The following is a 288,358-nucleotide window of genomic DNA, read 5'->3' on the forward strand; positions in this document are numbered from 1 at the left end:
ATCACAGTGACATCTATTCAATTTTCAATTCAATTTTATTTAAAGAGCGCCAAATGACAGCAACAGTCACCTGAAGGCGCTTTATATTGTAAGATATACTTACAAAGAAAACCCCAACAATCATATGACCCCCTATGAGCAAGCACTTTGGCGACAGTGGGAAGGAAAAACTCCCTTTTAACAGGAAGAAACCTCCAGCAGAACCAGGCTCAGGGAGGGGCGGCCATCTGCTGCGACCGGTTGGGGAGGGGCAGGGAAAATAGTATAAAGACGTGGAAGAGAGACAGAGGTTAATAACAAGTACCATTCAGTGCAGAGAGGTCTATTAAACATAGTGGGTGAAGAAGAAACACCCAGTGCACCATGGGAATCCCCCGGCAGCCTAATGCTGGGCATACACTGTGCGATTTTTGGCCCATTTTGAGCCGATTTTTCAGTCGTGCGACCGTTTTGGGGATCGTCCCGAGTTTGGCCTTGATCGTGTGTCGTGCGTCGTCTACATAACGAGGGTAACGGGGTAACGAGAAGCCATTAAAACCTCACGACCAGCTACCGATCATCAATCGGGAGCTGGTCGTAAGAAATCGTAAGAAAATCAAACCTGTCGTCCTGAGGGTGTCACCGCAGCGTCTCACACCGCGCACGCGCAAACGCAGAAATGAGAGCGAAAAGACGGAGTAGAACGGCGGCGCGGCGTGTGATCTGGACACAAGCGATGGAGGCACAAACTTCTCACCCCTGCGAGTCAATCGTACAGTTTGAGCAGGAGCTGAATAACGCGACTGAAAGAAATCGCACAGTGTATGCCCAGCTTATTGCAGCATGGAGGATTCAGGGTCACCTGAGTAGGCCATCAGCCTACTAAAAGGATACTGAAGAAACCCGTCGAAGTAGTCTTAGTCTTCATCGCTGCTGCTGCTGGACTCATTTGAACACCTCCGAAGTTTGCAAACAGGCAAGTATTCCTCTTCTTCCTCAAAGTCCTCTCGGGAACGCTTCCTCGAGCCTCCAGCTTCATGGTCGTCAAGCTCTTCTTGTGCATCTTCAAAAAGTCCATCACTGCTGCTCTCAGAGTGGTCGTACACAGTTGAGCTGGTCCCCGAATCAGAGTTTGCAAGCCTGGATTTTTTGCTATTACGCTCTTCTTCGTCTACATCTTCCTCTCTGGACCTTTTCGTGGATCCAACAGGCTGCGGTTCTTCTTCTGTTACCTGCTGATTGATGTCCTCATCGGCAATATTACCAACATGAGGACAGCCCTCGCTATCAGTGTCAGAAGCAGAGAAGAAGTCAGAGTCATCGTCGCTCCATCTGATTCTTTTGTTGGGTTCCAAATCTTCCTCATCCATCTCTCTAGACCTCCTCCTGGAAACACTTGGCTGAGGGTCCTCTTCTGGGATGTACTGGTGAACATCCACACGGTCTTCAAATGCCTCCTCATTTTCAATGCCAACAACAACCACAGCATTATGATCCTCGTGCTGTTCATTGTTGTCAGCATTGGCATTATTGTCCCTCACATTAATATTTTGAGCGTTGACATTGTTGTCATTGTGATCGTCATTGTAATCGTCGTCATCGTCACCGTAGAGGTCATCATATTGTTCCAGTACTGAAGCTATTAGCTCATGCAGAAACCAACGAATGTCACGGAGAGCGAGATACAGATTGTTCACGAAGCCTCCATTAACTGGTTCATTAGCAGGTTCCTGATCTCCATGTGCAAACCTTTGTGGGTTACCCTGTTGGCCTGCAAGATCATTAAATCTTTTAATTAACATCCATAACTATCTGCTGAAAATCTGTTTTTCATCAATTTCAAGACTGAGTACATGTGCTTACCGTTTTGGTTATTTTGTGGTCCATCTCCACTTCCACTCATTTTGACTACAAGGAACACAAAACAACAATGATCAGTAAACCTCAACTAAGAATGTTCAGAGAATTTGCTTTTTTTGTGATGACTTTAGGCTGCGTCCGAACGTACACGGCTATGTTTGAAAACGCACGTTTTCCTTTTTCGTTTAAAAAAAAAAAAAATCCAGTCCACATGTGCAGTTTTGAAAAAATATCTCCTTCCACATCTAAACGCTAAAAACAAAGTGAAACGCTGTCAAGAACACGCCAAATCTTAACCGTGTAGAAATGTTGGCCAATCAGAAGTCTAGAAGCCTGGGTGGGAAAACCTCACAAAACCTTACGTACTTCTGAGAAGTTTTTGTCTTTTTCTGGAAAAGCAGCTAATTTTGTGTTACTTTCACGTGCCTTCATCGTTTCAAATGTTAATAACTAAAGACAGCTTTTTGGCTGGAACAGATTCACAACTTTGGAATGGACAAAATGCATACAGCATACATAAATGTAATCTTTTTAAATTACATTTATTCCAAACCGACGTCAGGATTTGGGTTGTGAGAGCGTCTGTGTTGAATGTAGAAGCCACGTCTGATGCCTCTGTGTTTCTAAATGGAGGCACAGTAACTGTGTGTGTATATGTAAGTGTGTAAAAACTGCAGATACTAAGATTAACAGACACAGTATGTTGTCTACATCTGCCATTGTAGAAACTGATCTCATGTAAACACTAACGTGGCCACAGCGTGACGTCAACAGCGGCGCACACTTTTGACATTGCCTGAGTAAATGTCCGTTTTCCTCGTCCACACCTAAACACAAAAACGTCGTTTTCAAAAATCTCACCTTTCAGTGCCTCAATCTGCTGTTTAGGTGTGGAAGAAAGGCCCAAATGCAGAGACAAAGCTGCGCTTTCAAACATGTGGACGCAGCCTCAGTTTCTCAGAAATTCTAATAGTTTGTTTGAGAACAAAACTTAAGTCTTCTCTATTTTCCTAAATGAACAAAATAATCTCAGAAATAATCGTGTTAAAAAGAGCTTCTGTCACTCTAAGATATGATTAAGAACATTTTCTAATTTATGTACATTTGTTTTCCTGAATAATAGATCCACATCATCCTCTCTGTGATGGAAAATATAGTCTAGTCTTGCACAATGTAAAGTACATAAATACTGTCCTGGCAGGCAGGAAAATCAGGCTTTATATATTTAAGTAAATGATCTTAAGTTTATAAACTGAAATTTGAGCTTACTTTAGTTCTTGGTAAATTACAGAGCAGTTAATCCTCAGGGAAACGTGGAAATGTCACTAAATAGTGGTCTGCTTTCATACGGTTGCAGTGTCTCTTCAGTTTTGTGTTCATATGCTGATGTTTTCATTCAAAACCTGCTTAAATGCTGTGATGTCACTTTAGCAGCAAAGACTGCGGAATGTGCAGAGATTCTTTTTACATCAAGTTGTTTGCTCAGAGTTTGATATCTTTTAAATGGAGACAAAACAAAACAGACAGAAGTGAATCTAAAAGACTAAAGCAGTCAATGTGTTATTATTTTTATTTATTCTAATAGTTCCTGTAAAGTTCTACTCTAAGAGATTCATCTCGGCCTTCATGCAGGATTAAAGCTCAATAATGAGGACACACACACAAAATATAAAACATTTCTTTGTGATTGTTAGGCAAAGTTATCAAACATATATCCACTAATATGGTCTCATTCTTGCTCTGCTCCCTAATTTTTCCCTGGAGGCATCGCTATGGCAACAAAACAACAAGCTGTTTCCAGAGCTTAATATTTAACACGTCTTTGTTATAAACTTTATTTGTACAAATCTGTGATGTCGATGTGCACAACGTGGGATTTAGACCTCGGAGGGTTAATCAACAAATCACGAAAAATTAGCTTTAAATTTGTGTTCATGACGGTGCAGATTTCTGACATTTTGTGTACTTTAAGCATTTAACAATTTGATTGTTTTCTAATAAAAACTGTGTGAAACTCAAGTTAGACCTGTGTTTGTAAATGAACCGCCCCATGTTGTGTAGCTTTCTGGATTTTATACTTATTGGGCTACATATTAATTTACTATACAGGCTATACAGTAGATAAAATCTAAACTCACATGTTTTATGTAAGTAAATTGTTTAATCATGTGGGCTACAGACAGTAATCAAGTTATGGACTATATTGATATGAGAAACGTGCATACTTACTGCATTTGAATCATTTTAACCATATGTAACCACCTGCGTGTCATGGTCCCGGGACTTCTACCTGGTTTTTTGTGTGTCTTGTATTGTTGTTGTTTGATGTCAGTTTTAGGGTCCCTCGGTTGTTCTGTTAAGATGTTGCTTATTTGATTTCCCCTCGTGACTTTACCCCCTGTGTGTCCCCTCTGTGTGTCTGCCAGTCCCCATGCCTCGTTTCTCCTCCTTGTGTTTTATTCCATGTTTTCCCAGCCCGCTATGTCTGTGTTCTCTTCCAATCTGGTCTGCGTCTCTGTGTGCTTCCTGTTTTACTTTGATAGTCTCCCGTCAGTGTTGTGTTACTCCTGCCGCCGTGTCTCGTTATGATTATCAGTGTCACCTGTGTTCCCCGTGAGCTCCCACTTCCCTCGTTAACCCTCTGTGTATTTGTGTCCGCGTCTCCTACATTTCCTACATAATAGAGCTATAATAAATGTGTGTTTGGGTTTTTAAGGTACAGAAATCAGCTGCTAAAATAATTGTTTTGACTTTTGGTGTTGGGAATGCTTTACGGTCTGTTCTGTAGGAACGCTGAATTAATATATTGACTGTCTGGCCCCTTCTGGCTATTTAATAGTTGCTGAAGGAGATTTTGTTCATCCCCAGCTGATCTCATCCATATTTATATAAAATCTAGCATACTCCACACCACACAAAGTCAGAAGCCAGTTAAAATCTGTACGTGGTACCTGAGGCGGTGCTGCACTGACCAGTGGTTTCTGGCTATTTGCTGGTTCAGCCTGCCTATCACTGCAACTCTTGGCTCTTATTGGTCAGGCTGACGGCATGCTCACTCAACACAATATGAAACAGAGGACAACAATAGAAACATTAGTGCTGTTAGTCTGCTGCACTATAGCTACAGCGGTATGAAAACTGCCTTTTCATTGTCACTCACTCACTAGTTTTCACCTTCCCAGTTTATCACCCTCTATTTTCAGCATACCCCCTATGTAGCACTATATGGTGTGTGTGTGTGTGTACAGAGAGGCAGCCAGGTTCATAATGGATATGAGGAAGTGTTTTTTTTTTTTTTAAAAAAAGGAGCCACATTCAGGTAAAAGTGTAAAATCAAACGATCCATCAATAAAGGATAATGTTGGATCAGTGTTTCAATACTTATATCCTTTATTAGATGTACATGTGTTTTGGTTATTTGCGTTTTGGTTAAAAGGAAACTGAGAGAGGACTTTTTTATTAGTGATCTTAATAGTATTTTTTAATCTAATTGAGAGAGTGACTTGGGGTTAATGTCTTGCCCAAGGACAGTTAGCATGCAGTCTGGAGCAGCCAGGGATCGACCCAAAAACCATCTGATTAGTAGATGACCTGCTCCACCTCCTGAGCCACAGCCGCCCCTTTTAGAGGTAAAGAATGATTTAGAAAGTAAGTACAGTAATTTTTTGAGGTGATTTGATTAAAGTAATCAAAGCAAGACGGCCGCTCACAGCTCGGAGCCGTTCAGCCGGTAATATTCAAACTTTTCAAACTTCTCCGAGAAACTGACCTCGGCCAGCAGGCCTGAGTTTGCTGCTTTCTGGAAGCTCTTCTGAGTAAACCCACAGACTATTATACTCTGGCTTTACAGCTTTAAGAAACAACAGACAGTTAATCTTCATATTCAAGAAATTAGCTTTAGCAAAAATTAGCATTAGCTACTAGCAGCTGCTAGCTCGCCAGTTAAAATAAAAGAAGAAAGGACCCCTGGACTGGAATGGCTGGTTAAGATAAATATTTTATTGGAGTCTCACGAGTAACACAAACTAAAGACAGTATGCCACCCAAGAAAGGCCCAACACCAGAGGAGGTCGAGGATATAAAAACCTCCCTCGGAGCACTGTGCGGAGACGTGGCCGCAGTCAGGGCGCAGCAGGAGCTGCTTCTGGGGCTTTTGGAGGAGGTAAAACAGCTACGCCTCCAAAATGCTGAGAAGGACAGACGAATTATGGATCTCGAGCGGCGGGTGGATGAGCTGGAGCAGTACACCCGTACGAACGACGTGGTCATTAGCGGTATAAAAATCAAGCCGGGAGCGTCGGGGAGCCCAGCGACGAGGAGACCCGCTCGGTGGAGCAACAGGTGGCCTCCTTCCTCCAAAGCAAGGGGATAGAGATGGACCTGGAGCACGTAGAAGCATGTCACCCACTGCCCAGGAGGAGTGACAGACCGCCGGCCGTCATTATGAGATTCGTCAATCGGAAGAACAAGGTCGCACTGCTGAAACAAGGACGCAAACTGAAAGGCACGGACGTTTTCATTAATGAGCATCTGACACGAAAAAACGCAGACATCGCGAAGAAGGCAAGGCAACTGAAGAAGAACGGTAAAATACAACATACATGGGTAACAAACTGCAAGACTTTCATTAAGCTAAACGGGACACCAGAAGAGGCAAAAGTACTGATAGTGAGGAACATGGAGGATCTGGACAAGTACAACTGACACTAATGTATCGAGGCAATATATAACTCTAATGACAATCAAATGATAAATACACCAACATCTCTAATTACACCAGGAAATGACATGGACACGTTGAAATCAATTCTCCAACAGAAAGTAATTGATCTAGATTGTGAATATAAGGAGCATAATATAATAGACCCAGAAATAGATTCTGAAAGTAATTTTCTTTCTTCTTTTGTTAAAAATTGTAATTATTTCACACAGGAACAATATGAAAAAAAAATCAACCTAGACGGGAAGCTCTCATTAATTCACTTTAACAGCAGAAGTATGTACTCTAATTTTGATTTCATTAAGGACTACTTGCAACAATTTTCTCGCCCCTTCAGTGTTATAGCCATCACTGAAACTTGGTTCAATGTCGATAAAGGAATAGATTTCTGTTTGAATGGATATGATTTAAAATACATGAATAGATTAAATAAGGCGGGCGGTGGGGTTGCTATATATGTTCATAACTCTATAAAATATAATGTTGTAACAACTATGTCTATGGCTATTGATGGAATTTTGGAATGTTTGACTATTGAGATCATGAATGAAAAAAAGAGAAATGTTATAATAAGTTGCATATATCGGACACCCAGTTCAAGTATTGACACCTTTTATGAATGGATAGAAAAAATGTTTGCTTCGGTGAACCAAAAATTACTATTCATCTGTGGTGATTTTAATATTGATTTGCTAAACCCAACAAGGTTAAAAGCCATTGATGACTTTACTGACACGATGTACAGCTTATCACTATATCCAACAATAACAAAGCCAAGCAGAATAACATCATATAGCGCCACTATTATTGACAACATTTTTACTAATGTCATGGATTTCCAAATTAATAGTGGCCTGCTTGTCTGTGACATAACTGACCACTTACCAGTTTTTACTTTGTGTGACTGTGATTTAAAAAAAATAGATACCAAGATTACAATAGCAAAGCGAACAATAAATGAAGAAGCAATTCATGCCTTCAATTTCGATTTAGCACAACAAGATTGGAGTTCGGTGTATGAAGAGTCAGATGTGGACAAGGCTTATGATAATTTCCTAGATATATTCACTATGTTGTACAATAAACATTGTCCTGTAAATGAACACAAGACAAAGAAAAAAAAGATAAAAAGTCCTTGGTTCACAAAAGGAATTATCAATGCTTGCAAAAAGAAAAACAATCTGTATAAACAGTTCATCAAAGTAAAAACAAAAGAAGTGGAACAAAGATATAAAGCATATAGAAATAAATTGACTGATATTATAAGAACGAGTAAACAACTTTATTATAGAAGAAGATTATATGAAAATAAAAACAATATAAAAGGAACTTGGGATGTGTTAAATAACTTAATTAAACAAGGATTTTCTGGAACATCATATCCTGAATGTTTCATTGATGCAAATGGTGAAAATCATAACATGAGTAACATTGTAGATGGGTTCAATAAATTTTTTATAAATGTTGGCCCTGAACTAGCAGCGGACATCCCGTGTCAAAAAAATGAAAATATCAGTAATATAAAATCAAATCCCTCTTCACTGTTCCTCTCAGCTACAAATGAGCAAGAAGTAATAAATATCACATTAAAATGTAAAAGTAAGTCTTCAATGGATTATCATGACATAAATATGTCTGTAGTTAAACAGGTTATTCTGAATATTGCTAGTCCCTTAACATATGTCTGTAATTTATCATTTCAGTCCGGTTGTTTTCCAAAAAAAATGAAAATTGCGAAGGTAATACCACTATACAAAAGTAATGACAAACACAGTTTTACCAATTATAGGCCTATTTCTCTACTGCCTCAATTCTCAAAAATTTTAGAAAAACTTTTTAATTCAAGATTAGAAAAATTCCTTGAAAAACATCAAATAATAAATGTTGGTCAGTATGGTTTCAGAACGCAAAGAACCACTTCAATGGCGATAATTGAGGCAGTAGAAGAAATTACCAATGCACTGGATAAAAATAAATATGCAGTTGGTATTTTTGTTGATCTCAAAAAGGCCTTCGACACAATCAATCACTCAATTTTATTGGATAAATTGGAAAGATATGGTATTCGAGGGAAAGCTGGTAACTGGTTAAAAAGTTACCTAACGGGTCGGGAACAATATGTTAGCATAGGGCATTACCACTCAGAGAAACTTGGTATTACATGTGGTGTTCCACAAGGGTCAGTGTTGGGACCAAAACTTTTCAATGTATACATAAATGATATTTTTGATGTTTCTCAAGTACTTAAACTCATACTGTTCGCAGATGACACCAACATATTTTTCAGTAGCGATGATTATACTGATCTTGTAATGACCGTAAACAGGGAGCTAAAATTAATAAAAAAATGGATGGACATAAATAAATTATCATTAAATATAAATAAAACTAAAGCAATGTTTTTCGGTAATTTTAAATATAATATAGAATTACCAATTATCATTGAAGGTGTACCAATTGATAATGTGGGTGAAGACAAATTTTTGGGAGTCGTAATTGATAACAAAATTTCATGGAAACCCCACGTCAGACACATAAAAACCAAAATTTCCAGAAGCCTCGCAGTTTTGAACAAAGTGAAACCATACCTTGATAAAGATGCACTTCGTACTCTGTACTGTACCCTGGTTCTTCCATATCTTACATATTGTGTGGAAGTGTGGGGAAACACATATAAAAATACAACTAATCCATTAGTCACAGTACAGAAACGAGCACTGCGTATTATTCACAAGGCTGGTTATCTAGATCATACTCACAAACTCTTTCTTCAGGCAAAGTTACTTAAATTCCAGGATCTGGTTAATTACAATACATCCATAATCTTATACAAAGCCTTTAATAAACTTCTACCTACAAATTTACAAATTCTATTTGAAATTCGAGAAAGGGTTTATAATGTGAGAGGCTTCGGGGAATTCAAATTACCCAGAACTCGAACAACCCGTAAAGGTTTTTGTGTGTCTGTATGTGGTGTGAAAATCTGGAACAGTCTGAGTTTACAACTGAAACAATGCAAAAATATTCATAGATTTAAATTCCTCTACAAACAGTTGGTCTGGTCACAGTATACTCAATGATGGTTTTAGTGTGCTCTGTAATGTCTGTTCTCTTACCATTGCTGGTATGGATTCCAAAAAAAAAAAAAAAAGTGTGTGCGTATGTATGTACATGTGTGTGTAGATATATATGTATGTGTGTTTGTCACTATGTAATTATTATTGCCTGTTACCTGTGGTAACGCAATTTATAATTATTATATATTCTGTATTTAGTTATGATGGTTCTAATTGTTGTTGCGAGCTGCCGTTGAGATGCTTGCATGTGCCCGGGGCTGTTGATGGTTTGTTTGGTTGTAACGATGGGCGTAGCTGTGGGAAGCTTATTGCTTTTTGTTGATGAGTGAGTATAGGGGTGGGATTTAATAAGTTTTCTTCGTCCCACTCCTTTTCAGGTAATTTTTGTTTTTTGTTTTGTGCACTTTATGTTCAATATATGTATTTTGTTGTGCCTGAAATGAATAAAGAAAAGAAAAAAAATCATTTTTGCTTCTAATTACATAATTAAGGTGTAATTACATCTTCCAACAAATTGATACATAAACGTATCATTTATCTACTAAAAATACATAGGAGCTGGCGTCATGTTGTGGAAGCTGCCATCTTGCCCCACCATCATACACTGGCTGAGATGGGCATCGCTGCTCTGCCTTTTCATGTTTTATGTAAGTGGATTTATACATTACTTTGAATTTAAAGATGTCAAATAGCTCTTTCACACTACATATGACCATTTCACATTCGTACATGTATATTTTGGTGATCTCTTTCTCAGTATGTTTTTCTTCTTATGGAAATAAGCTAAGATTAAACCGGTTAATGTTAGGCTCCAGTGTCCTAAAAAAATCACACCTTTCCCCTGATAAACAAATTGATTGGATTCTCACATTGTGTGGGAATTGATTATCAATTACAACTTCAATGAGCCACTTCAAAGAAAGTTTCACCCGCGTGGGCAGCAACAGAAAGTCCAGATGTGGAAACAGAAGGTTTCCACATTAAAATATCGATATTTTAATCATTTTGGGTGAAATTGTAGTTTTTCATTAACAGGAACACAGTGGAAAGAAACTATCATTCAGATTGTCTACATTGGAAAGAACTACTCCCTCTTCCGCCTTTTATAGTCATGTGTGAAATACGGCTGTATAAATGTGTGGCAGCCTGTGGCGTGCGCACTCACAACAATGGCTGAGCGTAACTGGAGTCATGTGCGCACGTATTTTACATCCACAAACAGCCGAGACGTGGTTTGCGATACATGTGGCAGGAAAGTGAGGTGTTGTGGCAACACCACTAACCTTGTCAAACACCTCAAAGTAAATCATATCACAGAATATGACGAGCTTATGTTGAGGCAAACTGAAGAGGAGGAGAAGGACGGGTGCTGCTAGGGTGAGACAGACGTCTCTCAGGGAGTCCTTTAGTGCTGCAGGCAGGCAAGGTGTTCACATAGCGCACAACTTCAGGTTTTTATTTCTATATGATGAATTCTGCATTATTAAGTGATAAGAACAAGTAATCTGATGTCCTGTAATGATTACGACGCTATAATTTGAGATACAATAAAAGAGTAAAGTTTTTGTACAAAGTATCGGATCAGTATCGTCGATACCACCCTGAATTTTACTTGGTATCGGATCGGAAAGGAAATCAGTGGTATCGCACATCACTAGTGATCAAACGTCAGGCCAAGCTGGAACTGATTCCTGTCTTCTGTGACTTCTACAACACTGTCCAATAGAGACACATGAATGAAATGCAGCGTCATTAAAAACACTGATGATCTTTATTTAAAAATGTAATATATTTACATCTGAATAAACTTTTAGGCATTACGCTGACGGACGGATGGACGGACCGTGAATGCTTTCTCATCCTTCTTGTCATGCAGCATGGAAGTGTCTGAGGGGCTTTTCCACTTGGAATCGGGATACTGTGTCCACACTTCAGAGGTGGAGTTTCCAGCATCTCACCTGGGCCTCATCTGCAAACAATCAGCAGGAGGGCTTCTTAAACCAGCGCTGCCTGCTACTCCTCGCCAGTTTGTTCTGCCATCTCCAGTGGTAACTAGGCTTCCCCTCTGCTCCAGTTCTGGCGTGCTCCTTCCCTGTGTTTAACCTTGTTTTCCCTGTGTTTAGGTCTCCTCTGCCAACATACTCATCCTACCCTCAAACTCCCTTACCCGTCCAGCAACTTCTTCTCCCTCTGTTGCAGAATTCCCGTTGGATTGTTCCCATCAGGAGCCAGGTGTTCAGTCTCTCGATAGCTTTTCCTCTGGTTCCTGCTCTCTGCTGACACTCCTAGCTCGAGCCACGTTCTCCATTCCCTCTCTTTAAACAAAGTCTCATAAATAGTTTAACCATGTGCATTGAATCTGCATTTGGGTCTAAGCTTTCTATGGAGGGAAGAAATCATCACAGTGACATCTATTCAATTTTCAATTCAATTTTATTTAAAGAGCGCCAAATGACAGCAACAGTCACCTGAAGGCGCTTTATATTGTAAGATATACTTACAAAGAAAACCCCAACAATCATATGACCCCCTATGAGCAAGCACTTTGGCGACAGTGGGAAGGAAAAACTCCCTTTTAACAGGAAGAAACCTCCAGCAGAACCAGGCTCAGGGAGGGGCGGCCATCTGCTGCGACCGGTTGGGGAGGGGCAGGGAAAATAGTATAAAGACGTGGAAGAGAGACAGAGGTTAATAACAAGTACCATTCAGTGCAGAGAGGTCTATTAAACATAGTGGGTGAAGAAGAAACACCCAGTGCATCATGGGAATCCCCCGGCAGCCTAATGCTGGGCATACACTGTGCGATTTTTGGCCCATTTTGAGCCGATTTTTCAGTCGTGCGACCGTTTTGGGGATCGTCCCGAGTTTGGCCTTGATCGTGTGTCGTGCGTCGTCTACATAACGAGGGTAACGGGGTAACGAGAAGCGATTAAAACCTCACGACCAGCTCCCGATCATCAATCGGGAGCTGGTCGTAAGAAATCGTAAGAAAATCAAACCTGTCGTCCTGAGGGTGTCACCGCAGCGTCTCACACCGCGCACGCGCAAACGCAGAAATGAGAGCGAAAAGACGGAGTAGAACGGCGGCGCGGCGTGTGATCTGGACACAAGCGATGGAGGCACAAACTTCTCACCCCTGCGAGTCAATCGTACAGTTTGAGCAGGAGCTGAATAACGCGACTGAAAGAAATCGCACAGTGTATGCCCAGCTTATTGCAGCATGGAGGATTCAGGGTCACCTGAGTAGGCCATCAGCCTACTAAAAGGATACTGAAGAAACCCGTCGAAGTAGTCTTAGTCTTCATCGCTGCTGCTGCTGGACTCATCTGAACACCTCCGAAGTTTGCAAACAGGCAAGTATTCCTCTTCTTCCTCAAAGTCCTCTCGGGAACGCTTCCTCGAGCCTCCAGCTTCATGGTCGTCAAGCTCTTCTTGTGCATCTTCAAAAAGTCCATCACTGCTGCTCTCAGAGTGGTCGTACACAGTTGAGCTGGTCCCCGAATCAGAGTTTGCAAGCCTGGATTTTTTGCTATTACGCTCTTCTTCGTCTACGTCTTCCTCTCTGGACCTTTTCGTGGATCCACCAGGCTGCGGTTCTTCTTCTGTTACCTGCTGATTGATGTCCTCATCGGCAATATTACCAACATGAGGACAGCCCTCGCTATCAGTGTCAGAAGCAGAGAAGAAGTCAGAGTCATCGTCGCTCCATCTGATTCTTTTGTTGGGTTCCAAATCTTCCTCATCCATCTCTCTAGACCTCCTCCTGGAAACACTTGGCTGAGGGTCCTCTTCTGGGATGTACTGGTGAACATCCACACGGTCTTCAAATGCCTCCTCATTTTCAATGCCAACAACAACCACAGCATTATGATCCTCGTGCTGTTCATTGTTGTCAGCATTGGCATTATTGTCCCTCACATTAATATTTTGAGCGTTGACATTGTTGTCATTGTGATCGTCATTGTAATCGTCGTCATCGTCACCGTAGAGGTCATCATATTGTTCCAGTACTGAAGCTATTAGCTCATGCAGAAACCAACGAATGTCACGGAGAGCGAGATACAGATTGTTCACGAAGCCTCCATTAACTGGTTCATTAGCAGGTTCCTGATCTCCATGTGCAAACCTTTGTGGGTTACCCTGTTGGCCTGCAAGATCATTAAATCTTTTAATTAACATCCATAACTATCTGCTGAAAATCTGTTTTTCATCAATTTCAAGACTGAGTACATGTGCTTACCGTTTTGGTTATTTTGTGGTCCATCTCCACTTCCACTCATTTTGACTACAAGGAACACAAAACAACAATGATCAGTAAACCTCAACTAAGAATGTTCAGAGAATTTGCTTTTTTTGTGATGACTTTAGGCTGCGTCCGAACGTACACGGCTATGTTTGAAAACGCACGTTTTCCTTTTTCGTTTAAAAAAAAAAAAAATCCAGTCCACATGTGCAGTTTTGAAAAAATATCTCCTTCCACATCTAAACGCTAAAAACAAAGTGAAACGCTGTCAAGAACACGCCAAATCTTAACCGTGTAGAAATGTTGGCCAATCAGAAGTCTAGAAGCCTGGGTGGGAAAACCTCACAAAACCTTACGTACTTCTGAGAAGTTTTTGTCTTTTTCTGGAAAAGCAGCTAATTTTGTGTTACTTTCACGTGCCTTCATCGTTTCAAATGTTAATAACTAAAGACAGCTTTTTGGCTGGAACAGATTCACAACTTTGGAATGGACAAAATGCATACAGCATACATAAATGTAATCTTTTTAAATTACATTTATTCCAAACCGACGTCAGGATTTGGGTTGTGAGAGCGTCTGTGTTGAATGTAGAAGCCACGTCTGATGCCTCTGTGTTTCTAAATGGAGGCACAGTAACTGTGTGTGTATATGTAAGTGTGTAAAAACTGCAGATACTAAGATTAACAGACACAGTATGTTGTCTACATCTGCCATTGTAGAAACTGATCTCATGTAAACACTAACGTGGCCACAGCGTGACGTCAACAGCGGCGCACACTTTTGACATTGCCTGAGTAAATGTCCGTTTTCCTCGTCCACACCTAAACACAAAAACGTCGTTTTCAAAAATCTCACCTTTCAGTGCCTCAATCTGCTGTTTAGGTGTGGAAGAAAGGCCCAAATGCAGAGACAAAGCTGCGCTTTCAAACATGTGGACGCAGCCTCAGTTTCTCAGAAATTCTAATAGTTTGTTTGAGAACAAAACTTAAGTCTTCTCTATTTTCCTAAATGAACAAAATAATCTCAGAAATAATCGTGTTAAAAAGAGCTTCTGTCACTCTAAGATATGATTAAGAACATTTTCTAATTTATGTACATTTGTTTTCCTGAATAATAGATCCACATCATCCTCTCTATGATGGAAAATATAGTCTAGTCTTGCACAATGTAAAGTACATAAATACTGTCCTGGCAGGCAGGAAAATCAGGCTTTATATATTTAAGTAAATGATCTTAAGTTTATAAACTGAAATTTGAGCTTACTTTAGTTCTTGGTAAATTACAGAGCAGTTAATCCTCAGGGAAATGTGGAAATGTCACTAAATAGTGGTCTGCTTTCATACGGTTGCAGTGTCTCTTCAGTTTTGTGTTCATATGCTGATGTTTTCATTCAAAACCTGCTTAAATGCTGTGATGTCACTTTAGCAGCAAAGACTGCGGAATGTGCAGAGATTCTTTTTACATCAAGTTGTTTGCTCAGAGTTTGATATCTTTTAAATGGAGACAAAACAAAACAGACAGAAGTGAATCTAAAAGACTAAAGCAGTCAATGTGTTATTATTTTTATTTATTCTAATAGTTCCTGTAAAGTTCTACTCTAAGAGATTCATCTCGGCCTTCATGCAGGATTAAAGCTCAATAATGAGGACACACACACAAAATATAAAACATTTCTTTATGATTGTTAGGCAAAGTTATCAAACATATATCCACTAATATGGTCTCATTCTTGCTCTGCTCCCTAATTTTTCCCTGGAGGCATCGCTATGGCAACAAAACAACAAGCTGTCTCCAGTGCTTAATATTTAACACGTCTTTGTTATAAACTTTATTTGTACAAATCTGTGATGTCGATGTGCACAACGTGGGATTTAGACCTCGGAGGGTTAATCAACAAATCACGAAAAATTAGCTTTAAATTTGTGTTCATGACGGTGCAGATTTCTGACATTTTGTGTACTTTAAGCATTTAACAATTTGATTGTTTTCTAATAAAAACTGTGTGAAACTCAAGTTAGACCTGTGTTTGTAAATGAACCGCCCCATGTTGTGTAGCTTTCTGGATTTTATACTTATTGGGCTACATATTAATTTACTATACAGGCTATACAGTAGATAAAATCTAAACTCACATGTTTTATGTAAGTAAATTGTTTAATCATGTGGGCTACAGACAGTAATCAAGTTATGGACTATATTGATATGAGAAACGTGCATACTTACTGCATTTGAATCATTTTAACCATATGTAACCACCTGCGTGTCATGGTCCCGGGACTTCTACCTGGTTTTTTGTGTGTCTTGTATTGTTGTTGTTTGATGTCAGTTTTAGGGTCCCTCGGTTGTTCTGTTAAGATGTTGCTTATTTGATTTCCCCTCGTGACTTTACCCCCTGTGTGTCCCCTCTGTGTGTCTGCCAGTCCCCATGCCTCGTTTCTCCTCCTTGTGTTTTATTCCATGTTTTCCCAGCCCGCTATGTCTGTGTTCTCTTCCAATCTGGTCTGCGTCTCTGTGTGCTTCCTGTTTTACTTTGATAGTCTCCCGTCAGTGTTGTGTTACTCCTGCCGCCGTGTCTCGTTATGATTATCAGTGTCACCTGTGTTCCCCGTGAGCTCCCACTTCCCTCGTTAACCCTCTGTGTATTTGTGTCCGCGTCTCCTACATTTCCTACATAATAGAGCTATAATAAATGTGTGTTTGGGTTTTTAAGGTACAGAAATCAGCTGCTAAAATAATTGCTTTGACTTTTGGTGTTGGGAATGCTTTACGGTCTGTTCTGTAGGAACGCTGAATTAATATATTGACTGTCTGGCCCCTTCTGGCTATTTAATAGTTGCTGAAGGAGATTTTGTTCATCCCCAGCTGATCTCATCCATATTTATATAAAATCTAGCATACTCCACACCACACAAAGTCAGAAGCCAGTTAAAATCTGTACGTGGTACCTGAGGCGGTGCTGCACTGACCAGTGGTTTCTGGCTATTTGCTGGTTCAGCCTGCCTATCACTGCAACTCTTGGCTCTTATTGGTCAGGCTGACGGCATGCTCACTCAACACAATATGAAACAGAGGACAACAATAGAAACATTAGTGCTGTTAGTCTGCTGCACTATAGCTACAGCGGTATGAAAACTGCCTTTTCATTGTCACTCACTCACTAGTTTTCACCTTCCCAGTTTATCACCCTCTATTTTCAGCATACCCCCTATGTAGCACTATATGGTGTGTGTGTGTGTGTACAGAGAGGCAGCCAGGTTCATAATGGATATGAGGAAGTGTTTTTTTTTTTTTAAAAAAAGGAGCCACATTCAGGTAAAAGTGTAAAATCAAACGATCCATCAATAAAGGATAATGTTGGATCAGTGTTTCAATACTTATATCCTTGATTAGATGTACATGTGGTTTGGTTATTTGCCTTTTGGTTAAAAGGAAACTGAGAGAGGACTTTTTTATTAGTGATCTTAATAGTATTTTTTAATCTAATTGAGAGAGTGACTTGGGGTTAATGTCTTGCCCAAGGACAGTTAGCATGCAGTCTGGAGCAGCCAGGGATCGACCCAAAAACCATCTGATTAGTAGATGACCTGCTCCACCTCCTGAGCCACAGCCGCCCCTTTTAGAGGTAAAGAATGATTTAGAAAGTAAGTACAGTAATTTTTTGAGGTGATTTGATTAAAGTAATCAAAGCAAGACGGCCGCTCACAGCTCGGAGCCGTTCAGCCGGTAATATTCAAACTTTTCAAACTTCTCCGAGAAACTGACCTCGGCCAGCAGGCCTGAGTTTGCTGCTTTCTGGAAGCTCTTCTGAGTAAACCCACAGACTATTATACTCTGGCTTTACAGCTTTAAGAAACAACAGACAGTTAATCTTCATATTCAAGAAATTAGCTTTAGCAAAAATTAGCATTAGCTACTAGCAGCTGCTAGCTCGCCAGTTAAAATAAAAGAAGAAAGGACCCCTGGACTGGAATGGCTGGTTAAGATAAATATTTTATTGGAGTCTCACGAGTAACACAAACTAAAGACAGTATGCCACCCAAGAAAGGCCCAACACCAGAGGAGGTCGAGGATATAAAAACCTCCCTCGGAGCACTGTGCGGAGACGTGGCCGCAGTCAGGGCGCAGCAGGAGCTGCTTCTGGGGCTTTTGGAGGAGGTAAAACAGCTACGCCTCCAAAATGCTGAGAAGGACAGACGAATTATGGATCTCGAGCGGCGGGTGGATGAGCTGGAGCAGTACACCCGTACGAACGACGTGGTCATTAGCGGTATAAAAATCAAGCCGGGAGCGTCGGGGAGCCCAGCGACGAGGAGACCCGCTCGGTGGAGCAACAGGTGGCCTCCTTCCTCCAAAGCAAGGGGATAGAGATGGACCTGGAGCACGTAGGAGCATGTCACCCACTGCCCAGGAGGAGTGACAGACCGCCGGCCGTCATTATGAGATTCGTCAATCGGAAGAACAAGGTCGCACTGCTGAAACAAGGACGCAAACTGAAAGGCACGGACGTTTTCATTAATGAGCATCTGACACGAAAAAACGCAGACATCGCGAGGAAGGCAAGGCAACTGAAGAAGAACGGTAAAATACAACATACATGGGTAACAAATTGCAAGACTTTCATTAAGCTAAACGGGACACCAGAAGAGGCAAAAGTACTGATAGTGAGGAACATGGAGGATCTGGACAAGTACAACTGACACTAATGTATCGAGGCAATATATAACTCTAATGACAATCAAATGATAAATACACCAACATCTCTAATTACACCAGGAAATGACATGGACACGTTGAAATCAATTCTCCAACAGAAAGTAATTGATCTAGATTGTGAATATAAGGAGCATAATATAATAGACCCAGAAATAGATTCTGAAAGTAATTTTCTTTCTTCTTTTGTTAAAAATTGTAATTATTTCACACAGGAACAATATGAAAAAAAAATCAACCTAGACGGGAAGCTCTCATTAATTCACTTTAACAGCAGAAGTATGTACTCTAATTTTGATTTCATTAAGGACTACTTGCAACAATTTTCTCGCCCCTTCAGTGTTATAGCCATCACTGAAACTTGGTTCAATGTCGATAAAGGAATAGATTTCTGTTTGAATGGATATGATTTAAAATACATGAATAGATTAAATAAGGCGGGCGGCGGGGTTGCTATATATGTTCATAACTCTATAAAATATAATGTTGTAACAACTATGTCTATGGCTATTGATGGAATTTTGGAATGTTTGACTATTGAGATCATGAATGAAAAAAAGAGAAATGTTATAATAAGTTGCATATATCGGACACCCAGTTCAAGTATTGACACCTTTTATGAATGGATAGAAAAAATGTTTGCTTCGGTGAACCAAAAATTACTATTCATCTGTGGTGATTTTAATATTGATTTGCTAAACCCAACAAGGTTAAAAGCCATTGATGACTTTACTGACACGATGTACAGCTTATCACTATATCCAACAATAACAAAGCCAAGCAGAATAACATCATATAGCGCCACTATTATTGACAACATTTTTACTAATGTCATGGATTTCCAAATTAATAGTGGCCTGCTTGTCTGTGACATAACTGACCACTTACCAGTTTTTACTTTGTGTGACTGTGATTTAAAAAAAATAGATACCAAGATTACGATAGCAAAGCGAACAATAAATGAAGAAGCAATTCATGCCTTCAATTTCGATTTAGCACAACAAGATTGGCGTTCGGTGTATGAAGAGTCAGATGTGGACAAGGCTTATGATAATTTCCTAGATATATTCACTATGTTGTACAATAAACATTGTCCTGTAAATGAACACAAGACAAAGAAAAAAAAGATAAAAAGTCCTTGGTTCACAAAAGGAATTATCAATGCTTGCAAAAAGAAAAACAATCTGTATAAACAGTTCATCAAAGTAAAAACAAAAGAAGTGGAACAAAGATATAAAGCATATAGAAATAAATTGACTGATATTATAAGAACGAGTAAACAACTTTATTATAGAAGAAGATTATATGAAAATAAAAACAATATAAAAGGAACTTGGGATGTGTTAAATAACTTAATTAAACAAGGATTTTCTGGAACATCATATCCTGAATGTTTCATTGATGCAAATGGTGAAAATCATAACATGAGTAACATTGTAGATGGGTTCAATAAATTTTTTATAAATGTTGGCCCTGAACTAGCAGCGGACATCCCGTGTCAAAAAAATGAAAATATCAGTAATATAAAATCAAATCCCTCTTCACTGTTCCTCTCAGCTACAAATGAGCAAGAAGTAATAAATATCACATTAAAATGTAAAAGTAAGTCTTCAATGGATTATCATGACATAAATATGTCTGTAGTTAAACAGGTTATTCTGAATATTGCTAGTCCCTTAACATATGTCTGTAATTTATCATTTCAGTCCGGTTGTTTTCCAAAAAAAATGAAAATTGCGAAGGTAATACCACTATACAAAAGTAATGACAAACACAGTTTTACCAATTATAGGCCTATTTCTCTACTGCCTCAATTCTCAAAAATTTTAGAAAAACTTTTTAATTCAAGATTAGAAAAATTCCTTGAAAAACATCAAATAATAAATGTTGGTCAGTATGGTTTCAGAACGCAAAGAACCACTTCAATGGCGATAATTGAGGCAGTAGAAGAAATTACCAATGCACTGGATAAAAATAAATATGCAGTTGGTATTTTTGTTGATCTCAAAAAGGCCTTCGACACAATCAATCACTCAATTTTATTGGATAAATTGGAAAGATATGGTATTCGAGGGAAAGCTGGTAACTGGTTAAAAAGTTACCTAACGGGTCGGGAACAATATGTTAGCATAGGGCATTACCACTCAGAGAAACTTGGTATTACATGTGGTGTTCCCCAAGGGTCAGTGTTGGGACCAAAACTTTTCAATGTATACATAAATGATATTTTTGATGTTTCTCAAGTACTTAAACTCATACTGTTCGCAGATGACACCAACATATTTTTCAGTAGCGATGATTATACTGATCTTGTAATGACCGTAAACAGGGAGCTAAAATTAATAAAAAAATGGATGGACATAAATAAATTATCATTAAATATAAATAAAACTAAAGCAATGTTTTTCGGTAATTTAAAATATAATATAGAATTACCAATTATCATTGAAGGTGTACCAATTGATAATGTGGGTGAAGACAAATTTTTGGGAGTCGTAATTGATAACAAAATTTCATGGGAACCCCACGTCAGACACATAAAAACCAAAATTTCCAGAAGCCTCGCAGTTTTGAACAAAGTGAAACCATACCTTGATAAAGATGCACTTCGTACTCTGTACTGTACCCTGGTTCTTCCATATCTTACATATTGTGTGGAAGTGTGGGGAAACACATATAAAAATACAACTAATCCATTAGTCGCAGTACAGAAACGAGCACTGCGTATTATTCACAAGGCTGGTTATCTAGATCATACTCACAAACTCTTTCTTCAGGCAAAGTTACTTAAATTCCAGGATCTGGTTAATTACAATACATCTATAATCTTATACAAAGCCTTTAATAAACTTCTACCTACAAATTTACAAATTCTATTTGAAATTCGAGAAAGGGTTTATAATGTGAGAGGCTTCGGGGAATTCAAATTACCCAGAACTCGAACAACCCATAAAGGTTTTTGTGTGTCTGTATGTGGTGTGAAAATCTGGAACAGTCTGAGTTTACAACTGAAAGAATGCAAAAATATTCATAGATTTAAATTCCTCTACAAACAGTTGGTCTGGTCACAGTATACTCAATGATGGTTTTAGTGTGCTCTGTAATGTCTGTTCTCTTACCATTGCTGGTATGGATTCCAAAAAAAAAAAAAAAAGTGTGTGCGTATGTATGTACATGTGTGTGTAGATATATATGTATATATATGTATGTGTGTTTGTCACTATGTAATTATTATTGCCTGTTACCTGTGGTAACGCAATTTATAATTATTATATATTCTGTATTTAGTTATGATGGTTCTAATTGTTGTTGCGAGCTGCCGTTGAGATGCTTGCATGTGCCCGGGGCTGTTGATGGTTTGTTTGGTTGTAACGATGGGCGTAGCTGTGGGAAGCTTATTGTTTTTTGTTGATGAGTGAGTATAGGGGTGGGATTTAATAAGTTTTCTTCGTCCCACTCCTTTTCAGGTAATTTTTGTTTTTTGTTTTGTGCACTTTATGTTCAATATATGTATTTTGTTGTGCCTGAAATGAATAAAGAAAAGAAAAAAAATCATTTTTGCTTCTAATTACATAATTAAGGTGTAATTACATCTTCCAACAAATTGATACATAAACGTATCATTTATCTACTAAAAATACATAGGAGCTGGCGTCATGTTGTGGAAGCTGCCATCTTGCCCCACCATCATACACTGGCTGAGATGGGCATCGCTGCTCCGCCTTTTCATGTTTTCTGTAAGTGGATTTATACATTACTTTGAATTTAAAGATGTCAAATAGCTCTTTCACACTACATATGACCATTTCACATTCGTACATGTATATTTTGGTGATCTCTTTCTCAGTATGTTTTTCTTCTTATGGAAATAAGCTAAGATTAAACCGGTTAATGTTAGGCTCCAGTGTCCTAAAAAAATCACACCTTTCCCCTGATAAACAAATTGATTGGATTCTCACATTGTGTGGGAATTGATTATCAATTACAACTTCAATGAGCCACTTCAAAGAAAGTTTCACCCGCGTGGGCAGCAACAGAAAGTCCAGATGTGGAAACAGAAGGTTTCCACATTAAAATATCGATATTTTAATCCTTTTGGGTGAAATTGTAGTTTTTCATTAACAGGAACACAGTGGAAAGAAACTATCATTCAGATTGTCTACATTGGAAAGAACTACTCCCTCTTCCGCCTTTTATAGTCATGTGTGAAATACGGCTGTATAAATGTGTGGCAGCCTGTGGCGTGCGCACTCACAACAATGGCTGAGCGTAACTGGAGTCATGTGCGCACGTATTTTACATCCACAAACAGCCGAGACGTGGTTTGCGATACATGTGGCAGGAAAGTGAGGTGTTGTGGCAACACCACTAACCTTGTCAAACACCTCAAAGTAAATCATATCACAGAATATGACGAGCGTATGTTGAGGCAAACTGAAGAGGAGGAGAAGGACGGGTGCTGCTAGGGTGAGACAGACGTCTCTCAGGGAGTCCTTTAGTGCTGCAGGCAGGCAAGGTGTTCACATAGCGCACAACTTCAGGTTTTTATTTCTATATGATGAATTCTGCATTATTAAGTGATAAGAACAAGTAATCTGATGTCCTGTAATGATTACGACGCTATAATTTGAGATACAATAAAAGAGTAAAGTTTTTGTACAAAGTATCGGATCAGTATCGTCGATACCACCCTGAATTTTACTTGGTATCGGATCGGAAAGGAAATCAGTGGTATCGCACATCACTAGTGATCAAACGTCAGGCCAAGCTGGAACTGATTCCTGTCTTCTGTGACTTCTACAACACTGTCCAATAGAGACACATGAATGAAATGCAGCGTCATTAAAAACACTGATGATCTTTATTTAAAAATGTAATATATTTACATCTGAATAAACTTTTAGGCATTACGCTGACGGACGGATGGACGGACCATGAATGCTTTCTCATCCTTCTTGTCATGCAGCATGGAAGTGTCTGAGGGGCTTTTCCACTTGGAATCGGGATACTGTGTCCACACTTCAGAGGTGGAGTTTCCAGCATCTCACCTGGGCCTCATCTGCAAACAATCAGCAGGAGGGCTTCTTAAACCAGCGCTGCCTGCTACTCCTCGCCAGTTTGTTCTGCCATCTCCAGTGGTAACTAGGCTTCCCCTCTGCTCCAGTTCTGGCGTGCTCCTTCCCTGTGTTTAACCTTGTTTTCCCTGTGTTTAGGTCTCCTCTGCCAACATACTCATCCTACCCTCAAACTCCCTTACCCGTCCAGCAACTTCTTCTCCCTCTGTTGCAGAATTCCCGTTGGATTGTTCCCATCAGGAGCCAGGTGTTCAGTCTCTCGATAGCTTTTCCTCTGGTTCCTGCTCTCTGCTGACACTCCTAGCTCGAGCCACGTTCTCCATTCCCTCTCTTTAAACAAAGTCTCATAAATAGTTTAACCATGTGCATTGAATCTGCATTTGGGTCTAAGCTTTCTATGGAGGGAAGAAATCATCACAGTGACATCTATTCAATTTTCAATTCAATTTTATTTAAAGAGCGCCAAATGACAGCAACAGTCAGCTGAAGGCGCTTTATATTGTAAGATATACTTACAAAGAAAACCCCAACAATCATATGACCCCCTATGAGCAAGCACTTTGGCGACAGTGGGAAGGAAAAACTCCCTTTTAACAGGAAGAAACCTCCAGCAGAACCAGGCTCAGGGAGGGGCGGCCATCTGCTGCGACCGGTTGGGGAGGGGCAGGGAAAATAGTATAAAGACGTGGAAGAGAGACAGAGGTTAATAACAAGTACCATTCAGTGCAGAGAGGTCTATTAAACATAGTGGGTGAAGAAGAAACACCCAGTGCACCATGGGAATCCCCCGGCAGCCTAATGCTGGGCATACACTGTGCGATTTTTGGCCCATTTTGAGCCGATTTTTCAGTCGTGCGACCGTTTTGGGGATCGTCCCGAGTTTGGCCTTGATCGTGTGTCGTGCGTCGTCTACATAACGAGGGTAACGGGGTAACGAGAAGCGATTAAAACCTCACGACCAGCTCCCGATCATCAATCGGGAGCTGGTCGTAAGAAATCGTAAGAAAATCAAACCTGTCGTCCTGAGGGTGTCACCGCAGCGTCGCGCACGCGCAAACGCAGAAATGAGAGCGAAAAGACGGAGTAGAACGGCGGCGCGGCGTGTGATCTGGACACAAGCGATGGAGGCACAAACTTCTCACCCCTGCGAGTCAATCGTACAGTTTGAGCAGGAGCTGAATAACGCGACTGAAAGAAATCGCACAGTGTATGCCCAGCTTATTGCAGCATGGAGGATTCAGGGTCACCTGAGTAGGCCATCAGCCTACTAAAAGGATACTGAAGAAACCCGTCGAAGTAGTCTTAGTCTTCATCGCTGCTGCTGCTGGACTCATCTGAACACCTCCGAAGTTTGCAAACAGGCAAGTATTCCTCTTCTTCCTCAAAGTCCTCTCGGGAACGCTTCCTCGAGCCTCCAGCTTCATGGTTGTCAAGCTCTTCTTGTGCATCTTCAAAAAGTCCATCACTGCTGCTCTCAGAGTGGTCGTACACAGTTGAGCTGGTCCCCGAATCAGAGTTTGCAAGCCTGGATTTTTTGCTATTACGCTCTTCTTCGTCCACGTCTTCCTCTCTGGACCTTTTCGTGGATCCACCAGGCTGCGGTTCTTCTTCTGTTACCTGCTGACTGATGTCCTCATCGGCAATATTATCAACATGAGGACAGCCCTCGCTATCAGTGTCAGAAGCAGAGAAGAAGTCAGAGTCATCGTCGCTCCATCTGATTCTTTTGTTGGGTTCCAAATCTTCCTCATCCATCTCTCTAGACCTCCTCCTGGAAACACTTGGCTGAGGGTCCTCTTCTGGGATGTACTGGTGAACATCCACACGGTCTTCAAATGCCTCCTCATTTTCAATGCCAACAACAACCACAGCATTATGATCCTCGTGCTGTTCATTGTTGTCAGCATTGGCATTATTGTCCCTCACATTAATATTTTGAGCGTTGACATTGTTGTCATTGTGATCGTCATTGTGATCGTCGTCATCGTCACCGTAGAGGTCATCATATTGTTCCAGTACTGAAGCTATTAGCTCATGCAGAAACCAACGAATGTCACGGAGAGCGAGATACAGATTGTTCACGAAGCCTCCATTAACTGGTTCATTAGCAGGTTCCTGATCTCCATGTGCAAACCTTTGTGGGTTACCCTGTTGGCCTGCAAGATCATTAAATCTTTTAATTAACATCCATAACTATCTGCTGAAAATCTGTTTTTCATCAATTTCAAGACTGAGTACATGTGCTTACCGTTTTGGTTATTTTGTGGTCCATCTCCACTTCCACTCATTTTGACTACAAGGAACACAAAACAACAATGATCAGTGAACCTCAACTAAGAATGTTCAGAGAATTTGCTTTTTTTGTGATGACTTTAGGCTGCGTCCGAACGTACACGGCTATGTTTGAAAACGCACGTTTTCCTTTTTCGTTTAAAAAAAAAAATAAATCCAGTCCACATGTGCAGTTTTGAAAAAATATCTCCTTCCACATCTAAACGCTAAAAACAAAGTGAAACGCTGTCAAGAACACGCCAAATCTTAACCGTGTAGAAATGTTGGCCAATCAGAAGTCTAGAAGCCTGGGTGGGAAAACCTCACAAAACCTTACGTACTTCTGAGAAGTTTTTGTCTTTTTCTGGAAAAGCAGCTAATTTTGTGTTACTTTCACGTGCCTTCATCGTTTCAAATGTTAATAACTAAAGACAGCTTTTTGGCTGGAACAGATTCACAACTTTGGAATGGACAAAATGCATACAGCATACATAAATGTAATCTTTTTAAATTACATTTATTCCAAACCGACGTCAGGATTTGGGTTGTGAGAGCGTCTGTGTTGAATGTAGAAGCCACGTCTGATGCCTCTGTGTTTCTAAATGGAGGCACAGTAACTGTGTGTGTATATGTAAGTGTGTAAAAACTGCAGATACTAAGATTAACAGACACAGTATGTTGTCTACATCCGCCATTGTAGAAACTGATCTCATGTAAACACTAACGTGGCCACAGCGTGACGTCAACAGCGGCGCACACTTTTGACATTGCCTGAGTAAATGTCCGTTTTCCTCGTCCACACCTAAACACAAAAACGTCGTTTTCAAAAATCTCACCTTTCAGTGCCTCAATCTGCTGTTTAGGTGTGGAAGAAAGGCCCAAATGCAGAGACAAAGCTGCGCTTTCAAACATGTGGACGCAGCCTCAGTTTCTCAGAAATTCTAATAGTTTGTTTGAGAACAAAACTTAAGTCTTCTCTATTTTCCTAAATGAACAAAATAATCTCAGAAATAATCGTGTTAAAAAGAGCTTCTGTCACTCTAAGATATGATTAAGAACATTTTCTAATTTATGTACATTTGTTTTCCTGAATAATAGATCCACATCATCCTCTCTATGATGGAAAATATAGTCTAGTCTTGCACAATGTAAAGTACATAAATACTGTCCTGGCAGGCAGGAAAATCAGGCTTTATATATTTAAGTAAATGATCTTAAGTTTATAAACTGAAATTTGAGCTTACTTTAGTTCTTGGTAAATTACAGAGCAGTTAATCCTCAGGGAAACGTGGAAATGTCACTAAATAGTGGTCTGCTTTCATACGGTTGCAGTGTCTCTTCAGTTTTGTGTTCATATGCTGATGTTTTCATTCAAAACCTGCTTAAATGCTGTGATGTCACTTTAGCAGCAAAGACTGCGGAATGTGCAGAGATTCTTTTTACATCAAGTTGTTTGCTCAGAGTTTGATATCTTTTAAATGGAGACAAAACAAAACAGACAGAAGTGAATCTAAAAGACTAAAGCAGTCAATGTGTTATTATTTTTATTTATTCTAATAGTTCCTGTAAAGTTCTACTCTAAGAGATTCATCTCGGCCTTCATGCAGGATTAAAGCTCAATAATGAGGACACACACACAAAATATAAAACATTTCTTTATGATTGTTAGGCAAAGTTATCAAACATATATCCACTAATATGGTCTCATTCTTGCTCTGCTCCCTAATTTTTCCCTGGAGGCATCGCTATGGCAACAAAACAACAAGCTGTCTCCAGTGCTTAATATTTAACACGTCTTTGTTATAAACTTTATTTGTACAAATCTGTGATGTCGATGTGCACAACGTGGGATTTAGACCTCGGAGGGTTAATCAACAAATCACGAAAAATTAGCTTTAAATTTGTGTTCATGACGGTGCAGATTTCTGACATTTTGTGTACTTTAAGCATTTAACAATTTGATTGTTTTCTAATAAAAACTGTGTGAAACTCAAGTTAGACCTGTGTTTGTAAATGAACCGCCCCATGTTGTGTAGCTTTCTGGATTTTATACTTATTGGGCTACATATTAATTTACTATACAGGCTATACAGTAGATAAAATCTAAACTCACATGTTTTATGTAAGTAAATTGTTTAATCATGTGGGCTACAGACAGTAATCAAGTTATGGACTATATTGATATGAGAAACGTGCATACTTACTGCATTTGAATCATTTTAACCATATGTAACCACCTGCGTGTCATGGTCCCGGGACTTCTACCTGGTTTTTTGTGTGTCTTGTATTGTTGTTGTTTGATGTCAGTTTTAGGGTCCCTCGGTTGTTCTGTTAAGATGTTGCTTATTTGATTTCCCCTCGTGACTTTACCCCCTGTGTGTCCCCTCTGTGTGTCTGCCAGTCCCCATGCCTCGTTTCTCCTCCTTGTGTTTTATTCCATGTTTTCCCAGCCCGCTATGTCTGTGTTCTCTTCCAATCTGGTCTGCGTCTCTGTGTGCTTCCTGTTTTACTTTGATAGTCTCCCGTCAGTGTTGTGTTACTCCTGCCGCCGTGTCTCGTTATGATTATCAGTGTCACCTGTGTTCCCCGTGAGCTCCCACTTCCCTCGTTAACCCTCTGTGTATTTGTGTCCGCGTCTCCTACATTTCCTACATAATAGAGCTATAATAAATGTGTGTTTGGGTTTTTAAGGTACAGAAATCAGCTGCTAAAATAATTGTTTTGACTTTTGGTGTTGGGAATGCTTTACGGTCTGTTCTGTAGGAACGCTGAATTAATATATTGACTGTCTGGCCCCTTCTGGCTATTTAATAGTTGCTGAAGGAGATTTTGTTCATCCCCAGCTGATCTCATCCATATTTATATAAAATCTAGCATACTCCACACCACACAAAGTCAGAAGCCAGTTAAAATCTGTACGTGGTACCTGAGGCGGTGCTGCACTGACCAGTTGTTTCTGGCTATTTGCTGGTTCAGCCTGCCTATCACTGCAACTCTTGGCTCTTATTGGTCAGGCTGACGGCATGCTCACTCAACACAATATGAAACAGAGGACAACAATAGAAACATTAGTGCTGTTAGTCTGCTGCACTATAGCTACAGCGGTATGAAAACTGCCTTTTCATTGTCACTCACTCACTAGTTTTCACCTTCCCAGTTTATCACCCTCTATTTTCAGCATACCCCCTATGTAGCACTATATGGTGTGTGTGTGTGTGTGTACAGAGAGGCAGCCAGGTTCATAATGGATATGAGGGAGTGTTTTTTTCTTAAAAAAGGAGCCACATTCAGGTAAAAGTGTAAAATCAAACGATCCATCAATAAAGGATAATGTTGGATCAGTGTTTCAATACTTATATCCTTGATTAGATGTACATGTGGTTTGGTTATTTGCCTTTTGGTTAAAAGGAAACTGAGAGAGGACTTTTTTATTAGTGATCTTAATAGTATTTTTTAATCTAATTGAGAGAGTGACTTGGGGTTGATGTCTTGCCCAAGGACAGTTAGCATGCAGTCTGGAGCAGCCAGGGATCGACCCAAAAACCATCTGATTAGTAGATGACCTGCTCCACCTCCTGAGCCACAGCCGCCCCTTTTAGAGGTAAAGAATGATTTAGAAAGTAAGTACAGTAATTTTTTGAGGTGATTTGATTAAAGTAATCAAAGCAAGACGGCCGCTCACAGCTCGGAGCCGTTCAGCCGGTAATATTCAAACTTTTCAAACTTCTCCGAGAAACAGACCTCGCCCAGCAGGCCTGAGTTTGCTGCTTTCTGGAAGCTCTTCTGAGTAAACCCACAGACTATTATACTCTGGCTTTACAGCTTTAAGAAACAACAGACAGTTAATCTTCATATTCAAGAAATTAGCTTTAGCAAAAATTAGCATTAGCTACTAGCAGCTGCTAGCTCGCCAGTTAAAATAAAAGAAGAAAGGACCCCTGGACTGGAATGGCTGGTTAAGATAAATATTTTATTGGAGTCTCACGAGTAACACAAACTAAAGACAGTATGCCACCCAAGAAAGGCCCAACACCAGAGGAGGTCGAGGATATAAAAACCTCCCTCGGAGCACTGTGCGGAGACGTGGCCGCAGTCAGGGCGCAGCAGGAGCTGCTTCTGGGGCTTTTGGAGGAGGTAAAACAGCTACGCCTCCAAAATGCTGAGAAGGACAGACGAATTATGGATCTCGAGCGGCGGGTGGATGAGCTGGAGCAGTACACCCGTACGAACGACGTGGTCATTAGCGGTATAAAAATCAAGCCGGGAGCGTCGGGGAGCCCAGCGACGAGGAGACCCGCTCGGTGGACCAACAGGTGGCCTCCTTCCTCCAAAGCAAGGGGATAGAGATGGACCTGGAGCACGTAGAAGCATGTCACCCACTGCCCAGGAGGAGTGACAGACCGCCGGCCGTCATTATGAGATTCGTCAATCGGAAGAACAAGGTCGCACTGCTGAAACAAGGACGCAAACTGAAAGGCACGGACGTTTTCATTAATGAGCATCTGACACGAAAAAACGCAGACATCGCGAGGAAGGCAAGGCAACTGAAGAAGAACGGTAAAATACAACATACATGGGTAACAAACTGCAAGATTTTCATTAAGCTAAACGGGACACCAGAAGAGGCAAAAGTACTGATAGTGAGGAACATGGAGGATCTGGACAAGTACAACTGACACTAATGTATCGAGGCAATATATAACTCTAATGACAATCAAATGATAAATACACCAACATCTCTAATTACACCAGGAAATGACATGGACACGTTGAAATCAATTCTCCAACAGAAAGTAATTGATCTAGATTGTGAATATAAGGAGCATAATATAATAGACCCAGAAATAGATTCTGAAAGTAATTTTCTTTCTTCTTTTGTTAAAAATTGTAATTATTTCACACAGGAACAATATGAAAAAAAAATCAACCTAGACGGGAAGCTCTCATTAATTCACTTTAACAGCAGAAGTATGTACTCTAATTTTGATTTCATTAAGGACTACTTGCAACAATTTTCTCGCCCCTTCAGTGTTATAGCCATCACTGAAACTTGGTTCAATGTCGATAAAGGAATAGATTTCTGTTTGAATGGATATGATTTAAAATACATGAATAGATTAAATAAGGCGGGCGGCGGGGTTGCTATATATGTTCATAACTCTATAAAATATAATGTTGTAACAACTATGTCTATGGCTATTGATGGAATTTTGGAATGTTTGACTATTGAGATCATGAATGAAAAAAAGAGAAATGTTATAATAAGTTGCATATATCGGACACCCAGTTCAAGTATTGACACCTTTTATGAATGGATAGAAAAAATGTTTGCTTCGGTGAACCAAAAATTACTATTCATCTGTGGTGATTTTAATATTGATTTGCTAAACCCAACAAGGTTAAAAGCCATTGATGACTTTACTGACACGATGTACAGCTTATCACTATATCCAACAATAACAAAGCCAAGCAGAATAACATCATATAGCGCCACTATTATTGACAACATTTTTACTAATGTCATGGATTTCCAAATTAATAGTGGCCTGCTTGTCTGTGACATAACTGACCACTTACCAGTTTTTACTTTGTGTGACTGTGATTTAAAAAAAATAGATACCAAGATTACGATAGCAAAGCGAACAATAAATGAAGAAGCAATTCATGCCTTCAATTTCGATTTAGCACAACAAGATTGGCGTTCGGTGTATGAAGAGTCAGATGTGGACAAGGCTTATGATAATTTCCTAGATATATTCACTATGTTGTACAATAAACATTGTCCTGTAAATGAACACAAGACAAAGAAAAAAAAGATAAAAAGTCCTTGGTTCACAAAAGGAATTATCAATGCTTGCAAAAAGAAAAACAATCTGTATAAACAGTTCATCAAAGTAAAAACAAAAGAAGTGGAACAAAGATATAAAGCATATAGAAATAAATTGACTGATATTATAAGAACGAGTAAACAACTTTATTATAGAAGAAGATTATATGAAAATAAAAACAATATAAAAGGAACTTGGGATGTGTTAAATAACTTAATTAAACAAGGATTTTCTGGAACATCATATCCTGAATGTTTCATTGATGCAAATGGTGAAAATCATAACATGAGTAACATTGTAGATGGGTTCAATAAATTTTTTATAAATGTTGGCCCTGAACTAGCAGCGGACATCCCGTGTCAAAAAAATGAAAATATCAGTAATATAAAATCAAATCCCTCTTCACTGTTCCTCTCAGCTACAAATGAGCAAGAAGTAATAAATATCACATTAAAATGTAAAAGTAAGTCTTCAATGGATTATCATGACATAAATATGTCTGTAGTTAAACAGGTTATTCTGAATATTGCTAGTCCCTTAACATATGTCTGTAATTTATCATTTCAGTCCGGTTGTTTTCCAAAAAAAATGAAAATTGCGAAGGTAATACCACTATACAAAAGTAATGACAAACACAGTTTTACCAATTATAGGCCTATTTCTCTACTGCCTCAATTCTCAAAAATTTTAGAAAAACTTTTTAATTCAAGATTAGAAAAATTCCTTGAAAAACATCAAATAATAAATGTTGGTCAGTATGGTTTCAGAACGCAAAGAACCACTTCAATGGCGATAATTGAGGCAGTAGAAGAAATTACCAATGCACTGGATAAAAATAAATATGCAGTTGGTATTTTTGTTGATCTCAAAAAGGCCTTCGACACAATCAATCACTCAATTTTATTGGATAAATTGGAAAGATATGGTATTCGAGGGAAAGCTGGTAACTGGTTAAAAAGTTACCTAACGGGTCGGGAACAATATGTTAGCATAGGGCATTACCACTCAGAGAAACTTGGTATTACATGTGGTGTTCCCCAAGGGTCAGTGTTGGGACCAAAACTTTTCAATGTATACATAAATGATATTTTTGATGTTTCTCAAGTACTTAAACTCATACTGTTCGCAGATGACACCAACATATTTTTCAGTAGCGATGATTATACTGATCTTGTAATGACCGTAAACAGGGAGCTAAAATTAATAAAAAAATGGATGGACATAAATAAATTATCATTAAATATAAATAAAACTAAAGCAATGTTTTTCGGTAATTTAAAATATAATATAGAATTACCAATTATCATTGAAGGTGTACCAATTGATAATGTGGGTGAAGACAAATTTTTGGGAGTCGTAATTGATAACAAAATTTCATGGGAACCCCACGTCAGACACATAAAAACCAAAATTTCCAGAAGCCTCGCAGTTTTGAACAAAGTGAAACCATACCTTGATAAAGATGCACTTCGTACTCTGTACTGTACCCTGGTTCTTCCATATCTTACATATTGTGTGGAAGTGTGGGGAAACACATATAAAAATACAACTAATCCATTAGTCACAGTACAGAAACGAGCACTGCGTATTATTCACAAGGCTGGTTATCTAGATCATACTCACAAACTCTTTCTTCAGGCAAAGTTACTTAAATTCCAGGATCTGGTTAATTACAATACATCTATAATCTTATACAAAGCCTTTAATAAACTTCTACCTACAAATTTACAAATTCTATTTGAAATTCGAGAAAGGGTTTATAATGTGAGAGGCTTCGGGGAATTCAAATTACCCAGAACTCGAACAACCCGTAAAGGTTTTTGTGTGTCTGTATGTGGTGTGAAAATCTGGAACAGTCTGAGTTTACAACTGAAAGAATGCAAAAATATTCATAGATTTAAATTCCTCTACAAACAGTTGGTCTGGTCACAGTATACTCAATGATGGTTTTAGTGTGCTCTGTAATGTCTGTTCTCTTACCATTGCTGGTATGGATTCCAAAAAAAAAAAAAAAAGTGTGTGCGTATGTATGTACATGTGTGTGTAGATATATATGTATATATATGTATGTGTGTTTGTCACTATGTAATTATTATTGCCTGTTACCTGTGGTAACGCAATTTATAATTATTATATATTCTGTATTTAGTTATGATGGTTCTAATTGTTGTTGCGAGCTGCCGTTGAGATGCTTGCATGTGCCCGGGGCTGTTGATGGTTTGTTTGGTTGTAACGATGGGCGTAGCTGTGGGAAGCTTATTGTTTTTTGTTGATGAGTGAGTATAGGGGTGGGATTTAATAAGTTTTCTTCGTCCCACTCCTTTTCAGGTAATTTTTGTTTTTTGTTTTGTGCACTTTATGTTCAATATATGTATTTTGTTGTGCCTGAAATGAATAAAGAAAAGAAAAAAAATCATTTTTGCTTCTAATTACATAATTAAGGTGTAATTACATCTTCCAACAAATTGATACATAAACGTATCATTTATCTACTAAAAATACATAGGAGCTGGCGTCATGTTGTGGAAGCTGCCATCTTGCCCCACCATCATACACTGGCTGAGATGGGCATCGCTGCTCCGCCTTTTCATGTTTTCTGTAAGTGGATTTATACATTACTTTGAATTTAAAGATGTCAAATAGCTCTTTCACACTACATATGACCATTTCACATTCGTACATGTATATTTTGGTGATCTCTTTCTCAGTATGTTTTTCTTCTTATGGAAATAAGCTAAGATTAAACCGGTTAATGTTAGGCTCCAGTGTCCTAAAAAAATCACACCTTTCCCCTGATAAACAAATTGATTGGATTCTCACATTGTGTGGGAATTGATTATCAATTACAACTTCAATGAGCCACTTCAAAGAAAGTTTCACCCGCGTGGGCAGCAACAGAAAGTCCAGATGTGGAAACAGAAGGTTTCCACATTAAAATATCGATATTTTAATCCTTTTGGGTGAAATTGTAGTTTTTCATTAACAGGAACACAGTGGAAAGAAACTATCATTCAGATTGTCTACATTGGAAAGAACTACTCCCTCTTCCGCCTTTTATAGTCATGTGTGAAATACGGCTGTATAAATGTGTGGCAGCCTGTGGCGTGCGCACTCACAACAATGGCTGAGCGTAACTGGAGTCATGTGCGCACGTATTTTACATCCACAAACAGCCGAGACGTGGTTTGCGATACATGTGGCAGGAAAGTGAGGTGTTGTGGCAACACCACTAACCTTGTCAAACACCTCAAAGTAAATCATATCACAGAATATGACGAGCGTATGTTGAGGCAAACTGAAGAGGAGGAGAAGGACGGGTGCTGCTAGGGTGAGACAGACGTCTCTCAGGGAGTCCTTTAGTGCTGCAGGCAGGCAAGGTGTTCACATAGCGCACAACTTCAGGTTTTTATTTCTATATGATGAATTCTGCATTATTAAGTGATAAGAACAAGTAATCTGATGTCCTGTAATGATTATGACGCTATAATTTGAGATACAATAAAAGAGTAAAGTTTTTGTACAAAGTATCGGATCAGTATCGTCGATACCACCCTGAATTTTACTTGGTATCGGATCGGAAAGGAAATCAGTGGTATCGCACATCACTAGTGATCAAACGTCAGGCCAAGCTGGAACTGATTCCTGTCTTCTGTGACTTCTACAACACTGTCCAATAGAGACACATGAATGAAATGCAGCGTCATTAAAAACACTGATGATCTTTATTTAAAAATGTAATATATTTACATCTGAATAAACTTTTAGGCATTACGCTGACGGACGGATGGACGGACCATGAATGCTTTCTCATCCTTCTTGTCATGCAGCATGGAAGTGTCTGAGGGGCTTTTCCACTTGGAATCGGGATACTGTGTCCACACTTCAGAGGTGGAGTTTCCAGCATCTCACCTGGGCCTCATCTGCAAACAATCAGCAGGAGGGCTTCTTAAACCAGCGCTGCCTGCTACTCCTCGCCAGTTTGTTCTGCCATCTCCAGTGGTAACTAGGCTTCCCCTCTGCTCCAGTTCTGGCGTGCTCCTTCCCTGTGTTTAACCTTGTTTTCCCTGTGTTTAGGTCTCCTCTGCCAACATACTCATCCTACCCTCAAACTCCCTTACCCGTCCAGCAACTTCTTCTCCCTCTGTTGCAGAATTCCCGTTGGATTGTTCCCATCAGGAGCCAGGTGTTCAGTCTCTCGATAGCTTTTCCTCTGGTTCCTGCTCTCTGCTGACACTCCTAGCTCGAGCCACGTTCTCCATTCCCTCTCTTTAAACAAAGTCTCATAAATAGTTTAACCATGTGCATTGAATCTGCATTTGGGTCTAAGCTTTCTATGGAGGGAAGAAATCATCACAGTGACATCTATTCAATTTTCAATTCAATTTTATTTAAAGAGCGCCAAATGACAGCAACAGTCAGCTGAAGGCGCTTTATATTGTAAGATATACTTACAAAGAAAACCCCAACAATCATATGACCCCCTATGAGCAAGCACTTTGGCGACAGTGGGAAGGAAAAACTCCCTTTTAACAGGAAGAAACCTCCAGCAGAACCAGGCTCAGGGAGGGGCGGCCATCTGCTGCGACCGGTTGGGGAGGGGCAGGGAAAATAGTATAAAGACGTGGAAGAGAGACAGAGGTTAATAACAAGTACCATTCAGTGCAGAGAGGTCTATTAAACATAGTGGGTGAAGAAGAAACACCCAGTGCATCATGGGAATCCCCCGGCAGCCTAATGCTGGGCATACACTGTGCGATTTTTGGCCCATTTTGAGCCGATTTTTCAGTCGTGCGACCGTTTTGGGGATCGTCCCGAGTTTGGCCTTGATCGTGTGTCGTGCGTCGTCTACATAACGAGGGTAACGGGGTAACGAGAAGCGATTAAAACCTCACGACCAGCTCCCGATCATCAATCGGGAGCTGGTCGTAAGAAATCGTAAGAAAATCAAACCTGTCGTCCTGAGGGTGTCACCGCAGCGTCGCGCACGCGCAAACGCAGAAATGAGAGCGAAAAGACGGAGTAGAACGGCGGCGCGGCGTGTGATCTGGACACAAGCGATGGAGGCACAAACTTCTCACCCCTGCGAGTCAATCGTACAGTTTGAGCAGGAGCTGAATAACGCGACTGAAAGAAATCGCACAGTGTATGCCCAGCTTATTGCAGCATGGAGGATTCAGGGTCACCTGAGTAGGCCATCAGCCTACTAAAAGGATACTGAAGAAACCCGTCGAAGTAGTCTTAGTCTTCATCGCTGCTGCTGCTGGACTCATTTGAACACCTCCGAAGTTTGCAAACAGGCAAGTATTCCTCTTCTTCCTCAAAGTCCTCTCGGGAACGCTTCCTCGAGCCTCCAGCTTCATGGTCGTCAAGCTCTTCTTGTGCATCTTCAAAAAGTCCATCACTGCTGCTCTCAGAGTGGTCGTACACAGTTGAGCTGGTCCCCGAATCAGAGTTTGCAAGCCTGGATTTTTTGCTATTACGCTCTTCTTCGTCTACGTCTTCCTCTCTGGACCTTTTCGTGGATCCACCAGGCTGCGGTTCTTCTTCTGTTACCTGCTGATTGATGTCCTCATCGGCAATATTACCAACATGAGGACAGCCCTCGCTATCAGTGTCAGAAGCAGAGAAGAAGTCAGAGTCATCGTCGCTCCATCTGATTCTTTTGTTGGGTTCCAAATCTTCCTCATCCATCTCTCTAGACCTCCTCCTGGAAACACTTGGCTGAGGGTCCTCTTCTGGGATGTACTGGTGAACATCCACACGGTCTTCAAATGCCTCCTCATTTTCAATGCCAACAACAACCACAGCATTATGATCCTTGTGCTGTTCATTGTTGTCAGCATTGGCATTATTGTCCCTCACATTAATATTTTGAGCGTTGACATTGTTGTCATTGTGATCGTCATTGTAATCGTCGTCATCGTCACCGTAGAGGTCATCATATTGTTCCAGTACTGAAGCTATTAGCTCATGCAGAAACCAACGAATGTCACGGAGAGCGAGATACAGATTGTTCACGAAGCCTCCATTAACTGGTTCATTAGCAGGTTCCTGATCTCCATGTGCAAACCTTTGTGGGTTACCCTGTTGGCCTGCAAGATCATTAAATCTTTTAATTAACATCCATAACTATCTGCTGAAAATCTGTTTTTCATCAATTTCAAGACTGAGTACATGTGCTTACCGTTTTGGTTATTTTGTGGTCCATCTCCACTTCCACTCATTTTGACTACAAGGAACACAAAACAACAATGATCAGTGAACCTCAACTAAGAATGTTCAGAGAATTTGCTTTTTTTGTGATGACTTTAGGCTGCGTCCGAACGTACACGGCTATGTTTGAAAACGCACGTTTTCCTTTTTCGTTTAAAAAAAAATAAATCCAGTCCACATGTGCAGTTTTGAAAAAATATCTCCTTCCACATCTAAACGCTAAAAACAAAGTGAAACGCTGTCAAGAACACGCCAAATCTTAACCGTGTAGAAATGTTGGCCAATCAGAAGTCTAGAAGCCTGGGTGGGAAAACCTCACAAAACCTTACGTACTTCTGAGAAGTTTTTGTCTTTTTCTGGAAAAGCAGCTAATTTTGTGTTACTTTCACGTGCCTTCATCGTTTCAAATGTTAATAACTAAAGACAGCTTTTTGGCTGGAACAGATTCACAACTTTGGAATGGACAAAATGCATACAGCATACATAAATGTAATCTTTTTAAATTACATTTATTCCAAACCGACGTCAGGATTTGGGTTGTGAGAGCGTCTGTGTTGAATGTAGAAGCCACGTCTGATGCCTCTGTGTTTCTAAATGGAGGCACAGTAACTGTGTGTGTATATGTAAGTGTGTAAAAACTGCAGATACTAAGATTAACAGACACAGTATGTTGTCTACATCCGCCATTGTAGAAACTGATCTCATGTAAACACTAACGTGGCCACAGCGTGACGTCAACAGCGGCGCACACTTTTGACATTGCCTGAGTAAATGTCCGTTTTCCTCGTCCACACCTAAACACAAAAACGTCGTTTTCAAAAATCTCACCTTTCAGTGACTCAATCTGCTGTTTAGGTGTGGAAGAAAGGCCCAAATGCAGAGACAAAGCTGCGCTTTCAAACATGTGGACGCAGCCTCAGTTTCTCAGAAATTCTAATAGTTTGTTTGAGAACAAAACTTAAGTCTTCTCTATTTTCCTAAATGAACAAAATAATCTCAGAAATAATCGTGTTAAAAAGAGCTTCTGTCACTCTAAGATATGATTAAGAACATTTTCTAATTTATGTACATTTGTTTTCCTGAATAATAGATCCACATCATCCTCTCTATGATGGAAAATATAGTCTAGTCTTGCACAATGTAAAGTACATAAATACTGTCCTGGCAGGCAGGAAAATCAGGCTTTATATATTTAAGTAAATGATCTTAAGTTTATAAACTGAAATTTGAGCTTACTTTAGTTCTTGGTAAATTACAGAGCAGTTAATCCTCAGGGAAACGTGGAAATGTCACTAAATAGTGGTCTGCTTTCATACGGTTGCAGTGTCTCTTCAGTTTTGTGTTCATATGCTGATGTTTTCATTCAAAACCTGCTTAAATGCTGTGATGTCACTTTAGCAGCAAAGACTGCGGAATGTGCAGAGATTCTTTTTACATCAAGTTGTTTGCTCAGAGTTTGATATCTTTTAAATGGAGACAAAACAAAACAGACAGAAGTGAATCTAAAAGACTAAAGCAGTCAATGTGTTATTATTTTTATTTATTCTAATAGTTCCTGTAAAGTTCTACTCTAAGAGATTCATCTCGGCCTTCATGCAGGATTAAAGCTCAATAATGAGGACACACACACAAAATATAAAACATTTCTTTATGATTGTTAGGCAAAGTTATCAAACATATATCCACTAATATGGTCTCATTCTTGCTCTGCTCCCTAATTTTTCCCTGGAGGCATCGCTATGGCAACAAAACAACAAGCTGTTTCCAGAGCTTAATATTTAACACGTCTTTGTTATAAACTTTATTTGTACAAATCTGTGATGTCGATGTGCATAACGTGGGATTTAGACCTCGGAGGGTTAATCAACAAATCACGAAAAATTAGCTTTAAATTTGTGTTCATGACGGTGCAGATTTCTGACATTTTGTGTACTTTAAGCATTTAACAATTTGATTGTTTTCTAATAAAAACTGTGTGAAACTCAAGTTAGACCTGTGTTTGTAAATGAACCGCCCCATGTTGTGTAGCTTTCTGGATTTTATACTTATTGGGCTACATATTAATTTACTATACAGTAGATAAAATCTAAACTCACATGTTTTATGTAAGTAAATTGTTTAATCATGTGGGCTACAGACAGTAATCAAGTTATGGACTATATTGATATGAGAAACGTGCATACTTACTGCATTTGAATCATTTTAACCATATGTAACCACCTGCGTGTCATGGTCCCGGGACTTCTACCTGGTTTTTTGTGTGTCTTGTATTGTTGTTGTTTGATGTCAGTTTTAGGGTCCCTCGGTTGTTCTGTTAAGATGTTGCTTATTTGATTTCCCCTCGTGACTTTACCCCCTGTGTGTCCCCTCTGTGTGTCTGCCAGTCCCCATGCCTCGTTTCTCCTCCTTGTGTTTTATTCCATGTTTTCCCAGCCCGCTATGTCTGTGTTCTCTTCCAATCTGGTCTGCGTCTCTGTGTGCTTCCTGTTTTACTTTGATAGTCTCCCGTCAGTGTTGTGTTACTCCTGCCGCCGTGTCTCGTTATGATTATCAGTGTCACCTGTGTTCCCCGTGAGCTCCCACTTCCCTCGTTAACCCTCTGTGTATTTGTGTCCGCGTCTCCTACATTTCCTACATAATAGAGCTATAATAAATGTGTGTTTGGGTTTTTAAGGTACAGAAATCAGCTGCTAAAATAATTGTTTTGACTTTTGGTGTTGGGAATGCTTTACGGTCTGTTCTGTAGGAACGCTGAATTAATATATTGACTGTCTGGCCCCTTCTGGCTATTTAATAGTTGCTGAAGGAGATTTTGTTCATCCCCAGCTGATCTCATCCATATTTATATAAAATCTAGCATACTCCACACCACACAAAGTCAGAAGCCAGTTAAAATCTGTACGTGGTACCTGAGGCGGTGCTGCACTGACCAGTGGTTTCTGGCTATTTGCTGGTTCAGCCTGCCTATCACTGCAACTCTTGGCTCTTATTGGTCAGGCTGACGGCATGCTCACTCAACACAATATGAAACAGAGGACAACAATAGAAACATTAGTGCTGTTAGTCTGCTGCACTATAGCTACAGCGGTATGAAAACTGCCTTTTCATTGTCACTCACTCACTAGTTTTCACCTTCCCAGTTTATCACCCTCTATTTTCAGCATACCCCCTATGTAGCACTATATGGTGTGTGTGTGTGTGTACAGAGAGGCAGCCAGGTTCATAATGGATATGAGGAAGTGTTTTGTTTTTTTTTAAAAAAGGAGCCACATTCAGGTAAAAGTGTAAAATCAAACGATCCATCAATAAAGGATAATGTTGGATCAGTGTTTCAATACTTATATCCTTGATTAGATGTACATGTGGTTTGGTTATTTGCCTTTTGGTTAAAAGGAAACTGAGAGAGGACTTTTTTATTAGTGATCTTAATAGTATTTTTTAATCTAATTGAGAGAGTGACTTGGGGTTAATGTCTTGCCCAAGGACAGTTAGCATGCAGTCTGGAGCAGCCAGGGATCGACCCAAAAACCATCTGATTAGTAGATGACCTGCTCCACCTCCTGAGCCACAGCCGCCCCTTTTAGAGGTAAAGAATGATTTAGAAAGTAAGTACAGTAATTTTTTGAGGTGATTTGATTAAAGTAATCAAAGCAAGACGGCCGCTCACAGGTCGGAGCCGTTCAGCCGGTAATATTCAAACTTTTCAAACTTCTCCGAGAAACTGACCTCGGCCAGCAGGCCTGAGTTTGCTGCTTTCTGGAAGCTCTTCTGAGTAAACCCACAGACTATTATACTCTGGCTTTACAGCTTTAAGAAACAACAGACAGTTAATCTTCATATTCAAGAAATTAGCTTTAGCAAAAATTAGCATTAGCTACTAGCAGCTGCTAGCTCGCCAGTTAAAATAAAAGAAGAAAGGACCCCTGGACTGGAATGGCTGGTTAAGATAAATATTTTATTGGAGTCTCACGAGTAACACAAACTAAAGACAGTATGCCACCCAAGAAAGGCCCAACACCAGAGGAGGTCGAGGATATAAAAACCTCCCTCGGAGCACTGTGCGGAGACGTGGCCGCAGTCAGGGCGCAGCAGGAGCTGCTTCTGGGGCTTTTGGAGGAGGTAAAACAGCTACGCCTCCAAAATGCTGAGAAGGACAGACGAATTATGGATCTTGAGCGGCGGGTGGATGAGCTGGAGCAGTACACCCGTACGAACGATGTGGTCATTAGCGGTATAAAAATCAAGCCGGGAGCGTCGGGGAGCCCAGTGACGAGGAGACCCGCTCGGTGGAGCAACAGGTGGCCTCCTTCCTCCAAAGCAAGGGGATAGAGATGGACCTGGAGCACATAGAAGCATGTCACCCACTGCCCAGGAGGAGTGACAGACCGCCGGCCGTCATTATGAGATTCGTCAATCGGAAGAACAAGGTCGCACTGCTGAAACAAGGACGCAAACTGAAAGGCACGGACGTTTTCATTAATGAGCATCTGACACGAAAAAACGCAGACATCGCGAGGAAGGCAAGGCAACTGAAGAAGAACGGTAAAATACAACATACATGGGTAACAAACTGCAAGATTTTCATTAAGCTAAACGGGACACCAGAAGAGGCAAAAGTACTGATAGTGAGGAACATGGAGGATCTGGACAAGTACAACTGACACTAATGTATCGAGGCAATATATAACTCTAATGACAATCAAATGATAAATACACCAACATCTCTAATTACACCAGGAAATGACATGGACACGTTGAAATCAATTCTCCAACAGAAAGTAATTGATCTAGATTGTGAATATAAGGAGCATAATATAATAGACCCAGAAATAGATTCTGAAAGTAATTTTCTTTCTTCTTTTGTTAAAAATTGTAATTATTTCACACAGGAACAATATGAAAAAAAAATCAACCTAGACGGGAAGCTCTCATTAATTCACTTTAACAACAGAAGTATGTACTCTAATTTTGATTTCATTAAGGACTACTTGCAACAATTTTCTCGCCCCTTCAGTGTTATAGCCATCACTGAAACTTGGTTCAATGTCGATAAAGGAATAGATTTCTGTTTGAATGGATATGATTTAAAATACATGAATAGATTAAATAAGGCGGGCGGCGGGGTTGCTATATATGTTCATAACTCTATAAAATATAATGTTGTAACAACTATGTCTATGGCTATTGATGGAATTTTGGAATGTTTGACTATTGAGATCATGAATGAAAAAAAGAGAAATGTTATAATAAGTTGCATATATCGGACACCCAGTTCAAGTATTGACACCTTTTATGAATGGATAGAAAAAATGTTTGCTTCGGTGAACCAAAAATTACTATTCATCTGTGGTGATTTTAATATTGATTTGCTAAACCCAACAAGGTTAAAAGCCATTGATGACTTTACTGACACGATGTACAGCTTATCACTATATCCAACAATAACAAAGCCAAGCAGAATAACATCATATAGCGCCACTATTATTGACAACATTTTTACTAATGTCATGGATTTCCAAATTAATAGTGGCCTGCTTGTCTGTGACATAACTGACCACTTACCAGTTTTTACTTTGTGTGACTGTGATTTAAAAAAAATAGATACCAAGATTACGATAGCAAAGCGAACAATAAATGAAGAAGCAATTCATGCCTTCAATTTCGATTTAGCACAACAAGATTGGCGTTCGGTGTATGAAGAGTCAGATGTGGACAAGGCTTATGATAATTTCCTAGATATATTCACTATGTTGTACAATAAACATTGTCCTGTAAATGAACACAAGACAAAGAAAAAAAAGATAAAAAGTCCTTGGTTCACAAAAGGAATTATCAATGCTTGCAAAAAGAAAAACAATCTGTATAAACAGTTCATCAAAGTAAAAACAAAAGAAGTGGAACAAAGATATAAAGCATATAGAAATAAATTGACTGATATTATAAGAACGAGTAAACAACTTTATTATAGAAGAAGATTATATGAAAATAAAAACAATATAAAAGGAACTTGGGATGTGTTAAATAACTTAATTAAACAAGGATCTTCTGGAACATCATATCCTGAATGTTTCATTGATGCAAATGGTGAAAATCATAACATGAGTAACATTGTAGATGGGTTCAATAAATTTTTTATAAATGTTGGCCCTGAACTAGCAGCGGACATCCCGTGTCAAAAAAATGAAAATATCAGTAATATAAAATCAAATCCCTCTTCACTGTTCCTCTCAGCTACAAATGAGCAAGAAGTAATAAATATCACATTAAAATGTAAAAGTAAGTCTTCAATGGATTATCATGACATAAATATGTCTGTAGTTAAACAGGTTATTCTGAATATTGCTAGTCCCTTAACATATGTCTGTAATTTATCATTTCAGTCCGGTTGTTTTCCAAAAAAAATGAAAATTGCGAAGGTAATACCACTATACAAAAGTAATGACAAACACAGTTTTACCAATTATAGGCCTATTTCTCTACTGCCTCAATTCTCAAAAATTTTAGAAAAACTTTTTAATTCAAGATTAGAAAAATTCCTTGAAAAACATCAAATAATAAATGTTGGTCAGTATGGTTTCAGAACGCAAAGAACCACTTCAATGGCGATAATTGAGGCAGTAGAAGAAATTACCAATGCACTGGATAAAAATAAATATGCAGTTGGTATTTTTGTTGATCTCAAAAAGGCCTTCGACACAATCAATCACTCAATTTTATTGGATAAATTGGAAAGATATGGTATTCGAGGGAAAGCTGGTAACTGGTTAAAAAGTTACCTAACGGGTCGGGAACAATATGTTAGCATAGGGCATTACCACTCAGAGAAACTTGGTATTACATGTGGTGTTCCCCAAGGGTCAGTGTTGGGACCAAAACTTTTCAATGTATACATAAATGATATTTTTGATGTTTCTCAAAAACTTAAACTCATACTGTTCGCAGATGACACAAACATATTTTTCAGTAGCGATGATTATACTGATCTTGTAATGACCGTAAACAGGGAGCTAAAATTAATAAAAAAATGGATGGACATAAATAAATTATCATTAAATATAAATAAAACTAAAGCAATGTTTTTCGGTAATTTAAAATATAATATAGAATTACCAATTATCATTGAAGGTGTACCAATTGATAATGTGAGTGAAGACAAATTTTTGGGAGTCGTAATTGATAACAAAATTTCATGGAAACCCCACGTCAGACACATAAAAACCAAAATTTCCAGAAGCCTCGCAGTTTTGAACAAAGTGAAACCATACCTTGATAAAGATGCACTTCGTACTCTGTACTGTACCCTGGTTCTTCCATATCTTACATATTGTGTGGAAGTGTGGGGAAACACATATAAAAATACAACTAATCCATTAGTCACAGTACAGAAACGAGCACTGCGTATTATTCACAAGGCTGGTTATCTAGATCATACTCACAAACTCTTTCTTCAGGCAAAGTTACTTAAATTCCAGGATCTGGTTAATTACAATACATCCATAATCTTATACAAAGCCTTTAATAAACTTCTACCTACAAATTTACAAATTCTATTTGAAATTCGAGAAAGGGTTTATAATGTGAGAGGCTTCGGGGAATTCAAATTACCCAGAACTCGAACAACCCGTAAAGGTTTTTGTGTGTCTGTATGTGGTGTGAAAATCTGGAACAGTCTGAGTTTACAACTGAAACAATGCAAAAATATTCATAGATTTAAATTCCTCTACAAACAGTTGGTCTGGTCACAGTATACTCAATGATGGTTTTAGTGTGCTCTGTAATGTCTGTTCTCTTACCATTGCTGGTAAGGATTCCAAAAAAAAAAAAAAAAAAAAAAAAGTGTGTGCGTATGTATGTACATGTGTGTGTAGATATATATGTATGTATATGTATGTGTGTTTGTCACTATGTAATTATTATTGCCTGTTACCTGTGGTAACGCAATTTATAATTATTATATATTCTGTATTTAGTTATGATGGTTCTAATTGTTGTTGCAAGCTGCCGTTGAGATGCTTGCATGTGCCCGGGGCTGTTGATGGTTTGTTTGGTTGTAACGATGGGCGTAGCTGTGGGAAGCTTATTGTTTTTTGTTGATGAGTGAGTATAGGGGTGGGATTTAATAAGTTTTCTTCGTCCCACTCCTTTTCAGGTAATTTTTGTTTTTTGTTTTGTGCACTTTATGTTCAATATATGTATTTTGTTGTGCCTGAAATGAATAAAGAAAAGAAAAAAAATCATTTTTGCTTCTAATTACATAATTAAGGTGTAATTACATCTTCCAACAAATTGATACATAAACGTATCATTTATCTACTAAAAATACATAGGAGCTGGCGTCATGTTGTGGAAGCTGCCATCTTGCCCCACCATCATACACTGGCTGAGATGGGCATCGCTGCTCCGCCTTTTCATGTTTTCTGTAAGTGGATTTATACATTACTTTGAATTTAAAGATGTCAAATAGCTCTTTCACACTACATATGACCATTTCACATTTGTACATGTATATTTTGGTGATCTCTTTCTCAGTATGTTTTTCTTCTTATGGAAATAAGCTAAGATTAAACCGGTTAATGTTAGGCTCCAGTGTCCTAAAAAAATCACACCTTTCCCCTGATAAACAAATTGATTGGATTCTCACATTGTGTGGGAATTGATTATCAATTACAACTTCAATGAGCCACTTCAAAGAAAGTTTCACCCGCGTGGGCAGCAACAGAAAGTCCAGATGTGGAAACAGAAGGTTTCCACATTAAAATATCGATATTTTAATCCTTTTGGGTGAAATTGTAGTTTTTCATTAACAGGAACACAGTGGAAAGAAACTATCATTCAGATTGTCTACATTGGAAAGAACTACTCCCTCTTCCGCCTTTTATAGTCATGTGTGAAATACGGCTGTATAAATGTGTGGCAGCCTGTGGCGTGCGCACTCACAACAATGGCTGAGCGTAACTGGAGTCATGTGCGCACGTATTTTACATCCACAAACAGCCGAGACGTGGTTTGCGATACATGTGGCAGGAAAGTGAGGTGTTGTGGCAACACCACTAACCTTGTCAAACACCTCAAAGTAAATCATATCACAGAATATGACGAGCTTATGTTGAGGCAAACTGAAGAGGAGGAGAAGGACGGGTGCTGCTAGGGTGAGACAGACGTCTCTCAGGGAGTCCTTTAGTGCTGCAGGCAGGCAAGGTGTTCACATAGCGCACAACTTCAGGTTTTTATTTCTATATGATGAATTCTGCATTATTAAGTGATAAGAACAAGTAATCTGATGTCCTGTAATGATTATGACGCTATAATTTGAGATACAATAAAAGAGTAAAGTTTTTGTACAAAGTATCGGATCAGTATCGTCGATACCACCCTGAATTTTACTTGGTATCGGATCGGAAAGGAAATCAGTGGTATCGCACATCACTAGTGATCAAACGTCAGGCCAAGCTGGAACTGATTCCTGTCTTCTGTGACTTCTACAACACTGTCCAATAGAGACACATGAATGAAATGCAGCGTCATTAAAAACACTGATGATCTTTATTTAAAAATGTAATATATTTACATCTGAATAAACTTTTAGGCATTACGCTGACGGACGGATGGACGGACCATGAATGCTTTCTCATCCTTCTTGTCATGCAGCATGGAAGTGTCTGAGGGGCTTTTCCACTTGGAATCGGGATACTGTGTCCACACTTCAGAGGTGGAGTTTCCAGCATCTCACCTGGGCCTCATCTGCAAACAATCAGCAGGAGGGCTTCTTAAACCAGCGCTGCCTGCTACTCCTCGCCAGTTTGTTCTGCCATCTCCAGTGGTAACTAGGCTTCCCCTCTGCTCCAGTTCTGGCGTGCTCCTTCCCTGTGTTTAACCTTGTTTTCCCTGTGTTTAGGTCTCCTCTGCCAACATACTCATCCTACCCTCAAACTCCCTTACCCGTCCAGCAACTTCTTCTCCCTCTGTTGCAGAATTCCCGTTGGATTGTTCCCATCAGGAGCCAGGTGTTCAGTCTCTCGATAGCTTTTCCTCTGGTTCCTGCTCTCTGCTGACACTCCTAGCTCGAGCCACGTTCTCCATTCCCTCTCTTTAAACAAAGTCTCATAAATAGTTTAACCATGTGCATTGAATCTGCATTTGGGTCTAAGCTTTCTATGGAGGGAAGAAATCATCACAGTGACATCTATTCAATTTTCAATTCAATTTTATTTAAAGAGCGCCAAATGACAGCAACAGTCAGCTGAAGGCGCTTTATATTGTAAGATATACTTACAAAGAAAACCCCAACAATCATATGACCCCCTATGAGCAAGCACTTTGGCGACAGTGGGAAGGAAAAACTCCCTTTTAACAGGAAGAAACCTCCAGCAGAACCAGGCTCAGGGAGGGGCGGCCATCTGCTGCGACCGGTTGGGGAGGGGCAGGGAAAATAGTATAAAGACGTGGAAGAGAGACAGAGGTTAATAACAAGTACCATTCAGTGCAGAGAGGTCTATTAAACATAGTGGGTGAAGAAGAAACACCCAGTGCATCATGGGAATCCCCCGGCAGCCTAATGCTGGGCATACACTGCGATTTTTGGCCCATTTTGAGCCGATTTTTCAGTCGTGCGACCGTTTTGGGGATCGTCCCGAGTTTGGCCTTGATCGTGTGTCGTGCGTCGTCTACATAACGAGGGTAACGGGGTAACGAGAAGCGATTAAAACCTCACGACCAGCTCCCGATCATCAATCGGGAGCTGGTCGTAAGAAATCGTAAGAAAATCAAACCTGTCGTCCTGAGGGTGTCACCGCAGCGTCGCGCACGCGCAAACGCAGAAATGAGAGCGAAAAGACGGAGTAGAACGGCGGCGCGGCGTGTGATCTGGACACAAGCGATGGAGGCACAAACTTCTCACCCCTGCGAGTCAATCGTACAGTTTGAGCAGGAGCTGAATAACGCGACTGAAAGAAATCGCACAGTGTATGCCCAGCTTATTGCAGCATGGAGGATTCAGGGTCACCTGAGTAGGCCATCAGCCTACTAAAAGGATACTGAAGAAACCCGTCGAAGTAGTCTTAGTCTTCATCGCTGCTGCTGCTGGACTCATCTGAACACCTCCGAAGTTTGCAAACAGGCAAGTATTCCTCTTCTTCCTCAAAGTCCTCTCGGGAACGCTTCCTCGAGCCTCCAGCTTCATGGTTGTCAAGCTCTTCTTGTGCATCTTCAAAAAGTCCATCACTGCTGCTCTCAGAGTGGTCGTACACAGTTGAGCTGGTCCCCGAATCAGAGTTTGCAAGCCTGGATTTTTTGCTATTACGCTCTTCTTCGTCCACGTCTTCCTCTCTGGACCTTTTCGTGGATCCACCAGGCTGCGGTTCTTCTTCTGTTACCTGCTGACTGATGTCCTCATCGGCAATATTACCAACATGAGGACAGCCCTCGCTATCAGTGTCAGAAGCAGAGAAGAAGTCAGAGTCATCATCGCTCCATCTGATTCTTTTGTTGGGTTCCAAATCTTCCTCATCCATCTCTCTAGACCTCCTCCTGGAAACACTTGGCTGAGGGTCCTCTTCTGGGATGTACTGGAGAACATCCACACGGTCTTCAAATGCCTCCTCATTTTCAATGCCAACAACAACCACAGCATTATGATCCTCGTGCTGTTCATTGTTGTCAGCATTGGCATTATTGTCCCTCACATTAATATTTTGAGCGTTGACATTGTTGTCATTGTGATCGTCATTGTGATCATCATTGTGATCGTCGTCATCGTCACCGTAGAGGTCATCATATTGTTCCAGTACTGAAGCTATTAGCTCATGCAGAAACCAACGAATGTCACGGAGAGCGAGATACAGATTGTTCACGAAGCCTCCATTAACTGGTTCATTAGCAGGTTCCTGATCTCCATGTGCAAACCTTTGTGGGTTACCCTGTTGGCCTGCAAGATCATTAAATCTTTTAATTAACATCCATAACTATCTGCTGAAAATCTGTTTTTCATCAATTTCAAGACTGAGTACATGTGCTTACCGTTTTGGTTATTTTGTGGTCCATCTCCACTTCCACTCATTTTGACTACAAGGAACACAAAACAACAATGATCAGTAAACCTCAACTAAGAATGTTCAGAGAATTTGCTTTTTTTGTGATGACTTTAGGCTGCGTCCGAACGTACACGGCTATGTTTGAAAACGCACGTTTTCCTTTTTCGTTTAAAAAAAAAATAAATCCAGTCCACATGTGCAGTTTTGAAAAAATATCTCCTTCCACATCTAAACGCTAAAAACAAAGTGAAACGCTGTCAAGAACACGCCAAATCTTAACCGTGTAGAAATGTTGGCCAATCAGAAGTCTAGAAGCCTGGGTGGGAAAACCTCACAAAACCTTACGTACTTCTGAGAAGTTTTTGTCTTTTTCTGGAAAAGCAGCTAATTTTGTGTTACTTTCACGTGCCTTCATCGTTTCAAATGTTAATAACTAAAGACAGCTTTTTGGCTGGAACAGATTCACAACTTTGGAATGGACAAAATGCATACAGCATACATAAATGTAATCTTTTTAAATTACATTTATTCCAAACCGACGTCAGGATTTGGGTTGTGAGAGCGTCTGTGTTGAATGTAGAAGCCACGTCTGATGCCTCTGTGTTTCTAAATGGAGGCACAGTAACTGTGTGTGTATATGTAAGTGTGTAAAAACTGCAGATACTAAGATTAACAGACACAGTATGTTGTCTACATCTGCCATTGTAGAAACTGATCTCATGTAAACACTAACGTGGCCACAGCGTGACGTCAACAGCGGCGCACACTTTTGACATTGCCTGAGTAAATGTCCGTTTTCCTCGTCCACACCTAAACACAAAAACGTCGTTTTCAAAAATCTCACCTTTCAGTGACTCAATCTGCTGTTTAGGTGTGGAAGAAAGGCCCAAATGCAGAGACAAAGCTGCGCTTTCAAACATGTGGACGCAGCCTCAGTTTCTCAGAAATTCTAATAGTTTGTTTGAGAACAAAACTTAAGTCTTCTCTATTTTCCTAAATGAACAAAATAATCTCAGAAATAATCGTGTTAAAAAGAGCTTCTGTCACTCTAAGATATGATTAAGAACATTTTCTAATTTATGTACATTTGTTTTCCTGAATAATAGATCCACATCATCCTCTCTATGATGGAAAATATAGTCTAGTCTTGCACAATGTAAAGTACATAAATACTGTCCTGGCAGGCAGGAAAATCAGGCTTTATATATTTAAGTAATTGATCTTAAGTTTATAAACTGAAATTTGAGCTTACTTTAGTTCTTGGTAAATTACAGAGCAGTTAATCCTCAGGGAAACGTGGAAATGTCACTAAATAGTGGTCTGCTTTCATACGGTTGCAGTGTCTCTTCAGTTTTGTGTTCATATGCTGATGTTTTCATTCAAAACCTGCTTAAATGCTGTGATGTCACTTTAGCAGCAAAGACTGCGGAATGTGCAGAGATTCTTTTTACATCAAGTTGTTTGCTCAGAGTTTGATATCTTTTAAATGGAGACAAAACAAAACAGACAGAAGTGAATCTAAAAGACTAAAGCAGTCAATGTGTTATTATTTTTATTTATTCTAATAGTTCCTGTAAAGTTCTACTCTAAGAGATTCATCTCGGCCTTCATGCAGGATTAAAGCTCAATAATGAGGACACACACACAAAATATAAAACATTTCTTTGTGATTGTTAGGCAAAGTTATCAAACATATATCCACTAATATGGTCTCATTCTTGCTCTGCTCCCTAATTTTTCCCTGGAGGCATCGCTATGGCAACAAAACAACAAGCTGTCTCCAGTGCTTAATATTTAACACGTCTTTGTTATAAACTTTATTTGTACAAATCTGTGATGTCGATGTGCACAACGTGGGATTTAGACCTCGGAGGGTTAATCAACAAATCACGAAAAATTAGCTTTAAATTTGTGTTCATGACGGTGCAGATTTCTGACATTTTGTGTACTTTAAGCATTTAACAATTTGATTGTTTTCTAATAAAAACTGTGTGAAACTCAAGTTAGACCTGTGTTTGTAAATGAACCGCCCCATGTTGTGTAGCTTTCTGGATTTTATACTTATTGGGCTACATATTAATTTACTATACAGGCTATACAGTAGATAAAATCTAAACTCACATGTTTTATGTAAGTAAATTGTTTAATCATGTGGGCTACAGACAGTAATCAAGTTATGGACTATATTGATATGAGAAACGTGCATACTTACTGCATTTGAATCATTTTAACCATATGTAACCACCTGCGTGTCATGGTCCCGGGACTTCTACCTGGTTTTTTGTGTGTCTTGTATTGTTGTTGTTTGATGTCAGTTTTAGGGTCCCTCGGTTGTTCTGTTAAGATGTTGCTTATTTGATTTCCCCTCGTGACTTTACCCCCTGTGTGTCCCCTCTGTGTGTCTGCCAGTCCCCATGCCTCGTTTCTCCTCCTTGTGTTTTATTCCATGTTTTCCCAGCCCGCTATGTCTGTGTTCTCTTCCAATCTGGTCTGCGTCTCTGTGTGCTTCCTGTTTTACTTTGATAGTCTCCCGTCAGTGTTGTGTTACTCCTGCCGCCGTGTCTCGTTATGATTATCAGTGTCACCTGTGTTCCCCGTGAGCTCCCACTTCCCTCGTTAACCCTCTGTGTATTTGTGTCCGCGTCTCCTACATTTCCTACATAATAGAGCTATAATAAATGTGTGTTTGGGTTTTTAAGGTACAGAAATCAGCTGCTAAAATAATTGTTTTGACTTTTGGTGTTGGGAATGCTTTACGGTCTGTTCTGTAGGAACGCTGAATTAATATATTGACTGTCTGGCCCCTTCTGGCTATTTAATAGTTGCTGAAGGAGATTTTGTTCATCCCCAGCTGATCTCATCCATATTTATATAAAATCTAGCATACTCCACACCACACAAAGTCAGAAGCCAGTTAAAATCTGTACGTGGTACCTGAGGCGGTGCTGCACTGACCAGTTGTTTCTGGCTATTTGCTGGTTCAGCCTGCCTATCACTGCAACTCTTGGCTCTTATTGGTCAGGCTGACGGCATGCTCACTCAACACAATATGAAACAGAGGACAACAATAGAAACATTAGTGCTGTTAGTCTGCTGCACTATAGCTACAGCGGTATGAAAACTGCCTTTTCATTGTCACTCACTCACTAGTTTTCACCTTCCCAGTTTATCACCCTCTATTTTCAGCATACCCCCTATGTAGCACTATATGGTGTGTGTGTGTGTACAGAGAGGCAGCCAGGTTCATAATGGATATGAGGAAGTGTTTTTTTCTTAAAAAAGGAGCCACATTCAGGTAAAAGTGTAAAATCAAACGATCCATCAATAAAGGATAATGTTGGATCAGTGTTTCAATACTTATATCCTTTATTAGATGTACATGTGTTTTGGTTATTTGCGTTTTGGTTAAAAGGAAACTGAGAGAGGACTTTTTTATTAGTGATCTTAATAGTATTTTTTAATCTAATTGAGAGAGTGACTTGGGGTTAATGTCTTGCCCAAGGACAGTTAGCATGCAGTCTGGAGCAGCCAGGGATCGACCCAAAAACCATCTGATTAGTAGATGACCTGCTCCACCTCCTGAGCCACAGCCGCCCCTTTTAGAGGTAAAGAATGATTTAGAAAGTAAGTACAGTAATTTTTTGAGGCGATTTGATTAAAGTAATCAAAGCAAGACGGCCGCTCACAGCTCGGAGCCGTTCAGCCGGTAATATTCAAACTTTTCAAACTTCTCCGAGAAACAGACCTCGCCCAGCAGGCCTGAGTTTGCTGCTTTCTGGAAGCTCTTCTGAGTAAACCCACAGACTATTATACTCTGGCTTTACAGCTTTAAGAAACAACAGACAGTTAATCTTCATATTCAAGAAATTAGCTTTAGCAAAAATTAGCATTAGCTACTAGCAGCTGCTAGCTCGCCAGTTAAAATAAAAGAAGAAAGGACCCCTGGACTGGAATGGCTGGTTAAGATAAATATTTTATTGGAGTCTCACGAGTAACACAAACTAAAGACAGTATGCCACCCAAGAAAGGCCCAACACCAGAGGAGGTCGAGGATATAAAAACCTCCCTCGGAGCACTGTGCGGAGACGTGGCCGCAGTCAGGGCGCAGCAGGAGCTGCTTCTGGGGCTTTTGGAGGAGGTAAAACAGCTACGCCTCCAAAATGCTGAGAAGGACAGACGAATTATGGATCTCGAGCGGCGGGTGAGCTGGAGCAGTACACCCGTACGAACGACGTGGTCATTAGCGGTATAAAAATCAAGCCGGGAGCGTCGGGGAGCCCAGCGACGAGGAGACCCGCTCGGTGGAGCAACAGGTGGCCTCCTTCCTCCAAAGCAAGGGGATAGAGATGGACCTGGAGCACGTAGAAGCATGTCACCCACTGCCCAGGAGGAGTGACAGACCGCCGGCCGTCATTATGAGATTCGTCAATCGGAAGAACAAGGTCGCACTGCTGAAACAAGGACGCAAACTGAAAGGCACGGACGTTTTCATTAATGAGCATCTGACACGAAAAAACGCAGACATCGCGAGGAAGGCAAGGCAACTGAAGAAGAACGGTAAAATACAACATACATGGGTAACAAATTGCAAGACTTTCATTAAGCTAAACGGGACACCAGAAGAGGCAAAAGTACTGATAGTGAGGAACATGGAGGATCTGGACAAGTACAACTGACACTAATGTATCGAGGCAATATATAACTCTAATGACAATCAAATGATAAATACACCAACATCTCTAATTACACCAGGAAATGACATGGACACGTTGAAATCAATTCTCCAACAGAAAGTAATTGATCTAGATTGTGAATATAAGGAGCATAATATAATAGACCCAGAAATAGATTCTGAAAGTAATTTTCTTTCTTCTTTTGTTAAAAATTGTAATTATTTCACACAGGAACAATATGAAAAAAAAATCAACCTAGACGGGAAGCTCTCATTAATTCACTTTAACAGCAGAAGTATGTACTCTAATTTTGATTTCATTAAGGACTACTTGCAACAATTTTCTCGCCCCTTCAGTGTTATAGCCATCACTGAAACTTGGTTCAATGTCGATAAAGGAATAGATTTCTGTTTGAATGGATATGATTTAAAATACATGAATAGATTAAATAAGGCGGGCGGTGGGGTTGCTATATATGTTCATAACTCTATAAAATATAATGTTGTAACAACTATGTCTATGGCTATTGATGGAATTTTGGAATGTTTGACTATTGAGATCATGAATGAAAAAAAGAGAAATGTTATAATAAGTTGCATATATCGGACACCCAGTTCAAGTATTGACACCTTTTATGAATGGATAGAAAAAATGTTTGCTTCGGTGAACCAAAAATTACTATTCATCTGTGGTGATTTTAATATTGATTTGCTAAACCCAACAAGGTTAAAAGCCATTGATGACTTTACTGACACGATGTACAGCTTATCACTATATCCAACAATAACAAAGCCAAGCAGAATAACATCATATAGCGCCACTATTATTGACAACATTTTTACTAATGTCATTGTCAGGGTCCTGGGTCTGGGCGGCCCAGGATCCCTGGGCAGTCATGGACTGGTGACATTATATGTATTTTTGGTGTTGCTGCTGCTCTTTCTCCGTGCTTGTGTGTGTGTGTGTGTGTGTGTGTGTGTGTGTGTGTATGAACACTGGTTTGCAGGCGCCTTTGGGCCTGGTGGGTGTGGCCCTGCTGGGGGACTGGCCACACCCGAAGCCACGCACCTGCGGCTGATCAGGCCTCGTCGGGGGAGCTACTTAAGAGAGTCTTGGAGCTCCCACCGGCGCGGGATCATTGCTTGAGACTCCACGTTAGTCATCCAGTTTAGGTTTTGTCGGTTAGTGCATGCCTGCCATTGTTTAGTGTCCTGACAGCTGCCGCTATTGTTTCCCGCAGGAGGAGCGTGGAAGGCCTGAAGAGCAGCGAGCACCGGGAGTGCAGACACGAGAGCAGAGAGCACCAGGAGGACACGACACGGGAGTCTGGGGAGAACACGGGGATTTATTGTTGTTTTGTACCACACTGTAAATAAACGCACTGTTCGCACACAGAGCACCGCGCCTGGGTCCTCCTTCCCTACACCCCCCCCAAGCAAAAACCACAAAAGAACAACCCCCCCCCAAGGTCACAGTCCCAAAGTCCGACCGCGCATCCCGCAGCGGAGCAAAAAAGAAAAACGCCACAAAACAGTCTCAGGCGGCCCATCATTACAACACAAGAGTTCAGGAGGCCTACCTCGGGTCCCGTGACGGCAGTAGGACGCTTCAGGCGGCTGACCTCGAGTCCAGTGGGGGCAGCGTTGCAGCTCCGGCGGGCGGCCATGGGTCCGGCAGCAGCAGCAAAACGGGTCTGGGGGCCTGCCACTGATCCAGTGGCGGCGGAGCTGCAGCTCCGGTGGCTTGCCACGCGTCCAGAGGTAGCGGCGCTGTACCTCCGGCGGCCTGCCACAGGTCCGGCAGTAGCGGCGAAACGGTTCCGGCGGCTTGCCCCGGGTCCGGTGGCGGCGGCGCTGCCCCTCCGGCGGCCTGCCCCGGGTCCGGTGGCGGCGGCGCAGCTCCTCCGGCGGCTTGCCCCGGGTCCAACGGCAATGATGCTGCTCCTCCGGCGGTCTGCCCCGGGTCCGACGGCAACGGCACTGCTCCGGTGAGCAACAGCGAGGAGTGGCACATGGCCTATGAAGCGTCGGTCGCTGACGTGGACGCGCTAGACGTGGGCGGCGTGGAGGGCGCGCTAGACGTGGAGGTCCCTCTGACTCGCTGACCTCCAGTTCTGGCTGAGCAAGTCCCTCCAGACCGCCGAGCTCCTCCGGTGGCAGCGCGGGCTCCACAGGCTCACTGAGCTCCTCCCGCTCGCCGATCTCCAGCTCCGGCTCGCCGAGCTCCCCCGGCTGCGGCGCAGGCTCCTCCCGCTCGCCGAGCTCCTCTGCTGGCAACGCCGGTCGCTCCGGCTCGTTGAGGTCCTCCAGCAGCGGCGCTGGCTCCTCAGCTGGTGGCTTGCTGAGCTGCTCCTGCTCCGGCTCGCTGAGCTCCTCCGGCAGCGGCGCTGGCTCCACCTGCTCCGGCTCGCTGAGCTCCTCCGGCAGCGGCGCTGGCTCCACCTGCTCCGGCTCGCTGAGCTCCTCCGGCAGCGGCGCTGGCTCCACCGGCTCGCTGAGCTGCTCCTCGGCAGGCAGCGCGAGCTCCTCCGGCTCGCCGGGCTCCTGCTCGGGCAGCGCGAGCTCCTCTGGCTTGCTGGGCTCCTGCTCGGGCAGCGCGAGCCCCTCGGGCTGGGCAGGTCCGGGTGGCGACATAGCAGCCGGTGAAAAAGATGGCAGAATGGCGGCTGCAGGCAGATGAGACGACGGCGGTGCTACAGCTGCAGATGGTGAAGCAGCGAGTGGTGTGGAGACCTCTGACCGAGGTGATGTTACCTGCGCTGTCGGCTCGTCCACTGCAGACACAAACACAGATGGTGAGGGAAATGGAAAATTGTCCGTACTACTCACCAAAGCCGGCTCTTGAGATGTCCGTGGATCAGGCTGCGGTGAGGAACGCCGGCGGCGCGAACGTCGTTTCCGTGTAGACGTCGGGGCCGGCGTCTCAGGCTGTGAAACCACCAGCTGTCCGGGCCGGTGAGCAGCCCGAGGAGGAGAGTGGAGGTGGAGGGTGGAAAGCAGGAAGTCCAGGACAACTGGATTAAGGGAGTCCATCAGCCAGGGGAATTTAACAAGCGTCTCCTGCAGCCGCCTCTCCACGGCGTGACGCAAACCTTCCGCGGGCTTCTCCCACCACAACTCGCATAGGCGGTAAACCTTGTCCATCACCTCCCTCCTGAGCCTCTCCTCAGAGACCGCTGGGTCCATGCTTGGCGGGATCATTCTGTCACGGTTTGCCATGGCAGACACAGTTGGATAAATTGGAAAGATATGGTATTCGAGGGAAAGCTGGTAACTGGTTAAAAAGTTACCTAACGGGTCGGGAACAATATGTTAGCATAGGGCATTACCACTCAGAGAAACTTGGTATTACATGTGGTGTTCCACAAGGGTCAGTGTTGGGACCAAAACTTTTCAATGTATACATAAATGATATTTTTGATGTTTCTCAAAAACTTAAACTCATACTGTTCGCAGATGACACCAACATATTTTTCAGTAGCGATGATTATACTGATCTTGTAATGACCGTAAACAGGGAGCTAAAATTAATAAAAAAATGGATGGACATAAATAAATTATCATTAAATATAAATAAAACTAAAGCAATGTTTTTCGGTAATTTAAAATATAATATAGAATTACCAATTATCATTGAAGGTGTACCAATTGATAATGTGAGTGAAGACAAATTTTTGGGAGTCGTAATTGATAACAAAATTTCATGGAAACCACACGTCAGACACATAAAAACCAAAATTTCCAGAAGCCTCGCAGTTTTGAACAAAGTGAAACCATACCTTGATAAAGATGCACTTCGTACTCTGTACTGTACCCTGGTTCTTCCATATCTTACATATTGTGTGGAAGTGTGGGGAAACACATATAAAAATACAACTAATCCATTAGTCACAGTACAGAAACGAGCACTGCGTATTATTCACAAGGCTGGTTATCTAGATCATACTCACAAACTCTTTCTTCAGGCAAAGTTACTTAAATTCCAGGATCTGGTTAATTACAATACATCCATAATCTTATACAAAGCCTTTAATAAACTTCTACCTACAAATTTACAAATTCTATTTGAAATTCGAGAAAGGGTTTATAATGTGAGAGGCTTCGGGGAATTCAAATTACCCAGAACTCGAACAACACGTAAAGGTTTTTGTGTGTCTGTATGTGGTGTGAAAATCTGGAACAGTCTGAGTTTACAACTGAAACAATGCAAAAATATTCATAGATTTAAATTCCTCTACAAACAGTTGGTCTGGTCACAGTATACTCAATGATGGTTTTAGTGTGCTCTGTAATGTCTGTTCTCTTACCATTGCTGGTATGGATTCCAAAAAAAAAAAAAAAAAAAGTGTGTGCGTATGTATGTACATGTGTGTGTAGATATATATGTATGTATATGTATGTGTGTTTGTCACTATGTAATTATTATTGCCTGTTACCTGTGGTAACGCAATTTATAATTATTATATATTCTGTATTTAGTTATGATGGTTCTAATTGTTGTTGCGAGCTGCCGTTGAGATGCTTGCATGTGCCCGGGGCTGTTGATGGTTTGTTTGGTTGTAACGATGGGCGTAGCTGTGGGAAGCTTATTGTTTTTTGTTGATGAGTGAGTATAGGGGTGGGATTTAATAAGTTTTCTTCGTCCCACTCCTTTTCAGGTAATTTTTGTTTTTTGTTTTGTGCACTTTATGTTCAATATATGTATTTTCTTGTGCCTGAAATGAATAAAAAAAAGAAAAAAAAATCATTTTTGCTTCTAATTACATAATTAAGGTGTAATTACATCTTCCAACAAATTGATACATAAACGTATCATTTATCTACTAAAAATACATAGGAGCTGGCGTCATGTTGTGGAAGCTGCCATCTTGCCCCACCATCATACACTGGCTGAGATGGGCATCGCTGCTCCGCCTTTTCATGTTTTCTGTAAGTGGATTTATACATTACTTTGAATTTAAAGATGTCAAATAGCTCTTTCACACTACATATGACCATTTCACATTTGTACATGTATATTTTGGTGATCTCTTTCTCAGTATGTTTTTCTTCTTATGGAAATAAGCTAAGATTAAACCGGTTAATGTTAGGCTCCAGTGTCCTAAAAAAATCACACCTTTCCCCTGATAAACAAATTGATTGGATTCTCACATTGTGTGGGAATTGATTATCAATTACAACTTCAATGAGCCACTTCAAAGAAAGTTTCACCCGCGTGGGCAGCAACAGAAAGTCCAGATGTGGAAACAGAAGGTTTCCACATTAAAATATCGATATTTTAATCATTTTGGGTGAAATTGTAGTTTTTCATTAACAGGAACACAGTGGAAAGAAACTATCATTCAGATTGTCTACATTGGAAAGAACTACTCCCTCTTCCGCCTTTTCAATTCAATTCAATTCAATTTTATTTATATAGCGCCAAATCACAACAAAAGTCGCCTCAAGGCGCTTCATAGATACAGAGAAAAACCCAACAATCATATGACCCCCTATGAGCAAGCACTTTGGTGACAGTGGGAAGGAAAAACTCCCTTTTAACAGGAAGAAACCTCCGGCAGAACCAGGCTCAGGGAGGGGCGGAGCCATCTGCTGCGACCGGTTGGGGTGAGAGAAGGAAGACAGGATAAAAGACATGCTGTGGAAGAGAGACAGAGGTTAATAACAGATATGATTCAATGCAGAGAGGTCTATTAATACATAGTGAGTGAGAAAGGTGACTGGAAAGGAAAAACTCAATGCATCATGGGAATCCCCCGGCAGCCTACGTCTATTGCAGCATAACTAAGGGAGGATTCAGGGTCACCTGGTCCAGCCCTAACTATATGCTTTAGCAAAAAGGAAAGTTTTAAGCCTAATCTTAAAAGTAGAGATAGTGTCTGTCTCCCGAATCCAAACTGGAAGCTGGTTCCACAGAAGAGGGGCCTGAAAACTGAAGGCTCTGCCTCCCATTCTACTTTTAAATACTCTAGGAACAACAAGTAGGCCTGCAGTGTGAGAGCGAAGTGCTCTAATAGGGTGATATGGTACTACAAGGTCATTAAGATAAGATGGGGCCTGATTATTTAAGACCTTGTATGTGAGGAGCAGGATTTTGAATTCTGGATTTAACAGGAAGCCAATGAAGGGAAGCCAAAACAGGAGAAATCTGCTCTCTCTTTCTAGTCCCTGTCAGTACTCTTGCTGCAGCATTTTGGATTAGCTGAAGGCTTTTCAGTGAGTTTTTAGGACATCCTGATAATAATGAATTACAGTAGTCCAGCCTGGAAGTAATAAATGCATGAACTAGTTTTTCAGCGTCACTCTGAGACAGGATATTTCTAACTTTAGAGATGTTGCGCAAATGGAAGAAAGCAGTCTTACATATTTGTTTAATATGTGCGTTGAAGGACATTTCCTGGTCAAAAATGACTCCAAGGTTCCTCACAGCGTTACTGGAGGCCAAGGTAATGCCATCCAGAGTATGAATCTGGTTAGATACCATATTTCTAAGATTTTCAGGGCCCAGTACAATAACCTCAGTTTTATCTGAATTAAGAAGCAGAAAGTTAGCGGCCATCCAGGTCTTTATGTCTTTAAGACATTCCTGCAGTTTAACTAATTGGTGTGTGTTATCTGGCTTCATGGACAGATAGAGCTGGGTGTCATCTGCATAGCAGTGAAAATGTATGCTATGTCTTCTAATGATGCTGCCTAAGGGAAGCATGTATAATGTAAACAGAATTGGTCCTAGCACTGAACCCTGTGGAACTCCATAATTAACCTCAGTGTGTGAAGAGGACTCTCCATTTACATGCACAAACTGGAGTCTATTAGATAGATATGATACAAACCACTGCAGTGCAGTACCTGTAATACCTACAGCATGTTCTAATCGCTCTAATAGGATATTATGGTCAACAGTATCGAACGCTGCACTGAGGTCTAGCAGGACAAGCACAGAGATGAGTCCACTGTCAGAGGCCATAAGAAGATCATTTGTAACCTTCACTAAAGCTGTTTCTGTGCTGTGATGAGCTCTGAAACCTGACTGAAACTCTTCAAATAAACCATTCCTCTGCAGATGATCTGTTAGCTGTTTGACAACTACTCTTTCAAGGAGTTTTGATATGAAAGGAAGGTTGGAGATTGGCCTATAATTAGCTAAGACTGCTGGGTCTAGAGATGCTTTTTGAGTAAAGGTTTAACTACAGCCAGCTTGAAGGCCTGTGGTACATAGCTGATTATTAGAGATAGGTTGATCATATTTAAGATCGAAGAATTAATCAATGGCAGGACTTCTTTGAGCAGTTTTGTAGGAATGGGGTCTAAAAGACACGTTGATGGTTTGGAGGAAGTAATTATTGAAGTTAACTCAGAAAGATCAATTGGAGAAAAAGAGTCTAACTTAACATCAATGGTACTAAGAGTAGCTGTAGATAATATTACATCTGTGGGATGATTACTGGTAATTTTTTCTCTAATGATAAAAATTTTATTTGTGAAGAAGTTCATGAAGTCATTACTAGTTAACGTTAAAGGGATGGTTGGCTCAACAGAGCTCTGACTCTTTGTCAGCCTGGCTACAGTGCTGAAGAGAAACCTGGGGTTGTTCTTATTTTCTTCAATCAGTGATGAATAGTAAGATGTTCTGGCTTTGCGGAGGGCTTTCTTATAAAGCAGCAAACTATTTCTCCAGGCTAAATGATGATCCTTTAAATTTGTGACACGCCATTTCCTCTCCAGATTACGAGTCATCTGCTTTAGGGTACGTGTTTGAGAATTATACCACGGAGTCAGGTACTTCTGATTAGAGACCTTAGTTTTCACTGGAGCTACAGTATCCAGAGTCGTACGTAGTGATGAGGTGAAATTATTAACAAGATAATCAACCTCTGTTGGAGTAGCGTTCAGATAGCTGCTCTGCTCTGTGTTGGTACAGGGCATTGAAGATGATAACAGTGGGTGGATTATATTCTTAAACTTAGTTACAGCGCTTTCAGAAAGACATCTACTTTGATAAAATCTACTCTCCACCGCTGTGTAATCAATTATTGTAAATGTTATCAGGAAATGATCAGACAGGAGAGGGTTTTCAGGAAACACTGTTAAATGTTCAGTTTCTATGCCATATGTTAAAACAAGATCTAGAGTGTGATTAAAGTGGTGGGTGGGTTCTTTTACATTTTGAGAGAAGCCAATTGAGTCTAATAACAGACTAAATGCCATGTTGAGGCTGTCATTTTTAGCATCTACATGGATGTTAAAATCACCCACAATAATTATTTTATTTGAGCTCAGAACTAAATTAGATATAAAGTCTGAGAAATCAGACAGAAACTCTGTGTAAGGCCCAGGTGGACGATAGATGATAACAAGTAAGACTGGTTTCTGAGTTTCACAGCTGGGGTGGACAATGTTAAGCATCAGGCTTTCAAATGAATTAAAAGTCTGTCTTGGTCTTTCATTAATTAATAGGCTGGTGTGAAAAATTGCTGCCACACCGCCCCCTCGGCCTGTGCTTCGAGGTTTCTGGTAGTTAGAATGACTCGGGGGTGTTGATTCATTTAAACTAACATAATCATCCTGCTGCAACCAGGTTTCTGTAAGGCAGAGTAAATCAATTTGTTGATCAATTATTAAGTCATGTACTAACAGAGACTTGGAGGAGAGAGACCTAATATTTAATAATCCACATTTCACTGTGTTACTCTTTGGTTCAGATGTGGATACTGTATTGTTCTTTCTTTGTGATTGTTTATGTTTAAGTTGTTTGTTGCTGGTTTTTAGTTTGTTTTTTGTCTTTTTGGAAGCTGACACAGTCTCTATGGAGATGGGTTTTTGGGGGGGTAGCAGGAGGAGAGAAGCTGCAGAGAGGCGTGTAAGACTGCAACTCTGCTTCCTGGTCCCAACTCTGGATAGTCATATTTTGGGGGGTTTAATAAATTTGTCCATATTTCTAGAAATGAGAGCTGCTCCATCCAAAGTGGGATGGATGCCGTCTCTCCTAACAAGACCAGGTTTCCTCCAGAAGGTTTGCCAATTATCTATGAAGCCCACATCGTTTCTGGGACACCACTCAGACAGCCAGCAATTTAAGGAGAACATGCGGCTAAACATTTTATAGTCATGTGTGAAATACGGCTGTATAAATGTGTGGCAGCCTGTGGCGTGCGCACTCACAACAATGGCTGAGCGTAACTGGAGTCATGTGCGCACGTATTTTACATCCACAAACAGCCGAGACGTGGTTTGCGATACATGTGGCAGGAAAGTGAGGTGTTGTGGCAACACCACTAACCTTGTCAAACACCTCAAAGTAAATCATATCACAGAATATGACGAGCTTATGTTGAGGCAAACTGAAGAGGAGGAGAAGGACGGGTGCTGCTAGGGTGAGACAGACGTCTCTCAGGGAGTCCTTTAGTGCTGCAGGCAGGCAAGGTGTTCACATAGCGCACAACTTCAGGTTTTTATTTCTATATGATGAATTCTGCATTATTAAGTGATAAGAACAAGTAATCTGATGTCCTGTAATGATTATGACGCTATAATTTGAGATACAATAAAAGAGTAAAGTTTTTGTACAAAGTATCGGATCAGTATCGTCGATACCACCCTGAATTTTACTTGGTATCGGATCGGAAAGGAAATCAGTGGTATCGCACATCACTAGTGATCAAACGTCAGGCCAAGCTGGAACTGATTCCTGTCTTCTGTGACTTCTACAACACTGTCCAATAGAGACACATGAATGAAATGCAGCGTCATTAAAAACACTGATGATCTTTATTTAAAAATGTAATATATTTACATCTGAATAAACTTTTAGGCATTACGCTGACGGACGGATGGACGGACCATGAATGCTTTCTCATCCTTCTTGTCATGCAGCATGGAAGTGTCTGAGGGGCTTTTCCACTTGGAATCGGGATACTGTGTCCACACTTCAGAGGTGGAGTTTCCAGCATCTCACCTGGGCCTCATCTGCAAACAATCAGCAGGAGGGCTTCTTAAACCAGCGCTGCCTGCTACTCCTCGCCAGTTTGTTCTGCCATCTCCAGTGGTAACTAGGCTTCCCCTCTGCTCCAGTTCTGGCGTGCTCCTTCCCTGTGTTTAACCTTGTTTTCCCTGTGTTTAGGTCTCCTCTGCCAACATACTCATCCTACCCTCAAACTCCCTTACCCGTCCAGCAACTTCTTCTCCCTCTGTTGCAGAATTCCCGTTGGATTGTTCCCATCAGGAGCCAGGTGTTCAGTCTCTCGATAGCTTTTCCTCTGGTTCCTGCTCTCTGCTGACACTCCTAGCTCGAGCCACGTTCTCCATTCCCTCTCTTTAAACAAAGTCTCATAAATAGTTTAACCATGTGCATTGAATCTGCATTTGGGTCTAAGCTTTCTATGGAGGGAAGAAATCATCACAGTGACATCTATTCAATTTTCAATTCAATTTTATTTAAAGAGCGCCAAATGACAGCAACAGTCAGCTGAAGGCGCTTTATATTGTAAGATATACTTACAAAGAAAACCCCAACAATCATATGACCCCCTATGAGCAAGCACTTTGGCGACAGTGGGAAGGAAAAACTCCCTTTTAACAGGAAGAAACCTCCAGCAGAACCAGGCTCAGGGAGGGGCGGCCATCTGCTGCGACCGGTTGGGGAGGGGCAGGGAAAATAGTATAAAGACGTGGAAGAGAGACAGAGGTTAATAACAAGTACCATTCAGTGCAGAGAGGTCTATTAAACATAGTGGGTGAAGAAGAAACACCCAGTGCATCATGGGAATCCCCCGGCAGCCTAATGCTGGGCATACACTGTGCGATTTTTGGCCCATTTTGAGCCGATTTTTCAGTCGTGCGACCGTTTTGGGGATCGTCCCGAGTTTGGCCTTGATCGTGTGTCGTGCGTCGTCTACATAACGAGGGTAACGGGGTAACGAGAAGCGATTAAAACCTCACGACCAGCTCCCGATCATCAATCGGGAGCTGGTCGTAAGAAATCGTAAGAAAATCAAACCTGTCGTCCTGAGGGTGTCACCGCAGCGTCGCGCACGCGCAAACGCAGAAATGAGAGCGAAAAGACGGAGTAGAACGGCGGCGCGGCGTGTGATCTGGACACAAGCGATGGAGGCACAAACTTCTCACCCCTGCGAGTCAATCGTACAGTTTGAGCAGGAGCTGAATAACGCGACTGAAAGAAATCGCACAGTGTATGCCCAGCTTATTGCAGCATGGAGGATTCAGGGTCACCTGAGTAGGCCATCAGCCTACTAAAAGGATACTGAAGAAACCCGTCGAAGTAGTCTTAGTCTTCATCGCTGCTGCTGCTGGACTCATTTGAACACCTCCGAAGTTTGCAAACAGGCAAGTATTCCTCTTCTTCCTCAAAGTCCTCTCGGGAACGCTTCCTCGAGCCTCCAGCTTCATGGTTGTCAAGCTCTTCTTGTGCATCTTCAAAAAGTCCATCACTGCTGCTCTCAGAGTGGTCGTACACAGTTGAGCTGGTCCCCGAATCAGAGTTTGCAAGCCTGGATTTTTTGCTATTACGCTCTTCTTCGTCTACGTCTTCCTCTCTGGACCTTTTCGTGGATCCACCAGGCTGCGGTTCTTCTTCTGTTACCTGCTGATTGATGTCCTCATCGGCAATATTACCAACATGAGGACAGCCCTCGCTATCAGTGTCAGAAGCAGAGAAGAAGTCAGAGTCATCGTCGCTCCATCTGATTCTTTTGTTGGGTTCCAAATCTTCCTCATCCATCTCTCTAGACCTCCTCCTGGAAACACTTGGCTGAGGGTCCTCTTCTGGGATGTACTGGAGAACATCCACACGGTCTTCAAATGCCTCCTCATTTTCAATGCCAACAACAACCACAGCATTATGATCCTCGTGCTGTTCATTGTTGTCAGCATTGGCATTATTGTCCCTCACATTAATATTTTGAGCGTTGACATTGTTGTCATTGTGATCGTCATTGTAATCGTCGTCATCGTCACCGTAGAGGTCATCATATTGTTCCAGTACTGAAGCTATTAGCTCATGCAGAAACCAACGAATGTCACGGAGAGCGAGATACAGATTGTTCACGAAGCCTCCATTAACTGGTTCATTAGCAGGTTCCTGATCTCCATGTGCAAACCTTTGTGGGTTACCCTGTTGGCCTGCAAGATCATTAAATCTTTTAATTAACATCCATAACTATCTGCTGAAAATCTGTTTTTCATCAATTTCAAGACTGAGTACATGTGCTTACCGTTTTGGTTATTTTGTGGTCCATCTCCACTTCCACTCATTTTGACTACAAGGAACACAAAACAACAATGATCAGTAAACCTCAACTAAGAATGTTCAGAGAATTTGCTTTTTTTGTGATGACTTTAGGCTGCGTCCGAACGTACACGGCTATGTTTGAAAACGCACGTTTTCCTTTTTCGTTTTAAAAAAAAAAAAAATCCAGTCCACATGTGCAGTTTTGAAAAAATATCTCCTTCCACATCTAAACGCTAAAAACAAAGTGAAACGCTGTCAAGAACACGCCAAATCTTAACCGTGTAGAAATGTTGGCCAATCAGAAGTCTAGAAGCCTGGGTGGGAAAACCTCACAAAACCTTACGTACTTCTGAGAAGTTTTTGTCTTTTTCTGGAAAAGCAGCTAATTTTGTGTTACTTTCACGTGCCTTCATCGTTTCAAATGTTAATAACTAAAGACAGCTTTTTGGCTGGAACAGATTCACAACTTTGGAATGGACAAAATGCATACAGCATACATAAATGTAATCTTTTTAAATTACATTTATTCCAAACCGACGTCAGGATTTGGGTTGTGAGAGCGTCTGTGTTGAATGTAGAAGCCACGTCTGATGCCTCTGTGTTTCTAAATGGAGGCACAGTAACTGTGTGTGTATATGTAAGTGTGTAAAAACTGCAGATACTAAGATTAACAGACACAGTATGTTGTCTACATCTGCCATTGTAGAAACTGATCTCATGTAAACACTAACGTGGCCACAGCGTGACGTCAACAGCGGCGCACACTTTTGACATTGCCTGAGTAAATGTCCGTTTTCCTCGTCCACACCTAAACACAAAAACGTCGTTTTCAAAAATCTCACCTTTCAGTGACTCAATCTGCTGTTTAGGTGTGGAAGAAAGGCCCAAATGCAGAGACAAAGCTGCGCTTTCAAACATGTGGACGCAGCCTCAGTTTCTCAGAAATTCTAATAGTTTGTTTGAGAACAAAACTTAAGTCTTCTCTATTTTCCTAAATGAACAAAATAATCTCAGAAATAATCGTGTTAAAAAGAGCTTCTGTCACTCTAAGATATGATTAAGAACATTTTCTAATTTATGTACATTTGTTTTCCTGAATAATAGATCCACATCATCCTCTCTATGATGGAAAATATAGTCTAGTCTTGCACAATGTAAAGTACATAAATACTGTCCTGGCAGGCAGGAAAATCCGGCTTTATATATTTAAGTAAATGATCTTAAGTTTATAAACTGAAATTTGAGCTTACTTTAGTTCTTGGTAAATTACAGAGCAGTTAATCCTCAGGGAAACGTGGAAATGTCACTAAATAGTGGTCTGCTTTCATACGGTTGCAGTGTCTCTTCAGTTTTGTGTTCATATGCTGATGTTTTCATTCAAAACCTGCTTAAATGCTGTGATGTCACTTTAGCAGCAAAGACTGCGGAATGTGCAGAGATTCTTTTTACATCAAGTTGTTTGCTCAGAGTTTGATATCTTTTAAATGGAGACAAAACAAAACAGACAGAAGTGAATCTAAAAGACTAAAGCAGTCAATGTGTTATTATTTTTATTTATTCTAATAGTTCCTGTAAAGTTCTACTCTAAGAGATTCATCTCGGCCTTCATGCAGGATTAAAGCTCAATAATGAGGACACACACACAAAATATAAAACATTTCTTTATGATTGTTAGGCAAAGTTATCAAACATATATCCACTAATATGGTCTCATTCTTGCTCTGCTCCCTAATTTTTCCCTGGAGGAATCGCTATGGCAACAAAACAACAAGCTGTTTCCAGAGCTTAATATTTAACACGTCTTTGTTATAAACTTTATTTGTACAAATCTGTGATGTCGATGTGCACAACGTGGGATTTAGACCTCGGAGGGTTAATCAACAAATCACGAAAAATTAGCTTTAAATTTGTGTTCATGACGGTGCAGATTTCTGACATTTTGTGTACTTTAAGCATTTAACAATTTGATTGTTTTCTAATAAAAACTGTGTGAAACTCAAGTTAGACCTGTGTTTGTAAATGAACCGCCCCATGTTGTGTAGCTTTCTGGATTTTATACTTATTGGGCTACATATTAATTTACTATACAGGCTATACAGTAGATAAAATCTAAACTCACATGTTTTATGTAAGTAAATTGTTTAATCATGTGGGCTACAGACAGTAATCAAGTTATGGACTATATTGATATGAGAAACGTGCATACTTACTGCATTTGAATCATTTTAACCATATGTAACCACCTGCGTGTCATGGTCCCGGGACTTCTACCTGGTTTTTTGTGTGTCTTGTATTGTTGTTGTTTGATGTCAGTTTTAGGGTCCCTCGGTTGTTCTGTTAAGATGTTGCTTATTTGATTTCCCCTCGTGACTTTACCCCCTGTGTGTCCCCTCTGTGTGTCTGCCAGTCCCCATGCCTCGTTTCTCCTCCTTGTGTTTTATTCCATGTTTTCCCAGCCCGCTATGTCTGTGTTCTCTTCCAATCTGGTCTGCGTCTCTGTGTGCTTCCTGTTTTACTTTGATAGTCTCCCGTCAGTGTTGTGTTACTCCTGCCGCCGTGTCTCGTTATGATTATCAGTGTCACCTGTGTTCCCCGTGAGCTCCCACTTCCCTCGTTAACCCTCTGTGTATTTGTGTCCGCGTCTCCTACATTTCCTACATAATAGAGCTATAATAAATGTGTGTTTGGGTTTTTAAGGTACAGAAATCAGCTGCTAAAATAATTGCTTTGACTTTTGGTGTTGGGAATGCTTTACGGTCTGTTCTGTAGGAACGCTGAATTAATATATTGACTGTCTGGCCCCTTCTGGCTATTTAATAGTTGCTGAAGGAGATTTTGTTCATCCCCAGCTGATCTCATCCATATTTATATAAAATCTAGCATACTCCACACCACACAAAGTCAGAAGCCAGTTAAAATCTGTACGTGGTACCTGAGGCGGTGCTGCACTGACCAGTGGTTTCTGGCTATTTGCTGGTTCAGCCTGCCTATCACTGCAACTCTTGGCTCTTATTGGTCAGGCTGACGGCATGCTCACTCAACACAATATGAAACAGAGGACAACAATAGAAACATTAGTGCTGTTAGTCTGCTGCACTATAGCTACAGCGGTATGAAAACTGCCTTTTCATTGTCACTCACTCACTAGTTTTCACCTTCCCAGTTTATCACCCTCTATTTTCAGCATACCCCCTATGTAGCACTATATGGTGTGTGTGTGTGTGTACAGAGAGGCAGCCAGGTTCATAATGGATATGAGGAAGTGTTTTTTTTTTTTAAAAAAAGGAGCCACATTCAGGTAAAAGTGTAAAATCAAACGATCCATCAATAAAGGATAATGTTGGATCAGTGTTTCAATACTTATATCCTTTATTAGATGTACATGTGTTTTGGTTATTTGCGTTTTGGTTAAAAGGAAACTGAGAGAGGACTTTTTTATTAGTGATCTTAATAGTATTTTTTAATCTAATTGAGAGAGTGACTTGGGGTTAATGTCTTGCCCAAGGACAGTTAGCATGCAGTCTGGAGCAGCCAGGGATCGACCCAAAAACCATCTGATTAGTAGATGACCTGCTCCACCTCCTGAGCCACAGCCGCCCCTTTTAGAGGTAAAGAATGATTTAGAAAGTAAGTACAGTAATTTTTTGAGGTGATTTGATTAAAGTAATCAAAGCAAGACGGCCGCTCACAGCTCGGAGCCGTTCAGCCGGTAATATTCAAACTTTTCAAACTTCTCCGAGAAACAGACCTCGCCCAGCAGGCCTGAGTTTGCTGCTTTCTGGAAGCTCTTCTGAGTAAACCCACAGACTATTATACTCTGGCTTTACAGCTTTAAGAAACAACAGACAGTTAATCTTCATATTCAAGAAATTAGCTTTAGCAAAAATTAGCATTAGCTACTAGCAGCTGCTAGCTCGCCAGTTAAAATAAAAGAAGAAAGGACCCCTGGACTGGAATGGCTGGTTAAGATAAATATTTTATTGGAGTCTCACGAGTAACACAAACTAAAGACAGTATGCCACCCAAGAAAGGCCCAACACCAGAGGAGGTCGAGGATATAAAAACCTCCCTCGGAGCACTGTGCGGAGACGTGGCCGCAGTCAGGGCGCAGCAGGAGCTGCTTCTGGGGCTTTTGGAGGAGGTAAAACAGCTACGCCTCCAAAATGCTGAGAAGGACAGACGAATTATGGATCTTGAGCGGCGGGTGGATGAACTGGAGCAGTACACCCGTACGAACGACGTGGTCATTAGCGGTATAAAAATCAAGCCGGGAGCGTCGGGGAGCCCAGTGACGAGGAGACCCGCTCGGTGGAGCAATAGGTGGCCTCCTTCCTCCAAAGCAAGGGGATAGAGATGGACCTGGAGCACGTAGAAGCATGTCACCCACTGCCCAGGAGGAGTGACAGACCGCCGGCCGTCATTATGAGATTCGTCAATCGGAAGAACAAGGTCGCACTGCTGAAACAAGGACGCAAACTGAAAGGCACGGACGTTTTCATTAATGAGCATCTGACACGAAAAAACGCAGACATCGCGAGGAAGGCAAGGCAACTGAAGAAGAACGGTAAAATACAACATACATGGGTAACAAACTGCAAGATTTTCATTAAGCTAAACGGGACACCAGAAGAGGCAAAAGTACTGATAGTGAGGAACATGGAGGATCTGGACAAGTACAACTGACACTAATGTATCGAGGCAATATATAACTCTAATGACAATCAAATGATAAATACACCAACATCTCTAATTACACCAGGAAATGACATGGACACGTTGAAATCAATTCTCCAACAGAAAGTAATTGATCTAGATTGTGAATATAAGGAGCATAATATAATAGACCCAGAAATAGATTCTGAAAGTAATTTTCTTTCTTCTTTTGTTAAAAATTGTAATTATTTCACACAGGAACAATATGAAAAAAAAATCAACCTAGACGGGAAGCTCTCATTAATTCACTTTAACAGCAGAAGTATGTACTCTAATTTTGATTTCATTAAGGACTACTTGCAACAATTTTCTCGCCCCTTCAGTGTTATAGCCATCACTGAAACTTGGTTCAATGTCGATAAAGGAATAGATTTCTGTTTGAATGGATATGATTTAAAATACATGAATAGATTAAATAAGGCGGGCGGCGGGGTTGCTATATATGTTCATAACTCTATAAAATATAATGTTGTAACAACTATGTCTATGGCTATTGATGGAATTTTGGAATATTTGACTATTGAGATCATGAATGAAAAAAAGAGAAATGTTATAATAAGTTGCATATATCGGACACCCAGTTCAAGTATTGACACCTTTTATGAATGGATAGAAAAAATGTTTGCTTCGGTGAACCAAAAATTACTATTCATCTGTGGTGATTTTAATATTGATTTGCTAAACCCAACAAGGTTAAAAGCCATTGATGACTTTACTGACACGATGTACAGCTTATCACTATATCCAACAATAACAAAGCCAAGCAGAATAACATCATATAGCGCCACTATTATTGACAACATTTTTACTAATGTCATGGATTTCCAAATTAATAGTGGCCTGCTTGTCTGTGACATAACTGACCACTTACCAGTTTTTACTTTGTGTGACTGTGATTTAAAAAAAATAGATACCAAGATTACGATAGCAAAGCGAACAATAAATGAAGAAGCAATTCATGCCTTCAATTTCGATTTAGCACAACAAGATTGGCGTTCGGTGTATGAAGAGTCAGATGTGGACAAGGCTTATGATAATTTCCTAGATATATTCACTATGTTGTACAATAAACATTGTCCTGTAAACGAACACAAGACAAAGAAAAAAAAGATAAAAAGTCCTTGGTTCACAAAAGGAATTATCAATGCATAATTATACTTATTGGGCTACATATTAATTTACTATACAGGCTATACAGTAGATAAAATCTAAACTCACATGTTTTATGTAAGTAAATTGTTTAATCATGTGGGCTACAGACAGTAATCAAGTTATGGACTATATTGATATGAGAAACGTGCATACTTACTGCATTTGAATCATTTTAACCATATGTAACCACCTGCGTGTCATGGTCCCGGGACTTCTACCTGGTTTTTTGTGTGTCTTGTATTGTTGTTGTTTGATGTCAGTTTTAGGGTCCCTCGGTTGTTCTGTTAAGATGTTGCTTATTTGATTTCCCCTCGTGACTTTACCCCCTGTGTGTCCCCTCTGTGTGTCTGCCAGTCCCCATGCCTCGTTTCTCCTCCTTGTGTTTTATTCCATGTTTTCCCAGCCCGCTATGTCTGTGTTCTCTTCCAATCTGGTCTGCGTCTCTGTGTGCTTCCTGTTTTACTTTGATAGTCTCCCGTCAGTGTTGTGTTACTCCTGCCGCCGTGTCTCGTTATGATTATCAGTGTCACCTGTGTTCCCCGTGAGCTCCCACTTCCCTCGTTAACCCTCTGTGTATTTGTGTCCGCGTCTCCTACATTTCCTACATAATAGAGCTATAATAAATGTGTGTTTGGGTTTTTAAGGTACAGAAATCAGCTGCTAAAATAATTGCTTTGACTTTTGGTGTTGGGAATGCTTTACGGTCTGTTCTGTAGGAACGCTGAATTAATATATTGACTGTCTGGCCCCTTCTGGCTATTTAATAGTTGCTGAAGGAGATTTTGTTCATCCCCAGCTGATCTCATCCATATTTATATAAAATCTAGCATACTCCACACCACACAAAGTCAGAAGCCAGTTAAAATCTGTACGTGGTACCTGAGGCGGTGCTGCACTGACCAGTGGTTTCTGGCTATTTGCTGGTTCAGCCTGCCTATCACTGCAACTCTTGGCTCTTATTGGTCAGGCTGACGGCATGCTCACTCAACACAATATAAAACAGAGGACAACAATAGAAACATTAGTGCTGTTAGTCTGCTGCACTATAGCTACAGCGGTATGAAAACTGCCTGACACATTCAGGTAAAAGTGTAAAATCAAACGATCCATCAATAAAGGATAATGTTGGATCAGTGTTTCAATACTGTCAAAGGATTTTTGCTTTTAAAGGTTTTATTATTCATATAATAATCAGCTAAGAGTGTTTATATTTCTGTTTGTACTCAACCAGCTGCATAGTTAACCGCTGGCTCTCTGCTCTATAACGGAAACTGTGTGCCGTCATATTATCTGTCAGCAACAGGAAACCGCCACCCAAGAGTAAGAAACGACCTTGTAGAGAACACAACGTTTTGAGAAGTCACACCTGCCTGCTTGACTAGATAAGCATAGTATTTCCTTTTTTGTATGCTTCATGCTGTGTATAAATAAAGGCAGAGAGCTGCTGCAGGGTGTGAGTCTCCGTTGAGTTCTCACCCGTGCACGTTAAACTGCTGAAGTGTCTGAGTGTTATTTCATTATATCTGAGTGTTTGATAAAAGATTATCTCTAACATTTAATTGGTCCTTCGAGCCGGACTGGACATTGATATTTTTTCATGCTCCAATAGGAAACCTTCATCAAGGCCTGACGTCGTGAGAAGCCCGCGCTGAAAAGTCTGTCGACAGCTCCTCTCCAGGCAGAGGATAAAAGTCCAGAGACGTGAAATTCGGGTTCTGGCCAGCGTTCTTATAAGAGGCCCACGACTTTGGGGGTTGATGGAGGAGACCTAAGCAACCACACAATAACTCAGGTGAATATTTAACACTCACCCACATTTTGCGAAAAAACGAATAAGAGTTGACACTGTTCCCACATGTAAACGCTCGTCCTAAGAGAGGACTGGTAGCTATTATAGGAAGTTCCTACATGTAAATGCTCGCCTGAAAGAGGGCTGGTAGCTATTTTGGAGGAAAAACTCTAAAAGTAAATGCTCGCCTGAAAAAGGGCTGGTAGCTATTTTAGAGGGAAAGTGTCATAATAATAACCATTAGAGCGCGCAATATTTGTCTTTTTACTGTTTTGTTGGTGGAGTAAGTTGATTTCACAGCACATTAAGAAGGCTGAACTACTCTACTGAATTGTTTACCGTTGGTTGCTCAAGTACTGGTGGAACGAGAAAAAGGTTGTGCTTCATCACATAAAATTAACACCGCTTTCAAGAATAGCTTGAAAGTAGAAGGCTGTGTTAATAACCTCTCTCATTCCTCGTGCCAGAGAAAGCACCACGGGTGTGTGTGTGTAAACGTAAATATATCTATAAGTTGAGAGAAAATGGGTAACAAATCAACAAAACTCACTGCTGACGAGCAGTGGTTAGAGAAAAAATGTCCAGGCGCCGGACAAATCAGTATGAATAGATGGAGAAACCCAAAGAAATTAAAATTGCCCTGCGTGGGAGGGAAAATGTAATCCCTCTGCAGTGACCGCTTTAAAAGAGACCCTCCGAACAGAACTAAACAATGAGAAAAAGCCAAATGAAAATGACAAAAGTGACGCAGAAGTATCAAACCCCCCACCATATGCACCACTCCCTGGAGCAGCATCAATACTGAAGCCAACCCCCACTCCTGCTGCTGCGACCCCCCTTAAACAATCCTGTGATCCGTTTAGACCTCAACCTGGTCCTTATGCAGAGGCACAAAACATGTTAGATAAAATGGTACTAGGTGAAAATCCACAGAAAACCACAGGAAGTACAATTCTCAGAAGATACTTTAATAGTAAAATCAGCATCAGGTCACACTACAGTGCAGTGACTGATAAAACCCTTATTAAGTGAAAACAAGAGATCAAAGTAGTTTAAAAAGGTTGGAAACAGACCCCACCGAATAGATATAAATATAAGAAGTACAAAAATAAAATAAACAAAGACAAAATTACATTAGAACTTATTTTTAATGTATTGAAACTAATAATAGGAAGGATAACAACCTGTAAACTGATATTAACAATGAAACATAGTTGGCATGACGACCATGCCCAGAATGTATAAAATGAATAAAAGGAAATAATTCACACAAAAACCTTTTAAATAAAATAGAGAGATGCATAAGGTACATTAGGGCTGTGTCATTGTTCAGCCAAGGAAAGTGTGTGAAAAGGTAAATGTCTCCAGCTTGGGAAAGGGTGAAACTGCAGATCACCCGAAGCCCTTGATGGATACAAAATAAAATATAAAATATATAATAATAAACTACTTGGTTCGCCACGCAACAGAGAGAATGAATGTGACTGAAGGTTGGATCTGAGATGAGATAAACAGAAGACCAGTCTAAGAAGTAGGTGCAAACCTGTTCAGAGAAAAGCAAATTTGTACAGATTGGATGAATTCTTAATTATCTGTTTGCTGAGTAAGATGATCCTAACTATTAAATGGGCTCAGTAGTAGTATAGTGGTATACACTAATAAAATATTGTAATATACTATTGTCATAATATAGAAAGAAAAAGATGATAATATTAATAATGATATAATATTAATAATAAGAAGCAACCTAGTCAGTTATGATGTGAGGTGGACGATTGTTAGAAGTAATCTGCATCAAGCTTAAGGTTTGCTCAAACTCAGTATAATGACATATGAGATGAAGAAAATAAAGAAACTATCTAAACTAATTACGTGCATAGAGGCACTTAACCTGCTTAAACATCTGTCATTTATCCTGGATAAAACATTACTGAGATATAGAGCACACCTATAATAACAACTAATAAGCCAAACCCTGTAGACAACAGCTAAAGCTACAGGATTGAGAAGCTGAATTAAATATGTGGACACCGCTAAGTTGATGAGCATGTTACACATTTTCTTTTATTTTTATTTATTTGTTTTTAGAGCAGAAGCTGCATTAAAAGCCAACACACGCAGCTGTCTGTGAGCTCAGTTTTTCCCTCACACTTCTGCTCTGTTTCAGTAGCAGCATTTTTCTTTTTGTGTCCTGACTCATGTATGTTTCCTGTTTTGTTTGATTATTTTATTTTGTTGGTTTGGAAACAAATTCGTGACCATACTTGTGGATCACAGTGACACATAGTGATTAGGCATATGATTTACAAATGCCTAGTTTTAGAACTGTGAGAAATTCAAAGTTTAATATATATATATATATATATATATATATATATATATATATATATAAAACCCTAACTTCAAAGTTTGAAATATGTAAGATGTGTGAGATGGGTGAATTCTTTGAAAAACTAGAAATTATCTAAAAATGCATTAAGTGAAAATGTAATGTTGCATCTATAGAGAAGAAAGAAGAAGCATTCAGTTATTTTAAAAATAGGCATTACAGACAGATACAGTTTTAGCACTGCCTGCCTATGATAAGCCTTTCTACTTACGTGTAGATAGAGGAGCAGGTTATATGAAAGCTGTGATAACACAGGTATTTGGAGAAAAATAACACCTGTTAACATTCCTGGTGAAATTTAGACTTGTGTAAATTAGACTCTGTTGCGTCAGGCCTGCCTGCATATGCAAGCCTGTGCAGCCGCAGCAGAGGCAGTAAAAAGTCAGCTGCACGTATGCAGTCATATGTGCATATGAATTGCACACAGGCCAAAATATAAATATATACACTGACAGCCAGATTGTTTTTTCAGCAGTGCACCACTTTGGAAAAATTTGGCATAACAGAGGTATGGTCACCTCTACGGATAACCCCGTGCAACACGGCAGAGCTACTAGTATCCGACTACTGCCCACAAATACCACTTGACGTACTAAAAACCGAACAAAAAGCTGCAACAATCACTGAACAGAACAAGTGGCTGAAATGTGGAGCACAACTGAAAGATGACTTAATGGTCTGTGATGGAAAACTAATATTACCAGAGTCGTTACACAGGACAGCGGCTGTAGTGACACATGAAGCAATACATGTGTCAACAGGAGGGAAATATAGTATAGATAAACGATACACACTTTTACACTATAAATTTTGAAACTTCAGCGAAAAATTTGTAAGAACATGCCTATTCTGTCAAAAACACAACTCACAAGGAAACTTAAGACCTAAGAGAGGCCAGTTCTCCACACCATCCACATGGATTTTATTGAATGAATGTCAAGGATTAAAATATGCCTTAGTAATTATAGATGTATTTTCAAAATGGCCAGAAATCTATCCAGTAAAAAGAGCAGACGCAATTTCAGTAGCAAAGTGCTTATGCAATCATTTCATCCCCACATACGGCATTCCCAGTCTGATAAGGTCAGACAATGGAACACATTTTGTTAATGACATAATCAGCAAAGTCTCTGAAGCTCTAGGATTTAGCATCAAACATCACTGTGCATACCACCCACAAAGTGCCAGACTAGTGGAGAGAACTAACGGCACGATAAAACAGAGATTAAGAAAATGCATGGAAGAAACAGGAAGGCCATGGCCCGAGTGTATAGGCCTAGTAAAAATGTGGATGAGACTAACACAAAGTTCTCAGAAACTCACACCTTTTGAAATCATCCACGGTAGACCATTCCCATTACCAATCACAAGTGAGCCCATTAACAAATCAATAAGGGAAACTACCCTAGCAGAATGGATGACTAAATTGTTTGAAAATAAAGAGATTGTGCTAAACAACCAACTGCCGAGTGATATCTCTCCAGTGTCTTGCAGGTTGAAACCAGGTGATTGGATCCTGATCAAAGTACTCCAGAGAAAGAATTGGAGTTCACCAAGGTGGGAGGGCCCATACCAAGTCTTACTCACCACACCAACTGCCTGCAAAATAGCAGAAAGACCATCTTGGATCCACCAAAGCCACTGTAAAAAAGTGAGTGACAATCCAAACGTTTAGACGCCGGCTCCCCTAGCTTCCAGGTGATCTATTGGTGAAGGAAGGGCTGATTGGGTAAATCCCGCCCTTTTTCTTCTCGCCAATAGTCTACTCACCAGAGGCCTAGGTGTGCCTGGTCATCATGAAGACACTTGTCCTCCTAGTGGCCTGCATTGCGCTCCTGGTGAGCCTACTAACACTCACCCAGATGAGAGAAAATAAACAACACCACCTGCAAAAAAGATGGACACATGACAACTCGCACCTGCGCGACCTGAACCAAGACCATAACCACCCATGGATGAACAACGCGTGGTATAGGTATGTGTATGATAGAACACGCACCGACAACAGCACGGAGTGCTATGTGTGTTCACATATGCCAACAAACGGCCATACACGCAACAATATATGGAATGGCACCTGAACTCGACGAAGCGGTGTGTGTGTTCAACAAGGCAATAACTGGCAATTGCTCACGCAGAGTTTTGATGGCAACAGGACTGGCCCTAAAAGGTCAAAGCATAAAGAAGGAAGACCGAATTCCATGGTGTAATGACGCAGACGTTAAACGTGTCACGAAACCAATTTCGCAGCGATGGGTCCAAACCGAACAGACAAACTTCTGTGCCTACAATCTCACGAACTGGAACTACACCTGCAACGAAGAACATTGGGTAAACGTCAAGGCCAACAACACAAAAAGGAAATCATTCGCCATAATTCTGCCGCCTGACATACAACACCCAATATGTTTTAACTTCTCGGACGGAAGCAGACAAGTTGGACGTAACCGCAACTGCACACACACACTTGACCTGACCCGATCCACAGGAATACACACCTTCAAAAATGGAACTTTCTGGGTCCAGGGAGCCGCTTGGGCCTGCGGGCCTAAAACCTACTTCATGCTCCCACCAAACTCCACCAGTCTGTGTGCACCAGTACTAATTTCAGACCACACCTTCAAGATCACAGCAGAGACACACACACGCACATCAAGAGCAAAGCGTGAAGTCACTAAAGTATTGCCACATGACCCAATCTACGGATCAGATGTGCCTAAGAACTTCAAGCTATGGACTAATGGTCAGAAAGTCCTCCACTCCTTGTTCCCCTGGGTGGGAGCTGGAAAAAACATGCTCAGGATCGAGACACTTGACTACCGTTTTGGATTGTTCCTAAATGCCTCAATGAAGATCAACAAGACGCAAAATGAAGAAATTGACGCAATACGCATTGTAGTGATGCAACACAGAGTCACACTGGACATGATTCTAGCTGAAAAAGGAGGTTTGTGCGTATTGTTTAACACCACATGCTGTACATACATCCCAGACAATGTGCATTCACAAAACATGACCGACGCTCTGAACGCCTTGAGAAAGATTAAGGACGCTCAACAACAAGACTATGTCACAAGCACTGAAGATTGGTTGACATGGTTGCTAGGTGGTTCATGGAAGTCCCTACTGATTAAAGGACTTGTTTCTATTCGATTTTTGCTTTTACTATTATGTGTTTTCACAACATGTGTAATACCCTGTTTGAAGAAAATGGTGTCAAACATGGTGACGACCTCTATCAATGCTTGTGTAACACTGTCTCAAATGGAAGAAGTTTTGAAAGATGATTCATATAGTGATGTCTAGTCTAATTGAACACAGGACTGTTTCATGACGTTCAAACCGAAAATGTTCAGACAAGAGGTTATGAACTGAAAAATATAACAGTACTGTCATAAAAGAAATCTAAACAACAGGAGGGAATGTCAAAGGATTTTTGCTTTTAAAGGTTTTATTATTCATATAATAATCAGCTAAGAGTGTTTATATTTCTGTTTGTACTCAACCAGCTGCATAGTTAACCGCTGGCTCTCTGCTCTATAACGGAAACTGTGTGCCGTCATATTATCTGTCAGCAACAGGAAACCACCACCCAAGAGTAAGAAACGACCTTGTAGAGAACACAACGTTTTGAGAAGTCACACCTGCCTGCTTGACTAGATAAGCATAGTATTTCCTTTTTTGTATGCTTCATGCTGTGTATAAATAAAGGCAGAGAGCTGCTGCAGGGTGTGAGTCTCCGTTGAGCTCTCACCCGTGCACGTTAAACTGCTGAAGTGTCTGAGTGTTATTTCATTATATCTGAGTGTTTGATAAAAGATTATCTCTAACAGGGTAAAAATGTATATATTGCTCCTATTCAAGAGGAACTTAGCAATGACCCTGTACCACTAAGCGATGAGTCCTTCAGATGCATGCCAAAAGCAAAATGCCAGAAGTGTGGCATAGGTGTTCCACTGCAACTTCTGTCAGAACACCTAAAATCCTGTCCTCCTTTGGAAACTCCCAGTGAAAGTACTGTGGTGAATTTAGATGGTGATGAACCTACAGAAAAGGAATGTAGGTTTTTTGACAATTTCATACCAACATATTACCCAAAAGCATAAAGTGTTAAGAGCTAGCTAGAAGGAAAAATTAAATGTTATAAAAATAAACTTTGTCCTTTCAAATTTATTGCACAACAGCACCATTGCAGCAGTGTCCTGTCTGCACAGATATGTTTCCCTCTGACTTCATTGAGCTGCATGCCTCTTCATGTGGAGAAAGGTATTTAGCAACAAAAATTGCAATTTTTATTGTCATTGGATTTAAGCCTTGACTGAAATTTAACAACATATTTTGATAGTAGCTCATGAAATGAAAAGGGGCATGAAGATACAGTAATTGAGGAAGGGCTAGCAGATATGCCAGGACCATCTGGAACTACTTGTGAAGTCAGGGATGGTAGGTCAATCATTTAGTCACAGGTTATGTAAGGAAGGTGTTGATTAGTAACAATCAACAGCTAATGTGAACAAATCCCAGAAATCAAACCATTAGTTTGTATCCATTCAATGGATTTCTTATTTTTGATAGCCTCATATTCAAACTACTTTAGACAATCCTTCAAAGGATAAAACATAATCTTTTTGTAATAGTATCTAGATAGAAGTTGATATACAGACTATATCCAATTCTAATCACTTCTATTTTCTTTTAGGCTGGTTAACTGTTTTGGACTCTTCAAAGGCCATATATGAATGTGCAAAGAATGCTTTGGACATGCATGAAATGGAGAGCCCATTACGTCTCACAATGGACATCAGACAAAGTGTAGCTGATCAGGACATGGCCCTCATCTCATTCTACAAGAGACCCAATGTTGAATGGGCACGTCCTTTGGAGTGCAGGCTTGAGGGTAAATTTGCTGAAAATGATACATAAATATATCTTGAAATAAATATTTGTATTCATTATTTTATTTTGGTGATCTAACAGGGGATACAGCTATCGGACAAGGAGTAATACGTTTTTTCTTATCAACATGCATGGAGAAGCTGATGTCTGGTTTTTGCAACAATTTTGGTTAGTTTGTTTTTGGTTGACCATACCTATGTTTGATGATCATTATATTGTATAACTTTTCATAAGTTAATTGTCTGTTTATTTTGTGAAAACCTCTGTATTGTGTGGAAGTAATCTTCTTTTTTCCTTTCTTTTCATTTATCTCATAGCAAACTCTAATGTTACTCCACTTTTTGAGGGAGAGCCAGGCCATTACATACCATCAGCATCTCACTTTCTTGTGGAGAGTGATATGTTCCTTATGGCAGGGAGGATGGTAGGGCACTCCTTTCTTCATGGAGGCCCATGCCTATCTGGACTTAGCCCAGCCGTTGTGCATGTCCTACTTGGTGGTAGTCCTGAAACTGCCACAGTTACACCCGAGGGCTGTCCAGATCTAGACCTGAGAGGGACAATTCAGCTTGTAGGTTTTTATGTTTAAATGAGGGAACGTTTATACATTGCCCCTTGTGAGTTATAAACATGTCTAACCTAGACTAATCCTTTAAAATTGTTCTAGATCAAAAACTCTGCCATTGAGACATGGTCTGAGACTTTAAACTTGTCTTTTGTTAAATTTTTTATGTATGAGGGATTAGGAATTTATAGTTCTTGTTTCTGTCTGAATTACTGTCTTATGGGTTACAGCTTGAAGGGCAATCCAAGCTGTCGGATGAAGAGAGAAAACGTGTTCAGGATCTGGCATATGCATGGGACCAACCCCCCTTGACAGAGAACAACAGGAGATGGCTGTTTGAGAAATTATTACTCCATTCTGTGAGTGAATTGAAAAGTAAGTAAAATATTTCTGTGTTACTGTTTAGTTAAAGTTTTTCCTTAGGTCATTGGAAGAGTGACGAGGTCGATAAAACAGCTGAGAAGGGGACTTAAAGAAACCCCTATGTGGACCCTGCTGACCCAGCGACCTGACACGGTGCCCTTACTCTTTCCACAAGAGTTGGCTGCTGTGAATCCTGAGGTAAATTTTGTGCTCCTAAAATACTGTATTCATATTAATAACATTTTACTGTGTGTTGTAGAAAATGTAGTCCAAAGCAAACTATGAAGACTTGAGTCATTCTACAAAGTGAAAAAAATTGAAATTTTAATTTGGCACTTACCAAGAATTATGTATCAAATAATAAACTTACCATAAAAAAGCTGTATTCATTTTTACAAATAAAATGCACAAATACTAAAAATGAGCATATTCTTGTGGACCATACATCTTTACTGCAGTTTTTCTTTAGTCTTGTAAAAATAAAACTGCTCGAAAAGCCCGATTTACATATAGAAAACGATTTTGTAGATATGATAAACAGACATGACTAAAATACATTAGTAATTCTTTGGTAATACACATTTTCTAATTATAGATTTAGCCATTAATGTTGTTCTATTTTCATTTTTTGTTTGCGACAGTTTCTTCTTTTAAAATACAGTCAAAATTATGTAGAGGTTTGGGGATCCAAGTGAACACAAAAAGCACAAAACATGGATTATTATAGAAATTTATTCAAGGAATCAAGTCATGGACCATAAGGCAAAGTGGGTGATAGTGAGCTAAGAACAGGTGTGACTAATTAGATAAAATATGGCTATAGGGAAGGGAACTACCCAAAACAAGAAGAGACAAAATCCATGGAAATCTGAAGAATTCAGAACTATAAACATGACCTGAACCCAATAGTACCTGGAATTAAAACCAAACACATGCTAAAATAAAATCGGGTATTAGGGGCACAGTGTGCAAGAACTAAGAGTCGCCAAGTAAAAATGAATTACAAATAATTAAACTGTGAGAGACAACTGTTACTACTTTATTTCAGTTACTAAGTTATGTTGAGCAAGACATTATTTGGTTTCACAATGTGCAGCAGTATTTTTGAAGGGTATACTTTGTTCTGTTACAGGTCCTTCTTCAGCAGATCGTGTGGCCTGAAGATGAAGATGATGACTGTCCTCTTCAAACTAAATGCAGAATCACAGGCTACATGAGGCATTTTATTCTAAATGGTAGGGTTGCCATTTTGCAGGAGGGGAATACCAATATTATTGCAATGTTAAAAATATATTTCGTTTGGATTTTTTCGAGGTTGTTAAACCTCATTTTTCTCAAAGCTCAATGCTTAACTATACACTTTCTTTTTCTTCACAGCAACACCAAGTCAGCTGACAAATATCCTAAAATTCTGGACTGGATGGGAGATTGTGCCAAAAAGTCTCACAGTGGAGCTAGTAGATGGCAGACATCCAACTGCTGCCACCTGCTATGAGACCTTGCGCATTCCATACCACTACAAGGACTATTTAACTTTTAAGGAAGACCTCATTGCCTGCTCTGAAACCTGCCACTCAGGGTTTGGACTCATTTGAGTCATTCCCATAATGCAAGGTAGTGGTGTACAAGTCTCTGTTTAAGATTTGGAATATAAATGTTCACATCTACTGGGCCTCTCTGAGGCCATTTACTCTGTGCAGGCAACATTGGTTCTTGGTTCAGTTCTCGGTTGAAAATCCCTTTAAGTAGTTCTTAAAACTGTTAATGTCTTGAAAGTTTACCTTGTCACTGGCATCTTACATGCATCTTGATCAAAATAAAAGGACAAGATTGACTTACTGTGCTGTTTTAATTTTGAAACATTCCTACCATCAGCCTTCAGTCAAATATTGCTTTACAACATAACATTCAAACTGACAAGCAGTTTCTATTTAGTTTTCTGAGTGAATCAATATTTAAGTTCCCTCTCTCCTAATTCTTCAGTATTTACATTACGAAGCTTTACTAAAAATTGTTACTTATAGCGAAGTTTATAGTTTGAAACAGTTGGTGAACCCTGTGGAATCTCATAGATTTCAGCACAATTTGAAGATCAGATCCCATTTCATGACCAAAGTCACAACAATAATCAGAACTGCTTATACACAATTATGTTAATGAAAACACCATGAAAATTCTTTGAGTTGGTTTAGTTTAAGCAGACTGTGATTGTCCAGATGTCCGTGATGAAGATCAGATTACATTTCATGACCAAATTGTGCAGAAATCCATGAAATTGAACAAGATTCACAAACTTTTTCCTGCAACTGTATGTAGCTTTCCTATTCTAAATGAATTGCTGCCAAAACTGAACAGCCATAATGTAGATGTCCGCACCAAAGGACTGGGATGCCGCTCTTGGATTAACAACGCCCTGTAAAGTTGTCATTTGTTCTTCTGTCAATGGACAGTCAGTGTTTGGAACAACAATGCTTGAATGGTTATGGCAAGATAGGCCACTGTCCTCCCAGTCAATGTCTGGAATCTGGAAGCCCTGCAACGAACAAGCAAAATTAGGAAAGAATAATTGTATATAGGAATCAATGAGTACTAAAAATGTGCACCTTTACCTGTGTGTTTTCTGGAACAGGAACAGGGTGATATCTGTGACCCAACTCCCACAGCTGGTTGGGACTCATGTTGTTTTCTGTTCGCAGTGGATGGTTGTCCCATCCACTGCAAAACGTATTCAAATCATCCTCAAGTCGAGGAAGAAAGACGTAATGGCAGCAAAAGAGGTGTGCAGCATTTGAAATGTCAAGAAGGCCCTCTTCCTCAAGGTTGTGAAGAACATCGTAGTAAATGCATGTAACGGCCACCCCGAGGTCTCTCCACAGTCGCTCTATTCTGAAATAATATATAAAAAATATTTAATTAGGTATGGCTTTTCTTGGTGTGTATGAGAAATTCCCTGCTTGTTTCTAAGCCTACATGAAATGTGTGTATGACAACAGTAATAATACACTAGAAAAATTTGCATTTCCTGCGAAAATGCAGTGTGGATGCTTTAAAGCTGAAGCTGTATGCAAAAAGTAGCTGAAAAAGCTGAAAAGTTGCAGAAATTGTAAAAACTTTGCAGAAGCAAAGGAACTTTGCGAAAATGGAATAACTTAGCAGAACTGCAATATCTTAGAGAAAACATAATACTTGGCAGAAATACAATAGCATAGCAGAACTTAGCAGAAATATTGTAACTTACCAGAAACATGATAACTTCTCAAAAATACAAGAATTTAGGAGAAATAGTATAAGATAACAGAAAGAATATATTTAGCCAAAAATACTTAAACATTACAGAAACACTATGATTTAGAAAAATAGTACAACAGAGCAGAAATACTGTGATTTACCAGAGACACTGTGATGAACTATGAATGTTGTCATTTTAAATTAATACTATGTTTTAGCACAAATACTATAATTTGACAAATACTATCATTTGGCAGAAATACAATTATATAGCAGAAATGCTATATTTAGAAAGAAAAATATAATATAGTAGAAATACTATGATTTAGCAGAAATACTACAATATAGCATAATAACAATGATTTAGAACAAATACTATGATTGAGCAGAATAGTAATAACTTAAGTGAAAATACTGGAAAAGTAAGATGACAAGCTGAAAAAAAAACGGAACATGGTTAAGTTCCCTCAGAACTAATTGTTGTTCACCTGTGAAAAAAAAAAAAAGAAATAATAATAAATTTAAAAAACAAGAAGGAACAGCCAACAGATACACACAAAATCAAATATGTATACACAAATGCACAGAGAGAGAGACACACGGAGGGTCTATGCCAGTCAACCAGTCTGAATATATTATATTTTTTTCCAACAATGAGATGCTGCCCTAAAGAGGGTCTCTCTCTCTCTCTCTCAATCTCTCTCTGTCACACACACACACACACACACACACACACACACACACACACACACACACACACACACCAGCAGCAAGTGAACTGGGGCTGTTAACAGCATGTTTCTTAGTCAGTCAACCAGCTGTGAGTTTTGAATGCCTCAGCCCACATATATGATTGGCTGGTTGGGAAGCCGTGCAGGCCCTGATTTGTGAATTTGAATATCTCAGTCCTCACAGAGGATTGGCTGCCTGGGGACCTGGCAGAAATATATAGAAATAGTATGGTTAAGCATAAATACTACATTCAGTAGAAATACTATTTTTTTTTAGCACAAATGCTATAAAATGGCAGAAATACTATAATTTAGCAGAAATACTATATTAAGCACAAATCCTATAAAAAGCAGAATACTATGATTGAGCAGAAGTACTAAGATGTAGTAAAAGTACTTTGATTTAACAGAAATACAATTATGGAGGAGTAATACTTTAAAATGGGAGAAATATTGATACACACACACATACACAGAGCCTAAAGGGAAGAGTATTTGTGCCATGGAGTGTTAACAAGAATGTGAGGTCCATATTAGAAAAGCTGGTAAAATGCTAAAAGTTTGCAGAATTGTAATAAATGATGAATATGAATTACTGGTCTGTGTTGGTGTATTAATTTGTAGGGAAAAAACCTGTTGACTAAGGTGGAATCGAACCCACGACCTTTGGTTTGGAGACCCGTGTCATTACCAACTGCGCCACTGGGAAAGAGAGCGGGCGCCTTGAAAAACAGGGTGATGAGCAGTCAGAATTAGATCGCGGTGAGAGGCAAAAAGCACCGTTTTTTGGAGTTACAAAACGTTGTGTAACTCAAAAACTAGGTGGACTAGATGCATAATTCTTGTACTGGCTGAATCAGCGGACTTTGGTGTACTTTGACCGCGATTTTCATTGCTCTCTGTACATCTGTCGCTGAGATATGACGAGAGAAGAAACGGCAGACCTCAGATATGATTGGCTGGCTGGGAAGCCGTGCAGGATTTTTGCAGTCTATTTCTCATAGTGACGACTCCCCTCAAACAAATGACCATAATTTCCTAACCGTAGGGGCTAGAACGGTCATTCTTACACCGTTTTGTTCAGAAGAGATTGGGGAATCTTCAAGTGTTGACAATTTATCATTAAAATATGAATTTTTAGAGATATATGACATGGATGACTTGTTGACTTAGAAGCCACGAATTCCCCAATATGCAAATTTGATTGCCTCAGCCCACATATATGATTGGCTGGCTGGGAAGCCGTGCAGGCCCTGATTTGTGGATTTGAATTCCTCAGCCCTCAGATATGATTGGCTGGCTTAGAAGCCATGAAGGCCCCAATATGCAAATTTGAATGCCTCAGCCCACATATATGATTGGCTGGGAAGCCGTGCAGGCCCTGATTTGAAAATTTGAATGTCTGAGTCCTCACAGAGGATTGGCTGCCTGGGGACCTGGTAGAAATATATAGAAATAGTATGATTAAGCATAAATACTACATTTAGTAGAAATACTATGTTTTAGCACAAATACTATAATTTAGCAGAAATACTATATTAAGCACAAATCCTATAAAAAGCAGAAATACTATATTAAGCAATATAAATATCCTATAAAAATCCTATAAAAAGCAAAAATACTGTACTATGATTTGGTAGAAAAATTATAATTAATCAAAAATACTATATTTGGCACAAATCTTATAAAATAGCAGAAATAGTATGATTTAGCACAATAGTAATAACTTAAACAGAAAAATTGGAAAAGCAAAATGGACAGCTGAAAAAATGCTGAACATGCTGAGGGTCCCTCAAATATACTTGTTAAATGAAAAAAATCAGCAAAAAAATATATAACAGCCACACAATCACAAATATGTACACACAAGGAAGCACACATGCACAGAGAGAAACACACAAAAGATCCAATTCAGTCAACCAGTCTAAATATATTGAATTTGAATCTTACAATGAGATCATCCCATAAAAAGTCTCTCTCTCTCTCTCTCTGTCACACACACACACACACACACACACACACACACACACACACACACACACACGGAGAGAGAAGTAAGTTTCTAGCTCAGTCAAGCAGGCTGGGAGCTGCTGAATTTGAATCCACCAATCAGAGAGCCTGTGCACTTTTTCCCACCAAAACAGGTGCAGGCAGCACAGAGAGACACAGGATTTTTGCAGTCCATTTCTCATAATGACGACTCCCCTCAAACAAATGACCATAATTTCCTAATCGTAGGGGCTAGAACGGTCATTCTTACACCGTTTTGTTCAGAAGAGATGGGGGAATCTTCCAGTGTTGACAATTTATCATTAAAATATGAATTATTAAAGATACTTGACTTCTAATGCACCATAACTGAGTAGAGCAAAGAAAAAACTGCCTTGACTTGCCCTCAAACAACGCTTTCTAAGTCTAAATCTATTTGGAGCATCAATATCATTCTTTCACCGTAAGAGACAGCAGGCTTTGGTGAACAATCATGGAAATTTTCAGGTCTCTGTGGATCTCCATGAAAAAGATATGACGAGAGAAAAAAGTGGTTCATTTCCAGAGTTTGAAATCTGAAGAAATCTGAGCGAAGGACGAATTTCCTACCCTCAAACAAGTCCAACTCATTTCAGAATGGTAATAGGTGAGAAAGAAATTCTTGAATTGTGAGCGTCAGGAGTGTCTGAAGATATACTGGGACAAGCCTCATGTTTGAACATGTTTAAGTTTAGATAGTATTTGTAAAGATATTGACCATATCCTTTTCTGAAAGTGTGGCTATAATGGATGGGGTAAGGTACTGACATGCTACAACTTTATAGTTGTTAAATTCTGGGTACAAGTATACATACCCATCTTGTACATGTTTTTTTTTTTATTATTATTATTATTATTATTATTATTATTCTACCCAATTAAGTTTCTTTTAATCAGAGTATGCTGTTTTAATGACTTTACTATATCATTTACATTGTGTTCCTTACATTTTCCCTAATTGTATGTTATATTAATCCTATATTTCCGTTTTAATATTTCTAATGTTTGCCTTGTTTTCTTCACTGTCTGGTCTGCCTCTGTCTTGCCTGTATGGATGCATTTACACCTAAATGTCCCCAACAAAGGATGTTTTAATTCACCACTATTCCAGTGAAACACGAGTCTCCCATCTTCCTGCTACCGGTCTGGAGTTTTTGTTCACCAAAGCACACACCAACTTCATACTGACGGACAGATCACTGCCCTTTTGCCGCCTTGTCTGACCGTGTTTTGTGGCTTTGGTTCACTTCACCTCACTCTTCCCCTTTCTTGTCATTAAATCAGGCCGTTCTGCAACCATGGCAGCCATTCACTCTATGGCTTTATTCATGGTGTATTTTACCCCTTCACCAAAGGCCGTTCTCGTTTCCAACATTATATTTGCAGTGTTCGTCTATCTATCAATATCTGCGGAGTATTTTTTTTTAACGAGTATCCTATTTTCTAAAGCACAGCATGTAAAGGGTAGCTCGGTTAGCAGGATGCTAGCATGTAGCGCTTAGTGAGACACGCCTCAGACGAGTTGAGCAAAGACCCCGTCTGTGTACTTTATACGTGAGCAACGGATTTAAATAAAATTAAGGTTTAAAAAGACAAACTTGAAGATAAAAAACAATATACTTACCGGAGAATCGCCAGGGTTTGCCGCTTCCATCTTGGCGCTCCTAAATTCAAAACTGCCTCTGCAGACAGGCAGGGGAGGCGTGGAAATTGTCTTTGAGTTAGTCAAACGTTTTCCTTAGTTCGAGTAAATGATAAAATAAAATAAAAATAAATGGGATTTTAAGTAGGACTAGGCGTTCTGTAATGATCTCTATTTAGGAGAAAAACTTAATCACTCACCTTTAAACAGCTCTCTTTTAGGAGACACACTGCTGGCTAACGGTGTCATGTGATCAAACAGCGTAATTTAATTGGCTGAGAGCCGCTCGACTCGATCTAGTGCTGATTGCTCTGGCTTGGGTCATTCAAGTTCACCACTTCTGCAGTTGAATTTTTGCAGGCGAATTTTTGGCAGGTGAATTTTTTGCAGGGAAATTTGGAGGATAAAAATTCAGTGTTATAAATTCAATGTCTAAAAATACTTGAATTCTGATGATACTATATTTCTTCAATACAAAAATCAACTATTCACATTTCAACTTTTAACTATTTAAATTTTCAGCTTTTTCTTTTTACAAATTTAAAGTGAAACAACACAAAACACTGCAAACCACAACACAATTAAATACAAATTAACATATGAAAACAAAAAGAAGATGCACATTCTCTGTCATATGGACCTGCATGAATAAACTTTCTGAATCCTTTATCATCCGCAACCGAAAATAGTTGTGGATGATTACTATACCTTTCTAATGTGACGTTGTTGTCCCTGGCTCTTTCTCTCTCTCTCTCTCTCCCTCCCGCTCTGTTCCTGTGCTACTGAGTGTAACTACCGCCCCTCCCCCCTCTGCCCAGCGTAAAGCACAAGGCTGGCGTGCGGAGTGAAGGGGGGGGGGGGAGAGAGAGAGAGAGAGAGAAAATACAACCCACATGACGGCTCCAGTGTTGCCAATCTTTTTTCATAATGTTGAGCAGTTTTGCAGATTAAGTACACACTGCATAAAAGTGTGCATTTGTATTGTTTCAAAGGCAATTTTATTATAGTGAAGATTTCTAACACGAAGAAGCAATGCATGAATCATATTAACCCTTTAAAGCCGGTCGGAACGGCACGCTCCGTTTTGCATAACTATTTTTAAATCCCGGTAGCACTGCAACCACGTAAGCTAGCGCAATAATTTTTTTTGCATATGAAATAGTGATGGGATTTCCGGCTCTTTTTAGAGAGCCGGCTCTTTCGGCTCCGAACCGGCTCTTCAGGTTGTTTTGTTGCTTTAATTAATTTATTATTAACAACAATAATATAAAATTATGCACAAAAGGAATTACTAACGTAAAAAAAAAGTGGTTTTATTTATATATGTTTATATATAAATATATGCGATGGCCCCTAGAGACAAAACACGTACAAACTCCAAAACACATTTCTAGCATGAACTGAACTTCCAAAGCAGAGCTACTAGATCACTTAAATTACACAATTGAAAGCATGTGTGTATTGTTTGTGTATTTATACACAGGCACTCATATATATTCAAATAATTTAAAAGAAAAGTTCATTTACCTGTTACTACCACACACCAAATCTGGTCGTTGGTACTTGCTGGCTTGTATAGCCACAAGATAACAAAAGCTCAACACTGCCCCCTAGCATCCTGGAGCACTTCTGTTGTCTTTTGTACGTGTTTTGGAGTTTGTACGTGTTTTGTCTGTAGGGGCCACCGTAAATATACTTTTATTTATTCACTCCACATAAAATGTAATAAATAAATCATATAATACAAAAATCAACTATTCACATTTCAACTTTTAACTATTTAAATTTTTCCTTTTACAAATTTAAAGTGAAAACAACACAAAACACTGCAAACCACAACACAATTAAATATAAATTATAATATGAAAACAAAAAGAAGATGCATATTCTCTGTCATATGGACCTGCATGAATAAACTTTCTGAATCCTTTATCATCCGCAACTGAAAATAGTTGTGGATGATTACTATACCTTTCTAATGTGACATTGTTGTCCCTGGCTCTCTTTCTCTCTCTCTCTCTCTCCCGCTCTGTTCCTGTGCTACTGAGTGTAACTACCGCCCCTCCCCCCTCTGCCCAGCGTAAAGCACAAGGCTCGCGTCCGGAGTGAAGGGGGGGGGGGAGAGAGAGAGAGAGAGAGAATACAACCCACATGACGGCTCCAGTGTTGCCAACTTCGCGACTTTGTCGCTATATTTAGCGAGTTTTCAGACCCCTTAGCGACTTCTTTTTTTTTTTTTTTTTTTAGAAAAAAAGTCGCTAAAAAAAACAAAAACAAAAAAAAAAAAACAAAAAAAAACAAAAACGTGAAAGCGCGTATCGCTTTTACTCTCAACAAGCAGCGGGTGCTGTAACACAGTCAGTTCTTCTTTTACTCTTATGCTGTTTTGTGGATCACAAGGTTTAAAACTACTTATAAACACACACACAGTAACTCCACCAGAGTGCCTATTTCGGGTCACTTTTGCCGGTCCAAGCCCGGGTAAAGGAGCAGGGTTGGAATTGTGACATATACACACACACACACACACATATATAAAAACACACACACACACACACACACACATAACACTAATTGCTAAAAGAAATTTAATTTGTAGTTCTAAATAAACTCTAAATGCATTTAGGACGTTTTCTTACTCACTTTATGTCTCTTCCACGATGTTATTTCTCTCTCCAACAACATAGGTTACAATTAGATTAGCATGACCAATTATGCAAATTAGGCAATGACGTCATTTAGCGACTTCTAGCGACTTTTAGGACAACCAATAGCGATTTTCCTTACTGAGGAGTTGGCAACACTGGACGGCTCGCGATAAGGAGCCAGTTCGCGTCGTTCACGTCAAAGAGCCGGCTCTAAGAGCCATTTCGTTCGCGAACGACCCATCACTACTCCGCTGAAACTGCTAGCTGACTGCGAGGTGCTCTTCTCAGCCCGTTCTCAAGTGTGACACGTTTGTGCGCTCGCTCCAGTGGTTCCCCCTCAGAGAAAGCTCAATTAAATAAAGACAGGATCCGCTGCATTCCCAGTGCTCACTTATATTTCAGAGGCACTCAGCAGCCATCTGTAGTCCACTAGTCTAGTCTCCTTGATGGTGCTCATATTGCTTTTATAATTTCTGTGTATGCCCTCTCTCAGTGGGCCACTGCTGCTGTTCTATTTTCCAATTATTTTGCTGTATCAGTTAACCAATCAGAAAAAAAAAAAAAAATGTTTTCAATTCACTCTCGTCAGCCAGCAGGTCATCAGCTGTTCACTTGGTTTTGGGCACCACCAGTATTTCGTCACCGTCTTGGATGCTGTAGGAGTGGAGAGCTCGTGTGTTGTACTTCATTTCCTCTGGACCGAAGGCACTGCCCTTGTTGATGTAGTAGATCAGCGGTCTCCAACCTTTTTTGCACCACGGACCGGTTTATGCCCGACAATATTTTCATGGACCGGCCTTTAAGGTGTCGCGGATAAATACAACAATAAAACTAGTACCGGTACTGAAAAAAAGAAAATTTATTCATAACACACGTGAAAAGACCCAGGAAAACCGAGTAAACGATAAAAAAAATAACGCTGAAAACTGATAAAAACCCTGAAAACTATACATTTCACACCTGAGCCTCAACTCTCGCGGCCCGGTACCGGTCCGAGGCCCGGGGGTTGGGGACCGCTGTAGTAGAGCCTCATGCTATTGGTAGACAGCTGGACCACTGCTCGCCTGCTCCCTCCAGGCAGCTATGGAGCTGCCCAGCACAGTGTCCGTAGAAAGCTCAGTAAGCCGAGGGTTGCTCCGAATGATGGCATCTACAGCGCTTAGCCCAACTGCCATGGTCCTCAAATCGTTGGCCTGAGCAATGCGGTCCAGGAGCTTAATCATCCGCTCCATCTCAGCGTTGAATTCAAAAGCTGAAGAGTCTGCGGGGTCCATGTTCTGGTCGTGATCTTCTGTCATGGAGCGGCTGTGTGCAGGCAGGAGTGGAAGTAGAAGGACCCAAAGTGCAGACACTCGGAGGCGGAAAGTAACTCAAAACTCAGCTTTTATTGCTGGATGGCAAAAAGTGGCAAACGTAACAAAAATCCAAATAAACTTACATGACCAGGCAGACAGAACACACAGCATAAATGAGAGTAGATCACGACACAGACACAAAGAAACACGGGGCTTAAATGCACAGAGGGAGCAATCAGGGAATGGGTAACAGGAGGGAAACACAGCTGGGGCAAATCAGGCCTAACGAGACAAGGGGAAGCAAAACCAGACACATTAACATCAGACATGGACCTTCAAAGTAAAACAGGAAACAACACAGACTCACAGGCAGGCACTATAACAAAGGGAACAGAGACGTGGGACCAGGGCAGACATAGACACTGACTGGACGTGGGGATACAGCAGACAGGGGAGACAGCGACTATGGAACACAGACAGAAAACCAGAACACTAAAACTCTAACCAAACCCACCCAGAGAACCTAAACTAAGAATAATCCTAAAACCCATAAAGCAAAGCTAGAATATAATGAAATAACAAAATCAAAGACCAAAAACACAAAACACTGGGTCAACGACCCAGGGACCCTAACACTATCAGCAACTCCCTCTACATTACATGCAGCTGTGGGGTTTATTGGTAATATAAAAATACTGATTCAAGCACCTGTAAACTATGACTGAAATGTCAGTGTTTGGGACAAAAATGCATATTTTTATATAAATTTCACTACGATTGTGTCTAATATATGTGCAATCTTTTGAAAATTTAGGATTTGCAAATAAATGTAAAACTGTATGTTTTTAAGGTTTTGTTGTTTTGAGTTTTTGTGGGCGTGAACAAACATGTGCACTGATTACATCATTGATAAAGTATACCCAAGCAAAATAAATCATCTCCAGGGTCCTTCACAGCAAAGGTATTTTAAAATGTTAAACTGGTGCTGATTGAACTATTAAAATTGTTTTATAGTACTAGTTTTTAACACCGAGTTTGTAAACTCTGTGTTAAGAGATTTCATCTACTTCTAAATGTCAAGTGCTTAGGCACTAAGGGCAAAGTACAAAGGCATAAGTCATTTACTAAAGTGATTCACAGTGGTATGAGTAGTAGAGAAGGAAAAGAAAGCAACGGTTACATTTTATAACATTTTATAATTTCCAAAAGGTATTTTTCATTCGAGGATTCTCCAGAACAGCAGATTATTAAATGCCACACTGACCTGTTCTACTTTTTCCTCACAGTGAACCTCCACCTGGGCACGACAGCGAGGTCGGAGGTCAATCTCAGCAAGTGGTTCAAGCTTGCCATACTTGTTTACGAGGGAATGGTATCTGAGGAGGAGAGCAGGGTGTGTCGTCTGTTTTAACAGCACTTACTGTAGCACACATAAACCAACACTCATACCACTGCTCATACAGTGTAAACAAGGGTGTGGGTGTACCTATAAGGCAGCTCCTCTTCAGGGTAGTCTAAGTAGTAACGGATGAAGAACCTCTCTGCGTCCTCTCTCTCACTGTCAGTCACAGCACTGCCATTTAGCAGTGATACTGAGGGAAGCCTGAAGAGGAGAGATGACATATTGTGCAGGTATCTGTTTATTGACCTTCTGCAGGTCAGAGTACAGCTCAGATCTGTGGATTATTCAAGCTCTCATCAATATCCTCTACTTGCTGTGTAGGATGTCATTTCTCTCTAATGTCACAGACTTACTGCGCTATCATGAGGCTGCGTCGCTCTGCATTGGTGTAGGCCTGCAGTAAGGGAATGCCCTGCAGGCGCACCTCCTCCAGCCTGGGGAACAAGTTCAGCTTCTCTATATCTTCCCACTGGTTTAGACCTGACAGCGCACGTGTGCGCACCAGCACACACACAAACACACATAGATGTCATGTTTCAAGCTTGCACACCAAAAAAGTCTTTATAGGGATGGAGTGTGAAACTGCATATGTGATGAAAGTTGGACACTGTGCACTATTTTTATTTATTGAGGAAGCTGTGTGATAAATGCCATCAAGTGGAGTCAACTGAGTTGGGATCGGGGATGTAACGTTAAAATTAAGCCAGCTCACCAGACCTCCACAGTCTGGCTCTGTAGTAGCTACTCATGTCCACTTAAGACAGACAACCTGAGCCTACCTTACTTACAAGACATTATATATACAGTATAATATAACAGATACAATATAATATCACACAAATAATCCTCCATCATATTACACAATATACATATAACATTATATCACTCTATTTAAACATGATACTTCATGTTAGTTTTAAAATGGTCCTATTGTGCATTTCCCCATTTATATATCTACTATTACAGTGATGGATATGCATATTTAACCTGGTCACAGTTTTAAATGGTGTGATCAGAGCATAAACAAATAGATCCTTTGAGCCAGAAGCTCAAGCTCAGACTGCTGTAGCCTAAGCTTTTTTTCCTACCCTTGACTCTGCATGATGTCAATTACAAAGGAGTGTTCTACATTAGCTGATACTAGAACAGCTATATCTGCAGCTGAACCTTCAGAGGTCATGTATTGCAGGAAATCTAGTTGTCAGGTTTTGATAAGGAAGAACCCTGTGCATGTTCATCTATGCTCTCCTTTTTTTCCTCTTCTTTTTACCCTCAACCCCAACAGGACCTGGTAGATGGCCGCTCCTGACTACAGAATCAGAATCAGAGAGACTTTATTTATCCCCAAGGGGCAATTAAGATACAGAACAGCATGACGTTAAAAATAAGGACAGCGCATAAACAGGCAATAAGAATGATATAAAACAAATACTTAAAATATACAGTATATACACAGTTTTAAAATTAAAGTGACTGAATAAGTGAATAAATAACTGTAAGTGACTAAAACTGAATAAAGTGTCGGCAGTGTAAAAAAAGAGTGTAGAGTAGTTTATGGGCGTAGGATATGGTCTTATTGGCTGGAGTTAAAAAGCAGAGTGGCTTTGGGGACAAAGGTGGCTCTCCTCCTCTCAGTCCTGCAGGAAGTGCAGCGGACGCGCAGCGCAGCAGGGAGCCATTGAAATGCAGGACGAAGAATACGAGAGGGGTCATTAATAATTTTGGCTGCCTGTCTAAGGACCTGTTGGCTGAAAACCTGTGCAAGAGTTCTGACAGGCAGGCCAATGATTTTTGAGCACACTCATGCAGTGTCCTGCAGTCTGCTCCTGTTCTGAAGGCTGAGGGAGTGGAACCAGCAGGTAATGGAGACGGTCATGATGCTTTCCAGGAATACATAGTTAAAAAGTCATCGTGATGGGTGTGCTGACTCCAAAGGAGCTGTTTCCTAAGGAGGTATAGCCGTTGGTGGCACCTCCTGAGAATCTCCTCTGTGTTAGCAGAGAAATTCAGGAGGTTGTCAAACCTCCTGAAATTCTTGTTCTTCTTGTTGCTTAGTGTCCAGTCTCACCGGTAACTCGCTATAAGCCTTTTCCTCTGCGACTTCTCTATGCTGTACACTTCTAAGCATAAAGATGAAATTCAACATCCAACAGCTAATACACCATCTTTCATTAATAGTTTGATATTCATGGTTACCCGTGTCACACAGTGCTTAAAGTGCTTCTTTTTTTAGATGTAGTAGAGCCTCATGCTGTTGGTAGACAGCTGGACCACTTGTAGCATCCCCGGTTGAAAAGATGGTCTCTCAAACTGATGGTTCACAATCCTTTTATTAAACCGCCGTGTATGTGAACACACCGTAAGAGCTACAACATACAGAATAAAAGACTATTAGTAAATCAAACAGTGTGTTACCTTTAACCTTTTGACTTATTCATTAATCACAAATTAATTCTCTTTACCTTACATAACAAATAACACTAAAACTTGTAAATTATTGCATTTAACAGGAAAATCGTTGCATCGCTGCTTCTCCCAAAGTCAAAAACCAACAGACTTAAAAACTCCTTTGTCCCACACGCCATCAGACTGTTTAACGCCTCACTGGAGGGGAGAGGGAGGGGAGACAGGGGGACAAGGGAGGGCGGGAACAACTGAGCTGTAGGTGCTTCTCTACACTGTGCAATATTTGCAATATTTGTTTTTGTTTTGTCTTTTTTCTTATATTTGACTGTGCAATAATCACTGTGCAATATACTCACTCAAATGAGCAATCCTATTTATCCATATTGTATATTCTGTATCTATATATGTGTATATATGGTGTATTTATGCTTATATCCTTACTCTCATTCCCCTTAATGTATCTGTAACATGCAACTTCTTTCGGTGCTTTGCTACTGGAAACTGAATTTCCCGGAGGAACCCACCCGAGGGATTAATAAAGTTTCATCTAATCTAATCTAATCTAAACATGACGAGGTACGTTAGCACCCTCTAGTGGGTGAAAACTTAGCCTTTATGCTTAGTAGCGGTCAGCAGCTATATGCTCCGTAAAACAACAAAATACATATCTACAGGACAAACTTTGTTACAAACCTTGTTCCCTCATCAACCAGGTGCTAAGAAACTTCTTTCAACTCAGTGTTGCACCTTAATAGCCGTTCTTTTTCCCATTCCCGTCCATTAACCATAGAGCACACCTTCTCTCTGTGCATTAAAACTCGCGCTTCTGCTATATGGTTTACGCCACTTAATTTACGGCACCTTGTCGCTCTGTGACTTTCAAAATAAAAGCATCCGCTCCAACAATATAATAGTCACTCATAACTTTACAAAACACTTTACAAAATATTAATGAGGTCATTTACACCACTGTCGTGAGCTGCTTTTTCAGCTCAGCCACTGTCTGGTCCAAACGGATGCTCAGCTGGCACAAAGACAAACAATTTCTACGTTTGCGACTTTCAGAGTAACAGCAAGAGCACAGCAGGTTAAAGTTAGGAGCCGTCTGTAGGCTGACAGCTATACTGTTAAAAGTGAACCAACACAACCCAGGTCATGAACTCAAGAAACTGCAGTTCACGCTGTTACGAACAGACTCTGAAACAGGAAAAGACCGCCGTGTAATCCGTTTCATTAGTTATATTTAAGAAGAGTTAAGTTATTCACCTAAATGAATGTTGTTGTTTTTTTTTTCATTTTGCATTGTGTTGTACATGTAGAGATCAACAAATCACTAGTCGTACTGAATTTTAAGGTTTAAGCTTGTTTAATTACACGTTCAGCAGACATCAAAGTACATCCTCATCCAGCTCAACTGGTATCTTTTTTTCATCTTATAAATTCCAATCTAAAGTGAATTCACTGTTTGAGCTCAGCTTTGGTCTTAAACTTCCAAAAACAACACGTGGCTCAATAATCTTTGCCTGATGATTGACAGATAGCTCGCCAAGGCTGGAAGTAAAGCAAGAGAAACTCTAACTGAAAGAAAAAATCTAAAGAATGTTGAATTTTTTGAATAAATTATTTTCAGGGAAGGATATTCCCAAAAGTTAAGTTCCTGTGGACCTTTTCCCATGGGAAAAATGTTTTGTTACTCATGTAAGTGACTTCTTAAGTAATCTGCAGTCACATAGATGAGTGATGAAATGTTTCTCCCACTAGCTAAAAACGGTAGCTAGCTAGTACTGCTGGGACGTAATATTTTCATAAGCTAAGATGATCTTGAAAGTCCATTCATAGCTGCCGCCACTTCCTCCTCACTAATCCTCTACACTTCCTGAGTTTCTTTGTCTCTGTCTCATTTTCTACATTCATGAGCTTCATGTGCTCCAGCTGTTTTCTCAACACACTCCCTTTATTTGTCACTACGTTTTCATTTTTGTCCTTGATTACCTTAATTTGCTGAATATTCCTTCTCTGGTCCTTTTCTTGTTGCTTAGTGTCCAGTCTCACCGGTAAGCTGTAGTCCACCTGTGTCCACCCTCCTCCCCTCTTATGTAACCCAACGTTCCTCCCTCTCCTGCTGTCTCTGTTCCATCCCACCTATCCAACACCACCTTATCACCTCTGTTCCCTTCACTTCCATGTCCACTGAAGTCTGCTTCCATCACCACTCTCTGCTTCTTCATCCGACTTACTCCAGAATTCCTGTCTCTTTTCTGACAACATCCAACAGCTAATACACCATCTTTCATTAATAGTTTGATATTCATGGTTACCCGTGTCACACAGTGCTTAAAAGCGTTTTAATTCATCTGTGTCAGGCTGTGGGTCTCAAAACCAGAGCAATGCTAAACTGCTCTGTAGAGTTGGAGTGAGGCACAGATGATGATGCCCAATGAACCATTCTGGGAATGTTTCACAACTGCACGTCTGCCATTTCTCCACAAGAGTGAGCCATAAAACAAACTCTTCATTTCCATGACTAAATGCCAGAATGAGTCCATAGATTTTTAGCGCCAGTTCAGCCAGAAAAGTGTGGCTTTAAGTACATCAGACACCAGGTGTTCTCAGGTTGCTCTCCTCCCAAGCGTAGGCAGCTGTCGATAACAAATATGTTTCCATTCTAGCGTCGCGGGATAAACTTAAAACAGGCCTGTACAGTAGAATGCAGAATGTAATGAAATATTCTCGTATTTCCAGTTTGCAGCCAAAAAAGATGATCTGCCTCTGTGGCCTCACTCAACCTCAGCCCAGTGAGCTGCATCCCATCCCATGCAGCCATGCATGCATTTCACCACACCGCTGCGGACATGCTGAGGTACACAGTGTTTATATGTTACTGTAAAACTCAAATCCAAGGTAGTTCAATAAGTTTAACTTAAAAAAATATCTGTTTTTGTTTTTTCATTTAGCTGCACATACTTTGGTCTTGGCCACAAAAGGCTTCTTGTTGGGTTGAGTGAAAAACATTGTGCACTGTTTTTGGAACAGTTATTTGCTGCTGTACATAAATGAGTGTTTCAAAAATGCATATAAAAGGCTACAGCCTGGACAGATAACCTGAAATGAGCCCATTTCGACATCATGTTGCAGTGTCTGCCTTTTTTTAGCAAATTAAACTGAATCTTTTTTCATAATGTTGAGCAGTTTTGCAGATTAAGTACACACTGCATAAAAGTGTGCATTTGTATTGTTTCAAAGGCAATTTTATTATAGTGAAGATTTCTAACACAAAGAAGCAATGCATGAATCATATTAACCCTTTAAAGCCGGTCGGAACGGCACGCTCCGTTTTGCATAACTATTTTTAAATCCCTGTAGCACTGCAACCATGTAAGCTAGCGCAATAATTTTTTTTGCATATGAAATAGTGATGGGATTTTCGGCTCTTTTTAGAGATCCGGCTCTTTCGGTTCGGCTCACTAAAAAGAGCCGGCTCTTTTTAGTGAGCCGAACCGGCTCTTTCGGCTCCGAACCGGCTCTTCAGGTTGTTTTGTTGCTTTAATTAATTTATTATTAACAATAATATAAAATTATGCACAAAGGGAATTACTAACGTAAAAAAAAGTGGTTTTATTTATATATGTTTATATATAAATATATGCGGTGGCCCCTAGAGACAAAACACGTACAAACTCCAAAACACATTTCTAGCATGAACTGAACTTCCAAAGCAGAGCTACTAGATCACTTAAATTACACAATTGAAAGCATGTGTGTATTGTTTGTGTATTTATACACAGGCACTCATATATATTCAAATAATTTAAAAGAAAAGTTCATTTACCTGTTACTACCACACACCAAATCCGGTCGTTGGTACTTGCTGGCTTGTGTAGCCACAAGATAACAAAAGCTCAACACTGCGCCCTAGCATCCTGGAGCACTTCTGTTGTCTTTTGTACGTGTTTTGAGTTTTTATGTGCTTCTGAGTTTTTATGTGCTTCGGAGTTTGTACGTGTTTTTACGTGTTTTGGAGTTTGTACATGCTTCAGAGTTCGTACGTGATTTGAAGTTTGTATGTGCTTTGTCTCTAGGGGCCACCGTAAATATACTTTTATTTATTCACTCCACATAAAATGTAATAAATAAATCATATAATACAAAAATCAACTAGTCACATTTCAACTTTTAACTATTTAAATTTTCAGCTTTTTCCTTTTACAAATTTAAAGTGAAAACAACACAAAACACTGCAAACCACAACACGATATAAATTATAATATGAAAACAAAAAGAAGATGCATATTCTCTGTCATATGGACCTGCATGAATAAACTTTCTGAATCCTTTATCATCTGCAACCGAAAATAGTTGTGGATGATTACTATACCTTTCTAATGTGGCGTTGTTGTCCCTGGCTCTCTTTCTCTCTCTCTCTCTCTCCCTCCCGCTCTGTTCCTGTGCTACTGAGTGTAACTACCGCCCCTCCCCCCTCTGCCCAGCGTAAAGCACAAGGCTCGCTTGCAGAGTGAAGCGGAAAAAAAGTGCGAGAGAGGGGGTGAGAGAGCCGGCTCTAAGAGCCATTTCGTTTGCGAACGACCCATCACTAATATGAAACAGGAGGAGTTGTACTTACATCTTATGCCATCAGCTTGTCCTCGGTCACAGTTTCCTTCCACATATATCTTTGCAAAAACTGCATAAAAAGCACTTGCAGCAACAAAAACATAATATTCCAGAAACAGCTTTGCCGATCCGATCAGCTGTTTGTAACACTTCCTATGGTGGAATAGAGGTCAGCACGAACTATCGCATGTCCGCCATTACCTGCCCGAAACCGGAAGTGACATCATTTCGCGGAAATGTAGTTTTTTACCTTCAGGGCCTATACAAGCATATACTGGTGTTTTTAAAGGTTATGTTTGACTTTATGACTTTCTGTGTCGTTTCTGGGATGCTCAGAAGTCATATTGCACTGCTGGAAATAGTTTATTTTGATGCATATGCTGTTTTTTTGCAAATTTGCATTATAATATTTATTTTCATTTTTCCTGCTGTATATAATAATTGGTGTGTTTAAAAAATAAAACTATGAAGACACTCAAAATAAATTTCCTGTGGTGGGAAACTATTTTGTGCAACTTTTTTGTATTTACAGTTTTGAGGGATAAGCCTCTTAAATTTCTCTAACTAGAAATATATGTTAAAAAAGCAAAAACGATTTTCAATTTTTTTGTAGTTTATTGCACTTTTTTGCAATTTATGTAATTACTATGCACTTAATGCAGACATATTATTAAAATTTAGGCTGTAATGGTTGTATTGATGTATAGCAACTTGAAATGCTCCTGAAATTGGCTCCACAGCATGTAAAAATATAATATAAGCTCTGGCGGACTTGGTTCTATGGTAGGTCTTAAAGGGTTAAAGATGATCAAAAATAGAAGAAAAATCAACCACAGATTGTTGGCGCTGACAACCAAACACAGGCTAATTATCTGCTCAAAACTGCAAAGTGAACGTCTCTGTCGAAGGTTTGGAAGACAAAGGAAAGTCTGTGTATGTTTCAATCTGACAAAAAGAGCAGCAATGCTGAGTTAAAGTAACAAAGAAGGAATATTTGTAACTCCATCCTTTGGATGAGATAGTAACATACTGTACAGTAATAGAAGTGGAACAGTAAAGTTAACATTTACTCACTTCACAGTATGTTACTGTGTTTTACTATCATTTACAACCTTAATGTATTTTTTACAGTGTAGAACCATCGGCTTCAACCCAGAGGAAAAATACTGTGTATTTGTAGCTCCAGCCAAGAGAGATTAGATCAAGATTTGCAGTTCATTGTGTCTCATTAAAAGGCCTGATGTTTATGAATATCAGTCAGATAAATGCTCATTCTGTGTCTGATCCTCCTCTAGTTTGCATTAGGACACTGTGATAAAACAAACCCAGGGACCTTGGCCCCTTTTAAACATCCAAAGCAATTATTGGAGAGCAGTGAATCTTTGTGATCTAATAGTGCTCTCGGTGTTCTTTTTGAGCTTTTAAACTAATTCCTGATTGATCGCTAATTATCGGTGACGGGGTCTCTAGAGGGAGCTGGGCCCCCTCCCTTCTTTTACCACCAAGTACGAAGCAGCTATAACTTTCAAAGACTCTGCTGCTTCCTGTTGCAGCTCGATATTCTGCAAGAATATTAATCGTAGCCTTTCTTTCCAATAAAGAGGGTGGCTCCTCCCCACAGCAAAACAGTGGAATCCCAATAGCACCTGGTGGATGGTGCAGTAGTCTGGGAAGCAGCTTTATTGATCTCAAGTAGTTTGACTGTATCATAATTTCAGGTGCATGTCCATACCAATCAGCTGTTGAACTTTAATTCTCAAGTCCAGCATCAAGTGAGTCCTGCTGCACTTTTTCTCTGTATTGACTTTGATGCCGAATCAAAAACATGGAACTGATAACCTTCTGTGTTAATGACAGAAGCGTCTCTTAATGGCACATCGATTGATGTTTGCTGTTTGGATGTGAATTGCTCTGCCAACAAAAGCATTAACAAAGAGGATCATTGATGACAATGTATTTATTTCTTTCAAGGTCGGATCAATCGAGGTGCAGGTTTTGTCTTGGAAATCTATTCCTTCAATTTGCACCGTGCAGCAGGATCCAGGCTATAAAGGTGGAGGCGGTGTGGTTGTGCAGCTCAAAGCTGCTGTCCTGCTTTAACCGGAGAGGCACTCTGAAGGCTCGAGGATCTGCCGTTAGACTGCAGACCTGTGAAGGTGCGGTCATGGCTTTGTGATATGCAACATTCGGAAAGGTCAGTTTTTATGATTATTACCATCATCTCATAATAGCCCTGAGCCAGCTGACATCACTGATTGCTCCTCTGGAAAGTTTTTCAAGTGTAACGCCCCAAAACAGGCTCCTTCATCTAAATGACCACATGTATTACGGATGTTTCCAGGTTTGTCTTTCTGTCTGAAGTTGTTTTATTTTAACTGTAAATTTGGTGAAACAACTATCAGAATCTTTACTTTTGTCACAATCCTCTGTAAGTAATAATGAAAACGATTTAAGGATCAAAATTGACCTCCTCTCCATTTGTGGCCGGCCTCCTTGTGGGGGACTGTGGTAGAGTGGATCAGTCAGAACGTCACTGGTCCAGTCCCTGACTACTCCAGTTTGCACACTGAAGTCCCCCACTGAAGCACGATACTGGCTCCAGTGCATCTGTCAGAGTGTGAGTGTGTGCATGAATGTGACTGAGTGAATGAGGCTTGTAGTAACAAGTGCTTCGAGTGTTCAGTTAGAAATTCACTATATACGTCTCAGTCTATTTACCATTTCATGTCCTAGCCTTCCTCGGATTTGCTTTAATCTCTCCTCGGCGGTATTCCTCTAGAATGAAACGATGACACAGCCTCATTGATATCCACAAAATATCCCAAACTGTTCTTTGTTGTCTTTGGCTGTTATTACTGTAACACCACAATTACTGTTCCAGCAACAGCGTAGTCCAAATTACTGACTTTCTTTTTAATAAGTACGAGTATACCTTTCTCACTTTTACAGTGGAAAAAAACATTGACTGGAGGAGAAAATGATTGTGTACACTGCAGTATGTCTAAAAGCCAAAAGGAGGCACTAGTGCTCCAAACACTGGCTGATTCTATACATACAAGCTGTTCAACAGCGAAGCACAAGAGGGAAATGTTGAGCTCCATCCCGTCTCCGAGTCTTCAGTCCTGCAACACATCTACCCAAAACTATCAGTCAGTTCTCTGCTGATAAACTTAAAAATAAAAGATCGTGTTTCAGATGGAAAAACACATACGGAGATCATAGGAGGATACAGGACAGTGTTCAGATATCATTATTGCTACTGATACTGCCAACGTGTCATTAATAAAGATTGCTTATCAACAGCTGGAAAGATCAGATCCATACTTTCACAAAACCAATTTGTTGTTTTAACGGTGGGAGTTATTTAACATCCGCCCGTCTAACCAGCTGTTTGACCTTTCGCGACATGCTTTTAGTTCAGCTCGTTTTTAAAATAAATGTCAAAACCTCAATCGTCAAAGGAGCTTGCAAAGAAAAGCGTCTGGACTTCTTTAAGTTGCTTGAAGACGTTTCACCTCTCATCCGAGAAGCTTCTTCAGTTCTAAGGTCAAATGGTGGGGAGTCCAAAACCTCAATCCGACAAAGTCCCAAGCTCATTGATTTAATTAAAGGCACAGTCCACTAAATCCATAGATTGTACCGAGTGTCTGATAATAGGATGCTTTTCTTACCCAAAACTGATTCCTGAGGTCTGAAGATCCACCGTGTTCATGATCTTCAATAATTATGAACAAAAAATCCCTGAAACTTTTTCCTCATTGCTGTGGTAGGCTATGGCATGCTGTATAAAAATGCAGTGTTTGAGAATTTAACAGTAAACTCATTGATTGTACTTGCTTTTTCACATCTGTTAGAAAAGCGATCATAGTGAGCCAATTTTCAACACAGGATACTGAACGAATTTCCTGTTTCGCGCCAGTAAAACATGATCAATAAAAAGCGGTAGCGGCATACTCCATGCAGGCGCCACACTGCTTAGCAAGTTCAACATGTCTGTGTGTTCTCTAGCTACTTGTTATTGGTTTATTGACTGGAGGAACGAGAAAACAAACAACTGACTCGCCACCATTATTGCTTTTAACCCCCCCGCCCCCGCACTTAGTGTTCACTTGCCGCACTTTAACGAGACATGTGACACGTCTGTTTGCACAGGAGCAGGTGGATGGTCACTGTTCATCTATTGCCTGTAAGCAGCTTGTCATTCTTGGCCTCTTCTGATGGAGGGAGCAGCGGGCGGGTGGTCGTCAGAGGGGTTAAAGTTTGTCTGACCCGCTTTATTTCATTTTCCCGGCTGGTTTGTGGGGGCTGCAGGTCAAAGTCTGAGAGGGCAGCCAAGCCGGAGTTAATGTCAGGGCTTTGTTTGCTGCTAGGTCCCTCATCGGGATAGACCCGAGCCAGACAATAGCTGGGATCACAGGTCACCAGAGAGCCAGTGTGAGAGGGCCGGTGTATGTATGCTGTGTGTTTCAGTCCGGGCAGGATGCTGCAGAACCACAGCTCAGGCACGCAGCACTTGTTCCCACAGAGGTTGATTATTTGAGCTTTAGATTCCTTAAGATGGGATGAATCACAAAGATGGTGATGTTTATTGGGAGTTATTATTTAGTATGGTCAGAGATTATATAGAATCAATGTGAGTATTAGGGCAGACGCTGATATGTGCAAAGAAACCCAACCCTACTGGAATAGACTGAATAGAGTTTAGACAAAGGCCCGACTGGGGTTCAGGATTAAGTCTTGAATGTCATTCAGAGACTCTGTTCTTCCTGGACCTGTTTTAACTCTAAGTAGCATGAGCAGGTTGAATGACTCTGCCTGACTGAAGTGTACACTCGAGCGGACTTCAAACAAGCAGCTGAGATGCCTTTTCTATTTTCCATTGGGTATCCTGAATATCCGCGGGGAAAATGAAGGCTTCACTTGTTCTAAAACAAAGTTCTGGCTTGATTGCCTAACACTATGCAGTAATCTGTCCTACGTTTAGTTTTTACATGCTTCACACTTCAGTCGCTGTGATGTGCTTGGCCGAGTGTGACGCTGCGAATACCTCCCAGGAGGGACTGTTTGCAAGTGCGTGTCCATATCTCCAGACAACCAAGACAGCAAGTTCTGGAGAAAGCTCATGTCGCCTGCAGAAAGTTGTGAATGTGGTTTGAGAAGACACTTTGCCCAAACTGTGTAGTAACGGTGGTTTCGTCAAGCTCGTCTATCGTCCTCTGCGCCTTTTAATTTGGATCTTGTTCCGCTCCCACCCCCACGCTCTATCCTTCCATCAATCGACCCCGGCACATGTGGCTCTGACTTATCCAGCCATGGCATTGACCCCTCTATTCATATTGACTGGCTGTTTCTCATGACCTCTTGACCTCTCGGGGTCAACCCTGCAGCCGTCTGGACCTCCTCCTCCTCCTCCACCTGGCTCCTATCTCCACCCCTCAGATGCTCCAGATGGATTACTTTCTGCTCAAACCGTCCACAGGATTACACTGTTGTCTCAACACAGCACGGGTCCCTGGCTACGGTTAAAAATGTTCCCTGAACCGGCCCCTCATTTCAAAGTATTTTCTCTGAATTTGTCTGCAGATGCTCTGCCCGTCTCTCTTTCATTGCCCGTCTGCCGCTCTCTGAACTCGCTGTCCTCGTTCCACAGCCTGGTTTTGATACATGGCGTCCTGATGGTTTGCTAGGGAGAATCTGGGTCAGTGTGGGGAGCCTGAGATAGAGATAGCACAGGCACGAGGCTGGCTTGCTGAAGAAATGCGTCACACAATGCTGTCCAGAGTCTAGAGAAAACAATAGTGCTTTAGAGAGTCCACATACCTCACATAGCTGTCAGAATGCTCTGCTTGAGGTCTGCAAATATCACCATCAGCGATAAGGCGCAAGAGAGCTGGGCCCAAGCAGTCCTTGAATAGGATGTCACACGGGTCCAGATAATATTTGATCTGTTTGGAGCAGAAGCGACGCAGGAAACTGTTTATATGAAAACATTTCATTAACAAAAGTGAGTGTGGCTGATTTGTGTGTGATCCTGAGTGACACATCCATTAGTTTTGGATTAAATATGACATAACTGAAGTCCAGACAGGATTCTAATATGCACATGATTGAATTACATAGATTGGAAATGTTCAGCAAGCCTACGATATTTTTGGCAGCAAAATCATCAAAGAGAGTGTCATCTTTCTGTCGCAGCAGCCGTCCCAGTACTTTTACTTGTGCTGAAGTTGTGATATTTTCCATGCAAAGTGGGGCTTGTCCCATGGAGCTGAGCGGACTTTGGACTAGCACCAGCAATCCCTGATCCCTGCTAAACCGAGCTATAGGGAGAGGGGAGGGAGGCAGAGAAAGGGCTGTGAGAGAGGTGGGGGAAGGCAAGAACGAGAGAGGAAGTGAGTGTTCATTACAAAGTGTGCCACGGTTGTGGGCATGCCCAGTAGAGTTCGACTCACAGCCTGAAATCCAGCCTCTAAATTTGAACAGGAGGGAGACGAGGTGACTGAGCAGACTTTTGTTGCTGCTTTCTCTCCCCGACTCTCTCCTTCCCGCTCGCCCTCGCTCTCTCTCACAACATATTATTTTTCCCCTCCTCCCTCCATTAGTGAGTGTGTGTGGAGAGGTTTGCGTTTTGCTATGGAAGAGCAAGAGGAGGTGCAGAATTTCACCTAGAGAAAGATACAGCAAGGGAGAAGAGAAGTAAAGAAAATAGGAGGAAGAGGACAAGAAGTGGGACAAAAAGGCAAGAGAGAGCCCACGTTTCTCCTGCTCTCCCCTCCCTCCTCCACCAGCGAGTTTTACCTCAAAAAGAGCAGAGGGACCAACTTCAAAAGGCAGTCAGGAGGGAGCTGGAGTGTGAAACGTGAGGAGAGAAGAAGATGAGAGGCTGACCGGCGCTGTGCTTGCTGTGCTGTCCAGGTCAGTGCTCAGAAAAGACTAAACAAGCGCTCGCTCTTTTGCTTTGCTTGGTTTTTATGCTTGCAAACTCCAGCAGTGTGCATCCAGTGTTTTTCTTGTTTACCCGTGTTGTGTGCATGCGTGCGTGTTGGTGGGGAATTGAGCGACTGATTGACAGCCTCTGCACCGTCTCCTCTCAGCACCGTCCAACCGGTGTCGCCCGCAGCCGAGCCAAAGTACAGAAACTCCAGCTGCTCCCTTTAGCGCTGCACATGGGAACTGTTATAGCTCAGATGTTCACATGCATACACGTGTTGAGGGAGGACAGACTCTGCAAACGTAGCCACGTGGTTACAATAAGGGAGAAATCACAGAGCCGTGCTGCTGGCCGGGCACTCGCACTCACTCACGCTGAGCTGGAGCGCAAAGACGTGATGAATTTTCTCTTTTAGTGAAGAGATTTTCGACAGAAGCCCTTCCTGTGATGCTTGGATGTGTTTGTTAGATCAGCCGTGGTGGTTCAGACACTCGTCTTTGCAACGCACTGTAATTACATATATACCTTTTATCAATGATGGCATCTCTGGCGTCATCTCCCACCAAGTAGAGCTACAGTTATGTAAGACGGAAAATAGAGCTGAAAAAAACAGTTATTTTATTTACTAATCAATGGATCCTTTTGTCAAACAGCTGAAAAATATTTATTAAATTATTATTATCACATAAAATATACTTCAGCATGTTCACCAATCAATGAAATATCTTTAAATATGTGTTTCCTGACTAATAATGTCTAATTTCTCCTTTGTGGAAATTCCAGTGTTGTCCAGTATGAAGCAATCCTCGTTAGTCACAAGCTGCACTTGTGTTTAGAGGAGTAGTGGCTGCTGTTGCCGTCTCTGACATACCAGACATGCTGTAGCTAACTCTGTGACTTGAAGTCCATTATTAGATTCATTACCCATTTAGATATTTAGGGGTTTACAGGAAGTGCTGCAGCAAAATGTTCCTCTGCTGGCCTGTGCTTGTAGATTTAGTGCCTTTTTTTCTGGTCACAATTAACATGTTAATAAAACACAACTGATATTTATCTGTGTACTTGGCTCAGCAATGATCTGTGGAGAGCAGAGCTACTATTAAATATAGAAGCTAGAGATCGGAGAGAGGTCAGATCAGATGTGCACGTTCTTCTTCGACAACGTTTAGATGTTGATGCTTTAATGTAACAAAACCAAATTCATGTCACATCCAAAAAAACATAAAAACAAACAAAAACAGCAATTTTATGTTGTAACTATTTTCTTTGTAATGCACTACATGCACCAATCACACGACTCCACCAAACAAAGCAAACAGATGGAGACATCTGTACAGCCAGCATCTCACTCAGAAACATCAGAAAGGAGAAAAAGCCCTGCTGAAAAACACGCACACGTGATATTTGGGTGAACTGTCCCTTTAAATGCAGATGTCAGACTCATTTGGCTGCTTCTTTGTCCTGCGGATGATTTTATTCACGTGGAAACCAGCTGTCTGCACAGTTTCTAACTTTCTGCAGTCACAAAGCAACACAGGTGCAGGAAACATCATGTTGTTGTTACCTGAAGCAGCCAGTGGAGTTTTGTCCAGTGTTGTGTCTATTTTGGTTCTGGTTTTGGGCTCCCCAATGTCCAACTGTGGACAAGACGTAGATGATAGATGACCAGGACACCAAACAAAACAGTATATGTCCTGTGCCAAAAATCACAATTGATCTGTTTTTTAAGTTTAATGAGTGATTAAAAAGTGAGCTTTCTGAATAGGGGGCTGCATGACAAAAAAGAGAACCCTTTGTCCATATTGAAATTATTATTATTGTTATTGTAATGATTATTATTAGTTACAATTGTATTTTTTTAGTACCTAAATTCTTGTGTTGCACACCAGCTGGTGTTTAGACCAGAGAGAGTGAGAGGAGCTCTGAATGATGAGCTGGGACTTGGTGTGAAGCTCGTTTATCTTTTCTTTTCATTCTAAAAAATTTTTTTTGGACTCATCATCTAACAGGACCTTCCACAGACACAGTGCTCACTTTCCTCCCCGTGGCCTGTGTGACTCTTACTCTGAAGGTTTGTGTGTTCGGAGTATGAGGGCAGTGGTTTAATTAACGAGCCTACTGAGGAGCACTATGGGAAATGTAGTTTTGTTACAGTTTCTATTTTTTCTTCTTTTATTCTAGAACAAATTGCACTAAATGCTCTGAGTGGATTGTTGAGGCCTTAAAAGCATTGGTCCTGTCATTTCTGAGCAGCAGCAGCGTTGTGGCTCCACATGGAGCAGCTCAGGAAGCAGCTGAGGCAGCTTCCATCTTTTCATTTATTTAACCAGCACCATGACTCCCTTATTCCTCGGAGACTGGGTTCCCATGCGTAACTGCCCGGGTCTCGCCCCTGATGGCCCGTCAGAGGCTCCGTGATCCATCACACACCAGGCGGCCGTGTTTTCTGAAAGGGCCGTGAACTTGTTACCTCCCTCAGCCAGCTCGCCTGAATGTCAAACTCATTTTTCTTTTCGTGCGTCCCCTTTCTCTGCTCCTTCCCAGGACTGCTGGTGTATTGAAATAATTGGGCCGCATTCAGTGCGACCAGGTTGCCAGCGCAGCGTTTGAATAGAGATATCGAGTTTGGTGCCACGACTTCCCCCTGACTTCCCTTTCGCAGCTCTTTCCTCCGCCTTCCTCCGAGGTCGTGACGGGTCATCATCGTGACACGGCATCCGCGGTACATTATCTACAGTAGCTGGGCCGCCCTGGAGCTGTGTCTATAGACCATTCTTCCAGGGTCTGTTGTCTCTAGGATCTCTGGATTCAGCCTGTTCGACATGGCACACATTCAAAACGGTAGCCTCGAGGGGCTTTTATTCCTCCAACAGAATTCAATCACTTTTCTCTCTCGTCTTTCTGCCTCTCTGCTGAGTTATTCAGAGTTTAATGAGGGAGGGAAGATAAAGGCAAGCTTATGGTTTGCCAGATCACGAAGAGGCCGCCTTTTTGTTTCTGCTGGAGGACCCACACAGCGAGCGTTCATGTGAAATGAGTTCTTTTTTTTAAACCAGAGGGGAAGGTGATTGAGATGTCTGAGAAAGAGCCGGGGAGTCTGGAAAGGCGCGGGTCATTAAAGTGTCAGAGGAGCTGCAGCTCTTCAAATATTCCTCTATACTTTGCATGCAGTGCAGGATGCAGAGGACTGAGTGAGAAGGGGAATTTTTGGGCAGCACAAGGAGGTATAATCTGCTGCGAGGTATTATGATTATCAAACGTTAATGCACTGGTTTCACCACGGGCATCAAATAGTTATGCAGCGCTACACCTCCTGCGCTGTGCATCATTGAAATGACTGCACAGGATTATCCCCTTACATAAGAAAGTGTGGGTGGTTTGGAGACGGCTCCTGACAGTGTGGGAGGGCATCGGACCGGACCGGAGGAAGCGCCGGGCTGACGCTAGGCTGTTGTTGAGGTTCGGTTTAGGTCAAAGTCCATACTACGTATCAGCTGTCAGAAAGTGTGTTTGCTTTACCGGCTGCACGGGCGTCAGCATCTACGCAAGGCTCCTCTGTCTGACATCAGAGAGGAGAGGTAGAAGGGTTCACTCCTTCTCTCTCACACACTCTGTCACCGGGGTCAATGCTGGTCTGTCTCTTTGGAGCTGTTACTTTTCCCTCGAGCAGCTGCACCAGCCAGCTGCTGGGGACATGCAGAGTGTCCGAGCACATCTTTGACAGGTTGGGCAGGTTTGTAGGAGCATTGATTATTTTCACACCTCTCCGAGGTACACGACTCTCCTGGATTTGTTTTTGTAAAGCTGCTGAAATCAGATAAAATGGGTCTTTGTTGCAGAAATGAAGGACGACGCAGGAACTCGCAGGAACTTGTCCTTTTTGGGTTAGAGGCTAGCACAAGATGTCAGACGGTTCAGCCGTGACCAAACTGATAATCACACCTATTTTTGCTGGTTATTATAACCTCTATTAGTCACTAGCTTTTGTGTTTACTGTATCGTTTTATTTTCTTGAATTTGTAGCAAGTAAATATAAAATGAGTTGGGTGCGGTGTCCAGCTGGGGGACTAGCAGGTGTTTTTGAAGAGTGTTTCTTAATGGGCCATGGTTGGTATTCATCCTGCAGCCTTTACCCGCAGATGTCGGCTTTAAAAGAAAGAAACAGCGCCAGCTCATTTCAACTACAAGAGGACTTAAAAGTCCGTTATCTGCCAAAGCCACAGCCCAGTTCTTCAGTTTCAAAACAACACATTTAAATCAAATCTAACGTCGTCGTCGTTTTGCCAGTTTGAGTGAAATTCGGCCTGGTGTTTGATCCTGGTGGCAAACAGGAAGGAAAACATAACAAAACACAGACTCTCACTCATCTGGTTTTGGTCCTTATAAGAGCAACATCATTTACTGACCTTTCCCAGGTGCTCGTCTCGCAGCACCTTGTATCTTACATATTACATTACAGAGTAAACATTGTTATATGTGCCGTTGGTGGAACACCCACACCTCACACCCACAATGTCACATATTTATTTAAATATTTAATAATTAAAATTTGAACCTACTACCACGTCCTACTTCATTCTGAAGTCTGACTTTGTTTGATGTGAAGATATAACATTGCAAAATCTATTTATAAGAAATGATTCGATCCCTGTAAAATTACAGTAGAAACGTTCGGCTGATTTGTCGGATCTGTTAGTGTCTGTTTGCAAAGGACAATAATTAGGCCGTGTTTTTATTGTGCAGGTGCTGCAGTGAAGTTTTCCTGGAGCGCTCAGGCTTTTATGAGCGGATATCCTAGTAATCATAAAATAATAAAAAGCTTTTACAGTGAATGTATTTCCCTAAAATAGAAGCAGGAGAGAGAGAAGGATTGGGCCTGAATACCAAGAACATCCCAGATCAACATAAAACTGTATTATAGTGAATGCATCAGGAGGACCCGTGAAGCCTGATCCTGAACACTGAGTGCATCAGTGTGTCCTGTATTACTGACAGATGTTTCTGCAACATTTTAAATTAAATTTGGAACATTTATCTGTGCTCACATCTCATTTACAGCCTACACAAGCATCATGGAAACTGCAGCTGTACATTAGGGTTTTAATAGTTTTGCAATTTACATTAGTTTTTATTTTTATTTAGTTTTGACTTCAGATTTTCAATTTTATATCAGTTTTAATTCGTTTTTACCATTTGTTTGCTAGTTTAGTTTAGTTTTTATTTTTTTTGAAAATCCTTAGTTTCAGTTATAGTTTTAGTCGTGTTTGCAATAATTAAGTGTAACAACATCCCAGTTTCATCATATCAGTTATGCTCTTCTGCTTATCCTTGGGTATGTTGCTATTCCAGCTACCATACCCTGCACCCTGGACAGGTCCCCAGCCTGTCGCAGGGCTAACACGCAGAGACAGACAACTCACATTCCCACCTATGGGGAACCTCTGGTAAAAAATGAGGGCAGATGAACAACTATTGATAGCAGGCAACTATAAAAGATATATCTTGGCCCCAATGAGAATATTAACTCTTGCAGCACCGGGTGCATTGCTAAACTTTTTGAAGACTCACACAGTTGTGTAGATATCCCAGTCTCAATAAACATATTCACCAACGCTTCCTCTCGCTTGTGATGTTCCTGCGAATTGACCAACCAGCAGCCATCGGCTCGCTGTTGGAAGCACTGCATTAATGTTTTTTGTGGAGTTGTCTCAGGATGCTGCCTGGGGTTAGCTTCTGTTTCTGGGGATGAGGGTTGAGTGTGCTCCCTTACCTTCTCAAGCTAAGCTAGGTTAGCCTTCTTGTGTGAGCTTTTCAAGTGCACTTTAAGGTTTGTGGGACTTTTTTCCCTTTAGAAATGTCCCTCATAATTTGTCTCTTTCCACTACAAGACACTTGCTTTATCCAAAACACAGTCATAGTCAAAGTAATCCGACATTGGACTCTGGCGATTTCTCCCGACTTTTGCTGACGTGATTCTGCGTGGGACGGAGCAGCGACACAGACGACTCGACTAACGTGCTGCCACCTGCTGGCACAATGAGACACAGCAAGACAAAAACCTGGAAACTACACTTCATTTTCACCCTCGACTATTGTATGACACACACATGAAAACTAAACACATTTTCGCTATAAATTCAGTTAATTTTAGTTAGTTTTGTGAACACTCATTACAGTTTTAGTTAGTTTTCCTTTTTTTGCAAAGTCTTGTTTTATTTTTATTTCCATTAACGAAAATGTTTTTTCACTTCTAGTTTTCGTTATTTCGTTAGTTTTCGTTAACGATAATAACCTTGCTGTGCATTAAGTATTATTCATTTAACATTAATCTTAACCCTTGAAAATATTTAATAAGTGAGCTGCTGAACATCACTGACACACGAACACTTCAGACAGAGAAAATCTCAGATATGATTCTGGTAATTAGAGACTTCTGAGGAGTCTTATTATTCTTACTGTGCACTCCCAGAGTGTAAAAAAGAGAAAAACATGTATTTATATCACATTGGCGCCACGTCTGGTTGTTCTTACTTTATCCCACCTCGTGATAACAGATCGACAGTGCATGATGGTTTTGGACGCGTGTAGCTTCTCTGCACCACATTTGTTTTTGTGCCCTGTTCAGGGAGGCTTTCGATCAGTACTGCACTGCAAGCATGTCTCTTTCTATAATTTGTATTTATATTTATTTGTGAAGATGTAAAGCCACATCACTGTGTATGAATACACCACTCTGCATTAGTTATCCTAAACTCTTTTGTCCTGTCTTGCTCCCCGTCCCCCCAACTGGATGTTTCTTCTTCCTGTTAAAAAGGGAGTTTTTCCTTCCCGTTTTTAAAGTGCTTGCGTATAGGTGTTCTTCTCATTGTTGGGGTTCCTTTGTATTATTGTAGGTTTGATTTTGCAGCATGACCCAGATCCTGATCATTTTGAAAATTCGAGCACTTCTGTGTCACTAAAATTTGGTTTGATTATGATTGCATGGCCTTCGTGGTGGAGGTTAATTAAGAGAAAGAATGAAGCATAAATGTAATTGGAGGTAACAAATTCTAGTAATTGTGACTCCAAATAAGCAAACAGCCGATTGAAGCTGACTCCAGATGAGGTCCCTCCTGACACTTGTGTGACATGCCACCCTTCTCAGAAACAGCCTGTCGGTTTGAGAGCTGATCTGTTCTCCTTTGATTCTCCGAGTCCTCACTTGTTGCTGTATATTGTAAACAAAGCAGAATGTATGCAGTTACAGGAAAACAGACAGTCGTATGAAGGTGTCAGAGAAGCTTTTATGTGAAGGATGATTGCTGTTCCACTGAGACTCGAGCCTCTAAGCAGAATGTAATGTTAAAGCTGTGCTCAGTGTGTGTGTGTGTGTGTGTGTGTGGGCGTGTGGGCGTGCTTCTAACCGACACTCCTGCCCTCGCTCTCTGTTTTAACTCTCTTCATCTCTGTCTGCCTCCCTCCACCTCTTTTTTCATACCCCTCTCCATCGTGCCTCAGCGGGGGTGAGAGTCGCAGGTTGACAGCCTTGCAGGTCTCCTCATTACGCGGCGTCTGAGCCGGTAGAGATTTATCGAGATGATAAAAGCAGTCTGGAGGGCAATAATGACCACAGGCTCTGATGCAGGAGGAGGAAGGAGGGGAGAGGCAGCGGCTTGTCTGGCCGCTCGCTCTGCATCTGATCATTCATCAAATGAAACAGCAGAAAGTTTTCTTCAGTGTTTGCTGAATATATTCGTGCATTATCGTTATGTATCTTTTATTTATTTTACTGGTGCAGTAGTCGATGCAGTGTCAGCATGACACAAGCCATGGAGCCATGTAGTTTATGTTCCCCTTATAGCTGTGTGCTGCTTGCTTTTAAAAGATATAGTTCACATATGCCTGTTAAATTTTGCAATATATGAATCTGTTTTTTCTTCTTTTTTAGTAATAAAATCAGGCATGTTTTAAATGAAAGTGCTAACTAGGTGTGGCTGTAATTATTTCCCCCAAAAAACATCTCAGATCATTGTGATTTTCTTTTTTTACGCAACAAGACGAACATTTGTGGTTTAGTGAGGTGTACGTGTGAGCTGAAGTGAACATATGTTGCTTCATCACTCAGATATTCCCTGTATTGCGCTTACATGGAGGAATCTATGTTGAAAGGATTTCGTTTCTGCATAGAAACGGGTGTGTAAAATGTGGTTAACCAAACTTTAGTGCTCACTCCCTAACCCAGTCGTTTAAACATGTAAGCTGGCGCCAGGTATATGGAGCGTAGTGTCCTACGCTGTGATGTTTGTGTGTGTAGCAGAGAGTCGGAGCCGCGGAGCAGGAGTGAACTCGACGGCTTGTCTTGCAGATCAGAGATAATAGGAACATATGGTGCGCTCGCAGTGTTGGCGGTGCTCTTCCCATCGCTGTCGGTCCCTTATCTTTTTATTGCAGTTATAGATCAAGTGTCCCTTCCTGGCTGCCACACTTCAGCTGTGGCCTTACGCCAGAGGACAAAGAGGAGCAGCAACAGTCGTGCCATACAGTCCCAACCATATCAGACTGCAAAATCTCATTTAGTATTTTGTCTGTTTTCATGTTAAAAACCTTCCATTCACTGTAAGCGTGGTTAGGCAGCATGCTCAGTTCTCCCTGGGTGTGGCTGCAGCTCTACGCCGTGCTGTCTCTTTTCGCAGCTCCTCCTGGTCTGTTCTCTTCCCCCCCAGCAACGGCCTCCTCCTCCTCCTCCACCACCTTTATTCATCTTCACACCTGCTCTCCACACACCCAGCACTGACATTCACCTCTTTGCTTCTGCCCCCCTCGGTCTGTGCTGCAGGGCTAGACTAAAACGGCTGCATTTAGATTAAAAAACACAAACCTACCGTTTGGAAAATGGAATTGTTGGAAAGGCCTGTACCAAATATTTGTTCTGCTCGTATTCACTCTGTTTATTTATGGACTTCATAGTGCGGTGGTTTATACAGTGGCCTAACAAGCTAACTGTCCCTGCTTTAATCCCAGGAGCAGACACAAACCCTTTTCGGGTATCCAGCATAAAAATCTGCCCAATTAAACATGCTGAGCGACCTGCTGTGGTGCTCTGTGGTGTGAAAAGGAGGGGCTTTATTCACTATCTGTATCCCTCTTTGACATTTTAATTTTAAAATTAAACATATATGTACTTGGTTTTTAAAGGCTGTAAACCTTTGGTTCAGAGTTCAAATAATCACTAAAACTTTAACACTTTAAATGATGCTCAATACTCCGGATAGTATTCCTGGCATTGGATAAAATACAAAGAACATTTCCAAGCCAAACACTTCTTTACCAGGACATAATTAGGCTGCTTTAGGCCTGTTAGCAGAGCATGAAAAGATATTCCTCAGGCTGAAACGCTGCCGTGGCCACGTCTTCTGTCCTTATCTGTCGGTGGGAACTCGTGATGATTGAAGAGAGAAGCAGTGAGTGCTGACAAATACTGAAAGGACAACAACTGTAGTGAAAGAGAAAGAAGCTCCACGGGGATGTGAGGTGTCATTTAACCCGGCACAGAGGTGCTGATCCTTGGACTGAGCTGCTCAAGTTCAAGTTTTTTACTTATTTATTTCTTTGTAAATGCATTTGATGGTCATGCAGTCGATCAGACGTAGAAGTGTTAGTGTCCCAGCCATGTAGCTGAGAATGCTTGGCGCAGAGGTAAGTCACTCGTCCCGCTGAGGTCACAGGTTTGAAGCTGAAGCGTCGGGATACTAAAATATTCTTTCTGAATGATCTCTCATGTAGGTGCATGTTTTTGCTAACAGCACGTACATACAGAGACGCATTCGTTAACAAAGTGCTGTAAACGGTGCCATTTGTGCCACTCTGCTCGTTCGCTCGTGTCTCTCTGTGTCGCTGCTCTCTGTTCCATTTCTCGGGTTCATTCGTATGGTAATAGGGGTCAGGAGATGAGGGGGTTCTCACGTTCAATGTGAAACTTGGCCCTTTGTGTAGCGCTGGCTCGAGCTGCTGTGACAGAGGCCAGAGGTGAAATTGAATTTAGCTGAAATTCCCCAGTGAGTCTAGCCTTGGGCTGGACTGAGCTAGGCTGGCCCGGCCTCGCCTCGGGCTGCACGGCTCTGTGTACGGCCAGAATCCGTAGGTGTTACCGGACCTTGGTGGACTTGGTAAACCCGAGGCTTAGCGAGGGTTACGGCACGCTGTGCCATCAGATTTGTTGTGGAGACGACTTGACTGTTTGAAGCACCAGCAGCTCATTTGTATTTAATTCAGACATGATGTTGATTTTAATACGACTACTGTGCTGTTTCCTTCTGAGGTCTAAGCAGCTCCCCTAATTCTAACCTCAAAGCCAGTATTTCCAAGACTCAAAAAGCCTTTTTAGGATTAAAAGCAGATAGTCTTAGATGTGTCTGGTTTTTGTCATTGATGGTGGCTTTTTTGAAGTTTATGCTAAAAAATGATTTCTACTCTTACATGATTGTAAAATGTATATTTTTCAAAATTCTGTGTTGCTGTGTTGCAGCTATTTTTAAGTCAGCTGATGCTGGGATATGTCAAATATTTGAATAAATAAAACAAATGTTTAGGGCGACAGCTCTCCAAGTGTGTGGCCAGGAAAAAAAATCCAAATTCAATGAAATGCTTTTTTTCCTGGGGAAAATGAAGAAAACAGTTTGCTGAGGTCATCAGGCGTTTTTGCTTTTATTGTAAATGATTGATAAAATTGTAAGCTGTGCAGGCTGGAAGAAGGAGAACCACTGGGTGTCGTTTAAGCATAACCACATGACAGGAGTCTGTCTGCTGCTTTGACCAAAAGGCTAACCAGTAATCTGTCCGAGTTTAGTTTACTGACATGCTAACCTTTGCTGAAAATCAAGTATTGCGCTGATCCATGTTTTGACCTATAGTTGTAGATGAAAAGAACATTAATGACAACTTACTAATTTGTCATTTTCATTTAACAAATTATTAAAAAGGTGATTCTACTAAAATCGATCTTGCCTTCTTTTATCTAAAAATACAAAGACTGCCTAGTTTGTTACAGTAGGGAACAAATCCATTAGGGACCAACGCTGTATGGGTGCCAGTTTCACTGGATAATATAAAACCCGACCTGATCGTGGCAACGACAACATTAAAATCACTGAAGTCACTGAACCAACCTCTGGGAACCACTAATGCAAATATAACATTCAATCTAGGGCTGAGTGATATGACCCAAAATTCATATCTCGATATTCTTTAGCTGGATGGCGATATACGATATATATCTCGATATTTTTTTCAAAGCCATAAAGTAAGAACGAACAGAGAGTTCTTAGTCACACTGTGTCCCTGATGTCACACAGGCACTTTTATTAACATACAGCGTAGATGTACATGAAAAAATTACTCAAAAATAAATTATGAGCATTTATTAAATAATAATGCTCCATAAATAAAATAAAACAATGTTGTTTTTGTGCATAACAAAAAGCTCACAACTGTGCAGTCAAAATGTAAACTAACAGACGCTGAGCATAATAACAAGCAGCTGCTCTGGTCCCAACTTCTACTGCGTGACCGACAGCCTGGAGTTTGAAATCCGCTTCGTAACCACGACTCTGAACAGGTGCCATTTGTCGTCCTTATACGCACACAGTACGGTAATATTACGCTGAAGCACAGTACGTATCACTCCGCGAGGCTCCTCGGTAGCCGTAATGCTCCGACAATCCATCAAGCGCTGCAGCTCCGTAGCTTAGCAAAGTCCTACTGAAACATTTTTTGACAGATTGCTGAGCGCCGTGTACCACAGAAAAACGGTTCGCGGTCATCAAGCACAACCAGAATTCATACATAAGGCGCGCTGTCAACTTTCGTGGTTAGCTCGTTAGCGCGGTTAGCTCGTTAACACGTTGACGCCGTCCAGCCCCACGCACGGGGTGATCCGCGGTAACTCGTTAACAGAGATTTGCCCCGTTAATGCAGTTATGGCGTTAACGTCATGCTGCAGCACTAAAATAGTCTCCAAATGTTTTCTTTTTACCGAGCAGCTCCTCTTTGATAGCTGCCGTGTCCGTCCTGTCGCTGCCTGCAGGTGAAGCGATGGGGGAGTTGTGTTCAGTGACGGAGAGGCGAGACAGAGTAACGCTGCGTAGAGACAAAAGTGGACGAAAGAGAGGCAAACTTGCGGCTCCACAAGTATAATTATAATGTAACATAGACTATATCGATTAAACGATATTGTCACATCTCGCATAAAAATATATCGATATTTTTAAAAAACTCGATATATCGCCCCGTCCTAATTCAATCCATCCAATAGTTGTTGAGATATTTACTCTGGAGTGGTGACTCCACAGCCAGCATTGCCACCCTGCTATGACCAACGAGTCATCGTTAAATGTAGATGTGCACCAGGATACACTCTAAAGACTACACAGTACATCCCCTAATGCGTATTTTCTGCTTTATGTATTTGAACTGACTTTACGTTTATTTTGCACAATTATAATCCCTTCAAATGCTATACCAACTATAAAGCACGCAAGTGGAACTCTCCAAGGTGTGCTAGCAGTGCCCAACGGCAGGTCAGACAAGCTTTATTGTAGGTTTTATAAACTTGGGAAAATAACTTTGTCTGTACTGTGAGATCTGAGCAGACCCCAAACTTTGGAAGAACAGGGACAGACCTCTAAAGAAATCCTGCGTGTCGTCTCCTCTGGACCTTTTTTAGTTGGGTTTTTTAATTATTTAGTATTGCTTGTACAGAGAAACAACCTCGAAAAGAGTCGTTAGAAAAGATTGAACATGGTTGTAGACGGTGATCTGCAGATCTGGTTGTAAGAACAGTGTTGCTTCATAATGCCTTTTGTTGTGTCATTATTTTTGGAGAGTCTGGATGATTCCTAACCTATACTTTTCCCATCTCTTTTAAATAGTGCTCAAACTGCTATGATACTGCACATCTCAGCAGGATTTGTGGATAAACGTTCCAATTTAGAATGAATGGAACGAGATAAGAGTTTCCTCCATCGGGGACTTTCTCCTCTGCAGATCTTCTCCACAATGATCTTTTACTGTTTTGATGCGCTTGGAGGATTTGTTTGCACAGAGAAATACCTCATTGGTTTACGTGCTTGTAAAGCTCAAAACGGGCTCGTCTCTAATGTTGCCCTGTGGCTCCGTCCGACACAGCCTGATAAACACGATTAAACATTTTGCGTGCCCTGCAATCAAAGGCAATTTCCCCAAATTATGTCACAATTATGCGTCTCGATTCATAAACAATTTGTTTTTCTTTTCACTCGTGCTGAAAAAAATACAAATTTGACATGAAATCTCACTCTGAGTAACTGTGCAGTGAAATGTGATTCTGAAGGTTGCGGACTGAGAGCTTTGAAGCAGTTTTGTTGAGCTATCAACAGATTCTTCTGAATAGACTTTGGGTGAATGTGTGCGTAACCTTGAGTAAAACTCAGCCCCCGTTCCCTTTCAAAGACAGAGAGGTCTGTCGTCCTCTCTCAAAAACAAATATTTGTGTCCTTGGAAGCTTGTGCGAGCTCGAGGTCGGACTGCATTTGTCACATTTTTAGGAGAATTTGCGTTTCTGGCATGTGGAGCAGGTGAGGAATCTGGGATTTAATTGGAATGGAAATGCAGCTGCACGGGAAATCAAGCGTCCAATGATAACAAAATCTCTCCTATGTGTTAATTGCAGCCAAGCTTCAAGCCCTGACAGAGGTGTTCACGCTTCACAATCTACTGATCCTGTTACACTGTGACACTTTTACTTGTTCAGTGTCCCGTATGAGGAAAGACAAAGGCATGAGAGGTGCTATTTTTCAAACTGCTTTCAACATCCACCCACAGCGGTGATGCTGGAGAGAGCAGATGGCTATTTCCAGCTAATGCAGTTGGAGGTCTGAGACAGCAGCTACGTGCACTCAGCTGATTAACAAACAAACAAACAAACAAACAAACAAACAAACAAACAAACAAACAAACAAACAAACAAAACAGTGTTGGCAGATTTATAGAAGGCTGATAATTCAGCCATATTTGTTTAGTCACTGGCAAAGGGAGTTATGATCGGAGCACAATCCATCGAGCTTCTAGCATTTTAGATATAAACTCATATTTATTTGATGTATTAGGTGTCACGGAGTCGGGGAGCTACGTGCAGTTCACATAAAAATCCTTTTTACTGCCGTTCTTATGTGCAGTGCAAACAATGTAGGGTTTATGTTGACAATACTGGTAATTACCAAAATCATTTTTCATGTTTCTCTGATGGTTAATCCACCAGTGTGTGCAAACGCTTCCAAATCTTTAAATATCAAACAATATTTTTAATGCTGAAAGATAATTAATGTTCAAATTCACCGTCTTACAAAAAAGGTTCATAAAGCACATTATCATGCTGTGATTAAGATGCCAACTTGCAGTTCTTTCCTTGCATTTCTGAACAGATAGATGGGTTTAATGTGCTAGCTCAAATTTGGGTAAAAATCTGAATTCAGCATAATTTTTAGTTTTTGACACATTTCTAAAATAGCTGTTGTCTAAGACATTTTTAAGCACTCTATTTTTGCTTGCTTGTGCAGAGACACAATGGAAACAAATTTAGCTTTAGGTTGTGGGAAACAGTGCGAATACGCTGCCATCAATACTGGACGTGGTTTGAGGGCTGAGGGCTGCACAGTCGCAGCTCCTATTTTTCCACTTTGAAGATGACTGTTGGTGCTGGCTAGTTCATGAAAATAATAATGGAGATAATTGTTTAACAGTACAACTCATGATTATTTGACCACTCGTATTACAGCATCTATCCAAAGATTCCTCCTCCTGCTCTGTCAGTGGTGTTAAATAAAAACCAGGCTGATACATTGAGACATGCAGTAATTAGCATGTGGACACTATGTGAGGAATGTAAGTGTTCTCGTGCACGTTAGCTTTGTTAGTTTGTCTCTTTAGCTGTTAAATGCTTCACTCTGTTGCCGCCTGTCTGTGTGTTTTCTTTTGACGTGAGGCCGAGTGATTATTGTGCAGTTTAATATATTTAGGAGCAACTTTGGCATTTTAGGTTCTCCTCCATCTTTCAGTCCGGGCAGCGCTGGAAGCTGATTGGCAGAGCCCACAAAGTTCTGTGCGGTGAACTTGGTCCATCCCTGATGTTTCTGCAGTCTCACGTGGTGTATAATGTGAATAATGTGAGAGTCTGTAATCATAACTGTACAACACACACAAATGAAATTATTTACAATATTAACATCTGTGTATCATCAACACAACATCAGTATTTCACATTTTAAATTCAGTGATCATCGATACAGGTATATCATAGCAATGCAAACACACCACAGAATAGCAGTTTGGATGAACAGTGTGCTCAAATACGCTAAAATGCTCCTTCACTGCATCTTTATGAAACATCTCTGGCTTAAAAATAAATATGTTATAGAGGTAAGCCTGCATTTTTAAATATTTATTATATTGATTTGAGATTGTTGCAGTGGTGGCCATCGTGCCCAGCCCTGTTTAAGACCCTTTTAATCCCTGAACTCATAACACTCGACTTATATGTCATTTATTCAAACATCTTCAGTCATAGTTTTAACTGTGAAGAAGCAATAATGGCACATGCTAGGTGTTTTACAGACGTCTGGGCAAAATGAAACCTTACACAAAATGCAGAGTATAAATGTACTGCAAACCCTAAGTGGTGATCAACTGCAATTTAAAAATGACATGAAAGGTGATTGGCCAAGATGTTGCCTATGAGTTAAACTGTCTTGATGTGACGCAGTGCAGGATGGCGATCATGGAGAGATGGGTTTGCCTATCCTTGGATGTTGGTGTGGGTCAGCAGCACAGCAGGGTTTGTTTGGTCTGGAGGTGTGTGAGAGTTGTTCCCTCGTCTCTGGCACTGCTCACACTGTCTGTCCTGTAGAATTTCAGTCATCGGGACTCAGAATAGACACTTCAGGATTTAGATTTGGGATATGTTTTTCCAAATTTAATTGCTGCTTTGTGGGATTTGTAGGATTTTTCTGTTGGATACATGTTTGCTTGGCCGCAGAGCCTGACTGATGATATCGGATAGAGGAAATTATATATTAACCTTCAGCAACTCTGCATTTAAACGAAAATGTAAAAAGTGAAGGAGCCACGAGAAGCATGACATCACATAGAGGGAACAACCCCCCTGATGGCATTACAGTGCACAGTCATAATTAAATAAGACGAACATTCTTTCCTATGCACAGACTATCAGCATTAAATATATGGCTGTTTATGCTAATGTTAGCTTTGTCTTACACTTTCTTTGTTAAGGTTGCAGTTTTCTGTATGTCTGTATTGAAGGACATAGTGCACCTGGTTTTCTGAATCTGAATTGGTCAATTAACTGATAACAGCTAAGTTAGCTAACCTCAAATGCAAAAAACCTGTAAATTATTAGAGATCTGCTAATCAAGCAAAGCTGCAAACTAGAGAAGATTTTTTCTGTGGAGATTTGTAATCAGCAGCGTGTTATCACTGATCCATTTAAGGATAAAACTGGAGCACATTTGTTTCCTGGCTTTTGCTTTAAGTGCATAGTTATTACATGCTAGTCTCGTCTTTAAAGATGCTATCACTGACCACCTTGTGAGTGTTACAAAGGATGAAATGCAATACTTACAACAGTGCACTGCATTATATTATATGCTGCCCTCAGAAACGCTACCAACAGCAGTGTGGAGATGATGTTTTGCACCTTTAGGGAGTATGAGGTGAAAAGGACATTATGTCCATTTTTAAGACTGAAGTGAAAGTTTGAGGTTGGCTTTGAATTACACAACAGGCAGGAGTCATTTATCTGGCCATGCTGAATCCTGTTTAGTTCCCTGTATATCTCACTTCTTGCAGTTTGAGTGTTTGATGGGTAAGCCTGCCTGACTGGACAGATGATTGACAGGTGGTAATGAATTGTGGAGAAATGTGAGAGACCAGCACAGCAAGAGGAAGTGCAGTGAGGGAAGATAGGTGAATGAGACTGCAGTAAATTAAGGCAGAGCTGGAGAGGGGGATAAGTGCACTATCCCCCAGAATGCTTTATTTCATGGTGTAAAAATGACTGCTTCTCACCGCAAACTATTGCCTTGTGTGGCAGGTAATTATTTTGGCGGCCAGCGAATGTCCCCAAAGCCTCCCTCTCAGGGGGCCATCTGTGCACAACCAGCCCAGATAAGTGAGAGAAATGTAGGGCATCCATGCTGTGATGTGAGGTGCTCGCCAGGAGCTTTAGAGGCTCCGCCCCTACTTTGTACATAATGGCAGAATGGAAGGCTTAGGAGGGCATGGCAGGCAGCAGGACGCCTTAGGAGAGGTTGGATACAGGTAAGGGGGCCTACCCGGGATGGAGGGGGGGTCGGAAAATGTGTGAAATAAGCACTGGCTCAGCAGTTTTCTACTGCAAATGTAACTTAACATAAAGATCATGCTTGTCTGCTTTTAGATTATTGTTTATCCCGTGTTTGGTTAAACGCTGCTATGAGAGGTGGAGTATCGATGAGGTACAACACAGATGCTACAGCAAGGGGGAGCCAGGACGTCAGGTCAGGGGGGAGATTGGGTATCACGCCCCAAGTACGACAGAAGAGCAGCCGAACTGAAAGACGGGATCAGGGTGAAGCTGGAAGCCTGGGTGCTCCATAGCTGGACTTACCAAGACTATGTAAAGTGCCCTCTGAAGGTCTGCTAGAAGATGTTAATGCAGCATTACGGCGGTCCCTACTGCGACCATCACCGAGACTCACCAGCTGATCTACACCTCAGCGGCAGCCACAAGGAGCAGTGCCCTCCATGGAGAAGGAGACTAGAGGCCAACACCAAGGCAGCAGAGGGAGGTTAGCTGAGTATCGGAGCTGCAGAAAGGTACAAGAAGTACAGCGCGCTGCTCATACCTGAGGCCTTGGAAACTGCCGAGCAAAGGCCGGAGAATAAACCGGCTGTGCTCCACTGAGCCATCCGAGGTGTACTCTCAGTGGAGAGTATACCCTGAGTATACCTCTCAACACATATATTTCATTTCTTCCCAACATGGGATATATTAGATTTCCACAGAGGCCCCGAGCTGGGTGCAGACGTACCTCAGCATCTGCAGCCATCATGGTTTTATGTTGTTGTATCGTTTAACGCAGATAGAAGCCAACGCTGCATGGAATCAGCACTTCATGGTAGTTATTACATTAGAATAATTAGTGCTTTATTCACCCAGCAATAACAGACAGAAAAGGGCTTTCCTGTTTTCAGCTGGACAGGCTGAATGTCAGTGGAACACGTGCAGGAATCATTTTTCACTCAAAGCTTTAAATAAGTGAATCCATTATATAAACTGAAACAATGCTGTCAAAGACCTGAGACAGGTCTTTGCTACTTTCTAAATGTTACTTTTTTATAGTTCCTGTTTGTGGCATTTTTGGCATTTCACCCTGGAGCTCTTTTCTGTTATAATAATGCAGTCAGTGCAACTCTTTGCATGATGAGTAGGTCACCTGGTGCTCCTGTGACTACACTGGATGCATCACTTGCTGTCTTTCATGTCTGTTGCACCAACTTTTGTACATTTTATGCATTATTAGAGCTCATGATTACCTACAGTGTAATTTACAACATTGATAAGGCATTTCTGGACTGCACATGAGGATAAACAGACCTTTCCGCAAGTTTTCCTTATCTACAGCCCAAGATTGTTCATTTTGGCTTCATAGTTTTGCAGCCGTTATTAAGTTTGGGGATTTTTTTTCCCAGGTGGAAATGTCAAACAATAGCCTTGGGCTAGGCAGGCATAAATGATTTAGGTGCAGTGACATCTGTTCTTTCTGTTCTGCAGACGTTATATATAAATGCAAACACACAGTCAAACAGCCTACAAGTCAAACCAGAAAAGAAAATGTGCAAAAAGTCGAGCCAATGTTGAAATTATGAATACAAACGTGTCAAGACGGTTACATGTGACATGCAAAAATAAAAGTCAGAGTAAAGCAAAAAGTAATACTTGTCTACATAGACAGACACTCTTTGAAGGCCTGAATCTTAATCAGGTTTCGACGACAGTGATCATGTGTGTTAGATAACCTTGCTGCAAGTTTGCAGCTTCCTCTGCCCAAATGATTCCTCCGTATTTGCAAATTAAGAGCCAGTTTCAAGCTTCGGGTGTTATGGAATATTTTTAATGAGGGTGCAAAAACCAGATTGTATGTATTTTACTAACCTTCAGAACTAAGGGACATGCCATCGATATGCAAGAATTCTAGTCAGTGATGTTTGCAGTTATGAAGATGAGATGTTCGTCTAAAGATCAAACTTTAGTGTTTTTAACGTCTACTTCGTGCTTTGTTCTCAAACATACCGTTCATAACTCGTTTTCAGGGGTGAAAGTTTGAGCCTTGTCGACGCACCTTTGATGATGGCGTGACAGCTTTTGGATATTTATTCTCCGCAGCTTTGAAGCTTCAGTAGAGTATACATCATGTTAATTTGGGCTGTTGCTGCCTTAACTAAACACTTCAGAAATTGTGGCTCTGCAGCTTTAATTACCCACAACAACAAGTCCAAGGGACTAGTTAGTTCAGCTGAAACTGAAGCTGCCGTTATATTTTCAGGTTGTGTGGATGTTGTTCCATCTTGAATCCCTGGCCTCCGACCTTACCTAAATGTGAGCACACAACACTCAGACTTACAACTGCTGCAACTTTGATGGTTTTAGGACCCATTTAAACAGGGCAGAGAAACTTCCTGGCAACCACCTGTCACTGGGTAAAAATGCTGCCAGCTGTGAACGTGATTGGTAAACTCGAGACATGCAGGCTGAGAGACACCGCTGCCGTGGGAATCACTGGTTGCAGAAAGGTGATGAATGAGATGATCCCTGTTAGTATTAAGTATCAATATTTGGTGTTTCTGTATTGATACAATATCATCATGCAAAATATATTATTTCTGCCCCCCCACTCAGCCTTGTTGTTATGAGGCCGGCTCACACACATCTTACAAACTAATTCATTTACAAATGATACACATTGCGGCTTAGACTATATCTGGTTAATAGCTTGGTCAGGTAGTGGAAGTGTAATGTTCTCACAGCTGCAGACCTTAAAGAGCTGTCGGTGTAAATGTAGTATGCGGCTGACACACAACCTTGGAAGCTCGCGTCTTTATTAGCGCGAGTGAACGTGAGGCAGACACCAGCCTTCTATCATACACCACACATCAGCCGGTCAGTCAGGTCATCCAGCCAGTCAGTGTTTCATCTGCTCAGCCAGTCATGATTCAGCCAGTCAAGAAGGCCCCCAGCCAGCCAGCATGGTAGAAGCAGCAGAGGAGGACATAAATAATACATACTGTACAAGTGAAGACTTTAGAAGTATGGAGCTCGTTCAGTTCCTCTGGGCATCAGACAGCTCATTTTCTTTCTCTCTCATTTTCCTTCTTTCAGACATCTTAATCTCTCTGCACGACTGCATCTCTGCCCCTCAGACTGTTTCTCCTTTCGTCTTCTGCAGCTTATATTTACAGTATGTTTGGAGATTATGTGACGTGCTTTGCTAAAATACAATACATTTGATCACAAATGAGGGGTTTTAGATTAGTTGAAGTTCTGGAAATATTTCATCCACGTAGTTCTCTGAGCTGGATGATATATTGGAAACAGCCATTTTCTGCTTGAAGTTCACTGGGTTCATTGTGTCGTGTTACTCCATTTTCTCCTCGACTGCCATCTCTATTTATTTTACCGCCTTCAGTGGCAAACATCCTCTCGTGTCCATCTGCCCGTTTCGCTCTCTCTCTTTCTCACATGCGCGCGCACTTCCTCTCGACTTCCTCTTTCTCTGCTGAGCCGTTAACAAGCACTGCTCTGCTCTATAGGTGCCCCAACACAAGGTGCAGTATACACTGGCGACTACAGCAACTCATGAGTTACAGCCCTGTGAGAGAGCTCGGAGCTGGGGCATGCTCAGACGAGGGGGAGAGGAAGAGCTGCCTTCCGTCAGCGATGTACTAAAAGTAGTGGCAGTGGGTGTGTACGTGAGCTGTGTGTGAGTACACTGTGTAGCGTTGCCCTGTGGGGCCCATGTGTCCGTCCTCGGCCCCCCAAGTTCTATATGGTAACGCTGATCGACTTTAGACTGTTAATGAACATATAAAGCACCTCGTTTGGAGCTAGATAAACACACTGAAATTAAATGAAAACATGTATTCTTATGTCAGCTCACAATAATGCAGAGAAACATGTTTTAGCAGTCGTACTGCCTGTATCAGTGTTTTTCTCAGTGTTGTGTGTATATTAGATATTTAATGTAAGGACATATGCAGGTGCATTTCTTTTGTATGAAAATACAAATTTCACATTTCGTGTCATTATTTTGCAGATTGAAGAGTTTAAATGGTTTAATAAGGCTGTCATCACATATGTTTTAACTGCGTTTAGACTGCGTGTTGGGTTTGGGCTCAGCTGACTGAGATATTTTGTTAATTGTCTCTGAGCTTTCGTTCCTTAGTTAACTTTTCTATGCACTGAGTAGATATGTACGGGGCTAAGCCAGGCTTTCTGTAGAGCGGCACAGTTGGATAATATATTTAGTAGTTTTCAGCAAACCTTAGTTGTACTAAAGTAAAATAATCTGAATTTTATCCTTTAAAAAGGCTTGATGTCTTACTAGCTCTTAACTTTTTTTTGAGTAAAATTAGTTTTGATCACATGGTGACTAAACACTGTAAATGAAAGTATAATATCTATGTTTTAGCCACGACCTCAGTCTGGTCGGGATGTGTTTGAGTAATAACAGATCGTATCAGTGGACTAATCTGTACACTAACCAAAACTAAGTAAGTAAAAGTAAGTAATCTAATAAGTAATCTGTTGACACCGCTTTCATCTGTTAGGTGTAAACATAGTTTGAGAACATCCCAATTAGTGCTTGGATAACAAAAATACATTTGACGTGCAGTGCAACCTGTGAAAGAAAACAATGACTGCAATCATCAGTAGGACTCGGCACAGCACGTCTCCATCAAGAACTCCGTAACCTTCCTGCTGTGGTTAGAGCCACAAGAAATCTGAAACTGAAGGTGCTCGGAGCTTAACAGAGTGGTTAAATGTTGATGACCTCAAAGTAATGATCCGTCAGTAAATACATTGTCATACGTTGTCTTCAGAGGTTCTGAAAGGCTCACATTTATCTCACTAAATATGTGCTGTAGTCAGTCATTCTGATGGTGAAGTTTTAGTGTGAATCCATGTCAGTCAAATCAATCAATCATTTTGATATCCCTCAAATAAAACTGTGAAATTACTTTATTTTGTTGTGTTTTTGGCAAATATGTAACTTTAAGTATAAATGCCTAGAGGAGGCCAGAGAGCTAGTGACCAAAGTTACACAAAAGTACGGTAAATAATTGTGTCAGTTCTCTTTCATTATTGACACAATATGGATATTTCATTGTAAATATATGCTCACTGTGAGAATCCTAGACAGAACAACTCTTATAGTTAAACTTTTTAGTTGAAAAAACCTTCTGGATTTTCCATTTTAATAGTAGTCTTGATGGTCTTTTTGTATCTCTTCACTCAAATGGGGATTTGAAGTGATTTCAGTTGACACCATCCTCCAGTATCTGTCATTGTTGTCAAGAGTTACTGGATATCTGCTTAATAGCATTTAACAGACCTGCTTATATCCTTTAGATATATATTGTTCTTTTATGCTTTTATATGCATTTCTTTTGCTTCTGTGTTTTCAATGCCATTTAACATGTTGGTACTTTGCCATAGCCTTCATCCTCCCTGTTACTTCATCTTACCCTCTTGTATGTTAAGCACTTTGGTACACCACTGGTTTTTAAATGTGCTATATAAATAAAGTTTGTTGTTGTTGTTGTTGTGCTTTCTTTCCAGGTCAAACTGGCACAAATTACAAAAGATTCACTTTTGTCCTCAGAAATACTTCTGGAGTTACTTATTCACTTGTGCTTTGAGTCCGAAAGGTGGTTGGTGCCTGTTGTGGTGGTAATCCCTGAACCACATGGTGGACACCAGAGGTAAAGGAAACCATTAGGCTGAAGAAGGAGTCCTATAGGGCTTGGTTAGTCTGTGGGACTTCGGAGAAAGCTGATAGGTACTGACAGGCCAAGCAAAACGCACCTCGGGGAGTGGCTGAAGCAGAAAACTCGGGTGTGGGACTGCCTCGAAAGATTCTAGCAAACCGTCAGGCGACTCAGGAAGGAAAGCTGTGCTTTACCTGCACTGTGCAGAAATGAGCTTCCTCCGAAGGGTGGCTGGCCTCTCCCTTAGAGATAGGGTGAGGAGTTCGGCCATCCGGGAGGGGCTCAGAGTAGAGCCGCTGCTGCTCCACATTGAAAGGAGCTATTTGAGGTGGTTTGGGTATCTGACAAGGATGCCTCCTGGGCGCCTCCAGGTTGAGGTGTTCTGGGCATGTCCCACTGGGAGGAGGCCCCGGGGCAGACCCAGGACACGTCGGAGAAATTGTATCTCTCGGCTGGCTGGGAATGCCTTAGTGTTCCTCCTGACAAGCTGGAGGAGGTGGCCTGGGAGAGGGAGGTCTGGGCTTCTCTGCTTAGGCTTCTGCTCCTGTGACCCGGCCCCGCATAAGCAGAAGAAAATCGATAGATGGACGGATGGCACTTTAAGTGGAAGGCTGCAGAATAGGGAGGTTGTATAGGAGTGAGGCAACTTTTGATGATGTAACAGGGTGGTGAAGCAGACAGAGGAGTACAGAGACAGCGACTAAACAACATCACCTGATTCCCCTCTGTCCTTTTAATGCCATTACCAGCAAGGACTCAAGTGGACCTCACTGGACAGCACAGACGGAAGCAGGTGTGTGTGTGTGTGTGTGAGGGGGGGTATGAAAAATTCATAATAATTTCACATTTCATCAAAAAAAATTATTTGAGGATTAGTGCGTAACAACAACAAAAAGGGAAAATGCAAAGCACATAGATAGAGGGAGAGTGTGCCAGACAAAAGGTGAGCACGATCGTTCCCTTTCCATCCATTTATCCCTCCCTTTCTCACCCTCCACCCCTCTGCCGACCCCTCTGTCTGCTCTGTCATTCTCTCTGTCCCCTCTCTGCTCTTGCCTTTGTCTGCCTCTGGCCAGAGTCTGGCGAACTCAGACAAAAGAATGCCGCCTGTCATGGAGAAAGAGCAAAGGTCTTGGCTCTCGGGAGGTGGTGGAGGGGTGGCCGGGTGTCAGGGTTGGAAAGGCATTGTCAAAGCTGTGGCTATCTATTGTTGTTTTCTGGGCTTGCTCCCTACCTCGCCCGTCTCCTCTGTCTCCGATTTCCTTTAATGTCCATGTGGGTTTTTTCTGTTTTTTTAAAGCTGTAGGAGCGAGGGATGGAGACTGTAGGGAAAAATGGGGAAATGCGACAGATGTCACACTTGAAGCTGTTCGCCCATTTACCGCTGTGGCTCAAGGCTCAGCGGCGTGCTCGCGGTTCTTGCCACACAGCGGGCTCGGGTGCCTCCGGCAGGGTTCCGATTTTGGAGTGGTTAAGTTTAAGTGATTCATTTTCTTTGCGGAGTGAGCTGCTGTGGAAAGATGAGCATCCAGTGGAGGATAAAGTTTGCTTCTTTGCTCTTGAGTGATGTCACCACAAAAAGTAATTAAAGTAACTAAGTAAGGCATGTACATGAGTCTTAAGATACTTGTACTTTACTATACAGTACAGATCAAAAGAAATGCTTTTTTAAAAAAGATGCTGTTTGGCCTGTAACTTCCTAAAATGAGCAGCATGTAAACTGAATTTTACGATGTGAAGTCTTAACCCGAACCCTGAGGTATCACATCACCTGTGCTGTGATGGTTGTTCAAGCCTTGGCATTCAGTGAGGTGTGACTTCTGTTATTCTCCAAAACATAAAGTTAAGATCAGGTTAGATTTGATAGATTAAGGTTAGATTTAATCATGGTGACTTTAAAGACAGTATAACGTTAACTCTTTGGAAGGAGCTGATTAGTACTGTTCTCTCACTTAACTCCACATGCTTGAGAAACGTCTTTGCTGTGGTTATTGATGGGGTGATTTTTAGAGGGCAAACAGAATAATGTTGGTTCTATGAATAAGAGAAATTCATTTGCTTGTTTACGTTCTGGCGCCCTGGTAGTGGATAGAACAAAAATCTTCATATTTTTAATAATGAGATGTAATATGCATGTAAAGCGTTGACGGTTTGCAGCAAGTGAAGAGGATATAAATCTACGGTAGATGAAAGTCCTGTTCTTTTCCTTTCTGAATGCAGCTTGGAGATCCCCGTGCTTTGACATGATTACAGTAACACTACTTCCCGTTGTCAGTCTGTATTTGCGCAACGGTCTTTCGATTTGAAAGGTTTTAGGAAGTCCTGGTCAAGTCTTAGTCAGTCTGTTGCCAAATGACAGTCGGCTCTCAAAGGTAAAAAGTTCAACACTGTGACTTGACTGAAGAGCACAAAGTGGAGCTGACACCTGATGTCAAACTGAAGCTGTTCTGCCCCCTGTGGGAATCATAAGTGGGGGATTGAAGCCGATGCCCCTGCCATCGGGCAAGATTTTAATCTCCTTAAATATTTTGCCATTCCTAAACTTTAGCCTAGTCCTTCTGGGTATTTTGCCGCTCTGCGACCAAGTGTTGCTACGCAGCTGTCTGGGGACACATTGATTATTCAGTCTGAAAGCCGGGGCAGCCAGTTGTCTCTGGCTCTGCTTTGATTTGCTGAAATGCCGTTCTGACGGATGCCGGGGGTGATACTTCCCACAGTAAACACTAAATATTTACCGAGTCAAAACAGTCAGCGCCTAAATGTGAATCCTAGCACTTATATGGTCTGGACAGTAACTGGCACATATTGCCACACACACACAAAGTGAGACTTGCATGCATGAGTTTGAAAGGATGTTTGCTTTTGTTGTATACACCTTGAATAGGCGTTAAGTGCTAACTTGAAATGAATTAGTTAGGTGTGCATCCTTCAGCGATTCCTTAAAGTGTCTGAGAGCAGAGCGAGCGCTCCGTACTGTCACCGGCTCCACTGCAGTTTCTCTGTTGTGCCAGCAGATGGAGAAAGGAAACGTGTTTATAGGATAATGAGAGTGAAAGGCAGCCACATGGTGAGGGATGATTGCAGGGCTCAGTCTCTGTGGTCCGATACCCAGGTCGTCGCTTTGATTGACAGGCAACACTGTTCTTGATATTGTTGATGCTTTTCTTTTTTAAGGAGGTTCTTTACTAATTCTTTCACTAAAGAAAAGCAGAATATGAACATATTATTGGCTTTTCTTGCTACCAGTGAAACGAGCATCAACAATGTTGTTAAATGTTATGGTTATGTTTTTTTAAAGTAAAGAAGTGGCTGTCTGTGTATTTAAACATATTTCCTTGAATTTAAATGGGGATACACAGCTGATCAAAATGTAAAACAGTAAAATAGTCCAGTTCAAAGGGTTCTTTACGATGCACTGAAAGCCTCACCTACACACACACACACACTCTGTTAAACGAGGGTCTCTGGGAGATGATTTCCTTCCCCGTGTGTCGTCCCCCTCGCGCCCCTCCCCAGCCCCCTGCCGCCTCCCCCCTCCCTCCTCTGCTACGCAGTGTAAACACAGTGTTCCAGAGGAATGTTGGACTCCCTGACCTCCACTGCAGTTCACTCGGTTCAGCCTGGCCGCGCTGTGCTCCGGCATCAGCAGCGGCAGCAGCAGCCCCCCTACCCTACCTCCCCACACCTTCTCGCTTCCCCCTCCAGAGCCCCTTCCCTCCGTTTTTTTCTTTTTCTTTCCCCCCGCCATGCCTCGCTCCTTCTCCTGTGCCTCCCCTGCTCTTTATCTTCCTCCTCCTCTTTTCTTACCCCATTTTTCTTTTGGTTGTCCTTGTCCCTCACTCCTGCCCCCCCTCTCTTTTCCCCTCGTTCTCTCCTTTCTCCTTACTTCCTCCCTTTACCTTGCAGTCTTTTCGCTGTGCAGGGATGGATGGTTTCTCTTTATGTGCTTCACTTCACTGATTCGACTAGAAACTAAAGGGGGGTTATAAGTGCATCTGGCCACTAGCTGATTGGATTACTGAGGTGACAAGGTGGCCAGAGCAGACATGTGGTGTTTGCAGTTTTGACCCAACTGTGGCTTTTTCACCATGCAGAGGTTCACAGGATTTAATTGCTGGAGCATAGAGCAGATCATAAATACATCCAGGCGGTCACTGGAGGTCGGGCTGAATGCAAACGTCTGGGGGAATCAGAGACTGTTTGTGTATTTGTAATAGATGCTGCTTGTGCTGCAGGTGCTACACAGGAACAGCTGTGTCCCCGCCGGCTGCCAGCTAACCTGATCAACAGGATCAGCAGCCAGCCAACAGAAAATCCTGAATATAGATAGATCAGAGGAGGGAACGTGTGTGTGTTTCAGGGTGCTCTTTCAGGTCATGGGAGGCCATTCCTACCATCAAATTCCCCCTTTAAAAAAAAACCCTCGGTGCAAACTGCAGATGCTGTACGTTTGAATGGAATAATTTGATAGATCATGCAGTAAGGTGCACTGCAGTGTGAGTGTCAGTGCACGCAGTGCTAGAAGAAGCAGTGATGTGCTTTCCTGAGCAGGCTGAACTTCAGAGGTATCATAACATGTTCTTAAAGAGCGCTAACTACTCTTCACTAGGTGTGCAGCTGTATCTGTCACTGTTTATCAAATCTATCTTAAGTAATGCAAAAAACTGTAACTTTATTCATGAACTGTACGGTGAGGAGCTCCTGTGGTGGTTTGGGGCCAGTTGTTCCTGTAAAGCAAGGGTGGGGAACTCTGGTGTCCTGCAGGTTTTAGGGTCAACACACCTGAGTCAAATGATTGGTTCATTACCTGGCCTCTGGAGAACTTGAAGCCATTTAAATCAGCTGTGTTGGATCAAGGACACCTGGATCTAAAACCTGTAGGACACCGGCCCTCGAGGCCTGGAGTTCCCCACCCCTGCCATAGAGGGTAATCAAATCAATACAAAGTTCTGAGTGATCACCTTCATGCTACGGTGAGACTCTTCTATCCTGATGGGAGAGATCTCTTCCAGGCAGGAGTGCAGCCAGGGGGGTGTTTTCAAATTACTTCTTGTTGTATTTCAGCATCATTGCAGAAAAAGAATAAATAAAAAGCAAGACACCGTTTCCTTTGCCAGCCTGTTGGTACCACCACTAGGATGGCGATGCTCCCATCCAGAGGGCAAAGGGACTCCCTGAGGATGACAGTGATGTGAATCAGTTTGTATGGAGTTGGTCGTACTCCCCACTACCATCATTTAAACATTTAATAAGAGAATATCTTTAGGATGAGTGATAATTCCCCTTGTTTTTAATTAGTGGCTCGTCTGTATACCATGCATGATTATAATTTGTGATGTGCTAGATCCTGTCAGCATTTAACAAAAGATATTCTGATGTCATACCTTAAATTACGGATCTGTCTTTAAATCAAGCAGTAATGTGACAGAATGTGGTATCACGGCATCATGAAATGGGAAAACCTAACTGAAGGTATCTGGAGCTAATTGTGGCAAAGATGCAGGACTGGAGATTATTTCTGTCTGAACCATCCAGTCTCTCAAATATGATCAAATTCAGAGCACAGCGTGTTTGGGAGATTTAACCAGGAGTCGAGCGTATTACAGTTGCTCTCCAAGAACAGGAAGTGGAAATTCAGGTCAGTGATTGACGTGTTACCGTCAGTTGTGGTCTGTCATAAATACAGCGCTAGCTGTGCAGGACACGTGTGACATTTGCAGCATTGCAAACACATGCCACTGAAAAGAAAAGAAAGAAAAAGGCAGAGCTAGATGATGAGAGCTCACAGCCATCATGTGATAAACAGCCTGACTGACGAGTATGCAGACACATCTTGTCATCTGTGGCTTATATGGGTTCAAGTACTGTTTACAAAAGCCACAAATGCTGTTGTGCAGAAAATAAAAAGGACTCACTTTGGCCAAAAGTCATTAACACAGATTTCACGCTCTGCGCTCCAACACTAGGAAGCACAGGTGTTTAGGTTGTCCGCTCCTTTATGTCTGCTTCTAACAAGGAAACAAAATCGTGTTCTTCTCATCATCATCTTCAGCCGCATCATCAGCCTGACTCAGTCGTCTCTCGTGGTCCTCCCTTCCATTAACATTAACCTTCACTGGCGTTCTTCCCTGCCCGTCTCTTCCTTCCTGCCTTCTCCTCAGCGATTTGCTTTTATTTGCTTCCATAAATCCCAGCTGCTGTGCAATCAGCCAGTTTCTCTCCATATGTAATTATGGGATCTTTTTCACTCAGATTGTGAGTGTTGCCCGCCTGTTTGCACCGTGGCTGCGAGCACGGCAGTGATCATCAGTTACCTGGGCGGTGTAATTGCTGCACGCAGATAATGAAAACGATGCTGGTGGAGGAACATGTGGCTGTTTTGCTCATTATGCAGACGGGGAAGAGGAACTTGGCTGACCTCTGCTGGGCTCTGACAGGCACTGTTGCAGATGTTGATCGGCGTTAATGAGTTGATGCGGGATGTATATGTATTCTCAAAGCTTCCTCTGGCTTCAGTTACCCACAGAGAGGCTTTGGAGATGATTTAGAGGTGCGTCCTGTTATCCAGCAAAGAGCATCTACAGATGTACTAGATGGCAGTGTTCTTACGTGTAGTCCAGTGTATAAGGGATGGGCGTAGGTTTTATTTGTGCATTCTTGCATTCAGGTGAATTTTTATGCATCAGTTTATGGTGGACATGTGTTGTAGCCCTGACACTGGGCTATAATGTGATCAGGTGTTCTGCTTTACTTTTAAATCATCATGTTCACCTTTTCTCATTTAATGTTACTCTTGCTGACTCACAGGTGGACACAGTTTACACAGTTTGCTGGGTTCAAGAGGTGAGACTGAGTTACGCATTGACTGATAACAGGCTCAGACGTGCATGTTTCACCTGTTTGTGCCAATGGCACACATTCATTTAGCTTCATTTATCAACCCCGGAATTGATTTCTGTTCGCTAATGTTCAAAACGTGTCACACAGACGGTGTAATTCATCATGTGCTTGTCCTGTTTTACTGACAACTGAGTGAAAACCAGAAGGTCTGCAACATTTCCCCGAGATTAGCGAGCAACGGAGCTGCAACACCTGTGAATTAGAAGTCAGCGGCTCCCCGTCCATTCTTTGAGAAAAAAAATGTTTGACATCGACCCTCCTCCTTATTGGGTATCCAGTGAAATCTGCATCTGTGATGTAAATGCAGTTATTTTGACCCTAAATATCTTCATTTTAATTGGAAGGTATAAAGGGCAAAACAATGGTGGTGAGAGCAGAAACCCCTAATAATGAAAAATACATTTTCTAATTTGAATTAAACATGTGCATCACCAACCGCAGGCCGGCATAAGAAAGGGAGCAGAATTCGATCTGAGGGACTTTACTGGGAAGGAGAAGACTGATGGCGGGAGCATGAGCGAGCGAGGGAGTGAGACAGAGAGAGAGAAGCAGATGGCTGGAAATATAGCCTGTTAAATTATTCATCTAGGCTGGAGTCTGGAGATAGAGAGATGGATCGGAGCTGGCATGGACACTTTTATTAGGATTCCGAGAGCTGTGAGGAGAGAGTGCTTCAAAATGCTGTGATTGCCTTTTGAGACTATATGAAAAGTAATTGCGTCAGGTCTGGGAACAGCTTTTATGGCAGAGCAATTCAACCTAAAGTCTCAAATTAAAAAAGCAAAATAAGGACAGATATACACAGAGAACCTGCAAAGCATAAAAATGAGTTTCTTTAGACAAGAAAACATCTTTCACTTTACTTTTTGGAGCCATCATTGTCTCTCGACAAGGAGTTCTGGGCATGCTCAGATATTTCAGCTGCAGCGATTCATTTTCAGTTCATGCAGAGGGTAACGCGCAAAAACAGTCGCAAGTTTCCTAATCCCATATTCTGACACTCTGTGTGAGGTGACTGGGGTCACTGCGTGTGGACTGAAAAAGCTGCCCTCAGTTTGGGTTTCAGAGTAAGTTGCTTCAGCCGCAGCCAGGACGAATAAAAATGAAACATGGCTGCAGGGGCAACCAACCCGCTTCGTAAAAGAAGATTTGCGGTGGGCATATGTTGCGAGCGTCTGCAACAGGAAGCCTGCAGAGGAGCGGATGAAGCTGACTATAATTCACAGGAATGTCTAGTAGACTAATAATTTCCAATCCTAACCCTGAGTTTAGTGGTTTAGCTCAAATATTTGCATTAAAAAATCCTTTATTTGCCTTTTAGATGGGTCCTCTTTGCTTTCCCCTCCCCTCCATCCTTTCCTCCGCCGCACATGTTGAGACAGTAAATATGAGGGTTTTTTTCCATCATGTGCATCATATATGACTCTCCCAGATTCAGAGAACATACACACACACACACGCGTGCACACACTGATGCACACATGCTCCTGAGCGGAGGGCTCTGGGGAAATAGAGCAGAGAGGAAGCTACGTGCCTTCGCCAAGCAAGGGCTGTCTGGTGTCATGGCAACGGGGCTGCAGATTACCCCACCCTCCATCATTCAGGGAGAGGAGAGGAGACACACTCATGCACACATATATAGGTGTGTGGAGACACAGCATTCACAAAAGGGGTTTAAAATGATCTGATATTCACAAATAATCAGCTTAAGTGTGAATTAGTAATGGCAGTAGCATCTCAGCTACATGAGGAGAGGGAGAGGCGAGGGAGGGAGGGAAGCGTAAAAGGCGAGCGATGATGAGAGTGGCGCGGGGAGCGCTGGAGATGTGCAGAGGGGCCATAAACATATAGTAGCACTAAATACGTCTGGGGGATATACTGTTATTAAAAGCGGTAAGGTTATCCAGAGAGCAGCTTTACCATGGGGTTGGACGTTTTGCTACGTGCTGCTCGAGTCCTGCTAAAATGAATTTAGCGGGAGATATTATCCTCCCTGTGTGTGAGTGCTGGAGCCTGAGAGCAGAGGCAGTGATGCATGGACGAGCTGACAGCAAGAGAGGAGATAATATTAGAGCCCGCATGAGGGTATAAAAGGGTAGTTGGAGCTTTTTGTAGCAAAAAAAAATGCAAGAAAGACAGGGCGTGGAGGAGATAAATGACACCAGCCTGGAGAGAGAGAGAGGATGAGACGGCTAGAAGGGAGGGAGGCGAGGTCGTTTGAGGATATCTCCTCTGAAATTGACTGCGGCACAGCCATCGTCCACAGTTACATCACAGCTGAGCTCAAACTCGGGATGAACCTCTCCCTCCTGCTCACTCGCCTCTTTGTCCCCGCCAACCTTTAAATGCTTCAAAGCCATACGGAAACGAAGCAGCACAGACTGAGCACGTGCAACGAGACGCGTCGCACTTTTAATGGGGTTCGCCGGGACGGGATGCGACCGGGAAACCGAAGCCGGCGTCATTTTCTCGTGAGCCTGCTCAGCGCCGCCAGGTGTCTTTAAAGGGCCTCGTTAAAGCTCCCTTACACACTGTAAACAAGGCGCCAAACTCATTTTAAAAGGCTTTGTCCTCCACAGAGGAGCGGCCTGTCATTAGAAATCAGTTAGGCATCACAGCCGAATGATCACATGCACACAATCTACCTTCCTCTTACAGATACATCCTTTCAGCGTCAGCAGGCCCCTGACTCTCCACAGACCTTTATCTTTGCAGTGACGCTTTACAGTTGCTTTGCAGTATAATGTAAAACTGCTGCTTCACATTCACGATGTAATCCCCGGGAAATCGGAGCATCTGCCCAGTCCAAATTAAATACCAGTGTTTTTTCGTCCCAGATTTAATATCTGCACATCAAACTGCATGTGATCATTTTGATGTAGGGCTACGTAAGGCGGCTAAAAGCCATTACCATGACTTGAAACTATAACTGCTAGAAGGAATATTGGATTGCATGATTCACACGTGTGATAAAGCATAGACTGGTCAGATTTGGACTTTCCATGAAAGGGTGCCTTTAAAAACAAGTCCATAGATAAATAAAAGTCATTATTACGTTCAACAAATCAAATCAAGTTTCTGTCTCCTTCTGTTTAACCTGAATGAAGACCATCACTCGTCGTATTCCTGACCACAAAGCCCATCAGACGTTTATGGGCTCATTTCCTACCATGATGAATCCAGTCTCTAGAGGTCACACAGTTTGTACCTGGAGATTTTTTCCCACATGGACATCGCTGTTACAACCATAAACATTTTAGCAGCTCTCGGTAAATTCAGCTTTTACGTTTTCCTGGTTTTGTTCTCCCTAAGTATCTTTGTGGTTCTTAAAATCCTCACTGTCTCACCAGCTCTCCCAGCCTAAATAATTACACGGCTTAAAAACTGCAGAAACATGCCAGCTGTACCAAATATAATACTAAATAAAACTTCTGTGTACAAGTAAATGCTTTTTTTTTTATTTGTCAGAAGCTTTGATAGACTTCAAAAACAAAAAAAAAAAGGATTTTCTGACTTTAACTATTATAGAAGCTTCATGCACTGTTTAAACTTTCAATTGTTTTAAACGTTTGTTTTGTTGGTGCTTTGGCTTGTTGGGGGTAACACTAATTTTAACTAAGTTTACTTGTCCAGGCAGCTCAGATCAACCATTCCTAGTTGGATTTCTCCTTGTCTCAGACTCTCCAGCTGTGGTGGCAGAGAAGCCTTTTAATATTAACTTGTCTCATCTCTCCATCCTTAGGACACAAGCAGAGCCCTGGATCCACAGGTGACTCCTGGCAGTAATGGGTAAGTGATGATTTGACAGTCATCAGTAGTACTAGTAGAGATTTGTCACTGTGAACACTGCTGTTGTTAGCTAGTGCTACCAGCTAACACAGATGTCTCTCTGCTTTCTGAGAAGCTCTCATGTGCACATTCTGCTCTGTAATAAAAAAGTTACAAAGTTACAGTTTCTTCAAACTTTAAATGGTAACAAAATAAGTTAATGGCTGTGATCCTTTGCTGTCAGTCGTGTCTGGACAGTAAAAGCAAACCGTAATCCTTGAAGGTCCACCTGAGATCACAGATTTACTTCTATGTTGTTTCCTTGCTGAAGTTTACTGATTTCAACTTCGCGTGTGATTGTAAAACAGTGAAGTGCTCACACTTACAGTAAACCAGGTGTTTTAACTTGTTAGCGTGCTCGTTCTCTTGGTTTGGTTGCACCTGTTTTTCTTTTTGGCCACCTGAATTAACCTGCACTCACCTGTGAAATGAGCTGTCGTGTACAATAACAGCGTGTGCACTAACTGAGCGTTGGAAAGCAACACCATAATTTGTAACTTTAATGAGGCTTCAATATACCTGTTGAACAGGGTTGAATAGAAGTGAGTAAAAAACTGCAGGTACTCACTGACTGGTAATACGTCGCTGCAGCTTATTTTATTTGTCTTGCTAGTGACACATAAATGCAGCATGGAACTGCCCACCTCCAGCTACAGCAGACTCCTAATTATTCTAATGAGTGAAAAAACACTTATGTGGGTGTGCAGCCCCTTTAGGATCAGCAGTGTTTTCACTGCAAAGATTTTAACCTGTCGCAGCAGGAAAAGCACGGGTGGTTTTGTTAAAGTGGTTCACTTACACTACGTGCCATGAGCCTGATGCACAAACACCAAGACCCTGAAACTACTTCACTAAACACTGGTATATTGGACATCATCACATTTCTTTTTTGGAGCCGGAAGTGATCGTATTTGGAAAAGATGCTGGTGTTCTTAGTTATGAGCTAAACAGTTGAGTTAGCAAGCTCTGTCCTTAGACTGACTCGCTGCATTTGTGCTAAATAACATACTCGTACACATGCTGTCACCTACCCTAGAAGGTTGTTACATAGACCGCATCCCTTCCAGCAGCACATATACAGTCAAAGAGTCCAGTTCAGATGAGCAGAGGTGATGTTTAGCAGACACTGATTGGTTCCATCTGTGGTTTTCTTTTTAGCAGAGCTGAAAACCAACAGATATTTAATATCACTATGAGCCTTTCTAGGATCTTCCACTGTGAACTGCAACACTCTGTGGGAGCGTTCTTTAAGTTACAGGTGAGTAAACGCTGGCCACACGTCTGGTCTCTGGGTTAGGGGGTTAGGGTTAGGGTACTGACTAATCCTAACCCCCCCCACTGTACGGAGACCAGGAGGCATAAATGCTTTTCATTCAGACACGCTGCTGTGGGCTTCAAGTGACTGTTTCTGTATCATCAACAACTTTAAACCTGACTATTCCATCATGGCTTACTGCTGTCCGGTATAATTTGCACGTCTTATTACAAGACTGTAAGCATGCTTTATGATGTTCATGGGACTCTGTGGAGACGGACTCAGGACCGAGACCAACTGCATTTTTTGGCACTTCCACGCTGATTCTACTTTTGGTTGGAATCTCAAGCATGATAATTCTATACAGGGATTTATCTGAACTCATGCCCTCGAAGCAGATCGATCTCTACGACTGTGCAAAAGCTGTCATCAGTTTGGATTATCGTCTATGGTGCATTATCATTGGGGAGTCATGGAGGAGCCCTGCAACAGATGGTATGGCCCCCACAGAGCCCTGTCCTCAACATCGTGATGGTGGTCTGGGGTCGGGATGCCATACATTCATTGCTGCATATCAGATAAACTATTAATTGCATTTTTAGAGCATCCTCTCCATCTGCAGTCATAGAATAGTACTACAGTAAAACACTCGGACTGACTGATTTGATTTGAAACTCACTTAAATAAAGTGCACTAAAAAGCTGGCTGCTGACATGTAGAAAAGTTTAATTTACATGTTCACAAGCGTCTAAAATAGACTTTTTCTTGCAGTTTTATCTTAAAACAGTAGCATGTAAACGTCCCATTGTGGATCAGTGGTATCTACAGGTTAGCAGTTGAACCATTGTGCACTTTATGCCCGTCAGCGCTGGGCTGGGCATTAACTGGCTACTCCGGCCATTTTGAGCAGCAGTGAAATTGAAGAGATTCCTGCGTCCTCTCTCTCACTTTCTGTGTTTGTCCCCGTGTGATGCAGCTGTTGTTGTTCTGTGGTCATCACCCTATAAATACAGCAGCTGACTGATGGAGCCTGCAGCAGCTGTCTGCTGCCCCATGACACATACTGTACACACAGATACAAATGTTCACAAACTCATGCGGCGTTTGTTGTTTGGAGCGTTTGGAGGACTTCTGAGTTACTGCAACACATTTCACCTGATGTTTTGGTCACAATAATCTTAATTTACAGCATGATGGGATGAAATCCATCACGTCAGTTTCCAGCTTAACAAAGAACTTTTTTGACTCTTGAAAAATCAGGTCCTTGAGTTGGAAATTTCACAACTTTTGCTTAATGAAATTTGTGACACGTGCTGGCGAAAGCAGCAGATCTGTTGAATCAGAGAAAATAAATTGTCAACAGGAGGGAGGGACAGCGAACTGCAGCTATTCCCTGCTCTGTCTGCCACACACGACAGCAGAGAGTGGCAGTGAAACAATGATGTTGAGGATCCCAGATTTATCCTCTCTATTCAGCGCTACAGCAGCTGCACAGACATAAGGAGAGGAATCATTACAGTGAGCCGAGGCCTGTTAATAGGCCCGCGACATGGGGGGCCAGACAGCTCTGCAGAGGCCCCATGAGAAGGGAGGTCAGGGGTCAAGAACGAGGGCAAGGTGTGGGAGGAGTGTTTGAGACAGGAGGAGCAGGATGGGGAGGGAGAGGGGGAGGACTAATGTCAATTAAACTCTGTGTCATATATTTTTCTCCCCATTACTGCTGTTTTTCACAGTAATGGATTTTTTTCCCTGGTTTGTGCTTTGATGTCACTGTAACCAGGCTGTAACTGTAACCATGACAGCAACGCTGGTACTGCATCTAAGAACTGCTGTCTGAGCAGCTTTTACAAAATGTAGCCTCCCAAATAACCCTGTTAATTTCTGTGTTGACACGTCTCCCAAACAGACTTTCTGTAACATCATGTTGTGTGGGATGCATGGGAAAGATGGGGAAAGGTGAGCATGTCAACACGATGCTTACGCGGATAGAAGGGGAGGATTTGTAGTGAACGTACGATGGATGTGTGCAGTTAGTTGACTACACGATGAGGCATTGCTGCTTTTGCTAACAGGTTCAATACTGTAACACAACACATTTCTTTCTGTCTGCAAATTCCTACTACACAGCAACACAGGTACGTCCATCGTACGGCCCTCGTGGTTCTTATCTAACATACAGTATCATCATATTGACTAGAAATGGGCTAAAATGTCATTTTTGAATACCATAATTTCATGACAGTTACATTCAATTTATAGCCACAAAACTTGAATATTTTTATTAGATATTAAGACGCCTTAATGTTGCCTGGCAACCACCTAATAATAGACTAAAATGACATTTATATAGTAGAGCCGGACCTAAGCATCGGCGATGACCCACAAAAATGGGCTAATCCTGATTTACCTGTTAATGACCTTTGACTTAAGTTTGCCAACAGCACAAACACTCCAAACACACTCAGCTACTACTAGCTTTATTAATGTTATAGTGCCGTTTAACTCTTCTGAGATGTTGTTGAGGAAAGTGTATATTTGTAATATTTGTATGAGGTGGAAACGGAGCTTGATTGCAGCCATTTAAAGCAGTGTGCTTCTGCAATACTGAGAAATATTTAGACCTAGAAAATGAACACAATGAACATATTTCAGTGTCATATTCATTATATTTTAATTACTTTTTTTTTTTTTTTTTGCCTGTCCAGTTTGGATCTTTAGCCATCAGAATTGTTGTCTGAAGGCCAAGAAAGATGCCAAGTGGATTTACTTTACCAAGTGGATCATCATGGCCTTGCCATATTGGTCCATTTGATTGACCTTTATTATAATTATGTATTTATTTTATTTTCGTTTTTTAAAGACGGGACAGACATGACTGGGGGATAGGACAGGGAGAAAGAATGAAAGAAAGAGAGGGAGAGAAAGAAAAACAGAGGGGAGAAGAGACGGTGAGAAGGGGGGAAGAAAAAAAAAAAGAAAAACAAACAAAACACCTGGATCACCACGATCACCAAAGAGCAACATAATAAAAACAACACCATCACAATAAACTAGCTAATAATAGATAACAGTAGATACTTTTTTAATTTCACCTGTTGAGAATGAAAAAAAAAAACAAGCAGAAGAAAACGAGAGCAATATAATAAACAACATCACGATGATCTATGGGAATAACTGTAAATACTAAATATTAAACATTATTGTGCAGCACGTAAGATCGACAGCGCGCAGTGTGCTTTGAGGTAGGAGCCAAAAAGGGTGTAGTTTGTGTGTGTGAGCACCCGTGTGTACACCTGTGAGCATGGACGCGCTTGTATTAAAAGGTTCCTTCATGTAATGATCTGCTAGAGGGTGTGGGGGGGCCACAGCTGCGTCCACCAGGGCATGAAGCAGGTATGGAGGAGATCAAGACTCCAGACATCCAGAGGCCCTCAGAACACAAGAGACCAAGGAAGACCAACAGAGGGGCAGCCGCGCCACTATCCCAGAAAGAGCTGAGGAGAGTCCCAGATGAGGGGTCACTCAGCAGCCGCGGAGCAGAAGCCAGGGGGGGTTGCAGTGACGTGCCCGTGAGCTCCGCCGGCAGCCAGCTGTGCCAGAGTGACCGAGCCCCAGGCGGAGAGGCCGAGGGCACCCCACCCCCGAAGTGGCCCGAGCGAGCCCCAGGCTCCAGGCCCCAATAAGCAGCCACCAAGGAGTGAGCCGGTGGGTACCTGGACGCCCATCCCCGGACACAAAGAACCACCAATGCACAGATGTCTGAGGGCGTCTGCCACCGGTAGGGGAAGTGGTGGGGGGAGATAGGCCTCCATACCTTGGAGGGCCTGAGATGTCCCCAGAGAGGTGGCGTCTGATACCCAACCTGACATATGGACACAGACAAACAGGCACACACAGATACAGACATCCATTCCCACCCTCATGCTCTCATATGCACTTACTCAACACTCACCCAACGTGGAGACAGACATAAAGAGACACTGTACACACAGTCACACTCCCCAAGCGTACTCTAAGCCCCAGGTCTAGGTACCCTTGCCCCTGGAGGGGGAAACTGCACCCAGACCCAGGTGGTGTTACCCTTTTCCCTGGGGTGGGGAAAAGCAGACCGCCCCGACTCCGCAGCAGCAGGGAGGCCCCACACTCCAGACCCCAGTTGGACGGCCAACTCCTCCTTCTAGCCCCCCCGCTCCAGCAGGCCGCAGAGAACGGGGGGGTGTGAAGACTCCAAACCTTCCTCCGCCCGCTCATATGTAGTGTTGATGCATGTGTGTTCTAAGGTGCATTTAAAACCCAGGAGGGCATGGAGCTACCTGCCAGAGAGCAGCAGGTAAGCGCATAGCCCCTCCTGATAGCCCTCAATGTCTACATGTATTTAAAATTGAGAGGTGGGCAACGACGCCAGGGGTGAGGTTGTACACCCTGATGGTCTTTTGGAGTCCATGTAGCGTGCCCACCCCCAAGATCCTATATGTATGTGTTATGAGAGTGTGAGTAATGTGAATGTCTAAGTTGTGAGATAAAATTGAGGCACAGGCAACCAGAAGGGGACAGGGGGGGGGGGGGGGGGGGTAGCCTCCTCTGCACCCTGGTGACACACCTTTACCCCAAGGCCCTGCATGTGTGGGTGATTGTGGTGGAGCGGGAAGAGGGAGGCAGCTGGAGATGGGGAGGGAAGGAAGGGAGGGGCAAGTGACCCCTCCCTGGGGCCAGCTCCCCCGCTGACCCCAGTAGGCACCCCCATACTCTGCAACCCGCCAGGGAAAGGGGGCCCAGGCCCATCCGGACCGGGGCCCAGTACAGCAGCGCCGCCCGGCCCCACAGAGCCCGGGACAGCCCACCTGATCCCACCTCAGAGAAAACTGCACCCACCCCGTCATCCACTCATCTTCCAGACTACACAAGACAATAGACGCCCAGGCTGAGATCTTCCTCCAGCTCTCCTGTATCTCCCCCTCCTGCAGAGTGAGTTCCTGAAGAGAGGAGCGCTCCTGCAAGATGTAACAACCTCCCCCACCAGTAGAAGAGCCCCCCAGGTGGCTCGATGCACCGGCGGCACCCTGGCGCAGGGTGCCGCCGGTGCATGGGCCCCCATACACCCACCCGCCCACAACCCCGGCAACACACCAACCAGGATCCAAGCCCCCGAGGTCCAGCCAGGGCCCCAGCCCAGAGATGGAGCGCCCCCAGAACCTCCCACCCGTCCCGGACCCACCCAGGGGCAGCCAGGCTACCAGGTCAGTAACCCACATCCGTCAGCACAGACCCTCCCCTAGCCCCGCTGCACGCAGCCACGAGGAAACCATCACCTAAGAGCCAACAGAGCCCTTAATAGGCCATGACCGCTACCCTGGGTTGAGCCCTCCAAGGAAGATGCTCCTGGGGAACCCCCCGACGCCCCAAGCCTGTCCCTACCCCCACACCAATCACAACAGCGAAGGTGGGACTTAACTATGACCGTCTTGTTGATCCCATATTGTGTAACTAGTCTGTCAAATGAAATAAATTCTGTTCCTTCTAATATATGTTCTAAATATTTAATTCCTTTACCACTCCAATCTGAAAAGTTTATCATATTATTGTTTTTTTCCAGATAGGTGTACGTTTGCATGGGATTAATGAAGACTCTGTCAATTTTAGAAACTCCCACCATGCTGTCAGAGAAGAGCTGATGTTGACGCTTTTAAAGCATTCATGTCGTTGGATATTTGAGCTGATAAATGGTAGATCTGAAATTTCTAGATTATTGCAAAGTGCTTGTTCTACATCTAGCCAAGGTTCATCTAAGAGGGTATGTTTTAGCCATCCTGAGATAAACTGAAGCCTGTTGGCTAAGAAGTAGTGCTGAAAGTTAGGTAGTTCTCATCCTCCTTTATCCTTGGTCTTTTGTAGTGTTTTTAAGCTTATACGTGGAGGTTTATTTTTCCAAAGGAACTTGGACATGTATGAATCTAGAGATCTGAACCAATCTTGTGGCAGTTTAGTTGGGATCATTGAGAATAAATAATTTATTTTTGGTAAGACCATCATTTTTATAGCGGCGACCCTTCCCATGAGTGATATGGGTAGACATTTCCATCTAGCCAGATCGCCTTCTACCTTCTTTAAAAGTGGGATATGGTTTGATTTAGTTAGATCTGCAAGCTTGGGAGAAACATTAATACCTAAATATTTTATATTTCCCGATTGCAGTGGTGTAGAAGAAAAATTATGGAAGGAGCAATTAATCGGAAGGACTGTAGATTTTGACCAGTTAATTGAGTAATCTGATATTCTTGCAAAAGAGTTCTTGCAAATTCAATCACCCCAGAGATATTGGTTTGTGAGTTTTGGAGAAAGAGTAACACATCATCCGCATAAAGGCTGATTTTATGTTCCACGTTCTTGCATTTTATGCCCTTAATTACTGAATTCTGTCTAATTGCTGCTGCTAGTGGTTCAATAAAAATTGCAAACAGTGAAGGGGAGAGTGGGCATCCCTGCCTGGTGCCCCTCAGGAGACAGAAGCTGGAGGATGTTTGGTCATTTGTTCTGACACAAGCTGTTGGGGAATTATATAATATTTTTAACCAGTTAATGAAAGAGGATCCAAAACCAAATTTGTGTAAAGTTAGAAATAGAAATTTCCAGTTAACTCTGTCAAACGCTTTTTCTGCATCTAAAGAAAATATTGTAGTTTCAAGGTTTTTACTGTATGAGTAGTCTATCAAATTAAGTAATCTACGTGTATTTGTTGATGAGTGCCTACCTTTTATGAAACCAGTTTGGTCAGGATGAATTAAGAGGGGGGTTATTTTCTCCAGTCTCTTTGAGAGAGCTTTGCAGATTATTTTAAGGTCTACATTTATAAGGGATATTGGACGATAGCTTGAGGGATATACAGGGTCTTTGCCTGGTTTTAGCAGGAGATTAATGTTTGCAGAATTCATATTTGATGGAAGTCTGCCCTTTTCTTTGATTTCCTGCAACATCCTGTGAAAAACTGGTGCCAGAATCGTCCAGAATTCTTTGTAGAATTCTGCAGGAAAGCCGTCTGGACCTGGAGCCTTATTATTGGGCATACTTATCAGGGCTTCCTGGAGTTCGCCTGATGTCAGTGGTGAATCCAGTGCCATTGCTTGAGTGTCTAATAATTTTGGAAGAGCTATGTTGTCCAAAAACTGATCAATTTCCTTTTTAGACGGGTTTATTTGTGGTGAATACAACGTTTTATAGAAATCCCTGAAAATGTTGTTTATTTGTTTCGGGTCATATATTGTGTTCCCGGATGAATCTTGAACAGCACATATAGTTGTTTTGTCTTTATTTATTTTTAGCTGGTTTGCTAATTGACCGGATTTATTACCATGTTCATAATTTTGAAAGCGTAGTCTTTGTACTAAGAATTTATTTATTTTTTTTATCAATTATCTCATTTAATTCTAGTTTAGTTTTGTGTATTTTGTTCAATGTTTCCTGATCTTGGTGGGACGTGTAGGCTTCTTCTAGTGATTTGATGTTTTTTCTAATTCCTGAATATTTTTGTTTTCTTCTTTCTTTTTATGTGATGAGAAAGAAATTATTTTACCTCTCATCACAGCTTTCCCTGCTTCCCATAGAACAGAAGCTGATGTTCCGGGAGTGTCATTATAGTCTAAATATGAAGTCCACTCTTTTTTAAAATATTTAATAAAGTCTTCATCTTTAAGCAGTGATGTATTAAATCTCCAGTTTTTACTTCGCGTAGTATTATTCTTGTGCATTAGTGTTAAAGATACAGGAGCATGATCGCTGACAGCTATAGGGTGAATCTCAGTGTCTGAAATGTCGCTCAGCAGTGAGCTGCTGACCAAAAAATAATCCAGACGAGAGTAGGAGTGATGGACATGTGAGAAAAAAGTATATTCCTTACTGTTGGGGTGAAGGGAGCGCCATGCATCGCAAAGACGAAAGTCGCTCATATACTGTTTGATTATATTTGTGGACTGCCAATTACGCTGAGTTCCTGCTGTATTGAGCCTATCCATGTCTTCATTTAGTCCAAGGTTGAGGTCGCCTCCAAGAACCAGTGTGCCATCTAAGTGTTCAGAGAGTGCACTGAAAAAACCGTGAAAGAATGAGGGATCATCAACATTTGGACCATATACACTTACAATACATAGCTTTTTATCACGTATAGATAGTTTAATGATTAAGAATCTGCCCTCTGGATCTATAACTGTATCGAGTACTGTGAAATTAATATTTTTAAGTATTAAAATTGCTACTCCCCTTTGTCTAGAATTATAACAAGCTGAGAACACATTAGGAAACTCAGGTATTTTAAGTTCATTCGAACCTCTAAGAGGTCTGTGGGTCTCTTGTAAAAGGACAACATCTGCCTGTAGTTTTTTGAGTTGGTTAAATATTTTTAACCTCTTTTCTCTGGAGCCAGCTCCATTTACATTCCATGTAACAAACCTTAGTGCCCCCATAGATGTCTGTGTATAACTAGGGGTGTACGCTGTGTGTGTCGCTTAGACAGGTGGAGAGAATACATCACTTGTTCGTAAATAAAGAGAGGGGGAGAGAGAAGAAATGTGTGGCGAGATGCTCCCTGAGTTTGACTATGCGTGTGCATATTTACTAATATGAGTATGCTTGGCTATAGTGTGTGTATCCTATAGGTCTGTGTGCGCTGTCTGACTGATGTAAATGTGCTGCCGTTGAGCGCATGATTGTGCATGACCGTGCGTGATCGTGCTGTGCGTATGTGTCAAAATAAAGGATGTTGTTTGTGGATGAGTGTGGAAGCAGGTGATAGAAGCAGTGAAAGAAATAAAGAAAGAAACCAAGGACTAGGGTGAGCAGCATAAAAGCAAGAGGGGAAAAAAGAGGGGGAATAAAAACGAAAAGGAAAAAAACCCCCAGAAACATTCCAATTAAACCGTTGACGGAGAGTGACGGTGTTAATTCTGCTATGATATCACACTTAAGATGCGATATGATACTGGTAAGTTAAACAGATGTTGATGCAAGTTAGTGTGAGTGGACAGGGAAAGGGTGTAGCGGATTCTTATCTGGTGTGAAGTTAATACAGCCACGGAGTGATGCCGGGGTCGCGGTGGAGCTGTCCGTCCATGCAGAGCCGGTCCACAGCGATGACAGCGTGGGAGCCCTTCTGGATGAAGCCGTGTCGGATTGGGAAGAGGACCCTGCGTCGTTCCAGGATCTCTTTGGGGAACTGGTCGTTCACGCTGAAGTCCGTTCCTTTTAATTCTCTGCCGCGGCTTTTCACCTGTTCCTTTTGTTTGAAGTGGCCGAATTTGGCCACAATAGGACGTGGTCTCCCGGTCGCAGCCCGCATGGGGCCGATGCGATGCACCCTATTATATTTTAATTACTGATGAAATTCAAATTTCTCTCAAACACAAAAGCTACAGTATATTTTTACAGATGATATTTAACCTGAGTTGGGCTCAGCTTCAAACTTTGATGCTGGTCATCACATCGCCAGAAGTCTTAGCAGGGTGTTACTAACACTAGCAGTAGCACCACAGGCTCTTCTATGACTTTTGGCTAGTTGTCAGTTATTGTAGGGTCTAGCCTACAGCACACCGTAGAGCAGGGCTATATGACCAAAAATATTTATCACGATATACATTTGAAAATTTGCGATAACGATATAACTGACGATATAATTAACACTAGACAAAATACTTTACAACTCCACAACTTTATTAGTGCAAAAAAACCCATCAATGTATTTTCACTTAAACAAGCAGCTGTTTTTTATGTGCATTAAAGTTATATAAAAATTTAACAGTGCAAATGCAAATTCATTGCTGACAGTTTAAACCAGGGGTCAACAACCTTTAACACCCAAAGAGCCATTTGGAGCCGGTTTCCACGCAAACAAAAACACTGGGAGCCGCAAATACTTTTTGACATCTAAAATGAAGATAACACTGTATATATTGTTTTTTACCTTTATGCTTTGTGTGAACAACTAAGGTGTGTTGCTTATGAAATCCATGAAGTGCTACAGAGAAAATTACATTTTATTTATGTAATTAACACATTTTGAACTCTTAAAGAAATATAACAAAAGGAAAGCTGAACTAAAATGATCCAGCAAACAAAAGCTGTTGTGAGCCGCCACCCTTATATCGCCTTTGGGCTTTTGGAGCCTTGACCTGACTTTTAAAAAATAATTGGAAAAAAAGCACTATGCTGCTAAAATAAATGAAAAATAGATATTTGCAAAATTCTGCCTAAATATGTATTTTACCAGTTTAAGGTGTGTGGCGGGGTGTGGTCTGCAGCGCCGCTGCAGGGGAGGCGGACGCACCTGATTGCACCCGCAATCACGCCTCGCCGCCTTAACGTCTGTGGTATCTATGCTGTTGTGTTGTTGTTGGTGTGTGTCGGGCTGTGAGCTGAAAAGCTACAGCCATCTGTATGCGTGCAGCAGCCATGTGTGAAAAGTGGTCAATAAAGAGATGCTGAAAAGCGTGTTCATGCAAACATCGTCAGGTCTGCTGTGATATGTTTACAATGGGACTTCTGCTCCTGAACCTCTGCGCACAGCGTCTGCAGATCGGGGCTGTACGAAGTCACTTTCATCTTTACGCAGGACTGTAAGCTGTCATCTGTGAGGCGTGAGCGGTGTTTGTTTTTAACATAGTTCACAGTGGAGAACAGCTGCTCACATAATGTGGATCCGAAGATCCAAAATGGGCCTACCTGGGGTTGAAAGTCTCGATAAATGCATGGCGTTTCGGCGGGTACACCGGCTTCCGCGAGTGTGACGCTTATTTTAAGCGATCAAAAACTAATAGAATATAATTTTATATTTATATTTCAATATCACAATAATCTTCCAATTTAGAACTAGAAGTTAAAAACAAACTAACATAAATAAAATACAATTCAGCTAAATACTTCTAATTTATTTCCCCAAACCACGCGGAGCTGCACTATAAGGACTAAAGAGCCGCATGCGGCTCTGGAGCCGCAGGTTGCCGACCCCTGGTTTAACCAAAAGGCATTTCCAGTGGAAACTGGCCGACATATCCTCAGCATAACCATGTATAATATCCACAAAACTTAAAAAGAGGTTATACACACACAATACTGTAATATTATGTTGAAGCACAGTACGTATCACTCCGCGAGGCTCCGCCTACGATAGCCGTAATGCTCCGACAATCCATCAAGCGGTGCGGCTTCGTAGCTTAGCAAAGTCGTACTGAAACATTTGACAGATTTTCGAGCGCCGTGCACATAAAATCGTTTCGAGGTCAGTAAACACAACCAGAATTCATACATAAGGCACACGGGATTATAAGGGGCTCTGTCGACTTTCAGAAATATGAAAGGATTGATTTTAAGTGTGCCGTATTTTCCAAACAACACGGTAATAACGACGGCCCGCTAGCATGCGCTACCAAAAATAGTGCTTTGTTGTATATCTGATGGACGAAAGCTAAACCAGTTCTGGTTCATCTGTTTCATTCAACGATCCGCTTTCGCCCTTCTCATTCTCTGTCGCCGCCATGCTTTTTCCGCCATGTGCGTATGAAAACAAAGGCACTGTGCATGTGCGTTTCACCCATATTCTATCGTGATATTTAATTTTCTTATCATTGCCCAACATTATACCGGTATCACTGTGAACGGTATGATATGGCCCAGCCCTAGCACACAGCACCTTGAGGTGATTGTTGTTGTGATTTGGTGCTGTGTAAATAAAGCTGACTTGAATCATGGTTTTAATGCTGTCCACAGACACATCATATCTCATTAAGCACACGTGAGGTTTACAGCCTTTGGTTTGTTGGTAACATGATGTCTCATCATGGATGAGAGGAATTGTTTTCTCACAAGCTTAACTATTCCCGCACATCCTAACCTTGGAAACGTACTGGCTATCTAACTGGGTTGTCACCAGTATTCCAAAGCCCACAGTCTAGATGACGCACTCTTTCTAACATTCAGCAGTGCAACTTAAACTGTAAATATGAAAGGATTAAAAATAAAGCGGCTCTATGGATCATAAAAAGATTAAGTCCTACCAAGAGTTGCATAAGGAGAAGAGCAAGTGGCAGCTGCATAGAGCTCTAGCAGCTACCGAGTCATACTCTCAATCACAAAAAACCTGCAGTTTAGTCCTTTGCAGTAATATTGCTCCACATGTAGCTGGTTCACTTTAATCCACTCTATAATCACACATACTACATCACACATCACAGCTCCAGAGATCAAGGTCAGAGTGGGGCTGGATTGCTTCGAACTGAGTGGATTATTGGTCATTTCTATTTAAATCTGCAAACCATGTAGTGGGGACTACAGTTTATACTGAGACAATCCCAGAGTGAGTAATAAACGTCTCACCGAGGATGTAGAATATTTGTAAAGTTGGAAAAAGAATGAAATATTTTTACATGATCTGGAAACCAGATCTATTTATCCAAATGTGATATAACATGCACCAATACAGGTAGAAATGCTGGCGTCCAGCCATCGTTTGCTGAAGGCTTTGACACTTACAGCTATAGAGAATCTCAGGTTTTGTTAGCAGTAGTAACTGGATCCTTCTGTTATATGAGAGCTTTGAGAAACTCTTTTTAGTTTAGCTCGCTATAGTGTAATATCAGAAATGATAGACTGATTTCATCACCTTTTTGTAACTTTTTAATAGCATTAATCCATTTTCAAGCTCGACTGAGAGACTCTGAAGGTAAATAAGATTTTGGTGATTAATGTCTGTTTTTTAATAGCATAAATTGAGATGAACTATATTCCAGAGTTTCTGTGATGAACTCCTGAGCTCTGCAGCCGTAGGTAGAAGTCCACACAGGTGATGTGGTCGCTGCATGTACGACTACACGCCTGTTACTTTGGAGGAAAATGTTTGTATTCAACTTCTGCCAGTCTGGCTGACTTTTCCTCAAAATATAATCCTCCTACGGTCAGTGACCATTTTTAAAAGGATGCCATCTTGAATTTGCAAACGCGTTTCATGCTGGTGAAGGAGAGCGCAGCACCTAACCTGTAACTTCCAGCTATCTATGTGCTAATTCTGAGTTCTAATGATTGACAAAGAAATTTAGATACCCGGAACAAAACTGACTTGCTTTCATTTTCACACCAAACTCTTGTTTTGCCCTGTTTTAAATTGGGCAATCTTTACATTAGTGACCCATCTCAGTTAGTTTAGTCCAACTGGAGCCAGGATCATGGAGTGGCTGTCAACACCATCCATGTGGAAGTGAGGCTACTGAAGGATCTTTGGGAAAGACAAAGACTGCATCTTTCTTTTCATTAGTCTTCCTGTCATGATGGTGTCCTGAGGCCTGGACATCCCACTTTCAGGCTGTGGATCCTCCAGAGTCCAGCGGTTGATCCTGAGACTGATTTCTGGCAAAAGAAAATGTACAGGAAATCTCCGGTAGGACACGTAACACCCACAAATGCACGATGAGGTTGATGAAAACTACTCAATTGCGAGATTTTAGACATAACGGAGCAGCTGCAGCGACTGCAGAGAGTTAATTTTGATCCATTTGACTGTGGCCTGTTGTTTGTATCATCTCTGTGACATTGATATGCCCCAGAATATTTTTGTGTGAGGCTCCATATTTTCATTCCATCTCTACCTGTTTGTCATAATTCATAGCAATGTGTGAGAAATTTTAGGCCTGTAGTTATGGCCTACAAGTACTGACAACATTGTCTCTTTGTGCATCACTGAGTTAACGTGCCAGCGTGAATTAGAAGCGAACCGGACATTTTTTCCCTCCTGGTCTCGATCAAATGAGCTGAGCTGTAAATGTAAAAACACTTCATAGCGGCGGTCAGGTGTCCTTGGTTTTGTTCTCGAGTGTCTTTCTTGTTGCTAAAATGCATGTTTTTCAGAGCGCTTTCATGCATCTGCAGGCTCTGCGGCCTCATTTTGTGTGTGCATGTGTTATCTGAGCTTCTTCTTGACCTTCACAAAGTAATGCCTGCTCGCCACACTCACAGCTCCTTTGTGAGAGTCTGAACGTTCTCTCCTGCAGAGGAGAGGTGGAGTGCTACGCATGGCCTGCAGACATTTTGGGGCAGAACATGATTGGCAAGAAAAAAGTGCAGTTTGTGCTCACGTGCACGTGTGTCTCTCCCACTGGTCCCGGCCGTCTGAAGGTCACACCATCCCCACGCTCAGCGTCGTGGAGAGCTGCCAATGCTGATGGCTGCTGCTGCTGCTGCTTCTGCACTGTGTCTGGCACATACTTCCCCCACTGCAGGGCATTGATTAAGTGGCACAGCTATGCCTCACCTGCTGGAACCAGCCAATACCAATACAGCAGATAGTCCAGCCAGCCAATGGGAGAGCAGGGAGAGATTTGGAGAGGCTGGAGACAAACTGACATCCAGCAGACAAACAGTTTTCCTTTTTTTCATCTTTTGGATGAAAAAACAAAGAGTGATGGAGGAGGAGGAAAAAATAAGCGGTAAGGTTGGAGAAAAGGGGGAATAAAATATTGAAAAAGGACTAAGACTGAAGGGTAATGACAAAGGACCAGATGGATGATGGAGAAATGAGGGACAATGGGTGTGAAGGAGGGAGATGTTAAAAGAGGGGGAGATGGGAAGAAGGTAAAAACTGCTTTTGAAATAGAGCCGGGGACGCACAGATATGAGGGAAACTTTGTGATCACACACACACACACACACACACACACACACACACACACACACACACACAAATATTTTCAGTCTTTTCAGGGTGCTTTAATGAAGCTGTCAAGATGAAAAATGAGCTAGTCAAATCTAATAACACGAGAAGTTAAGAAGCAAACTTTTCATGCAGAACTGTGGAGAAAAGAGGATTCTGTGCTGATGAGTGCGAGCAGAGGAGACGTGCAGTATTCGTCAGCTGAATCATTGATCGAATAAAACAGCTTCTGCTCAACATGGATTGATTTCCTGTCTGAACCATCAGACACGGTTTGAAGTCACTCAGTCTGCTCGAGTCATTTACACGTAGAGATTAAATCAAAAAAGGTGAAATTTCAAAAATGAAATGCGTTTTTGTTGTAGCAGTGAAACACTGAAGGGAAATTCTACATTTGGGTTTGGGGATTATATGCGGACAGTTCCTGAGACGATCCCGTCTCAGTCCGTGGTCTGAAGTCATCTAAGTAATACTTAATGTAAAGTAACTGTGTGAATTCAGTGTTTTCCATACCACTAAGCAACAAAAACTGGAAAAGCTGATTTTTCCTTCCTGAGATGAAATATTTTTGTGCTGTATGACTGTCATCATCATCATCAGCTCCAGTCTAAGACAGCAGAGTTGCACTTCTTTTGGCCAAACTTCCAGAGGGGAAACATTGTTAGTCACAATATTTTCTTTGGTAGTGCACATGTAGACACATTACAACTCATTACTTCATTAACTTGAACATACATAAGATATACTTCTGCATAATCAGAGGCTTCCCTCACATCTGCACTTGGGATGCTACCATAATAATGGCTGACTGCAGCAGCATAGAAGAATGTATCTGACTTTTTTTTTTTAACAGTAAAGTTTCAAGTCTGGGAAATATTCAGGAATCCTTGGCTCCTCCCCCTTGGCTCTCATGGTTGCTAGGCAAAACTCAGTTGTGAATTGTTGCTGAAGGTTGCTGACAGTCACTGTGACATCAGTTACTAAAGTCCTGTCACACCCACTGTGGTTGCAGTGGGTTGCTTATGTTGCTAGATGAAATTGTTTGAATATATGTATATTTTATATACACACATATATATATATATAAACATATATATGTTTATATATATATATATATATATACACATACATATGTATGTTTTGTGTCTTTGGTTCATGATGTAAAGTGGGCCATCTTCTAACCAGATGGTCGATGGTTGGATCCCATATTCTGCCAGCCTGCATGGTTAAAGTGTCCTTAGGCAGGGTACGAACCCCAAATTTTCCCAGATGCTTCCATCGGAATGAGAGTGTGGCCGAGACACTGAGGATGCTCTCAAAGGCAGACAATAAAGCACTATATAAATCAAGGCAAGTCAAGTGGCTTTATTTTTATTCCACCCATATGCCATGGTACAGTGCACAGGAAAACGAGACAACGTTCCTCCAACACCACGGTGCTACATACGACAGACAGTCAACACGGGACGAAAAGTGCAAAAATTCCAAAAACCCAAAACAAAGACAGAGCAGACACAATAGTGCACTATAAATGTGCAAAAGACTGAGCAGTGTGCAAACAGTATCTTGGTGTATGGTGCGTGTGCGTGCGTGTGCATGTGTGTGCATGTGCATGCGCGTGTGTGTGTGTGGGAATTGTAGTAAAAAATAATGCTTTGGGTAAAAACAGCTATGCTACCCGTCCATTTCTTAGATTTAAGGATTTTTTTCGTGACTCCTTGGTCTTTGTTGGTCTTTAAGTAGTTCATCAGAAGTTTGAGTGGTGCTCCTCCTCTTTGGTCGAGGTGGAATCATTTTGGTGCAGGTATCCAAATAATGGTAGCAAACACCGTCAAACTGTGTTTTACTGTGGGTTTGGACCAACGCTATACTATTAGATAATTATATATCATGCTCATGTCCCTCCAACACAGTCGTGTTATTTACCGTTTACTCAGTAAATGAGATTCTTTTTCACAATCTGTTTTAAAGTGCTAATATATCTGAACCCACCTGAAGCGTTTAGCCTCGTTTCCCCTTCTGAGGTGTGATTTAGAGCTGTCCCACAAAACTTTGGTTAGTATGAAGGATTCTGATTCCTGACTCACTATGTAATCTTCAAAACTGAATTGTAATGGTTGCCTTCTACACAGCGATTAACATGACTTGTAATTTAATTAGCTAATGATTTCTTATTTCACACTTTCTATAAAAGATGGGCGTGCTGACCAGGAGAACACCCGTCGGTCGGTAGTTCCTTGCTGTGTATCATATTTGGAGTATACCCGGTGACTTATGATTAGTTTAAATTGTGTTTATAATTTTGCCTATAAAAACCTGTTTTAACCAAAATATCTTTGCCACACAAATTACTAGCTAACTCTTTATTGGTGCAGTGTTGAACAAAAAAAAAATGGCGCCCACCTGTCACCAACATGTCTTTGGCAATAATATTTGGTCACCGTGCAGGTTGCTCCTTTGTAATCTAGATTACATTGGTAATCTGCATTAGAGCAGAGACACAAGTCCAGAATCCAGAGTTTTGTTGCTTTACACCAGCAGTCTCCAACCTTTTTTGCGCCACGGACCGGTTTATGCCCGACAATATTTTCACGGACCGGCCTTTAAGGTGTCGCGGATAAATACAACAAAATAAAACTAGTACCGGTACCGAAAAAAAGAAGATTTATTCATAACACACGTGAAAAGACCCAGGAAAACCGAGTTAACGATAAAAACGATGACAAAATAACGCTGAAAACCGATAAAAACCCTGAAAACCATACATTTCACACCTGAGCCTCTACTCTCGCGGCCCGGTACCAAACGACTCACGGACCGGTACCGGTCCGAGGCCCGGGGGTTGGGGACCACTGCTGTAGAGGGTTAACATGGTTAAAGTTTTCCTATTTCATTTGCAACAAACATGTTTTTAGACTCCAATGAGTGTATGAACCTATTACAAAAATATTTACTGGATAGTTTGTCTCTTGATCCAGAAAAGCAGAAAAGCAAAAGCACTCATTGAGTCGTTGTCGTTTCATCTCATCTATTAAATTAAGTCTGGGCTTTCACCCAGTGCTGCCTCTTCTTCAGTTTCACTTCTCCATCTGTTCACATAGAACGTGTTTACGCTTTACGTCAAATATGTGTTGGGTCCGCCGATTGCTTCCAGTATGAATGAAGAAAAGTGCAGCGTTTCTATCTCGGCATGCTTGACAAATCTATAATGTGCTCTGTTTATGCTCAATGCAATGTTTTGATGGAATGAATAAAGCAGTAAATGGCCTCCAAAGGCTAAAAGGTTCATTAGAACTTTCATTTTGAATGTTGTGTACAGCAGAAATGTTATCTTTGTGCTGGACACCAATTGTTCTCCTGTTTTTACAGAAATGTAAAAGGAAGGGTCAGAGGATCACAAGTCAACAACACTGCTTTCATGGCAGACTGCCAAATTAATTTTATCATGTATTTGTTAAAAGTTTCTAAAGGTCACAGAGTTCCAACAATCGTTTCTTTTAATGATGATTTCTGTGGACGAGAATATGTTTCCTGTTTGTATCTCTTTATTACATTGCTTTGAGTTTTGTAAAATGTGCATGAAGGTCCAAAGTGTCAGTGAATGTTGTTTAGTTTTATACCTCTGAAATTCCCTCTCAGACTTATGTGGAGGGTAGAGCTGGGCAACAGACAAAAAAATGAAAGCTTTTTTCATATTGGTTGATATTGACGTGCACCAGTCAAGGGTTTGGACACAGCTTCTCATTTAATGGTTTTTCTTGATTTCATGACTCTTTGCATTGTAGATTCTCACTGAAGGCATCAAAACTATGAATGAACACACGTGGAAGTATGTAGTAAACACAAAAGTGTGAAACAACTCAAAACATGTTTGATATTTTACATTCTTCCTAATATCCGCCCTCTGCTTTGATTCCTGCTTCGCTCACTCTTGGCCTTCTCTCCATGAGCTTCATGAGGTCGTCTCCTGAAATGGTTTCCAACAGTCTTGAAGGAGTTCAGAGATGCTGAGCACTTGTTGGTCCTTTTGCCTTCACTCTGCGCTCCATCTCATCCCAAACCATCTCCACTGGGTTTAGGTCAGGTGGCTGTGGAGCCTGGAGGTGTGTTTGGGGTCATTGTGCTGTTGGAAAATAAATGATGGGATGGCATGTGGCTGCAGGATGCTGTGGTGGCCATGCTGGTTCAGTGTGCCTTCAGTTTGGAATAAATCACCAACTGTGAAACCTGCGAAGTCCCCCCACACCATCACACCTCCTCCTCCATGCTTCACAGTGGGAACCATGCATGTAGAGACCATCGTTCACCTTTTCTGCACAAAGACACGGCAGGTGGAGCCAAAGATCTCAGATTTGGACCCATCAGACCAAAGCACAGATTGCTACATACTTCCATATATCTTCATATATTTGATGTCTTCAGTTTGTATCTACACTGTAGAAAGTAGTAAATATAAAGAAAACCCCTTAAATGAGAAGGTGTGTCCAAACTTCTGGCTGGTAGTGTACATCACAATGTAAATCAAATCACTATTTCTGTCAAGCTTACTTTTTAGTCCTAAGGGAGAAAATATGAGGTTATTGTTGGTTTAAATATTATTTGCTTCTGTTAGAATTTAAATTTACTGCAACAACCAACACCTGTCTTAGGTAAGTACACTGTTAAAAAAAACATCTTAAAAAAACGGTAATATTCCAGCAGCTGGGGCGCCAAAATACTACCGTAAAATAACAGAAAATAACTTTCTCGGGAAAATACGGTTATTTCCAGTAATGAAAATAGAGTTTGTTGGGATTCTGCCTTTTCCAAGTGCTTTTAGGAACATTTTAACGTGATCAAACAATGAAATTACCTATAAACAAGGTCAATGAATGTGGCAATATGAATCATAATACGTAAATGTACAGAAATATACAGTTAACAGTTGGTTTAAATAATAATGGATTGCATGCCCTGGGACAGACTGACAGAGGCAAGGCTGCTATATCGCACCATCGGCCCCTCTGACCATCACCAGTAGGCGTTAGGTGAAGAGTCTTGACCACGGACACAACGACCGAGAGCGTCCGAGCTGGGGCTCAAACCGGCAACCTTCTGATCACAAGGCGAACTGCCAACTCTTGAGCCACGATCGCCCGAAATAGCAATGATAATAATACTTATGTGATGTAACACAAGCTTATAGGAATCATGTTATATACTTTTCCATAGCATTACATTTGAATTCAACTGTTCAATCTTTCAAATAACGGACAGATATTTGTGAAATCATGATACATTTGTGAATGAATTTTAACAATCTAAATATGCATATGTACAAAAAAATATATTTAAAAAACAAGTAAATTGTGTTTTACTATATTTACAGTGATGTTATGTTATTTTACCTTTGACATGTAAAATCACAGTCTACTTATGTAAATTTAATGATATTCTAGAAAGACAGTACAAAGCTGTAAAATATACAGTAAGATACTTTGACATTACTATTTTTTGGAACGGTGTAACATGGGTATATATGACAAAAGTCAAATCTTAATTCTGACTAGGCAGAAGTGTCAAGTGTTAGAGAAGAACAGAGTCGAACAGGAAACCTAAATTCTTTGATCAGTTCCAAAGAAATACGATCTGTTAATACAAAATAAGATATCAGAAACTACCCGCACACTATTTCTTTCTTTCTTCTCTTTTTATATTGAAAAAAATGTTGTTGGGAAACAATCGCACAAGCAAAAAGATTTTGAATAGATCCTCAGTACAAAAATAAACAAACCTGACATGTTCATGGTCAGTCACACTGTCAACATTTTTTGTTTTCATTTTTATCCTGCTCACATTTCTCATACCAATATGTAGAAACCCAAACATTAACACGTGCTGCTGCTCCACCTACATTCTGCACTGTTTGCATCAACCGACTGGAAATCTTGTTCCAACTGCAAAATTAGAATTTCTGACTTTTGACTTATTCGGGAATGCACCGTAGGAATCTCCCCATCAGACGTTTGTGACTACGCACTGAACGTACAAACTCAGAATTAAGCTTTTGAAAAGTCAAATTTCACGTGTGTCATTTCACATGTAGATAAAAGTTGGAAGTTTTCTTAAATATAAAAACTTCCCAGGATAATCCCAGTATTAACAGTAACTGAGGGGCCGCAGATAGGAACCTTTAAGCTTGGCAGAAATACTGATTTATTTTATATTGGGATAAATTTCGGTATGTCCTGCTGTGAATAACATTACTGTGATAAGATTCTTTGCCATATTGCCCTGCATCATTTTGAACTTTGACCTACAACAAAGATCCCTCACCAATCAAATGGTGTGGTTCCACTGTGGAGCGCATGTGGGTCAACCGTTTGAGTCCTTTTGTTGCTCACACATGCTGTTACAGCCTCTGTGTCACCTGACTTTGGTGTCAGGTGGAGGGAGTAGGCTACTCGTACTGATTGTTTGGGACAAAACGTATTTGATGCTCATGATTAGCTGTAGCTTCAGCACACCCACGATAGTCCTGATGGAGACAATTAGCTAAGTGAGTGAGTACTGAGCAGCTTTGTTTGCGTGGTTGTTTAAGAGGTATTTAAAAGGTGAAACCAGTTTGAAGCTTACTACACAGCATCCACTTCCTGTATTGGGAAGTAAACTGACCAACATATTAGCATTCAGTGACCCATGGATGCTGACTTGATAGTGATCTTGCTTAAATAAATGCCTGGAAATGCTAAAACCCCCAGTCTCCATGGACAGTTTTCCCCTTTACACCACCCGTATGACTGATGATGTTTTTTTCCTATTTTGTAATCATTTATCCAAACAGAAGCTGCAGTCGGGGAAGTATCTCCATAATGTTGGCACATGTAGCTGCTTAGACTTTAGCTCCACTATTTGCACTGAGTGAAGCGACCCTCCCCTCCGTGTTTGCTTTTGGTGTGCCACAGATGATTTTTCATTGAGTTACATTAAAACGAATAGGGCCTGCTGTGTGGTACAGCCAGCCCATAACCTTACTACTAAGTACTGAATAAGAGAGTAACAGAATAGCAGGGTTCACTCACCAAAACTGAAGCAAAGATTCTGGATGTCAGGCTCGGATAACTTGGGTAAGTTAGTTGTTAAAATGCTGCGTCCAAAACCAGTAGGTGATGTCACACTGACATCTTTTAAATACATTACCTTGACCTGAACTGACGGGTTCGAGTCTGTATGCACCTCCTGCAAGAGCGTGTTGTAAACCAGTGCGTACACAGCAGGCAGTTTTTATCCCACAGCGCACACACAAACACAAAAAAGAAGATGTATGTGCTCCAGCGAGGCAGCACACAGTCTGAGATGGATGCAACTTTCTGACTTCCAGTCCCCAACGGCCTTCGACCTGCAGCGTTCTGCAATGTCTGGTGTACGTGAAGCGCTCGTGTGTTTTGTGCGTGTGCTGTGTGTGTGTGTGTTGCTGTAATAGAACAAAGGATTCTTTTGTACATCGGGCCCGTGGCTGCAGCGTCTCCTCCAAACACTGTGCTCTGCATGTATTTTCGTGTGTGCTGAACACATGTGTGCCTTTTCTTGCTCAATGTTTATTAAGCAAAGCCTGAGCTTCACTCCAGTGTTTTTACATCCCCGTGGAGCGCAGCTTTCGCCCCAGGCCTGGCTGACTTTGGGCCTCCTGCCTTTCGTCAGACCCCGCTCGCCTTCCTTTCCTCTGGCTACCACCTAGTAGACTTCTGCTCCAGCTAATGCTAATCCTTCTCCTGACAGCTCCTTAGCACAGCTGCACTTGTTTTTTTCTTTCTGTTTATACGCCGATATTCAGAGATGCATGAAGAAAGGGTCGCAGGAAGATAAAAATACAGACCGTCTCTTGAACAACAGAAAGAAGCCACCAGTAATTAGATTCCATATTTTGCTTGGACTTGATTTAGCTCCTGGCATCAGTTTAGTTGGATACGATCCAGTTCAAGCAGCAGTGCTGTTGTCATTTTTTCAGTTTTTTATGCCATTGGCATGAAAATCTGCCTACTTCCCGAAATAAGAAAAAACTCATCTATGTGTGGAGCATCTATGTGCTTGCTTTTTGAAAAACCATGCAAACTCCACCACTGGTGTGAGTTGGTGGTATCGCCAACAAGACTCCCAGTATGTGAAATTGGTATGTTTGGGTTCCTGCGACATCATCATTGTAACTGACCAATCACAGCGGTTTAATCAGAGATGTTGTAAAATCCTGGTTTCATGTGATGTCACCCTGTGTTTGTGTGTATTAAGCTATGCTAGCTTGGTTAAACTGTACTGCTGTGCCATCTGCCGTGACTCACAGATGTCTCATTTTCACGCTGTTGCAGCAAAACAGATGAATAAAAATGACTGCGCTGCTCGTCCATTATTACATCTCCGCACCTTTACTGAGTGCGCATTAGGAATGTGATGCCAAGAAGTGTCACCAGCCACGGGCCCATTCGTCTACTAAAAGAGCTCTCATTAATATTTTACCTGTCCCCTCCCACATACACTGTTTGCTCCGTGGAGGTGACACTGTATTGGAATTTGTCCTCGCTAGAACAGCTGCTGTAACGTTTCCCTGCGTGCCGAACCCGACAGCGACATCTTTTCAGCGTTTCTAAAATACCGACACCTGGAGCTGAAGAGCGTACAGCACATATGCTGAGCTGCACATCCGTACACTCAAAACCACGCACTCGCCTGGAATACGCAGCCTATGTAATTCCATCGTCTGTGCATGCCCATCCCTCTGTGCTGTGTTTGTTTGGGTTGTATCTAGTTCCATTGCCATATGCTATCCGCAGCCATTGGTATCACACTCTGCGGCAGGCCCTCAGTAGCCTGCTGTTCTCAGGGCTCGGCTCCTCTTGTCCAAACAATGACTCCACTGACAAACACAAGCACAAGTTCATGATGAAAGTTTCAGAGCAGACACTTGCATATTGTTTTACTGATCCACTTTCCATGCGCTGTGCACCGCCAAGCACAAGGCTTCTTTTGAAATTGGTCTGCAGTTCTGCAAAAAGTGGCAAGCAGGGCAACAAAATGAGACAGTGCTTAAGTGCAATAAAACTCTTTCAAAGTTTGCAGGAAAACTAAAATTGTTGTTCCACTGCATCTTCCTCTAAACAAATTCATCTTCATTAGACCCGTCCAAGTCTAAGATGTGCCACTAAACGCTCCTAATGCACCATCTGAAAAAAAGCTGAAGCAAACATATCACACAAAGTCTGTTTCCACTTTAAAACAACACAAGTTCTGAATTTGATCAGTGCTGTTGGAATAAGGTCTGCAAACCAAAATATCGGCAGTGGCAGTCAGGAAAAGGTTACAGTTTGGGATGTCACATGTTGGAAAGCTTGCTGTCACTGTGCTTACTGACAAAACTTAATTATAGCTTGTTTTCCCATCAATGTATTTAAGCGTCATTATTAGATTCCTATTAAATTTATTCTTCCTTGCTGTGGTTGCCATTTTTGCATAAAACACTGTGGGCATGTGCATGCATGCACACAGCTTCTTGCCTGCACCTCGGCCCTCTTTAAAACGAATCGCACGAATGTATGTCACACCACGCAGGAGTCAAAGTTCAACCCAGTTGTGTAAGTGCTCCTCGCCAACACACTTGCGCCTTGCTTGCGCAGCACAATCAATAGAAAAGAATGGATTTCAGCAGCGTGTGCAACTTCCTTGATGGAGTAACCTCAGTCATCCTAGCTTGGCATTCTTCACTTGTGGCTGTAGCTCAGGTGGTAGAGCAGGTCATCTATTGATCAGAAGGTTGGTGGTTCGATTCCTGGCTTCTCCTGGTCTGCATGCCAAATATCCTTGGACAAGATATTAACCCCAAATTGCTCTCCGATGCATCCATCAGAGTATGTGTGTGTGAATGTTACTTAGAAAGCACCTAGAAAAATGTGCTTGGGTGAATGCACAAGTTGTGTAAAGCGCTTTGAGTGCTCAGAAGAGTAGAAAAGCACTATATAAGAACCAGTCTGTTTACCATTTACCTGAAGAGTTGTGGAGAAATGTGCTCTTGCACCAAATGGCACATTTCAGCTTTGATAACGACATTAATTGGACGTATGGCAGGATGACATGAACCAGAGTATACTTAGTCATTGCCTAAACGACCTGCAGATCTCGAAAATGAAGCCCAAGTTATTCATTCTGCCTACATGTATTTGTGCTTACTGGTGCCAGTTTAAGTGACTGATGGAATCACCTGTGCAGGAGGTATATTTCTGTAACATATATGTCATATTCCCAATATGAAGTTGTTCAAACCACAGTGTATAAACATTTATGCACTGAGTGTGTATTGGACTCTCTTGAGTCAAATGGTGTATGCTTCAGTAGTGAGGTCATAGAGCTTGTTACCATGATACGGACTGTCATAGTAACCTGATGTTATTGCCGTCGGTATTACAGGAACCCAGATGTTAGTTAAAATAAATGCGTAGTGTCGTCTCAGTCGTGTCGTCTCTAGTCTCGGCGATCACTCTGCATCAATTCTTTTAAACTCTGAAGGATCATAAAGTAACTTTACCTACACGAGTGTTTTCAGCAGCCACCATGCAGTGATGGCAGCATTAGCCAAGTTAGCACTTTACCCTCTGCAGGTGGTTACGATGACTCCACTAGTGCACACTTGAAGGATTTAAGGCAAATTGTTCAGTTCAGCACAAACATCTTTAAACTCTGTAGCAGGGCGAAGTTAATGGAGCAAACAGCAGCATAGATCAATCCCGGGGCCATCCTGGGTCTCTAACCAGTGAAAAAGCAATCTGTGGCAAACTCTCATTTTTCTCCGAGGACTACAAGAGTCACAGAAAGGAACAGAAAGGAAGTACGGAATCTGCAGTTTAAATTCCAGAAAACCAAATTTGTATTCCTGATTCGATTTTTGGATCCATTTACTTATTTCTCTTTTTAAATTGCAATTTTAAAAAAGTATTTAGAAGATGTGATTTTTAATTTTGAAGTTGAATTTTTTTTAAATAAAGTTTTTATGAAGTTTTTCAAGTTGAACTGTTTATTTATAGACTAATAGTGTATTGAGTAATAATAAATTACTTTGTTAATGTCTTAATAAGTAGATATCACTAAATAGAATTAATTAATATAATTATAAAAGAATGTTTCATATTTTATTGCATAATTAAATCTTCATTTATAAAATTCTTTATATGGATGTTTGTGGGTCTGTGTAGACGTATAAAATAAGTGATGCCACTGATTTCTATGAGGAATTAGAGACTAACTGATTTAAACGTCAGTGTTGGCGTTTATAACAGCTGATAAATGAAAATTAAGCTGTAAAGAAGAGACTGGAGAAACACCTTCATCAATGTTATTACTATTATTATTATTAGTAGTAGTAGTAGTATTATTAATGTTGCTTAGTGTGTCGACCAGAGGACACTCTGCAATTGTGATAAACCCAACGACCCGCTGATCCAAACAGGGTTGTACAGATTATAAAGTAAAGTAAACAAAATTATAAAGTAAAAACAAAAGTGAATTAACAACTACACGTACCTGTAGCAAATGTTAGCTAATGTAGGCTAATGATAGCAAATGGGACGTGTGTTTATGTGTCGTGTATCTGAAAAAACAAATTTAATATACGAATATTGGACTTTTACATCATGAAATATCAGTATTGACATCAGTTTTAAACCAGTCAGGCTTTATGTCGAGTGACAGTATACTGAGAATGTTGAAGTAATCCAGTAAAGCTAGTAAGTGCACAAGTCCTGTGATGGAGCGGTATCCTGTTCAGGGTAGCCAGCCTCGGGACCAATGACAGCTGGGATAGATTGGAATATTTTCATCGGTTGAATTCTTTTCTGTGAATTTGTAGCAGTTCTAAGACTCTTCCTGTAGTAAGCTCTCAAACTGCTGGTGATTGTTGTGCCCAAAGGCAGCTTGCTGCCCGCCATTGACTGAACTAGCGAGGATCCTTTGTATGGGGAGGAGAGTGGGCGGAGAGGGGAGCAGTTTTGGAACCATATTGTCCGTATGTGCAGACACGTGAGTACGCTGCATGTCTGAGTCGGGTGGCTTTGCGTCGGCCTTGGGTAATTTCAGACGGCGGTACAAACTAAATGAGACGGACGTGTCCCTCCCGTTGACTTATTTATTTTGACTTTCTGAAGATATGATTGGCATTGCTGCTATTTTTGACTCCCATCAAAGGCTTTTTAAAAAATCTTTGGCAACTCTGATTGTCCCGAAGCCAACCTGTAATCATTTAATGCACTGTACTTCTGTAGAGAGAAAGAGACACTCTTTCACGCTGCTGTCCTAGAAATTCTCTTTTAACTGCTGCTGTGTATTCTGTTTGAAGCCTCCGTTTGACAGCTTCATTTGTGAAGCGTCTCAATTAGGCAGAATATTTCTGCCGACATATCTCGACGCCCAGACTGTCTTACTCGAACATGAAAGCCCGGGCTTAAGGAAGTCATCACACACCTCAGCAGACACACACACACACACACACACACACACAGGCAAACACTAAAAATAGAGGCAGCTATCCTACTAACGCTGGTTAATACTCCTCACCCCAGACAGTCAGATTTGCATATCTTTAATGTGCTTTTTTCTCCTCTGCTTTCCTTTTCTAGTTTCTCCTATTTCTCTCTGTCTTATGTGAGTCAGTCTGGCCTTTTATAGGAATTCTCAGGAGGGCTTGCAGTGCATGTTGGGAAGGAGCATTTTGTATCAGAAAAGCAAGAAAAAAGCAGGCTGAAAAGATTTCAACAATTGCGGTAATTAGAGATTTTTGGAAAGCCGAGACACCCCATCGCCACCGACCCCACCTCTTCCTCGCACTTTCACTCAGTCCTTCTCTCTGAGGCCTTTCAGGCCACTGTAATGGTCTCCATCTGGTCTGTGAGGGAGGGGGAAGGAAAGGTATTGAGTCTCCGGGCTGTATAGGACGACCATCTGGGCTGGGCCACTCCCGTGGCTCTGGGACTGCCTCTCAGCTGCACCGACCGACCAGCAGACACTGGTCCCGGCTACATGCCGTAACCCCGGCAGTAACAATGGCAACAATAGGTCCCGGCCCCATTTATTCCATTAAGCCCATGTGAGTCTTCCAATAAATAGTAAGCATTGCAATCTGCTAGTGGGCTGTCACTCTGCTGCCTGCAGTTAGCATATGCTGATGAAAACATGGCAGTGCAGAGCCAGCTGGGATCCTTCCAGTATACAGTGTGTTTATCAAACTCGGGGGACCCATTTGTCCTCTTCCTCCAAGGCCTCCTTGTAGGAGTAAGGCAGCTTTCAAATTCAAGCATAACCCTAACATTACCACCGTAGTTAATGGTGATTGTTAGCGTCTGCACCCTGCAAGGCTCGGTTCGGGAGAAACGAGCCCGACTTTTAGAAGGAACAGAATTCCAGCTGTTGCATATTTGTCAGTGGTCGTGTTCTTGTAGTTTTTCAATGAAAAGAAATAATGCAAAAATATTTCAAGTCTTTCTTTAGGCAATGAAACGATGCGTCCAAACACCAAAACCAATCCAGTTTGCATCTCCTGCTACGCGAAGTGACTCCGGAGTGACGTCTCCTATTTTTGCACAAAACCACTGAAGGCGCCAGGCGACTTTTTTTTTTTTTGACGTCTAGCGTTGTTGTCGGTAGGACATCCTGGTACTATCCGGCTATTTATAGTCCAAATGTGGTCGTCATGGACGTTTTTTCAAAGTCAAACTTTTTTTTATAATGCTTCTATGTGTAAAGGCTCTGTTTTCACACGTTTGCAGAGGGTGGAGGGCAGGTGAAGGAGGGCGGAGTGATTGTCGGACATCTCCAATATGGTGCCACCTCCTGAGCTAAAATGTAGCTTTTATTTTTCACCAGTGATAAATAAAAGCAAAGTTTTGCAGAAACAAATACAATACAATACAACTTTATTTATATAGCACATTTAAAAACCAAAGTGCTTCTCAATAATACAATAAATTAAAATTAAATTACATATAGCAAAGTACAAAATACACTGACAGGTGGAAGGCACTAATTAACCAGGAATGTAAGTTAAATAAATAAGTATCAGAACATAATTTAAGAATTAAATAAATTCATACAGATAAATATCAACTGGAAGGTTATTCCAGCGGTACAATAATATAAATCAAAATTACATAGAGGTGCAGTTGCAAAGTGCAAACACTAACTACCCGAAAATGCTGGGTTAAATAAATACGTTTTCAGTCGCGACTGAAAAGATTGGATAGATTCAGATGCACGAATAGCGGCTGGAAGGTTGTTCCAGAGGTTGGGTGCGGCTAAAGCAAAGGCACAGCCACCTCTGGTCTTCAGCTGGTAAATGGCCTGTATTTGTATAGCGCTTTACTAGTCCCTAAGGACCCCAAAGCGCTTTACACATCCAGTCATCCACCCATCCACACACTGGTGATGGCAGCTACATTGTAGCCACAGCCACCCTGGGGCACTCTGACAGAGGCGAGGCTGCTGGACACTGGCGCCACCGGGCCCTCTGACCACCACCAGTAGGCAACGGGTGACCAAGACTGTCCGAGCCGGGGCTCGAACCGGCAACCTTCCGATTACAAGACGATCTGCCAACTATTGAGCCACGATCGCCCACTGGGACCTAGGTTGCACCAAGAGGAATTGGTCCGATGATTTTAGCGTTCTCCTAGGGGTATACAGGCTGAGGAGTGCAATAAGGTAGCTAGGCGCAATATTGTTTATGATTTTAAAAGTAAGCAATAAAATGTTAAAAACAATACAGTGTTTGATGGGAAGTCAATGTAGGTTGGCAAGAAGTGGAGTGATAGAATCAAACCTTCCAGTTCCAGTTAAGAGGCGTGCCGCAGCCTTTTGAACGAGCTGCAGTCTATGAAGAAGGACAGATTGGAGGCTGAAGTAACGGGGGTTGCAGTAGTCTAATCTAGGAGTAACAAAGGCATGGATACGTTTTTCAAGATCCTTGCGTGGTATGTAAGGCTTAGCCTTAGAGATTTGACTTAGTTGGTAAAAACTAGATTTTTCTGTGGAGGACACTTGTTTATCAAGCTTAAAAGAACTGTCCAGGAAAACACCTAAGTTGCTTACAGTATCAGAGAGAGAATTAGCAAGGGGCAGTGACTTCCCCAACCAGACAGTACAGTCTAGCATTTGGTGGTGTTCACGAGTACTCCACCTGTGACTGGAGCTTATATGCATATCTTTTCCACAAAGTAATTGCAAACTTTAAGTTAATATTTAGCATGCCATCTGCGTTTTAAACCCTGTGACGATAGAGCTAATTAGCAATTTGATGCATCTGTTTTCCTACAGTGTCACACCTTTTCAATATGTGCTGTGTTGTTGTCTTAACATTGCAAGATTCCCTCACCGTTAGCCATCTGACCACTGTTTCATCACATTCAGTTTTTCTCCAGATGCACACAAATGAAATATTGAAATATCTAATAAAATTATAAAGATATCATCATTTTAACATGACTCTTGTTTGTGGTTTGTTTTTTAGTAAGAAATAAAAAAGAACTGCACTGCTTTACCTAAGATGAAACTGCAGTTTGACACAAATACAAACAAGTGCCTGATCTATACTGGGATAGGAGTTTATTATAATATATGGTAAATGCTTAACCAGACCACTTAAAGGATGTTGAAGCAAACACAAAACAGAATTAAAGACCCTGAACCGCCGTTGTTTATTTATTAAATAACTGTGCAGTCGAAACGTCTTCTAATCTAAACACAGCTTGACTTCCTTAAGAGCCCTCCAACTATAAACAGTCCATCCTGTTAGAGCTGACTGTATGTAGTATATTTATTCTTCCCAATTTAAATAAAGTTTCCTGCCGATTGGACGGTCATAAGCAAATAATTTCAACGGAAGCTGCGTGTTGGCATGTGGAGCAGCAGGTATTCATTCCTAAACATGCCCTGTTTACATTCTGGAGAGACGGGAGTTATTGGAGTGTGGTCCCGCCCGTGAAGGGAACCGCCAAAACCACAAACTAAGAATCTCTTCCTGTCATTACTTCAATCTCACCTGAAATATATTTCACCATAATAACTAATCAGTGCTTGAGTGAAAAAAACCCCACTATAAAATACCACCAACAGCACTTACGCTGCACTAAACTAATGTGAAATAGGCTGTCTAAGGGTCTTTGAACCTTCTGGCCTGTGGTTCATCGTTGTGGAAGCTGAAACCAGAATATGTTAAAGACACGGCGTGCAGCGGTTTTTCTATAAGAGGAAAATAACATCAGATTTGTTAGGGAAGCTAAAGACTGCTGAGCAGACAGTATCTACACCCTCAAGTCACTGTGCATGGTTATTGTAGACTAGCAGAACACTTAGACCTCATTTTAAAAAATTCAAAGGAACTTTTTTAAAGGTTGTAGTATTCTTTGGCATCAGGTTTTCAGTCTTACTAATCATATGTAGAAGTTACATCCAGTGGCTTTAGTAGTAGCTACTAGCTTTCACCACGCACAAGTACTGAAGTAGACATACAAAAGCTATGTATGTATAATAGGGCTGTCACCATTACGTCGACTATCAAAATCGTCGACTAATTTAATAGTCGACGTGTCGTTTGAGGCTTTGTAAGATCCTGAAAGGCGCAGGAATAAGTAGTAGGATTTAAGAGTGTAATAACGGACTGAAACAGAAGATGGCAGCACTGCATGTACAAGGATGCCAGCTGCCGTTAAACCCCGAAGAAGAAGCAGCGTCCGGTATCGAAGCTGTGTCCAAATTCAGAGGCCGCATCCTTTGGAGGCTGCATGGAGGCCGATTACGTCACGAGGACGGTCCAAATTCGAAGACTCCTCCAAATGTGGCTCACAAATGCGTCCTTCATTTCCCCAGATTTGAAGGATGGGTCGGGTGTATCCTTTGTGGCCCAACCTATCCCAGAATTCATAGCGCGGCCCAGCTCAGTTTGCAACAGTGGCGGCAGCTACTTGGTTTTAATATTACTTTTATTAATCTTTCTGGGTCACAAAATAAACTTTTAAGATATTTTCAGGCGAGGGTGTAGCTGTGTGAACTTCAAATATCTGCTCGGTTTATTAAGACACCACATATTTGTAAAAGCGCTCCGACGTTTTCAGAGACGTCTGTTACCCACCCGCTCGATAGCTAGCCGGGAGGTCAAGGGTCACTAGAGCCGTCGAGAACAGTGAACTCCCGGCTTTCCACAGCAGCAGAAAAAATATGTGCTTAATATTGGCAATATGTAAATATACAAAAATGGAACAAATTCAGACCTTTGAATGCAGCAGAAGCCTTTTGACAGTGAAAATGATCAGATTGTGAAATGTGTTAAATATCTACATGCATTCAAATTGCTCGGTGATCATTTTAAGGTCAGTTTCTCTATAAATAAGTGGTTTAGGGAAAATTAAGGAATGGGTAGTTAATCATGAAAAAATTCCCCATGCTATATAAAAATGGAGTGTGCGTCATGATATGCTGATTTACTTCAGCTGTTCACTCTGTCCAGTAGTACGTCAGTACTGTCAGTAGTACTGTGATGCTGGCTGTTAAGCAGAAGCAGAGACCAGTCTGCACTAAGATAAGTGCTGGACCATAACAAACTCATATTTTTGCTGAAAGCTGAAATGTTTGACATTGTCGCAGTAAGCCTTGCTGGTTCTTGTTTCACTCGAGCCGAGGCAATTGACACATGGCATTCAAAGCCCTGAAACCTATATTTTCCCTCCAATTTTTCTCCGATTTGTTATTTCAGACTGCAGCTCAAGGCCGACTGAGCACATTAAGTGCGAGCCCTGGCAGCTGAGTGATCGTGTAGCTTCCTTTAGCCTCTTCTAACAGGCTGGTTTTGTGCAGGATCTTTAATGGAAATCAGGAGCATGGAGTTTGTTTGCTGCTGTGATAAAGTCGGGTGGGGAAAAGGGTGGATTGGGCGGTGGAAGATGCTTCCATGTAAAAATACCATTAGTATCCATTGTAGCAGCAGTAAATAGGGTATTCCAGATGTCCTTCTTTCCAGGAACGGGTTCAAGCTTCTCTGATGCTAAGGTGCATTGAAAAGTGGCTTACAGATGTGCAGCAACTGAGGACAGTCAACAGAGCTTTGCATTGGGCAGTTCAGTGGCTAGAAGGGTATGAAGTCATGTGGAATGGCTAATCATCAGAGACCATGTCGCTGATCAAAAACTTCACCTTTACATGTAGATACAGTATCCTGATGATTTTGACCTTTATTTTGACTCTTCTGTATATTTTATCAGCCAGCCTGCTCTGTCGCACATCATCAGAGGTTTGGTTGGATAGAACTCCCACCTGTACACGTATATGAGAGATATATCTAAAGGTATATTGGCACACCGACTGCTGCGTTGCATCGATCTAAAACATACCTGACACGAGATATACTTTTGTGTGAGCTGAATACTCACATATGAGCAATAACCTCTGTGCGAATCAGTGGCCTCCACCCCGTTTGTCATCGATTCCCCTCGTCTGCAGTCTGTCTTTGCCTTTGGCCTCTGTCTGCGGTCTGCCTGTCTGTCACCCCTGACTTTCCCTTTCTGTCTCCCAACAGTCATCCAAGCTATACAGCAGCTCAGCCAGTGGAAGAACGCTGGGCGTGTTGCCAGCTATCCAGGGCGCCAGTTGGGCAGTCCATCAGTAGCATTAAAGACATGTTATCCACCCGAGTGTATCCGTCTGGCTTAGAGCCCTTATCCCCCTGTCCGAGTGCCCCCCAGCCCCATACTTCCTCTGTAGTCACCGAGGGGCCCTGCGTAAAGTGCAAAGTACCCTTCTTGCTTTATCAGCATGGTACCCAGGCATTCGGCTTGCTGCTTTGGGTCTCTTAAAACACGTACACAAATAAATGAGGAGGCTGCTGGAAATAACTACTTTCTCATCTCCAGCCAAGCTGCCCTGCTGGTCAGGTCATTGTCTTTAAAGGGAAAGGGGAACAGAGAAAGCATGCCACTGCTGACCTCCACTCGATGCTTTCTTAAAGAATGCAAAGTCAGCAAAGTTCATTTAGCTCTCTTGAAATATAAAATAGACGAGTGGTTCTACATGGGCTTAAAAGGATTGTTTGTTTCCTGTTATACTTGGTTCAATAATGGACTGAGCATTATTTTTAGCTGTGATGGGAAAAAAAAAAAGACTGTTTCTGTTTTGATCCTGAATATACAGGATTTGTACTGCGTCTTGTCCTCATTCTATCTGCTTTAATATGTATAATGGCCACTGCTTTGTGGCACTCTTATTATTAGTGCTGTCACTTCAAGGGGCAGCTCCGAAGCAAGTTTAGCAATGTTAGGTGAGAAAAAACTTCATTTCTGGCCTTTAACCCAAATCGAAGAGTGGCGTGACATTCAAACTAAACGTTGTCTAATGGAGAAAAAAGGAGAGCTGGTGTTCGCAGCAAAGTTCTCTGTTGCCTCCTGACACCGAGTAGTTTTTATCATTCATGTCAGGAAAAGGCCAGCCAATTTTCACAGAGAATCAAATGGAAAAACACGGTATGTGGACATCATTGTCACAGCGAGTGTGCAGAATATAACCCAAAGATTTCTCTTACACACTTTTCTGTAGTTGTGCCAAGAATCCAAGGCAAGCAAACATCCTGGAAACCCTCGACAGTAGCCTCAGAGCAAGGCTTGCTGCAAACAAGTTCTGGATGTAGAGCGGTCACTCGCCAATGCTGATTTACACAATGCAACTGAAAACAGAAACTCTAATGCGACCCAAAAAGACCCGAGAAAACATGTCTGTAAAGTCCAAAACCACTGATGGATGCGCAGCTGTCAGCAATATTGGTTTTCACTTCCCTGATGTAATCGTTTGTTCATGAAAGTTTCATGTTCGTGACCGTTAAACAGACCCGGTGGAAAGATTTATTTTCATGCCATTATAGTTTGAAGTAGCCTCTATTGGTCGACAAGGAAAGTGTTGCTGCAGCCATCAAGGGAAACACTAATGGATGGATGTGCAACTAATGTATGCGGAGGAAAACCCAGAAGAATAAATGCTTTCTGTGTGGATGTTCACGGGCACTCTGCCAAAGCCGCCCTAAGCCAGGTCATAGTGCTGATGACATTTTACACTATTAAATAAATTTGCCTGAACAAGCTGAAACAGTATGCAGACCCAGGCAGCAGGCATTGCGTTTGACATTGCCCGTTGATGTTTTTCTTGTTAGTTGAGTCGTAGGTCTCAGTGACTTTGGCCTACAGACCAGTGGTTTAACCCCTGGCAACCAACAGAAATGTTTTTTTTCCCAACTGGCTGGTGAAGGCTGCTGGGCCAAGTAGGTTGCAAAGACCTCCTTGTGATTGCTTTGGTCATTAGCAGATTATAGGTGTTTCCTATAGTTTGCGTGGAAATTGCCAAATTGTCTGCTTTGTAAAAGTGGCACCTTTAGAAACAAGCTGGTTTTAGCACACGGCACAACTTTTACTTTGAAGGTGAACAGTCAGTTTCTGGTTTGCGTTGCACTCTACAATATCGCAGTTTCTTAGCAAGCAGCTTACAAGTGTTTGGAGACCGCTCACCGTCTTTCAAGTCTGTGGACAATTGCTGCAATCTGCCAGCAACCAAAGGAAGTGCATGGAGTTTTTGTTTCAGCACTCTGTAATCAGTGGTTACCAGTCTGTGTTACAGGGGCTTAGCAACAGGTTAGGAAATACTCGTTTTTCCCTAGTATCTGATGGCAACCAATCTCTATGCCTGTGTGACCGAGACGTTAATGCTTTCAGTAGACGACTGGGAACTCAACTTATTTGTAGAACACTTGAAAGCTCATTTTAATTGCACATACTTCTCTAATTTGTGAATAAAAGCTCGTCTTCCTGCCGTACATTATCAACCTCGCTCATTTTCCCCATAATAAATCTGAAATGCAGTCTTCATCATACACTTGACTGTGTGGCCTGCAGCAGCTGTAGAAAGAAGAGCAGAGTCTGTTTGCAGCTTTGAGTTGGGTGGCGGCTGAATGAACTCTGATGAAAGGCTGACTGAGTCTTTTGAACCTGTCGAGAATTGATCGAGGCATCGGTGAGCTAAGTGAATGTTGTGCTGGAGCTCACTACACCAATTGAAGGTCAAGTGCTTCCAAAACATCAGAAAGGAATTTTAATCAAAGGATCTCCTTTGGCTTTCACACGCATCTGAAATGATGTTCTACTTCTTACGTTTGCCTTTGTCATTAAGAAAATCTCAGGTTTTCCTTTATTATGGATATGAGTTGGTACAGTTAGTTTCTAACATTAGAATGAATTGGGATGTGAAAGATGACAGTGGGAGAAAATGACATTTTTTGTGTGGTGTCTCCTTTTGTGCTCAGCTTCTGCCATTGTTTCTGTTCACAGGAGTGTTCGTGGAAGAACTCGCTCCTGAAGGCCCGTGAGAGGACACGAAAGGTCAGCCAGTCACATTCACTGTACTGAATGGCTGCAAATCTGTTTGGCTTTTTATCCCAGTCTCCTTTCTCTTTTGACACTTGTGGCGTTCCCGACAGCTTGCACGTGATCCACAGACATGTAGGCATTCAATCCTGGAAGTGCAGTATTCATACATTTTGAATACAGGTTCATGCAAACATGTGAAAATCAATGGTTTTCACACTTCGGCTAAACTGCCCACATTTCTTTTCAGCTCTTTGCAGTTACAGGACGGTGTATACAGAGTTAAATCTGTCTTTTCTTTGCTCTGACTCATTCTACATGAAAAACATGCACAATAAAGGGCTAATTTTAAGCATAGACATTCGGTTGTCCTACCCAGAATACGTCTCAACCAACACCTGGTAACACTTGACAAAAATTGGGGAAACGAGCAGAGTTTGTGCTTTCCTCTGAATCACACAGAATAACAGGGTGCAATGAAAAGAAAAAGCGGGAGTCGCTGGGACGTTTTTATCTGTTATTGCTTTACTCATTACCAAATTTACCTTGTAAATTATCCTTTTAAATGGAGTCCACATTTTACAGCAAAGCAACATCAAACTGGAATTCACTCAGCTAACATTACTAATATTACAGATTTGTAAATTACACCACGAGAAGGTCCGAGCTCTTTTGCATTTGTTCATCTTGTTTTCACAAAGGAGCCACTGAGAAAATCAACCAGTCCAGCTCTGCAATGCAAAGACTTACCTTTAGTTATTTTCTTAACGTTGTCGGAGTCGCAACCTTCAGAAGCGTTTTGCATTTTGTTCTTTGCAGAGAATTCAGAGTTTTGTAGACTTACGAAATTGTAACTGATGAGCCGAGATGTTTGTAAAATGGCATCTTTATTTGCAATTGGTGTGAAATATTCCAAGCTTTTTATTTAACCTGCCCTCAAGAAGCAGAAAAAGTCCATGATACTGCTGGGAAGCATTCATGTAACAAAGTGTTTTGCAGGTTACCTCTGTGGTGGCCATCTTGTCTTCCCAGTAAAGAGGAGGCCTGCCTCAATTGCAGCTCTTTTATAGGCCAGTCTGCATTGAGAAGGCGTGGTCTTTAGAGTATTTAAAGGGAGCAGGAAATGGATTGGGGGCCATTTTGAGAAGTTGCTGTCTGCATGTGCATGATGTTGGCAAGAGACAGTAAACCAATTACTTCAGTTAAGATAGAGTGAAGTCTGATGTTTCCCTCGCCGCGCCTCTCTGCGTAACAGATACAAACGAAGTGTACCAATTCCATGTGACCTGGTGTGTGTAGTCCAAAGGTGCTATACTGCACAACGTTTTACCTCAACAAATAGGATTCATGGAGAGAATGCAAAGAAGTGTTCATGTGTGATGAAGGGCACTAACAGAACATACAGGCGTAATCTTCAAAAACAAAAAAGGGTTTTTTATACCCCCAAAAAGACAAAATTATTACAAAAATGACAAAAACAAGCTGCTTTAAGAACCAGGTGAGCCCATAAAAAAGGTCAACTTAACAAAACACAACTCAGCGAACTGACCTGCAAGCGAATGAACCATGTGTACACCAAAGGTGAAAACCACAGAGATGATAGCGAACCATAGTTTGAGAAGAACCCCGTTCCCCCCTGCGTGGTCACAACAGATGGTTCAGTCCATTTTATTGGCCTCTGCATTTAAACCAGCTCCACCCTCAGCCTCCGCTTTCACCCGAACCAGGATGGACTGGAAGCGGCAGCCAGCTAACTCAGAAAGAATAATTAATATATCATATCCCCATGTCACCATAGCACACAATACAAAACAGACTCTATGCCATCATTTGGGCTGAAGCTTACTGCTGTCATGTGTTACAAACCAACTCAAATGTTTGAATTGGTTAACTTATAATCACTGAAGCTTTACAGCACAAAGTAAAAGTAAGACAGAAAGGTAAACATGAGTATGACCCAAATGTTTTAGTTGTGTGATTTTAATATTATTGGTAATTAATAATGTTATAAATCATTTTAAATAAAAATATAATTTTTCTTAAGAACTTTATTTTAAAGAAATCATAACTCACTGTTGTTTTGCTTCTGTAACCTAACTAGACCTGCTGTTGATTATTGCAGACTCATGTTAACAGTTTTTAACTGTGAAACAGATGGTTGTTTGCTGTTTAAAATGTTGGCTGGTAGAAGTGAAACAGTGAATCTAAATTTCAGAAAAATATCTGATTTATTTTGAGCAGCTTAGAAAAACGACGACAAAAAGTAAAGTAAAAAGCCCGATGATTGGTCAAATGAACGCGGATGACAGAGTCCTTTGCTGATTCTGATTCTGATATCAGTTCATGCAGACTAGTTTAAATCTAGATAGGCGGGATATTCTTTTTATTACATAAATGTTACTATTTTTTGTGTAAAATATATATTTTCCTTCATTTTTGTCAGTACCTAATAGAATGCAGTACATTACTACTGCTGGAAGGTGGCAGTCATGCACCTGAAACCTGCTTGCTGACCACCTTTAACAAACAAAAATAGATGAGGGCACCACGAACTACCAGGTGTCAGACCGGGATTATATGTTACCATATAAACAGCTAATAAAGGCTTTTGTATGGAAGTTCTTAACATAATTAACGAAAATGAATCTAATGTCTACTGTGCCGGTAAAGCTAGCATCTCAGAGGTCTATCACACCTGTGTGGACTCATAGTAGCAGTTAAATAATTAAATAATCTGATTTTTAATTTTTTTTCTGTGCCTAAAAGTCTTGTAAACACATTGGTGGCAGAAAATACAGGAATAATTTGAAAAAGCCAAAAACTATTTTATTTCCAGTTACATGCTGTCCGGCTGGTGAAGACGTAAACCTGACAACATTGTGTCCCCTACATAGTGTTTCTTACATAGACCCTTTTCTATCAGAGATGTGTTCGGCAACGTTACTCCTTCATCCTGTCTATTTAAATACCCTCCAAGTGATACAGTTTTTGCTGCAGCAGATTCACAGGAAGTAATCGCTGGTTCTTGTGGGCTTACAGTTAGACATCTTGGAGTTTGCCTGTCTTACTAATACATTTTGAAACCTTGTTGTGGAGTGTTAAATTCCGGTTCTTTTGGATTCTTTAGGGCCAAGAAAGACACGGCTCAAAAGTGGTCTTTTTACTTTAAAAAATGATCTTTATTTTACATATCCGGATATGGAGACCTTAAGACAAAACACACAACCCCAGGTCTGAAGCACAAACGGAAGCCTAGGTATTTATATACTTGCTCTCTACGTCACACCACACTTTAAGTTTCGATCAAACAGCCTAGCTGTTTTCACTTTCTAGCTGCAAAAGCATGCAGTGTACTCAGAGTTAGGCCTTTCTTATATAAAGCAATGTAATCAGCATATAAACATTTAAGATGATAAATTTAAACCTCAACAGGAGTTAGTCAGTCATTGCCCGTACCATCAGCATGATTCACTGCATCATTGATTTTTCAGCTGCATCGTTACAAGCAGATACAACCTCAGCATCAGTGCCAGTGGTGAGGCCTACAGACTCTGTAATATCAACATTTGGCTGTAAGTTTGGTTAAAGCTGTCCGAGGGAAGTTCAGCTTAATCTGGTTGTACAGTAAGGTAAAGTCAGTACTTTCAGTCCCGCAGCACAAGTTCATTGTGACCTATGTACATATGCTAATGCCCAGATATTAGGCTTCAAACTTCTGTTGGTCAGTATTATTGTAGAACAAAACCAGCAATTAGAATAAGATTCATCAAGTGCATGATTGTTGTGAGGGCTTAGAATAGAATAGAATAGAATAGAATAGAATAGAATAGCCCTTTATTGTCATTGTCCATGTACAATTGTCAGCGTTCCACACCAACTGTGTGAATAAAATATAAATAGTGGACAGCAGGAATGAAAAGCAAACAGGAGAAATATACAAAAGAAGAGAACGGCACACATTCGAGAACAGGCTGCAAAGAAAAGACTTGGTCTGAGTCCGTGTGTGAGCTGAGTGACGAGGGTTACTTAGACCGCAGCTCAGCTTGGTGGGGTGGGTGGGGTTTGGGGGGATAGTGTTTGTCCACAGTCCGAATGACTCGGGGAAGAGGCTGTTAGTGAGTCTGGAGGTGTGGGACCTGACTGAGGGCAGCGGGTCAAACAGTTGGTGGGTGGGGTGCGAGGGGTATCCTGTGATGGCCTTGGTTTTTCTGAGACAGGAGATGGCAGCCATTGTTTTTTGGGCGGTGTTAATTACCCTCTGCCCTGTTCTCAGTAGTGGCCACAGCAGGAGGAGAGCACGCTCTCCCCTGAGGAGCAGTAGAAGGTCAGCAGGAGCTTCTAGTCCAAGTTATTCCTCCTCAGGACACGGAGGAGGTGCAGCCGCTCTTACCAGGCTGTTGGTGTTGTGGGTCCAGGTGTAATCGGCCATTCATTCAGACTGCACCACCAGATTGCACCCGAGACAAGTCCTCTACCTTCACCCGATACGCAGAAGATGCAGTCACCATCCTAGGCCATACTCTGTACTGAAACCTCTTTTGCGCGTCTGGGTCGTAGCTGGAAATCCAGCTCTCGCCACAGGTGATTAACCCCAACATCAAAGTCGGTTCAGTTCTCGGAGAAGTTGATTATTGTTACCCTCAAATTTGGATCCTAACATTGCACAAGATGGGCAAGTGGTCAGAACAGCAGACTAATAGCAGCCACAGGAAATGGTCTAATGTGCACAAGATGATCACCTGAAGCTGGCATGGTTTTATTATATTGGGGGAGTCACAGAACTATGTTATCATGCCTCACATGAGGTCAGAAAATTGCAGGTCAAGGTTTAGAGCGTTTTACTAGACAAATTAAAGCGTCATCAATAATTTCAGAATGGTCCTTATTAGCCATGAACCTTAAAAACAAAAAGGTTTAAAACACCACAAAATTCTTTACAAATTGATTGGATGTTTTGGGTCAGCGTCAAATAATTGGCCGTCTGTGTTTTCCCCCTCGTTTCCTCTTGTTTTTAGACGCCACCTGTTTGGTGCAGTGACAGCCTCCCAGCACATCCTGTGCCCCTCTGCACTGAGCCACTGGCAAGGCTTTAGTGAGCTAAGCCATTACTTTATCACAGTGTGATTAAAGCAGATCTGATTTGCATACACCGAAGGAGGCACTTCACAGACTTTGCCCATTATGAAGCTATTGATGAATAATGATCCATCATGAATGGTGAAACTGTCATTTAACAACTCTGAGGTGACGTCTTTACAAATGCCTACTTTCAGTGCCGAGTCAGGAAGTGCCACATCGTCAATATAAAATTTAAGGCTTAATTAGAGGGTGTATATAGTGTAGACCTGAAACATGAATGCAGGAGTATCATAATTCTCATGGCTAGCAGGGCTCAGCTACTCTGGTATTACTTGGAAATCTGAATGCAGAAACGTTCCTTTCTCCCTTGCAGTATGACATCAATAAACACTGTCCTGATGATAATCAACTCTTATTGATTATAGCATCTTATGTAAGATATGCTCCTCACTGGCTAACTGAGGAAAACTGGACTTAAAACGATATTAATACAAAGTGTGTTTTAGTCTCTGAGATGTCATCCAATGAGAGAGCAGTATCCCCACAGTAAGATCCACACTTGACTCCTTCCATGCACGGGTGAAAATCCTTCTTTAGGCTTAATGAGACTTAAATAACTACACTGTAAAAAAAAAATGCAATATAAAAGTATTGTATTTTATCCTGTCTCAGAGTGACGCTGAAAAACTAGTTCATGCATTTATTACTTCCAGGCTGGACGACTGTAATTCATTATTATCAGGATGTCCAAAAAACTCACTGAAAAGCCTTCAGCTAATCCAAAATGCTGCAGCAAGAGTCCTGACAGGGACTAGAAGGAGAGAGCATATTTCTCCTGTTTTGGCTTCCCTTCATTGGCTTCCTGTTAAATCCAGAATTCAAAATCCTGCTCCTCACATACAAGGTCTTAAATAATCAGGCCCCATCTTATCTTAATGACCTTGTAGTACCATATCACCCTATTAGAGCACTTCGCTCTCGCTCTGCAGGCCTACTTGTTGTTCCTAGAGTATTTAAAAGTAGAATGGGAGGCAGAGCCTTCAGTTTTCAGGCCCCTCTTCTGTGGAACCAGCTTCCAGTTTGGATTCAGGAGACAGAAACTATCTCTACTTTTAAGATTAGACTTCAAACTTTCCTTTTTGCTAAAGCATATAGTTAGGGCTGGACCAGGTGACCCTGAATCCTCCCTTAGTTATGCTGCAATAGACGTAGGCTGCCGGGGGATTCCCAAGATGCATTGAGTTTTTCCTTTCCAGTCACCTTTCTCACTCACTATGTATTAATAGACCTCTCTGCATTGAATCATATCTGTTATTAACCTCTGTCTCTCTTCCACAGCATGTCTTTTATCCCAACCAATCACAGCAGATGGCCCCGCCCCTCCCTGAGCCTGGTTCTGTCGGAGGTTTCTTCCTGTTAAAAGGGAGTTTTTCCTTCCCACTGTGTGCTTGCTCATAGGGGGTCATGTGATTGTTGGGTTTTTCTCTGTATCTATGAAGCGCCTTGAGGCGACTTTTGTTGTGATTTGGTGCTATATAAATAAAATTGAATTGAAAAATTGAATTGAATTCATGGGTATCATTCCCTTTATCCTCATCTTTCCAAGACTTTGGCTGGTGAGTTTCTATTCCTTTGCCCAAAGTTGACTTTTATTTTTAGAATCATCTATTTTTTAATTTATTTATTTACAAATGTACTAACAACAGCATCAGGATCATTCACACATGACTCAAATGTTGCTGAATTGTATTGTAACAGTAGTCCTGCCGAGGTCTGGGATCGGTGATCCTTTGACAACGACCAGCTTGTTTGGCTGTTTGATTAGGTTGGAAAAAGTCAGTGCTACTGTTTTGTTGCTCTGAAGAGGGACAAATACAAACCAGCAATAAAGTGACAGTTTTGAAAAAAAGAATCTGCTTTTAACCCGAAAGGTTTTGTTAGATTGTAGTACGTTTCAGTTCAGAGGTATTTTGGTGGCATTCAAGTGAACGTGGTCAGTTTAAACAGAGATTACGAAAATGAGGAAGTTACTAACATCATCAGAGGATGTGCAGATAGACAACCTCATCTTGGTTCCTCCAGCTTTTGCGTAGCCTTCAGTAGGAATACGCTGAGGCCGTGAAAACGACTAGAAGTCACCAGAACCATCTCAGAACACACCCAACAAAATCAGTTACAAAACAAGAGCTCCCAAAGCTTCACTTTGGTCACTTAGTTGGGTTATAGCATCAAAGGATTGCCTCCTTTTGTGAAACCCTTTTCTCTAGCTCACTACAGTGTACCATGGCCTTGAAAGAATGCTGATCTCTCCTTGCTGATGATCAGACTTTTCTTTGTGCTTCTCTTTGGGTCAATGCCAGCCTCCCTGGCTGTTGGCTCTCTGGAATTTTTGTCAGCATACTCGTAGGCCCAATGTCACATTGTATTTTCTGATGAATGCGTGCTGCTGCTGATTGTTGGTGGAATCTTTCTATTTTATCCTTTGAGATGGATTCAAGATGGTACAGTTTTGCGACGTCGGTGCACATCAGCGGTAACTTGCACTGTCTTTAGACCAGGGCTATAAAGCCACAGACATCTTTAAGCATAATGTTGCACAGAAGCAAAGATTTTCTCTCGTGCAGTCATTTTTTTGCTGTGCAGCAAAGCAGACTGTGCTCGCGACCGCCCTGCTAATACCCATCATGCATTTGTCAGAGCGTAGATACGAGAGGGAGGGGGACGGCTGGAAAATCGACTGACACAGTAACAAATGGCAGGCAGCCAGGCTGTCAGCTCACAGCGGCCGTCCTTCACAGGGGGAACTGGTAAATGGACAAGACAGAGGAGAAGAGGAAGACACAGAGGAGGGCATGAGGAGGGCACGGTTACTTCGTGTCATCCCGAATCCTACAAAAAAGGAAGATTCACACAGCAACTGGGTCACCCTGAAAAAAAAACCTTGTTTTGTGTTGCCTCCAAGCACTGATCAGCTTTTCCTTCAAAGACTGGAGTCAAATATACAGCATCTGTAGTCTCAGAGCCCTCAAGGGCTTGAAATCAGGTTTGAGCTCAGCATTTCTTGCTGAAAATCTCTACTTCTAAATAATGCCTACATATTATTGTTTTTATATATTGTTAAAAGAAGATGTTGGTCAGACAAACTGTGATGGATGGTTTGAAGACTGTGGCACTGACAAAAAGGCAGCAGGTCAGAGCTGAAGATCCTGAGGTTCTCGTTGGGTTGGGAGTAATAAGAACGGAGTACATCAGCGGGACAGCTCAGATCACGTGGCTGGAAGACAAAGTTAGAGGCGAGGCTGGTTTGGATGTGTTCAGGGGCAGTCGGTGTGTCGGACAAAGGATGTTGAGTATGGGGCCAGGCAGGAGGAAAAGAGGACGACCACAGAGAAGATTTGTGGATGTACAGAAGGAGGAAATGCAGAGGGTTGGTGTGACAGAGGAGGACGTTAGCAGCCAGAATAAGGAGTCGATGATTGGTCTGTGCAGCGCTGACGCTTTTAGTAAATCAGGGCTTTAAATTCTATAACCAATTAAAGATATTAGTGCAGGTTATATAGATCGTTTTTATACGCATAGTAGTTTTTTTAATCCAAATTGTACCTTAATAAATTTACATTTTTAATGACTGATATTTGTCTTACATTTAAAGGCATTGCAAAATATTAATGCAGTAGTACCAGGATTCTCTTTCTCAGGGGATGAACTGATTTAATCTCAAGTAGGTAAAAACATCAATACAACAAATGCATAATCTATGTTTCTTTCAATGTAATGATGTACAAATGTTCTAGGACCATTCTCATTAACACGTGTTGTATTTCTGTGATGTACTGAACCACAAATGTTCAATCCAGGAAAAAATATGTATATATAATAAACACCAGTACACACACACACACACACACACACACACACACCAAAACACGCTAAGATAGGAACAGGATGCTGATTACCATCACTGACAGTTGCGTTGGGCTTTGGTAACGTTATTATACATGCAAGACCTGAAACAACTAGCATCAGTTTAACTAATCGCTGTGGAAGAGATGAGTGTTTCTTCTGTGGAGTGACTGCATTACTTTGCATTTAATGCAACGTACTGCATGAAAAGCATTGCAGAGGGGACACATTCAACAATCAGTAAGAAGTTTTTAAAACGTCGCGAACATATTTCATCCACTTTTTACAGTTGCTCAAATTCCACTTTAAGTGTAGCTGAGCTGAACCCTCTCAGACACCGTAGTATTTATACACGTGTGGCACAGCAGTGACTTTATATATAGATGTGGAAGTGCTGAGACTCGCATGGAGCTGGTACAGAATCTGATGTTCAGTTTGTTTCTGCGTGTGAAAAATTACAATAAGGTATAAAATAGTTTTTTGTCTTTTGTTTTTTTGATTAGTCAAGCAGCTAGAAAACAATGGCTCTCTCCTGTGTGTGTGTGTGTGTGTGTGTGTGTGTTGTTTACTGCATTTTGATTGGTCTGTATGTAAAACATCCTCATAGAAATAAACCTCCATACTGTATAGTTAAAATGAACTCTGAAGCAGACAGTACTACCGTTACAGTACAGCTTTGTAGTAATAATCCAAAAACGTGAGTCTTTTTTTAAATGTGCACTTTTTAGATTACATTTTATAGCCAATTAGCCAGTAAAGCTGAAAAAAAGCAAAGTGTTGTTGTAGGAATTTGAAACAGAGTAAATTGTTCCAGCCGTTGCTTTGGTCCCACATGTTTGAAGCTGCCATCGTGTTGCAGTGATTCAGAGATATGACTGCTGAGTGTTGGTACAACAGTGATCTCTGCATCATTGTCTTTAAATCATTAAGGGCATTATTCATGTTTGCTTTATTTGATGATTCAAAAGTACTAGTAAGTCATAGTAATGGGAATTCACATATCAGGGTTTTTCAGGATCTGCTAAAAAACCCAGAAAATTCCCCAAATACATTAAAGCTTTAAAAGCTGCTGTGATTGGCTGAAATTTGAGAGATTTCACATTGTGTTAAAAAAAATGCACGCGCTGGCTGCAGCTGAGGGGTGCAGAGGAGGCGCTCAACAGGAGGGGAGCTGGACGTGTTGTCACGCCAGACTGCGACCTGCAGGGATCTCGCTCCGCACACGATTACGCTTCTGACCAGAAACAGGCTCCACAGCAAACGTAAAGTCACTTTGACTCATTGGACGGTGATGAAACCCACGACGGGATTTGATTGGTCATATGCAGCTGTTTCTGAGCGGCTCTGCTCTCAGGCAGATTTGTCCACATATGTGAACATTGTTGGCCAATCATTAAAAACAAACCCACAGAGATTTAAGTCATTACGCTGTCATCTCTCTAAAATGTGCCTAACCTGCATGTTTTTCCCCTTTTTATTAAATATGAATCATTTCCGTCCTCTGTTAGGAAATACTAAACACCAACTCCTGAAACCTGTTTGGTTGGACTCATTTTCTGAATGAAATGGTTTTAATAATGTATAAAGGAGTTTTCTTAAACCTTTAACAAACGGTGTTTCACACCACCTGGAGCTGCTGAAAACATTTAACCATCCTCGTGGATTTCATTGAATCTGTTCAGACTTGTTTGTGAGTTTGATCATTCGGTGTGAAAGCACCACATTTAGCCCTGCAGTCTTCTTCTTACAAAATCAAGCCCAACGTTGCTCGGCTCTCTCAACATGAGGCAGAATTATCAATGTATGTTTTTCACCCATTATGCTGCTAATTTATTTGGACGCCCAGATTTAAAACAGTTGTAACCGGACCTTAAAGCTCTGGTTAGTGGGGCAGGGCAATATGGCCAAAACTCTTTATCCCAATATATATCTGAAAATTTGCGCTAACGATATAACTGACACGAGACAAAAACAAAATACTTTACAACTCCACAACTTTATTAGTGCAAAACCCATCAATGTATTTTCACTTAAACAAGCAGCTGTTTTTATGTGCATTAAAGCTATTTAAAAATGTAACAGTGCAAATGCAAATTCCTTGCTGACAGTTTAACCAAAAGGCATTTCCAGTGCAAATGGGCTGACATATCCTGAGCATAACCATGTATAATATCCACACAAGTTAAAAAGAGCTGCTTTGCAACATGAAACTGCAGTGTGCCAAATAAGTCAAATACGTATTTTTCGGATAATAAGGTGCATGAAGCGAAACCAAACAGTCAGATAAGTCAAACTTTTCTCAACTCATCCTTCTTGCTTCCTCCACTTCTGCACCGTTGATTCATTAATGCTGAAATCTCTCACAGCTGCTCTATTCCCATGTTCTGCTGCGTGACTGCGAGCATGTCTCTTAACAGGAGCCATTTTGAATTCAATTCAATTCAAATTTATTTATACAGCGCCAAATCACAACAGCAGTCGCCTCAAGGCGCTTTATATTGTACAGTAGATCGTACAATAATAGGTACAGAGAAAAACCCAACAATCATATGACCCCCTATGAACAAGCAGTTTGGCAACAGTGGGAAGGAAAAACTCCCATTTAACAGGAAGAAACCTCCGGCAGAACCAGGCTCAGGGAGGGGCGGGGCCATCTGCTGTGATTGGTTGGGGTGAGAGAAGGAAGACAGGATAAAGACATGCTGTGGAAGAGAGACAGAGGTTAATAACAGATATGATTCAATGCAGAGAGGTCTGTTAACACATAGTGAGTGAGAAAGGTGACTGGAAAGGAAAAACTCAATGCATCATGGGAATCCCCCGGCAGCCTACGTCTATTGCAGCATAACTAAGGGAGGATTCAGGGTCACCTGGTCCAGCCCTAACTATATGCTTTAGCAAAAAGGAAAGTTTGAAGTCTAATCTTAAAAGTAGAGATAGTTTCTGTCTCCCGAATCCAAACTGGAAGCTGGTTCCACAGAAGAGGGGCCTGAAAACTGAAGGCTCTGCCTCCCATTCTACTTTTAAATACTCTAGGAACAACAAGTAGGCCTGCAGAGCGAGAGCGAAGTGCTCTAATAGGGTGATATGGTACTACAAGGTCATTAAGATAAGATGGGGCCTGATTATTTAAGACCTTGTATGTGAGGAGCAGGATTTTGAATTCAATTCTGGACTTAACAGGAAGCCAATGAAGGGAAGCCAAAACAGGAGAAATATGCTCTCTCCTTCTAGTCCCTGTCAGGACTCTTGCTGCAGCATTTTGGATTAACTGAAGGCTTTTCAGTGAGTTTTTTGGAGATCCTGATAATAATGAATTACAGTCGTCCAGCCTGGAAGTAATAAATGCATGAACTAGTTTTTCAGCGTCACTCTGAGACAGGATATTTCTAACTTTAGAGATGTTGCACAAATGGAAGAAAGCAGTCTTACATATTTGTTTAATATGTCCGTTGAAGGACATGTTGAAGGACATTTTGGGCTCCTTATATAGACACAATGCGGTAATATTATGTTGAAGCACAGTACGTATCACTCTGCAAGGCTCCCGCCTACGATAGCCGTAATGCTCCGACAATCCATCGAGCGGTGCGGCTTCGTAGCTTAGCAAAGTCGTACTACTACATTTGACAGATTTTTGAGCGCCGTGTACATAAAATCGGTTTGAGGTCAGTAAACACAACCAGAATTCATACATAAGGCGCACGGGATTATAAGGGGCTCTGTCGATTTTTGAGAAAATTAAAGGATTTTAAGAGTGCCTTATAGTACGGAAAACACGGCAATAACGACGGCCCGCTTGCATGTTCTACAAAAACAAATGTGCTTTGTTGTGTATCTGGCAGACAAAAGCCAAACCAGTTTTCGCATTTTTACAAGCCTTTCCTGGTTCATCCGTCTCATTCAACGATCCGCTTTCGCCCCTTCTCATTCTCCGTCGCCGCCGTGCGCGTATGAAAACAAAGGCACTGCGCATGAGCGTTTTACCCATATTCTATCGTGATATTTCATTTTCTTATCAGTGCCTAACATTGTACCGGTATTACTGTGAACAGTATGATATGGCCCAGCCCTACTGGTTAGTTTCTGCTTTTTGTCTAAACCACGATCTAATTTTCATTAGCCAATCAGGATTGAGAATTCTCAGTGATTTGTGATGAAGTGTCATCAAGTCTTAGAACTGCTCCTGTTATCTGGCCTCAAGCGTCACCTTTTCATTTTTTTGAAAATTTCAAATTGAAAACCTTAATAGTGTTTTATTTTCTCTGTGGCTGTGAAGGCGGTCGGATCCAGTTTATGAAAGCCGTGATCTCAGTGAGCTCAGGGACTTGAGGAAAACTCAAACCTGCTGAACCTCACAGCTCCTTTGGTTGGCGTCACAAACTAAATTGTCATTTCAAACATACGTCTAGTATGTTTGTCTGACAGGCTCGAGCTGCAGATGCTAGCTGATGGGCATGGATGGACCCCGGAGCATAATAAATAGCACTTCCTTTGAGAAGCCTAAACATTCTCATATTATCACCGTATCTTCATCACCTGTGCACGGGCACCCTTCTGTTGCATTTGATCCTAACATGAGCATTTACTTGTTGTTACTGTGCTTCAGACGTGTGTTATCTGAGCTTGTTTGCGGTTTCGTCCGCACAGCACACATTGATTTTAGTCCTTTGCTTTCACTGAGCTTATCAGCACCAAGCGAGCCGTCCAATCAGCCGCAGGCGCACGCCCTCAACTTCCTGGTCTTTACCGACTCATGACAACCGATTGAAGCGAGAGGAGTGCGAATGCCCCTTCTCCTCATCTTGTCTTTGTATTGTCCTTTTTTGCAATGGCAGACACATTTGTGTTTATTTCACTCTCACTGTGTTTTCTTTTTCTTTTTTAATTCGTCACATTTCCTCAGGAATAGCAGATCCAATTAGATAGCTCACCCTCGAAAGGATGGGATCATTATGTGGAATGTAACACAGAAATATGTACAACGAATGCACTGAGACCGTGAAAATGAGCGAAGCAGGGCTATAAGCATTATGAAGATGTCTGTCAGACAATACACAGTGGCGGTAACGGCGCTCAGCTTTCAGCGGCAGCACCAGCTGTGCCCGATCCGAATGGGCACTGGCAGGGATCCAGGCCCAGAAGGGTCAGATGAGGACACAAACAGAAGAGAGGGGGGTGGAGTATGTTTGCAGGGCAGGCAGAGCGATGGAGAGAGGGGGAAATGATTGTGCGGAAGGGGGCGGGTGGAGGAGGAGGAGGAGAGAACGAGGGAGCGTTTGGTACGATGAAGGAAACAAAAGGACGGCAAGAAAGGCAAACAAAGCCTGTGCGGGAGGGTTAGACCCATGAATTTGTTTGCTGATATACAAAGGCTGCATAGACACAGATGTCCTCAAGTCATCATCCACCTCGAACATGACACATGTGATCCGGCTTGTTTGCATTACATTATATCTTAGTGCAAAGTGCGGTACCGAATCGTGCTTTTGTGAATACCTATCTGTGTGCAGGAGAGATTTTTCTTCCTCTTAAAAACTCCTTTTTCCTCGTCACCCCAGAGCAGACTATATCATTTAACACTGACGCAGCTGTATTGTTGATAGGGATGCTCTGGTTGGCAATTTCTGGGCCAAAGACAGATTGGGCAGATAGCCAGAGCAAGCTTTTTTTTCTCATCTTCTTCCAGGAAAACAAAGAAGTCCTTTTTTTTATAAAAGATGACAGTCTTAATCTTTGAGTGCAAATTCAGTTATACGACTTTATGAAACCAGATGCCAGAAATGTAACATTTTGCATTATCCATCATTTGCTTTTTAAATATTTTATGGCCATGTTGGGTGAAGGTGAGGTCAGAATGCCCCGTCCTAATCTCATCACAATAAAATTCACTTAATTCATTATTAGTTGCGTCTTGGATGAATCTCTGTCTCCCAGGAGGACTGACTCATTCCAGTTTCTATCTACACTTCCCATCATGTCTGCCTGCAGCTTCAGTTTCAATCCTCTTAGCTTTGTCTTCCCAGTGCAAGAAACGAGATTCCCAAGACCGGAGCCAAACGAGATCACACAAACGTTAAAACCGTATGAAGTAAACACCATCAGAGGGGAGACCACCAGGCCAAGCCAACAGATGCTGAGTAATGCAGAGGGGTCTTTCTTTACTGAGTGCCAAAGAAAAAATGAGTGAGTAATTAGTAAATTAGTGACCGTGCAGTGCAAGAGTGTTAAGGAGCTTGGCATCCCACTAAGGATTTGGAAAACAGTTGATTAGTTCATTCCTGGTGGCCCTCAGGAGACACTTTGACTCACATCTCTTAAATAAATGTTTCTGTATCTTTATCATACAGCTGCATTTTTGCTATGTCTGATTTCTGGCTTTCCAATAAATCCCTGTACATTCGTCCTCTCTTCACCAACACAAGTCCGCCGCTAAACAAATGTAAAATGGGGCATTCAGCACATTGGTGAATAACATTGTAGTCTATTGTCAGTTTATAGGAATTCCATTCATCGGTCCCAAGAGAGCAACACAAAAGGCAGGCTGTAAAAAGCAACACACGAGCTTAATTTATAAAACGCAAAAAGGACCGAATTCAAAGTACAAGCAAAGGTTTAATAAAAGGAGCAAAGGCATGAAGACATCCTGGGTTATACCACAGGGTTGAGTTGCAGAGTGGAAGCAGGTGAGCAGACGGGAAGACCAGGTGATCCGGCAGGTGGGATTGGTCGGTTTGAAGAGCAGAAAGAGGAAACTAACTGAAAAAATGCCAGAAAATCAAAACTATGAAAAATGTTGTTCTGAGAGAGTCGCATGAACTCCGCTTATTTCAGAAAGGGATTCCTCTGTTTAGTTTGGAGAGATGTTTTGGCTCCATCGTGTTCTGGTTGTTGATGTGTCCTTTGTGTTGGATCTGTTTTTGGTAGAACTTCTGCCAAATTTTTTCTCTTTATGGGGAATCATAAAAGTGGTCATAACCGTAAACCTTTCATAGATTCTGACAAACTCATTGCTGTTGTCTTCATTTTGTCTTGGTCTAACTCATTGAAATGGGACCTGGCACTTTTCCGTCAGTCTGCTCAACGTCCGTCACATTAAAATGCTTTTCAAATGTGAAATCTAAAACTTGAAAAACCAAGCGAGGTGGACGACTTCTACTCGAGTGCGAGGACGGCCAGTGTCGGACCGTTGCGGTGCCGCCATTTCATGTCAAACGGACTCTGGGGAAGATTAGGAGATACTTTTGTCAGACAGGCTGCGGCTGAATAGATGGAAAGAAAGGGGAAATTTAGAGAGTTTGAGAAAGAAAGAGGCAGAGCGAATGAAACTGGACGATGAAGAGCCACAGGGAGACCGAGTGAAAGAAAAGGGGTTGAAGAGGGAGGGAGAGGTAAGTGATAGAGAGAAGGCCAAATGTGTCTGGGAAAGTTTTGGAGCTGAGGTGCATTGTGGGAGAGCAGACAGTGTGTCTGGGGGGTCTGAGGTGTGGATTAATGCCAGCGATTGGAGGAGGGCTGCCGCAGTTGTGCGTGAGCAGAATATCAGACGAAGGGAGAAGAGAGGAGAGAAGATGGAAGGGGTACAGACGCAGAATTTTGGAAAAGGCGATATTCTCCGCTCGTGTTGCATGAAGGAAAGCGCCAGTAAAGTTGAACAAAGATGTAAAACGGCGTACTTACAGAATCCTAATAGCATGGAATCGAAGCTATTAGCAGCTGTGTAAGTGAAAACGCTTCACCTTGAAGTGTGCGCAGAGCTGCTACAGTCAGCCGTGCTCAAAGTCCAGGGCACTGAGACTCGCGCCTGTGTTCATCAGGTGCGTTTCAGGCAGAACCCATAATCCACGATCTATGAAATGGCACCGTACAACTTTCATTTCTGCATGAAAAGCAATTTGAAAGGATTACCAGGACTGCAGCAAACACATCTTATGAACTCGACACAGTCAAATTTCATTATAGCAAGATTATTGCAGATCTACTTTGAGTTGAAAGGGTATATTTGCTTTTGTTCCCTGAAGGAAACTTCATGCTAGTTATCTGTATGCTAGAGATTGGACTGAAGTTGGTAAGTCGAGGCCACTGAAGGACGGACGGCAGGTCATAAGAGCAGAAACTGACAAATCGGTCGAGGCTCACTCAGAGGGCAGAAGTGCACAACAAGCTGGTTCACTCCTCGTGTTCTTGGCTTGTTTGTTGTCCTGTCTGGGCTGGGCTTTAACGCTGGTCTGAAATGGGTACGTTGGGAAACTGTTTAGGAAATTTAGCAGCCCCGTATGAAGATTTAGCTACATTTTAAAAAGGAAAAAAGTAGCTGCTGGGTCACACCTTCCCCAACGAAACGATTGCAGCTGACCATGGGAACACGTGTTAGTGAATATCCACAGTGTCAACTCTGCTTATTTTAAAGCTTCACAGTGTTTCCTTCTGTGTAACGAACTTACTGAGGTATCAGGTAAAACATAAGCTAGGAACATTTTATCTTCCACCGTTCATTGTCTGGTCAGAACTGAAAGTTAAAATGATGTAAAGTTGTGCTTGCAAATTAGCCATGCTAATACAGGCACATTGTGTTCACTGAGGCAGTCTCTTTCTGTGGAAATTAGATTTTCTTTCCCTCCAGCATAACTTTAAATCAGTTGTGGACTGCCAGAAAGTATTAATGTATATAATCTAGTGTAAATGTTCTTCTTTTTTAAAGTATCAATGGCTACAAGCTTCACCAGTTTAATGATTTCCCAAAAATTCAACTACAAATGTGAGTGTAGGTTTGACTACATGTATAAGCTCATGGAAGATTTTGTTGAAAATGTCCATAAAGACAGAGCAGCATTATAGAGTACACACCTGTGACACACCACTCACATGTGAAGCAGACAACACTGAATAACCTGTAAAGAGTACCTGAACAGGCCGTGGGAGAATTTGTAAAGTCTTTAGGGACTTTGATTGGTTGTAACCAGACTACCGGCGAGGCTTATGGGGTGCTCTTGGCATGTAACTGACCGGGGATAAACTATGGAGACGTTACTGGGCAATGTGCTGATTTGCACTGGCTTCGACTTTAAACGTGACTTGCTGGATTTGCTGCTAACATCTGAGTGCCAGGTACCTTAACAGGAAGCTGGTTGGTACACAGAGTTGATAAAAAACAGCTACAATTTTACCTTCAGTCTTCGTGGTCCTCATGTAAAGTCCATATGGTCACATTTTAAGCAATAAAAGTTTGAAAAAGTGGGACAACACTTTCCTACGGTGTGGCCACCTTTTTTCAGTGTTTTTCAGTCCTGTCTAATGTTGGAAGCTTAGCCGTGTATGGCAGGTTATTACGTGGATGGGAGACTTCCTGGGAGGGAATACCAGGTGACCTCTTCCCTTTAAAAGAGAGTTTTTCCTTCCCACTGTCACCAAGTGCTTGCTCAAAAGGGGTAGTTTGATTGTTGGGGTTTTCTCTCTATTACTTTAGGCTTTTACAATATAAAGGAACTTGAAACGACAGACTCTGGCTGTATCTCAATTCAGGGTCTGCAGCCTTAAAGTACGCAGCCTCAACGATCCTCAAGGGCCGCGTACTTAAAGACCGCTAAGGCCGGAAGTGCGAGGCTTGTGAGATGGGACGGTCTAGCCTCCGTTGCGCTGCCCAGGTTGCCTAGCAACCATGATACTAACAGCTGGAAACGTGTCATACAGCTTTGTTTGACAGAAATGAAGGAGAAAATCATTTGTTCATTTGTTTGTTTGTTTCTACATGAGCTTTGATCATTCTCTGTAAGATTAAGCTCAGCTATTGAACGGCGTATATTTTAAAGTAAAGGCTGTAAAACCAAGTTAGTACAAACGTCACTAATGTCACATAACTTTGCCGACATGTGGCCAACAGGAATGTTTTAATGTTCTTCGTTATTAAACATTTGCACATAAATAAGTGACATCATATTCAGTACTTACTTAAAGTTTACTCTTCGGGCGCCCCTCATCCGCCGTTTTTTTTCGGCAAAATTATCCACACCCACCGCCGCGCTATGCATTCTGGGATATGTTGGGCCACGAAGTCTACACCGCCACATCCTTGAAATTCAGGGACATGAAGGACGCATTTGAGGGCCGCATTTCGAGCAGCCTTCGAATTGGGACAGCCTTCGTCGCGTCGCTGTGACGTAATCGGCCTTAAAATGCGGCCTTTAAGGCTGCAGACCCTGAATTGGGATACAGCCTCTTATGAATAAAATGTGTTTGTTTTTTCTAAAGACAGGAAGTAATTCCTAGTTTCAGAAAAACTAGTGCGAAATGACTAAATGTTGACCCCTTGTGGCACAAACTAGCGCTGTTTGCAGAATGACAAGTGAAAAAAAACCATCAACTGAAGGCACAACACAGAAAAACGCTAAAATAGACCAAACTTATTTCAGGGTGAAATCTACGGTAAAATCAAATATGGCTGCGGATTGGTAAAGGTTTGGCGTAGTCGAGTGCTTGAGCCTCTGCCCACAAACTGTGTAATCAGATCCACACATGCGTTATTTTCGGACAATCTATTTCTTACACTTGAATACCCAGAATTCCTGTGATGTGATGTCAGCGTGCAGCACACGGCTGTTTGCCAAAACAGCCAGTCTGTAACACCAAAGAGTACCAGGGACAAAGTAAGCTTTCAGTGGGTCTCAAGGAGCTGATACTGTTACAGTTGAATTCTTGAAGATATCTGCATCTTCTACCTGAATTTAATTTGTGTGAAAAAGCCCAAACTTGCAGCCCTCTGTCAGTTGGGAGTGCGTATTTCAAAACTATCTGAGTGCCGTATCGATTCAACTGCTAACCACTCATGTCCTATGATGGACCAGAGTGTATGTGCTGTCACCAGCATTTACAGAGCTGCACCTCTGCACCTGATCGTTCTGAGACTAAAACCGTGCCAAACAAGCCCCTGTTCCCGGTGTTCGCCCAGTGCCGGCCACTCTCACGGTCTTATTACTGGAGCTGCATGTTATCAAAAGATATCAGTGACAGAGGACATTTTTTGCAGTATTATGATACAGTGAAATCTGGAGCTGCTCCCGAGCTGTGAAAGGCAGGCATATGGAGAAATGGTCTGTATCTGTGCCTCGGTAAACCAGAGCCAAGTCCCGAAATGACTCCTTCTTTTCTGTTCGCAGCTGAGGCTAACTAAAGATTGGTATTTGTTTTTGGTGCGGGGAAGCTTTCCAAGAAATGTGTGCGTGCATGTGTGTGTTTCTGTATATGCACTCGTTAGTGCACGCACGAGTGTGTACGTGCATGCAAGTTAGTCTGCTTCTGGCTGTGTGTGACGCTCTGGGAGACGAGGATACGAGTGTGTGTGTGTGTTTGTGTGTGTGCGTGTGTGCGTCTCCAAGTGTTTGTGTCGGAGTAGTAGGGCATTTTGGGAAGAGAAGGACTGAGTGAGTAGTAGCTGTACCTGGACTCTCCTGTCCTCCCTGCTTTTTAAATGCAGAGGAAGGAGAAGAGGAGGAAGGACTGTGCAAGGAAGAGGAGGGGAAAAAGGGAGAGGGGGAGAGGTTCAGGGGTGACAGGAGGACGGCTTCATGGCTGCATTTTCCTTTCGCTGCTTTTCCACACTCCCCTTTCTCTTTTCTGTTTTGCCTTATTCAGCTGAGCGAGGGAGGGAGTCAAAGAGAGGAGGAGAGTTTTGCAGATAAAGACTGAAAAAGAGGAAAATCAAACCTTTTTTTCACTTTAATTTCTTTTTCGTAGGGCTGGGATCTTGGCCGTGTTACAAACAGATGCTGCTTGTCATTTGCTCGTAGTGCAGGGAGGCAGTTTGTAGAATTAACAGGCTTCTCGCTTACGTATAGTTCTTATTGCTGCCGCGCGCTAAAGCAAAATTGTAAAAACACCAAAAAGAAAAACTGGGTTTTCTCTCTTATCGCTCACTTTTCTCCTTCTCCCTCCTTCTCTCCCCCTTCACTAGTTTCTCTTCCCTTTGCCTTTTTTCTTTTGTCTCACTCTTTCTTTACCCTCTTCTCGAGCTGCCTTTCAGGGTGCTCGTGCTACTGTAGTTGCATGTTTGAGCCTTTTTTTGTTCTTCTTTTCGATGGGCCACAGTGGAAATGATTGCCCGTACCTTCTGCCAAAGCACCGTAGGCCCTGCAGAGTAGAGAAAAGAAACATTTGGAAACTAAACGTAAAGGCAAATCGGTAAGTCATCGTGCTACCAGTGTCCTCGGACCTTTTTTTCCCTTTCTTTGCTTTCAGGCTGGTAATGTTGAGCAGTGTGGTTGCAGATTTTTCCTGTCGTGTTTACCGTTTGCTGTTTGCTGTGGTGAAACGGGCCTAATGCTACCTGTTGGCCCGCGAGGAATATCTGTTTACGCTGCATGATATTACAAAGTGCTAACGACATGCCACTTCCTCACCTCTCACTCCTTCACCTCTGTTGACCCCCCTGCCCCCTTTCCTTTCTTACACACACACACACACACACACACACACACACCACCTCTGTTGCTGGGTAGACTGGGCGTATAGCACCGCTGGGTTTGGCTGCCACTGCTGTTGTTCATTGCCGAACAATGCAGGTGGTGGCCTTTTGCTCGTTTTAGTTTGTCTCTGGCACGCACGCACACGCACGCCGGTGCGGCAGCGTTGGCTGGCAGGGTGCTGCGGCCCCCGCCGACCTCTTTGTTCGGCCAATCTCAAGGTGTCTTTCAGCTCGCTGGCAGAGACCCACTGACATACTTTAAGCAACTTGGCAACAGCTTCAAAGTCAGACATCACATTTAAATTCAGGCCGAGGGAAAAGAAGGAGAAGGAAGTTTAAATGTCTGAAAGTTAAAACTCATTCTGTTTTCTTCTGTTGGTGTTTGTGCTGCAGAACGACAACATTAGACAAGAATGTGTTCAAATGTGGGCTCCGCGTCATCTTAAAGTGCATCGCTGGGTTTTACCTGCAATCACATGTTTATGCTGTGAATTTGCTGGAAAACATTTGCAAAATTAAAAGCTGTACTTTTTTTTTTCTTTCCCAGAAATCAAAATTGTAAATATTTTGTCATTATTGTTTTTGTAATTCCAGCAAATGTCAAATAATAAATATCTGTGCCGCAATTCTGTATTCAGTTATTAAAACCTCTTTAATAGCATTTCTTAAGAACTTTTGTCTTTAATTGTATTAGTTTGAACTAATTCAGAAATTCAAGCTGGCATTGACTGATTTTTTGAAGAGAGCATTTTTCCTGCTGTTTAGAACATTTTCTGTTAGCAGCCACATGCGTGAATTTTTCCAGCCATCGCTCAGTGAAACGACTTTGTCAGAGTGGGACAGAGGAGCCGGCGTAACTACTGCAGGCGCATAATATGAGGTTCAAGTATCTTGCTGTGATGCAGTGCATTGTGGGCCTACAGTGAGTGACTGCAGTGTGTGCTGAGGCATAAATAAAGGTTTTATGATTGTTTTTGTGGGAAAATTATTTATAATTATTATTTCAGTTCTTTTTTTTCAATGTGGATTTTTTTTTTTTTTTTTGCATTAAACACAGCGATTAAATGTATTCTGTTAAAGGCTAAACTTTGCTCACTCGTGAATCATTTTTCCAGGCTGAAGCTGAATATTGGGCTCAGAGAGTATCACACTTGGAGCTATGAGTCGTGTTAATTGGTGGAATCGAGCTTTTCTTTTCTTTGCTGCCTTTCGAGCTGATTCCTGCTGCTCGGGGAAACAGTCGGACTTGTTGCACACACGCAGACAAATACGTTTGCCATAAGTCTAAAAGATTTCCATAATTAAAGCTGCTCATTTGTTCCGTGTCGCCACGCTGATGGATTCCCGAAGTCATCTGCTCGCAGCCCCAAACCCGTAGATCCGAACTTGTGTTAAGTGACACCACAAGCTTGTATCTACAGGTCTGCGTCTGTGCAGCTCCAACCACCCCAAGCAGGATCAGCGGCAAACGGCGGGGGCTGTGCACGGGCTCCCAAAAGCTTTAACTGTTTGTGTCACAGACACAGTCCCGGGGTTGAATTGTAGCTGAACTCTAACTTCTTACTCTAAATACATCGAATCACCGTTTAACTGTGCGACAAAACTCCTCACACGTCCTCCGAGCTGAAATGGTTTCTTTGTAGAAGAAGAAATGGGACTTTGAGAGGTTAACAGTAAGCCAACAAGGAGTCAATTAAAAGCAAAAATGTAATTACAGCTTGTGTGCATTTCAAATGTTAGCTTGCAGAAAACTCAGCAGGTTTCTTCAGTCAGCAGTCAATTAGCTGCGGTGTGGCCTTCCTGGTGTTAATGAAGAAGACGCTGGCCCAATTAGAGAATGCATACAGATGACAGTTGGTAATGCATGTTTTCTCACAAATGGCCATTACTTCTCATATGCTGACAGTTAAAAAAAAAAGCAGCAGGAAGCATTTTTAATTTCTTATCCCCCCCTCCAGAAAAATGTAAAATACTGCTTCAAGAACTGATTTAAATTTGATGTTTTTAACCATAAAAATTCCAAATTAGCTCACAAGAAACCCTTTAAATAACAGACTGTTTCTCTGCATCCGATTTTACAGAAATATACATTAGTAATTTGAAGAAATGTGTAAATATTTTTCTGTAGTTCCATACAGTAATCGTTTTCAGCTGTGTGTAAAATCATGGACGATGCCTTTTCGAGATTTCTTTTGTCACTGTTGATGTAATCGAGGTCATTTGGACATCTGCAGATGTGACCAGTCAGATTATGGGTTTGTTGGTCAGTGCTTTTCTTTGGCCATTTTGTGTGTGTGTGTGTGTGTGTGTGTGCACTGATGGATTCAGGTCTCATGTTGGAGACCTTTAGCAGCTGTGACATTGATGTCACTGTTGTGTATATACTGTAGTGTCAGGTGTGCACGTTCCTCTCTCTGCGTAGGAAAGCTCGAATGGCCAAACGCAGCGAGAAGTGCAACATTTCTGACTCCAAGGCGACTTTAAAAATCTGGTCAGCATTTGGGCAGAGGTGTGTGTGTGTGTGTGTGTGTGTGTGTGTGTGTGTGTGTGTGTGTGTGTGTGTGTGTGTGTGAGGGTCAATGAGAAGACAGGGGTTTGGAGAAGCTGTGGAGTAAGGCATGTTTATCTGCTTTGTATATAGAGACCGTATCTAAGATACAGAGTTGCACTGCCAAGACAGATGGGATGGAGTGATGTCACGAACAAATAAGATACGACTGTTTGAGCCCACGAGCAGCTTCCTTTTCCTGCTTCACATGTTTGTCGCCATTGAGCCCTGTTGGCCAGGTCTGCTTGCTCCCAGGTTGAGGTAGTAGGTTGTATAGTTGAGAATTACACCCCGGGAGATAACTGTACAACCTCCTAGCTTTCCCTGAGGTATGCACGGCACTCTGCACAGCTGGATCAATATAGTCCACTGTTATTATTTAACGGCGTGCTAAATCGAGATACCGCACACTCAACGTGGTCAATAACATTTCCCGACACTTTTTGGCCTGTTAGTGTGCGTGTGTGTGTGTGTGTGTGTGTTTGCACATCACGAGTTGGTCTGTGGCCTGTTCGGGGTCAGATACCCGTTTGCATTTTAATATTGTGACACATTAAATCTGGACCTTTGTGGAAAATATTTTGAAATGCCTCTTTCTGGTTTCATTGATGTTTCTTTTGGGTTCAATAAACTTCTTATTTTCTTATTTTGTCTCGCCAACTATCCAAAAGTCACAGAAAGTGTTCAGTAGTAAAAACTGAGAAACATTTTCTTCATTTATTCCCAAAATTGTTGCCAGTAATTTTCTGACATGTTTTGCTTGTGCTGCAGTGTATCGGATGTCCACAGCCGACGTGTGAATATCTCTTCCTGTATTTTTTTGCGTACTTCCGACTCCAGCTCTGTTTGTGTGCCAGCTGGCAGCGGAGATCTGTACTCTATGTTTGATGTGAAGGCAGCAGCGTTGGCCTGTGAGATCAGAAACGCTGCATTGTTGCGTGGCCGATAGGACTGACGTGCACCGAAGCGTCACCGGGTTTCCGTTCCGAGGCAACGGCGATAACCTCATTAGTGCTGATGACTGCGTGGAAGGAGGCCGGCTGCTTCGGTCTTGCTGTTTGTGCGGTGATGGATACGAAGGGGAGAAAAGCACGGGATTCAAACGGGAGCCCGCCACTGTAGCGTCCCAGTCCGCTCGCCATCAGTAACGTCTGCTGTCAGCCTCGACAATTATTGTCACAATATTTCCAATCGGCAGATGCAGACTGCTGCTGTCATTCTGTGTGACATGTGAAATATTGTGACAGTCAGGGAGGAACAGGAAATAAACTGATTGAAATGATTACTGCACAGCAAAACAGATATTTTCATGGTTCTGGGCTGGCTTCTCCAGCCTTGGAGTGGATCTGCAAAGAAGTCAAAAGAGGAATATTTGAACTCTAATCCTGAATGCAAACCGAGCAGCTCTTCCCTCTGCGGCTGTCTTCTAACCCTAGCTGACGTTTTGCCTCTTCTGCTTTGCTGCTGGCAGCAGTGAACCTGCTGGATTTACAGCGTCCAACACTCCCTCTTCAGCAGCAGTAACATGAGCGCACTGGCCTTCATATGTTATATACTGAGGCCTGGCACTCGTCTACAAGTGCATATGTTTACAGCAGAGGAGCATAAGGCTGCCCCCTGTTGGTTAACCCTGTGAAGGAGCCACCTCAGGTTAGAAGACTGCAATAATTTCATTTGTACAAATGCATGTGTGCTTTTACATTGACCATGTGTGCATACATCTGTGGGCAGTCCCAGGAGAAAGTTTTATTTACGTTTTCCATCTATTTTTTGCAGAATTTGACACTTTTAAAAATACATTTAAGAAGTCAAGAGTATATGTGCACCTTTTTAGTTGACCTGTTCTTGTCACGGGCTGCGACGGCAGACCGTGGCGTTGAAGAGAAAGTAGGGCCCAAACGCGAGACTCTAGTGAAGGACAGTGGATTTATTTATGGTGAGTGGACAGAAACGACAACTATATACAATTCAAGCACTGTGACTCCTGTGGCGATTCCTCTAAGAATCCCACACAGTGCACGTGTCCATAGCAGTGAAAAGGTGACAACTCCAAAAACCCGATTCCACTCCGTGATTTCCCCTCGTGACGACGTTCCTGACTCCCGACTCCTGGTGACACAAAAACATACACAGTTCAGCAGGCAGCCTTTAGTAGTGAAGCCGATCTCGACACACTAATCTACGGAGGTACTTAACAGGTTCGACTTAGTATAATCCCGCGCCGACTGGGGCTCCGCCACCTTCTTAAATAAGATGCCCCTCATGAAGCTATCAGCTGCAGCTGGTGAGAGCTAATGGGCGGCAGGTGCGGCAGTCCCCAGTGCGGGAACACTTCCGGGTCGCAGTCCCCTCAGCGACCCCAAAACATCCGGGAGCACACAGGGAGAAAGGACAAAAAAGGGAGAGAAAACCACCAAAACATAACATACGGAAAAACATATACAAGAAATACATGAGCTCTGGGTCATCAGACCCAGACCATGACAGTTCTAGTCAAGCCTTTATTTGTTATCAGGTTTGGTAAAAATAAAAAATAAAATCAAGATTAAAATCACGAAAACTCAGTTTCTACAAAAGCTTGTATGCTCTGTGAAATGAAAACAAGATCGATTGTGGGTCCTTTAATCATTTCAAGGCTAAATTTGCGTACAGAGTGTGCTTTGGCACTGTCTTGCTGAAATGAGCAAGACCTTCAGTGACAAAGAAACGCTGCAGATGTATCGCTCCACGGACTGTGTACGTCATTGAGCATGTGCGGTGCCTTCACACGTGAGCCTGCAGTGATGAGCTGGCTCACTGGCCACAGAATGCAGCATCTGTAATTTCCAAAGATGTTGTAATTAGTGAGACCACAGGGAGTTTTTCAGTAAATAAAGTGCTTCCATTTCTGAATCATATTTATTTATGTGTTTTCTATGCATGAGAGATTTCAAACTTGCATTTGTGGATGGTTTCTGAGTGAGCTGTGTTCACTGCTGAGTTCTGCTCATGAGCACGTTCATTATTGGTTTTCAGCATTTTCCTGTGCGTAATGTTATCTCACATCTTTACTGAGTTGGTGAGTAGTTTAGGAACATTTCACACAACGTTTAATGTTTGCATCTGCCTTTGCTGCAGAACGACTCTCGGCCAGCTTTGCTCTGGGTCAGTACGCCATCAGGTTACTGACATCACTCAGAAAAATCTCCTGACGGTGCTAATTACTGCAAAATGTTTATGCACTGTTTCCAGTTGAACATTGATGATTTTCACAGAAATCAGCACAGGTCAGACGTCCTCTTCCTGAACCTTTCTTTTTGCCATCCCCGTTGCCATAGCAACGACCTCCCGACCTCAGCTGCGATGGTCCGATGTGACAGGTGTCAGTCAAGCTCTCCGGCCGGGAGCGCGTCGTGCCCGTCGTCGCCCCGCCCAGCGGCCGTGTTTGTTTCAGGCTCTGCAGACCTGCTGCTGCAGGTTTGTTTGCAGTCCTGCTGCTTTCTTGTCGTGCGCGTGGGCTACAGCGTGACAGATCTGGGTCTCTCTTGACGTACCGCTTGGCTGGCCGGGTGCAGATTCCTGGCCGTTACCAGCAGATAATAAATACTTGGAGAGAGCGGAATGGGATGGGTAAATCGGTGGCACCTGAGCTGGATGCAAAGTTTCATTAGCCAGGTGGTTTATTATTTTGCCTTTTGCACATTTATCCACACGCGTGTGAAGTTTAACCATACTTGTATTTGAGCCTGCCTCAGCGTGCATGCGTGTGCGCCTTTGTCTGCCTGCTGCAGGCTCTCACCATCAAAGCAGGCTAATATTAGCACCTGACAGAAGACTGGCTCTATCTGGACACAAAGCAGGTGATAAATGAGGATTGCTGCATTGTGTGTGTGTGTTGCGCGTGCGCACGTACGCGAACGTGTCAACGGGGAGACTGTAAAATATGTAGCATGATTATTTTTCACAACGGCCGGCTTACAGAGGTGGATCGTGCTGCAGATCCAGATGCTCGGTTTTCTACTGCAGCTGCATTGAGAAGCAGCACGACGTGCCATCCGCCGGACGGGAGATTAGCCGGGCTGCAGACGCAGGCGGTCGATCGCTCGCAGAAGGAAAGCAAGAGGGCAGTGTGGTCTCGGGGATTTTTCTTTTCTTCCTTTTTTTCCTCTCTCCTTCCCAGCCTCTTCGGGCCCCGTCGCTGATTTGAGCCTGCAGCCAGTTGTAGGTCGCTGCTCTCCTTCGTTTCGCTCCATCTGTCCCTCCCCCCATCATCTCTCCTCTTTTTCTCCCTCCCTCCTCCCTCCCTCTCACTCTCTCTCCCTCTCTCTCCATACCAAAGCCTGGGGGAGCCAGTGGAGATTAAATGTAGCCTGTATAAGCCAAAGCACATCATGTAGCAATGTTTCTATGGCCCCTCTCTCTCTCTCTGAGAGGATAGTGTGAAAGAGGTCGGCTGGTGTGAGGCGCAGAATAAGACAGCAGACAGAAAGACTGGAAAAGTGGATTTTTGTTGGTTTTTCTTTGCATGCCAGCAAAAGAGTGGATTTGTTTTCTGTTTGGAAAATGGACAACAGCGAGGTGGGAGAAAAAAAGGAGAAAAGGACGACTTTCTCCTGCCCCTAACCCCCCCACCCCCCACCCCCACCCTGTCTGATACAGAGGAAAAGTGGGCCTCTGGCTGTAAGCGATTACAGCTGTGAGGCAAATTAATGGATGATCTCTCCCTCTCTTCTCGTTCTCCTTCGATCAGCACGGGCAGGAGAAAGAAAAAGACTGAGGGAGACTCTCTGGGAAGGAAGAGAAGGGAGAGGGAGGTATGCTTTTTCTTTTTCTCCTGTCTTCCCTCCTTTCCACCTCTGCATGTGATTGGAAAGAGAAAGCGGAGCGAGACAAGAGATCAGCAGGCACATTGGTTTTGTCCTTTAACTTGGGTGTGCGTGCACGTCCTCCCCCTTTGTCACCAACCTGCGCCCGAGACCTGCAGGTTTGGATACAAAGTAAGTAGAGGCTGTGTGTGTGTGTGTGTGTGTGTGTGTGTGTGTGTGTGTGCGCGCCCCCCCCCCCGCCCCTTTCTTGCCCCTCCTCACATCGGTGAGGCAGAAGCTGGCATGCTTCACTGGCTGCGAGCGCTGATTCTGAGGCTCAGCTCTCTTCTTTTACCTCCTTCTCTCGCTGCCTCTCTTTCCCTCCTCGCCTACCTGTCTTACCTAACCTTAACTATTGCATCCTTGCAGTGCTTTGTTTTCCTGGAAACGGTCTCAGCGACTGTCCTGACCGGACTGCGTGTGCGTGTGTGTGTGTGTGAGAGAGAGAGAGCAGCAAGAGCAAAGTGATAGAGGGAGAGGGAATGTGCACATGGTTCATTCCGGCTCAGTCCTACCACCCATCCTCATCTTTCTCGTCTCCGTGCCGCTCGCTATTTATTCCGCCTGAGCTCCAGCAGGACTGACCGGCCTCGGCTTTGTACCGCTCTCATCATTTTTTCTTCAAATAAAATGAAAGGAAATCTCTTTTTCTGAGCGTTACCGGAGCCTTGCTGGCGTGCTGTAAGTTTAAATCTGAGCTTTCTTTCTCTCTGTCTCCTCTTTCTTCCCCTCCCTGAGCAGGCAGTGAGCTCGGAGAGCAGCGAGCGATTGGGGCATCCTGGATCCAAAGGGGAGGGTGAGTCGATACCAACAAATTCTCTTCCTCTCCGCTCCCCATCTGTTTCCTACGCTTTAGACCACCATGGTAGCACGAAGGAACTGTAGAGCTTTGTCATCAGGCTTGTCTTTTTCCCTGCGCAGCCTCTCGGGAGGATTGGGAAGCTTGTGATGAACAGGGATGTGCACTTGTAAGCACTGAGCGGTCGCCAAACGATTTTTGTTGCACCAGGCAAAAGGCATGTCGGTCGGACGAGCATGCAAGTCATCGTGTGAGATGGACTGAGATGCTGCGCTGGTCTGGCGCAAATTTCAATGCTGAAGCCGATGCATCCACGCGGGGCTTTTGTCTTTTGCATCTCCTGCAAATAATGGTCAATAAAGGACAGAAGCAGACCTTTGCAGATCTTTGGACATACAGTACGGCAGCAGGCTCTGTACCTGATGGCAGGAGGCATTTTTCAAAGTGCTGTATTGTTCAGCCGAGGTGGGGGAGGGGGAGAGAGATAGTTGAGGGAGGGGGGCTGGCCAGTGTTGTGTCTGGCTGAGGCTTGCACTTGTTGTATGCTCACGAATGCATAGGGGGCTGTGGAGCTTGCAGCTAATGCATTGCCTCTGAGGCTGTGCGAGGCAGAGCTCACTCTGTATGCAGGAGACGCTCTGAGTCCTCATTTGACTTATAAGCAAGTCCAGCACACGGAGGTTATTCCCGCGCAGGAATACGAATGATTTCCGAGAGGGTTCAAAGCAGCTGTGCAACGAGGGAGAGGAGTTCGATTAGGATACGCGTCTTTCTCCATCCCTGAGACCCTAACTTGTGACGTTGTGCTTTCATGTCCACGGGTTAGGCTCTCGGGAGCTGAGAGAGATGCACAGGCAGCGCTATCTCCCGCACCTTCCTGCCTCCAACAATGGCGACCGAAGGGGGGGGGGGGGCATGGCGCAGTGAGCTAAGGCGTTAACCATGTCACACTTCACAGCTTGACTCACACCCCGGCATGATGTTGTTACCTGGAGTTTTCGCTCTTCCCGTCTGCCCGCTTTGCCGCCTCGCTTCTTCACAGCACATGAAATCAAGTAGAGCTGGTCAAATATCTGGGCTTTAGTTGATGGGAGTGTAGCATCGTGCACGCTTTATTGAAGTCATGTGACAGAGCTGAGGCCGCCTGAGCTAAAGGTGTGCAGAGGGGTGACAGGAAGCGATCATCTTGTCACAGCTGAGGCTCGATTCTCGCAGTATGGACCACAAGCACCATGTTGGACCGCATAGAAAAGCTTTACGCTAAAGTAACATGTTGATGAATCTCCGCAGGATTCTGTGTTTGAGTTTTCGTGTCACGTGGTCTGAAAAAGAGGGCCCACTCAGAGCTGTAATGGCTAATAATGACTAATACTTACTGTTAGTTACTAATTTTTTAAAAACAGCTTCAGGTGCAGCACTGAAGCTAACAATGCTCGCTAAAACCAATACATGTTCCTGCTAAAGCCAATAGGTGTTGCTGAGCAGCTTGTGATGGATGGTGCTAATGCCGTGGCGATGGTGTCAGTCTCGTCTTGTGCACAGTGATAAGTCTTGCAGCGCTTTTTTCCTGGATTTTGCAGCAGGCCTGGATACTTGCTCGGCTTCCGTGACTTGAGAGCAGCACAGAGGGATGTCGAGAGCGTGACTATGACAGCTCTGTACATGATGTGCTTGACCTCAGCAAACCCTCGCCAACATTAACGCTTATTCGCATGTGCCAACGCAAAGCAAAAGTGACCACGTGAAAACACTGGCAGGCGGCTAGCAGCCATCGCCGGGGCATTTCTAAACTACGATGATACCACCACCGACCGCGATCCATGAATGAACGGTGCAGCTGCTGAGTCGATTCTGATTGGACTCTGGTGTCTAGCTGCGACACTTTGTCATCGATAGTAACGAGGATCCTACCTGCTGACCTGGTCATAGGGGCACGTGGTGGCTCTTTTTGCACGAGCTTCATTTTTCACCCAGCTGCTGGTTAATGGGTGAGATCTGCACATCCACGCCACCCTGCAGATCGCTCTCGCGATACCCGTTTGCAGCACAGCAGCAGCTCTTTGACTACCTGATTCTTCGATATCTGCCTGAACTCCTACTCCACCGTGTTGTGGCATTATTGGAGCGTAGCAGGGTATCGATGATAAGTTATCTCCATGGATACTTCCCTTCATGCAGAAAGTTCAGTGCTAGATTTGTGCATTTCATATTTTAGCAAGGTAATTAGCAGGGTCGAAGTATGGTGGTGACCCTAATGCTGAACTCATTTTCATTAGTAAATGCTTCAGTGTAACGGTTTCCACTTCACTTGTGTTTCTTGCATTGACAGTTATGTGGTATAATGTACCAATGTGTTGAGCTTCACCCTCTCAGTGCTTTGCCTCCGATCAGAAGAAGCTTTCATCGTGTTGTTGATGAACCAACATGGACTGTAGCTTGAACCCTGCTGTCTTATGTAACGCCTCTGTGAGCCCCGTCTCTTCTTCTACATTCTCTCTGCCTCCAAATCGCTTTTGATTCGCTCAGCTCAGTGAGCGCACACTAACCTGGAGCAAGTTAGCGCCTAGCCGCTAAGCTCCAAAGGAGCCGCAGGCTTGCGCCGTCCATTGTTCGGCTCCTCTGCACACTGTCTGTACACTGTGTCCCCAAAGCTGAGCCAGACATGGAGGACAGACACTTACAGTGTGACTGCTGGGCACGTACCAGCTACGATAAGCTGCTCCATCACCCAGATTATGTTAGGATCTTTATACAAAATGTGTTTCTGTGCACGCTTTTCCACAGCAGAGTCTGGAGTGGTGGTCTGGAATAACGTGTGCCTTGCAAAGCTGCTGCACCACACAATCCCTGGGATTTACTCTAGTCTAGTTTTAGTCTTCAGACTTGCAAAATTCAGCCTGGAATGGCAACAGTTGATTGTAATCCTGTTTAATGTGGACGAACTTTCCGTTAAGACGGACTGCTGAAGGCCGACCCTGGTGTGGGTTTGTGAGGACGGTCCGTTGGTTATGCCTAAACCCTCTCATGAAAATCGAGTCAGCTTATTTCAGAGTAAAAGTGAGAAAGCTCGATCGGCACGCTGTGAAAATGCATCGACGTAGGCGACAGACGGCTGGTGATGAGCCTCTTTGTGGCAGCGGGGATGGTTTCCCTCTGCATCAGCCTCGCTCGCCAATCTGCAGCTTTTTTTCTGCCACTCCCTTCGACACACAGCCGCTCTCTGCTGCAGGCGGGAGAAGCTCATTCATCAATAACCAGTGTGCTTCCTACACTATCTGTCAACACGTCTGTAATGTGATGTGTGTGTGTGTTCCCCATACTGCAGAGGGGATCGCTGCCCCTTCCAAGTCTGTCGGTGAAACAAGATGGCGTCGCAGCTCCACGTGGGTCCTCTCGTGCCGGCCAATGCTCGCTACCCACGGCATCTGAGAGCAGCAGAGGGCATTTTTTTGTTTTTTTCTAACTGTTGCACACCTGGGGCCGATTTTCTCGCCGCGTAGCTGGAATTGCTGAGGCTCTCCTCGGCTCTGCAGCTTGGCCAAAGATTTAGAATTTGGGGCACGTCCAGAGCTTTCATTGTTTCTCTCATTTCTGTTCGCCCGGTCTGGGCACCGACTGCCAAACTGTACGCTGTTTTGTCTGCCATCTGGGCGGCTTTGAAATGCGCTGGTGGGATGGACCGGTGCATTTTCAGCATCACTTGTCGTTTGTCTGGGTGTGTTGGTGCGCAAGCCTGTGTGAACGAGGCAAGTTTAGAGGAGCTTTACGCACAGCCGCATTACAGCAGCAGATTAACCAGACTACAGACTAACGAACCTCATTAATCTGAGAGTCGCCCACAGTATGTCAACAGTCACACACACACGCAGGCGTACGTCTGTGCATTAAAAAGCTCCTCCAATAAAGAGCCAGGTAGTGACGAGCGGCAGCAGAGCTCATCTGTGCCGTCCTGCTGCAGGTCACTTTGCATTTAAAGAAAGGCTGGAAATCCCCCGATGAGTCAATGTGTAACCCTCCTGTGCATCATCATCATCTTCGTGTGTTTTTGGTGGTTTTTGTACGTTTAAAGGAAAACATGCTGAAGCACACGAACCAGAAAGCTGTGCTCATCATTTCTTTTTGTTAACATATTTATTTCAATTGGTCGGGGAGATGATATCAGAAACATATTTGGTGGTGGGAGAGCGATGCATCAGCTGGATCTGGATGAGATCAAGTCTGTGACACAATTTGAGGCTTTTGCTTCTATGAATCAGTGCAGCCTCCTGTTACAACATAACAGTGATTATGAGCTTTGTTTATAACGGTAAAAATGACTTGTCCTGTATTTCAGTCTTTCCTCTGAAGCTGGAGTCGATAGAAGTCGTAAAAACTCTTTCTGTTTGAGCGATAATGTGAAAATCTTTTCAGAATGTTATTAAAGCAGAAGCTTTTATTTTCTAAACACTAACAAGTATCAGAACGGACATGCAGTACAGAAGCATTTTATTGATTAAGATAAACTGAACAGTCACGCTGTAAACACTGAATCGTTTCATTCTTCCTTTTAAAGCAGAAAATCCTGCAGGATCTGCAGTGGATGTGGATCTGCAGGATCCACGTGTGCGCCGACCTGGAGGAGGCACCTTCGACTTTCTGTTCAAACTGAACAGGTGTCCTCTGACGTGTGTTCATGAAGAACGTTCAGAGCCGCGAGCCTTCTTTGGCGCCTATTACCTTAAATGTGAAATAGAAGGCGCGATTTAAAGCTTAAAACTCTGTCCCAATACTGGAGCTGTCTGAGGTGCAATAAACTTCCATCTAATTCCTGTCTCAGTGAACTGTCTTGGTATTGTAGCTTCATGCTGCTCTGTTCATCTGTGGTGGCTGTGATGCTTTTGTTGTAGCCTTCACAATGTGCTTCTAGTGGAAACGGAGCGAAGAGCAGAATTTGTATCGTGTGTGAAGTTCCTGTTAGATCATTTAACAAAGCCGGCGCTCGCTATAACCGACACGATACTGAAATATGCTGCATCTCAGATTTAAGCCAAGCTACTGAACAGCACTGCAGCTCGACATACTGTACAGAGCCTGTTACGACCTGCCCAGCAGTCTCGTGTGACTCAATTCACCATTTTTTCTCCAAACCCAGTTTTCTGACTGGTTAATGTGCTCCATTAATCCACACACACGTGTGTTTTTGGATATTTTCAGATGATCCAGTTGTGCTGTTTTTAGACTATTTGTCACAAGTTGTTTTATATTATATTCTGATGTAAACCTAGATTCACCCTCCTGTGTTATCTCAGTTTGTGGAATTATTTGTTTATTTCAAACCGACTGTGGTGAATCTGGACGCCACGTTTGTTCATACAGATACTTCAATTTCTTCTGAATAAATATAGAACTTTTTCTCTTCCTTCTGATGTGTCCTATGTGTCTAAATAAAACCTCACTGCTGTCATTTCACGTGACTGTCAATTCTTTCAACTCTTACACTTATTAATAGAAGCTCTGTGTGAAGCGTGAGATTCGGCCGTCTAACGTGTTTTTATTTCATCTTTGGAAGTATTTTTATACTCTATTAAAGCTCCTACTGTTGTTTTTGTTTCTGTGAGTTACGGAGACGTGTTACAGGATCTCCTTAAAAACAATAAATTAAAAAAGACAGCTGACGAGGACGATGTCAGTCTTCTTTCAGCTCTGTCCATATGTCTTTAAATAAGAGATTTTTATATTGTTGTGAAACATGAGTCTTTTTCTGACTGGACCTACATTAATGTTTGCATGATTTATTAAAAGTGTGCAGATATCAATAAGTGTTTCTTTGGTTTTTTTGTTGCTTTTAGAGGAAAATCAGCACATTCTTGGTTTCAGTGGTTGTGTTTTACAGGCTGTGCTCGGGCTTCGTTGTGTAACAGCTTTTAAATGACTTTGTCTCTCTCTCTCTTGCAGCCTTTTAGACCAGGTCAGGACATGTCGGGGAACAGTTCATGAACGTGAGACTCATATAACAACCAGCTGCCCACACGCTGTGTAGACATCTTTGTTTTATAGCTTATAGTTTGACCAGGACATGCGTGTGATCTGTGACAGTAGGAGCTGCTTTTTAATGCTTCACATGTCTCTGTAATGTAAACATGTAAATAAAGTCTTAATGAAATGTCCTTGTTTTCTGTTCTTTGACGAAATGTACCAACATTTTAACATTTATGGGAAATGAAGAATGCTAACACAGATATGCTAGTGTTAGCTAACGGTGTTTCTTATTCATATATGAAACTTGTTCACTGTGTTGGGCGATTTCTAGTTTTCTGCTTCAAACTTCAGTATAATTGTTGGCATGCAAACACTAGCATGCAGTGTTTTGTGAGCAGTGCAGTGTTTAAGATATCAGTGCTAACGTACCCCAGTATCTTTGGTCACATGTCAACATGGTTAACAGTCCAACACCACACGTGGTGAATTTTTATACACTTTGAAAAAATGTTTAAGCACAATGCAACACAGTATCTTTAAGTGGTACGGCTAAAACTGTGATATATGCAGTGTACCAGTACCTCCAACCTAACAGTAACAATATTCTCAAAAAATATACTATTAAATTTGATACATAGGTCACAGGAGAATCCTCACGTTCCACCGGTCCATGCAGCACCGTTCATTCTACCTCATCCTGCCTCCCCATCCTTACTGATTCACCACATTTCCAAGAAGTACTTTGAACACCCCGAGAGTTGTGTCTGGACTTGTTACTTCCACATAGCTGTTGGTTTAATATTGGACGGTGATAACGAGGCGGATTATGGACACATAAAGCTTCTTTTGCAGAAGGATTAGTGAGTGCGAAGATGGTATGAGAGTACACGGGGCCTGTACCTTCTCCAGAGTTCATCCTATGGTTGGTGAAATCAGATCATAGCTATAGCTTCACACACACACACATACAGGGAAGATGATGCTGTAAATAATAATGTATTTTTTGGGAAAATCAAACAATATCAATTTGGAATAAAGGAACATTTTTTTTGTGTTCATTGAAATAATCTTTGAATAAAGTGACGCACTAATGGATCGTTCAAAGCTGTCGTCTTCTTTTTATTTTCACTTCTTAAAGAAACATCACATTTGTAACTACACATTTTTCTCAGTGAGCTGAATGCTAGAGTCAGCCAATAATAATGAATCATGTCAGTTTCTGCTCACAGTTATCAGGTAAGTTCATCAGGATTGACTTTAGTGGCTTTCTTTACATGCAGAGTCATTTAAAGAATGAGTATCTAACAAACACGCACTGTGTTAAACCTGCGGGCACATATTTGGATGTATTTCACTGTTTCCACACTTGGATGTCCCGAGCCTCTCACCTCCACGTGAGTCCATCTAACACTCGTCCTGTGATTTGCCATGAAACGCTTGAATTATAGAAAACAAACAGCAGAGTGGAAATTCGTTGTAAAACATGATTTTTAACAGGATATTTTGACGTTTGGTCAGAGTCGTGCTTATTTTCCAAAACTGACACTTGAGACTCAATTTCTGCATTTTTTTAATGTAAAATGAGGAAAAATCAAATACAGATTACCATCTAATCAAATGTATTTCTTTTGGTATTGATTCTAATGTCTTAATGATTCAAAGATGATTAGGACTGTTGCACCAAAGAAGCTGATTAAGTCTGTTTGTCAGCTGTGACCACTGGAACAAATATGAGGAGGCACAGCGAGCATCCCCACAGCCCAAAGCCGAATACCTTATTTGACATGATATTTTCTGGTCACCCGGTTCGCTGTCTCTCGCTCTGCCTCCATCTCTCGCACGCTCTGCCTGTAAATCCACGCACAGATTTGGCTCACACACACTGGAGCTCTCTGCAGCCGAAAGTAGGCCAAAAGGCATCTGAGGACAGGGCGAGGGAGAGACGGGGCGAGGGAGGGATCATTACATGAGGGAGGATATGAGTCTGTCGTTCGTGCACCTTTCAGTCCCGTTCATTTTTAGTTGCTTCGGATCAGATTATGTAATATATTCAAAAATCTTTTTGTTATAAATACTCTACAGACGGTTATTATTTCACTTAAATCAATAGTTTTTACTTTAATTCCAACAGTTTGATAACAATTCATTGTGTGGCAAGAAAATTCCCCACAATATATCTGAATAAAAATAACTGAATAAAACACAAAATCTAAAACATTCAAACCATACAAACTAGGATATGACAGCATTCAGTTTTTAATTATCGTGCAAATCACAACAGCTGCTTCGAGGGCCTTTATACTGTAATACAAAGACAATACAATATTAAAAGTAATAAAATGCATTCGATTACATTATTATTATTTCATTATATATTATTACTATATTATTCTATTCATTATATTTGTTTTTGTTGTTTGTTTTAATTGTAAAGTAAAACAGTAGTGATGTGTGCGTCCTTTTTGTATTAACTTCTGTTATTATAAAATTAAAACTCTTTTTATTTGTCATCAGACATTCTGCTGCTGGACAAAAGTCAAAAATCATCTACATACATATTTGTGCTTTTTCTTATTGTTCAAGCTCAGTAACATTTATTGCAGCATCAAGGCTTTATTCTTTATGTGTTTTAATTTCAGGGAACAAAGAATCTGGAAACATCTGTTGAGTGCCGTCTGTTTGTTTCACACAGGCTCAAACAGGTCAAATGAACAGAGCAGCTTAAAATGCTCAGGTTTGATCATTTCACTGTTTTGTTTTTTTTGATGTTCACAGTTTTCCTGCATTAACTCTGATTTGTTACAATAAAAATTTACAGGAGAAAAAAACATGAATTGTGTCTAATTATCAGGTCAAAAAGCTTTAAGCCTTTATTAAAATAGTCTTAATTTTTAAATCTTAAGATTAACATTTTTATAAATATTAAATCATTTTCAACAAATTCAATATTCTTAAAAAGAAAGAAAGAAAAACTGCTGAATTGTGCAGCATCAAACTTTGTTGTATAAATTTATGTCTTAATTGATTAAACTGTGCCAAGTGTTACATTATCAAGTTATTCATAATTCTCAGATTTTTGTTATGATCTAGTGATCATAATGTCCTCTTCTGAGAACTAATTTCTGTTTCACTTAATTACCTTTCCATATTTAACATTTCATATTCCTTCATGAACAGAAATGTTAAATATAATTTGTTTTTTTATATGGGAATTTATTTGAAAAAATATATTAGTGAAATAGTTTCCAGAGATATTAAATCAGTCATTAAATCTTTTCTTTCCTTAAACCATCCACTGACTTTATTTCTTACTTTTGGAAATGATCAAATATTGGAGAACACATAAGCTTCTGAGTTCAGGCTGTAAAGGCCACAGCGGGGATGTTGAGGATCAACAGAAACTGTGAAAGAAAACCTTCAAAATTCTCAGCACGTGCTGAAATGTAAGTATATTGGAACATAAAATGATAGAAAGTCACAACAAATGTGTAACTGCAAGAACTGTGGTAAGAAATGCTGAGCATGTATGATGCTGGAATTGAATTTAATGACCTCGAGTGCATTGAACCATCTGAAATGCTCAAACTTTATACTTATATATTTAATAAAGCTAACGATGAAAAGAAATTCCACATATAGACATTAATGTAGAGAAAAATTCTATTTCAGTTTCCTCCCAATGACAATCACCTCCTGTAATAAATATATATGAGTGTGTGTGTGTGTGTGTGTGTGTGTGTGTGTGTGTGTGTGTGTGTGTGTGTGTGTGTGTGTGTGTGTGTGTGTAAATTTATACAGCAAAAACAACAACAGTCAGCTCGAGGCGATTCATTAATTACAGATAAAATTATACATGAAATAAATACTAGAAGGAAATCAGTCAAGAACATCATGTGTCGGCTGACAGCCTGCCTGCTGGTTACTAGTTTACTAACCAGCATTACCAGTGCTCCCATCAACAAGTTTCTAGAAACATGTCGTAAAGATGTACACATTCCTTTTTCTTGAGCTTTAATAATTTCTTTATTTTTGTCTTGTTTTTAAAAATACTTTGAGCTCAACAAATCGAGTTTCCACAAACAGGGCCCACCACACATGGAGGAACATTTTTAACTAATAATTTATTTGGAAGGTTTAAAAGTAAATATTTTCTAATCTTTTCAACTCCTCACCAACCATTTTACTCTGTATGTGAGCCATGTATAGTAGTGTTAGACTTTATGTCCCTGAATATACGGCATAAACAGAAAAACCCTCATATTGTCCGTATTTGTGCACCCAGACTCAGTAATCTAATTACTGTGTGCTGTAAACCTCTTCCTCTCTAGCCTGTCTCTACTTCAGTTATTGGCCCTTTTAACAGTAGATCCAGATCTAATACATATTTCATACTTAACAATTTTGTTACCTCTCAGAAATCAGACACTTTCTTTGTCACTGAGACTCAAAGCTGAACCGAGAGCTCTGCCTCCTGAAGCCCACGGTGGGGGAATAGCAGTGATTCATGAGGATTATCTAAACCCATTTAATCCTGGTTCTTTTAACTCCTATGATTTACTATCTTTAAAATTCAATAGGAATATCCAGTTTACTGTATTGTCATCTGTTGACCTCCCAAATCCTGCAATCATTTATTGAATGAATCTGTTATTGGTAATTTTGATCATTTACATCTTGATGATCCCTCTAACTGCACTGACACAGAATTTGCAAAGGCATTTAATTTAGTGCAACATGTTTCCGGCCCTGCTTGATTTAGTGTTTACTGAATCCAGTGTGTTCAGTTTTCTTCATACTTATCAACAGGGGCGATTCTAGGATCAGAGCTTTGGGGGTGCTGAGCACCCAGAGAGCTGGCCGGCCAGCCAAGATACACTTTACTCGTCACGATGAGAGTTCTTCCCTGTCTCTGTCAGTCCCTGCATCCTCCCTGTCCTCATCGTCTGTTGTATTCATCTCCATTATCAGTCATCATAATTTTACCATCTCTGTGCAAGTCTGCAAATTTCTTTATTAAATCATAAGATTCTTAAATTCATCAAGTCTCTCTGTGCCTGGGTCCTCGTCACAAAACATGACATCACTGTTTTGTACATTTTAACACAATTTAATCCCACATTTGTGAAAGAAAAGCAAAACACTTTTTTGAAAAGTCTGTAACAAAACCATCAAATCTGATAAAGGTTATTTAAATGCTGCTAAAGAAGAATGGATTGTAATAAAAAAATACATATCCTAACCTTAATTACTGGTTTATTAATAATGAATGATGCTCATAGTGAGTAAAAAGTAAACTGACTGCATCTTTTGGATACATACAAAAACACTCCCAAAACAACATAAATTATTACAAATAAATTATTACAAAATATGAATAAAAAACTATAGAAATGGAGGCAACTTTTCCTGTGGTAGAATGTATACAATGTATGAAAAAATCTTTACTGCAGATACTAATTTTACTAATTTAATAATACTAATTTTGTGTTGTAAGATTTATGAGTTTCATGCTTTCATAGTGGTCCTTAGGAGAGCTTGACATTTTATCAGGTGGTCCACACTGTAAAAAGTGTGAGAAACACTGATAAGTGTGTGTGTGCTTTTGGAAAACATTTAAAGCTGCTGTACAGAATCTTTGAAACAAGCTTAAAACATTTGTAGAATATAAACAGAGCATCTGCTTCTCTTTACAGCTCCTCACTCCACCAGGGCTGTTTGGCTCTTTCTGATAGTGTGCAAATGTGATGCACGTACTGCGGCAGTCATACAGACAACTGGACGGTCCAAAAGTTGGCCTACCTATTACTGGCTGAGGTTTTAGTAGAGTTGTGGCTGAACCACATAAAAATATATCATTAATTTTAATCTCCCTGATCAATGATAACGTTATGTTGGAATGTTGTTAAAGAGGGTCAAAAATGTTTCAACCCAGTTTGTTTTGCAGATTCTGTACAGCAGCTTTAATATAGGGAGGACACAACTTCCAGATTGTGAGTAAAATCAGGTTTTTTCTCTTTGTCAGTTTAACAGTTTCTGCCTGTCACTGTTCCCTGTCTGTTTTCTTACCTGGTTCTTCCTGACCTTGTACTTTCTCCTCACGTTCCCTCTTTCCTCTCTCCCTCTTTGGACTGACAATCATACACAAATAGATTGTATTCAATTAGATGAAAAATTACATTAATATGAAAAAAATTCTATTAAGATCACTAACAAAAAGTCCTCTCTCAGTGTACTTTCAACCAAAAGGCAAATAACCAAACCACATGAACATCTAATAAAAGATAAATATTGAAACACTGATCCAACATTATTCCTGATTCATGGATCATTTGATTTTACACTTTTACCTGAATGTGGCTCCTTTTTTTTAAAAAACTTCCTTATATGCATTATGAACCTGGCTGTCTCTCTGCACACACACACACACACACACACACACACACACACACAACAGGAGTTATAAGGTTAATGGGCATTCAGTCAGTTAGTATCCATTTCAAACAGGACAGTGGTAACAACAGCAGGCTACGGACAATTTTAAGTTTTAGATTTTAAATAGGCTGTATACATTTCAATGGGAGCAACAGGACAATGAAAGGTTGCTGATTTTACTACAGAGCAGGACGGATTGTAGGGTAGCAAACATTGTCAGAAAACACGCTTTCAACACTGCAGGTTACCTGGTGTAATGTTTTTCAGCTAAAAAGAAACATGGTCTGACTCCTACCAACTATATAAACAGTAACTGAAGGTTAAATGCAGCTAATATGTCCTGTTTTAAGCCAGGCACTTCCACCTCCGCTCAGCTGCGTCTCAGCCACCATGCTCTGGCAGAAAGGGCGCTAGAGTCAGAGCAGGGGAACAAACCATTTTGGGGGCTAAAATCGCCCCTGCTTATCAAACAGATATAACTGGCATTGATCGATGTATGTCCTCATATGCACCGCTCATATGTGGAGTGCCCCAGGGCTCAGTCCTTGGATGAATTCTGTTTATTTATGTTTCCACCTGATTTATGCTTCTAAAGAAGCTCCTCCCACTGCTATGCAGATGACACACTGTTATATTTTCTGTCAAGCCCAACAGCCTCAGCAGCCTCTCCTGCCTCAGTGAATGTTTCTCTGCCATTATTGACTGGATGTTCTCTGATTTCCTCCATCTGGATTCTGGTAGAACTCAGGTTCTAGCACCAGGCCTGACAGTTAGTCAGTACATCGGCCCCCTCGCCAATAACATCAAACCCTCTGCTAAAAATCTTGTTACCACTTTGAACCCAGTCTGAGTCAATCATCTTGAACATTGAATACTCACTTTAATTTTCTCCCGTCTTGATTATTGCATTAACTTCTCACGTGCATCTCTCGTTCCTCCACAGCTTGTCTCCAATTGGTTCAGACTGCAGCAGCAAGGCTGCTAACATGTTACAGCTTTCCTTGCATCCCTTCATTTACTCCCAGTGAAATTCAGAATTAATTATTATTATTATTGACATATAAGATACTACATGGACAGGCTCCTGCTTATTTAGCGGAGCTTCTAACACCTTATCAATGCAGCTCTCCGATCAACTAGCCGGGGCCTTAGAGCTGTCCCTCACTAACCTCACTTTGAGGGTATAGGTCCCAAACTGTGGAACAGCCTTCCTCAGTCAGTCAGGTTGTTACAAGTAACTCGTTACTGTAATCCGGTTACTTTTTTCAAGTAACAAGTAAAGTAAGGGATTACTATTGCAATTAGATTCCTGCTACTTTCCAGTAAGCACGCTGCGTTACTAAACTGTGATTTTGTTTGTGAGAGCGTCTCATGACAATGATGTACGAGCGTGCGGCGTCCGTGGCAGCAACAGACGTGTGCAGATCAACAATGGATTACAGCGTGGAAGTAATCACATTACTTTGAGTTTGATTCTGTAAAAAGTGACACAAACATCAGCGTCCGCTGCTCACTCTGCGTGGGAAGAAAACGTCTTTCTACAGCGAAAAATTAAACTTCAAATCTGAGCGAGCAGCGAGCACGCTGCCACGGGAACGTGACATTCACAGAGAAACCCCCGGACCCCCCCACTGACATGACCGCTGTGGGCAAACCTCCACCCGCCCCACTCCTGCTAAACAGGTGACAATAGATTTAAGAGCTGCTGAATGTTTGATTTTATTTATTTTTACTGTGTTTTACTTGCATCTATTTGAAAGAGTGTAAACACAAAACATGATTTTATTTTATCTGCTGGAACATGCAGACAATAGGTTTAAATGTTAAACACGTTTCTTCCAGCCAGAGAATGTTGCAAATAATTTAAGTTTTGTTTGATTTGCAGAAAGTTAAAAGATTAAAACTCATAAAAAAAATTAAACAGAGACTTTTTCACTTGATTCAGTTTTATATGATGCAAATACAGAAAAAAAAGAATTGGGCTGAAAGGTCTGTTGCTTTGTTACATATTCAGGTTGTGTATCTTTAAAAAAGTAACTAAGTAATAAAGTAACTAATTACTTTTGAAAATAAGCAATCAATAAAGTAACAGGATTAGCTTCTTGGAGAAGTAATCAGTAATTAGTAACTAATGACTATTTTCAAGTAAGTCGACCAACACTGATCACCATGGTTGGAAACCACGCGTGCATGTATTTGTGTGCGCTGGAGTGAATGTCGTCAGTGTGTCCTTGTGTTTTAACATGTGCACGTTTCTCAATGTACAGCTTTTATTTGAACTGTGACGCACTTTGAAACTCTGTGTTTTGAAGGTCCTGTATAAATAAATTATTAAGATTATTTATGTGATACACGTGAGCTGGTGATGGGTTATATATATATATATATCTTCATTCACAGCTGAACTGACCTCTCCAGATGTGATACCTGAAAAGCTTCTTTCTCATTTACCATCAACATTCGCTTCACCCTCTCTGTCTCTCCTTTTCTCCCCTCTAGCTTTCAAGTAGTTGCAGGGGCTCTTCTGGATGTTAAATACAGCTTTCATTCCAGCCAGTTCCCGCTATAATGAAACTGTAATGATGCCCATTCACTGCAACAGGCCCTGCCAGAACAAACCCATTGACCTCGAGGTAGCAACTGGCATGAAAGCCCTGTCCTGGCCGTTGTGAGCGGGGCTCCAGAGAGGGCCACCTGGAGCGCTCTCAGGAGCCGGTCAGAAGGGAGGAGTGAAGGGAGAGGGAGAGGAAAACAAGAGGGAGATATTTCCATCCCAACCCAAATACCTCCCACCTCCTCATATCTTATTTCTTGTCCACTACCCCCTCCCTCTATCTGCGTCCAGCTCTTCTTTTCACTATTCTGAAATAGCAAAGCCTGTTTAGATGTGCATGTCTACATGTAAAGTGAACATTTCTTCTTTATGTGTTAGCAATTAAGTAAGAGCAGAACTCTCTATTTCACTTTGGAATAGCTGCTTCCTGTTCCATAATCATTTCCACCTTGGTCCCGGCAACAGTCGCCGCTACTGTATACTGACGGCATCACTGTACTGTACGCTTAACGTGCTGTACTGTGCGACTTCATGCTCTCGTACAGCTAATAAAGGCCAGCTAAGCTGCACTGCTCTTTCTACTCTAATTTTTTTTACCTCAGGTATCAGAGTGAGAATGCTTTTGGCACAGAAACAGCAGCTAATGGTGCCTGAATCAAAGATGATCGCACCAACTTTCAGATAATTATTACATTAAGTTTACAGTAATTTAGTATCAATCAGATGGTTGGTTAGTGAATTATCATTACCTACCATGCTGTCCTGAAGCAGGGGTTATTAGGGAAGTCATAACTATCAGGTTATTCCCGATTCATTCCTCATACATTCTTTAAATGTATGAGGGGTGGCTGTAGCTCAGGTGGCAGAGCCGGTCAGCCACTAATCAGAAGGTCGGTGGTTCGATGCCAAATAATCCTTGGGCAAGATACTAAGATACTGTTTGCCTACTGGTGGTGGTCAGAGGGCCCAGTGGCGCCAGTGTCTGGCAGCTACAATGTAGCTTGCCATCACCAGTGTGTGAATGACTGAATGTAGTGTAAAGCGCTTTGGGGCCCTTAGGGACTGAGTAAAGCGCTATACAAATACAGGCCACTTAATAACTAAAACAGCTTTTAACAGAGTTTTGGCCACAAGTAGCAGGAAATAGTCCAGCGCTGCCGTGTGGTTCAGGCAGCAGAACATCATAAAGGGGAGGACACAATCAGCTGGTGTAGCAGAATATCGGTCCAGCATCACTGTTTAGAAGAGAGCCGGCAGTTTGAAGCTGTGTAATGTGGGATCTGACTGCAACCTTTTTAGTGCATCTTTCTGGCTAAAGTCTAATAAGGCTGATGTGCATGTGGAAAGTGTCCCTTTGTGTTATCTCTTTTACACACAAATGCAGCACTTTAAGGAGTCATTCCCACATCCTGGTCTTTAGGAACAGGAGATAAGACAAACACACAGTCAGCTAGAGCTGGGCGATAGAACGGTAACGATATGTATCGCGAAATAACTTTTTCTCGATAGAAAAATTAAACTATTGCGATAGGCCTCACCGCTCTTGTCCTCTTAAAAAAAAGAACAGCCAATCCAAATTAAGTAGCGCAGAGCCGAACCAATCACAGCCGCAGCGTCACGTCACGTGACTTGTTACGTACAGCACAAGTGCCAAGCCGCACATGTGTATTTGTTTGGGAAGCAGCCAGCCGCCGTGCCGCCGGGTAATGGAGGAAATGAGTGCGCCGACTAGAGAAAAATCAACCGAGAGCGTGACCGAAGGTTACCGAAGGGAAAACAGATGATGGTTCCAATGCCGGAGAGATTGTCGAACGGAAGAGCCAGAGAAGTCCCGTAGTGTGAAGGTATTTCGGCTATTTGAAGTCTGACAAACACAGAGCAGCGGCACTGTAAATGTGCCGAAAGCAAGTCTGGAAATACAATAAAGCGGTGCAGCTCAATCTGTGACTGGAAGCGCTAATTCGTCATTCGGCTTTTGTCAGACTAAGGTAACTGTTAAAACTGTTTGAAAAGCTCAGCTATGCAACAAGGAGAGATGGAGAATTTCCTTTTAGTTCTCAGTTTATTTGATATTGACAAAAGTTAGTCAATTTTGTCTGTTCTTCTGTAAAACAAACTAAGATTTGTTTTTAGAATTAATATTTTGTTTCTAAGTGGAATTGACAATTTAGTCTGTTTTGTTTGTTCTATTTTGAAACTCAAACACTTTAGCGGCTGCCTTTTGTGTAGTTTGCAATATTTGCCTTTATTTATCTGAAAAAGTCTCACGTTCCTTAAGTACAGCTACCCTGTTGAACTTATTATGGGAAAGAAATATTTAAATCAAAACAAGCTGCTGATTATTTCACATTTTACTTGTGAGCAACGGCACATTTAAATCTTACAAATATAGTTATTTGGCTTATATCGTGATATATATCGTTATCGCCTGAAATGAAAAAACATATCGTGATATGAAAAAATCTCATATCGCCCAGCTCTACAGTCAGCACTTGTAATTTTACATTTATGGAAGCAGAATTGACGTTTACATGGCAAGTGCATGCTGTTTGTATGAGATGCAGACTGCCATTAGCCCGATCTGCTGCTGCAGGTTTAAATGCTTTAATGTGACTTGGTGTATTTGCTGTGCTTCGCCTTGGCCCGTCTGACCTCACCGATCACCAGCTCCCAAAGGTAAACACGAGTCCTGACCTCTGCCTCTCGTTCGGTCTTTTCCACCCTTGTTGAAGTCAGATAACTTCATAACAAATGACGTTTGAGGATAATAGCCTGCTGTTTCCATAGAAACCAGAAAGCAGATCTTTGTTACATAGCTCTCTCTCTCGTTTCTCACCCTTTCGCAGCTCATCTCGCTCCACGATTCTGTTTTCGCTCCTTCTCCTTCCCCATTAAATTTTTGAAAACGCTCTCTTCATCCCTCCCCTCCTCCTCCCCTCACCCCCTACCCCTCCACCCCAACACTACTTCTCCTCAAAGCTTAATCTAAGCTCGCTGAGCTGCCAAGTGCTACACATGCAGAAAGCAGGGTCATGTTGAGTTTATGCTTGTGTTTGTACATACGCCATCGTATCGAGGAGTGGGGATGAGTTGAAATATAAGTGATAATATGACAGTGTAGAATGGAAATATCACCACCAGCACAAACACACACACACACACACACACACACACACACACACACACACACACACACACACACTGCCTCCAGCTGCGGGAGCTTTTGTCATGTGGACGCTCTTTCTGCCGCTTCCTCAATCCAGAATAGCCTGACGGGGTCCGTGTCACTTTTAAGTTTCAGGGGGAACTTTGAGTGTTCTTTCCCGCAGCACATAATGTATCATCAAAGCCAGGATTAAAAGTTTTTTTTCTCTCTTCTCGTCTTTTTTTTTTTTTTTTTCTATGGAGGAGCAGCTTTGGCTGCTGCTGGAAGATTTAAGCTTATTAGCTTAAAGAGCAGGGGAAGGGAGGTTTCAACTGATGTATGGCAGACTTCAAAGATGGTTTAATCTGTCAGTACACATGCCCCGTACAGGCTATTTATACTGGGGAGCCATGATTCTTCCAAATGACTTCCTCCATCTACCCCTCTGTAGCTCGGGGTTTTCTGTTTGTCAGTGTGTCTAGACAGCTGAGATGGCTCTTCCTGTGCTTTAACACCATTTCCCCCGGCTAACACAGACGATTTTTGATCTGCTGTGAGTGATGAAAGCGTTGCATGTGTGCTGTTGTTTTGTAACATGTCTCGTGTGTCTTTTCAGCTTAATGCATAATTGGTGCCGATTTTTGGTGGTGCAAGTGAGAAGTTCAAACACACACACACACACACACACACACACACACACAGCTATATAATATTTAAAATTCAAGTACAGCTTACATAACAGCAGTGTGACACAAACTCTCAATTTATTAAGGACTGCACTGCGTTCACTTCCTGATTACCTCAAAGAGCAAATGTTGATCAATAACTATCATTATGGAGCAGGAATGTCACCCCTGCTAACACACAACCTCAACTCATCTATGCAGGAGACCTTTAACGGCCACTTTTCATGACAGGTTGGTGCAAAACTTATTCACAGAGTTGACCTCAGAGTTCATCTGCTTTTGGAAAGTGCGTCTGTCTGGTTTGACTTCAAATGTGATTTAATCTAAGAAATCTTTACTGGACTGTACACAACACACACTGTGAAACAAATTACACAAAGGACAGCAAATCTATCAATGAAGTGACAGGACAATACAAAATATATACAAAAACTCCCAAACATTTTCTATATATAAGGCACAAATAATTATAAGAAATAAATATATGGTAAATGGCCTGTATTTGTATAGCGCTTTACTAGTCCCTAAGGACCCCAAAGCGCTTTACACAACCAGTCATCCACCCATTCACTCACACACTGGTGATGGCAGCTACATTGTAGCCACAGCCACCCTGGGGCGCACTGACAGAGGTGAGGCTGCCGGACACTGGGGCCACCAGTAGGCAACGGGTGAAGTGTCTCGCCCAAGGACACAACGACCGAGACTGTCCAAGCTGGGGCTCGAACCGGCAACCCAACTCTTGAGCCACGATCACCCCTATATATATATGTATGTATATTTATATATATATTTATATATAAATAAATATATTGATTATATTGATTAAGAATGCAACTAGGTGAGTGAGTCTAATTTTATTTTTATTGCACATTTTGAGACAAAGATCACAAAGTGCTTCAGAACAGTTTGTAGTTGTTTCTTGAAAAAGGCGACTGAAGCCACAGATCTCAAGCTCAGAGCGCGAGATTTGATTCTGGGGACACGGTGGCAGAAGCTCTGTCTCCCTGATCACATGACATCAGGGACCTGTACTGATGTCACAGTTCACTGCTGTAAGCAGGTCCTTGTCTCTGAAGAAGTCTATGAATTTGAATCCGTGACGCTGTGATATGAGAGATTTAGTCAGAAGCCTCGCTGCAGCATCTGAACAACCTGCAGACGTTCAGGGAGTTTCCCCTTAGACAAAGGAACAATGACTTACGGTTATCAAAATGCCATTAAATAAATGCATGAATAACAATCTCCAGTTCAGAGCATGACATAAAAGGACTTGGCAATATTTCTTAAGTGATAAAAACAAGAGTGGACCAGAGATTTGACACGAGCATACAAAGTGAGAGCAGAGTTAAAAGTTATCCCAAAGAGAGATGATTTACAGAGGTTTAGAGAGACGATGGGGCCCAGGAGCTTTCATTGCCTCAGGCACAAATCTGTCAGAGGCACAAACAACTTCTGTTTTTTCTCCATTAAGTTGGAGAAAGTTCACAGCCATTCAGGATCTGCAGCTTAGAAACATCTTGGGGCTTAAACGAAATATATAACTGAATGTCATCTGCATAGAGCTGATGACAAATGGTGCTCAAAATGTGCTGAAGAGGCACCAGATATAATTGAAACAAACATAATGGTCCTGAGATTTAGTTTCATGTTTATTTTATTTTGTTCTTGTTTTGATTCTCTTAATATTCTTTCAGGTGTTTCTAATGTTCTGATGTCACTCTATCTCTGTTCCCAACTTTTTTGTTATGTTTAGTGTGGAGTCTGAGCTTGTGGTTATTTCCTGTTTTACTGTGATTAGGGATGAGAACCAGTTCTTGTAGGGAACCAGTTCCCTGTAGTCCAGTGCTTTGGAACTGTTAGTCTGCTTGTCCATCAATCCAGCTGTACTTGAGCAACAATCGCTTAATTTCAGTTCACGTGTCGGAAGATGGAAATAGTGGTGCAGTCTAAAGTGTGGAAATGAATATTTCTTCTATTTTTAATGCATAAAAGGACAAATCTGCACAGGTAGAATGCTAATGCTAAGCTACCCAAAAGCCCCGAGCGATGATAAATCCGAGTCAACCCCCAGCAGCCAGACCCTGAACTTCAACAGGCAACAAACTGCTGAGCTGTCAGACTGCAGCCTGTTTCTCCCTGTTCATGTTTCTGAAGTCGAATCACTGCAGTGATCGCTTTTTCGTGTTGTGCTAAGAGAAAGACGTGACATGTGCGTCTTCATCAGGGTAGGGATTTGTTTTGGTGTGTGGGGCTGTAGCCTGTAGGTTTATATTGTTATTTGGTGATTATGAGACAACGTGTTTAACCTGTTTTACAGTATAACCTGAAAGTAATGCCACAAGTAGTTTAATGAATTACTTTCTCCTGGCAGTAATTAAGTTCTGTACTGCATTACTTGTAAGAAAAGTGTTTCGTCTAATATGTGTCATTACTTTTTTGAGTAATGACCCCAACAGTGATCACAACAAAGACTTGAATGTCTTTGATATGTTGTTTAGCAATAGTGGTCACTCTCACAGCAGAGCCAATCATCAATAATGAATTTAATTTACGATTGATATCAATAATAGAATCAGAATTTAATTGTATCGTTGTGGCTGCTCCACACCGAGCCTGGAACTCCTCGAGGTTTCTTCCTGTTAAAAGGGAGTTTTTCCTCTCCACTCTCACCAAAGTGCTTGCTCATTGTCCTCGACTGTTGAGGTTTTTTCTGTTTTCTTTGTATTATTGTAGCGTCTTTGCAATTTCAGGAATCTTGAGGCAACTGCTGTTGTGATATGGTGCTATATAAATAAAATTGAAATGAATCTGACATCCACATGACTATTTATTAATTAATTAATTTATCTATCAGCTAGAAGTAAAATCTTTCTTGCATTTGGATCCTCCACATGTGCAGAATATTTATTTTTGGATATTCTAGTGCCATCCTCATACAAACACTAATGACAACAATCTCATCATCCAATACTCAGTTTGCTTTGATTTCTAAGACCAGTGTCCTCGCTGTCTTACAGCTGTGGACTGGAGTGAATAATGGTCACCTGACACTGAGGTAGATCATGTAAAGGATTAATGTAAATGATTAAGTATGTTGTAAGTAAGTCAGACACCAATGTAACATTTAAAATGGCGAAAAAGGCAACGCATTTCTTCCTATTGCGTTAAATCATCCATTTGAAAGCCATATAGCAGAGAGCCGAGGTCCATAAATGACTGGGAAATGCTGATATGTACAATCTGTACTTTATGACAAAAGAAGAGGCATTTATCTCTGCTGGAAAATCTCTGCAGCAGTAACAGCCTGCAGCCTCTCTGGAGTCCTGGATTCTATTTTGAATCCATGCTGCGGCTAGCTTGAATTTTTCTTTATCATGAAGTGTAATTTTGCAGTTTAATGCGACAGTCTTTGCACATATGTTTCACATGTCTGTTAAGAGCTGTTAACGGTGCTCAGAATAGAATCCTGCCTTTCTCTGCCTGTGTCACACACAAACCGCTGAAGCAGAGGGTTTGTTGCGATTTCATCCTCGCGTTAGTGTGTTGACAGTGCTAATATGTATTTTTAGGGCAGCTGTGGCTCAGGTTTTAGAGCAGGTTGCTTACCAATCAGAAGGTCAGCGGACTGATTCCCGGTTCCTTCGATCCAAGTGTCAAAGCATCCTGAACCCCGTGCTGCTCACAGCACATCCATGGAAGTTTGAATGTTAGATAAAACACACACATATTTAAAAGCGCTGCATAAATCTGTGTGTGATTGTAATTTCAGTGCTCGGATTGAGTTGGTGCTGTACCAGACCATTTACTTTACACTGTCATCACTCAGTACCCATTTGCTGTCAAAGTTTAGCATCAAGAAAATGTTAGTTTGATTATTTATTATTTATTTTTTGACAGAAATAAATGGTATAGATTTTAAAAAGCACCCCATCTCTACTTCCTGCCTGTTCCTATTAAAGTTTCACTTCTTTCTCTCCCTAGTCATTTTCCAGCAGTCCCTTAGGCTGAGCTTAATATAGCAAACACAAATCAGAACAGGCTACAGTACAAGCTTGATCATGTAGTATTTATTTTTCTAATGGAAGGCAAAGGTTGAAGAATTTATTCAGGATTCAGAATAAAAGCTCTACATAAAATACGTATGGCATTAAATGCACTCAGACCTTTAGGGGTGCAACGATACTCGTATCGATATTGAACCGTTCGATACAGTGCTTTCGGTTCGGTACGCATATGTATCGAACAATACAACATTTTTAATTTATTTGATCAACTTTCCTTCTGACGATGCTGTCTGTGTTGAGCGCTCAGTGGATCTGCGCTCGACAGTGCAGCCTAGGCGGAGTAGTCGAACGCAGATTCACTGAGCGCAGGGCAAGCTAGCGAGACAGAAGTTAATCTCTCCTTGCAACATGGCAAATTGAACCTCCCCCACCCTCATTCAGATCTGGCGTTTGGAACTATTTTGGTTTTCATGTGACGTATGACCCTGAAGGTAAGCGCGTCATGGACAAAAGTAAAACAGAATGTCGGATGTGCCACGCAATGCTCAATTACATTGGTGGGAACTAGTGCGTTAGCGCAGTTAGCTCGTTAACGTGTTGGCCGTCCAGCCCCACGCGGTTAACGGAGATTTGCCGTGTTGTGGCGTTAACGTCATTTCAACGAGATTAACGCTGACAGCACTAGTGGGAACACAACGAATATGACTGCACATTTACTCCGACATCATCCTAGTGCAAAGACAAGTGGAAGCAGACAAAAACAACAAGCACGCATGCTACAAACTTTACCCGAGTCATTTAGACAGCCGTTAGCACATGATTCTCCTTATGGGGACCTGATATGTTTAATATGCTGCTGAGAATATAGCCCAGAAGAAGCGTATAGTATAGCTTTTATTTTGGAAAGAGCCATTTATAATTTTAATAAATGACAAATTAAAAAAGACATGAACATTTTTTTTGTATCGAAAAAATATCGAACCGTGACACCAAAGTATCGAACCGAACCGTGAATTTTGTGTATCGTTGCACCCCTACAGACCTTGTGTGGCCTTTAAGCTAATAGTGTGGTGACTTACAGTAATGAGATGAAGCAGCTTGTGAACCCTTCGTCACTGCTCTGCTTTATGAACAGGAACACATATAACAGGTCCAAGAGATGGAATGGAAAACTCACCTGCTCTTAACTGTTTTGCTGAAACATCTTTAAAAATGGAAACAATCTTCACGCGGTGATTGTCACAGATTGTCTGATCTTTGAGCTGCTATCATCATCATCACATATATTAATTATATCGGAGAGAAGCCTTCACAATACGACACACAAAATGCACGCACTCACTGAAGATGTGGGACAATCCTCTAGCTGATGTGTCGCGCACAAGCACTTCAATTATAACGTTATAATAATAGAATATTAGTAAATATTATAAGTACCTATCAGTAAGTAGATACTAGTAATTATATAATGGTTACTTCAAAATGACCTGCACGGCCGTTATGCTGCCCTAATCTCAGTTCTGATGAACTCTGATCCAGTCAGTGAGGTGCATAAAGAGCTAACTGCTCATTCTTTACTTGGTACTTAGAGTTACTTTTTGTGTTCTTTTCCTGCTGTGACAAGTCAAATGGACCGCTGTGGGAAAAAGTGTCTATTACCACACCTTTAATGTTGCCGCCATTGCTTCTCCACAGCAAAGTAACAACTTTATAAGCATTTGTAACATTTGGAGAATTGCTACAAAGTACAAATTACACCTGAGTGTAGTTTGTACTTTGCCCTCACTGTAGAGCAAATTTAGATTTGGATGTGTTATCTCGTGACATGAGTGACATCTTAATTTCGGGTTGTAGAGTGCTCTTCCTTTTTAAACACGTTCTTTTGTTAAACCTACTGAGTCACTGACTCCCACGTGACCCGAGGTGAGGACACACCTGAGCAAATGCAATCTTACCTTTATTATAACTGTTTGCAGGGAATATTAGTGACCTGGTTACTCATACATCCCTCTGTTCTCCTAGAGTCTGCAGTGTAGAGGGCACACTCTGTCAGTGCTATACTCTGAATACTAAATGAGGATGACGACAAAATGTGATTGGTGCTGCTCACGGAGAGTTAGAGTTTCATGCATTCAGAGATGATCTTCTCCAAACCCTGGTTGCAGTGAGTAGTTATTTTATTGCAGCAGTTTGGCTTCTGACTCCTGACATCAACAACACGTTTTCACCCAGAGAACAGCTGCTCACTGTTCACCTCCACTTTGTTTACCTTTTGGAAACAAAGCTTTGGCTGTTTGGTTGGTAACTTTGTGTTAGCGTCATATGATTATTTCCGGCCTGAGGATCAAAAAAAAAAAAATGAAAGTGGCGTGTAGGGCTGGGCCATATTATACTGTTCACAGTAATACCGGTACAATGTTAGGCAACGATAAGATAAAAATAAAATATCAAGATAGAATATGGGTAAAACGCACATGTGCAGTGCCTTTGTTTTCATACGCACATGGCCGAAAAGCATGGCGGCAACAGACAATGATAAGGGGGAAAGCGGATCGTTGAGTGAAACGGATGAACCAGAACTGGTTTGTAAAAATGCTGCAACTTCAGTGATGTGGAACTGGTTTGGTGTTTGTCCGTCAGATACACAACAAAGCACATTTTTTTGTACAACATGCAAGCGGGCCGTTGTTATTGCCTATTTGTCGGACTAAGATGCTCGTAAATCTGGGAGTAATCTGGGTCCAAAACTCCGTCCGCTTCATGTCCCAAAGTCAAACGAACACTGCAGCATCACTGAGAGTTAAAAGCTGTCTAAATTCTTTCATCTTCAATAAAACAATCAGCATTGCTGCTTTACCAGGTGTAACAATTAAGTTTAACATCCAGGCATCCATGAAAACAGAATTTATTACATTTCAAGGAGTTAGAAGTTAGCAGGAAGTTAGCAGGAAGTTAGCGGAAGTTAGCGCGCTAGTTTTGCTAGTTACCTAAACATGATATAGCATGTTCTGACTGAGAGATTTCTGAAAAGATTCAAACGTACAGCTCTGCTATCACTTCCAACATAAATGAAGACAGAAAACTAAACAGCAGTGACGTTTGTAAGGTTACTGAAGTTGGGCTAGCTGGTATATAATGATGTGCTACGTGATCGCTAGCAAAACAGCTATGTTAGCATAACATAAACAGTGAAGCTGCAGGATGAACACTAACACTTTTCCACTCGATAAAAGTTAACGTGAGGGTTCCTGATGGTTAGAGACAAATACAGTCGCATGGCAGGATGCTGTAAACGGACCAAATTTCAGTCAGGAGAACAACTGAGATAATCCATCCACAATACGAGGTTAGTTATTAATATACTGCAACAACTGGGGAATAGAGCAGCTGTGATAGAATACAGCATTAATGAATCAATGGTACAGAAGTGGAGGAAGCAAGAAGAATGAGTTGAATAAAGTTTGATTTATCTGACTGCTTTGTTTCTTGTGCCTTATAATCCCGTGCACCTTATGGTCCAAAAAATACGTATTTGACTTTTTTATTTTGCACACTGAAGTTTAATGTTGCAAAGCACCTCTTTTTAACGTCAGTGGATATTATACATGGTTATGCTCAGGATATGTCAGCCCATTTCTACTGGAAATGCCTTTTGGTTAAACTCTCAGCAAGGAACATTTGCATTGTTAAATTTTTATATAGCTTTAATGCACATAAAAAAAACAGCTGCTTGTTTAAGTGAAAATAAATGGATGGGTTTCTTGCGCTAGTAAAGTTGTGGAGTTGTATTTTGTCTTGCATCAATTATATCGTCAGTTATATCGTTATTGCAAATTTTCAAATATATATCGTGATAAATATTTTTGGCCATATCGCCCTGCTCTAGTGGCATGGATTGTAATTGTTTTTAAGGCAGCTGTAGGGGAATTCAGAGTTGTCCTGAGAGCTAACGTTAGCTGTATTCTCATTCTCACTAAGACTGTCAAAGCCCTTTGTAATATTAAAGCACTTATTATTATTATTATTATTATTATTAATATTATTATTACTATTATCAAAGCATGTGTAATTTAAGGCAAGTGTCTGTTGACCTCCAGCAGCGGACCACTTAAAATACAATCAGGAGTTTCCAGCCTGGACTTGATTCAGTTGTTATCATACTCAGACATCACACTGGTCTCTAACTCCAGCATGGAGCACGAGCTGTCTAACTAGTGGGAGGACTCTAACAAGCAGACATGGCACACAGTGACCGAGGAACGCAGTTAGGTATCAGAAGGTGTCTCAGCAGGTGTGAAGTCAGATTTAGATTCTCTCCACATTTGATGGTGGAGGGCAGAAGTGTGGAAGGAGCTCTGTGTGCATTGTTTAACACAACGTGTTCATCATAGAACAGGAACACAGGAAGGATTATAGGTTTAGCCACGGCCTCTCACCAGCTGCCATTTTTCTGCAATGAGAGCGGCTCAAAAAGACGGTAAATGGTCTGTGAGGTTATTAAAGAAAACTCAAACTTCTTCTCAGCTAGCTGCCGAAATGGATGTAGAAGAGAGGACTCTGCCCAAATCTCCCTTTCCCTCTAGGCTCAACCAACACTGAGTGTCCCTCACTACTTTTAGGTGGGTCAAAAAAATGAGTGGACATTCAACAGAGTAAATCTATAAATGTAGAGTTTGTAAACTTGACAGAAGATGACACGACTGACCAAAGAGGTGATGAACCGTCTTTGTGCTTTTCAGCAGTGACCCAGATATCTAAGGTTTGGGACAAACCAAAGACTAACTTTCAACCAGCTGAACTGATTGCATCGTGAAATTCACATTAGGTGAAAAACTGAAAAAAGTGTGACTGACAGAGTGAGTGTCGATCAGCATGTACCTACAGAAAAATCCGTGTTTTTCTTTGGTGGACAAAGATAAAGGAATAATCTAAGAAACAGTTTGGAGTGAATATAAAGTATTTTAACATCATATGTTGTCATGTGTTAGTTAAATACTGGACAACAGTCTATTGTTAGAGAAGCAAATAACAAATATCAAAGACTGCAGACAAATTTAACATGACTGCTGACAAAGGCAACAAACATATGGTTCACCACATCTCTGACCATGAAAAAGTGGACCTTAAAAGTTTTAAATTACTGGAGTTTATTTAAATACTATTGTTCAGTTATTTAATAACAATACTGAATATGTGTGGAGCATCATATTTACCTGGGTCTGAAGAAGAACTGCAGAGGTGTCTCAGATGAACGGTGGGACATCTTCAAGAAATGTAAAGAAGTCCAGTCGCTTTTCCTTCCAAGCTTCCAAGATGCCGATGCCCTGACACGCCCACCGGAGTCTGATATTTAAATGTGGATAAAAATGTAAAAAGTTATTTGAGTGCTTGATGAGAATTATCCTTCCACTTCCTTCCACTTACCAGGGTGAGGGTAGAACACAAGGAATAATAACAATGGAACAACTAATTTATGTTCTTAGACACTGGAACCAATAACCTAAGAGCTCCCACAGCCCGCTCTCCCCCAGTGCAGTGACAGGTATCACAATACTGCCAACTATTGTGACACCCCAACAGGGGTGGCTGTAGCTCAGGCAGTAGAGCAGGTCATCTACTGGTTGGAAGGTTGGTGGTTCGATTCCTGGCTTCCCCTAGTCTGCATGCCAAATATCCTTGGGCAAGATATTAACCCCAAATTGCTCTTCGATGCAATTTGGAGTGTGAATGTGTGTGAATGTTACTTAGAACAATGTGCATGGGTGAATGCACAAGTTGTGTAAAGCGCTTTGAGTGCTCAGAAGAGTAGAAAAGCGCTATATAAGAACCAGTCCATTTACCAACTTCCCTATTTAGCTGCACTAAATCACCTGGTATTTTCATACCATCTGAATGACACAAAATGATTATATTTCAGTTTGTTTGGGCCTTTCGTCCACGCGTAAACGGCACGAATCACTGAAAAATGAGATTTTTTAAAACTCCATCCAGGTTGGAGATTTGCGTTTACGTGTGGACGAGGAATACAGAGTTCGACACGCAACGTCAAAGGCATGTGCCTTTTTTCACGCCACGCTGTGCGCCACATTATTGTTTACATAAGATGAATTTCTAAAATGGCAGAAAATACTGTTAATCTGACTATCTTCAGGTTTTACACGCTTACATTTACACACACAGTTACTGTCCCTCCATTTACAAAGGCAAAGGCGTCACGGTGTGATTATTTTACGTGTAGTTGTGTTTTTTCCTGTGTAATAATATTCAACTTTGCCATCATTTTTCAAAAAATGTCTTTCTGTGCAAAATGGGTTTAAAAACATAAACAGCTGTGGGATACTGTTTGTCTGTGATTTGGACAGGGGGAACAAATCGTGGCAGGATCAGCCTGATGTTATTTGTGTCACAGATTATTAGGCAGAGGACTCACTCGCAGGACTCTGAAGTTTAGAGAGAAGGTGAGGGTTTATTTACAGTGTGGCACCAAGTGAGAATATCTACATATATACAGTGAGACAGATAACACGGGGCTCCAGGGGGTGGAGGGGGGTCCGAGGGGAAGGTCCAAGGCGGGGTACATACGCTCCTCTTCAACTTAATCCACAACTCACTCTGAATGTCCACTCCAAAATGCTCACGCTCACTCACACACATCCACAGAAATCTAGACGGCAGGGAAGACGGGCAGGGAATCTAGAAGGCCTGTACAGAGAGAAAAACAACGTTAGGAGGAAACTCTAGGTGATCACAAGGAATACTTCCAAAGGCTAGGCTACACTGACGCTAGGTAGTGTGACGATCCAGCGAGGAAGCAGCCTCTCTTGCCATCTTAAGTAGTCTGCCAGGATCAGTGTGAATGAGCCACAGGTGTGTGTTCAGGGCGGGTTCAGAGGCGGGGAATCAAGGTCCAGTTCCGCCCTGGTGGGAGAGGCGAAGACAAAAAACACACACACCACGACCTCTCCAGATCTTGAGAACCATGACAATTTGTATCCTGCTGTAACTTTACTGTATAAAGAGCTAACATCTCTAAAATGTCAGGAGCAGTTAGTCATTACAACAAGTGTTTGTTAAGTAAAAATCAAGAATGTGCGATACTGTTTGTCCATAATTTGCGCTCTGCGACCCCCACTTTGGGAACCTCTGCTTTAAACCGTCTTCTGGATCGATCTAGCCCAGTTTACCTCCCAGGTTTACATGGTTATCTCTTACTCTGTCCAGGCTAGACCTCACCTGGTGCCCAGTATCAGCTGAGATAGACCTCTATGAAAACAATAAGCTGTTTAAAAAGGCTGACGGGAGGTGAAAAATCCCTATGCCAAATGTCCAGATTTACTTGTTTGGATCATAGGGCTATTAACGTGGTAACAGGGTAATCTCTGGACCTGCGCAAAGCAGCTACAATCAAAAGACGGCATAATGTACTATAATTCAACCTGTTACTGTGTGTGACAAAATGAAAGTAGATGACTTATCATACTATTAACTAACTGTGGCTTAACTATTAAAGGTTTGTCTTACAACTCAGTCCTGTGCTTAAATATCTGTCTCAGTCCTGCTGAGACACAGGGACAATATTCCAGAATCTACATGCATCTAACTACAGATGGACTTTTGAGGGAAACGACATAAAAGTGTTTTTTCAATATCTGGCTGTCACAATATAAACTTGGGATGTAGGAAATGAAAGCAACACTCTGTGTGTGTGTGTGTGTGTGTGTGTGTGTGTGTGTGTGTGTGTGTGTGTGTGTGTGCGTGTGTCGTGCACGCAGACAGCCGGGATTGGGAATGCTGTGTGTGGTAGCCTCCTTTGATCTCACCGTCTCCCTTGTCCAATTTCAAAAGAATCCTCTAAGAAGAAAAGTGTGTGTGCTGGAGGGGAAGGAAAAAATGTAGGGGGGAGGAAGAAGAAGAGGACAAGGGAGGGGAAAGGGGTGAGGACCACTGAAGTGTGAAGAGGGTGCGACTTTCTCCCACATTGCTCTCTCACTCTAAGAATGCTATTATGTCTGTGGAAAGTGGGAGAATGAGCAGACATTTGTGCTCCCTCTCTCTCAGTTTCTTAATATAGGAAGCTGCTTTGCAGCCAGAACAAGCCAAGCGAAGCAGCATTGTCTAGGGAGAGGATTTGGTGGATGTGAAACTATACCTCCGTATAGCTCCGCTGCTTATAGCTGCAGGCGCTATAGGAGCTCTAATGGTACACACGGAGGCACCAATGAGATGGCTTTCACAGGCCAATACTGAGTCACTTGTGTTGACCAGAGTAACACAATAGGTTTAAATTTCAGAATGTTGTCTGTTATAAAGGCGTCTAAAGAGTTTGCTGTTTGTGTTCACCTACCCCAAGCAGCAACCTTAGCATGTTAGCAGGTTAGTTTAAAGTCCGGTTGAGGTTAGGAGCCACTCTATATCCTCACATGCTGATTTCCATATTTGGGTCTGTTGTGGTCTGTTCTGTGGCTTTCTTATTTTCTGTTAAATGTATTCTGTTACTGTGCTGGATGCTCCTATTAAACACGGACAATGTTTCAGTAGTGAGGTCAGCTTCTGTACAGAAGCCAAAAGCTCAGGCTTCACACTGATCTGAATTCTTGGTTACAGATAGTTTTTCAACCCTGCTTAAAAAAATGAAAAGAACACTATAATCAATCATGGTATTGATCACCAGAATCAGAGGGGGGCGTTAATCGGTTTCAGCTGTTTTGTGTTAATGAAAGCAACAACGAGACAACAGGAAGGTTTTACAGGTGAAGGGCACTGACATTTTCCCTCTTCTTCTTTTCTGACCATTTTTTTCACTAGTTTTGCATTTGGCTACGGTCAGGGTCACTACTGGTGCCATGAGGGAACACCTGGACCCTACAGAGGTTGCACACATGTCAATCATCAATATTTGCCATTGCCAGACGGTTTGCTGTGTTTCCCTTTGCTTTTCACTGATGAGAGCAGGTTCACTCTGAGCACATGTGACAGATGCAAAAGGGTCTGAATGAGTCATGGAGAACATTAGAAACGCTGTTCAGCATGAGCGGTTTGGGTCAGTGATGGTTCTGGTTAGACATATCCATGGAGGTGCATACAGACCTCTACAGGATAGGCATCGGCACCCTGACTGCCATCAGGTATCAGAATGAAATCCATTGACCCACTGTCAGACCCTGCTCTGGTGAAGTGGGTCCTGGTCTCGTACTGGTGCACAGCAATGCCCGGCCACATGTGGTGAGAACATACAGTCAGTTTCCAGAGGATCAGGGAACCGATACCACTGAGTGGTCGCCACATTCGCCTGACCTAAATCCAATAGAATACATCTTCCAAAAGTCCATCTGACGACACCATGTTACACCTCAGACTGTCCAGGTGCTCAGTAATGCCCGGTCCAGATCTATTCAATTCTATTCAGTTCAATTCAGTTTTATTTATATAGTGCCAAAATACAACAACAGTCGCCTCAAGGTGCTTTATATTGTACAATAATACATACAGAGAAAAACCCAACAATCATATGATTCCCTATGAGCAAGCACTTTGGCAACAGTGGGAAGGAAAAACTCCCATTTAACAGGAAGAAACCTCCGGCAGAACCAGGCTCAGGGAGGGGCGGGGCCATCTGCTGCGACCGGGAGGAAGATCTTGGAGGAGATCCCCCTATTGTCTCATTAGGACAAACTCTGACGTTGTCATAAAATTACCACTTTGAGTTGCTGCAAGGAAATTTTGGCAAAATGGACTAGCCTGCCATTTTATTCATTGAGTAACTTTAATTTATGGGGTCCTTGAATTTAACCCTGTGTAGGTTGATAAATTTAATTTCCATCAAGCGATATGGCATCCAACACATTACCCAGTCGATATAAGTACAGCTATCCAGCATGATTTTTCTTCTGTTGAGATCTTAAAGTGTTCATTTCATTTTTTTCATCACTGTATTCTTGGATCTGTTTATCTAAGACAGTGGATATTCTTACACAGGTAAACATCCATATGCTAACTTTAAGAAGGGGTAGAAGAAAGTTGGCTTATTCTGAACAGAGAATCATACAATGCTACTCAAGTAGAGTCAGAGAATAAACTGTATTGGTAATGAAAATTTACAGTAAGAAGATAAAAAGTAGCTCTTTGAAGGACATTTGTACCAGCTGATTTTGTGCAAAGCTAACTGAACCTTGTACTATATTAATATAATAATATGGAGGCATGTGACACATGACACAGGAGCTCTAGTATTGCGCCCAAACACAGCAGAACCCTTCCTCCCAGCTTGGGTGTGAGTGGAGCCCTCTAGTGGGTCGCCACACATGCCCCCCCCCCCCCCCCCCCCCCCCAAACACCCAAACAAACAGTCCACTAGTCCAGGACCCGGGGCTTAATCAAAACATCCAGAACGGCTGAAACGGGGAGTCTGAGAACTGGCTGTGGGTTCACCAGGCCGGGAAAGACAGGCCAAACCCTCCGCTGGCTGGACGAGCGACGGCTCTCAGAGGGAGGGTCAGAGTCCAACGTCCCGGCAGCAGGTGGGCGGCCGCGGCGGGGGGCACGGGCAAGCACCACAGGAGCTTCCTTCCAAAACAAAATGCTTGGGACCTGGTGCACGGCGAACAAGAATGAAAGGAGAAGATTCCAACGACCGCGGAACAAAAACATCTGGCAGGCAGTGGTGCACAGGGCCAGGGACAGAAAAGGGGCCTCCAGGGGAGCGTAGAGCTGGCACCGCGTCCCCAGGCAAAAATTCCCCGGGGACACGGAGGGGTTGCCCAAGGACCAGTTCAGCAGGAGAAACCCCGAGGTCCTCCTTAACCACGCTGCGCAACGCCAACAAAACCCAAGGCAGACGGTCGACCCAGTTACCACTCGTTAAGGAAGCACGGACCGCGGCCTTGAGCAACCGGTGAAACCGCTCGCACATCCCGTTAGCCTACGGGTGGTATGCCGTGGTGCAGTGGACCTTGACCCCCAGGCCGTCAGCCATGGCAGACAAAAGTTCCGACACAAACTGAGGTCCTCTGTCTGAGGTAATGTCAACGGGGGGACCAAAACGCAAAACCCACGCAGACACGAACGCCCTGGCCACCACCTCAGCCGTCGTGGAAGCCAGAGGAACTGCCTCCGGCCACCTGGTGGTGCGATCCACCACAGTCAAAAGGCATGTGAAACCCTGCGACTGTGGGAGCGGTCCGACCAAATCATGCACATGGTCGAAACGCCTACGAGGTACGCAGAAAGGTTCGAGGGGCGCCTGAGTGTGCCTGTGGACCTTCGAGCGTTGGCAAGGAAAACATGCAACAGCCCAACTCTTTACCGCTTTCCGCATGCCCGGCCAAACGAACTTGTCACTGACCAGCTGGACCAAAGCCCGGGTGAAAGAGAGCATGGATGGAGTCGAAAACACGACGGCGCCACGAAAGGGTAACGACGGGGCGCGGGCAACCCGTAGACACGTCGCACAGCAAATGCAGACGGCCATCCCACACCGGCGTGTCTCCCAGCACGAGGCCCGTCTGCGAGGACCGAAGGGCGAGGACGTCCAGGTCGGTGCTCTGCTTCGCAGCCATGGCGGTGTAGTCGACACTGACATACACTGGGGATACCAGTGCGCGGGACAGGCAATCAGCGACCTGGTTGGACTTACCAGCCACGTGCTGAATGTCTGTAGTAAACTCTGATATTGCCGCTAACTGACGCTGCTGGCACGCGCTCCAAGGATCAGAAACCTTGTACATGTCAAAAGTCAGAGGCTTATGGTCAACGTATGCGGTAAAATTGTGGCCCTCGAGGAAAAATCGAAAATGTCGCATCGCGAGATGCAGAGCCAAAAACTCTCTGTCGAAAACACTGTACTTGCGCTCAGCGTCTCGGAGCGTGCAACTGAAAAAGGTGAGGGGCTGCTAGATGCCGGAGACGCGCTGTTCCAACATGGCGCCAACCGCTACATCCGACGAATCGGTGGTCAATGCGATCTCCGCTGACGGGAACAGATGGGCCAGCAGAGCAGCGTTGGCCAACGCAGACTTTGCCGTGGAAAACGCACGGAGGTGGTCAGGGGACCAGTCGATGGGGTCTTTTGCCGTTTTACCTTTTAAAGCAGCATGGAGCGGTTGTAACAGGTGAGCAGCCCGGGGAAGGAAACGATTATAAAAATTGACCATCCCCAGGAACTCCTGCAATGCTTTAACTGAGGCGGGACACGGAAAAGCTGCGATGGCTTGGACCCTGTCCGGCAACGGGACCACGCCGTCAGCGGAGATGCAGTGCCCCAGGAAATCCAGGACCGGCAAACCAAACTGGCACTTTGACAGGCTGATGATCAGGCCCTGCTCTGCTAAACGCTGGAAAACCTGGCACAGATGAGATTCGTGCTGGCCTGCCGAGTTGCTGGCCACCAATATGTCGTCCAGGTAGACGAAAACGAAAGGAGTCCATAAGTCGCTGAAAGGTCTGGGTGGCACCTTTCAACCCAAACGGCATGCGCAGAAATTCGAACAAACCAAAGGGGGTGATGACAGCGGTTTTCGGAACATCCTCAGCGCGCACCGGCACTTGGTGATATCCACGCACCAAATCGATTTTGGAAAAAATCGAGGTCCCGGCGAGATGGGTGGAAAAATCCTGGATGTGGGGAATCGGGTAACGATCGTTGTCTGTAACGTTATTTAAACGCCAAAAATCCCCGCATGGTGGCCACCGCCTGTCCTGGCTTGGGTACCATGTGAAGCGGAGAGGCCCAGGCACTCCATAGCCGCAAACTCCTCCTGAGCAACGGACAGTTTCGCGGGGTCGAGGCGACGCGCGCGTGCGAACACCGAGGGTCTGACCATGGGGATATAATGCTCAACTGCGTGTTTTGCTGCCACGCTGGTGAAATTAGGAGTTGACAGCGACGGAAACTCTAACAGCAAACGCTGAAACATGTCTCCGGAGGCCACTAAATTGGCCTGGATGAGGGGGTTGGCAGCCCGGGTAAAACAGGGTAGTGAAAAGAACGACAGAGCATCGATCAAACGTCTGTGGGCAACATCAACTAACAGCCCATGGGCACAAAGGAAATCGGGGCCTAGGATAGGCACAGAGCTGGTAGCAACAACAAAGTTCCACTGGAATTCCCTGCCGTGGAAACTAACAGTCACTAACCTTTCTCCATAAGTTGCAATAGGACAACCGTTAGCCGCAATCAGCCACGGGCCGTGGCCTGCCGCTAAACAGTCCGCGGCGGATTGCGAGGCTCTTCTGGGAGCCAGAGTCCACCAGAAAACAGCGCCCGGAGCGTGAGTCTTCAATGAAGAGCAGCCTTTCCATATCGTCAGCAACTGCGGCCACTGCGTAGCGGTTCCTGCCGTCAGTGCCAGCTCATCCGCTCCGGAGAAGGCTGGTGGGGGTGTCGCCGGTGGATCCACGGCCGGGGCGTGCACTCCAAACGTGCGGGAGGCCAGCAGGATGCAATCCACCTCTTCAGCCAGGGAGCGGTACTCCTGCGCTGCTGGAAACGGGGAGTTGGCGAGGCCGGTTCTCACAGCGACAGGCAGTTGTCTGAGAAAGAGATGGACGAAAAGGAATCCCCCGTCGTCCGAACCGAGCAATGACAACATGTTTTCCATGAGTTCAAGAGCTGTGCCTCTGCCCAGCCCAGAGAAGGAGAGAAGCTTCTCGGCTTGCTCCGCCCTGGAGAGGGTGTATCGCCGCAGTATTAGGTCTAAGACAAACAAACGGCTCTATTTCCTGTTGCCTACATTGTAGTGGGCGGCTTTGCGTCCACACCTAAACAGGAAGTGGGATTTAGCAGGTGGAGGAACCCTAAAACTGGTTGTAGTTGCTCAGCCCAGTTAAAAGAAGCTTACAATCATTTCTATTATGAGCTCCAGCAGATGTGCAGGCTGTGATCATCAGACTGTGCTGCTGCTGCTCTGAGGTGCGCTGCTCTTTGTGATTTTACACAACTTTACAATTCAACAAGATGTAAGCAGATGTTTTACAAGCTGTCTTGGCTGACTTCCATCCCCTACACTGACAGTGTACTGTCTATACTGTCTTCATATTAGACAATATAATGTTATTAGAAACGTGGAATCCAGTGAATAAATATAATTATCATTAGCTTAAATTCTCCACTGTACCTAACATAACCTAACTTTGACCATGAACACCACAGCCACTCTGCACCTGCACATTACTATAAATTCACCACAGTACAGTAAACTAACCTATTAGCATACCTCTGATTATTTTGCAGGACGTTTCACAATATGAAAAATCATAGGCTCACTTCATATACAGATCAAATATCTGATGTAAAAAAAAATGACATTATACATAAGCTTTAAAGAAGCGACTGAGCAGTCCTTACTTTTCTTTACTTTCTTCTCTTTCTCCATCTCCGAGTGAAGCTAGCTCTCATTCTTTTCTCTCCCGGGGAAATACAGCGGCTATACATTTAGCTAGCAGATGCACTGCATGACAAACTGCACACAACAGTTTGTGTGTTTGCTAAAAGTTGTTGAGCAGATAGAAATGTTGCTTTTGGAATTACCTGCGACTTAATAAGAAGGGGGATAACCTAGCTGTAGGTGCATAAAGCTTGGTGAAGTGACCATGCAGCAATTTAGACATCTGTATTCGCTCTGGTGTTTTACCCCAAAGCCTCCAGCACACTTTACGCCCTGACTATAGCACTGTAAATGATCCATCAATTATTTGGTTTTGCATCTTTCATGTACCAGGTGTAGGTAGTTCTAACCTACAGAACAAATTTAAAGAGACTGATTTCTGGAAGAGTAGAGGTATTCAGAATAACTCCTCCTACTTTGACGTTCCATAGTTCAATTCAATTCAATTCAATTCAATTTTATTTATATAGCGCCAAATCACAACAAAAGTCGCCTCAAGGCGCTTCATAGATACAGAGAAAAACCCAACAATCATATGACCCCCTATGAGCAAGCACTTTGGCGACAGTGGGAAGGAAAAACTCCCTTTTAACAGGAAGAAACCTCCGGCAGAACCAAGCTCAGGGAGGGGCGGCCATCTGCTGCGACCGGTTGGGGTGAGAGAAGGAAGACAGGATAAAAGACATGCTGTGGAAGAGAGACAGAGGTTAATAACAGATATGATTCAATGCAGAGAGGTCTATTAATACATAGTGAGTGAGAAAGGTGACTGGAAAGGAAAAACTCAATGCATCATGGGAATCCCCCGGCAGCCTACGTCTATTGCAGCATAACTAAGGGAGGATTCAGGGTCACCTGGTCCAGCCCTAACTATATGCTTTAGCAAAAAGGAAAGTTTTAAGCCTAATCTTAAAAGTAGAGATAGTTTCTGTCTCCCGAATCCAAACTGGAAGCTGGTTCCACAGAAGAGGGGCCTGAAAACTGAAGGCTCTGCCTCCCATTCTACTTTTAAATACTCTAGGAACAACAAGTAGGCCTGCAGAGCGAGAGCGAAGTGCTCTAATAGGGTGATATGGTACTACAAGGTCATTAAGATAAGATGGGGCCTGATTATTTAAGACCTTGTATGTGAGGAGCAGGATTTTGAATTCAATTCTGGATTTAACAGGAAGCCAATGAAGGGAAGCCAAAACAGGAGAAATATGCTCTCTCCTTCTAGTCCCTGTCAGTACTCTTGCTGCAGCATTTTGGATTAGCTGAAGGCTTTTCAGTGAGTTTTTTGGACATCCTGATAATAATGAATTACAGTAGTCCAGCCTGGAAGTAATAAATGCATGAACTAGTTTTTCAGCGTCACTCTGAGACAGGATATTTCTAATTTTAGAGATGTTGCGCAAATGGAAGAAAGCAGTCTTACATATTTGTTTAATATGTGCGTTGAAGGACATGTCCTGGTCAAAAATGACTCCAAGGTTCCTCACAGCGTTACTGGAGGCCAAGGTAATGCCATCCAGAGTATGAATCTGGTTAGATACCATATTTCTAAGATTTTCAGGGCCGAGTACAATAACCTCAGTTTTATCTGAATTAAAAAGCAGAAAGTTAGCGGCCATCCAGGTCTTTATGTCTTTAAGACATTCCTGCAGTTTAACTAATTGGTGTGTGTTATCTGGCTTCATGGACAGATAGAGCTGGGTGTCATCTGCATAGCAGTGAAAATGTATGCTATGTCTTCTAATGATGCTGCCTAAGGGAAGCATGTATAATGTAAACAGAATTGGTCCTAGCACTGAACCCTGTGGAACTCCATAATTAACCTCAGTGGGTGAAGAGGACTCTCCATTTACAAATTACAAATTACATAGTGTATATTATACTTCCAGGACAACACTAACAGGATAGCTGAGTATATTATTACTTTCTGGATACCACCTTCATGTCTTTCCAGTTAATGTAAACAGGCCGGTGATGACAGCTTCACTTCCAGTTATTCTTCCTACAACTATCTAAGATTAACAACAGATTTCAAATGTTTGTTTTGTTTCTCACTGTTATTGAAAAATTGTTAAAATATAATAATAATTTATATGAAGCTGCATACTGAATATGGAAAAAACACTGAGGAAACATTATGGCACCTTTCCGCGTGCCACCAAACACCAACATGTTACCATAAGACACTTTAAGTAGTCTAATAAATGCAGTCACTGTATATTAGACTGCCTCCAGCCTCCCCACTGGTTCATGGTTTGTCCTTTCCTGGAACAGCGTTGGTACATATTTGTCACTGCTAACTGGAAAATCTTCACCTTGCTGTTTTTGAGCTCCTGCCCGCTCATCAGTGTAAAAAGATTTGGTTCTCAGTGTTGCTTTCTTTTTCATCTAATACACTGACTAAAAAAAGAAGTGACTGTTAGTTTTCCATCAAATGGATGTGTTGTGAAATAATTAACTTTCTTTACACCATCAGAGGTCAGATTCATTTAGCTCATCATTATGTGTAAACAGCTTTTCACAGTGTTTCCTTACTGCTGCATTTATCTGTATTTCCAGTATATTTCAAACACAGCACCACATGCAGACATTTTCTCAAAGCTGCTGGAGTGTCACAGTTATGCACATGGGACCCTTTGGTGGCAGGTTATGGTCAAAGGGAGATGAATCTATTGCTCCTGGGTCATTTTTAGTGCCTACACCCAACAAAGGAGGGCTTTAGTGACAAAATCTAACTACCAGGTGAAAGTGAAAGGAGTGAAAGTGAAAGTGAAGTGAAAATGAAATGACTCAATATCTTGATGGATGCTTATTCATCCAGGTTAGTCAATCCCAAAAGGTTGATTCTGTTCATCTAGATGATGATGGTGCTACATACTTTTGGGGTAGCCCACTGAAGGAACAATGGGCTGTGAGGTCAGTTCCTTGATCATTAATATGCAAAATGTCATGACCATTGCCCAACAACATGAGATCATTGATCAAAGTCCGTTGATCAATGGTCACTGAAAACACTAACACGTTTGGGTAATGACTCAATAGTAAATGTAAACAAAGTGCAAACACAAAGGTCCAAACAGGAAACAGACCACCGTGTCCTGCTTTATGCTACCTGTGAACCCCTGTGAAATGAGGACTTTACTCACTTTGTTCATCCTGTCTTCCTTCTCTCACCCCAACTGGTTGCAGCAGATGGCCCCGCCCCTCCCTGAGCCTGGTTCTGCTGGAGGTTTCTTCCTGTTAAAAGGGAGTTTTTCCTTCCCACTGTCGCCAAAGTGCTTGCTCATAGGGGGTCATTTGATTGTTGGGTTTTTCTCTGTATGCATTATTGTAGGGTCTACCTTACAATATAAAGCACCTTGAGGCGACTGTTGTTGTGATTTGGCGCTGTATAAATAAAACTGCATTGAATTGAATTTGCGGCTATCATCTCTTGGTGATGAATGCTATTGTGACTGGTGTCTCAAGGACTGACCTGAGAAGACACTGTGTGTCCTCTCGGGCAAAGGGGCTCTGAGAAAGCAGCAGTATTTCTTCCTGTAGAGTACACTTGTCTTTGGCACTGTGGACAAGTGTGTCAGTACAAAAGGTGTCAGATGTTTTGTATGTTTCTACGTTCTTGAACAATAACGGCGATTGTGATAAAATCCTGTGGTTTAAAATACAACGTGAGTTTGTATTAAATAGGAAGCTGTCAGCTCAAGGCAGAAAGTTTGAACAGGACATGCTGGTGCATTTGAGAACAACCATGATCCTCGTAAAGCGTTTCCCCTAAAAACGCTTTACGAAGACCTTTGTGAGGAAATGCAATTTTCAGCGCTTTCTCCTTCCCTCTCTCCTTTTTCTTATTTTCACACTCTGGCTCACAACAGCCAGATCAGAGCAGAGGCAGACCCAGCCAATAATAAGCCAGCAGCTGATACATATAGAGGAACAGTGGAGGAGGAGGAAATTACAGATCCTATCAGCTAAGTTCAAGAACATGCCTCCCCCCGCCCCCTGAATCCTTCCTTACCCTTGCTTTCCTTCTCTTTCTGTCTCGCTCCCTGCCCCCCAGCCCCTTCCTGTGATTCTTTTTCACTGCTCTTATTTCTTCCACAGGCTGCTGCACAAACGGCAGTCAGCAAGGTATGCAACTCTCCATTCACGGCTACTTGCAGGAGGTCCCTCACTTCAGATTGACCCTGCTGTTCATGGGATTTAAACGTACCCCTGGCAAAACCACCCAATCATCCAGCATCCCCAACTATAGCCTGCTGTCCCTGCCCGCTCCTTTCCTCCAACTCAAACGTTCCTCACACGGTGCACTATATAACTTCAGCCCCAGTAAAATTTGGACTCAAAATAACCTGGTGAAATCTCCATCAGCCAGGTTTTTGCCTGAGAGGACATGCATGCACTAAAAGAAATATAAAATACATATATGTTTATATTTAATTGGTATTCCACTTCTTGAAGTGACAGAGGGCATAAAGACTCCAATGTACAGCTGAATTTTTACTGGCAACTGTGCTGGTAGGTCCACTTGAACTTGAACAGTGTGCTATGTCTAAAAAAGACCTGCTTTTAAAGGTTGCTGCTTTTATATGTTTCAAACTAATTTTGTTAGAAAGGCTGATTCAAGTTAAAGACGTGCTGGGGTACAATGGGCATAGAGGCTCTCAGCGGAGAGCTGGATAGCAATGTGTGCATCGTGTGTGTGTGTGGTATAATGTGTGCTTTTGTTAAAGCTCGGCTTCAGCTTTGACAAAAGCGCTTTTACTTTTCCATCGTTCCTCTCAGCAGGCTAAAGAGCTACACACTTCTGTTGCACAGATCATTGCCTTATGGACAGGACAATATAAAAAAAAATCTATATGAAAGTATAAACTTCTGTTTCAATCAGTGTGCGACTAATCAAATTGTTGATGAGGACTCGGCTACTTTGGTGTAATTTTTCAGTATGCAGTGCAGCCTTAAACATGTCTTCAGCATCCTTCAAACAGATCCAACGAGATTATGGACAGAAGTTTCTCGCTGGTGTGGTCTGTGTTATGGGACGTGTAACCATGGAAATGTCAGAAAAACTTGCTGCAGATGGAAAAAGGTTGCCTTTGAACTTGTTTAATGTTGTGACGGGGTGTGTTTTAAGTCAAACCGTGTTATCAGACTGCAACAGAAAAGGTGGTCAAGAAAAAGAAAGTGCAAAAAGAAAGGACGAAAGCTGCTGTTGTCGGGTTGGAGGTCCGCGTGACTGCTCTGTGTGCACCGTGTTCAATTTCTTTGTGTTTTGTATGTAAATAAATCAGTCATCAATCATCAAGTGACAAATGACTCACAATTAGATCGTTACTAACCACAGATGGGTGGTAACTCAGTGATGTTTTCTTAAGTAACTTTTTGGGAAAAAATTACTTTTAGGAGTAGTTACTACACTGTAATTATTATTATTATTATTATTATTATTATTATTATTATGAAGTATCCCTGCTCTTACTTGAGAAAAATGTCTGGCTACTCTACTCAGTGTGAGTAACTTCACTGAATGAGTAACAAACACGTTTTAACCAAAAATGCATGAGACACAGACATGTATATTATATATATATATATATATATATATATATATATATATATATATATATATATATATATATATATATATATATATATTATATATATACTATATATATATATATATATAATATATATATATATATATATATAATGAAATTTTAAAAAACGAAGGAAAACGAAGGGGAAAAAAAGCTTCTAAATTCTCTGCTGCTAACTAATTTGGAAAAGCGTTTCTTCTGCTTAGATTTATTGTTTTGTAATCATGTTTTTTATATGCAGATTTTTTTTCAAATACCAAAATTTGCACTAAACTTTATATTTTTGTCTGTCTGATTATCTCAATTTTAAACATTTAATCAGATGTTGTTACTCAAGTATCCTTTTTCACTAAAGACTTTTTTACTCTTACTTTAGTAATTTCTTGGACAGCTACTTTTTACTTTTGCTTGAGTAAAACTATGTTGAGGTAGTGCTACTAATACTCGAGTACCTCTGTTTCTAACTCATTCTTTGGTAACATGTACGTTTTTTTGCCCCTGTGTGTGTGAAGATTCAGAATAAATGAGATTTGTTTTTAGGTTTTTGAATGAATGTGAACTACTAGGACGGGAAATGTAGGTCCTCGCAGATGTATAAATAAAAGCACAAACACACTCACATCGTTCTCTTTTATACAGTCCCTACTTTCTGCTCTCTGGGAGTGCTGTTCCTAATCTTCCGGGGGGGGGGTTGGCACTCCTGTGGACCTGCAGCTGTATTTTGGGCTTCTTCACCGGTTCTTAAGGGACAAATAAAGCCCTATTATATCTTTGAGGGAGGGCCGCATTCAGGCTGTCATGCAGACACTCAGATGAAACGCAGCGCTCCTGCTACAGTATGAATGAACAGAGCCCGCTAGAAATCCCTCTCACTCAGCCAGGTGGCTCCCAGAGGTTTTCACAGGCTGCTGAATCTACAGATCGGCAGCTAACAGAATTAAGGCTGATATGTGGAAAGACTAAATCTTATTACTGATGTTTTAGTTGAAACTCAAGTTCGTTCATGTGCCAAGCTGAGACATCAAGCTAATTATGCTTATTTGAAAGCGCCCCATTGCTGTTCATCATCACTGCAAAGGAATGAAAAGTTTTCCACTAAGAATTGGATTGCTCTCCTTCTAAAGGCCATATTATTCACTGTGACACTCTAATTATTCATCTGGGAAATGTTTGACTGATGATGAGTCAGGCTCCTGCGAAAGGTGGCTTCATTTTTAATGATTACTTTAAAGCGCTTACCTGTAGTTGTTCTGAGCATTGCTTCCATTAGAATATTATTAAATCTAATAGATAATTCACTTGATTTTCATGAACTCACAGAATTGTGGCTATTGACTATAGTTGGCTATAGCATTGAGTATTTATGATAAGAACATCACAAAAAATTCATTCAGAGATTTGTGACAAACTGAAACTGTGAATACCAGTTTAGTACGCATGGCCACTCTTCAGCTCGTCTTTACCACGATAATCCAGGTAAGGGAATCCCAGGAAGATGATTCTGCTCATCTGGATGTAGTGTTTTGACTGAGAGAAACACTTCATCACTCATGTTTATCAAGCAACAAGGCTTTGAAATCAATTGTCCAATATGTGAAGAATAAATTAAATCTTTACTTGTATATTTTAAATATGCATTGTGTCTAATTCATTCCAATTTGTGCATTTGAAGGGGAAGCTCAGTGCTGAGACCATTGTTGGAATACAGCAAACCTTCTGCTTCCCACACAAAGAAGCGTTGTTCTTGAATGGGTTCAATAACCGATGACTTCGATCACCTCAGATGAGTTAGCGTTGTCCCCGTTGGCCTTGGTGATGTGGCTTACAGATTCTCCGACAGCCTTGCAGCATCGTGTGTGATATCTGTGATTCATTTGTAAATCTGTAGTCTACCACAGTGGCAGAGCTGCGTAGATTACAGTTTAAGAAGAGGCCTCCCAGTCACCCACATGCAAGCTGGCCTCTGCTGCAGGCGGCTGCAGGCGGCTGACGTGTTACAGAAGGCTGCGGTTGGTTGCAGTTTGTTTATTTTCATGCAGAGAGGTGCCTGGGTTGGTCAAAGCTCAGATGAACCACACCAGCTGATACGATCGCTCAGTGCATGTGTTCAGTGTGTGTGCCACGAGCGGGGTAATTCCACTGCAACCAAGCCATAAAAGGCCTCATATTACAGACTATTTAAATCCAATTGCGTGGAACTACATAAACAGTCTTTGCTGTAGGTGTTTTGTAGCATTGTTTTTGTAATCTCGCCAGCCCACTAAATATGCCTTCTCAACCCACCCACATGGAGATAAGTACAGGGCACTTATCAGTCACTACAGACACTGAGGAAATCCACAGGGACTTTATATAAGCAGCCGCTTGTCTCACACACTCATAGCACATCTGTTACTGCAGGGAGCTGCAGATGTTTTCATAAGCACAAATATACAGTGTACAGTATAGATGGAACATACCTGTGATAAGATTAATTTCTCTGTTTGTTTTAATCTTTGGGATTTAAACTAAAGTCATAAAAGACTCCAAACACATGCAGCATCTTATAATAAGGGCGAGGGGCAGTTTTTACATGGGCCAAATAGATAGCCATCTACTGGAGGAGAGCCACAGAAGAAGGAGGAAGGAGTATTTTGTTTTTTCTCCTGATCTACTCTTAAAAGACTTCCCCAAGCTGCACTACACCCCATTAAAACTCTGCTCATGCTACAGTGTGTGGCTGATGCTGAGATGAGGCTACAGACAGGCTGGAGGAGGACATGCTGCACAGGGCTGGCCGGCTGTCACATAACCGGACTTTTTAAGCTTTAAGTTGCTCACACTGCTCACAGAATTACTAATTAATAATATACACTCCAAACATTTGTACAATATGATTCTCATCACAATGAAATGCAAAAACTAATGCATATGCTCCGGTGTGTCCTCAGCTTGGGTCATGCAGGAATCAGTGAGTCAGTAGATTTAACAAAAGCAAGGCTATTGTTCCAAACTGGCAACATACACAAAAGCAGATCCAGATATTTCCTTACATGTGACCTCCAGTTCAAAGTGAAAGTGAGATTTGATTAAAAAGTAAAGAATAAGAAGGTAATGATGGGTCTTTACATCTGCAGCTTGTTAAAAAGTGAAAGTACACTTTTCCTTTGTAACAGCTCTGCAAGCTCCTCATTGAACAGCAGGTTAGCACCTATAGAGGTGGCAGTGCTAACCATTACACTGTTGTAATCACATCGTGGCTGTAGCTCAGGAGGTAGAGCAGGTCACCTACTGATCGGAATGTCGGTGGTTTGATCCCAGTCCAAGTATCCTCGGGTAAGTTGCTCGTATGAATACTTAGAGAGAAAGTACTTAAAGCATAGAAGAAAGTGAATGTGGCATATTGTATAAAGTGCTTTGAGTACTCCAGGAGAGTAGAAAAGCGCTGTATAAGAATCAGTTCATTTACATCACAGGAACAAACAGGTTTTGACTTTCCAAAGGTTTTTTACAACTGTTTCACATCCAAATACAATGTCAATGTTATATGAAGAAACTCTACACACACCGTCACTTCAAACTTTCTAATTAGACCTCCAGTCAACAGAAAATTACTTGGAAGGACGCCGGTGATTAGTGATTGGTGACCCTGGAGGATGGCGGGTGATGGAGGTCTTACATGGAGCTGGCTGTGGGTAAAAAGACACAATATTTTTGTCTGATACACAGTGTATTAAACATACCTGTTACTTTTAGTAACATGATCAATAACACACAAGCCCCAGGCAATCCCAGCTGCCAGCTTTAATGACCTGACTGATGTCACTGAGATGGAAGGGTCCGGTATGACAAAGATATATTGGATATTAATCGTCAACTACATTTGGTTGTGTTCATTAAATATAGGAAATGTACTTTCTGAACTCAGGTTTTTGGGTTATTTGTTGGAGTAATTCTGAGGCTACAAAGAGAAAAATGGAGCAGCTTCTTGGATTCACTGAAATAGTCAGAGAGCTGTCAGGTGGCCGGGTCCCTGAGATGGATGGGATTTGCCTCGAGTTCCTTGAGACTCTGGATGTTTTAGGACTTCTTCATTGAAGTGCCTCTGCAGTATTGCATGGAAGCTGGGGACAGTGCATCTGGATTGGCAGATGTGGTGGTGGTCCTGCTCTTCAAGTAAGGAGACCAGATGGAATGTTTTCAGAGGGAGCTCACTCCTCGGCCCTCCTGGAAATTCTGTGCCAGGATGTTGGAGAGGAGATTCTGTCTAGGTTGAACATCAGACTCTGGCGGATCAGTGCAGTTTCTGTCCTTCGTCGTGGATCACTGGACCAGCTCTTTATCTTCCAGAGGTTGTCTGAAGGGATGTGGGAGTTTGCCCAACAACTCTACATGCATTTGGTAGACTTGGAGAAAGTATTCAAGGGGGGATTCAAGACTACGGAGCGACCAGCCCTTTGCTACATGCCATTCCTGCCATAGTAAGAGCTTGGTTCACACTGCAAGTAGTAAGTCGGATCCAATCCCAGTGAGCGATAGACTCTGCCAGGACTGCCGTTTGTCACTGACCGATTTCTAGGCGCAGCGCAGCGGTTTTTGCACTGCTGTCCTCAAGATCATGTCTGTGCTCTTTGCAGACGATGTGGCTATTCTCTCCTTACCAGGTAATAACCTCTGACTTTACAGCTGAGTGCAAAACAGCTGGGATTAGAAGTTTACAGGATTACAAGTTCCTTCCTCAAGTGGATGAATTTAAGTATCTTGAGGTCTAATTTAAAAGTGTGGAGAAAGTGTAGCTGGCAGTGACAGTGATGCAGATATTGTTCAGTCTTAGCTGTAGGTTTACCAATCGCTCTATGTTTCTGCTCTCACCTATGCCCACAAGCTCCATGGGCATCTCTGTTTAGACTGCTGCCCCTGTGATCTAAACACAGATAAATGGCAGAAAACTGCTGGAGCAAATATGGAGTCAATCTATCCATCACCAGGCCTGGTTAAGATATCAAAAAGCCCAGCAGAAATTTAAATTGGTACTTACACGTAATCAGAATTTAAAATGAATTACACCCATACTTTATCATTTTTCTAAAATCCTCTTATTATATGAGATATATGACAGACCCGGGTTTTTTATGGACCCTGTTCTGTATCCTACAAATGTTGCTTTTAACCACAGGAAATGTGATTTGTGCTCATGTGGAAGCTGAGTGAGTCTGCCTAGCAACAGTCTCTCTCACTGCAGCCTACCTGTAGCTCGCTCCAGTTTTGGCATGCATGTGCTGCTTCCCATGGGAAATTAACCCCTGAGTGCAAAGAGAGTGGTTTGTGTTTAATATGTGTGTCAACAATTAATTATGTCAACCTCTGCAATGTATGGGCCTGTGATTGCCTCTCCCTGTCTGTACCATGTAGTTTATGAGCATCAACCTTCTGCGTGGACTCTTGCACATCTATCTCTGCTTTTTATTGTGTTTCAGCATATTTCATTTCAATATTAATAAAAATACATAGTAATGTGTTATTTCTCAGATAGTTTGAAAAGGTTAAAAAAAGAGTTGCAATCAAGAGATTGAATGAGGAAAAAAAGAGTTGGTGATGGTGATACATAGGATGTGAAAACATTATTATGTAATTCTTCATTAGGCATTTACATGTTTACATCTGTTCTGCAGAGTTATAAATATGCAGAGGGGGGGATGTAAAACCTCACCAATGTGAACGGATATCATCATTTGCAAAATACTAACCTTTGCAGAACCCAGATGCAGTTAAAGAAAACACCTATTTATCCCAAAATAGGCACTGCTATCAAATTTCTCACAGCAACTTCATAAATGTGATCATATGTCAGTGTTGTCTCTAATGCTTCTTCTGCTGGCACCATGTAGCCAAACCCAAATTACTGATGCTTTAAATGAAACTGAAATAAAAATGAACCCAGCTTTTTGTAGGCTGAGTGCAGAAATGGTATTCTCTTACTCTTTTCATTTCTGAGTCTCTCCATGTGTCTGTCTTTAAACATTTTAGACCCTAATAAACCAACACCCCCCTCACAGATATGGAATAGTTGAATAGAATAGAATAGAATAGAATTCAACTTTATTGTCATTGCACATGTCACAAGTACAAGGCAACAAAATGCAGTTTGCATCCATCAAATGCTTTAGCCATGATATAGATATATTACAAAATATATATTAGCAATAATATAGATATATTACAAAAATGGGTCTATTATGGGTATGTTACAATGTACACGGTATGAAGGTATGTTAAGAATATGCTATAACTATAAGTATGTACAGGCTGTAGTGGGTATACAAGCTATGTACAGGAGATAAATATGAAACTATACAGAAATATGCAAGTTATAAACAGTTGTAAACAGTTGTAGAATTATAATTATCGTATTGTACAGAATGATTGTTTATAAAGAATCATACAGTAGCGCAGTTAAGATAAGTGAAATATGTGGCTACTTTCTACAGAGGCTATATAAAGTGCTAGTGGTTGTGAGTGGTGTGTATGTTCAGTCCATGAGTTTAATGTGGGTGTAGGAGCCATATGAGTTGTTCCTTTTTGACTAAGTGGGTTGGTTTAAATGGACTCACTGTATTGGTGCACGGGTGTGGGGCGTGTCTCATGGGTGTGGTAGATGATAAATGTGGTTGCACTCACCTGTTCACCGCACCTGATGTTGATGAGCAGAAAGGTAGGGTGAGCATGAGGAAAAACTTTCTGTTGAGCGCAGCTTGAGCGCAACTTGAATGATTTTGATGTATTTTGACTGTAACTTGATGGTTTTTGTATATTTGTGCACTAATTGATGCCATAGGCCAAATTGTAAGTTGGCATTGTAATTAGTGCAGTTATTGGTGAGTTGCAGTTATTTGTTTGTGCAATCTGTGCATTTGTTTAATAGTTAATCCCATGTGCTGATTTATATATTGGACAGTTGCATGTGGAATAAAAGGAGCAAATGGTACAGAAGTGTATTTTATGCGTTTATTGTTGCGCGTCATCTGTGTCCTCATGTTTAGCCTGCCGCGGCCATAGGTTGGAGGAGCCGCAACAGTGGGTCAGAGTTCAGGAGTCTGACAGCTGTGGGGAAGAAGCTGTTCTGGTACCTGGTGGTCTTAGTCCGGAGGCTCCTGTAGCGCCTCCCAGAGGGCAGGAGGGTGAAGAGTCCATGTGCTGGGTGACTTTGATGATTTTCCCAGCCCTTTTCAGACACCGCTTCCTGTAGATGTCATTTATGACAGGAAGTGGTGCTCCGGCGATGCGGTGGGCGGTTTTGTTTTGTTTTTTATAAACTGGGTTGTCGTTATCCGTTACTTTTTTGTCAACTTTATAATGACACAGGTCATATTTTTTCAGAAATACATAAAATATTTCTGAGTTGGTGATGGTGATACATAGCGGCTCGGTCAGCTCTCTCGACTCGGATGCCAGCGGCAGCACGGTGACGAGCACAGACAGCCACCCGGCCACCCAGAGGAGCGGTCACTCCTACAGCCACCACGACACGGCGCGGTCTCGGCGGTTGGAGGCTGAGGCTAGAAAGGCTGAGAAGAGGAGCCGGTTCAGGAGCCCAGACAGGCAGGAGAGAGAGGCCGTCTTCAGCCCCGAGAGGAGTCGCTCCGGTGTTATCGAGAAGTTGGAGGCCTTGGAGTTGGAGAATCCGGAAAAAATGGAGGTGGAGGAGTCGGGGAGAAGCAGAGTCAGACAAGGCCGAAGTGAACACAGACGCTTCCAGAGAGAGGAACAGAGGCAAGACGTGGGTCAGGGTCTGGACTTTCCCTCTACCCTGCCCCCTCTGAGGAGAGCCAAGTCGTTGGACCGGAGGACCACTGAGTCAGTCATGACGCCGGACTTGCTGAACTTCAAGAAAGGCTGGATGGTGAAACTAGCAAGGCCAGTGGAAGAAGTTTTGGTTTGTGCTGACTGATCACAGCCTGAGATACTACAAGGATTCAATTGCAGAGGAGGCCTCTGACCTGGATGGTGAGATTGACCTGTCCACCTGCTACAATGTAACTGAATACCAGGCTCAGCGAAACTATGGCTTTCAGATTCATACGCAGGAAGGAGTGCACACTCTGTCTGCCATGACAGCAGGCATACGTAGGAACTGGATCCAAGCAGTCATGAAGAATGTCAGACCCTCCACTGCCCCTGATGTGGCAAGCTCGACCGAGGATCATGGCTCATTCTCTCCTTTAGAGGGTCTCGTCAGACCAGATGTCACTCAGGACTCTCCTTCTTCTGAGGCCTCATCTGTGGACAAAGAAGCCACTTCTGGAGTCATTAAGAGCAGAGCTTGCGAGCGCAGGCGAGAAGGCCGCTCTAAGACATTTGACTGGGCAGAGTTCAGGCCCATAGCCCAGGCTCTGGCTCAACAGCGGGCGCAGGAAGCCGAGAGTCTCCAGGCAGACATGGGGGAGCTCGAGCGCAGTCGGAGACGAGAGGAGAGACGGAAGAGGTACGAGAACGTGACAAGCTCAGACCCTGCATCGGTTAAAGAAGGAGGGAGGACCGACGATGAGAGGGGAGACGAACCTCCGGATTCGCTAGGTCCCGTATCTCTGGAGAGGCAGCAGATGGTGGAGGAGGTGATCGAAGAACACTGGCGACAGGTAGAGAAGACGCCCATGCGGGAGGAAAGGAGGGTGCCGCTGCCCACCGCAGTGTAACCTAGAGAGACTGTAGAGCTGGAGCAGCTACTGGAGAGTTATAAGCAAGGGATTGAGGACCTGAAGGCACAGCTGAAGAGCTGTCACAAGCAGCTCCTGGACTCAAATAAGCACAAACAGGAGCTGGAGATCCAGCTGAGAATGGCTCTGGAGAGAGAGCAGGATGACCGATCTGGTTACATCTCTCCGGCCACCGGTGAGAGAGGTTTCGCTGCAATGGAGGAGTCTCACCAGAAAGTGATCGACGAGCTGCAGAAGAAACACCAGAGAGAGCTGGAGAACCTGAAGGAGGAGAAGGAGAGGCTGCTGGCCGAGGAGACGGCAGCCACCATCGCAGCTATTGAAGCAATGAAAAACGCCCACCGTACAGAGCTGGAGAAGGAGCTGGAAAAGGCTCGCAAAGCCAACAGCAATACGGAGAATGCAGACATCGAGGAGATCCGCAGACAGCATGAGGAGGAGTTGTGTTCCTTCCAGCGGGAGATTGAGGTGTTGTCGGAACAGTATTCCCAGAAGTGCCTGGAAAACGCCCACCTGGCCCAGGCACTGGAGGCAGAGCGACAGGCCCTCAGGCAGTGTCAGAGAGAGAACCAGGAGCTCAACGCGCACAACCAGGAGCTGAACAACCGACTGGCAGCAGAAATCACTAAGATGCGCTCCATGACCTCTGAGGATGGAGTGGGAGACACAAATACCACAATACAGGGGAAGGAGCTCTACGAGTTAGAAGTTATGCTGCAAGTGAAGGAGTCTGAAGTCCAGTACCTGAAGCAGGAAATCAACTCCCTCAAAGATGAACTGCAAGCAGCCCAAAGAGATAAGAAATATGCAACAGATAAGTACAAGGACATTTACACAGAGCTGAGCATTGTCAAGGCCAAAGCAGAGCGGGATCTGGGCCGGCTCAGACACCAGCTGCAGCTGGCTCATGAGGCGCTCGGGGAGCCGGCGCTGGAGGAGGTGGAACGAGGGGGCTATGATATCATGAAGTCCAAAAGCAACCCTGACATCCTCAAGATGGCAGCTGCTGCAGCGAAACGCTCAGAGCGCACCATGAGGTCAAAGTCTGTGAGTCGAGACATGCCCTGGGACAGTTAGGGCTGCTGACGACGTGTAAGCTTCCTCCCCCTTCTCCTTTAGAGTCTGAAGGAAGGGCTGACAGCGGAGCAGAGACTCCACCTGTTTGAAAATAAAGACACTAAGGAGTTCTGACAGTGACACGTCACGCCCCCCTACCTTGCTGCATGTTTAGAAGCCCACTATATTTTAGCTCTGTAATGACTTATTTAGTAACAACTACACACTGGTCACCAAACACAGATCATTTATTATTAAAAACATGCTATGAAGTTTGAATTTCATGTTTAGTTTGCATTCCATGCACTTCAGTTAACTGTGACTTTTTTGTATTTTTTTTTCCTTACTGTAAATACTGTTTTTAAATGAGCATTTTTCATGCATACACTAGAACTATGACTGTGTAAGCTACTGTTTTAACTCTCTAGACTGTTGCTAGCCAAAAGCATAAATGTGATGTTAAATGGCTAAACACAACTACATAATGACGAGCATAACAAAACCGTAGGAATGAGTCTGGCGTTCAGTCTGCACGTTAACGCTCCTCCTCTCCGTTATCATTCCAGCACAGATGGAAGTGTTGCTCAGTAAACAAGCTATAGAACAAAAGTGCTTGTCTGCATTAGAAAAAAAATGCTCACCCATGTTGCTGCTTTGTGTTACTTTGAAATTAACATCAAAGATGTTTCTGCAGTCTTGGGAAAAAAAATCAGATAAAATCAGTGCGCGACAGCTGAATGCATCTGGACAAGATTCACTGACTATAATTTAAATATATATGAAAGTTTATATGGATTTTTTTTTCTCTCACTGCAATCATTGGTCCAACTGTATAGGAGTTGCTGGAGTTGGTTTATGTTTGTAGTCTTGTTCAGTGGCAGTCCCTTTGTATTTATTTAAGTGGTTGGGATTTTTCTTTCACATTGCCATTCCTCTGTACTCTATTATTGTAAATATAAAGCAAATATACACCAACTGACTACAGGTTTATTAGCAATAAATATTTTTGCACCCTAGGGAGAGGTAAGGGACGGTGGAGAGGTAAGTGACGGGGAAAGGTAAGCGACCCATGTTGTAGGTGACGTCAGACGCCGGAGATATGGCGGAAAAAAAAAAAGCGAATGGTAGCATAGAATTTAACAAAGTTTCTTTAAACTTCAGTATTGCCAAATAAACTAACCAACTGTCATATAACTAACAACATCTGTCCTATCATCTCTAACACCCTGGAGGACAACGAGGAGAGTTTAGACGCTCTCCAAGAATACATCGACCGGTGCTTCGAAGATTTAGTAATGAAGAAGGCCCAAAGCGCGTCTTCCCCGGCCAAAGCTGAGACGCCGTCATCTAAAAGATATCGCCCGGCAGACTCCCCCGGCACAACATCGCCTGCCGGCAAAGATATCGTCAACATCCTGGAGTCAATCGATAAGCGATTGTCCAGTTTCGATGCAAGGCTGTCCCTGGTGGAGATCTTACACCGGGAATTTAAATCTCTAAAAGAATCCCTGGAGTTCAGCCAGCGGCAGGTGGAAACACTTGCTGCGGAAAACGCCACGCTACGGGACTCGGTCAAATCTCTAACCGAAAATGTGACCCAATTAAACATAGAAAATAAAAAAATAAAAGAGACCGTTATAGATTTACAAGCCCGTAGCATGAGAGATAATCTGGTGTTTTCTGGTATTCCAGAGTCTGCCGGAGAGGACCCGGAAACGACCGTGAGAAGCTTCATTAAAACCCACCTGAAGCTGCCGGAGGACACGGTGAAAAACATAGGGTTCGAAATCGCATCGGGGCTCCGAAGACAGGAAGCGGGAGACCACGTCCTATTGTAGCCAAATTCGGCCACTTCAAGCAGAAGGAGCAGGTGAGTCGCAGCAGAGAGCTGAAAGGAACGGATTTCAGCGTGAACGATCAGTTCCCCAGACAGATCCTGGAACGACGCAGGGTCCTCTTCCCAGTCCGACGTAGTTTTATCCAGAAAGGCTCCCGGGCTGTCATCGCCGTGGACCGGCTCTACGTGGACGGACAGCTCTACCGTGACCCTGGCACCACTCCATGGCTGTATTGACCGCACACCAGATAAGAATCTGCTACACTATTCTTCACTCACACTCTCTTGTATTAACTTTTGCTTAACTATGTAATTTCAGTTTGCTAATTTAGTATAACGTCACCGTCACTCTCCGCCAATGCTTTAATTGGAATGTTTCCGTTTTTATTCCTTTTTTCCTCTCTCTCTCTTGTCGCGCACCTTGCTCTTTGGTTTATTTGCTTCTCTATTCTATCACTATGTCGATCACCTGTTTCCCTATCCATTCACAAACGACACTGTCTATTTCTACATGCTTACTCTGCACGATCACGCACACACATGCGTTTAAAGGCAACACATTTACAACAGCCACACAGCGCACACAGATATAGGACACATGCACACATTTGCTCATATTAGTTATTATGCACACACATAGTCAGACCTATGGAGCTTCTTGCCGCGCATTTTCTTCTCTTTATTTACAAAAAAAAATTATGTGTTTCCATTTTCATTGAGGGGAGACCTCAACCTGGGACTGAATGAAGAAATGGATAGGCTCAATACAGCAGGAACTCAGCGTAACTGGCAGTCCACAAATATAATCAAACAGTATATGAGCGACTTTGGTCTTTGCGATGCATGGCGCTCCCTTCACCCCAATAGTAAGGAATATACTTTCTTCTCACATGTCCATCACTCCTACTCTCGTCTGGATTATTTTCTGGTCAGCAGCTCACTGCTGAGTAACATTACAGACACTGAGATTCATCCTATAGCTGTCAGCGATCATGCTCCTGTATCTTTAACACTAATACAGATGAATAATACTACACCAAGAAAAAACTGGAGATTTAATACATCACTGCTCAAAGACGAAGAGCTTATCAAATACTTTAAAAAAGAATGGACTCTATATTTAGGCTTTAATGACATTCCTGGAACATCAGCATCTGTCCTCTGGGAAGCAGGGAAAGCCGTGATGAGAGGTAAAATAATCTCTTTCTCATCACATAAGAAGCAAACAAAAAAATTCAGGAGAAAAACATCAAATCCTTAGAAAAAGCCTATGTGTCACACCAAGATCAAGAAATATTAAACAAAATACGCAAGACAAAACTAGAATTAAATGAAATTATTAATAAAAAGACTAAATTCTTAGTACAAAGACTTCGCCTGCAAAATTATGAACACGGTAACAAATCCGGACAATTTCTTGCAAACCAGTTAAAAATCAATAAAGAAAAAACAACTATATGTGCTGTTAAAGATTTATCTGGGAATACAATATATGATCCTAAAAAAATAAACAAAATTTTTAGGGATTTCTATGAAACTTTATATACACCACAAATAAACCCATCTAAAAACTAAATTGATCAATTTCTCGACAACATAACTCTTCCAAAATTTTTAGACACCCAAGCAATAGCACTGGATTCACCACTGACGCCAGGTGAACTCCAGGAAGCTCTGATAAGTATGCCCAATAATAAGGCTCCAGGTCCAGATGGTTTTCCAACAGATTTTTACAAAGAATTCTGGACGATTCTGGCACCAGTTTTTCACAGGATGTTGCAGGAAATCAAAGAAAATGGTAGACTACCACCAAATATGAACTCTGCAAATATCAGTCTCTTACTAAAACCAGGCAAAGACCCTGTATATCCCTCAAGCTATCGTCCAATATCCCTTATTAATGTAGACCTTAAAATAATCTGCAAAGCTCTCTCAAAGAGATTAGAGAAAATAACCCCCCTCTTAATTCATCCTGACCAAACTGGTTTTATAAAAGGTAGGCACTCATCAACAAATACACGTAGATTACTTAATTTAATAGACTACTCATGCAGTAAAAACACTGAAACCATAATATTTTTTTTAGATGCAGAAAAAGCATTTGACAGAGTTAACTGGAAATTTCTATTTGCAACTTTACACAAATTTGGTTTTGGACCTTCTTTCATTAACTGGTTAAAAATATTATATAACTCCCCAACAGCTTGTGTCAGAACAAATGACCAAACATCCTCCAGCTTCTCTCTTCTGAGGGGCACCAGACAGGGATGCCCACTCTCCCCTTCACTGTTTGCAATTTTTATTGAGCCATTAGCAGCAGCAATTAGACAGGCTACAACAATTAGGGGCATAAAATGTAAGAATATAGAACATAAAATCAGCCTTTATGCAGATGATGTGTTACTTTTTCTCCAAAACTCACAAACCAATCTCTCTGGGGTAATTGCATTGATAAATTCTTTCTCAAGTGTCTCAGATTATTCAATTAACTGGTCGAAATCAACAGCTCTTCCGATTAATTGCTCCTTCCATAATTCTTCTCCTTCCCCACTGCAATCTGGAAATAGAAAATATTTAGGTATTAATGTCTCTCCTAAACTTTCAGAATTAACTAAATTAAACCACATCCCACTTTTAAAGACAGTAGAAGGCGACCTGGCTAGATGGAAATCTTTACCCATATCACTCATGGGAAGGGTCGCCGCTATAAAAATGATGGTCTTGCCAAAAATAAACTATTTATTTTCAATGATCCCAAATAAGCCATCACAAGATTGGTTCAGATCTCTAGACTCGTACATTTCTAAATTCCTTTGGAAAGATAAACCCCCACGTATCACCTTAAAAACACTACAAAGGACCAAGGATAAAGGAGGATTAAATCTGCCTAACTTTAATCACTATTTTTTAGCCAACAGGCTTCAGTTCATCTCTAGATGGTTTAAACACACCCTCTTAGATGAACCTTGGATAGATGTAGAACAGGCACTATGTAATAACCTAGAAATTTCAGACCTACCATTTATCAGCTCAAACATCAAACGACATGAATGCTTTAAAAGCATCAATATTAGCTCTTCTCTGACAGCATGGTGGGAGTTTCTAATAATGACAGAGTCTTCATTAATCCCATGCAAACGCACACCTATCTGGAACAATCCGGACATATTACAAAACAATAATATGATAAACTTTCCAGATTGGAGTTGCAAAGGAATTAAATACTTGGAACATATGTTGGAAGGAACAGACTTTATTTCGTTTGACAGACTAGTTACACAATATGGGATCAACAAGAAACTATTTTTGGAATATCAACAAATTAAATCCATAGTAAAAAAGAAATTTAATCCCAGTGAAGCTGAATTACAAACACCACCAAGTGTGGTACAATTTTTTAGTCTAAAACCCCCCAAATTATTGTCTAAAATATACAGAACACTTTCTAAAATAGATGAATCAATATCCCTTCCTATTGCAAAATGGGAAGCAGATTTATCAATCAACTTAGACCCAAACCTTTGGTCTCAGATATGCTTAAAAACCTTTCAATGGATCAGAAATCCCAGTTTGCAATTAATACAATACAAAATATTACACAGAGTGCACTATACTGGTCATAGGATGTTCAAGATGGGCTATACGCCTTCCAACAACTGCTCACACTGCACAGCAAATACACCGGACAATTACATCCACGCTCTTTGGTTCTGTCCACCAGTTCAGAAATTTTGGCATGAGATATGTGAAGACTTATCAAAGTGTCTGAAATGTAACATTCCAGCCTCCCCTTTAGTATGCTTGCTGGGCAACTTGGATGAGGTCGCTGCAGAAATAAACACAGCCCACGTTGTTTTTACGGCCCTATGCATAGCCAAGAAAATGGTCCTCATTAACTGGAAAAATAAAAATAATCTTAATTCTAACCAATATAAAAACCATCTAATAGATCACATTAGTCTTGATACAGCCTCTGCCATCACATTTAATCAATCCCTTTGGGCTCCTTTGATCGGCTTCATCACCTAGTGGGGGTGGGGGGTCATGGTTTGGTCCTGCCTTCGCTATTGTGGTTGATATGGGGGTAGGGACGGCCTTAGGGCGTCTGGGGAGTCCCTAGGGACGTTTTCCCTGGAGGGCCTAACCTGGGGGATGTGGCCATGACCTGGTTAGGAGCTCTGGGGCTCTAAGATGGTGTTTTCCTTGTGGCTGCGTACAGCAGAGATGGGGGAGGGTCTGTGCTGGCGGACGTTGGTTACTGGCCTGGTAGCCTGGCTGCCCCTGGGAGGGTCCGGGACGGGCGTGGAGGCTTAGGGGTCTGAGGGTGCTCCGCCCCCCGGTCTGGGGTGCTGGCCGGGCCTTGGGGGCTTGGGTCCTGGCTGTTGTGTCGCCGGAGCTGTGGGCGGGTGGGTGCAAGGGGGCTCAGCCCCAGTGCAGGGGACCTCTGGTGCATCGGCCCAACTAGGGGGCTCTCTAACTGGTGGGGCGGTTGTTATATCTTTGCAGGTGGTCTCCTCACTACAGGAGCTCACTCTGCAGGTGGGGGGAGAGATATAGGAGAATGAACTCAACCTGGGTGTCTATTGTCTTGTGTAGTTTGGGAGATGATTGGATGATGGGGTGGGTGCAGTTTTCTCTGGGGTGGAGTCGGGTGGGCTGCCCCGGACTCTGTGGGGCTGGGCGGTGCTGCTGCTGCAGGCCCCGGTCCAGATGTGCCTGGGCCCCCTTGCCCTGGTGGGTTCCAGAGTGTGGGGGTGCCTACTGGGGTCAGCGGGGGAGCTGGCCCCAGGGAGGGGCCGCTTGCCCCTCCCTTTCTTCCCTCCCCATCCTCAGCTGCCTCCCTATTCCCGCTCTACCACACCCACCCACACACGCAGGGCTTGGGGTGCAGGTATGTCACCAGGGTGCAGGGGAGGCACTCCCCCTCTGTCCCCTTCTGGCCGCCTGTGCCTCAATTTTATTCTGCAACCTAGACATCCACATTACTCACACTCTCACATAACACATACATATAGGGCCTTGGGGGTGGGCACGTTTTACAGCATCCAGAGGATGGTCGTTGTACTCCAACCCACCTCTGGTGCTGGTGCCCTACCCTCAATTTTAAATGCATTTAGACACTGAGGGTTTTCGGGAGGAGCCGTGCTGCTCTCTGAGAGGAAGCTAGTACCATGCTCTCCTGAGTTTTAAATGCACTTTAGAACAGCACACAGCAACACTACATATGAGCGGGCGTAGGGAGGTTTGAGGTCTTCACTCACCCCGGTTCTGTTAGCCGTCAGGGCTGGGGGGCTGGGAGGAGGTGCTGGCCGTCAGACTGGGGTCTGGGATGCGGGGCCTCCCTGCTACTGCAGATAAGGAGGTGGTCCGCTTGCCTCCACCCCAGAGAGAAGGGTTACATCTCCTGGGTCTAGGTGCGGCTTGCCCCTCTGGGGGCGGGGGTACCTGGACCTGGGATATAGAGTATGTTTGGGGAGTGCGACTCTCTGTGCAGTGTCTATTTGTGTCTGTCTACACGTTGGGTGAGTGCCGAGTATTTGGTTGTGCATATGGGGGTGGGAATGCACGTTTGTGTCCGCGTGCGCCTGTTGGTCTGTGTCTATATGTCAGGTTGGGTCTTAGACTCAACCTCTCTGGGTACATCTCAGGCCCTCTAAAGTACGGAGGCCTATCTCCCCTCACCACACTCCCTCCCGGTGGCTGATGCCCTCAGACGTTGGTGTGTTGGTGGTCCTTGTCGTCTGGGGCTGGGCGCTCATGTATGTACCGGCTCACTCCTGGTGGCCGATTGGCGGGGCCGGGCGCCTGTGGCCCGGCTGGGCTCCTTCTGGGGGGTGGGATGCCCTCAGGCCTCTGGCCTCTGGGCCTGAAGCTCGGTCCTCTCTGGCACAGCTGGCTGCCGGCAGAGCCCGCGGGCACGCCACTGCAACCCCCTCTGGCCTCTGCTCCGTAGCTGCTCTCCTTTGGGGCTCTACTCAGCTCTTCCCAGGAGGGTGGCACGGTTCCCCCCCTTTGGTGGTCCTCCTCGGGTCCTCGTACTCTGGGCCCTCTGGATATCTGGGGCCTGGATCTCCTCCATACCTGCTTCATACCCTGATGGACGGGGCTATGGCTCCCCACACTCCCTAGCAGATCGTTACATGGAGAAACCTTTGGAATACAAGCATGCTGATCCACACAGGTGTGCACACAGGTGTACACACGGGTGTTCACAGACGCGGACTACACCTTTCTTGGCTGCTGCCTCAATAATAAACGATATTGCGTGCTGCACAATATCGTTTATTATTTAGTATCTACTGTTATCTACTGCTAGCTAGTTTATTGTGATGGTGCTGTTTTTTTTTATTATGTTGCTCTTTGTTGTTTGCTTTCTCTTCTGTTTTTTTTCTCCATACAGGTGATCCAGGTGTTTTGTTTGTTTGTTTTTTCCTTTCTTCCCTCCCTTCTCACCGTCTCTTCTCCCCTTTGGTTTTCTTTCTCTCCCTCTCTTTCTTTCATTCTTTCTCCCTGTCCTATCCCCCAGTCATGTCTGTCCCGTTTGTAGCAACCGAAAATAAAATAAATTCATAATTATAATAAAGGGCAATCAAATGGACCAATATGGCAAGGCCATGATGATCCACTTGGTAAAATAAATCCGCTTGGCATCTTTCTTGGCCTTAAGACAACAATTCTGATGGCTAAAGATCCAAACGGGACACAAAAAAAAAAAAAAAGAAATACATAAAATATGAAAATGGTCAAAAAACTTTTACTATTTTTTCTGAATTCTTTAGATTGATATTCAAACGAATATGAAACAAACTTTTTGACATCCATAAAAACAATGTTTTTCATATTTCATTTAATTCAGACTGTGTCAATCATTTATCCAAATTAAAAGGAATAAAATCAACGCACAAGTGAAAACATCCTGAAAATAAAGTCAGTGCAGCACTGCAGTTCCTCTAATGACCGCTTGAGGCTAGCTCCATTAGTGAGCCAATCAAATGCCTTTATTCAGTCATGAACATGTTCACAGCCTGGTGCAAAGTGCATTTTCCACAGACATATTCTGATATATGCTGACTGATAGTGATCTCAGTCAGTTTATGCTGAAGCCTCATTTCAAAGAAAAAAAATCATACAAAGTTTTCTTTTGCGCATTGAAAATGATTAAAATCAGCTCTCATCAGGTACAGAACAGGCTGCCTAAGTCATCCTTTGACACAGTACAAACACATAACAGCTTCATGTTTTTAATTATACTCATTTCACTGCTCTTTGATAGTATTTAATGCAGCTTAATATATTATACATAAATAAAACATATATTAAAAAATATTTTCCCCTTTCCTATTTTACATATTTTTTTGCAAATATGCAAAAGAAACTTTTTAGCTTTTCTGCACATTTGTTAGAATTAAATGTTACCCTTAAATCCAATAACTGGTTACTCATTCTTGACAGCAAGAACTGCAATCAGGCGTTTTGTATGTACTCTGGTTATCTCTCTCTAGTATTAAAATGTCTAATATTAAAATTCTGAAACATTTCAGATAGCCAAATATGCAAAAAAAGGGGGCATGCTTTTACTTGACACTGTATCCAATCAGTGAGCGTATTTTAATCAATCGTACAACTCAGTGAAATTTAATAATAATATTAAATTAAACATTGTTATTAAAATAATTCCCAGTGATTATTTTGTATTATTGTCTCGTCCAGATGCTCACTAATACTGTCTGCTCCCTCTGCCCTCCCACCAACTGTGGTTCTCCTCACTTTGGAACCTTAATAAGTCCAGACAAAACAACCCTTTGTTCATTCTTGCTGTACATACGCTTCCTTCTTGTTTCACATCTCGTTTTTTCTATTTCACTCTCTGCTGCCCTCTTCCCACTCTTTACTCTTTTATTTTCTCCCACCTCCTCACCTCTCAGCCCATCTCTCCCCCTGTACGCCTCCACCCTCTTGCCTCAGCTGCCATGTTGAGCTGAGCTGCCACTATCTACTTTTGCATGAAGGCTCACAGTATTTTCCTGAGTGAAGCAGCCTTACATGGTGCAGACTAGTGTGTCAGGGCTGGACTTTAGAGTTGCCAGGGAAAACTAAATCCCTGTGAAGTCCCAGAGGAGCATTGGGTTAAGCTTCACTGCACACAGAATCACTTTCTCAGGAACAGTCCTCTTCCTGCTCAGTTAACCTTATAAAAATATATGGAGCAAAGTAGCACTGAAAAATAATGTTAAAGTCATCTCAGGTCAATAATCATCAAAATTACAATTTACTTTAAACCAGTGCTGTATACATGCTTTGCAGTTTCCGAGACCTCAGGTATGGATAGCTTGCTGTACTTCTCAGGTATCCCTTTCTTCATCACACCTTATAGTTGGCTAACTACTACTGTGCTGCCTTAATCTTGGCCTCTAGTCTCCTTCTCCATGGATCGTACTACTCCTTGTGGTTATAGCCTACCATCTCTGTGGTCACTGCTGCCATGGTGTAGATCAGCTGCTTGGTTTCGGTGATGGGTGCTGTAGGGATTGTCCATAATGCTGTATTCATGTCTTGTAGTAGACCTTCAGAGGGTACGTCATGTAGTCTTGGTAATCAGCCATGGAGGGTCCAAGTTTCCTGATCTCCAGTTGTGATAGCAGTTGCCTCTTCTAAATGTTGGAACACTGAGTGACTGGTTCGTTTTGCTGACAGTCTAGATGTTGGGTACCTGACTTCAGTTATCTCTCCTACTCATATCTTAGATAGGCTTGGTTAATATATGTATATATTGTTTTAAATTGATCCGATTATGGATCATAATTCAGTTCAATTCACTTCATATGTGTGACCTCTATATATATATATGGTAATTCAGTCCAGTCCGCATGCCCGATGCAGTGGGACTGCTTAAGAAAGCACTATAAATGGGTTTTGGACCTTCATCAGAATAGATAACATAGTCATCAACATAGTAGCGATAGACAATCAGAGGAAGACGCCTGCAGTGATAGATGTAGCGATAACGAATGACAGCAACATCAGGAAGAAGGAACACGAAAAGCTGGAGAAGAACCAAGGGCTCAGAGAAGAGCTCGAGAAGATGTGGAGGGTGAAGGTAACAGTGGTCCCAGTGGTAATGGGGGGAAAAGGTGCGGTGACTTGTTTTTTGGTTTTGTTTTTCTCAGGTGCACACAACCTTAGCACACATTGAAAACTACTTTTTTTTCTATTTTCAACTTTATTCAGTTTTGTTTATATAACACCAGGTCACACCGCAAGGTGGTTTACACTGTAAGGTAAAGACCTTATAATAATACAGAGAAAACCCAGCAATCAATTACCCCCTATGAGCAGCACTTTGGCGACAGCAGGAAGGAAAAACTCCCTTTTAACAGGAAGAAACCTCCAGCAGAACCAGGCTCAGGGAGGGGCGGGGCCATCTGCTGCGACCGGTTGAGGCGAGAGAAGGAAGACAGGATAAAAGACATGCTGTGGAAGAGAGACAGAGGTTAATAACAAGTAATGAATAAATGCAGAGAGGTGTATTAACACATAGTGAGTGAGAAAGGTAAGTAAAGAAGAAGCAATCAGTGCAGTCTAGACCTGCTGCAGCTTTCTTTCTCCTAAAGGAAGTGGTTCCATGGAAGAGGTGCATGAAAGCTTTTAAAACCCTAGGAACCAAAGTAAGCCCGCAGTCTGAGAGGGAAGTGCTCTGCTGGGGTGAGAGGGTGCTCTGAGGTATTTAAGGTAAGATGGGGCCTGATTATTTGGATCTTATACGTAAACAGAAGGATTTTAAATTCAATTTTGGATTTAACAGGGAGCCATTGAAGCAAAGCCAATATGGCAGAAATATGCTCTCTCTAGTCCCTGTCAGGACTCTCACTGTAGCAAATTTGGGCAACCCTAAATACTGCATAGGGTTAACAAGATAATAGTAGTGTGGTGGATTGCACAGACAGAGTGGCTCAGGGTGGGGTCACATTTCTGGCCTGTAGTTCAGCTCACCCTTGCAAATCACAAAAGTAAAACAAAACATTTGACAAACTGATGAAAGTTATTTGCTATGTCAGATTTTTGAGATTCCCTCTTTCCACTAAAGAGAAAATCCAGTTTTATTCTTGCCCTTATTAACACTTTAGTGACTGCTGTAGGGGGATGACAATTTAGTCTTGTTTACTCTCCCTTTAACACCAGTCTTTAACTCTTTATCACATTTCAGTTCAATGTTGATGCTGAAAAAATTTTTTAAATAAATATCCTTTCTTCTCGAGCTTTCAGCCACACATCCTACTTTTCCTTAAATTGTGTTTTTTTCCAAGGTTTAATATGTTAAATTAACATATTTTGATATTAATAAAAAAAATAATAAAACTGTATGAATAAACACAATTACTGTGTTTATATTTAAAATCAAACTTGTATCATGCTGTCACTCAAAATGCCTCATATTACATTTTATTTAGTCTTTATGGAATGCTAATGAACAGGAATGACCCTCGTTAAATATACATACTGTTTTTACAATGAACATACTCTCAGACCTGCTGGATGGAGATAAATGCACTTTTATTCTATGTTGCAGAGACATGACATATTGTATGAAATCTGATAGACAGCACACGGCATACAGGGTGCATGAGGGCAAATGGACACACACACACACAGATGAACCAGCGGAGAGCTTAGTGGAATGAATATTGCCAGTTGTGCCAGCCAGCAGTACTTTAGGAATGATTATGTTATCTATTCAGACAGATCTCAAGGGAAATATTTGAAGCCATAAAACCGCCAGTTTTTCCTTCTGTGCATGTGTGTGTGTGTGTGTGTGTGTGCGTGTGTGTGTGCGTGTGTGTGCATGTGTGCGTGTGTGTGTGTGCGTGTGTGCGTGTGTGTGCGTGTGCGTGCATGTGTGCGCGTGTGTGTGTGTTTGCATGTGTGTGTGTGTGTGTGTGTGTGTGCGTGCATGTGTGCGTGTGTGTGTGTGTGTGTGTGTGTGTGTGTGTGTGTTTGCATGTGTGTGTGTGTGTGTGTGTGTGTGTGTGCGTGTGTGTGTGTGTGTGTGTGTTTGCATGTGTGTGTGTGTGTGCGTGTGTGTGTGCGTGTGTTTGCATGTGTGTGTGTGTGGCTGAGTTGGGTGACATTGCTGAGTGCAATGAGCCGATGGCATCTGAAGGTTATTAGCATGGGGAGAATACATTCCGGAACTGGCCAATACAAATACTCGGCTCGCCGTAATGAGGTGTGACTAGACTGTTCTGTTACTATGGAGACCCTCAACAAGCCGGTGTTGCTCTCCCACTCTCTTTCTTAGTTCTCACTTTAAACACCCATTTGGGTGAATCTCATTTGCAGCCCGTATCAAAGGCTGAGCTCGAGTAGTATGATGTGAGGACAGAGGCTGTTCTACATGTGAGCTCTCTGAAGACTGATGGCTGTACTGGAGCACCAAGAGCTGTGCTCCAGAATCTCACAAGAAAGCCACACGAGTGTGAATATATACACTCTAAATACAATTCAACATAACCAAGCACGTGGCAGTGTCTGTCAGCGTGTAGTCGAACCTGCATCCTATTGGAAAAACTGCAGTCAGGTCTGGAATTTCTGTTCTGTAGTGGATTCATACAGAAATGAGCTGTGATATGGATATAATAGCTCTGAGCAACAGGTATATGCTGAGTCCCATTCATCTGTGCTAATACACACTATACTGAAAGTGTTCAGTCAGTGTATTTTCATTGCTGTTTTTAACAGTGTTTTGTTTGTTTTTGTTTTTTTGCTTAAATTGGAATCCTGTTTAATATAACATCTCTAATAAAAACCTTGGTTTTACAATAAAAACGCTATTAAGCTATTTGAACACCTTTTTCTTATTACACTCTGTCATAACTCAGAGGCATCTTTCAGATACACCTGATCAAGCTTGAGTAACACAGGCCAGTACAGGCTGGGTCAGTAAAGGATTTACTCAGTCAGGTACATTCCACTGTTTGGCCAGTTTTGTGTTGATTTCCAAGGAATGCTCTCTTTCCCAGGTCCCTCTTAGCCTCAGAGCGAGGGCTCTTGGCTGAGGTCCACACTCCACAAAGAGCCCAGGCATTCCAGCTGTCTGCCTTTAATCCAGTGTGTCAGCTCGTGTTAATGTTGCAGCGTGAAATCTGAGGGTGCAAAGCAGCGTGGAATATCTACAAGAAAAAAACCCACCCTAAGAATTCCTCAGGAAACGGCCACCTTGCATCGTTAGCCAGTGGTCTGCCGGTGGTGGAGCTGATGGGGGATTGATGCAAGATATGGCTGATGTGTGATATACGTGTGTGTCAGCAAGGTAGGATGGGAACATTTGAAAGGTAACTCTAAATGAAGCCACGTAACATCCGAGGAGGCTGCTGGTCTAATCACATGGAACAACAAGGGAAAAATGGAGACCGTGGATTAATGTGAGACTAAATCAGCATTTCCGCTCCTCCTCAGGACCCCTGCAGTCTGCTCTGATACACAATAGGGGAATGACACGCTTCTGTGAACGGTTAATTATCTTAGACGCACACACACACTGACACAACTGACACAACTGACGTGCACGCCGAGAACACGTGCATGGACCACAGTCAGATATGTAGATGAGCATATGCATTATGCTGCAGCGCACAGACATTGTATGCACACACACACACTGTCTGTCTTGCCTCACTCACTTCCTCCCAAATCCGGCTTTCTTCTGCCAAACTCTGTTATATTGTCTCCAATATTTGCTGCAAGCAACATCTATTCATGCAAAGCAGAACCATCCAATCTACAGTTACTGTAATACACACTCTCTTGGCTATGTATGTGTGTGTATTTGTGGGTGTGTGTACATTTATATAGGACAACAATGGCTATGTTCCTTTGTACAAAGTATAAAGAAGCCACATAAATGTAAATGGAATCCCCACAAAGGACAAAAGACAGACTCGCAATACCATACACGCGTCCTTCAGTTGATCCACTTCCCACTAGAAGGTGCCACCCAGGATGTCCTGACACTCTGCCAACCTGTGCATGTTTCTGCCATAGAAGCTTTACAGATGGATTTGGATTTTATCACTTCGTGCAGCTTTGCAGGGTGACTGTGCTCTGATTTGCAGCTGTGTGAGCAGAGATCTGCACTGCATTGTTTCACTGTATTTAAGGATTCAAGTATATTAATGGTTGCAAATTTTAGAGAGCACTAAAAGCTAATCACCACTGTCATTACCTTTTACTTTTTTCTACGGCATCATTTTCCTTTGAGCCATTACTCACAAGCAAAGTTGAATCTAAGGGAATACTAGTCTTAACTATTGGATGTGTTTGCAATTGTCAGATGAATTATTGAGTTCATTTTTTCAACTGTTTCTGATTTTCACATATATGTTTTTCATTTATTTAACAAATCAGAAACATTAATGGTCGTATTAGAACTCTATAAAAGAGAATCCAACAAACTGAACTTTAGGTGGTCTCAGGTTGGGCTTGAAACAGGTCAGCTGCAGTTCAGACTTATGGCAAATGGACACCATGATTTAAACAGGCACCTGAGCTTCATATTATAACAGTTTCAGAAGTGAATTTTCCCCCAACTTATCCTCTTGACAATTTCCTCATGTAAAGTTCATGCATTTGTCTAGCTTTCCTTCCCATCCGTCCACCGCCACCCGGCCGATCAGAGGTCATGCTGCCCAACATTCTCGTCAGTTTCATGTCGAGCGTCAAATGACAACAACAGTCACTTCAAGGTGCTTTATATTGTAAGGTAGACCCTACAATAATACAACAGAGAAAACCCAACAATCATATGACCCCCTATGAGCAAGCACTTTGGCGACAGTGGGAAGGAAAAACTCTCTTTTAACAGGAAGAAACCCCCTGAACCAGCCTCAGGGAGGGGCGGGGCCATCTGCTGCGACCGGTTGGGGTGAGAGAAGGAAGACAGGATAAAGACATGCTGTGGAAGAGAGACAGAGCCAGAGCCAGAACTTGAGTCAGACAGTTCTCCCCCAGCTCAGTAGGGGTCCTGTCTGCTTTGGTAATGCTAGCTGGTGTCATGAAATGCCTGTGAGCCTGCATTTCACCACCTATTTCACCCATTTATAATGTTATACAATGTAAAGATATGATTTTTAAAGTACTTCCACACTTGTAGTTTCAGAGTACTGGAGTTTCTTCGTCGTGTACAAGAGTCTCTATGCATCTGGTTCTAAGATGTGCTGACGGTCCATTTATCAGACGTTCAATTACACTTCAGAATTCTGCAGAATGAAACATAAACTTCCACGTCAAACTGACTGGATCATCATTAATTATGAGAGTTACAAATCCAAATCGAACAGTGGCAAGAACCGTGCTCAGTCTTATTTTTGCTGTTTGTGGTGTTGTGCACCAGTTATTTCATGAGTTAAGACTGTCAATGCAGACTTACACATCTAATGCAGAAATTACCTCAACTGTGGATTCATGCTGCTAAACCAACTGAAATCAAATACCGAGGGTTAAAAGGCAGAAGAATGTGCCACAATTATATGTTGTAACATATCAGGGTAAGAAAATTCTAAAAACTCATTTTGTGTCTTAATACAGGTTAAAAATGAACTTTCAGGATCGCACACTGTTGCTATACTGATGCTTGAACCCAAAAGCCAGCCTGCCGAGTGGGGTTAAGATCGTATCCTATCAGCCTTTAATGGCTGAGGGGTGAAAAAAAAAATCTAAGTGGGTGAAACAGCAGATGGGGTTAGGGGTTCAGTGTGTGAGACTTACAGGTGTTACAGGCAAACTTGCAGGCTAATTAATGGTTTTGTTTACAGATATAGGGTGAGCAGACAGTGTGCATTGCTGTCTGATATCTGATGACACCGCAGTTTGTAAAGGCCGGTACTTTTTTTCTTCTTCAGGAGTTACAGGGTGAGGATCTCATTATCACATCAGTGTCATCTTTCGCTGTTTTCATCCAAAAGCAAGACTGCACCTCCTGTGAGAAAGAAAGAGGAAGAAACTACCACCCTCTTTGTAGACGTGCAGTACATCAGGGCAGGTGTATGCTCTGTAATGCACCATGCTCAAATGCCATCATTTGAACCTGATTTCTTTGAGTGGCAGGTGACAAAGCAGAGCGGAAACTGGCAGTGAACAAATGTGGTTTTTGAATTCAGTTTAATGTTTGTACTGCCAGTTCACAGTAACACTCATCACAAACAGGTTTATATTCAGGTAAGACCCTAAAATGTTATGACGAGAACCCCCAACAATCAAACAATCCCCTATGAGTGAGCACTCAGTGAGTGTGAGGACTAAGAACTCGCTTTTAATAGGAAGAGCTCTCAGAACCAGGCCTGCGAGGGACTGCCATGTACTGTGACTTTTTGGGGTGAGTGGAAAGAGACGCAGCAAACAGGAAAACCACAGTAAGTTTGACTCTCTGTGGGTGATACTTACAGTAAATGGTCTATGACATCATCGCTCTCAGTCTGGCACCATTTGATGGATCAGAATACCTCAAAAGTAGATGGAAATAAAAAACCCAACAATAAGCTACGTTTTCTTAAAATCTTCATGCTGTAGCACTGTAAATGTGTTGTGCAGTTTAATGGTCATAGCAGATGACATTGGGTTATGATGAAGTGGAAATAAGGCACATCTGAATCAACATCACATAGTATGAAGAAAAAGACATTTTGTAAAACAATCACAGATGCACAAAGTGAAGTAAATCCAGTTTTCAGTCAGTAGAAGAAGGATGCATAATCAGTGTTGATTGCACTGCTAAAGCTAGCTGGCTATCATCCAACCATCCATAGTGGCAAATTCTAAGCGGTCATTCACATCATGGGCCAAACCTGTTAATGGTCTGCCCCAGGGCAACCGCCTCTTTTGGTGTTATTGGTAGGAGAAATTTCAGAGGTTTCCCTTTAAAATGAATCATGGATAGAGCAGGCCATCTACTAATTGGAAAGTTGTTGTTTTAATCCCTGGCTTCTCCAGTCGGCAAGCTAAGACACTAACACCAAGTTGCTCTACAATGCAGGACATATGGTTTACAGCAAAAAATGGGTGAAGGTGGCATGTTGTATAAAGTGGTTTGGGTTCTCAGGTAAAGTAAAATACTGCTAAGTGAAAACATTCACTGTTAATGCTCGAGGCTGTAATTTCTTTGAAATGTTTTCTTCTGTAGCGCTTCACTCAGTCTTCACGCCCTTCAAAGCCAAGCCTCACATATCGCAATAATGCTGGTACTTCAGGACATAGTACGGGTACTACGTCCAGCTCTCTCCCACAGTGGGTCTTTGTCCTGTCTCTCTCCCCACAGCAGATGGCCCCGCCCCTCCCTGAGCCTGGTTCTGCCGGAGGAGTTTTTCCTTCCCACTGTCGCCAAAGAGTTGCTTAAACGCGGTGGCGGTTCAGTATTTGTGGATTTTTCTCTGGAACGTAACTCCAAGTTATTTGCAGAAAATGTGCCTATTTGCAGATTTTTTTTATAGAGTGTATCTAAAATATTCTGTAATTATTTTCATCTTTTCCCTGACTCATAAGTTCAGAAATACATTTTTGTATTTGATGACTCTGAAATTATATTGAAGTCTTTTAGGATGGTAGTTTAGGGCATATTTAGTGTTCAAACTATTAACACAGGCAGTAATAAGCATTTTTAGAGTGTTTGTCAAGTACTTGTGACTTGTGGATTGCTGCTATTTGTGGTGGTCCCTAACCCTCACGAATACTGTGGGTCAACTGTGTTTCGATGTGGAAAAGAAATATGGTTCTCTCTCCATAGCACCAACATATCAGTTTGTCACAGGTCGCTGTCTTATATGTGATGAAAAAAGAAGCATCATAAAAGTAAAAAAAAAAAAAAAAAGGCAATTAATGGCTGATGTGAGCAATATGGAGCGTCGTAGCTAACTGTCAGAGTCTCCAAGGAATCTGTAACCATGACAGCAGAGGGCTTCTTTGTGCTTTCAGGGCTTTTGTTCAAATGTCCTGTTTAAAACATTATTAGCTTTCTGTTGACATACCAAGTATTCAGGTGTCCGTAGCTTCCCTTATGCTTTCAGCACAAATGCGATACTTTCACCTGCAGTACTGTGTAACACGATGTCATTTCAAATCCAACAGCAGCGACGTGACTTAATCCTAAACCAAATATTCTGTATATTCAGCCAGTTTTCGTTGGCCTATGTGACTGAGCTTGAAGCATAACTCGGTTTCTTTGAGGTTCATTCCACCACCACCTCTTTTCTTTGTGTTCTGGCAGTTCAGAGAATGATCTCAAATGCACAAGTCTGTTCTTAGGCCCTCTGGTATCAGGGCCTCTCATCTATACTCTAGATGCCGACTCCAATGCAAGCCAACCTGTTCTAAACAAAAAAAGGAGGAGAGGAGGTAGAGGGAATGGGAGATAGAGAAAGAGAGTCAGACAGGACAAAGCTGGGAGTGGGGAGAAACTGAACACAGCGTCTGTTGTGTGTACGAAGGGAGGACTTGGCACAAACACTGGCCAGTCTGTAAGAGTATCCTGTGCTCCCTGCTCCATGCCTGCCTCCTCAATACTGTCTTTGTCCTGCCACTGTGCACAGTGACACTGAGAATGCACACACAGCAACACCTGGCCTCTTCAACTCACTGTGTCTCCTCTGCTTTAACACAGGAGGAAGCGGGACGAACACAGGACAACACAAGATAGGATGGGATTGGACGGGACATCAAAGACTCTCATCAACAGAAAAAGAAAAACTTTTATTTGTTCCAGCACCTATTGTATCTTTGCATTTCCTTGATCAGCACCCCTGTGAGGCTCTGTTAAAAATAACCTTTGTGTATCATGGGAGAAGCAAGCAACAAATACCTGGGCTGAAAAGTGCCAAAAACTGCAGTTCCTTGAATGGCCACTTGGCGCTGTCTCTAAAACTGCGTCAGGACACATAGAGTCCGATTCTTTAGATCGCAAATACACACATGTTTATTATTGTTGATCTTTTACACTTACCTGTATAAATGTTAATATAGTTAAAAGTTGTTTGTTTTTAAGAGTTGGCAAATTTTCCCAGAATTTCTAAATGTTCTTTTATGGTCTTATTGACCTCTCGAAGTAGTATTTACAACAAACCTCATCGACCCGTTTACAACCATAGAGACAGGGGTTAAAAACGTGCAGTCAAACAGCGAGTTCTTTTTTTTTTTTGGAGTGTTTTTTGGGGGTCAAGAATTTGACGACAGTATGAACCAAGACAATGATGCTTCCAAAAGCAGCAGCAATGTTCAGAGTTTAGATTCTGTATGAATTCACATCCCTGTGCTAAACTTTCCCAACAATGTAACAAAAGCCTAACTGCATTTGTGTGAGCAGGTTTTTTGTGAGAGGTAGTCTCTCCTGATATGTGAGAAGAGTAGCTGCAGCGACTGAATGCTGTGAGCACTAGTTACTTTAGTCGGTGATAAAGGTTAAAGATAAGTGGGGCTGGAGTATATTAATTACTGAGAGTCTGTTACTTAAAGTGAAAAGAGCTACAGTAACGTATGCACATTTTAGATGTGAGTTTCTCAGTTTTTAACTTCACGAATACCAACATATCAGTGTAATACAAGGTTTAACATTTGCAATACACTTTGGTTACATGGAAGTTTTGTTTACTACAGCTTCAGTCATATTAAACACATCATTATTTTTGCAAATCAACACAGTAAACTGGGCAAAAAGACAAAAAGAATGGCAATCAGAAGGCTGTTTGTGTGTGTGCGTGAGACTGAGAGAGAACTGCAAGAAGAGCTGGTGGTGGGCGGCGCTCTTTTAGCAATCTGATCTTTGCAGAGAGAGGAGCTGAGGGAGATAAAAGGAGAAAGGAGCGTTGTCCGAGCCTAGCTACAGGAAAAGGACGATTAGAGCAGAGCCTGGTATCAGGTGTGCAGGTCTGCAATCCCAGCCAATCACACTGCGAGTACATTAGGCCAGACAGCAGCTTGACTCCACTGCTCTAACCCCTCCACCATCTCTCCAGCCAATCCATTCCATTCACGTCCCACCCCATCAAATGTCTACCTCTCTCACCCGCCTGTCTCTCTTCTGTGATGATGCACTCCTCCTCCCTCTTTTCTTACCACCTATCCTTAGCCCTTTTTATCCTGTGGCTCCTGTCTCCCCACAGCTCTGCCTCAGCAACAGTATCCAGTTTGAACACAGTACCTGTATTACTATTATTACCAGAATGGAAAAAAATTGCATATAAGGACCACATATATCTAACATGACTCTGTCAAATTTCTCATCTAGACATAGACATTTATATATTAAAGTATGTTCAGTGTATTAGAATGAATTATGTTCAAATGAAACAAAGCAGTCACGTTTTCTCCAGAAGCCCCGCCCCCTGGAAAGGACATCCTCATCCAAAATAGTCATTTTTTGTCTCGCGTTGGAAATGTTCTTGCAGTTTGGAGTTCTACACTTTGAAAGTCAATAAAATCTGAAGCTAAAATCCCAGTAAGAGTGTGCAGACCCTTTTACTGAGGTAACATGTTTTTACTGGTATGTGCTGGGTATGGTTATCGAGCAAACATGAAAGACATAGCTAACGCTAACTGATATTAAATGATATCATAATCAAATTAGTAATAACCTAATATAATGTTATTTAAGATTGTTTGCATTTTTTAAACCTAAACTTACAGAGCATGACACACTTTCACCAGTGTGTGTAATAAGCGGTACCAGCACTGTCTTCATTACACAAGCTAATGTAGCGTGGGGACACAGCCGGCTTGTTGAAACATGCCTGCTGCCACATCATGGGGGAAATGTAAGTTTATGTAAGGTCGTATGTTTGGGATGTTTACTCTTCTATAGATTTAATTTTTATTCTTGTCCTAAAAAGTAGTTTTATTAACATCAGCGTGGCTGCTGTTAGATATATATATTTTTTTTTTTATCTTTAATACACATGTGCCCCATTATTTTATATTTAACAACTGCCTCATAATTTTAATTGAAGTAACATAAGGATAGTAAGAGTTTCTTTATATAGCGTATTTCACAGACAGATGTCACAAAGTGCTTCACAAGAGAGGTAACAAAAACACAATACAGTCATAAATACATCATAAACTGATTCAAAGCTTTTTGAAATAAAAATGTCTTTTTGAAGGCCTCCAGAGTCCAAACTCCGTAGAAATAGAGGAAGTGCATTCCTGTCCATGTAGTGCTCCAAAGATTAAAGCTAAAATTTTAATGGAACCTAGATCTGATTGGTAGCCAGTGTAGCGACTTTACAACAGGAGTTACATGGGCTCCTTTGTTTGAGCGAGTCAGCAGTCTCGCTGCAGAGTTTTGAACAACCTGGAAATGAGCCAAGCCTTTCTTGTTTAGACAAATTAACAGACTATTACAGTATTTGAGTCTTGTAGAGACACAAGCGTGGATTATCATCTCAGGTTCACTTGTCGACACCACTGATCTAAGTTTTGAGATGTTCCTCAAATGAAAAAAGCAGTTCTTACTGTCTGATTTAAGTTTTGCTACAATGAAAAAGCTTAATCAAAAATGACGCCTACATTTCTGAGGCTACACTTCTGTGAGGAACCTAAAGCACCCAGTCGCTGTTTAATGTCAGACATTGCACTGTCCAGTGCAATAATCTGTCTGGGTTTAGCTGTAAATAATTGTTGTTCAACCATTAGATGATTACATACATCAGGAAACTGCTGTATTAGCTGGCCTAGGTCAAGGTCAAGGTCAAATTTATTTATATAGCACATTTCAAACAGCCGATGCTGCACAAAGTGCTTAACAATATAAAAATGGTATTAAAAAGCAACAATGTAATACAATAATAACAATAAAAAACAATAAAAGGACAGTAAAAGAATTAAAACAATAACTAAACTAATTCAAATAAGACCAAAATGCTTGGGTCATAGTGTGTTAAAAGCCAGGGCATAGAAATGTGTCTTTAGTAAAGATTTAAATTACTCAAGTGTTTGTGCAGATCTAATATTTAAGGGGAGACTATTCCAAAGTCTGGGACCTGCCACAGAGAAAGATCTATCACCACGGGATTTGAGGTTAGTCCGTGGCGATAGTGCCTAGAGGAAGAATGGAGCATGGAGCCCTGAGTTCCCCAGCATGGAGCCCTGAGGAACTCCACACAGCAGCTCTGCAGATTCAGACATAATCTGGTTTGCAGACACACAGATATGTAGGATGAAAACCACTCTAGAACAGAGCCAGACATCACACATTTATGTTTCATCCTTTACTGCACACATGTGTATTGTAGAATAGAGTGTAGAGAAGAGAATGGAGATCTATATCACACACCACACTGGGACAAAGCACCACCCTGGAGCTTGGAAGTAGACTGGCACGCACTGACACCACCAGGTGAAAACAACTCTATAAATTCTGGTGTCCCACTCTCCCCCTCTCTCTACCTCTACAGGCCTGACTGGAGGATAGGTCTTTTTGTTTGTGCCACACAGGGCTTAAGATGACCCAAGGGATGGGCCGAAAAGCCAAATAAGGGGGGCCAAGTTTAAACCGCGGCCAAAGAAAAGGGAAAACTTAAATACTCACTCCTGCTGCAGTGGTTCAAACTATTTAAATAAAACAGATGAAATAAGGGCACTAGCTAGTGGGGAATGCCAAATTAAATAAGTATGTTTTCAACCGTGTTTTGAAAGATTTAATAGAGTCCAAGGCACAAATACTAACAGGAAGACTATTCCAGAGGTTCGGTGCAGCTGAGACAAAAGCACGATTGCCCCTGGTCTTCAGGCGGAACCTGGGGTGGACCAAGAGTAATTGACCAGATGATCTTAAGGCTCGACTAGGAGCATACAAGCTAAGAAGGTCGGCAAGATAGCTAGGCGCAATGTTGTTTATAATTTTAAAAGTAAGCAGCAAGATTTTAAAATCTATACGATATTTGATGGGTAGCCAATGTAAGTCAACAAGAGCTGGAGTAATGGAAGCAAATTTTCCAGCTCCGGTTAGGAGACGAGCTGCAGCATTTTGAACAAGCTGAAGACTATGGAGATGGATGGATTGAAGACCAAAGTAAAGCTAACTGCAGTAGACTAATCTGGAAGTCACAAAAGCATAGATAAGTTTTCAAGGTCATTGCGCTGTATAAAATGTTTGGCTTTAGAGATTTGGCGCAGTTGGTAAAAGCCAGATTTGGCTACTGAAGACACTTGTTTAGCAAGCTTAAGTGAACTGTCTAGGAAAACACCGAGATTGCTTACAGTGTCAGAGAGGAAGCTGGCAAGGGGGCCAAATAGAATGGCTAACTGGTCCCGGGGGATATGCCTATCAAACACTACAATCTCAGTTTTGTTTTCATTCAAAATAAGAGAATTGGCCAAAAGCCAGTCTTTGACCTCTTTCATGCAATCTAACAAGCAGTCCAGTGAAGATGACAAATCATCAGTCAATTGAAAGTAAATTGGAATGTCACCAGCATAACAATGGTAAGAGATTTCATAATTATCCAAAAAAGAGCCCAGAGGTAGCATGTACAAAGAAACCAACAAAGGGCCCAGCACAGACCCCTGGGGCACACCACAACAAAGAGGGTGGACGAGTAACATCCCATCGTCACAGAAAAAGATCTATCCAAGAGATAGGATTTAAACCAGTTAACCCTCTGGGGTCCAGGGTATAATTGGCCGTTTTTGACTACTTTTGATTTTACCTCTATATTTCACCTTTAAAATATGTTTATCTTGCCTTGTTTGGTATCATTATTTTCAGCACAACCTCAAATATCTGAAATTTGAGTTATTTTTTCATTTTGGCATACTATATTAGCACAGTTGATCTAAATTCAGACAAAAAATTCAAAATCAGAGTACAAAAAGTTATATTTTTTACTCTAAAACCCACAAACATGTTTAACGAATCATTTTCATAACTTGAAATGCCAATAGAAATTGTACATTTCTAAAAATTATGCACAAGTTTTGCAAACAACAAAGTTATATGGTGCTATTTACATAAAAATGCAGCCAAGGCCTCAGGCGGTTTTTATATAACCATTTAAATCTATTTACAGATCAATCAGGTGTTCTGCAACAAATTATTTGTGCCAGTCCAAAAAATGCAGTTTGTGTTCAGTATAAGACAGAGGAGAACACCACAGGCCTAAACCTGCAGGTCTGACAGCAGGAGGTGCATCAGTCCAGTTTTCCATGTGGGAACAGCGTTTACACTGGAATCTGCCTTTGACGGCTTTTTTTGGAGAAAATGTGAAATTCAGCAGTATAACTGACACACAATACAAAACAATAACTACACAACACACTAACTACAGCCTCCAAACACGCTAAACCAATGTCTCACATATGAAACCTCTCTCTCTCTCTTTCTTTCGCTCGCCCGCTTTCTGTCGCAGGTGTCACTCCTAAAAACTTCCCCTTCTCCCTAAACAACCAAATGCCACATGTTGCCATATCATTTTTTTGATTGGCTGACATGGTAAACTTTAACGCCAATAGGGAAGGGGTGTTTTTTCTTTTTCTTGTTTCACTCACAAGCGGAGTTTGTTTGCTAGCGCTGTCCGTAGAAAACGCTGT

The 288,358-nt window shown here is 42.0% G+C and overlaps 10 protein-coding genes, 2 long non-coding RNA genes and 1 pseudogene across 17 annotated transcripts; 4 read left to right on the forward strand and 9 right to left on the reverse strand.

Moving 5' to 3' along the window:
- Positions 1-437: 437 nt before the first annotated feature.
- Positions 438-3,442, reverse strand: LOC146374370 (uncharacterized). 2 transcript variants are annotated; one of them, XM_084950577.1, is made up of 3 exons: positions 3,109-3,442; positions 1,843-1,887; positions 438-1,750 (listed from the first exon to the last, which is right to left on the reverse strand). In XM_084950577.1, the coding sequence occupies exons 2-3, from the start codon at positions 1,880-1,882 to the stop codon at positions 897-899; spliced, it is 894 nt and encodes a 297-aa protein (XP_084806703.1). In that variant the 5' UTR covers positions 1,883-1,887; positions 3,109-3,442; the 3' UTR covers positions 438-896. The 2 variants fall into 2 exon arrangements, with proteins under 2 accessions (XP_084806703.1, XP_084806704.1); XM_084950578.1 differs by lacking the exon at positions 3,109-3,442 and having other exon boundaries at positions 1,843-1,997.
- Positions 3,443-12,930: 9,488 nt separating this feature from the next.
- Positions 12,931-15,718, reverse strand: LOC146374371 (uncharacterized). 2 transcript variants are annotated; one of them, XM_084950579.1, is made up of 3 exons: positions 15,143-15,718; positions 13,877-13,921; positions 12,931-13,784 (listed from the first exon to the last, which is right to left on the reverse strand). In XM_084950579.1, the coding sequence occupies exons 2-3, from the start codon at positions 13,914-13,916 to the stop codon at positions 12,931-12,933; spliced, it is 894 nt and encodes a 297-aa protein (XP_084806705.1). In that variant the 5' UTR covers positions 13,917-13,921; positions 15,143-15,718. The 2 variants fall into 2 exon arrangements, with proteins under 2 accessions (XP_084806705.1, XP_084806706.1); XM_084950580.1 differs by lacking the exon at positions 15,143-15,718 and having other exon boundaries at positions 13,877-14,031.
- Positions 15,719-24,966: 9,248 nt separating this feature from the next.
- On the reverse strand, positions 24,967-27,757 carry LOC146374372 (uncharacterized). The gene is made up of 3 exons (XM_084950576.1): positions 27,180-27,757; positions 25,913-25,957; positions 24,967-25,820 (listed from the first exon to the last, which is right to left on the reverse strand). The coding sequence occupies exons 2-3, from the start codon at positions 25,950-25,952 to the stop codon at positions 24,967-24,969; spliced, it is 894 nt and encodes a 297-aa protein (XP_084806702.1). The 5' UTR covers positions 25,953-25,957; positions 27,180-27,757.
- A 9,244-nt stretch (positions 27,758-37,001) lies between these two features.
- Positions 37,002-39,737, reverse strand: LOC146374373 (uncharacterized). Its single transcript, XM_084951768.1, has 3 exons — positions 39,213-39,737; positions 37,948-37,992; positions 37,002-37,855 (listed from the first exon to the last, which is right to left on the reverse strand). The coding sequence occupies exons 2-3, from the start codon at positions 37,985-37,987 to the stop codon at positions 37,002-37,004; spliced, it is 894 nt and encodes a 297-aa protein (XP_084807894.1). The 5' UTR covers positions 37,988-37,992; positions 39,213-39,737.
- Positions 39,738-48,513: 8,776 nt separating this feature from the next.
- Positions 48,514-51,591, reverse strand: LOC146374374 (uncharacterized). 2 transcript variants are annotated; one of them, XM_084951688.1, is made up of 3 exons: positions 51,258-51,591; positions 49,992-50,036; positions 49,034-49,899 (listed from the first exon to the last, which is right to left on the reverse strand). In XM_084951688.1, the coding sequence occupies exons 2-3, from the start codon at positions 50,029-50,031 to the stop codon at positions 49,034-49,036; spliced, it is 906 nt and encodes a 301-aa protein (XP_084807814.1). In that variant the 5' UTR covers positions 50,032-50,036; positions 51,258-51,591. The 2 variants fall into 2 exon arrangements, with proteins under 2 accessions (XP_084807815.1, XP_084807814.1); XM_084951689.1 differs by lacking the exon at positions 51,258-51,591 and having other exon boundaries at positions 48,514-49,899; positions 49,992-50,146.
- Positions 51,592-56,147: 4,556 nt separating this feature from the next.
- LOC146374375 (uncharacterized) lies at positions 56,148-57,896 on the reverse strand. Its single transcript, XM_084949800.1, has 4 exons — positions 57,310-57,896; positions 57,009-57,252; positions 56,300-56,864; positions 56,148-56,257 (listed from the first exon to the last, which is right to left on the reverse strand). The coding sequence occupies exons 1-4, from the start codon at positions 57,894-57,896 to the stop codon at positions 56,148-56,150; spliced, it is 1,506 nt and encodes a 501-aa protein (XP_084805926.1).
- An 8,065-nt stretch (positions 57,897-65,961) lies between these two features.
- Positions 65,962-68,654, reverse strand: LOC146374376 (uncharacterized). Of its 2 annotated transcripts, XM_084951341.1 has the most exons (3): positions 68,175-68,654; positions 66,908-66,952; positions 65,962-66,815 (listed from the first exon to the last, which is right to left on the reverse strand). In XM_084951341.1, the coding sequence occupies exons 2-3, from the start codon at positions 66,945-66,947 to the stop codon at positions 65,962-65,964; spliced, it is 894 nt and encodes a 297-aa protein (XP_084807467.1). In that variant the 5' UTR covers positions 66,948-66,952; positions 68,175-68,654. The 2 variants fall into 2 exon arrangements, with proteins under 2 accessions (XP_084807467.1, XP_084807468.1); XM_084951342.1 differs by having other exon boundaries at positions 66,908-68,654.
- Positions 68,655-74,431: 5,777 nt separating this feature from the next.
- LOC146374377 (syncytin-B-like) lies at positions 74,432-80,739 on the forward strand (annotated as a pseudogene). The gene is made up of 2 exons (XR_014802237.1): positions 74,432-74,581; positions 78,452-80,739. The product of XR_014802237.1 is annotated as a syncytin-B-like (transcript).
- A 260-nt stretch (positions 80,740-80,999) lies between these two features.
- LOC146374378 (G2/M phase-specific E3 ubiquitin-protein ligase) lies at positions 81,000-84,625 on the forward strand. The gene is made up of 8 exons (XM_084950178.1): positions 81,000-81,026; positions 81,612-81,864; positions 81,945-82,031; positions 82,181-82,434; positions 82,659-82,787; positions 82,852-82,989; positions 83,924-84,026; positions 84,169-84,625. The coding sequence occupies exons 1-8, from the start codon at positions 81,000-81,002 to the stop codon at positions 84,384-84,386; spliced, it is 1,209 nt and encodes a 402-aa protein (XP_084806304.1). The 3' UTR covers positions 84,387-84,625.
- A 10,536-nt stretch (positions 84,626-95,161) lies between these two features.
- LOC146374379 (tubulin-specific chaperone cofactor E-like protein) lies at positions 95,162-96,276 on the reverse strand (the record flags this gene model as incomplete). Its single annotated transcript, XM_084950179.1, has 3 exons — positions 95,162-95,739; positions 95,850-95,966; positions 96,119-96,276. Coding segments are annotated over 3 exons (435 nt in total), but the record flags the coding sequence as incomplete, so codon positions are not given.
- Positions 96,277-109,188: 12,912 nt separating this feature from the next.
- Positions 109,189-217,521, forward strand: LOC146374380 (uncharacterized). Its single transcript, XR_014802292.1, has 4 exons — positions 109,189-109,697; positions 143,411-143,457; positions 180,794-180,844; positions 216,394-217,521. It is a non-coding gene; the product is annotated as an uncharacterized LOC146374380 (long non-coding RNA).
- On the reverse strand, positions 206,724-209,402 carry LOC146374381 (uncharacterized). The gene is made up of 2 exons (XR_014802293.1): positions 207,013-209,402; positions 206,724-206,925 (listed from the first exon to the last, which is right to left on the reverse strand). It is a non-coding gene; the product is annotated as an uncharacterized LOC146374381 (long non-coding RNA).
- A 43,091-nt stretch (positions 217,522-260,612) lies between the features above and the next one.
- Positions 260,613-263,404, forward strand: LOC146374382 (myosin phosphatase Rho-interacting protein-like). The gene is given in 2 exon segments (XM_084951682.1): positions 260,613-261,097; positions 261,099-263,404. Coding segments are annotated over 2 exon segments (2,100 nt in total). The 5' UTR covers positions 260,613-260,879; the 3' UTR covers positions 262,981-263,404.
- The last annotated feature ends 24,954 nt before the right edge of the window (positions 263,405-288,358 follow it).

Source organism: Perissodus microlepis, chromosome 14, assembly GCF_051167445.1.
Source record: "Perissodus microlepis isolate ML-2025 ecotype Zambia chromosome 14, ASM5116744v1, whole genome shotgun sequence".
NCBI lineage: Eukaryota > Metazoa > Chordata > Actinopteri > Cichliformes > Cichlidae > Perissodus > Perissodus microlepis.

Coding starts and splice junctions, on each gene's coding strand:
- LOC146374372 (XM_084950576.1), bottom strand. CDS start 25,952: ATGAGTGGAAGTGGAGATGGACCACAAAATAACCAAAACG. Junction 25,821..25,912: donor ACCACAAAATAACCAAAACG/GTAAGCACATGT, acceptor ATGATCTTGCAG/GCCAACAGGGTAACCCACAA.
- LOC146374371 (XM_084950579.1), bottom strand. CDS start 13,916: ATGAGTGGAAGTGGAGATGGACCACAAAATAACCAAAACG. Junction 13,785..13,876: donor ACCACAAAATAACCAAAACG/GTAAGCACATGT, acceptor ATGATCTTGCAG/GCCAACAGGGTAACCCACAA.
- LOC146374374 (XM_084951689.1), bottom strand. CDS start 50,031: ATGAGTGGAAGTGGAGATGGACCACAAAATAACCAAAACG. Junction 49,900..49,991: donor ACCACAAAATAACCAAAACG/GTAAGCACATGT, acceptor ATGATCTTGCAG/GCCAACAGGGTAACCCACAA.
- LOC146374375 (XM_084949800.1), bottom strand. CDS start 57,896: ATGGCAAACCGTGACAGAATGATCCCGCCAAGCATGGACCCAGCGGTC. Junction 57,253..57,309: donor TCTTTTTCACCGGCTGCTAT/GTCGCCACCCGG, acceptor GCAGGAGCCCAG/CAAGCCAGAGGAGCTCGCGC. Junction 56,258..56,299: donor CTGCCCCCACTGGACTCGAG/GTCAGCCGCCTG, acceptor ACGGGACCCGAG/GTAGGCCTCCTGAACTCTTG.
- LOC146374373 (XM_084951768.1), bottom strand. CDS start 37,987: ATGAGTGGAAGTGGAGATGGACCACAAAATAACCAAAACG. Junction 37,856..37,947: donor ACCACAAAATAACCAAAACG/GTAAGCACATGT, acceptor ATGATCTTGCAG/GCCAACAGGGTAACCCACAA.
- LOC146374370 (XM_084950577.1), bottom strand. CDS start 1,882: ATGAGTGGAAGTGGAGATGGACCACAAAATAACCAAAACG. Junction 1,751..1,842: donor ACCACAAAATAACCAAAACG/GTAAGCACATGT, acceptor ATGATCTTGCAG/GCCAACAGGGTAACCCACAA.
- LOC146374376 (XM_084951341.1), bottom strand. CDS start 66,947: ATGAGTGGAAGTGGAGATGGACCACAAAATAACCAAAACG. Junction 66,816..66,907: donor ACCACAAAATAACCAAAACG/GTAAGCACATGT, acceptor ATGATCTTGCAG/GCCAACAGGGTAACCCACAA.
- LOC146374378 (XM_084950178.1), top strand. CDS start 81,000: ATGGTGATGAACCTACAGAAAAGGAAT. Junction 81,865..81,944: donor TTTGGAGTGCAGGCTTGAGG/GTAAATTTGCTG, acceptor GTGATCTAACAG/GGGATACAGCTATCGGACAA. Junction 82,032..82,180: donor TGGTTTTTGCAACAATTTTG/GTTAGTTTGTTT, acceptor TTTATCTCATAG/CAAACTCTAATGTTACTCCA.